The sequence below is a fragment of the Platichthys flesus genome, chromosome 19 (assembly GCF_949316205.1).
Source record: "Platichthys flesus chromosome 19, fPlaFle2.1, whole genome shotgun sequence".
Lineage (NCBI taxonomy): Eukaryota > Metazoa > Chordata > Actinopteri > Pleuronectiformes > Pleuronectidae > Platichthys > Platichthys flesus.
The window spans coordinates 20,770,452-21,033,036 of record NC_084963.1 but is presented as its reverse complement, the minus strand read 5'-3'; the positions used below and the strand labels follow the sequence as shown (position 1 = coordinate 21,033,036).

Genomic DNA, 262,585 nt, shown 5'->3' with positions numbered 1-262,585 from the left:
GGGACACGCAAACCTCTCCACCACGATAAGGTGACGGTTCCAGGAGAGGCCCTCCGCAACTTAGACAGAACAACTCAGATAAACCCCTGTGTGACTGCAAGACACCTACAGGATGACCTGATGAAGACTGGTACAAGTGCTTCAGTGGCAACTATAAGACGTGCACTGAATAAAAAAGGACTTCCAAGACTCACACAGCTCTTGACCACAAGGAACATCACAAAGTCGACTAGAATACGCCAGGAGGAATTTGGTTAAGACGACCAAAACCAACTGGATGAAACCAACTGGAACTCTTTGGACGTATGGACCAATCACTCTAGGACATTTATCAATTAGATTAATAAGTGGGGCACACAATATCATCAGGGAAAGCACATATCCCCCAAAACAGCCTCTTCAGACGCCCACCATCAGGCAGATGCTACAGTAGGGGAAAGTCCAGGACACACAGCTCCTACACTCAGGCCATCCACTTGAAAACAAACATTTCTCTTTCCCAGAAGTCTGACTGGTTGAACATTTGTGAACGCAAACACCCTCCAGTGAGCCGCAATCAATAATGGAAACGCACTTTACAACATGTTGCAATATTGCATATGCACCCTATGACTGCTGCTGCTCTTTGTGCAAAAATGCATATCCACCTTGCATATTTATATCCTGTGTATATATTCATATAAAGTTGATATAAAAAGTCTACACACCACTGTTAAAATACCAGGTTTTTGTGATGTAAAGAAGTGACGTTCAAAGGCATTAGATATCCCATGGAACACATGGTCAACAAGTGGAGAAAATATGGCAAATCCGTGAAATTACCAAGAACTGGACGTCTTTCCCAAATTGATAAGAGATTGATGAAAAGACAAGTAGAAACTGGTCTAGGGAGGCCTACAGCAACCTTATTTTAAAGGCACCAGCCCAGAGCCCAAAGAGATCAAAGCCTGAGATCGCCTGAGCAAAGAAAGATACTCTTCAAAACTGATGGCCAAGATGACAGGGCCCCAACTCCTTGGAAGAGTTTCCTTGACTAAGACTTTGTTTACCAAAACCAATTTACATATTTGCTTGATTAATTGAATTAAAGAAGCTGCTCAAACCTGTCCTCTGGCTTTGGAGGGCACACAAAACCTGGTGCATTCTGGGCGCTCTTTTTGCTCTTTGGATATTTTTGGGCAAAAGCGAAAACTACTTTTTTTGTCGCAGCTTTCTATTGTGATATAGCACCCACTTCGATTCTTTTTACAGTCCTCTAGATTGTGAAGTCTTCCTTGAAGTTGAACCGGTGAAACCAAAAGCAGAAAGGTATGAGATAATGATGGTCTAATAAAGTTGTATTGCAAAAGGGTTGGTTAATTCACGTAGAAGTTGAGAGTAGGGCTCCAGCAGATGGAGGGGGATGGCTGAGAGGAAGGAAAGGATACAGGGCTGAACTGAGTGGATAATGAAGGCAGAGAATCGGGTAGGTGATGCAGAGGTTTGAATGTAGGGTGCTGAGCAGTAGTAGGGTGCAGGCCAGTGGAGGTTTTTGGTACGGGCGACCGGGCAGCCACCAGGGGCGGCACCTTCTCATGTCACGTGGGGGGCGGCACGAGCATTTAAAAAATAAATTAAAAAAAAGGAATCTGGCCCACGAAGCGGTTTTCTATTATCTATGATATCACTGTGTGTGGAATTGGCAAATTGGCGCTCCCTGCAACTGCAGCGCCCATGCTTGATGCTGTGTGAGAAAAGGGAAGGTGAGGGGGCGCGGGGGACAGTTCAGCTCTGGGTCTCCCAAATGGAACGGACACGAACAGCAACTTAAGAAAACACATGCAAGTTGACAAAACACATGCAAGTTGACAAAACACAAGCAAAGTAAGAAAACATCTTCATCAATTTCACAACACAACACAACACATTACAGAAACGAGCTGCAAATAGACATGCGCTGCAAATAGACACACGCGCTGCAAATATACGAACGCTTAGCAAATAGATAATATTTTTTAAATCATCATCTTATCAGGCCCTCATGAAATACCAGGAGCGGGTGTGGGTGTGGGTGTGTGTGTGTGTGGCCAGCGCACCGGGGCTCCGACCCCGCCCACTCGCTCGGAGAGAGCCACAGTGAGCTCTGAGCTCTGAAGATGGTCCGATCTAGAGACATGCCGTCTTCTCCTGTTAAACTGAATAAACAGCGCTGACACGCAAGCCCCTGTTTGTGAGGCCATGTATTGTCCATAGTGAGCAGGGGTTTGAAACCTTTACTATCAGAAGAGACATTTTGCCCCCTCTTCTGAGCGAGTGGGCGGGGTCGGTGCCCCGAGACCGGTCAGCTCGCTACACGCACGCACGCACGCACACACGCACGCACGCACACGCACGCACACACAACACACCCACACTCCTCCTGGAATTTAATGAGAGCCTGATACGATGATGATTTTAAAAAAAGTAACGTGACGTTCAATCACGTTCATCGTTACGTTCACATTAATAATATGAAAACTGATTCGTTAAGTTGAGCGTTCGCAAAAATATGCACAACACTGTACAGTACAGCCACTGCAGAGGGGCTGAAGAGCCGCGTTCGGCTCCAGAGCCACGGGATGACAACCCCTGTGCAGAACCGAAATTGTACGGTGTATTGGACGTTTTAGTGTCTCCTGTGGCAGCGGTGTCCTCTGGAAACACTTCCGTTGTGTTGTCGCCTCTATTTGCTGCGCGTTCGTCTATTTGCTGCGCGTTCGTCTATTTGCAGCGCGTGTGTCTATTTGCAGCGTGTGTGTCTATTTGCAGCGTGTTTCTGTAATGTGTTGTGTTGTGTTGTGAAATTGATGTTTTCTTACTTTGCTTGTGTTTTGTCAACTTGCATGTGTTTTCTTAAGTTGCTGTTCGTTGAGCTCTCAGGGCCACCGCAGGATTCACTGTATAGAGCAGTGATTATCAAACTGTGTGGCGCGCACAATGTTTTAACGTCCGCATCTCTTTAAGGGCGGAGCAGTAAACAAATCGCTCTTTCGCAGTAGACAGGGCTCCGCTCACTCTCTCAGAGACACACACACAATGTTGCCAACTTCAAAGCTACTACCGACAAATCTAGCGACTTTTTCTGGTGATATTGGAGACTTTCTGGTGTTTTGCAGACTGATGTGAAAGCACGTATGTTCTGCAGTTACTGTCCTCAACGAGCAGCGGGTGCTGGCAAATTGATCCAAAAGAGATACTCTGGCAGGGCAATTTTTTTTTTTATTCTTAAGTTTGGTTTAGTTTTCAGGGCCCTGAAAGGGTTCAGTTTTTAAAATCATCGTCGCACATCGCAGTACGATGATGTGCAGTGATGATGTGCGCCACACGAGGATGTGCGCCGCACGAGGATGTGCGCCGCACGAGGATGTGCGCCGCAGGATGATGTGCTCCGCAGATGATGTGCGGTGACGATGATATGCACCGCAGGATGATGTGCGCCGCAGGATGATGTGCGCTGCAGGATGATGTGCCCTGATGATGTGCGGTGATGATGTGCGGTGCAGGATGATGTGCATGATGTGCGCTGCACGATGATGAGCGCCACAGGATGATGTGCGCTGCATGATGATGTGCGGTGATGATGTGCACCGCACATTGAAGTAGGCCATCACTTCTCAAAATAACTTCATCATCATCCTGCAGCACATCATCCTGCGGCGCAAATCGTCACGGCAAATAATCGTGTGGCGCACATCTTCTTGCGGCAGACATCATCCTGGGGCGCACATCGTCCTGCAGTGCATATAATCCTGCAGCTCACATCATCCTGTGGCGCACATCCTCTTGTGGCGCACTTCATCCTGCGGCGCACATTGTCCTGCTGTGCACATCGTCCTGCTGCGCACATCAAAGGAGGGGGGTTGGACCCAGAGGTAGAAGTTCAACCCCACATAACAGCCTTTTGATTTAATTTGATATTCTAACATTTAACAATACAGGACAAAATCGATATATGTATGTGGGTCTAGATACAGCATTAAAGTCATGAAGTTATTTTGAGAAGTGATGGCCTATTTCAATGGCAAGATAAAAAAAAATTGAATCAACAGAAGAATACGGAAGCGTATTGCATTCACTTTTATTTTTTATTTTTTGGGGCATTTGTAATTTATACTGTGTTGCGCTGGGAGAAGGTCTCGCCGGGGCGCAATTCCATGTAGAACCGCCACTGCTTGCCGCAGACATCATCCTGCTGCGCACACATCACCGCACATCCTTGTGCGGCCCACCTCATCGTGCGGCGCACATCATCCTGCGGCGCACATCATCACCGCGTGTCATCTTGCAGCAGACATCATCCTGCTGCGCACATCATCACTGCACATCATCCTGCGGCGCATATCATCATCACCGCACATAGTCATGCAGCGCACATCATCCTGCAGCATCATCCTGCGAGGCACATCATCCTGCAGCGCACCTCATCGTGCGGCACACATCATCCTGCGGCGCATATCATCATCAATGCACATCATTGCGCTGTGAACATCATCCTGCGGTATCATCCTGCTGCGCACATCATCACAGCACATCATCGAGCGGCGCACATCATCCTGAGGCATCATCCTGCGGCGCACATCATCGTAGTGCGGCACACTACATTCTTAGGCGCACCTCATCATGCGGTGCACATCAACTTGCGGCGCACATGCAGAGTACATCATCACCGCACATCATCGTGCGGCGCACATCATCCTGCACTGCACATCGCACATCATCCTGCGACACACATCATCTTGCGGCGCATATCATCTTGCGGCAGACATCATCCTGTGGCGCACATCATCACCGCACATCATCCTGCAGCGCACATCATCCTGCGGCGCATATCATCATAACCGCACATCATCTTGTGTGCACATCATCCTGCGGCATCATCCTGCTGTGCACATCATCCTGCTGCGCACATCATCACAGCACATCATCGAGCGGCGCACATCATCCTGAGGCATCATCCTGCGGCGCACATCATCGTGCAGCGCACAATCCTGCGGGGCATATCATCCTGCGGCGCACATCCTCCTGCAGCGCACATCATCCTGCGGCGCACATCATCCTGGGGCGCACATCGTCTTGCGGGGCACATCATTGTGCGGTGCACATCATCCTGGGGCGCACATCGGTGCACATCGTCCTGCAGCGCACATAATTCTGCGGCGCACAACATCCTGCAGCGCACATCATCCTGCGCCGCAATTCATCCTGCGGCGCACTTCATCCTGCGGCGCACATCAAAGGAGGAGGGTTGGACGCAGAGCTAGTGTTGCGCTCGGAGAGGGTCTGGCCTGGGGCGCAATTCCATGTAGAACTGCAACTGGCTATAAATGTATCAATCACAGCTTATATTCATGACTATGTTCTTTGACAATAAACTGAGCAGTTCCTGCTTCCTCAGGACATTCTCCAGGAGGGACTGTATGTGAGAACACAAATGTTCAAGTTAGAGCCCCGGAATGCTCCAGAGATTGATCCCATATGAGAACACAGTAGGAGATCCTCCACATGATTCACTGCTAGCAAGGGGGTATGTTGATGATGTTTCTAGTACCCGACTGACGAGAGAGCTTTTGGCGATAAGGGCCTACACCGGTATCATCAGGTATTACGTCCTGCCTCTGCCTGCTGAGCCCCCCCTCACGTGAGAACTGTGGAGATTTCTTTGTTGTTGTGAATACTTTGCCCCACTGACTGCTACAGAGCGCTGGTCACTAGTTTATTTATATTTTATTCATACCAAATGCATAACGCGTCCATATTAGGAGAGGCGGTGGTCTAGTGGCAGAAACTTGGTCTATGGGCAGAGAAGGTCTCTGGTTCGTCTCTGGTTCGACTCCACGGAGAGACAACAAAAGACGAACCTGGATAGATCTGTCCAAAAATCCAAGAGGATTCTCTCTACCCTGCCCCTGAGCAAGGCACCTTACTCCCCAAACATCTGCTCCCCGAGCACCGTACATGGTCGCTCACTGCTCTGTGTGTCCTGCACCAGATGGGTCAAAAGCAGAAATTAAATTTCCCTACCTGCATGAGTGTGCCTTTGCATGTCTGTGCATGTGTTACTTATAAATGCATCTTAATCTTAAGCGTCTTATTGGTGGTAGTGTGGCCTAGGGGCAGAGTGGTCGTCCTCCAACAACAAGGCTGGAGGTTTAATCCTCACTCTTTCCCATCTGCATGCCAAACTGTCCTTGGGCAAGATACTGAACCCCTAAATAGCCACTTATAGATATTGAATGCACTAATTGTAAGTCACTTTTGATAAAAGCGTCTGCCAAATGACATGTAATGTAATGTCATTTCACCAAACCGAGCACGGCACTTTCCTGGGCCGTTTACAATACACACAAGTTTGAAGGCGATTATGAACAGAAAGATATCTGTCTGTGGAATTAGTTAGTAGATATTTCGTTCCACTTGTACTGTGATATTGTTTTACATGTTTAACATTTCTTGCAGGTGTTTAGTTACATTACATTACATGTCATTTAGCTGACTCTTTTGTCCAAAGAGACTTACATTTTTAGAACACTGTGTGGTAGTAGTTAGTATCGGGTGTCCCTGCTGACTGTGTTCGGAAGCTGGGGGGAAGCTAGCTGCCTCCGTGTAGCTTCAAGCTGTTGCAGCTGTTGAATTAGCAACGCAGTTTGGAAACAAGACCGGGGAACCGCTGCGTTAAGACACGATAACATAAGCATTTTGACCCGCTGGGTGTCACTTTATTACAGCAAAAACTGTCATGTCATCAACATCCTTTTTCTGTTAGTTGCCGTCGTTCACTGTGTGTGAGGAGCCGGGAGGACGTAAATAAACCAGCGTGGACTTCTTCTATATACCTCATGAGGTAGGCTTCTCTAAGCTCGACTTCCGTTGCGCCATCTACTGTTCTGGCGGTGAATTGTTTTCACAACAAAAAGGCTCGTAGAACTATAAATCAAAAAGGGTCCGTCCGATCCGTCCGTAACGGACTCGGAGAAGCATACTGAGGCCTTTAGGCATGCAGATGGGAAAGAGTGGGATTCGAACCGGCAACCTTCTTGTTGCAGAACACCCGCTCCATCCCCTAGGCCACGCTCAACCCAGAGAGTTAAAAGATAAGGTGGTGTACTAAAATAGTGATGCTGTAACATAGATGCGTGTGGGGTGGATGGTTGTGTTGGTCACCAGTCAAAAACAATCTTGGCAAAAGCTCAACATGAATCCTGTGAATAAGTTAATTTTAGTGAAACCATGACTACAAATGTAGAGTTCATACATATTTAAAAGCATTTTAACCAGGAAGATGGTTCTGCAGTATGATTGTCTCTCCACTCCTAGATTATTTAAAATGCTATAATGTATCTTCTATGGGCTAAAGCAGGAGTGGGGAAAACATGTTCTATCAAGGGCCATTTTAACTTTTATATCGAGGGCCATGCTCAATTCTAAAGAATGTTCAGTCTAACATTTCAATTAGAATTGAAAATCTTAAAATATCCTATATAGAAAACACACACACAACTAAAACAGTGAGAAAAATACTCTGTTAACAAATAAAGCTCTTGAATAAAAGTAATGTCCTGTACAACTTTCTCTAATAAACATTTATTAGTGTAAAGTGAGTGTGTGGAGGGAGGATACTTGAAAAGTCGGCCTCAGTTTAGGGCAAACACAAATCCTCAAGTACAAATTGGGAAAAAATTCATTTTTCCACTTCCATGTAACTTTCTATACATATATGTACAGAATAATAAAGTCACTAGTGGAATAACAGCTTGTCAATTTTGATGGTGAAGGCTGTAAGATGGCAACAGACAGAATACACTGTCTTGTTAATGCATGCTTAATTAACTTGGAAAAGCAAGTAACATATGTATTTTACATACTTGTTGCTGTAAGTGCTGGCATTGTTGAATTGTTCTGTTAATTACCTGAGGCCCATCCACTAATCAACCCGGGCTCCTCCCTCCAATCATTGGCAGATCATTTACTTTAACTGTGTGGTTCTTATGGAGTGACCAACTTCTTCAACCAGATATTTCCTGATGCTTGCTTGCCTCTTGCTTACCAGTGCAGTAGCATTGTTTTCAGTTACTCCAGTTTGCCTGCTATCCTTCTCTGTCTGTTGTTGCAGTTTGGATCTTTGAACTTTTTAATGTATAATATACTTTTACTGCAACAATATTTACGTCATATTTTCCAACACATGCACGTCTCTCACAATATGCTTCTGTTGAAGAACAGTACAAACCAAACCACTTACACACACTAACATCTGGCTACGCTCTGCAGTGGCACAGGGTTGAAGTAGCTTTCAAAGGTCAAATGACTACACCCCCCTCCAATATCTTATCTCTCCGGGAACTTTCTAAAATGATGTCCCCATTTCATAGTTGCTGATATCTCATGTCAATAGATTACTAACACACTCAAACATTTGAGAACCGTGTTCAACTCTCATGAGAGACACTTGGTTACATACACTAATAAAGGACTGATAAAGGATTATCTTGTATTCTAAAACACACCTAAAGAATAACTTGATATAAACTATTGAACTTGATATTTTACATGTGAATAAAAAGAGAATAACAAGAGTTAAAACCTTAAATATAGGTGCAAGACCTCACACTAACATTGTATGGCCTCAATATATCAGCGTAATGGTACAGAAGAAGCAAGTCAAAATGCCAGCTCAGCAATATGTGTGTGTTTGAAATGAATCCCATAGCATGTAATTAATATTTTAATCACTTGACAGCACTACTAGTAATATAACAGGTTTGATTTACATCACACAGGGTTGAAAACATGCTTTCAGCCCTGACACAGATTGTGTGTATGTGTGTGTGTGCCTGTTGGAGGTAGACCTGGAAGAGGAAACACAAATATTGTGTAAACACAGGCAGTCATTGGAAAACCTGTTACAGTGTTTGTATTTGTTCTTTAGATTTAAAGCAAATTAGCACGCTAAATTGATTTTAACAAATAATTATCTAGAAAAAACAAAAACTTTACATTCAGGCTGGTCCAAGGTCATTTCAGCACGATTGTGAGATGATGGTGAAAGTGATTCCAGAGCCCTGCCTCCAACTTATCTCAACTCCTGTCACTTCATTTCAGTTCCCGAGATATTGGCAAGTTGATTCATTACATCACTTATACAGGAATTGTACTCAGAGGTTTCCCTTCAAAATAAAGCGCCCAGGACATTTGCCGGCTCTGTGAGAGGAGCATGTCAGCTGGTGTGATCACATTCACAGCGCATATTCAACAACATTGTGCTGTTGTGTATAGTATTTTTAAAAAGAATAAAGTGTATAATTTTGGTATGACATAATACAATAGGGGAGCAAACAGTGCACCTTCAAGGCTCATTTCAAAGTATTTACAAAGCTTGTTTACATATTTCAAGTTCAACTTTACACGTGTAAAGGTAATGTCATTGTAGCACATATGTGTGATTAACTATTTTCTAATAAGAAAGTAGTTATGCTTAATTCATCATTATAACCAGTCCGACTGTAAATGGACGGTAATCCTACAGCACTTTCGTTACAATACTCTTTTATTTTGAAGGCGACACCTCTCATGTTCCAGCCTCACGCTGTGTGTGTCGCACACACACACACACACACACAAACGTATATCACCTAAAGCATGCGGCAGTGTGTCAGAGCACTCTTCTCATCTGGTTGTCTTCAGCGGTCTTCATCGTGTACTCACAGCCGCAGACATGTCTGTGTCTCTGGAATGGCTCTCGGCTCTGGCCCTTGCTGTTGCCTCCGCTCATGTCCTGCTGAAAGTCTCCTTCCCGTACTTCTGGAGGGACCTGTTGTTCCTGATCAAGGTGATCAGGTGCGGAGCGAGGCTGGAGCTCTCTAAATTCACCTCCAGCGTGCACACGGTCCTGGACAAGTTCGTTCAGCAAGCGCAACGCGTCCCCAACAAACCGTTCGTCATCTTCGAGGGAAACATCCACACGTACCGAGACATCGAGCAACGCAGCAACAGACTCGCCCATGTTTTCCTGGAGAGTGTCAACCTAAGGAAAGGAGACTGCGTTGCCTTGCTCATGAGCAACGAACCCGACTTCCTGTGCGTTTGGTTCGGGTTGGCGAAGGTCGGCTGCTCGGTCGCTTTCCTCAACACGAACATCAAGTCCAAGTCTCTGCTGCACTGCTTTAACTGCTGTGGAGCCAAAACTCTGATAGTTGGATCAGGTAAAGCTGTCACTTGTTCTACTGTCACATCACTGTGGCATATGTACCTATGGTTCCGTCTTTTCACCACTTACTTTAGGACAAATAGAAAATTATATCGACTATTAATTCCACTCTGTATCCTGGCATGAGTAACATCTGGTCAAGTAAGTTTGTTTGTGAGTAGCTTCACATACACATTGTGGGTTATGACATAATAGGGAGAGAGCTGCTTATCCACCACTGTACTGTAGGATTCCTACATTCTTTTGGTTTCTTGATCTGTCAACATCTCTTTAAGTATTTAAAATGTCATAACTTTCACTCTAATTTCAGGATGTAAACATTGTGCTCATTGACATGGCAGCAAGTGGCATCTGCCCATAATGTCCCCTTGTATTTACAGTTGCAATCAGAAATATTCAACCCCCTCACCTCAATAGACATTATAGTGATGTGGATGACAGATAATGACAATAAATGACAAAAAAAACTCATCAAACAACAAAAGATATTTATTAATGCGTATTTTAGTTATTTTGACAACAGAAGTTGACTTAACTTTGAAGTTCAAATGAAAAATGTAACTCTTTCAACACATTGGCATGTGCAGTATTATTCAACCCCCCAGCTTCAGTACTTTGTGGCGCATCCTCTAGCTTTTATAACTTCTAAAAAATGTTTTCGGTAAGTGCGGACAAGCTTCTTACACCTCTCGATTGGAATCTTTGCCCATTTTTCAAGTGCAAAAGCCTCTAGATCAGTGATGTTCTTCTTAAATCCCACCAAAGTTTTTCAATCAAATTTGAATCTGGTGACTGTGAACGCCACTCCAGGACGTTCCAGGGTCTTTTTCTCAACCAAGCTTTGGTGGATTTGGAGATTTTGCTTTGGATCATTGTCTTGCTGGAAAGTCCAATGATCACCAAGGTTTAATTTGTCAACAGAAGGAATCACATTCCTCTTTAAAATGGCCTGGTATTTCTGTGAATCCATGATGTACACAATAAAGATTGCTAGTTCCTGCCACAGAAAAACAGCCCATTGTCATCTTTGACCAACCTCCATGTTGGACTGTGGGGATGGTATTCTTCTGGCCTGTCCTTTCAGACGCCAGACATACCGCTGGTCCATACATTACATTACATGTCATTTAGCTGACGCTTTTATCCAAAGCGACTTACATTTTTAGAACACTCATCATTTTTTTATGAGGGGCCATCTAGGGGTTCAGTATCTTGCCAAGGACACTTAGGCATGCAGATGGGATAGAGTGGGATTCGAACCGGCAACCTTCTTGTTGCAGAGCACCCGCTCTATCCCCTAGGCCATCCTCTCCCCATACATTCAAACAGTTCCAGTTTGATTTCATCAGTCCATAGAACTGTCACCCGAAACCCTGTAGGCTTATCCAAATTCCTCCTGGCATATTCTAGTTGACTTTTGATTTTGCTTGTGGTCAAGAGCTGAGTGCGTCTTGGAGCCGGCCATTAAGTCCTTTATTATTCAGTGCATGTCTTATAGTTGCCACTGCAGCACTTGTACCAGCCTTCATCAGGTCATCCTGTAGGTGTCTTGTAGTCACACGGGTTTATCTGAGTTGTTCTGACTAAGTTGCTGAGGGTCCTTGATGAAATGCTGGGCTTTCTTTCACGGCCAGGCATGTTTGAAGCTGCTCCATCAGTTGTATACTTCCTTATAATGTTACCAATTGTGTCTCTTGGAATATCATTTTTTGGGGAATTCTTCTTCAACCCAAGGCCTTTCAGGTGTGATGAAATAATCTCCTCTCTCAGCTTTTGTGTAAGCTCCTTTGTCTTTCCCATGATTGCAACTCACCTTGAATACCTTCATGGGTGGGGTTTATATATGCATCACAGCTGAAGCAAATGAAGGATCAGTATAGAGTTCCCAAAGGCTTAATAATGTTTCAACTCAACTTTAGGACAAAAAAAACTGTCAGACAGCTTTAAAAACAACAATTTTATATAGGGGTTGAATAATTGTGACATGGCTATCTTAACAAAATATACTGCTACACACAAATACTACATCATGCATTTTCCGTGTTGATTTTCTGTATCACTCAACTCATAAAGAAGGCATCCGAAGCAGAATCTTGATCAAAGAACAAGATTCTGTCTACTTTAATTGATGAATCCTTAAAATCTTTGGGGGATTGAATATTTCTGATTGCAACTGTAGACCATAGACTTCTCTATGTATCCAAAGCCTGTTTTGTGAAGCAGGGATTGTTGTTAGCAAGGTAAATTAGGGTTTAACTATGGGGATTCATGGTTATAAAGAAAGTTAATTTCTTTATGTGTCAATATATATAATTTTCTGATAAACAACAAGTATTTTATTGAAATAATTCAAAAATAATTGAAAAGCAGTGGCTGGAACTGCTGGGGAGAAAAAAGGCTTAATAGAATAACAAAAAAAATACCAACACCATATAGGATGATTCAAATGTTGCTTTATTACATTAAGCGAAAGACACTATAATACCAAACCCTTAAAAAACATAACCTCTTAAAACTATAAAAGTCAACCCAACTTAAGCAAAGGAAAAATGGGGGATGTGAGCTGAGTCCACATCTGGACAGGCAGAATAACTAATGAGTGTTGACCTCAAGTCGAGTGAAATTCAAAGCAGTATAACCATAAGCAATATAACCATAAACTGTATAACCCAGTTGGTCAAATAGACAAAGACAGCAATTCAAACAAACTAAATAAAATAACACTGCCAAAAAGGAACAAAAACAATATTAAGAAAAGAAAACCAAGCAACAAAATAAACCAGCAGCAGGTGAATCACCTCTAGTGTGGGTCTTCGTTTCAGGACAACAGGGGCACATGCTGGTGGTGATGTAACCATCACCACCAGCCCCAGCCAAGGCAGGACAAGAAGCAGAGAAAGAACAGAGGCCCACAGGTGCATTATATAGCCTGGCTCTAATCAGGGGTTTGGCTGGAGGAGGAGGCAAGGCTGGGGACACACTGGGGACACCTCCCCACCACACATAGTAACCAACCTAACCTGCTCTTGAGCTGAATGACTTCAGAGGATCAGACCAAAAACGTGTCGACATCTGAAGAATCAGATTACTGGACAACCAGACCAAGACAGTTTTCAGTAAAGGGACAAATGATAAAGAGCAATAGACATTTTTTTTTATAGTCAACCCAAATCTTTTTACTGTTCCAGACATTCCAAGTGTCAACAGGGGACAGTTTATCGCACACTAAATATGCATAATAACTGTTCATACAAATGTGCACACAAACGTGTACAAAAAAAATTATCTGATCTGGTCTGTGAAGCTGAAGTAAACAATCTAAACGGAAGACATTAATATATATATTACCCCCTATTTATCAGCCGAAAACATGCCAATGTGTTTGCTTGGGTTTTGTGAAACACTTGTGAGTACTCAAAAGTAAGTTCCAACCACATTTGTATCTTATCTTGTCATACACATTTGTGACCAATCTGATTTCTCCAACAAGTCCCTTGTTGTGCTTAGCAAAGTTTCGCAAAGCACAGTGAAAACTGCCCCTAAACACACAAGGCGAAGCCTCTGTCCCCCTTTTTCCAACAGTTTGGAACAGCTTCCGCTCGTGTTTGGAAGCCTTATTTGAACCGTTAAGAGCAGTCAACCAAAGAAAATTTATTTGAAAATCGAAATGTTGATTGCAGCTTAAAGCAACAACTTGTGAATGTGTGAATCAATGGGCTCATATTCTACTAGTTAGAGTTATAAAACTACAGTTAATTCAGTTTCTATTGCTGACTTATTATAATTATTCACACTGTTCCAACACAGCTTTACATACAGATTGAGGATGCTTTAACCATTTGTAGGGTTTTGTGAGGCTTACTCTATAAAACATTATAGAGTTGTAATATTTCATATATTATTGTACTTTATATGCTAAACACCTTAAATAACATATAGTTTAAAAGTACAGCCCCCGATTATGTTGTTATTGTCCAATAATGAACCCTGACAGCTAAGTGTCTTACCAGGTCACTGTTCTGAAACTGTGAACTGTGTGGAGTCTCAGTGAGGGATGGAACTTATTGCTCAATGTGGAGGTGATCTCTGAAAACATTTTAAACATTACATTCTGCATCCATTTTAATCATACACCAATATAAATTTAGTTAAACCACATTCAGCTTCCCCCATGTTTTACTGCAACAATCCTGCTGCTACAGTTAATAGGATTCACCATGCTGCAGACATGTGACAGGGTGACAGATCATTGCTCAACCAAAAAAGCATGATGTTTGTCAGACGCTGTCCTCACCCCCACCTCTGTGCAACAGGAGGGTGTATTCATGGAATCGCTGGAAAAGTCAGACACTGATGAGAGTGTCAACCCATATTATATCAACATTGAGCAAAACATTATCGGTTGTCTTTGTTACACTTCAGCACAGATCAAGGTACTTGGCAGGTAATTCGCTACTCACATGCTGGAGAACTTGTCTCTGTTGTGGAGGTGGTTTCTAATGGATAAGATTCCAAACATCCAAATTGCCCTGGCTCTGTGGTGGATTAAATGAACTAAAGTCAGTTTATGTGGAAAGATGAATATTCTGGATCATGCAGCAGTGATATGCTGTCGTGTGCAGATTTGGGATTTAATATGCATAATTGTTTGTGCTTATTGGTAGAATGCCTTTAATTCGTGTTTAATGGTCAATTGCATTGCATTTAAATTTTCCAAAGAAAAGATCTCTGAAAACATTTCTTTCAGCGACAAATAGTTTTTTCTTCTTTCCTCTGATAGTCGTTATCATCCAGTGCTGCTTGAAAACGCAAAATATAGTTGTGCAGTTCATACATCTCTACAATCACTTTTTGCAGAGTCACTATGAAACATAGTTTTTGTACTTCTAAAATAACTTCCTGTTTGCTCTGATGCCTCCAGAACACATTTGTTCACAACATACACACAATCAAAACTTTTGGATGGAGGAAGTAGGAAGCCAGGCAGGCTGAGAATGGGAATTATTATAAACCATTCACCTTTGACTTTCTCAATCCCCTAGAACTGGTTGAATGTTTGGATGGCATCCTAACCAGCCTGCTGGAGGACAACATCCAGGTGTGGGCCATGGAGAGCCACAGTGAGCACCCACAGGTACACAGTCTGTTGGATAAAGTTGCTGCTGCCTCTGAACAGCCTGTACCCGCTGTGCTACATGCCACCACCTCTCTCAAATCCCCCACCCTGTACATCTTCACCTCTGGAACAACTGGTGAGTTATTGAACAGGCCAGTGGGGAATGTAATGTAAAGTGCTAACATTTCAGTTACTGCAGCTGATATTTGTGATAATGACACATGCAGTGCTTCCAGTGCAATGTATGATCAATGTGTAATGTTAATATGTCTGATAGCCACAGAGTTCCGTTATTAATTTAATTTCATTATTGTGTTTTTCAACTGCATTAGTGATACATTATGGATCTTGTTTTTTTTTAATCAGCAGTAACTGCTGCAAGGTTCAATGACAGTTTTGTAGGCACTGGTGTATCATGGGTAAACATTAGACTTCCCTTTTTTTTCGAGGAAAAATTTCTTGACAAGGAGAAAGTTTGAATGGAAGAAATTTTGAAAAAACAAGTAGAGAGCAGCCAACTCTGCCAGACTGAGCAAACAGGGAGAAGGGTCTCGGTAACAAAGGTGACCAAGCACTTGCTGCCTAATCTGGTTGAACTGCAGAGGGGCTGTGTGCATAAGAGTACTGGTTGTTCCATTTAAAAATAATGGAGGAGACCAAGACTCTTGTGAACCTTAAATGAAACCTAAATATTTTGTAGTGGTCTGCAGGCAGCTACCCTAAACCTCATGTCTTGGTTTTGGCGCCGATAGACTTTGTCAGATGTAGAACCTGATGTAGATCAGTGTTTCTTTCCAAATCTTATCCAGTCAGATGAATTTACCACAGGTGGACTTGAGTGGTCGTCATCTGACTAGAAAAGCGCTATATAAATACAAAACCATTTACTAAACCAACCAAGGTGTAGAAACATCTCAGTAATGATCAAGACAAAAGAGAGACACCTGAGCTATTCTTAAGTATTCAGACCCATGCAACCTAGCTTAGATTAGGAGGATGAAAATATTGTTTCCATGAATTTTCTTATACGATCACTCCTCACTCTTTTATAAATCTTTTGCTTGTGAGGCTACTGCACATAGTAAAAGGAATTATATCTTTTGGAACAGGACAGATTTGCATACTTCCATTCTAAAGGAAACCCCCCCCTTGTTGCAGAGAGCGGTCCCAATAATATATTGTTTTTAGCGGTCCTAGACAATCAGATCCATCTTGGATGGGATCATTAGCTTTGGGTATTACAAAATTATGATAACGTTGCTAGTTTCTGATAACAATCAACCACAAAGTTAGTGTCATAGAGGTGCATTTGCTATTGAAATGCAACACTGATATTGTCTTGCATTGTCTTGAACCAAATGTGTTTTCTTTCTATGTCATGTATCATGTCATGTATCATGTCTTCATTTCCACAGGTCTCCCAAAGGCTGCAGTGATCACTCATCTGCAGAGTTTGAAGGCAGCAGCAGGCTTTTGGGCCTTTGGGATGACTGAAGATGATGTGGTGTATATTCCGCTGCCACTCTACCACAGTGCAGCTTCTTTGATCGGTATAGGAGGAACCATAGAGCTGGGTAAGATCCAGAGTTTCTTCGTGACCCTACATCTAATCTTAATTCTCTGTATTCACTGTATGTATTGATAACTTATGTCATAATGTCAGTTGAAATCTAGCAAACCATTATGTTATATGTTAGGATGTTGTGTTATATGTTATGTTACATAGTATGTTATTTTTCTATCTTGTAAAGTTGTCTACTGCGTAGATGTTGCCTGCCATGTCACAAGAATTTCACTACTCCGATGACGCTGTCATTGGTGCATGTGACAATAAACTTTGATTTGATTTGTAGATCCTGTGTTTCAGTACTCAGGTCCAGATGCCTGTATTAAGAAGCAGGTTCAATAGGTTGTATGAATAAATGACGCCACAACGAATTTAGTATCGTGTATATCACTTTAAGTAAGCCTAAAATGAAAAAAAGGCAGAGGAATTCCATAAAGGGTTATTACTAATTATTTAATTATTTTGGTCAGACGAGGAACAAACTATGGACGTGATGATGTGTGTGATGAGGTCAGTCTGTTTCAAAAGTTGATCTGTTGTCATGAGGAAAAATCAGTCTGTGGAAAATTGTTTTCATAAAACCATAGTTACATTTTTATTTCACCTCCTCTTCTGTTTTTAAACAGACACTTGAAAAGTTGGAGCAGATTCCTATCATCTGTAAAAAAGTTGCTCTTTTGTCCCTGTCAGAATCCTGTAGATCAATGACTCTTTTCTTCTGATCCGATTGGTCAGTAGCCAGGCCGTTGGCAGGTTTTGATCTCTGAGCCGGAGCAGGTTACGTGTTCAGCATAAGTTACAATGGTGATTTGCACCACATATCCTGCTTTGTAGTACAGTGCCCAGGACTAGGATTCAAGTCTGTCAAGTCCTGCGATCAAATTAATACACAGAAACTGTCAAAGCGTATCTGCCCTCAGTCCCGTCTCGTCTTTCCATGCCGAGGAAAAGCCACAGCATTTGTCTTTGGCTTCTATTGGTTTGTCTGTCCTGATGTGATCCTTCCTTTGACTTTGACATTCTTTTGTATGTGGTGCATCAGAAACATTTCCTGGATTTATAGTCTATGACTTGGATAGCAAAGAACAACGAGATGTGGCATGAAGGTCAGAGATCAGCAGATGCATATAGCATTTGATGAATATTATGATTATGGAATTAATTGATTATTCCACCAGATATTGTCAGCAGATTTGTACAGAACTTACATTGGAAATTACATTTAAGAAATGTTTTTATGCCCATAAAAGACAAAGCAAATGATGTTCATTATCTATACTGTCATCTGAATGTGAATACAAATTTTATGGAGTAAAACCAGGAGACAAAGTCAGAAATGGTCTTCCTGTGAAGTAGATGAAATGTGACTTTTTTTCTAAGCCCTAGCAATTTGTAGTCACGACTGCTCACAGAGTCCAGTGTCCAGGTCCAGTGTCCACTAAATGATGTGACCCCTTTGAGGACCCGCTGTTTCACTTCAACCAGCAGCTTAATTAGACACGTTGGGCAGGAAGTGAACACTGGAGACTATTATGAAGTTGTGCTGTTTATAACGTTTTTGCACTCTGAATTTCTGTTCCAACTACTACGTCGGCAGTTCGATCTCCCTCACTGGAAAAGACCAACATCCAAACAAGCTGTGCCAACAAACCTTTGGCCAGTGAACTGACAGCTTTATATTATATAATAAAAATGACAAACCTTGTACACATTATCAGACCAATGTCGATGTAAGTTCGCTTGAGTTCTGTTGACAACAACTATGTGTCGCTTAACATACGTCACATACTACGTTGTTCTGATTGGTTGTAGGTCTATCCAATTGAGCGAAGAGGCATTTTTTTCCCTGGTTCGGTTGAAACATGCCCCATAATCACAGCCCAATGGAGCAGTATCAGACTCATATTCTGACTAGAATTATGAGTATGACAACGTCAGGCTAGGTTACATCCGTAGGGTGACCACAAATGTTTCCTAGGCCAAATTCAGAGACCACCTAATAAGCTGACATCCTCTAACCAGCTAGTTGCATAATGATCATATTATATCAGAAATACTGTGTAATTTGAGGTCACAATATTAACATTATCATTATGAGATGTCCCCATCTGGGGTGAGCACAGACAAATATCAACATTAGGTGATGGCTGCAACCAACGCACTAAACTATCATTGGGATTCAATGTCCTAGTCAACAACCAGTCTGACAGAGCCTAAATATGATGGTTACGCAATTATAATCGTGCTCTCTCTCACTTTTCCACCCACCTCTCTTCCCCATTCTTCACTGCTCAGCCCAACTGGTCAGGGTAGATGGCCGCCTACATCGAGTCTGGTTCTTGCGTTTTCTTTCTGTTAAAAAGCACAGGAGTTCCTTGAGATGTAGGTTAGCTGTGTGTTATTTCTCCAAATTTTCCATTTTTTTTATGTCAATAAGTATTAGTTACAGAAAGACAAACAAGTGTGGGTCCAGCCACACCATCCTATAGCATTGACACAGAGGTGTGGAGGTGTGTTTATACTGTACAATTGGTAACGAGTGTGGAGGAATCTGGTTGCTGTCCTGCATCTATATGGTGGATTACAGTAAACAGGTTGCAATTGCATGTAAATCCATTCTTTAATTACCCAAGTAACTTTGTTCTTGAGTTTTAACATATTTACCTAAATACATGTAAAGGCATTTGACGACATCAGGCCATTTCCCTGCCTGTTGTGCGGTCGGTTGTAGTGTACAAATAGTTATGCAGTTGGACATGTTCGGATTTTGTCCGAGTTTGATTGAAACATGCTATGATATTAAGTCTGCTTTGATATATTTGGCCCTCCTGCACATGAATATTGTGTAAGGGCAGCTGGGAAACAGGAATTTAAGTTGTACATTTACCTGCATAGTAGCAAAATGCAGTACCACTTGTTCAAGTACATTATATACCGTTATCATTAAAACAGTTCAAATATACAGCACATATATATACTAACCCTAACCCAAATTAGACACAATGTTTATATAAACACAATTATAAAGTAGATATGCCTAGTGTTGAAAATCTTGAATATGAGAATTTACATTGTTATGTTTTGTTCTGCAGGTGCGACCTGTGTCTTGAAGAAAAAGTTCTCAGCCTCCCAGTTCTGGAATGACTGTAGAAAACACAATGTGACTGCTTTCCAGTATATTGGTGAACTCTGCAGATACCTCTGCAACCAGCCTAAGGTAATCTTCTGTTTTGACAGAAAGTATACAAACCCACACACATCCAAGCCTGATTAACACCAGGTGCTGAACTGAATTGATTTAAATCATTAGACAAAAATGTCTTCACACCAGTTGATTCTTCTGTAACCTATTTACCTCCCTACCTGGGAAGACATTCTCATCCTCTAATCTTCTGTTTGGCTTCTAGCAGTGATCAAAATATCCTCTTTTGAAAATAATAATATGTCAGTCTCTTGACATTCTGACAGCAATAAATATAAATACATTTAAGATACATTTTAGAATCATTTTATCTATGAATTAAACTTTGTCAATTTAACAAAACAATTACATACATAGTCACCCTCAACTTGTGAATCATTCAAGTAACTTTATGTACAACTGTAGCAGAAAGATAAGCAGGGTCTTTGTTTCATTGTTTGCATCTTCCCACTGGATACAGACACGCACACGCACACACACACACACACACACACACACACACACACACACACACACACACACACACACACACACACAGTGTGAGGTCAGAGCTCATCTTTTCATGAAGATGGACTCAAAGTCCTCTTTGTCCCCTCTCCCTCTGTTATTTGGCTGTCTGGGTGGAAAGCCTGCGATGAATGTCCTCACCAGTGACTGAAAATTAATGTTGACACGTACAGCACATACGCACCCTTTCACAAGCTCAATGTGTGCACACAATAATGGTTACTAATGACTGCTTGCATACAATCACTTTGCACTGTGTTCAACTTGCAAATTTGCCCACCAGACACAAACTTTCATAGGTGTTAACCTTTGATTTATAGATTCACCTCCTCTATAGCAATTCAACCATTATTTTCGATGCTGCAAAACTTTAGTTTTTAATATGAAAAGTTGTGGATTTTGGTCTGAACATTGTGTTGCTTGCTTAACAGACCTTGCTGTTAAATCACACCGTCTTTATATTCATGAAGCCAGGTAAGATGACCTGGTTAGTTTTCAAACTTTAATCTACACATCACATCCAGAACATTAACAATGATTTTTTTTTTTTTTAAAGCTACGTATGAAGAGGGTCAATTATACCAAGGAATAATGCTGATGTAGGCTATATCAAATAATTAGTAGAATAATTAGGCTACAGAGAGTATCATAGAATAAGTAAAGTCATTCTTGAAATTATAATACAACTTTTTCATTTATAATATTGAAAGGGGAGATACAACAGAAATCGTTTGGGACTCAGAGAGTTACTCAATACTAACTGCTGGTTATGGTCTACATCCCTCACACGTGTGTCTTCAAGTTTCAGTGTTGTTGGATAAAACCACAAACCAGTTTCCTTTTCCATAATGCTGCTACAAAACTAGACTCTGGCCCACGTCTGTGGCACTGTTTGTTTCTGACTGCACAGCACAATATAACAACAAAGTTCACAACAGAGAGTTGTTCAGTGTGTCAAAAACTCAATGATCATTTTCACATTCTTAAAATAGCCTTTGATTACACTTCCCGCTCACCATCTAATCACAAATAAATTGACCTGGTGCCAAACTTACTAGCTGAACACTGCTCTGCAGGATGCAAATGTACTGCTTTTTGTTGATAGCAAAAGAAAGTTTATATGGACATCATGTCTTCCACTAAATTATGTGTTGCAGACCGTATAGTCAGCTGTACTCTATAGTACCCCCTAACAAAGAAGGCAGTGAATCCTCTGAGCTTCCAGTTTGTCTAGCGATGTAGGCAGAGATACCAGTTCTTCTTCTTTTGAGTATTTCAGAGTAGCTGGACCCTCGGCGGGAGTAGATTACCAGCCGAGGCCCCAGACCCTGAGGAGTTCCAAAATCCCCATGCTGATTGTGTTTCAGTTGGTTTGTGGTCTTTCAGGTTCAAGTTTGTTAATTAATATGTAACATCATTCAAATATTTTTTTACATTAGCAAATATATAACTGACTCAAATTCAGCTAATATCTAAGACAGGAATAACTAATTGCCCTCTTTAAACTAACTGCTTCAAAATATATTTATTGATATGCAAACATATTCATAGTCTTATTAATAAGGTACATAAATGATAAATGGACAGTTTTCAGCCCTTTTCCCGTCTTGTAGACCACTCAAAGTCAAATTTCCTGTTTAAGCACACATTCTTTACGCACAATCTTTCTATCATACACAGTTCATACACTGTTAGCTGTAACAGGCTCTTTAGGGGTTCAGTATCTTACCTAAGGTAACCTTAATATGCTAAATGGAGGAGCCAGGGATTGAACCAACGAACTTGGTTTGTTGACAACCCTATCTACCTCCTGACCCATAACGGAGGAATAGAAAAAATTACATAATTAAAATCAGTGTTAGGGCAATGCTTACCCTGTTTCCGCACAAGTGTTTACCATTCACTTGTCCACTTCTCCACAGCTAGCCATAGTTTCTTTATATGTTGTCTCTCCCTTCCTCTCTATCTCACATACAGACTCAAACACAATGATCTGACCATCTTAACATACTGACCATTGGCAGAGACTGGAGAAATCCCTCCCATTTTGATGGCCTGTTAAAATTCATACTTATCTAAGTGGATTTGTAAAACAAATTAAAAAAAAGATACACATTGTAAACCACACTTTTAACACCTTAGTGAAAGACAGAGGAAGTTTTTTAATTTTCTTACCTTACAGCAGCATGGTTACAGTTGATTAGTTGACATACTTTAGCCCTGATTTGCCCTGACTTGACTCTTTCCAGCATCTTATATAATTCAGGCTTTGGTCCAATGTGTGTGTGTCTGTGTGGTGAAGGCTGCTTTTGTTCCGACTTGCACCCATTTGATTCACACTAATTTGACCAAGTAGGTTTTTTTTGCTATTTCTTTGTTTAAAGGTTATATAAAGCTTGATTGAAAGCTCCTATTCTTGTTTATTCCAGTGTGTCCGTTTAGAACACAATTAAACACAATATTAATTGATAGTATTTACTCATTACTGAGAAAATCTCACATTTCCCTTGTCAGATCTGTTTTGCTAATGTCTCTACATCTTTCTCACTTCATCAGAGAGAGGTGGATAAAGTTCACAAGGTGCGGATGGGAGTTGGGAACGGCTTGCGGCAGGATGTCTGGCGGGAATTCCAGAGTCGCTTTGGAAACGTTAAAATGTGCGAGGTGTATGGCTCCACTGAGGGAAACCTGTGTTTCATGAACCATATCGGCAAGATTGGAACTGTGGGCCGGTCCAATTTCCTCTACAGGGTGAGTGATAGGCAACATTCTAAACATGATAGAACACGTGTTTTTTTTCAGGTGTGAAGTAATTAGATATCTCAAATCTTTTCAGTAGTAGTGAAAGTAAATGAAGCCTTGAAAGTTCATGCTAACAATTCCTACAATCCCTCTATACACTCCTGATCAAAATCTTAAGACCAGTTAAAAAATTCCATGAATTTGCATTTTGCAATGTTGGATCTTAGGAAGGTTCTAAGTAGAGCTTCAAAATGCAAGAGGAAGAAATGGGAACAAGAGACCAAAAGTTGTGAGCAGGCATTTATTGAAAACAACAATTTAACTCAAATAGGCTGTTCATCAGCTGATCAAAAGACCACAGCCTTTAAAAGCCAAAATCTGTGAAAAAATTTGGATTCCATGTCATTTCCTGTCAAGTAATCACACTGTTAAGATCTCTTGATGGCAAAGGCAAAAAAGCTCACCGTCTTTGAACGTGGTAGGATTTTTGTACTGCATAAACAAGGCCTCTCACAACGTGCCATCGCTGCTGAGGTTGGACGCAGTAAGACAGTCATTTTGCATTTCTTAAAAGATCCTCAGGGTTATGGAGCAAAAAAATCAAGTGGTAACCCAAAAAAATCTCACCGGCGCTGAGCCTGAGGATCCGAATGGCTGTCCGTCAAGACACGGGACGATCCTCGTCCCAAATTAAGGCCATTACTGGTGCTGACTGCAGCCCAATAACCATCAGACGGCATCTGCGAAGGAAGGGCTTCAAAAACAAGAAACGTCTTCAAAGCCCACGTTTCCTTCAACGCCACAAAATTGCCCGTTTAGACTTTGCAAGGGAGCACCAAACATCGGACATTCAAAGGTGGAAGAAAGTTTTATTCTCTGACGAGAACAAATTTAACCTTCTTGGTCCTGATGGCTTCCAACGTTACTGGCATGACAAGGATATGCCACCTGAGATGTTTTCTACGCGGCACAGTGGAGGGGGCGCCATCATGATCTGGGGTGCTTTTTCCTTCAATGGAACAATGGAGCTCCAGGTTGTGCAGGGGCGTCAAACAGCAGCTGGCTATGTGGAGATGTTGCAGCGGGCATCCCTCATGACTGAGGGCCCTCGTCTGTGTGGTAACGACTGGGTTTTTCAGCAGGACAACGCTCCAATTCACAATGCCCGTCTGACCAAGACTTTTTTCCAGGAGAATAACATCACTCTTTTGGACCATCCTGCTGTGTTCCCCTGATCTTAATCCAATTGAGAACATTTGGGGGTGGATGGCAAGGGAAGTTTCAGACAGTGGATGCCCTTCGTGAAGCCATCTTCAACAGTTGCATCAAGCATGCCAAAAAGAATTTTTGAAGTGATCAACAATAATGGTGGAGCTACTCATTACTGAGTTTTTGACACTTTAATTTTAGTTTTAGGAGGTTTTTTTTTTTTTTTTTGAGCTGTGGTCTTAAACTTTTGATCAGCTGATGAACAGCCTACTTCAGTTAAATTGTTGTTTTCAATAAATTGCCTGCTCACAACTTTTGGTCTCGTGTTCCCATTTCTTCTTTTTGCATTTTGAAACTCTACTTAGAACCTTCCTAAGATCCAACAGTGCAAAATGCAAATTCATGCAATTTTTTAACTGGTCTTAAGATTTTGATCAGGAGTGTATATACAAAGACAGTGTTGGAACACACTGATACCCATTTTGCCAGAGCATTTCTAATTTAACATGCACAACTTCTCTCGCATTTACGGTAGGCTTATTTTAACCTGCGGGGCTTTTTCCATCTTTATGGTAGTAAAGGGGCGGTGTGGCCTAGTGGTTAGAGTGGTGGTGCTTTTATTTTGAAAAGGCATACAGAAACTGTTGCAACCATTTGTTTGTGACATAAATTCCTCCGATAAACATTAAAACATTCGGGGATCAACAGTGAACGCTGTGAGATCGACCGGTAGATCGAGATCGACCGGTAAATCGCGATCGATGGGTTGGCAACCACTGCTGTAGAGTTTACTTCACTGAAGCAGAGAAAGTGTGAACAAAGGAAAGCGTTTTAGTTGTTAATCTTTGTTGAGATTGTTTACATGTGAAATGTATGAAGAAAAAGAAGATATGTTCCTTTTGTTGACAAGTTGTTTGACTTGGAGAATTTCTGCTCCGTTATTCATATGTGAACGGCAAAGTCTGGATCCAATTGTCCTGACATATTCCAAAGTATGTGTCAAAAAGTGTCTTTATTTGTAGAGACCTGACAGTTCCCCCCTTGAGCATTCATAAGAAAAAATGTCCTTTTAAGAAGTTCACTTGAGGTCTAAACATACATCTCTCACCATGTTAGCTTGTGTGTTAGGAAAGGGAAATTTTTAATGGTTTGTATTTATATAGCACTTTTCTAGTCTTGATGACCGCTCAAAGCACTTTACAGTACAGTTGGCCATTTACCCATTCACACAGTGCATCTATTAGCAGCACTTTTTGGTTATATGAAGGGCAATTTGAGGTTCAGCATCTTGCCCAAGAACACCTCGGCATGCAAAGGGGGAGGACTGGGGATGGAACCACCTCTCCACCCTTCAGCCCAAATTGTGAAGGGTTGCTGTGTCTACAAGGCACTGGCTGTGTTTTTCCTCTAAAAGCATTTCAGTAATGTCTTATTGGCCAGCATAAGTTATGTGGGGTTATAGCAGGATGCTGAATATCTCCAGGCTGACTGAGGAGAGCACACTATCACTGTGAGCTAGTGAAGGCTGTTTGCTCTGCCAGCCCCACCAGGAACACCCTGTTAAAAACAGAGCTTCATCGACTGTTCTGTTCAGCCTGTTCTGGGAAACAAAAGTGTTACAGAATTGACAGGGTTAATTTCCAAAGAGTTGGATCCCATAGGCTACATACCAATTCCTTACAGCACCCCACTGCTGGTATATGGTAGTTTTACAACAAGGACCTCCTCTGTAACCCCACCCACCCTTCCAACATAGAGGAGCAGCTATAATGTTTTCCACTCCTGTTCTTAGCAGTGTCACGATGAACAAATTGTACTCAAGGCGCACAGCTACATGACTCTTCAGGTGCGTCAGCCACATACTGAGCCACTCAATCCTTATAATACACTAAAGTTTGAATATCAGGTCTGTTTTTGACAAGTCACTATTATTAAATTAAAAGAATAGTTCACCCAAAAATGATAATTCAATCATTATCTACTACTCCTATGCCAATGTAGGGGTGGATAAAGTGTTTGAGTCCTCAAAACAGTTCTGGAGCTTTAGGGTTAAACATAGTCATCTAGGATTCGGCCTCCAGGTAGCATTCAAATCCAATACACCTGAAGATATTAGGGATCTATCTTCAGGTTTTCAAAAAAATACATAACATGATTCCATACTGCTCCTGTGTTGCAGTCAATTAATCAAATTAAATTTGCATAGCCCATATTCACAAATCACAATTTGTCTCATAGGGCTTTAACAAGGTGGGACATCCTCTGTCCTTAAACCTCAACAAGAGTAAGGAAAAACTACTAAAAAAAACTTTTAACAGGGTAAAAAGAAGGTAGAAACCTCAGAGAGAGCCACATGCGAGGGATCCCTCTCCCAGGATGGACAGAAGTGCAATTAATGCCACGAATCTCATGTCTGTTTGCTGGAGTCAGGACATGGTTAGTTATCCCTGATAGAGAAACCACAAGCATTCCATAGCATGGAATCTGATGTAAATAACTGCACAGTGTCAACCACACAGTCAACTCAACTTTATTTGAATAGCAATGTACAGACAACTCATCTTGGGTTTCCACAAGTAGAGCAAAAAAAAGATACAAACACAAGATATATAGTTAAGGCTATAATGATTACAAAAAGACTAATGTGTAACAAATATGAGAGAATGGATTTTGGACAGAGGTATATACAACATTTCTATATATATATAGAAGGATTTAAATGGAACGATTTTAAGTATTATCTGTAATGATTAGATAGTAAACCTATAAGTGAACTATTGAGTTACAGTCTACTATATATGCACAACGCACAATAGACATGAATAATACGCAAATTCACATATCTGTGTAATGTGTTAGGAATCCCTTTTAATCCAAAACTTGTTTTGTTTATATAGAATGTTGCTGTAATGATTCAAGAAAGACCATAATTCTATATTTTTAAATGAAAGTAAAAAAATAATGCAGCAGCCCTAGTTGAAGCAGGTCCACTTGACTTTACATTACATTACATGTCATTTAGCTGACACTTTTGTCCAAAGCGACTTACATTTTTTTTAGTACACTCAACATTTATCAGTGAAGATAATAATGCATGTACCTTATTCACTGTTGTTGACAGACTGACCCAACACTTAACACTTTGTTGTTTCAGTCCAACTTCTTTAATACCAGTCAGTCAAGGTTTAAAACACACTTGTCTGTTCAAGTGCTTTCCATGTTCATTTCCCAACTTCCCATATCTTTAACTGTAGTAGAAGCAATGTGCAAGACATGAATCTATCCAGTGCACATGTTAAGCTGGGTAAGCTTTGGTGAACTGTGGGGGTTGAGATAAACAGCTCAGATGAGATCTACTGGGCCGTTTATTATCCATTTGTTACCTCCTGTCCTCCATCAGCAAGGGGGGGGGGGGGTTGTGTTGATAGTGACTCCTTCGATTCATCCTGCACTATTGTGTTCTAAGGTTATTTTATTATGTCTTTATGTTTTATTACAGATTATGATTATTCATTATTATAATGAGTGTCATCTGCTGATCCAAGTCAGGACAACAACATTAATAGAATCACTTCCTGTTTGATGAATTTGAAAATCTCTTCAAATTAAAAGCACAATGTTCATGTTGTTGCTGCAATGCTTTCCTGTAGCTCTCATAGGTATTAGCCGCACTAAAGAAGAACTGAGTATAGCTGTTAATCTGAGTTACAAAAGAGGGGCTTTGTGTATTTAGCTTTAATCTCTGACCTCAATTGGGCTATTATTAGATCCGTCCCAGTGCCTTATAAAAGTGAAGTTATCAATGATTTAATTTCAGGACACATATCCTGTGTTAACAGGATTAAAAGCTCTGGGTATTCTCAGATTAAGTTTTGGCAGTGGTCCTTTGAGGAAAACCTTCATTTATAGAATATGTTTTAGCCTTTATGCCCTTTTTATGATTATTAGGAAACCAATTTGTTAAAATAACAGATTCAATTTTCTGATATGAAAAATCTGATGTGTTCCTATGTGTATATGTTTGTACACACTTTAAAAGAGTGAGGAGGGATAAACCTATAGGGATTAACAGAACTAAAAATAACCACACTTGTGTGGGCATCTCATGGCGGCAACACTACAGTTAATCATGTTGCAGTTTTTATCTGGTGTTTACTGTGCAAAGACACTTTTGCTCTGGATAAAAGTGCTCTATCTGAATAAACAAATGTCCCTCCCCTTGTTGTTCCATAACCCTCAAGCTTCATTCAAACTTGTGAAAATATAAATCAAAAACAAGTTTGTCAGAGTACATCAAATAAGATCAAGACATTACATTCGCAGCTGCAGTGAGTACAAGTAGTAGACCACCGTGTCCTGATTGTGGCAAAACGTAAAAAGTTGTGCATTGAATTTGTAGGCAAAATGTCCTTAAAATATCTTTGAATTCAAAAGAAATGTGAGTGTTATGTTATTTGGTTGTAAGTGCTGATTCATTAAAGAGGAGGCCTCACTTTACTGATATAGATGGTCAAGGTATAGCTAGCACTACTTCACATACTATTGAAGAGTACATCATGTTTTATGAGCTCAAGTAATTATAGGGGGGTAAAAAGTTAAACATTTCCGTCTGAATAAAACAGTATAGCATATATAGTATAGTGTAGTTTAGTTTACGTCTCATCACTCCTCCAGCTATCTTGTATCCAGCTTTAATCAGAAACTCTGCAACAACACTGTCATCCGCAGATTCAAGTAGCTATTTTATAGTTATCTGGAGAGAGTTTTGATCAGCCATGCAAGACTTCAAGCTGAAAGGATTGTTTTCTTTAAAGTCAACATGATTTCTTCTGAGTCATATTCCTCTCAACATAAGGTTTGCTCTTGCCTCCTTGTTATGAAGGTATATACATCAGAGAGCATGAACTTTTTGTACTGACCTCAAATGGTTTGGAGGAACTTGCTGGATGAGACTGTGGTAGAACTCCGCTTCTCAGATAGGATTGGATATGGCCATTTCCTTTTTTAATATTACTCTCTCCATGACAAGGACTTGTATAACAGTCACTTTGGACTTACTCTGCACCACATCCTTACTCCAGGTATGATCCTTAACATTTACTGTGGCTCCAGAATTTGAATCACTAGTGTTGATGTTCTTGTTTACAGTGGCCATCTTAGTGTTGTCCTTTTTGATATTCAGTGGTCAAAGGTTAAGGCCACAGTGACCTTAAATGAATCTGGAAAAAAATACAATGTAGCAAAATGAAGACAGAAACTGCACTGGTTTTGGGAGGCATATGGCCATTTCCTTTTTTAATATTACTCTCTCCATGACAAGGACTTGTATAACAGTCACTTTGGACTTACTCTGCACCACATCCTTACTCCAGGTATGATCCTTAACATTTACTGTGGCTCCAGAATTTGAATCACTAGTGTTGATGTTCTTGTTTACAGTGGCCATCTTAGTGTTGTCCTTTTTGATATTCAGTGGTCAAAGGTTAAGGCCACAGTGACCTTAAATGAATCTGGAAAAAAATACAATGTAGCAAAATGAAGACAGAAACTGCACTGGTTTTGGGAGGCATACAACCACAGTGTGGTAAATACTAGCTCAAAGCTAGGTATGGATTCAAACCCTAAAAATAGAAAAACTCAGATGTGAAAAATTTAATTTAAAATGAGTGGACAGATTTCTTTCCTTTTACCACCTCTATTCAATTCAATTTGGTTAAAATAGCTTGCAATCTTAAAATGCATCATCTTATTGATGTGTTACGCATCTTTAAAAGAAGTTCAGCTTGGTAAGAACTAAATTAAATTAACCCAATATCTTGTCCATATATGGTATGTTACATCCTAAATCTCTTTCTTCTTAAATGCTTTAAATATGTGGTGCTAATAGATGTGACAACCTTGGATATCACTGAGAGCAGTACTGAGGTTATCGTCCCCAAAAATACTTTCTTGATTTTGAAGGACTAAAGTGTAAAATGTTATGTTTGTATTTGAAATTAGTAGTTTTTGCTTGCTGTTAGAACTTTTAAAGCAGGCTACTATTGCTGTTTGCAGTCATTTTTAAATATTTATCTACCTACTAATTCCTCAAACGTTTATTTGTCTATATTTGGAACCCATATCCCCCTAATGGTTTAGCTAATCGGCTTCAAACTTGTCATGTCAATTGTTAATTGCCCGTTCAAAATGAATACAAATTGAATAAACAGCTGAACGCTGCTCTGTAGCAGGCAGTGTGCCTTCAGCCTGTGGACCGAGTTGAACATGTCTTCTTCTACATCCTCAAATAAATTACAGTAGCGGTAACATACTGGGTCAAACTGTGGGTCAAAATCACTGCCAGATCATGTTGATTTTGAATTTGTTATTTATTCCCCCATAAACGTGATTTAACCTTTAGTTGGAATGTGACTGTTACAGTTAAGATGTCTTTGCCATTGCCCCATGATTAACATGTTCTCTTTACTTTTGTAGCTTTTGTTCAAGTACGATCTAGTAAAGTATGACATGGAGAAAGACGAGCCGGTGAAGGATCAGTATGGTTTCTGTCAGAAAGTGGGAAGGGGTAAGAGTGCAACTGCTAAACATTTCAATAAATTCAATTTACATTGTATTCAAAGTTGATATACTGGGAAACAAAAAACATTTTACTGATTAAATTATTCTGACCTATTTTTTCTCTCAGGTGAGACAGGGCTATTACTCTCCAAGGTGAACACCACCAGCCCCTTCTTTGGCTATGCTGGAAGCAAGCAGCTGACGGAGAAAAAGCTGATGAGAAATGTATTTGTGAAGGGAGATGCCTACTTTAACACTGGTGACCTCATGGCTGAAGACCAGGAGGGCTTCATTTGTTTTAAGGACAGAGTAGGAGACACCTTCAGGTACTCTTTGAGGTCTAATATTTCCCAGCGCTCTCCTCTAAAGACAACTTTTTAGCTGTAATCTCTGCTGTCTGAGATCTCATGCAGCGCCATGCCATTATTACAGACATGCCTTTCTTTGAATGGAAGTTTCTCTTCTGTTGTGCAGTGGCATTGAACCTGTGATGGTACAAGATTTAGCCTTTAGTCAGGAATGAAGTCCACTAAATTTCCTGAAAATATTAAAGGAACAATATATTGACTATTCTTTTTTTTAAATCTGTCCCTTTTGAGCCCTTTGCAATTGGAAGTTCAATACTGAAGAGTTGGAGTAACCCTCAACAGGATCCAAGATTTATTCAAGTGTTTTTGGTTCCATGGGCTTTTACTTTTAACAGTAAAAACATTATTCAAGTGGAATTTTAATCTGATTTGGTCCATGTTAAGCAGATACTATATTAAAGTAAACATAAAAACTCGTTAACAAATCACGATTTATGTGTATTTGTCATATGGGCCCCCCCCTTACTCTATTAAATTGTCTCCATACATGACATTACTCTAATTGGAATTAATTACAATACGTATGTATGGTGCTGTTAAAAGAAGTATGTTATGTAGTGTGGGCAGTAGGTGGACTACAGGACCATAAATAGGATGTTTATATCATATTTAAGTCAAACATATTGTTTCCTTCCATTGTTCACGTGAATGTGATGCAGAGGTTGGTGCAAAATTCATGAGTTGACAATTAGTTTGTCAGACTTTTAGGGTTAATTTTCTTCTTTAATCTATTAATCACCAACACCTCCTGTTGTTGCCTAGTCTACTGGACTGGATTGGACTTTTCTTTGTTTTACACCTCGAAGCAAAACAAAGAAAACTACACAAATAATGATTGATCACTTGGTGAAAATTGAATACAGGCAGGCGTTAATGAAAGCTTTGTATTACGTAGCAGCATAGAATGTTCTGAAAATGCTGTGTCTTGCACTATTAATTAATTTGACTGAAATCGGCATCTCTCCGTGATTTCAGGTGGAAGGGTGAAAATGTAGCAACGACAGAGTTAACAGAGGCTCTTGGGCTGGTGGACTTTATGCAGGAAGTCAATGTGTATGGAGTAGAAATACCAGGTACGTTTGAAATATGATTGTGCCAATATGTCTACTATAAACAAACTGTTATACAAAATGATTGCATATTTGAGGCTGAAGGTAGTCAGCAGGTGTAAAAATGACTTGGAAGAAGCAAAAGTTGGTACATAAAGTTAGAAAAAGAAAGTAAAATACAGTACAACCAGTGTGAGATCAAGTCAAGACACTACAGGCAAAATAATAAGGCCTCATGACAGAACCCTTTCATACTCTCACCCTAAATCCTAATGTAAATATTCTAGATGTATTACATTAATGTATACTTATACTGAATGTCTGACACTGAAGTTTAACTAAGATATGAGATTCATGTCTTCAATGTTCTGGGAGAATTAATTTCATGGTGATTTCCTACAGTCTTTCACCTGTAGTGTCTTGCTTTGTAAAGGGATATTGGTCATCTTTAGATTGATATGATAGATATAAATGATTTATGACAGCCAAACTGTTTTATTGAAAGGGAAACTTAAATAACAATTATATTTGATGAATGCTTGGGAGCTCAGGAACAGAACCTTTTATCACTAAATGATTGGGTGATGATGATGTGATTCTAATTCAAATCTACTTTTCCTACATTTTATTTTCAAGCCCACTAAAATATGTTTCCTTGTAGGCAGGAAGCTGCTGTATTTTTTATATTAGCTGTGAAGGTGTTTTATTTTACAAAGATGGATGAAGTATAAAGAATGGAAACCACGCTGTTTCTCTTCTTGGTAAATATTAACACTGAGCTACATTAAATGTTTTCCACAGGGCTTGAGGGCAGAGCGGGAATGGCTGCTGTGATTATAAGACCAGGTCTCATGTTTGATGGGAAGAAACTTTTTGATCACGTGATGACAGATCTGCCAGCATATGCTCATCCAAGGTTCATTAGGATTCAGGTAATGTGCAGAGAAATGCTAAATCTTGACTTTGTTCTAATTTATTATGAATATAATATATCTTTTATTAGGATTATTAATAGGTTTGTTCCCTCACCCCTCCCAAATCATCATACAGCTCACTTAGTGCTACCTTTAGGACTCCTAAGTTTGATCATTCACAAAGCTTTTGGCATTAAATATTCAACATACATTGAATATCTTTTCATTTAACCTAACATTGACTGTCATGATAACCGTACCGATACTAGTTATCAACAGTCTCAGATAACCCTGGGGTTTCTTATCCAGCTAAGACCAGTGATTAAATATGAACAACATTGTCAGAGGCTAAATAAGAAATAAGATGAAATGCTGATGTCTTCATTTAGTATTGGTTTTAGCGACATACAAAGCTAACTTTCAACAAAGTGAAATGTAAATGATGATCACACGACTAGAAAAAACAAAAGCAACAGTAGAAATACATGATGTGCATACATAATGTTGATCTTTACATTATAAGGCTAAACATGAACCGTACAGTTCAGAGACATTTTATTTAGGTTCTTTGTTGATTTTTGTCTGAGGATGAACAAACAATTATGACCATGTGATGCAGGCTCTTTTCCTACCAAAGAAGTGAGGAGAGAAGTAGATAATGTGTGATGAGCTTAGTCTGACTGAGCAGTTCTGAGCTACACTGACTGTTCTGGGCAGCACTGATAGAGTAAGAAAGAAAAGGCATGAAAACTATCAGTGATATAAACTTTAAATTCATTTGATAGAAGCTCTGTTTGAAAACCCGAGTGGACACATGGCAATTCTGGATCGGCAAAACAATTCCACTCATCTGTAAATATACTCCTTACCCCAAAGTTGGCAACTCTGGGTCTGGAGCTGCAACTGTTCTTCACATTAGTCATCAATCAGTGCACTGATTATTTAAATATTTAACTTGTTAGATATTATTGTTTGCACTTATTGCCCAATGTGACATTTTCACATGTTAATCAAAAGTCCAAACCCCAAATTCTTGAATGACATAAGACTTAACGAATTGTTTCAGCTTTATTGTTGTTGATGGGTTCACAGTAGTGGAGCCAGTCTTACCAGCATGCTCTAAAGGCATGCACACTCAAATGACACAACAGATTAAATGGCTATTGTACATTTGATCCCTTAAGCTTTTAACTAATGATCCCAAAAATTAAAACAATAAATTTCAACCTCATTAAACTGTGAAACCTGCTGATTGTTGTCTGTTTATTTCTATTCATTAGGAGATGATGGAAATGACAAGTACCTTCAAGCAGCAAAAGTTCCAGCTGGTGCAAAGTGGCTTCAACCCCTCAACTATCTCGGACCCTCTCTATGTGTTGGACTATCAGCAGAAGAGCTACATTCCTCTAACAGAAACTTTGTATCACAGCATCCTCGCTGGAGAATATAAGCTATAGAACTCACAAGTATGGGTATGATGACACTGTTTCAAACAAAGAGGGAGATAATTTGCTCGGCTGAATCCAGATATCTTAAGGGATTCCGTGGAAACACAATACAATCAGATAGAATGATTTGTATGAAAATACATTAGTAAATAAGTGGATTATAATCAATTGACCATTTGCAAATGGCACATGTTATTTACCAGTTTAAAACTTTCAAACAGACAAACTAAGGCGATCTCACCATTCATACCTTTAAACAGGCCTTACCTTCTAAATAAAAGTCTGTTTTGTGTGTATGAAAGCCATTTGTGAATGTTTATTGTAATTTAAACATTAAGACCTTTTATAAGGGATATATTGAGACATGGCTTTCATTTTTAAATTCTAATGCCCTTAATATAAAAAAAGCATTGTCCAATAATCTGTCCAAATATTGCTTTCTTTAAATCCAACCTGAGTACCTAATCATATCTGAACCAGTGGCTAAATTGATCGACTTTTAAGTTACAAAAATAAAGGATTTATTGTTAAGTCAATAATAGATTAAATAGCTCACAGACAACTATGCTGGTTCATTTGATTTCTTTATCAATGTTTACAACAAGATAGGTACAAACATTTTCTTCTTATGCAAGCAAAATATCTGATTGATTAAATCTCTACATTATGCTGACCACTAAGAGGACACAATGCATGTTTTCAATTAGTTAAATCTTTTTATGAAACTGAAATCATTTTATAGTCTCTGTGAGAAATTTTGATGAAAGACCAACATTTTTGCCATATTCTTTATTCAAATGGCATGTTGCATTAAGTGATTTTTATTTTATGTTTTTAGTAACCTGAGAATTGAATGTGTGCTGCTAAATTCATTGACTGACATGGTTGGGAACTTTTCTAGGTCCAATGATCCTTAACTGTTAGGTAAGGAATCAGTTAATGTTAAAGAAGTGTATTTGTACTTTCCCAGTAGATGAAGGATCAGGGGAGAGCTGTGATTTTTACCATCAGCCACAATAAGCTTGCTTTCCTGCCCACTTCCAAGTTTGAGCTAATGCTTTTGATTTATTTAAGGTGTCAACAGCTTATTTCAGTATATCACCATATTCCTCTTTTATTTTGAAGGTTCAATTTACTTTTAGCAGGGAGTGTCTCTCGTGTGGTCGTTGTGTATGGCGTGGCGTGACTCTTGGAGAAGAAGAGCGCAGTGATGTTGCTGTGGATGAATTCTGGTGGCTGGCTGAGAACAGGGAGCACGCCGGTTTCTGAACCAACACGCAGGCGATGTCCAGGCAGGATTCAGACAGGGAGGACAGGCGGAGAAACTAACACAGAGGATCCTAACAATTAGTCGGACAGTATAATCTGCCAATGAAGGAAGACCAGGGTTCTTATAATGCAGCAGGTGAGAAGTGGAGCTCAGCTAAAGGTGTGCAAGGGAGCTGAAGGAAGAAACTACGCCCATACTCGAAACAAGGCAACACACACTCAGTCCAAGCTATACCAACCAGTATTCATTCAGACACACATAAGAACAAGACATTATCTCAAGTATGATGTTTACATGAGTCGCTAAAAGAATATTTCATTCGTATTCCCACTTAATGTTATAGAGAATAGTCAGAGTATGATATTGAGCAGTTGGTAATTACTTTACATGTTGATGTCCCAAAATGCTGTGAAAACTGCAAAAATGTGTGAACAAAATGTGACCATGTTTGGAATATTTCAAATGTTCTTTTATTGCATATTCTGAGTATGATCTTAGTCGAGCAAAGTTAATCAGAAAATGTTTGCCTGTCAGTACCCAATCAAAATAAGATATTTCTGTCCGTGTGAACACAGTCACTAAAAAGGCAGAAAACTGAATTTTCTAAATGTTTTCAAATGTATAAAAAAGGAAAAACTTGAAATATAATATTCTATTATTGACATTAGTCTTTTATTCATGACACGGGAAATTTTATGTAGATGCTTTTGGTGTAGAAACATCTCTAAGATGCTCAAGAAAAATGGAAAACAATGATTGTTTGTGAATCAGCTTAAAACCACCTCCAGCATCAGATATCCTGCTCAGGTTCTATCATCCTAAATGAAGACTGCCATTTCCATCCATTGTTCACTGATTTTCATTTCACATGACCAAGCTGAGCCAAAAGGAGAACACTTGGATCATATTGACTTGCACTTTTTTACAGAGTCAATATGGATGTTTACGCTTTACTCAGGTATATTGTCTCATCTCACTCATACACTACTTTGCTTCGAGCGTGGGTCACAACAATTGACTCACAATTATATAATGCACTGATCAGAAATAATTAGATTCCACCTTGTTGAGATGAACTTGTAGCTAGCCCAGAGAGAGCATGCAAAGGTTAATCTCTCTTTGTTTGAGAAGAACACTTCTAGAGAAGTATGTTTTAATTGAACAAATCCATTTTCACTCTCTAGGGACACCTTGTGTCTTCAATCTCTTCAGCTGTACTACTCATCTAAATCAAATCTCAATCTCATTTATTTGATTCTGTGTGTATTTACTAATAGGCTACATTGTTAAGAGTTTCAGAATGTGCTATTTTTGGATAATCATTTCAAATATAACAATTCTGAACTGAATATAGACCAGTTTACTTTAAGTGTTGCACTTAGAAACAATGGGTTTAATATTTATTGTATTTGTTCTTGTTTCATGCCTCTTGCTGCCGCCACTTTTCTCTGCCATGGTTGCCGTGTGCTGTAATTCAGTCTCTGAAAGTGTTGGCAGTTTAGCCTCAATAAAAAGGGTGAGCTTGAGTGCCATGGTGTTAAAAATGCTTTAAGAAATACCTCTTGGTTGGTTCAATACATTTAAAAAAAAAACTTTGGCTAGGATTAGAAATGTTGTACATTAGTGACAGTATCGATAAAAACCCTGTAACTTGAGGATTTCATCGTAGTAGGTCAAGGTCAGGGTGGCCTCACAAAATATGTTTGTTATTCTTGAACAGGACATCTTAAAATCAGCTTGAGGGAATATCTTCATTCTAAATATTGGTGGCTTTAACAAGGGAATTAAACATACCAGTCACATATAAACATCAAAAACACACAATGCTATAAAGTTTGATAAACTTCCACAATGACAAACCTTTGCTTTGACAGACATATAGTTGTGTTTATTTGCACATCAGTGTGTTCCAGATACAAGTAGCTGCTAACATTTATATGATGGGAAATAATAAATTTTTGGCAGACAATGTTCACTTTGAGGTGTCTGCACGAGCACACCACCACTAAGATCTGAGGAACCCCAAGTCAGTTTGTTTTGGAACTTGGCCTGGTCAGTGTGAGGAGTCTACTCAAGTTGAACAATCTGTCGGCTGATCACTACACGTTGTCTGGCCTCACATAACCATGGTGGCACCCATACAGGCTTACGCTATAAATACTTAATGATTAATTATAAGGGAATACAAAGTAAATACCTACTATCAGTGGCGGTTTTGGGCACGGTGAACTGGGCAGTTCCACCTCACATAACAGCCTTTTAATAACATTTTATATTCTAACATTTAACAGTACAGGACAAAATCGATTTATGTATATGAGTCTAGATACAGCCTTAAAGTCATGAAGTTATTTTGAGAAGTGATGGCCTATTTCAATGGCAAGATAAAAAAAAAAAAAAAGAATCAACAGAAGAATACGGAAGCTTATTGCATTCACTTTTATTTTTTATTTTTTTGGGCATATGTTTCTTATACTGTGTTGCGCTCGGAGAGGGTGTTATTTACAGAACACGTGTTCTGTAAATAAATTGATTTATGCTGGATACAGTCTGCTTGGTTTATGTACACAGGGAGTCTGTACATCTGACCCTTCAACTACTAGCAAAAGAAAATCAGTGTGTCACATCCATACTTTACATTTTGCGTTGAGTTTATAATAACAAATTCCTCCTCTTACTGCCCCACTCTGATAACCAGGGCATCACCTGGAGAACACTAGAAGCACTGGGAGAGTCATGTTTGTGTGGACTGCCACCTGGCGGCATGAACCATCGACTACGTAACCAACAGACCACAACACGTGAAGCTTCATGTCCGTGTTTCTTAACTAGTAGTTTTACTCAATGGAACAGAAATTAGTGTGAAAGAAAGAGAGGGCGGTTAAGACATTTAGCTCTTTTGGGGTTGACAAAGATCATCTGAACAATTACTAAAATGAAACCCTGTGAAACATGGGCTTATTATAATTTGTTTTACGTTAATGTCAATTAACCATACTTACAGTATAATGTAAGTATGGATTTAAACAGCAGATGGCGCCAGAGCGTTCTGGTGAGAGTTTGAGCTGCAGTTTCAAAACAACCTGCTCAACACTGAGTGAAAAAAAGAGAAAGGAAATTCATGACATGTAAAAGGGTACTGCTACTTATCTATTTTTCTTTTATTATTATGTAGTGTGTAACATGTTTTCATCTCTTCAATACAGTTCGTCCATGAGGAAACCCATTTGATTTTGATTCTATTTTTTATTTTTTTTAACAATCAACACAATTCCTCTCAATTTATATTTATTCTCACTTAGTTTGAACTACCCCAGCAGAGTAAATTTGTATCATCTGCAAATATAACATTGGGCCCGATACTAGTCCCGTGGGGAACCCAGTTATGATTTTAAATACCAAATTGATCTGAACCTATCAGTATCTAGTCTGTGAGTAGCTGTTTGTCCTGGAGAATTTTCTAACAGGATATTATACTATTCCTCCCATCATGTTATTCCTAAATGGGATGGAAAGAAGCCTGGAAAAGACTGCATACATGTACATATATATATTCATGGGTGGCTGTGACTCAGGTGATAGAGAGGGTCCTCCTCTAACCAGGAGGTCAGCAATTTGATCCCAGTTTCCCCGTTCCACTTGCCAAAGTGTCCTTGGGCAAAATACTGAAGCCAAAATAGCTCCTGGCAGCTGTGCATGCAGTGAAAAAAGTGCTGCAGATAGATACTTTGTATGAATGTGTGAGTGAATGGCAAAAATGTACTGTGAAGAGCTTTAAATTGTAATCAAGAAAAGTGCTGTATAAATAAGGACAATTTACCAAATACTACACCTATTGTGATGTATCATCAAATTTTTCTCTCAGGATGAAATTCATGACTTTTGCTTTCCTTGCCTTTTGTCTAATAAAAAACCCTAAGAATTGGGGCCATTGGAGCATGTGAATTAGAAATAGGATTTGGTCCCTGTGGGAGTGACTGAGCTTGGAAAGAAACACAGATTGTCTGAGCTCCAATCAGAAGGTTTTTGTCATCAGATGTGTTTGTCTCTGTCAGTATTGCTGTCTGTGGATTTTAGCGTTCCCTCCACCCCAGCATCCACCTGTATGCTACTGCAGTGGGGGGTTAACAATATTTGCTCAAATTGATCATTATATCAAGGTAATCATATGTTGAATGGGTGAGGTGAGTTGTCTGACTGAAATAGCTTTAACAAGCTAGGCAAAGACTTTTGGTTCTAAGAAAAAAATTAAAGTTAGACACAGCTTACACCTCAGTTTTAACTTCCAACTAATTGGTCCGAAACATTGTTTTGCCAGCCTGCGACTCTCACCTAGATCTCTATTAGGTTTTGGGATTGGAAACACTTCTATATGGTTGAGAGCATAGCATTTACAAAAATGGATGACATGGCAGCAACCAAAAGTAAAGCCATATTATCTTCATTGCCATGCCTCATCCATCTAAAAATACAGTCTCAAGTGCTGGGCAGTGTGCAGTATTTTTTGCTGAAAACAGCTGGTTGGGGTGGCTGAACATCAAGCTGTGATAGCAGAGTAAGAGCTAAGGTAATGGGCCAGGCATCTAAAGCTGAACCTATTAAAATGCTTTGGAAAGCCAGTTCAACCCTTTGAACAACGCTTTTCACCTTTCACATTGTCCTCTGACAGTTTTCCATCACAGCTGTTTTACAGTCTGCAGTCTTGCGTTGACCCATTTAGAGCAGAAGCTATTTTATTCAAAGTGCTAACATTGTTCAAAGTTTATAGTAGGGGAACAATTTCACAGGCTATGTGAACTTTAAATAATACCCAGATTCAAATAGCCAGAAATAGTAATAGTAACCTGGTTTGGGGTTTTACAACATAGGATTAAACTAGACATATTACACACCTTTTTTATAATAGGATATCAGATGGTGTGGTCAGGCGGAGCCGGCCTGGTAGGAGGAAATAGAGCAGAAAACCAACTTCATAGGCAACGACAAAGGGAGGTCCTGTCCTAACGCATGAATAGAAAGGCCACAGCAAAGCCGAGCCCCCTCAACTATCCAGAACAAGTCAAAGGTTCAATGACCTCAAATACACATTTAAATTCCATACAAATGCAAAATGTCCACAAAGTTAAATCAAGTGCAGACAAGGGGTAGACCCTTACAATAAGTCATTATATCTAATCAAACGCTCCTTGATAAGCATACAAAATATGTGGTCTAAGGTAATTTTACAAAACCGATTGAAATTCTGAACTGTGAGCCTTGCTCATAAAATAAATATCTACCTATACGAAGAAATATCTACCACTACAAAATGTTATTACATACCCCCTGTATAAAAACTTTCACTCAGTGTCGCAAATACCCAAGTCCCAAGAGATTTCCGTGATATAATAATATGGTTGTCAAATAACACAACATTTTAGAGATGTACCATGAACGACAATTGAGAACATAGGGTTTTTCCATTGTTAGAAATATTAAGTTTTGATCCATGCTAGAAATATAATTTATCTGCATTTGTTAACCCTGTTCCATTCCTAGTTTCATTGTCTACTGTGTACATATGCAAATTAGAGTTGATGGGTGGGATCTTACTGTTATTAGTGTTCGATAGCCAAGGTCTAAACGAGACAGTGAAATTAGGCAATATCCCCCTAAGTGATGTTTATTATTATAAACCGATACTGAAATAATTTCAAATTCACTTTCCTCTGTCAGTATGTGGACAATTAGGATGTGTTTATGTATATGTAGCTTATATATTGAACAGATAGCCTTGGGAAGGGTCACTAACGTCAAAGCTTTAGGCAGATCTGAGAGCAGCATGTTTTAAGTGTTTGTGAAGCAGCCTCAGGACGTCCTGCAGCTCCTCTCAGGCTGAATAACTCTTACTGGAATGGAATATGCCTCCAGGAGCCCTGTGTGTCATTTAATGTCCGTAGAGCACCATCAATATTGACATTCATAATGTTTACTGTTTACTTTTCAAAGTTCAGCCATTCAACACCCCATGCCCCAGCTGAAAGGATAAATGCTGGTTGTGCTGCCATTTGTGTAACTTGACAACAAGTAAAGGTGCCTCGAGAGAGAGAGTATGTCCAGGTTCTCCGGAGGAAATTTTCCACTCTGCCCATTCTAATCTCAGTGGGAGTGAGCCTTTGGATGCAAAGTTTCTGGTCAATGATGTTCTAGCGGTTATTGACTTGAGTCAGAAGAGCTGCAGTATTTTGAGAGAGGTCACCTTAACAGTAACACATTGAAGAGAGGCTGGGCGTGAACTCTACTGAAAAGCATGCTTTTGTTACTTTCTTTCAGTCTTTCTTCATTGTGTCATGTGAAACTGATGTTAATTTAGTCCGTATCTGTTTCAAGAACCCTGATTTTTTGCAGAAAGTTCAGCGTCTATTTACCCAAATTATAACAGGATATCAGTATCGGCCTATCCCCAAATGTGACCCTCAGTGCACATAGATTAGAAAGATTAGAGGTTTTATTTGTCCAGGGTTTGAACAGCTGTCTTTCGATTTCTTTCCAGTTTGGGGAAAATTACGTTTGTGCTCTTCTGTAATTAATCCAGTGTAGATTATCCAGGGGACTGGAAAAATTTTCATTTTTTGTATTTGAATATATGTTTGCTTTAGGTTAAGAGTTTAAATACTTTGTTCAAGCACACATCTCTAATGACAAAAAAGGCATCCATGATTGCAATCATATTGTAGGTGAAGTCTATCATATGTTTTCAGAGACTGAATTAGTGCTGTCTGTTTCAATTGCAACTGTGTTTTTAATCCTATCACACAGTCCATTCTCACATCTTACCACATACATACAGCATTTTGCATCTGCTCAGAACTACGAGTGTGCTTACAAATATTTTCACCTGCATACTGTTTGTGATGGTAACAGACTTGTTTTGTGTTTGTTAGTGTACTGTCCCTACTCATAGAAAGTGGTAGGACTCAATGCGGTAATCTCTAATCAGCTGTTGCAGAAACACGTGAGTTCTCTTTTCTTTCAAGAGTGTCATGGTAAGAGTGTTAAAACAAAATTCCCAATATGTAACAATATGTATAAAATATATAAATATATCCTAAAAGCCATTACAGTGAGCGTGTGTGTCAGTCCTAATGTGTGTGTTACATCATTGCAAAATGGGATCCTGGAGATAGAGTCTCTGGCCTCTTTACATTTAAGACTTGAAACTTTCATCCTTGATAACCCGAGCCAGATAGTTAGTACTGGTTGTTGTTACAGATCTCCCATCCTTCACTGTGCAGTCTCTCTCTACCCCTCTCTCTCTCTCTCTCTCGCGCTACTTCTGACCCCCATGTATTTATATTACATTACATTGTTATAAGTAGGGCCCGAGCAACTCCGGTGGGAGGCCCTATTGAAATTGAAAGGATTATTCTGAGAATTTTTAAACACAACATGCTTAAAAAGTTTTAAAAGTTTGCAGTAAATTCGAAAGTGGTGTAAATTTACGTATTCTGGAGTACTTGGAAATGGGCGTGGCAAAATGGCTCAACAGCGCCACCTACGGAAAAGCCCCTCATTTAGCATTCACCGATCATCACGATAATCAAGACAGATGCACAAAAAAGCCGCAAGGACCATTATGAAAAAATTAACAGGAAGCCCGCCATTTTGGATTAAGTGGCCATTTTGGTCATATTCCATATTTTTACTTTGATGTACTTCTCGTAGAGTTTTCACCATATCAACTTAAAATTTAGACGAGTGTCATCACAACAAAATGGAGATCAAAAGTCATTGAAAGATCAACTTTTCGTCATACCGTCTGACCGTGGCATGGCGTCAAAGTTTGATGAAACGCCATCAAAACACGAGCTTCTCTATCTCAGACATATTTGGTCCAATCGACACCAAACTACACATGTAAGACAAGAGTTGCGACCTGAAGACATCTACACAGAAATTGTGACTTAAAATCACAGCGCATCCTGGTGGCAGCAGGAAATGTCTTGTTTTTGGTACATTTTACACTTGGATGTATTTCTCCTCATCCACTTTGTGAAACCATGTCAAACTGTGTCAAATGGGTCTCAAGACATTGATAAGTAGGCTTACGATTACTGTGACTTTTCATCATGCGGATTATTAATGGCGTGTCCTCAAAGTTCAACTCGCCATGACACACGAAATTGCTGTAACTTCCGTGTTCATGGGTCCAGCTCCCTCAAACTACATGTGTGTATCAACAGCCCACCCCTGAAGATATACAGATAGTTTAAAGGAATGGGCGTGTCAAAATAACTGACTAGCACCCCCTAAAGGGCAGCCCCGGCAGTACGATTGGTCTACGTCTACAAAAATCGATAGGGACATGTGTCTTTTCATGACAAAGAAATAAGTCTCTTGGGCAGATATGCTAAACCACACAGGGAGCCTGCCATTTTGGATTTGGTAGCCATTTTAGACATATTCCACACTTTTACTTTGATGTACTTGTTGTAGAGCTTTCATCAGATCAACGTGAAATTTAGTTGAGTGTCATCACAACAAGATGGAGATGAAAAGTTATTAAAAGATCGATTTCTTGTCTCACGGTGTGACCTTGGCGTGACGTCAAAGTTTGATTACACGCCATTAAAACATGAGCTTCTGTATCTTGGACATATTTGGTCCAATCCAGTCCAAACCAGACATGTAAGACAAGAGTCGCGACCTGATGATATCTACAAAGACACCATGACTTAAAACGATAGCACAACCTGCTGGCTACAGAAAGTGAGGCGTTTATCCTTGCTGCATTGCCCAAACGCATGTAACACGGAGACGAGTGCTTGGTCATCGAACGCTCTTTCTTCACCGACCGCAACAGACTTGAAATCGCCTGTGCTCGGGCCCGTTAGTGCTACAACGTAGCCCTAGTTAGTATTATTATTAAGTACATTTTCATCATCATAGTTTTTCTTAATGATTTTTGTCCACTTTGACATCACATTGAGAATGAAATTGGGCCACAGAGCCCTTTGGAACCCTGTGGTTAACTTTGGTGCTTATGTGTCGGTCAAGTTTGTCTTCAAGGTTAAAGCACATCATTTGTTTTGACGCCAATATGGTTTACGCTGAGCAGATTTTATTTGAAACTCACTGTCTGTCAGTACTTGTCAGTGCTCGAGCCCTAAAAACGGCTCTGAAAATTATTTCAATAGCTTAAAAGACTTCTCAAAATGTCAACATGAAATGAATGAATAAAATAACACCACTTCGGTAAATCAGTCAGACTTCCATACAAGACAAATAAATGAACAGTAATAAGCAAATTAATTTTCATATTGTATAAAGCATTTACTTTAAAATTGTAATTGCGGATAAACCCGGCAGGATGACTACAAAGTTGTTTTAACATCAATCTGTACCATAGACTGTTTATATAAAGCTCTAGACACAACGTGGTCCCCAACCCTTGCTGCAGACATTCCTAGGGTACGTGGTAATTTAACATGTCTCTGAGGAATGACAGTGGAGGTCATTAAGATCAGAACCAATTCCTTTTTTACTGGTATGTATGCCTGGGTTCAACGTGTTAATGTAGACATGGTTGCAACAAAAATAACCAGAAGGGTCGAAACCTGTGGCACACTTCTCATCTTACAGAGAACTGAGAGAGGACAGAGCAGGAGGAGGGACAGATCTTTCTCAACACTCTTATATTATTAGTATAACTTTTTGCTAAAATGTCTGCCCTGGGCTTATATTTAACGTATATTTTGACATTTCATTTCTGTCAGTTATGATGGCATTGTACTGGCCCCTTTCGATGCTAAATTGGAGCATGAATAAAGACAGGAAATCTTGTTATTTGCAGAAGATTAACTTATTAGACACAAGCTTTTTTTGGCATAAGCTACAGTAAGATCAGACATGCACTGAGCAGAGAGATTCACCCAACACTCTGTTAAGCCACTCACATTTGCCAAACCTAAAGTAAAACCTTGTTTCATCCATCACAATTATATCACTAGCATTAAATATTTAAGGACATTAGCAGTATTCACTAACCAGCAGGTATGCCCATACGCATTATTTAAAGGACCTAATTACTCACACAACAGAAGGGTGGGTCTATGACTAACAGGTATCAACAGACATTCAAACCTCAACTCATGAGACCACAACAACACAGTAGTTGGCAGGGTGGGGGGGGGGGGTCAATGACCTGCATGTTTAGAATAACAACTCTTGTGAGAGGTAAAGAACTACAGAGGTTAAATACCCAAAACCTACAAACCTGGAGAAGCCTCTTGTAAGGGAAGTGAGACTTCTCAAACCAACCCAAGCAAGTTCGGAGCCCTATGTATTCATGTATACAGTAACTCCTAAATATACCATGACGTAAATGACATAAGCCATTCTCAGATGTGAACTTCAGAGAATGTCAGCAGAATTAGATCGGGACTTTTTCCTGAGATTGTCTTTCACACGCACATCGCAGTGGGAGATTCTCTGCTCAGACATTCAGGCGGTTGGTGGCACTGCATGCAGAGACAGGTGGAATTGCTTAAATTCTGCTGGTTCTGTTTACTGCATCTTCTTAGCTCTTATCTCGAATTGACTTCCTATTCTGGGTCTTCAACGTGTGTGGCACCGCTTTTCCTAGACTACTGCAGCAACTCTTTCCTGGCTGGTCTGCCTGCTGATGCCATCCGAATTGAGTGGTGATTTGCCTCCCCTCTCAGGTCACAGGTCATAAAAATGACATACTGGTTGAAGAGGTGGGTGTGACTCTGATGCAAATTCTGTAAAAGACAACAGCTCCAAGGTGTTTTGGTGAAAACTGAATATTTGTTTACAATGACAACTTTTTAAAGAGTCTGTGATATCACCAGCACCTTAACCCTCACATCCATGTGTGTATATATAAATATAATGTATAACATTTAAATTGATCACTGTATTTTCAACATTAACACAACTTGTAGAGACTAAATTGCATTAAGTGCTACAGGCATGCTTAAAACCCCCATGTGCACTCGTGATCCACTTTTGGCTGAAAGTGAACAATGAATTTGAAACCCATCAAAACCGAAAAGATTTTTTCTTATAAACTTATGAGTGCTGAATAAATACAAAAGAAGCAAAAACTCGTACTATGACCACATGGTGAAAATAATGGATGCCTGAAGTGGGAACTGTTGGGTTTATATATAATTTTTCAAGGTTAGGGTTAGGGACCTGAGATAATGTATGTTTCTGTATTTGGCACTATACAAATTATACAAGTGTACCTTAGTAAACAGTTTAGAAAGCTGTCGGCTTCACTTGTTGTTTGTTCCCTGCAGAACAGAATTAGAAGATTGAGAACAGTCAGCTGCTTTCAGTCAAGTTGGTAATGTGGGTAATGGAGACACTGGTTGGAGAGGGCAGATTAATCATCCTGGGTTTAGATGGAAAACAAAACACCAATCTTCGTCGCATTGATCTTCAACCGACCATATCATTCTGGGCTCAGGGACATGGAAAATGTATGCCCTCTCTCACGACACATAAGCCATTTTCAGACATTAACTCCGGAGTAAGTCAGGAAAATTTGGTCCAGACTTTCTCCAGAGGTTTACTTTCACACATGAACAACGCAGCAGGAAATTCTCCACTCAGCCGTGTTCACAACAGCAAAAAATCCTCTAGAGCGAGGTCTTCAACAGGGGGTCCGCGGAGGTACTACAGGGGGAAATGTTTGGTAGATAAGACAATTTTTTATATTTTTTATAAGTTTTTGTTTATTTTCCACAAATTTAAATGTCTTTAAATACACATTAACGTGCATCCAACATATTGAGAGGCTGATTTTACCCTCTGCCTGACAACCTCCATTCGTCCAAGGTTAGGTTAGTTGTGTGCTACCCATCAGGGTCCGACATCTCTCTAATGTGGGAGTATGTGTGCCATACACAGATGGCTTGAGGATTCACTGTCTCTTCTACATGTATGTTTAAAATAAAAACATGAAATGTATGAACCCGTGTTATATTTGAATAGCTCAGTATTGAACGCACAATAACAGGGTAGCTATGTTTATATATGGCACTAGGCCCAGTTTAATATAAAACACAATTTAAACAATATATATAGTAGGGGGTCCCTGCTCCATCTCTCCACCAGTTTGGGGGTCCTTGGCATGAAAAAAGTTGAAGAGCCCTGCTCTAGAGGATTCAGGCGATTGGGTGGTGCAGGAGGCAGAGGCAGGACTAGCCTGTGTTTTTTCAGTTTTGTCTCTGTCACATGTTAGAAGCATCATCAATCCCCCACTCACTCGTGGTGATTCCAGCGGGAGATCTCCTGCTGTGTCCTCACATCCCCTACTCTGGATTTTCTGCTTATTTTACCCGAGGGTGTCAGGCAATGAAAACACGCAGAAAGTCAAGAGCTCTCACTCCGACATTTGCTCAAACTAATGCATGTTTTCGATGGGAGGAGGGGGGGAAGAGACTATAACACTATCTAAATAAAAAAACGTTTCAAGATTGTAAGACTGCATTTTGGATAAAGCCATTGCTATCAATTAAAGTAGAATATGATAACTTTTATTTCACTAATTAATGAATAGATAAACATTTTAAAACAAGATTTTGGTCAGAAAAGGGTCTAAGAAACAGGATATGTGCTGTTTAGAGGCAGAGTATTTGCATTAACTGCATTAGTTCTCCTGGCTAATGAGCAGGAGAAACTACTTTGGGGGGTCTGACCTTCCACCCTGCTGTGAAAAGATACAGCAAAGCCTGGCACAGAGTTATTATCAGCATGACACCCCGTTGCAGTGTAAGCGGGCAGCAAGACCCGGCTCGGAAACTGGAGACCTAATGGGGGATGTCGTGGAGCACCATGAGATGGTAGTGTGTTAAAAATGTCATGTTTGTGTATAATTAAAATCATTTCCTTGTTATTGTGTGTTATTTTGCACAATCTTTCTGTCCATCGGCCCATACTTTGCTTCATGAGGGGCCCTGAAAGCTTAACATGTTCTAGAATACTCCCATACATTTATTCTCTCCTCACTTATGAACAATATTTGGTTTGCCAGTTTGTTTCTTAGCTAGCTCGTTTGATGAACAGCAGGATTACTCAAAAACTACTCAATAGGTTTCCACAAAATTCGGTGGATTAGATATGTTTCAAGAATTAACCCATTACCTTTTCACAATGATTTAGCGGATAGATATGGAGGAATTGCTTTACTCACATTTTCACCAGTTTCACAGAGAATACTGTATGGATCTTGATGAAATGGATCTGGCATATTTAGGGGTCTGATGCGGGGGACTGTCTTTAAGTGTGCTCTATTTCTTTTGCTTTTGTGGGACTGTTGGGCCTGCGTATAATGTCCATAGAATTGGGTCCCGACTTTACCCGCAGTTTGGTTTTCACACAAACACAACAAAGCGGTAGGTTCTCTGCACAAATGTGTTCACAACAGCAACAAATCCTCCACAATATTTAGGTAAGGGTGGGTGCAGCAGACAGAGAAGGGAGGTGATTAATTCTGCTCAAGGGATCACGTGATTTTCTTCACAAAACACAGACACTGGCATCAGCTCTTATCTCAATGAACTCTGAATATTACATATTTGTCGGTCTATTTTAACCCTGACTCCCAGTCCGGAATTCAGCAGAGGTCAATGTGAGAAGACAGCAGGGGTTTGCTGGATTCAATGTGATCAAGTGGCTGGGGGGGGGGGGTTAATGATTAAAGCCCTATGAGACAAATTGTGATTTGTTAATATAGGCCAAACAAAAACAATTTGATTGATTGATTAATTATGCTGCTATAACAGGACAGACAAAATAACTTTAAATAACTAAAAGAAAAAAAAAATTCAGGATGAAAAAGCAGTGTCACATGTGTAGAAGAAACTGATGAAGACTTGAAGAAAGTATGGGATAATAGTGTGGTGTAAATGTGCTGTAAACTCATTTATGTGATTTCCTGAACCACCCCTCACCTGAATCCTGCGGATTATTTGTTGCTGTTGAGAACGGGTCTGAGCTGACAACCACCCACTTGGTTGTACATGTATGAAAGGCAAACTGCGGAGAAAGTCTGGACCAAAAGATTGTCGTCAGGACAAAATGGCTTTAACCAAAAGGTCACTGTCATCCAACGCTGATATAGAAAATGAAATAATATCAGATTAAAATATTGATTCTCTGAGATCTGGGGCTTGTACTACGAAGTGAGGTGGTTACATCACCAAACATTTAATTTAGCTTACGAATTTATCCAAAGCGACTTACAATAAGTGCATTCAATCAAGACCAAGATCAGCAAAAATCAAGTAAGAACAATTGCTTCAAGAAAGCCAAACTACAAGTGCTACATGTAAGTGTAACTAAACTGGGAGCTTGTTTTACCATTTGGGAGGCAGGAAAGCAAACAGGCATTATTTAGTTGAGTAGCTAGGTGTCCCTTGCAGTGAGGGAGCAGCAAGCCGATTGGCTGATGCAGAGCGGTTATTGCAGCAATGTTGGCAGTAAGGGAGAGTTGTCCATCGAGTGTCACACCCAGGTTTCTAGTAGTCTTAAAGCGAGCTACCACAGAGTTGTCAATGGTTATAGTAAGGCCATGGGTTGGAGAGCCTTTCCCTGGCTGGTGGTTACAGCAGGGCACTGAGTCCTCCCAGAAGATGGACAAGAATATCTAGGGGTCCTCCCAGCTACCCCATTTGGCTTCAGTGTGCCAGACAGTGACTTACCAAAGTTTGTTTTAGTGATGTGAAAAGGAAAACATTTTATGATTCAAAATATATTTGGATTCATACATAATATTAATTATTTTATTCACCATTGACAGACCTGGAGGAGGCAACATGCCTTTACAGTCAGTCGTACGTCTACATCCTCTGATACGCTGAAGCAGAGGCCAGCAATTGGGTCAAATTGCAGGTAAAAATTACAGTCTGATCCTTTTGAATAATTGGTTACTTGAAATTGATCATATCGGACTGAGACCAGGTCACGGGTGCAGGTCTCTCCATCATGGCAGCAACATTCAGAGTCACTTTTTGGGCAAGTTGTCTACAAATTCATGACACAAAATTCTGTTAAATTTGTAAACCTTTTTATTTCAGCTATCAAGTTCCTCTCCTTTGGAATCATCTCCCAGTTTAAGTTCGGGAGACAAGACACCCTCTGTACGTTTAAGAGTAGGCTTAAAACCTTTCCTTATGATAAAGCTTATAGTGAAAGCTAGTCCAGGCTTGTCTTAGGCCTGCTATTAGTTATGCTGCTATAGATATAGAATGTCGGGGTGAAAATGACCCATGGAGCTTCTCTTTCCAGCTTGTCTTCCCTTGTCTCCCTCCTAATCACATCAAAGAAATTAATATCTGATCAATACCTGTTACTGAGTTTACTTATTCCCCGGAGTCCATTTGCCTTATCTTCTGCAGATTCAGGGCGACAGCGGAAGCCACATCATGGATAATGATGGTGGATCGCCATCAGAGATCATGATTGCAATAGCGGATCCTGAATCGTGCTGGCATCTGATAGTGCTGGTTGACAACAATTGAGGTGGCAGCTGATGGTGGGTCTTGATGGCGGCAGTGGATCATGATTGTGGACTATCGATCGTGGTGGCTGCTGACCATGGACTATGATCTCTACAAGACTGCTTGATAAACAATAGTTCTGCTCTGATACTCGAGGCACTGTGTCATATACCTTACATTGCATACTTATTTTGCCCTTGGTCAAGGGCAACATAAGACCAAGAAATTATATGACAGCATAACTAATATGCTGAAACAACAGTTCTGGGTCACAAATAGTGCATGACAAGCTACGTCAATTCTGTAGTCAATACTGTTCAAAAAGCAACAAGCATTTTCATTTAAAGATCACCGATGTCATATATCTTAGGTCCACGGACAATCCAGTAGGTGGTTGCCCCTCAACCACCCCTGATCCAATCTGAAGAGAGTTTGACAGGATTTGCAGAGAAGAATGGCGGAATATCCCCAAACACAGGTGACAAAGTCTGTCGTATCAAACCCAAGTAGACTTGTAGGTTCTTTTACACCAAACTTGAAAAGGAATAAACACCAAATATTGACAACAATTTTTTTTTTTAAATATCACTGTATGTCTGAGCAAAATTTGTCTTTACTCATGGACAAGTTTTAAAAAATGTGAATCCAGGTGTTGGGGAGTTCTGAAAAAAGTTTAAATCCTTTTGTAGTTGTGCATCTGGTTGTGTGTTGAGGAGCCATTTTCACTTCCCCAGCAACCAACATGTAGGGCGGGGGAGGTGTAGCTGAGAAAGCATTGTTTTGTTGTAGATGTTGATGCTAGTATGACCTCTTGTGGCCAAGAATGCCATGTATATGATATTTCATATGGTCAACTTTTTCTTAAATATTTGCCTGTTTAGACAGTTAGGGAGTATCATTATGAGAACATCATTTATGATATGTGATGTCAAGAAGAAATCTCAATCAAGTCAGAAACTGATGTCTTACATAGTTTAATAATAAAATGTTTCAGGTATCTATACATCGTAAAGGAATATGGACACAATCTAAAGCTCATATAGATTGAAAATTATTTTATGGTAACTTTGATAGAAATTATGTCATCATACATCATATAGTGGGGTAATTTGTCCAATTTTCTAATTATTAGATTAGAAACACAATCAACAGCCTGTTTACATGAATCTGTCATTCATCATCATTTATATATAATTGGTGTATATTATGTCATTATGTCATGAAATGGCATCATTACAAAAAAAATTAGCATTGCCTTATTGTGGTATACACAGTGAGTGAATACGCATCGCCCCCGCAATAGTTTTAATTTGAAGTTATTTTTGGGTCCACCTGATGAATGCAGAGATCCAAGTTAAAAAACAATTTCAGAAAGGTGGTGTTGGGGTGTTATGTAAACACTTTAAACAGATGCAAATCAGTTTACAGAGGAGCAAGATGTACATATTTCAATTTATACAAACCCAAAAAATTATATTGTCAGTGGCCTGATGGCTAACTAGTCATCGTTCAGGGAAGATTCCATCACATAGACAGCTCAAATAAAGAACTGACTTATTTTAACTTTAACATCAATAAACAAATTTCGACAGTAGAACCAATGCCATACATTTATTGTTTCAACAAGAGTTATATTGTAACTGATCTGGAAACTGTTGTTTTGTTGAACATAAAGTATGTGAACATACCGGGTTATTCTCTTCAGGGGGTGATTTGTTATATAAGTTAGAACAGCTCTCCTCACCAAATCTGATCCTAAGTGAATTCCAAACTAATGAATGTCCCCTAATGACATAAATGAGACAAACAGCCTGAGCAACACATCACAACAAACAGATGAATTGTGCTTTCAGATCTGGCTCTGGGTTTTTCGCTGTGAAGTTAAAATAATATATCTATCCACACAAATCTCATACTTGGCATCTCTGTAGAATGATGAATGGAGAACTTGAATTCCTGTGAAGTTAGGTCTAATATGTTTATATTTATTTACTAATTTATAACAAAAAATGTTAAAGCTCCTTTTTTGATCTCTACCCTTTTCTGAGAAAAATATGTGGCTATTTAGCAGTTAAATGCACCGGTGTGTTCATCAGCTAGTTTCTAACTGTGTTTGTCTGCTGTTTGCTTCTGAGCAGGTAGCAGGTAGTTTGGGCATTGTGATGTAAAATGCTCTATTACTGAGTATTTTACATCATTAAATAGTTTTACTTCAATAGGCCTCCTGATTTAGGTAATTATTCTATGCGTGACCTTCGGACAGTAAGTTCCCGATTCATAATTACCACTGCCATGCTTTTGACTGTTTGTTTATGAGCAGGAATACCCAAAAACCACTCAACTGAAGGGGTGGGGCATGACCCATTAGGAACACATTACATTTGGGTGTGGGTCCGGATCAAGGGGTGGATCCAGGATTTTTTTCTTTTCACTTTCTTTAACATTCTGAATTAGGTTGAGAGTAACTAGAGGATCTAGGGTGTGTGTGATTTGGTGCAGATTCAAATCAAAATCTGAAATGTCTCATACCCATACAGAATAACAGCTGCCTTATGTTTTTACACAGGTTAGTCCTGGGGGACCATACTGCACTGCAGTCACTGAGCCATGTTTGTGTGTGATCCGACTAAATCAGGAGAGGTAGACATGTGTGCAGGGCTTCAGGCACAGGTGTGGTGAGAGAATCCAACTCTGAACGCTTTGGACCACCTTGGTATTGTGCTAGTGGGCCTGTTGGTGCAGTTTCACCGCCCCCTCCCTCATCCAGTCTCTTCCTCCTACGGGGGCTAAAAAACGCCCCGCCCACTGTTTGGGCATTGTGATGTTTTCTCGCGATATCTCCGTCCTGAACGATGACATCTCGCGTGGTCCCTGACAGTGGAAGCCCACCCCCTTGTGATGCCGACTGCAGTGTGTATAACACCAGCGAGGGGCAGCTCTGGGAGTCTAGGCGGAGCTGCGGCAAGATCAACAACAGCATCCTGCCCTAAACAAGAGAAAGACCAGAGGTGGACGGTATTTAGTCCGGATGCTCCGAGCGAGCGGCAGTAACCGGAGGAATTTGGGGTTTACTGCGACAGAAGAGGAGGAGGAAGAGTGTGTGGAAGTCTCCAGCCTGTAGCCTCATGTTGAGAGTTAGCTAACGAGCTATCCTCCACTCTCCGTTCGTCCGCCTCACGTCTGTTGAGCCTAGGCAGAGCGTGCTCTTCCTTAAAAGTGAGCAGCCAGTGCGTTTGTCACAGGGCGACTCCTGGGCTCCCGCACTTCCTCCAGTAAGTTTTAAGGGGACATTTTGTTGCTTTTTTCTGTGCAGTTCTTACATTCAGTGGTGTTATTTGTGCCATGTCGGCGACATCCGCGCCTTCAGCCCCGGCTGAGACCACCGCTACAGAAAATGATTTTCTAGCCACCGATCCGGGTCAGAAGCCGCCCGGTCCGACGCCCAGTCAGAGCCGGTTCCAGGTGGACATTGTCACTGAGGCAGCGGGCGCCACCGAAGACAAGTCCCCAAACTCCGACGCCTCCTCCGGGGTCCCATCCAGCGACAAGGCCCCTCAGGAGAGTCAGGGTGCGGATCCTGGGGCCAGTGGCGAAGAATCCAAAGGACGGTTTCGGGTGGTGAATTTCGCGGATCCGAGTGCAGCGGGATTCGAAGCTTCCCCGGATTCAGCGCCGGCGGATGGGCTGCAAAACGGGGACACCGTCATGAGCGAGACGAGTTTGCATTCATCCACGGGGGGCCAGCATCATTATCACTACGACACCCACACCAACACCTATTACCTGAGGACTTTTGGTCACAACACCATCGACGCCGTGCCGAACATCGATTTCTACCGACAGACCGCAGCACCTCTGGGGGACAAACTCATCAGACCCACCCTATCAGAGCTGCACGACGAGCTGGACAAGGTAAGACTCCACACATGGTCCGCGAGAGCAGGGACTGACACAGTCGAGACTCCTGCTGGGTTTGCCGCTGTCACTGTTCAGGCAGAAATAAGCTCAAAACGTTGTTATGATCGAGTAATGCACACCATCATAAAATACTATAGACCCGCTCAGTTAATTCCAGTCCATGTTCTCTGCATAGATATTGGTAGTCTGTGCATTGGTGTAATGGAAACATGCTCGTTTCCTTTAAGCCTTTACCACTTTAGATAGAATCTGTGAAAACCGATGGATGTCGATCAAAAGTTTTTTCGCCTGGTTAGAGGTGCACAGCTCATAGAGTTTTTGGTTGATTTAGTTCTTGGGCGATAAGCCTATTAAAATCCATTGCAGTTGGAGCTTGTTGGATCTGGTCAGGTGATTATCTTGTGAATGGCACACAAAGACTAAAAGCCAATTTAGTTGCAAATGTCTAATTTTGTCATGTATCGTGAAAACTCAATGACCTCTTTGACATTTTCTACATGTACGATTTGTTAGAATATCAAATATAAAGACATTTGTGCGTGCATGGAAATCTCTTTCATATCTGATTAAACATGTGATTCACACACCATGGTCAATAATGGGCTGTAACAACAGCCCCCACTTAACCCATGTTTTCCACGAGTCACATAACCTGGTTGCTCCCATTCATATGCACTTGGTATAACAGGCCAGGCTCACAGTTGGCTCAGTGGCTTTAACTCAGTTTTAGCTTCAATCGTGCTCCATCATACAAATGTTCGCTGAACTCAACAACAGCTGGCTAAACGGAAATCTCCCTATTCCCCTGTTATTTTCAGTGAAATTGTTTTTGTTTTGTGTTTTTAAGGACACTTGGGTTTTAACTGCATGTGACCTATGATTGTTGTTGAAGAGGATTTTGCTGATCTAACCATTATATCGCAGTCGTTTTTACTCAAGCACAGTGAAGTGGAGTATTTATCTGACCCTGAGTTGCCTTAAATTGTCAAGGTTAGAGTTTGATAAATGTCAAAGTGGCAGCAGTAGCCTGCATGGCTAATTCACCATAGCCCTGATGAATTAGCACTGGTTACTCATTTTGGAACAGGGAGCTATTATAGTGCCACCACTGTTAACATCAGGACTATGAATAGAAGACATTCATGAAATGCTATATATAATCTTTGGTCACCCTTCTGAAAATAACTTCCCCAATTATGTTTCTACATTAGAAATAAAATTTCAGAACGGTAGCCCTACTGATGTTTTAGGTTGATGCTGCTACTGTATTTGGGATTTGAATTCATTTGATTACAATTTTTTTTTTTAACTGATATCGAGTTTTTCAAATTGAGGTATTTTGGAAAAGCATCTTATAATATTATAAGATTTAATAAGGTTATTAAATAGGTAAATTCCACATAAGATATTTTACAGTATAGAATTATACTGTATGAATCTCTTTCATAACATTTCTTGTTGCCTATTACTGTTGCTCAGAGTCTAAACATTCCCTGTTTAATGGGTAGTAAGACTACTGCGCATTGGGTGCATGCAGTGTTGTAGTATAGGCATAACATGGTCATTGCAACACAAGTTAAGCTGCAAAAAATGCATAACTAATATAGTTCCGTCGGTGTACCATGAGATACAAGTACAGTACTTAACAGAACACTGTTTTAACGCTCAGTTTCTGAGGAGAGATTATGTGCCTTCTCTGTTGATTCATATAGCACCTTCACTTGTTTGGATTCCAAACGACATTGAAATCTGCCTGATAATGGCTGTCAAGAGTGAACTTAAAAAAATCTTTGAGGCAACATGAATGAGAAGTCCTTTTAGTCCGCCTAAAAATGGAACGTCAGACAGTGGCGCATGTATTTGCTCATAGAATTTGTCTAGCCTACTGTCCAGGAGCCAAGACATTGTGACTGTTATGTAGTAGTTGAGAAAGTGCTGTTCATCTCGCTGACCTTGTTTTTAGATTATCAAGTTAGTGAGCTGAAATATCAGGCTGTTCAAGGGAAGCGTGGAATGCAATATAAACACTCCACTGAGAGATATGACTCTGGGAATAAAATTATCTAAACAGCAGCAAAGAGGGTTATATTTCTTTAGAAAAAATATTATATTTTGGCTCTCACAGACACTTTTTCCAGTTAAATTATCTTTCACACATCCAAAAATATTTGTTGGTACTGAACCAAAGATCTGCTACAGGGTCATCTTTACTATGCAGTGTGAAAATACCAAAGTCAGGTGTGAATAATAATGTTTAATAATTTTTGTAAGATTAAGATTAAGTTACCAATGTGTAACCAAATCAATAACATTGTTTCGACCAACAGAAAGTGGCTATATACCTTCAGTAAGAGAAACTAATTATTTTATGACGAAATATGATTTAATTTTTTTTTGTATTTGTTAACGTGACATACCAGTACCCAACCTAAGCACTTAGTTTTTTGTGGAATCCAATGCTCTGGATTGAAAACATTCAATTCATTCTTATATGTATCAATACGGTCTCTCAATATATTTTCTGAAAATTAAGCAGCTTTATATACATAAGGTTTTATTTAAATTGCCCACCGTCATTGGTCAATCTGTATTGTAACAATTTATAAATAACTAAATTCAGTAGATCAATTCTTAAAATGTCGTCTATCAACATGATCATTAACCCCAAAAACCTTTACTTACCTTACCTACTTGTATGTAAATGCAGAAGCACATTGGCGGGCTTGAGCAATGCTTACTACCGGAAATAAACATGCCTATTAAGCTGTTCAGTAAACAGGATGTGATGCAATACCCAGTGGGTTATGCATGTTGCTGCTGAATTGAGAGTAGTAAAACACAGCACTAGTGTGCAAGTTGTTCGTGACCAGGGCTTTTACAAAGAAGGTTTATTTAGTTTTCAAGAACTAAAACTGTTTTCTGGGTTTCAATCAGTGAACTAATCCAGATTGTATCAGCAGTAACAAGCTGTGAATGTATCGGGGACCAGAGTAAGAGTATGGAGCTGTTTGTGAATCAAAATACTGGTTGACTGTTCACATGGCAGTGTGCACAGTCAAGTGCACAAAGTATTTTTAAAGCCTGGTGTCTTGGGCCAAGTTAGCCTATTCTATGGTAATCTCTCAAAGATACGGGTATGGGCACGTTTCTGAATCTACAAGAGGCTGACTGGTATGTGCCTCAACATTAGAAGGATGCCTTTGTACATGAACCAGCCCTCGCCAATTCCAATGTAAATTATCGTTCTTTAATAACTGAAGCAGCTGATCCCATATCCAGCTGTCATGTAGTTGGTGATGAAAAGCAGATCTCATGTTCTCAAGGTTGTCTAGCTGAAAGAGAGCTCCTGTTGTTTCCTGTGGACAGAATACATTGGATCACAATGTCAAGTCTCTAGTACAGTGTTAGGGGTCAAGTCAGTTTAATTTCCGTTGAATTACTAACGCCAGCAAATATCTATCAAATGATTTCATTAGCTCATGTGGTGAACAAAAACTATTAGAGGTGGCACTATTTGGGTTAATATCTTGAAAATAGCTTTGAACTTATAAATTCAGGGGGTTGTGGTTGTTTGAAGGTCATACTGTCCCTGATGTTGCCACTTTATAAAGTCTAGCATTTGATAGCTTTCATCTCTTTCTACAGCATGCCCTGATCAAAATAGGGAATGGAAATTCCACTGCACCAATTGACAGCAGCCCATGGATTTTTCCCTTGTTAATCAATGAGTCATTCAATGTAGTATGAAAGTGGTTTAAGAGACTGGGTGCTACCACATAATGGCTGAAAACTTCCGCTTCTCCACTTAACCTCCTTTGTGCATTGGTGGTAAACTGCATAAGTTTAGTTGTATTGGGTGGATTGGAGCATCACAAGCAGGTAAATGCAGGAATGTCTCATGGTTCTGGTATATTGGGTCCCTGAAAAGGCAGCAGCCACACCAGCGTGCAGTAGTTCCATATTGACAAGTCAGAAAAGGAAAGGTGACAGGGCAGATTTATTCAGTCAAGAGCAGCCAAGCATGAACACATTGTGCTTGAATATTGATGTGACGCTCAGTGTTGCTCTACTATAGATGCTCCACTGTGTCTGAAAAGGCTGGGACATATTGCATAATTGTATCAAGCCATAGACTTTTAGAGTAAATATGGTGACGTTAGGATAATCTGACTGGAAATTTTGACCTTAGCTTGAATGTGGCCTCTCAGCCATATCACAAGTATAAACATTTATTTTCTGTTGAACAGTGACCACAACTGAAAGTCATTTGGTTTGACACCGGTCCTGACCTGAGTCCTTTCATTTTGGGTGTCTCTTGGTATCCAATACTTATTTTTACGTGCCTGTGTATTAGGGATGTCACGAGAACCGATACTTACGATACCTTTCGATACTAAAATAACAAAACACAGACGATGCCCATTTTTTTGAAGCACCGTATTAACCGTGAGCACCGATGGCAGCTGTTAGCATCGGTGCTGCGCCTCTTCTGGAGCTGCGGCGCTGATCTCTGATCAGATGAGACCAGAGAAACTTGGTGTTTTCACTGTTTCCACTGATAAGAAGCAGCCGGTCAGTCAGTGAGCGACTGCCTCACGTGAACGAGCTGTGATCTCACTGTGTGCTTCGCTCCCCGACACAGTCTCTATCTCGGAGCGCGCGCGCCCACACACACACGCACACATCGCCCGCTCCTGGTATTTTATGATGGCCTGATACGATGATGATTTAAAAAATGAACGTGAACGTGACTTTCACTCACGTTCAACATATTCAAACTGATCGATAATTTCGCCGTTCGCGAAAAATATGCGCAACATGCACAACACTGCACAGGGAGCCACTGCAGTGTTGCCGACCCCTGCTCTGGAGGATGACGTGAACCGCTTTTACCGTGGTATCGTGTTATTTTACTGGTGTTGGCACCGACTACTGAATTTTGGGTATCTTGACACCCCTACTGTGTATCTGACATGTTGAAACAAAGTTTGGAGAAGTGGGGGGTGATTCTGAGGGAGAGCTTGAGACAACTGCATGCCAACCTAAACCTGTGAGCTTCACCCATTGGATGGTATTAGTTGTCAATTATATGGTATCCATGCAGTGGGGCACATCTTACTCAATATTAGCCATATTTCACAAAATGTAGGTACACACAATATTCCCTTTCTTGCTTAAAAAAGTGGAATCTTGTGCTACTCAGTAATGACCTTTTATAATAACATTTCCTGTTGCCTACACTCCTTTCTGTTACTCTGCACTGCCTACAGATCGACTGTCCACTCCAGTACTGCTAAGCTCAGCACTTCACGAAGCACATGCACCATTTTCAATGGTATGAGAAGTGAATGCTGACATCCTTGTCTCAAATACCACCGTCTCTAGAGAGTGGCACAACAAACTCATTACTATAAATTGATACACTGATACAAAATAGAAAAATCTTGTCAATGTCAGCAGTACAGACTTCTATCTGTAAATATACTAGAGCAAACTGTGAACTTTGGACATTGCAAATTTGACTAGAAATTGTGTTGCCTAGCAAAAGTAGCTTCTTTAAAGGTCTACTCTTATTCTGAGCAGTTTTAATTTAAATAATTTGCCAATTGCAGATGACACTACTTTTAGACGACTGTTTTGACAACTATTCATATTTGAGAACCTTGGTTCATTACACTTTTTTCTTTGTGTATGTAATCCACAACTCTGTTATCATACTGGATATATCAACATTTAAAAAATTATAATTATCACAATCTAAATAACCAACACAGGCTTATCATTTTAGCAGTTCATCTCATTTAATTTAGCCTTGTCTCACAACAGGAAATGAGAGCAGTCTCTTGTGCCTTTCAATAATCTGCTCAGAAGAATGTCAAGGCTCCCATTTCTTAATTATTCACCTTGAACTGGGGACACTCTGACAATGGGAAGCTTTGTTTGTGTAGATCAGTTAACACGTCACATTTCTACATAGCTAACATTCCTGTTGTTGAGAAGGGAACTGTTTGAACAAAGACGCTTGGAGGTCAACTTAATGTGACCGCCGTAGCCTCTTCGGCTCATTGAAACAGCCTGAGCTAAAACTTCCTGTCAGACCATGGTTGGCATCATGGAAAGTTGGCAGACATCCTTTTATTTACATATTTACAAGCTGCACCATGTGTTTTTGTGCAAACATGGCAACCACATGACAGGATGTATGGCACATGTCGACAGTACAGTTGCATTCATTTTACAAATACAAATCTTCTTGGTGGTCCACATTGTAAACATGTGTATAAAGCATGGGGGATGGAAAGTTTAGTATTATCTTCTTTGTCAGGGGACCAAAAATGGCACTGGAATGCTAGGCTCCTATTCATTTCGCAAAGAGTTGTGTAGTTGACAAGTATTCAAACACAACTTACAGATAGAGTAGTCCTGTGGAAACCTTTGGAGTTGTTCTGCATACTGTGTACTGCTACAGAAGACTCACTTGCTGCTCAACTTGTTTCATTACATTACATGTCATTAAGCTGACTCTTTTGTCCAAAGCGACTTTCAATTAGTACACTCACATTCATGAGGGGCCATTTAGGGGTTCAGTATCTTGCCAAGGACACTTCGGCATGCAGATGGGACAGAGTGGGGTTTGAACCGGCAACCCTCTCTTTGGAGAACCACCACTCTAACCACTAGGCAACACCGCCCAAACTTGTTGATCTAGGGAGGCTGTGGCTCAGAGGAAAGAGCGGGTCCTATCTCTAACCAGAATGTTGTTTGGTTTGACCTGTCTTCCCTTTCCACTTGTCAAAGTGTCCTGAATGGGTGAATGGCAAAAACTATACTATAAAGCACTTTGAGTAGTCATCTATATACATACAGACCATTTAGACCAGTGGTCAACAACCTTTTCAAACCCAAGATCAATTTATAATTCCAACTTAATCTGAGATATCTTCCAAAAAATACCACGGTAAAACTTAAGAGGGTTATATTTATTGTTTTTTACTAAATTCTGTTAAAGGCTGAATGTACAAACATAACTATACCCAAAGAAAGTCAGTTATGCAACTTTATCTATTCAATGCCCAATATTCACATTAATATCAATTCATATTTACAGCATCTGTTCAATGCACAATATTTAGCTTCTCAGTTCAGCAATGTGTTCTGCAGAGGAGCGGCTGCTGCAGCACTATGTTTTTACATAAAGGCTTTGCTTGAAGCGGATACAGATAGTGTTAAAACCATTTATGTTTGTGACATAAATTCATCAGATAAAAATTACAACTCAAACCTGTTTCAAAAGCAGTCCAGTGTTTCACTTTGTGAATACTTTCATTTGTTCTAACTGGGGCTTGGATTGGTATCGATAGACCAGAAGATACACTGCTTCATACTAGGGGTGCAACTATTAATCGAGGTTGTCAACAAAATGGATGAAAAAAATAGTTGACGAAGATTCTGAAGAATTTCACCCTTAACATAGTCCTAAAAAAAAAATATGTGCAATATCTGTACAGCGGACCTACTCTCCATGGAAGCAGGATACGTGCATTTGAGGAGGAGGCACGTTTCACATTGTAACGTACACGATTCAGACTCGCCTCGGTAAAACTCACTGCCTTCCATAGGTCAGGTTTATTGTAGCTGACTAGAGGTGTAAGATGCTGGTGTAGCTGTGTAGAATTAAGATCTGGCCCTGCTTTGACAGCCAACCTTGGAGTTTTAACCGAGTAAGTCTCAAATTCAGTAGCTGACATGTGGTATAAAGTACAACTTCTGCTTTGTTTTAGACCTATGCCTGCTTCCAGTGCCTAACACGAAGTCCCTTCCATTTCAAACTAAAGCCGCTTTCCGACATGACCTGCGGAAAAAATCCGGAGAATTTAGTACAGCGTTTAAATTGAGTCTGCCTTTCACACATGCACAAAGCAGCTTCATGTTTCACAGACGCGTTAACAACAGCAACAAATCCCTTGCATTATTCAGGCGAGAGGTGGAGCAGCCAGATGCAGCAGATAGAGGCAGGAAGTGACGTATTTACTCTGTTGCGGAGATTACATGATTTACTTCTATAAAACACAGACATGGGTGTCTGCTCATATCATCACAAACTCTCTTGAAATCATCCACAGTGTCTTCTACATGTATGACACTGCTATTTCACCAGGAATTTATTTTATATTTTTCATTTTTGTGTCTACTGCATATTAAAAGTGTCAACCACCCCACTTGCTCGCTGGGAATCCACTCTCGTTCACAGCCTTTCATAGATGCTCTTACTTTGCTCAGCAACAAAGCTCTTCATTGTTTGCAGGTGCCTCACTCGTCACCTCTTTCACACTAGCGCCAGAGTCTAATAGTAATTTGACACAATTCCAAAACAAGAATCTCTGCAGTGTGAGGCCAGGCCATTTCACTTCCATCAACAGGCCTCAGCAGGGAATCTAACTCTGGGAGAGACTCAGCACAGTAAAATAATAATGAACTGAATGGTGGGAGGTTTTTCAACAATGGTGAGATTTCTGAGGTATTGGACATCTGATCGTCCCTCGCGGTTACTGATAGAATCATGCAGGGAGGGTACGGGTCTGTCAGCATGAAATTGGTATCAGCTGGGGTTGAATGATGTTCACCACTGCCACTAGAAGTTAAGAAAGATGTAAAGATGCTGCAACCCCCATTAAACCCGTAAACAAAATGAAATGTAAAGATCCTGACACTGGAGAAGCTGCACCCAGAGAATATTTGGCGTGTGCTTAATGAGTTACCTCAGCAATGATTAAATTAATAATTTTTTTCTTAATAATTTCCTACCCATTAAGTAACAAGTATTCTTCTTTTTTTTTTACAACTCTAAGATTTCATTTTATCAGAAAAAAAGTCTTAAATAATGAAATGACAAATAACAATACTAATCATATATGATACAAAATAATAATCACGTCATCATTTGTCAGACACTTGACACAAATGACTTTAAACACATTTATTTATTTGTAGCCATGAAGTAAGTTACCTTCAGCATGTGGCTTTTAATTCAGAAGTGCTCTATCATTACATAACCCAACACAATCCTCTCTTTTGAAAGTGGGTTAGGGTTAGTGCCTGCAGTGAGGTCTGTTTTTCCGTGAAGTGGTGTGTAGCCCTTACCTCACTGACCCAAACAGGAGCTGTATTTATTTTATGATTAGATGTGTTGCGTCAGCCCTGATCATATGTGGATTATGAATTATTCTTTAATATGTAGTCCCTAGAACGTGCCAGCTCTTTCCTGGAAATGAAGCTTTGCCCTTCCTAGCTCCCGTGGTGTTGCAAAGGATAATTAACTCTTGAATTTGTTCCTAAAATTGTGCTTGACTTTCCTTCTTGATTGCAAAAATAGTCCATTTCGTGGCAAGTTATGGTACAGTTTGCCCTGCCGTGCTAAACTCTTGATGCTTTGTCATTGTTGTGCAAAGCTAGCCTCTGTGTTGCGTCAGCCATGTAGGTAATCTCCACCAACTCATCCTGTATCGACTGCATTGTTCACTGGGCTGTGTATTCGGTAATTCAGTTAAAAATTGTCTAAGTAAAAAAATATGTGATGCAGCTTTTCTTCACGCCTTCACTGACATCAAATTTTGTGAAGAATATGATGTCATGTGGTGTAGTGATTTTAAGAAATTTTCTGTGCAACTGCTGTGGTAGGATGATTTGAACACGGACTCTCGGTCCCCAAAATACACAAAATAATGTGAACTAAAAGCACATCAGAACTTCTAGGTTGCTTCAACCTTGTTCAGGTTTTTGTGTCAGTCTTATGCTTTGATTTTTTGTTTCACAAAGAGCAAAAGCGTTTGGGCCTCTCAGTTTTAACTTCTCTTTGTTCAAGCTCAGCCCACTCTATTTGTGTGACAAATTAACTCAATGGATCACATCCGTCCAAGTCAAAGTTTTAGCTGACAGGTTAATGTGGCTTTCAGAATGTCTACTGATCATGAAGATGGTGCTGAAAAGCCAATGCTTTCACAATAATTCAACGAAATTGTTATAGTAAATAGTTGCTCAAAGCAGACAGGCCCCAAAGTTTAGATTAAATCCTTATTTAAAGCATCCAGAGAAGACAATAATTAAATATACCAGAACAGTTGTTATTCATTCTCAAAATATTAGGTACATTGTCTCCCTCTGAGATGATAAGAATAGACAGGCAGGAACTAGAATCTATCTGACGTGTTCCATAAATCCCCAAAACAGATGCTCCCTAGTAGACCGTGTCCCTAACGCCACACAAGGGCAGCATTGGTGTCATTATTGCATAATTATATTAGCAGAGCCCATCTATTTTAATAATTTGTTTCAAGAGCAGATGTATTTATTTTTGAATCGTTACGCCATAACAATTAGCTGGAGCTGTGTGCTCAAAATGCTAATGTCAATTTAATGCATTCCTAAATCTATCTATTTGTAAAAAAAATGAAAAAGAAGACCAAATATTTGGTTCCAGATACTTGGTGATACTGGTATATTCTGTATCCCAATAGTATAGAATTTTGATATACTGCTCTAATTACAATATGTACAACTAAAACGGTGCTTGGACAGCCACCAAGACTAAGAGTATATCTTACTAGTAAAATATCTTACTAGTAAAGTGAAAAACATTCCTTGATCTGCCCTTTAATTAAATCACAAGTCCTCAAGATCCTAACATTATGATATGAATACAATTTTGATAAACCATTGAGGAAAAGGGCTCCCTCCAGTATAAACATGCACTTTGATCATAACATGACCCTGACCTGAAGAGGGATTTTTGCTCTCAACAGCCTGTCTAACTGTCACAGCCAGATTGCAGCAGTTTTGCTGTTTCACTGAAGGGACACAGGCAGGGGGTTGATGCTGACAGGTGGCTCAGTTGAAGTGATGTAGAGTGATGCTCAGGGCCCCCCTCCCAGAGCTCAGCTCTACCTGTGCTAGGGGCTCAACACTCTTAGATAATTTAAAACGCTTATTTATTGTAATAGAACCTCTCTGTTGAGAGATTTCCATTCATGTTAGTTTCATGTTTCATTTATCTTAGACCTTGCTTTAAGGCCCGAGGGAAACCATGGAAACCGTATTTTAGATACTTCTCAAATGAAGCCTGGAGGGTCATATCATAATTAGCCCTCTGATCCTGAGTTTGCCTGTCACATATGAAGAGCACATCAGGATATTTCCTGGTCAGTAACATTTACAACAGCACAAGCATTTTTAGAGCATTTGGGGCAGTATTGCAACATGAAGGAGGCAGGACATACGCCTCTGACTCTGACATTCTCACATACATCCACTTCCCGATAAATTCTGGAGATTATTCAGAGTTCAGTGTGTGTCTAAAAGCATCCTAATGTTCAGTGGTTAAAATTAAACCACTATAAAGTATGCAATACCCATCCTCGTAAGCACCAATGAAAATGTATAACTTCTCTCTCTTTGGATGTGGACATTACCGTCCTCATCAATGGACATAGATCCTGAGGGCTTGCGCACTTCACTGCTAATCGATTAACATGGCCTGGCAGGCTACAATAATATCATTGCACTTCCTTTCCATTGCTGTAAAATGACACAGTGTAGGGGGATCCATAACCAAAGGTCGTTCATAACCAGAGGAAACTGTCTGAATATGGATTGTAAAATTATTTATTAAATTAGTTTTTTTCATGGGAATGCATATTGAACATTTGAACAGGACATCCAGAGAATATCAATCTAATTCTTTAAAGCTTTTAACAGTCGCAAATTGTTTTTATTGTCTCTCTTTTTTATTCAATTATACTGATAGATATACATTTTAATTAGGTTTTCTTAGTCAAAGAACCAAAATCTGCAGAGCCTGCCTGTTTGCTGCTAATTTTGTTATAACATTGATTATATACCCTCAGTATTGGACTTGCTGCTCAGCAGGGATGCAGGGGCACTCGTGTGGAGTGTCAAATACATGGCGTTCCTGGAATTTAAACCCATGTTGTGAAGAGAGTTTTAACACACTGCTAGATTTTACACTCTTACTTAAAATGACAATTTTACGGACATTGTGGTGGCCAGTGGCATGTCGCCTGCTGTTCATTCAGAGTTTATCCAAGGGTATTTCTACCGTGCAATTTGCTTTTCTCCCCTAAACACCTGTCATTGTAGGAGTATCGCTAGATGCCACAATTTACTGATATTCCCACAGTTGTCACATGCTGGCTCTTGGTTGATGCTAGTCCCCACTTAATTACTGCAGTGCACACAACTGAGACAGGTGAGTGGCAAAAATGTAGGTGATGTTTTACCCAGGTAATCCACCAAAGTAGTGCCAGTTTAGAATAGCTGCCTTGCTTTGGACCTTGCTTCCTCGCCATCTTTTGTGCCTTTTACATGTTGCAATTGAGGTTCCAGAAGCATAGGCATACTAGTACGACTGGACTCACAGGTTTGCATTGCATTAACCATTGACCGTTGGTGGGCCTCATGCTTGGTGCTGCCATGATAGTCTGAGCAACAACAATTTCAGTTTTATGCTTTGGTGCTAGCATGCCATGCTAGCGATCCTTGCAATGCTAACGAGAAGTACATTGGAAATAATATCCACAACCAAGTAAACACCTACCTGGTCAGCCATCTCCATCTGCCTCCCCTTTCACATAAACATGATTTAATTGGTTAGTTAATGTTAAAAAAGCTAAACAAAATATACTCAACTAATTTTCATGGAATATTATGCAGGGCAAATTACAAGAAATAAGTGGGGTTGGATGGCAAATCTGTACTGTAAAGTGCTTTGAGTGATCATCAAGACTAAAAAAGCGCTATATAAATACAAACCATTTACCATTATACATTTGCACTATTTGGTAACTCCCCACTGGGAATACAAAGCCAGCAATGTTGTTATTTGTGTAATGGAGCACATAAACCGTTCTGAAGAGTTGCATAGCTCAAACATAAACACTTCTGCTTAAGCTTTGAATCTTTTTTTCCTTCCTTTTATTGAAAGACAAATTTAGATTTGTGAATATAGGCCATGCAAATAAAATTTGATTCTAAATTTTTGCTAAGAACAGGAGCTTTTTCAGTATGTGTTTTTTCCACCCCACCTTACCTATATTGGAGCTTAAAATGAGAATTTCAGCCTCTAGGTCTACTGTGTAAAGGATGTTCGGGAACCACACAGGATCATTTTTATGTACATTCCTCCCAGTTAGCGGAAGAAGGAAATTCTGTAATAACGTCAGGCATCCTGTGTTCATCCCAAGGTCAAAGTGCTATAAATGAAGTAAGGACAGTAGACTGTAATCAGGAAGGCTACCAACATCACACCATTGTCTCTGAATAGGAGGAAGGCTTTGTATTTTTTTTTTACTTGAGGTAGTAAAACAGGGGGTAGACATCCTCTCTGTGTTTCGGTCTGTTTAAGTGTTTTAGCTAATGTTGGCAAGAATGTGACTCTTATCACACATACATTCCATGATCATTTTGAAAATCTCACCACATGTTTAGTCACTTACAACACAACAGATTTGTTTTGTTGCAAACTCAGATTTTAACCTTGAAGATACCCCAATGTGTTATTGTATGGGTTCATTTGTATGTCCTGGCTCAAAGGTTGCCATGAGTACTCATGGATAAAATTCAGGTTTAAAATTGTTGGTTCAGTGGGCTATGGCTGACAGCATCACCCTCTACTCACTGTCTATGTTTGTGATCCACATTTAATTGTGATTTTATATTTCTTCTTTTTAGGAGCCATTTGAAGATGGGTTTGCCAATGGTGATGAGCTGACCCCGGCTGAGGAAGCTGCCGCAAAAGAAGCAGCCGACTCTAAAGGAGTGGTCAAATTTGGCTGGATTAAGGGAGTGCTGGTAAGCCACTATTGAAATGTGGAAATTGTTGTAAGATACTGCAACTCTTACTATGTCTTCTTTTGTCGAGTCTTCTTCTGTGTTTGCTTTATTTGTATTCTTTTTGGTTTTATTTGAATCAGTTTTGTGTCTGTTGCATGTGAGAAACATGATCAGCGAGCCCACTCGCTGGATAATCTCCTGCTGTGTTCTCACATGGGCTCACTTGGACATTATCCAAAGTTTTTACCAGGGGGCTAGGAGGAAAAATGACTGGTCCCCCCTTGACATATGCGTTCTCACATACAGGTCATCTGAACTTGAATCTGCACAAGTACATCTTCACACTGTAAGATGATCCTATTATGAAAATATTTTGATGAAAGCCATTCGAGACCAGAAGACATGAGAAGCGGTGCAAGGTTTATATTAGTGAGGAAGTAAGGACTGTAAAAAGTACCTTGTCTGCTGACTGTACTTTAAACCACATATTTCTCATTGAAAGTGATTTCTTTCTTAGTGTTTTTAGCTCCAACCCACCACTAACTTAGCCACGAGTAATTCACGCTCACAGTACTCATATCCTTACCTGACTGTCATCTGCCCAACATACAGTGTAAATTATATTGTGTAATAGCACACATATCACCTGCAACACAATACTGTAACCTTAATACGGTATGAACAAAAGCCAGAACATTGTGATCAAACATAAAGCTATGTCGGCAACTATACTCAAATGTTTGTTTTTATTTTACCTGTCTTCTGACAACAAACCAGCAACTCAGCCCTGGTCTGTGACTAACTGTGAATAAAAGAGCTATAAACAAAAGCATACTGTGTGCAGCTAATGCTTGCACACAGGACTTCTAGGTGGTAAATTTCACATCTTTTGGTCAGCTTCCTCTCACTGGCAGAATGCTTCTCACTTCTTAATTTTTTTACACAAATAAACCCTTCTCTCCAGTGTTAATTTTGGCAGCTATTTTTGATTTAGTCTAAGTCTTTTGACGAAAATGCATTTTAGTTTTAGTCACATTTAGTCATTTTTATCCTTCTTAGTTTTAGTCTAGTTTTAGTCGACTAAAACAAATTACATTTTAGTCTAGTTTTAGTCGACGAAAACGAATTACATTTTAGTCTAGTTTTAGTCACATTTAAATAGCCACATTAAACTCCTTTTCTATAAAAACATATAGCTGGAGCCTAATAGCTCAAAAATGTTTTTAAATTTCAAATGTGAAAACAAAAAGGGAGAGCAGGTCAGACTGGAGGCGGACACAGAAACTGCAGCTCGGTAGAAACCAACTGCAGCTTCTGCTCTGATCGAGAAGCTGAGGCGCTGATCTCTGATCAGCTGAGACCAGAGAAACTCTGTGTTTTCACTGTTTCCATAGTTAAGAAGCAGTCAGTCTCTGAGAGGCTTCTTCACATGCACTAGCTCTGATCTTGTGTCTCTGAGCGAGTGAGCGGGGCAGGGGGCGGAGCTACGGACCGGTGCGCTATCTGGGAGCGCACACACACACACACACACACACACAGACACACAGACTCACTCACCCGCTCCTGATACTTTATGACGGCCTGATACGATGATGTTAAAAAAATTATTGTGACTTAGTCAACCACCAACATTTTCGTCTCGTCTCGTCAACGAAAGTTAAAAATAGATTTAGTCATAGTTTTTATTTTCAAGGATCCGTTTTTTCGTTATGTCTTCGTCTCGTCTTCGTCATGGAAAAAGGGTCGTTAACGAATATATTCCGTCATCGTTTTCGTCAACGACATTAACACTGCTTCTCTCAATCGTCCCTATAAAATCCCAGTTGTTTGGTTTTATTGAACATGTCCCCTCTCATGAATACACAGTAACAGTCCCTTCTCTTTGTAGGTCCGCTGCATGTTGAACATTTGGGGTGTGATGCTCTTCATCCGCATGTCATGGATTGTTGGTCAGGCTGGAATTGGTAAGTAGAGATCATTTTTGAAGAGCTGAGCATTTAAATAACTTGCATTCAAAAAAATGTGCCTATTAAAAAAAAAAAATTCTGTTCAATTTACAATAACTTTCCTTCAAAAGCAAATGTTCAGTTTGTTTTTTGGACATGTAAAGTTGTGTGCAATTAGCCTGTGGTTAATGGTGTAACAACATTATTACACAAGAAATAGTAGAGAGTATAAGACCGCCTCCTGCATGGCAATGCCACACTGAGGAATAAATACTGTAGAGTAGACAACATTCTTGAGTTCTTACATTGGAACTGATCTTTAAAAACATCACTTTTTTGGGGATGCTGTGGCTGAGAGGTACAGCGGTGGTACTTCAACCAGAAAACCGTGGTTCGATCTATCTGCATGCCAAGGTGTCCTTGGGCAAGATACTGAACCCCAAATGGCCCCTCATAGAAAAAAGACCTTGAGTGGTAATCAAGACTAGAAAAACACAATTTAAATACACACCATTTAATAGTGAATTTATAGTTTATAGAAATAACCATTTTATAACAAAGCATGTATATTAATACATTGTAACATCAAACAAAAAAATGTTTAATGCAATTCTAAGAAATGTTTTTGTCAATTTAAGTGTTAATTGCACTTATTGACCTGCAAAAGGAAACAAAATTTAAGAAACGTAATTTTGCTCTTACTAACATTACATTACATGTAATTTTGGCTGACGCTTTGTCCAAAGTGACTTAGAATTAGTACACTCAACATTTATGAGGGGCCGTTTTAGGGGTTCAGTATCTTGCCAAGGATACTTTGGCATGCAGATGGGGAAGAGTCGGGATTGAACTCCAAACCTTCTTGTTGGAGAACGACCACTCTACCCCCTAGGCCACACCGCCACTAACAGATCTTGAAATGATTGTAATTTAAAATTTTTGAATAGTAGTTTAACATCAACTCAGGACAAACTAATAACCAGTTTTTCCAATCAATTACACACGCTGTGGTGGCCCCAACAGTCTTCTTTAATTTAATAAAGCTGCACCAAAGTGCACACAATCACACGTATATATACACATAATCCTCTGATAATCCCATCAAAATTCATGTATTATTCCCTGAGCAATCCGAAAATTCTGCCAAACTTTGGCCAAGTCACTGTACCAAGTTTCATGGGAATTCGTACAGTAGTTTGTGCATAATTTTGTCGACTGTATAACTAAATAAGAAGCAAACCAACTGACATAACTTTCATGTCATGGGGGAAAAAAGCATTCATGAGGGTTCAGGTGTTATGGGATTTTTTTCCAGCCAGGCCTAAACATTGATGTGACAAAGAATGGACATAATTCAATTAGATTTTATTTGTATAACGCAAAATCACACCATACAAGCAGTTGTAAGCAGCACTTTGGCGACTGTGGAGAGAAAAAAACTCCCTTTTTAACTGGAAGAAACCTTTAGTAGAACCAGACTCAATCTGGGCGGTCATCTGCCTCAACTGGTTGGCGTGAGCAGGGACAAAGGAACGTTTTAAGTTTAACCTTAAATGTAGAGATGGCGTCTGTCTCCAGAACCCAGAGTGGGAGCTGTTTCCACAGGAGAGGAGCTTGTGTTTTGGGACCGAAGTGATCTATTCGGATAATATGGTATATCTTTGATATTGAAAGCTTTACTGTTAAGGGCTTTATATGTGAGGAGCAGGACCTTGAATTGTATTCTGAATGTAGAGAGGCTAAGACAGATGTAATATGATCCCTCCTTCTAGTTCCTGTCAGCACTTGTGTTGCAGCACTATGTACCAATTGGAGAGTTTTCCGAGACTTACTATGACATCCTGATAGAAAAGAGTTACATTATCCAGTCTAGAGGTAACAAATAACACATACTTCCTGAGTGATGACGTCAAATATTACTGTAATGCTACCAACAAGTGTGCCTGCATTTACGGGCATTCTCACTTCACACACCACGCTCCTCAGAATTTGTTGATAATTCTCCACTTTGAAGTGAAATATCACCACACAGTGACACATGTATCAGACTTCATAGCTGGTCTAAAGGCACGGAGCTGCTACTTTTCACAGAACTCTCAGAGTGATTGGACGGCCTGATAGAAAACTGTTGCACATTTTTTTCATTTCAAGAGCTTTGTAAAGTTCTCTGTTTAATTTTGCAGGTCTCGCCTGTTTGATTGTTGCCATGGCTACTGCAGTGACGACCATCACTGGTCTCTCCACTTCTGCCATTGCCACAAATGGATTTGTACGAGGAGGTATGCATAACTTTCTTTTATATTGTAGTTGCTTTGTCAGTGATGGTATTCTTTCTTACTTTGAGACAGAACAAATGTAATGTAAAATATATTTTTAATTATTGGTTTATGAGAGACCACATCACAACCAAAGTTAAGAGGTATACATAGACTCATCGTGCCCATGTATTGCTTTTAAAGCTTTATTTGTCAGAATGAGTGTACACTATGCATTGATACAGCATACATAACCTCTTATTAGTCAGATAGAACTGAAGTTTCCTCCGCAGGAGTGTGGGGATTGATGCATTTTATAACATGAAAATGAATAATACAAATGGGATACAAATATCACTGGACGAAGCAGTGCCATAAACGTAGAAGACACTGATGAAGATATCAAGAGAGCTGGTGCTGATAAAAGCCGACGCATATATTGATGTGCTGTAAACAATAACCCATGATCTCTGCAGCAGAATGAATACATTGCATCCTGCCTCTGCCTGCTGCACCACCCCTTACCTGAATCTTCTGGAGGATTTTTTGCTGTTGGGAACGTGTCTAAGCAGAGATCCTCCTGCTGCATTGTTCATAAATGAAAGGGAAAAATAAATAATATCTGGACGCAATTCTCCAGAGTTACTCTGAAGGTCACGTCTGAAAATGGCCCAAGAAACACATTTACCGATTAGGGTTAAGTGCAGTTGCCAATATTTCAAAACTCCTGAAGTATAGTTGTTCACACCTGACATTAGTGTGTGTGTGTGTGTGTGTGTGTGTGTGTGTATGTATGTGCCAACTTAACCAACGTGTAAGATGGTTTGGCAGAGAACGGAAACAAGACATATAACTCTGAAGCTGTCTGTAGACTGTATATATTAAAGACTGAAATCGATAAGTTGGATTTTTCTGTGACATTTGTTGGTATAGGTTTCTCACATTGGTGTCCCAGGTTTCTAGCCACTGGGTGACTAGTCAGACCATAGTGTGGTCCATTAGAACATGGGATCAAACTAAAACATCAAACTAAAACATTTAATTTCACAAAACAGTGTGACACAACTGAACAGTTTACAACACAGTGCAACTTTTTATGTTCAGATGAATTCTCCAGCAAGGCCTCGGGGCAAATCTAAGCTGCTTTGTTGCAGGCAAGAGTATGATTATAGACGAGATGCCAAAAGCTGGATATTAGATAGAAGTAGCAAGCCTAGCCAGACCTGTTGTTTCAAAAGGATTGATATTTGATCCTGGAAACAAAATAATTGTGGATTAAGAGCTGCCCTGGGGACCTCTCCCAGCTGTTGAACTGGTAAGGCAACGACAGTACGTCACACAAGAGTAGAGAGCTTAATTGGTCATTGTGCTAAAGGGGCTCATGGAAACCTCGGATGGAACTGTTTGACATAAACAGATTAAAGTGGGCGTGTTAGCAGATGATTCAGGCTTTACCTCTGGCTTCATACTATCTAAAGTGTTTTAAAGAGAAAGATTTGGAAACACTGAAAATAACTCACTGGGCCTTTAACCCACCTCCTGACAGTTTGTATATTTACAGGTCATGTGTGATAGGCTGTCGATAGTTATTCCATTGTACAATACTTTTATTTGCAAATAAATGCAATATCATCCCACTGCATACATAAACATGTCAAGTTAAAATTGTAAATCCATGCTCTCATTTTATCCCAAATATATTTAACAGTTACCTTGAACTAACATCTTGTTCATTTATTTGTATTTCCAGGTGGAGCATATTACCTGATTTCAAGGAGTCTGGGTCCAGAGTTTGGAGGCTCTATTGGTCTGATATTTGCCTTTGCTAATGCAGTGGCTGTGGCCATGTATGTGGTGGGCTTTGCTGAAACCGTCGTTGAACTTCTTCAAGTAAGTTTCTCAACACCATGTGGTACTTTTAGAACCCAATTAAGCCTAGAATTAACATTTATTCTGAGAGATCCAATCACAATTGGGCAGCACTAAGTTCAGGTGTGAATGCACCCAAATGCTTCCTCAATGTGCCTTGTAAATGCAAATGTATCCTGGGTCACATATGAAGGACAGCCATCTTAGCTGACATCCTCTGTCTCGCTACAATTTCACACTGAATCTTAAGTATTTTTACACCTACACTAACTCTGATTTGTTTGTGGCAACCACCACAATATCAACATCATCAAAAGGTACTCTTTGAAGTAAAAAGTTCCCTCTTTTTGCTACTACCATTCCACATTTGCTCCGCTCAGAAACACTGTTCAGAGATTCACTCAAGCAAGTCCATTTGACTTTGTGTAGCTTTAAATGTGTAGTTTGTAATATCAAGTTACTAAAATAATTACTTATGAAAAAATAGGAGGTTCTTTGTCATTCCATTTAATAACTCCTTGTATTGTCTCACAGGGTGCAGATGCCCTCATGATGGATGAAATAAATGATGTCCGAATCATCGGCACCATTACAGTAATTCTTCTCCTGGGAATCTCTGTAGCAGGAATGGAATGGGAGGCCAAGGTATAAACAGGATATGGTTTCTTATACCATAAAAGCTAACGTAAATTGGATAGTGCTATGACTCATCATGAAAGTCACTTCAAGAAGATCTTATCGGACACAGTGATTCATTCATACATTTGTCACTGGTGACTAATTTGTTGTGTAATTTGCTTCTCTGTAGGCCCAGATCTTCTTGCTATTTGTCCTCATTACAGCCATCATCAACTACTTCATTGGAACCTTCATACCAGTCAAAGCAAAGGAATCTGTTGGCTTCTTTGGCTATGACAGTATGACACATCCTGATTTTTGACTTCTTATTTGGCAGAGTTAATATCTGTACAATCTAATATCAATGGCAGTGGATGTTAGCTAATGCAGTAGCTTCACTAAAGGCTTTGTCGGTGTTTCAGTAATTAAAACTCTATTTTCCTGTCAGGTGCAATCATGTGGGAAAATATGGGTCCCAACTTCCGAGATGAAACCTTCTTCTCCGTCTTTTCAATCTTCTTCCCTGCAGCCACTGGTATTTTGGCTGGAGCAAACATTTCAGGAGACCTTTCTGTAAGTCACCAGTAGTTAACAAACCCCCTGGAAATAGATGATGATCCATCCCAAAAGTTTATCCTGATATAATACATATTACCAAAACTTGAAGAAAATTAATTGGAATTGATCTGAAATCCATTTTATGATGAGGATTGAAAGATTCTTGCTGTTATAGATTGCTTGCCATCATAAGTCTGAGTTGTGGTGGTTTGTTACAGGACCCACAACTAGCCATTCCTAGAGGAACCCTTCTGGCCATATTAATTACAGGAATAGTCTACCTGGGTGTTGCTGTTTCAACAGGTGCAGTATTCTTTGTAGCTTTTGGAATCTTCACCTTTTTAGGTTTATCTCGTTTCTTTGCAGAGTTTTAATATGTGCCTTATACTTTCCTATCGATAGGTTCCTGTATTGTGAGGGAAGCCACTGGAAATGTGAATGACACTCTCAGTTCCGAGTTTATGTTGAACTGCACTGATGCCGCCTGCAAATTCGGCTATGACTTCTCCTCCTGTCAGACTGAAAAATATAGTTGCCACCATGGACTCCTGAATGACTTCCAGGTATAACCCAGCTACCAACCAACCCCACCATGGCCACTGTGCTACTGAGGAGAGTTGAAAAAAAGTTTTCGGGGAGGGCAAACTTCCAAGAGCTTGCGGTGTTCATTAGGTTTCAACGATTTCAAAATGCATTTAATCTTCTATTTAGGTGATGAGCATGGTTTCTGGTTTTGGACCCATCATCAGTGCCGGTATCTTCTCTGCCACTCTGTCCTCAGCTCTGGCTTCTTTAGTCAGTGCACCTAAAGTTTTTCAGGTAACAACCCACTTAAAATACATCAATGATATACAATGTTGTTCATGTGCAGTTCTTTTTAAATGAACAATTAAAACATGCTGTGATTTATCCACAGGCTTTGTGTAAGGACAATATCTACCCCGGCCTGGCCATGTTTGCTAAAGGCTACGGCAAGAATAATGAGCCTCTCCGAGGCTACATCCTGACCTTCTTTATAGCACTGGCCTTCATCCTCATTGGTATGGCTGCACGCACTGCTCATTTATACTCTGACACAGTAAACACAACTTTCTATAGACTAAAAACTAACAACATAGAGGCTGTGGTGTCGGTCCGAAATGTAAATTGTTTTGAATTATAAATAACATTATAATTTATCTTAATAGGTTTGGAATTTTTTTTCTTTCTTTCCTGAAAATAACATTGTAGGTTGGTGCTTATTTTAGGGATAATAATTAGTGAACAACTATAATGAATTAAGATTTACTCTGACTAGTTAGTTGGCTAAGTTCGTTCAAGCATATTCCTGTTCTGCTGGCAATTAGTACAAAATTACTGAAAACATTGTAGTATGTCTGTGAATACGTGACCCTTAATTATATGGTTAAGAAAAGTGAAAAGTTAGAATATGTATTATCAACAAAAAAAATTACGTCTATTGGGATATAAGACTTTGATCAAAACACAAAGCCATCCATCGATATCAAGTGCACATTGACCGTAATCTTTGATACTTTTCCATTGATCAAACTTTTCATCAAGGAGAAACTTTGACCTAACAATAATGTTAAATACTATGTCATTGTTCAACTAGACGCCTTGGGTGACATTCTCTGAGCACCCCGACTATTTCTGCTAAATTAAACATTTAGAAGTATTGTAACCTACCAGGATTTTGGCTTTTACTGAAAGAATTAGAGAATATGGAATTACAGGTGAGCTTTGACCAATTGTGAGTGGACTGATTGTTGTTTTCATGTTGCAGCTCAGTTGAATGTAATTGCCCCCATCATCTCCAACTTCTTCTTGGCGTCCTATGCCTTGATCAACTTCTCTGTGTTCCATGCCTCACTGGCTAACTCACCAGGTAAGATCAAGCCCAGAAAACGAGAGAAATTAAGTCAACGGTGCTAGATCCACAAGTAAGATAACGAGGAACGTCTCAAAGTAGACGTTATTTGTCAATTTCACAAACAGGAGATTATCAGACACAGTAGCAGAGACATGAGGCTTATGCTGTGTAACAGTGAATATGATGGGAACTGATTACTTGAGGGAATTACTTGAAGCAGTTGAGCTGCAGATCACATCAAAGAGCTTAGAGACAGTTTTTGAAAGGCCATGAGACCGGTCATGTTCAGGAAAAGCTAGCAGAACTTTTGATGTCAAATGTATATTTTCTCACCTTAATGCACCAGCAGTCAGCTGATCATTTATACGATTTTGAATGTTTTTAATAAATGTATAGCAGAGAAAAATTCAGGTTCTAAAAGGGAAATCAATGGATACTGTAGACACACACAATGAAAGCATAGTTTACATTTTCAGGTAGTTGCTAAAATAATTTTGATATAGAGTATAGCTATTAATAACTTATTAAGGTGATGTTTTCAATATGATCATGCATCCCCATCACTTGTAGTATTTTGATAAAGAAACGTGTAAGAAATAAACAAACCAGTGCTGTTACATTATGTCAATGTTCCAGATGCTTTTAGCTCCGTATCTTCAACTTTAATTTGACTGCAATTCAAAACTGTTTCAGGCTTCTCACCTAAGAAACCTAACTGGAATCTTCAGCTTTTTGTTATTTATTTAGTCACAAATATTAAAAACTATGATCGATAAGAGACGATTATTCAGGTTCAAACATTGCTGTTTAAAAAACAAATGCTTATAAACCCTAACCTTAATAAAAACAGTTGCCTTATCCAAAATTATGTGGACCATGTGTTTGGAAGGGGCTAAGATTCCATTTTCCACCATTGCATTGATACAAAGAGTAGAAATCTCACACAGATATAAGAAAACATGAATCATTTCAACTAAACTGTATGGTGAGTTTTGTAATTTGGATTAACTGATACTTAAGGCTGTAAAATGATAGCTGAATTAAATGCATGTAGTATTTTTATTAAGCTCTGTGCTTTTCTCCCCCTCAATACCAAAGCTCTAGCAGAACATCAGGTACATATTATTTATGTGCTTCTAATTCTTCCAAGCAGGTCATTTTATAACTTAGGACTTAAATGGTACATTACTCAATTAAAGGCCAGCTGTAACACACACATTTACTTTTTTTCAGCCTTTGCAACCATAAACCCATTTGTTATTCCGGCCTTTTCAGGAACTTTTTTAAATCTTTGCATGGTACTGAGAAAAAAAGCACCATCAATGTACCCTTTATGTCCTGTGGATTGTTTTAGACCCTGTCATTATGTAACCACACACTGTCCCAATGTATCCCATCACTAAAATTCAGTTAGTCTTGTATCTGTGGAACCAAGTAATAACGTGTGGTCCCTTATAGCTGACATAATCTACTGGTCTACATTCTTACAGGCTGCTAACTCATTATTTAACCCTTAACCTAATTCATACTCCTTAACAGCAGTGTTAAGACCATGTTAAAAATATTGGAAAAGTTTTCCTTTCATAGAGGATGACCTTGGTCACTTCTGACTTAATGTGGTCTGTTACAACATTTTTGGAGAAACAGACATCTACCTTAACATAAAGTGCATTTCCTCAGTTTACCATAATAATATATATTTTTTAACATTTTAATATCCATACAGAGTTTTACTAGCTCTCCAAGGTTGCTCTATGTTTATGAATGTACTTTGCTCTTGTTCTGTTCTTACTTGTATTCATTGCTTCAGGTTGGCGTCCCAGCTTCAAATACTACAACATGTGGGTTTCTCTTGCTGGTGCCGTACTCTGCTGTGTGGTGATGTTTGTCATCAACTGGTGGGCGGCCCTCCTCACTAACGTCATTGTTCTGGGTCTATATATTTATGTCAGCTACAAGAAGCCTGGTGAGTAATAACTTAAAAACAGTCACTGCACCCTGTGCTGTTTGTTAAGATTTAGCTCACATTCCCAATTGCTTATGAAATAACATTGTCTTTTTTGATTTTTTATATTGATACATGTGATACTGATCTTATAGGAAGCATGTCACACATTTAGAAAACTACAAGTTAAACTATTCATGTTGAGTGTTCTGGAGAGTGTCTGCTCCCAGTTTTTACCCTAAACTCAACAACGAACATCCTGGACCGGCCTCTGTTGTGGCTTTTTCGAAAAATGTTTAACCTGTTGACAGTTCACCAAAATGAGAAGCTTTTAACAGATGACATTTTTGTGTAAGTTGTATGTAGCTGTTGAATGTAGTTGCTTCCCTGATACCCCCCCCCCCCCCCCCCCCAAAAAAAAAAAAAAAAAACAACAACACATCTTTGCATTTCTTCAAACAAAAAGCTGACCCTGGGAACCTGTGTGCACGCTCAGTTTGACTTGCAGCTACACACACATATGAGGCCTTCTCACTGCCTGTTACACAACATGAGTCAGGCAGCCTTTGGCCCAGCAGGATGACCTGTAAACACAATTCCTAATTGCACTGTGTGTAACTGCCTGCATGCCTCTTCCTCTCCAGATGTGAACTGGGGCTCATCAACCCAGGCTCTGACCTACCACCAGTCTCTGACCCACACTTTGCACCTCAGTGGAGTGGAGGACCACATCAAGAACTTCAGGTATAACCCTAATTACTGCCATTAACACTGAACTAGGCAGCATTCTATGAGAAATTGAAAGTGTAGATTGTTTTGCTTAAATCAAATGATCAAACCCAACTTTTAAAGCAACCAATTGTGCTTCACTCTTACGTAGAGACCACCCTTGATTGAATCAAAATCAAATTATTTGTTTTTGAATAACAACATGTATTTGTGACGGTGTGCATTTGGACTGTTCCCATGGCAGCAAACCAAGCAGGAGATTAAAAGGCATTTGATAGGTGTCCTCAGAAAGACTTGCCCATTCCCCTGAGCTCCTTTTCAACTCTCAACGCCTCCATTAAATCCCATGGAGCTTAGCATATTTGCTTTGATGTTCGCTTCACTGCTCCTGTTTTTTTTTGTCCTGTGCTAAGAAGACTAGGGGCCACTGTGAGGGTCAGAAAAAAAGGTAGCCGCAAATTTAAAGAGTAACAATTCGGTAAAGGTCATTGTAAAAGATACAATTATGACATTGTGTGTATATATATATATATATATATATATATATATATATATATATATATATATATACACACACTATATATATATATAGATGCAAAGAGAGTAAAACCTGAAATTAATGAAGATGCACTGATGACTTCTCTTGTACATGTCTGTTTGTAGACCCCAATGTTTGGTGATGACTGGTTACCCCAACTCTCGACCAGCTCTTCTGGACCTGGTTCACAGTTTCACCAAGAATGTAGGCCTGATGATCTGTGGTCATATTCGCACAGTGAGTAGATGTAATATACTCTGTTATTTCTTGATCTGCCTTTTGTGGTTATTGTTCTGAAAAAAATCGACTGCACTGTGTTTGGAATTTTGTTTTTAGACACACTATACAATGTATCCATGTTGAGTCCATGTCACAAAGTCAGCAGTAGTTAGTATCATTAAGTGTGTTATTATGAATTGGAACTAATAAATACACTATAATCAATGATTTCTGTATTTTAACCCTTTTCCTTCCATCAGCTGGAATGAAACATTGTTTATTGGGTTTTCGATAGGTCAACGGTTACAGAATATTTTCACCTGTAATTTATACAATATAAATACAAGTCCCCCAAAAACATCAAAATAATAGTGACAAAACGACACAAAAAAAAACAACAAAATAACAACAAGAGAAGGGCAACTGTCTAATTGTGTTTCAATATAGCTATTTTAAACCGTCTTATTATGCTTCAGCGACATCAAGTGTGTCAACTGCTTCTGCCACAAAGGCTGTTTTTTATAACTGAGCCCCGCTGTGCATCAGTGTCAGTGCATCAGTTTTAAGTTCTAAATCGGACTAGACTTACCAAGCTCTCAACTACTGTTGGTTTCTAACTTGCAAGTCAATAAAAGTAGCACCACCAGCACGTAAGTATTATTTAATCATTTGAAACTAGTATTCCATTTCAAACATTGTCACAGTGGTTGGATTTCTTACCCTTTTTTCCCTCGGGCACGCTATAATACTCAGAAATTAACACATCGGTGAGCCACAGTGGTAATACAGCTGATACGTGTTCAAGTCCCATTTACAAAAGTAAAAATCTTTTTACTGATCCAGGCCAGCCAAAAAGGTTTCTCAATGGAAGGGCAGTTTTGATAAGATGAGTGCAGGATCTGTGAAGTCAACAAGGGGCTTCTGATGTGCCCTCGTGGATGTTTCTAGTGCTTCCATTAGAGCTGAGAAAAGCTTAGCAGTTAAATGATTTAAACATTCCCAGCTAATGGAATTGCAGTCTCCTTGCTGAAGAGTGGCTTTGAACTCTTTTCTGCAGGAATAAACAAAATCCCAGATGAGGAGATTCAAAGGAGAACTTTGTTGTTTGGAATTTGTTATTCTGTGGTCAAAATCTGATTAAATTGATCATCCTCTGACATATAAACCTGGACAATTGGACTCCCGCATTTATCATGTTATTGTTTCTAAACTTGTAGGATGCTAAAGGCAAGGGTGTGGAATTATATATTTTTTGTTTGTGTGTGCATGCTTACCTCCCTATAGGGTTCCAGAAGACCAAACTTCAAAGATATTTCCACAGAGCAGTCCCGGTACCAGCGCTGGTTGCTGAAGAATGAGACCAAAGCCTTCTACACACCAGTATTCGCTGAGGACATGAGGCAGGGCACACAGTACCTGCTCCAGGTAGGAAACAGCACAGCTGTAATAGTGCTAGAAAAAGGATATTATAGACAAACTCATCAGTTCCCACAATGGGCAACACTGAGCAAGAATCCCTGACTAAACTGCAAACAACGGCACTGAGATAAGATGGTCGTCTACATGCAGAGATTCATTTCCGGAAAAAGTTGTTCATGCCTCTTGTAGCCTTTTACAACTCGCTAATGGTTTTGAACTCACAAACAGTGGATCATTGAGTCAGCAGCTCAACCCACTGATCCAATTAAATTGACCTTAAACATCAATGACAATTGTGTATTTAAAGAGTTTAAAGTTTCCCTTCTGAAAGACACAAAATGACAATGTTAAAGTTCTGCCCTCAGTTGGACTTGAACCCTCGACCTCTGAATTACTAACCCTCTTCTGTAACCACTAGACTACCTATGCTGTTGACCAATACCTTTGAAGTGGTTAATATAAAGCTCTCACTGTCCCCCTCTCCCCAATGGCCGCTCCCTCAGCGTGTGTAACTCACTAATGACAACAGGTGTGGGAGAGAACGAATGACAGATTAGACATCAGGAGAACGTCCCACACAAAATGCTCTAATTCAAAAACTATAACTCCTATCCGACAAATGAAAACACTGTGAGAATCACAAAGCTGAGAAAAATGAGTCCGTAGGAGCAGTTTAGAAACATACTTCTCATTTCATAAATTCTCCTCCATTACTTTTAATGGAAGAGACATTTTTCCACACTCTAGCACCGTCATCAAACAAATACTTGTTACTCAAAAACTATAAGTCCTATGTGGAAAATGAAGAAATGGAGCTGTGGGAGCGATTTACGTTTTATTTTTCAGTTTTAATCTTTTCAGAAAAATCTTCAGAATTAACATTGGGCTCCAATGGGAGAAGGATCCGGAAATAATTCCTCGATTTTTCGATGCGCATATAAGCACAGGTCCGAGAGATTTGAGAGTGACATGTCTGCGAAGGAAACAATCTCACGACCTCAAATATCTAAAATCATGTCTGAGGACCTCCGTTTGGAGATTTGAGAGCAGTTTGAGTGACAAAAAAAGGGTCTAAAAACACTGATTTTCAGCCTCTCGCTCTTTTGGTAGAGAGACCTTGAGTCCCATTCGTCGTTTTTGGTCGCGTTATCGCGATCTTTGAGCTAACTGTTGGACGAATTTCTTATAAAAGTAATAGCACACTATTCGACGTAATTCCGCAGGTTTATTTACAGGTCTCGTGAATGTGCGTCAAAATTTGTGGGAGGAGAAGCATACCGGAATAAAGACGGAAGAAGATATAAGAATAATAAGCACCACGGAATAGTAATAGGAAATGCTGAGCGCGTTGCGCCATGCAAAGCATTGTGCCGCCTAGTGGCAGGCACCACTAGGTCCATGCTTTGCAGGGCGAAGCCCTGCAAAGCGTTGCCTAGGCAGTAGGCAGTGCGTTGCGCCATGGAGTAGGCATGTAGGCAGTGCGTTGCGCCATGCAATGCACTGCCTAGTGGTGCCTGCACCACTAGGCACCCATAATGAAGGAGAGATTCCTTGCTAAGTGAAAAGTTTAAACATTACTCAATGAGAATGGTATTTTTTTTTTTAAGCTGCAAATTAACCAATGCTTGCTGCTCTTTTAGGTGTTACTGGATACAGGGGAGTGTTTTCAATGAGTAATATGTACCAGTGCAACAGTGTGGATCAGATCTTTAAAAAAAATGTTTTGACAATGATGGAGCTCTCTGAGAGGGCATATCAGGCTGTGGATTCTGAATACTTGTTAGTAGACTACATTCATCTTGGTTTGGCCCTACACATGGAATTGGTAGACGAGAAGAAAGGGAAAAAAATGTAATATCATTTATCCCTTCTCCTATGAGGTTACAACCAGTTTTAGAGCATTAAAACCTTTAGTGCACTAATGCTGAAGAGAAATTAAACTGACACCCTTTTTCCCATAGGCGAGATATTTACTGCCTAAGTTTTCATGTCAAGCCTGAGAGGGAATAAAGAGTATCTAGTTAAAAATTGCAACAGTGACGGAGTGAATAGTCCAACTGTAATATTTTATATCTTCTTGCTCCAGAATAACGGTATCATAGAAACAGCCTGACTTTTTGAAATAAGTAGCGATTTCATTGATTGTTTTTCCTATTCTTGTCCTTGTCAAGGCTGCTGGCCTGGGTCGCCTCAAGCCGAACACCCTGGTGCTTGGCTTCAAAAATGACTGGAGGGACGGTGACATGATGAACGTGGAGACCTACATTAGTTTGATCCAGTGAGTAGAGATGCCACAACTTATCAAAGCTTGACTGAATATAGTCAGTGTCCTCTGCCAGTGCTCTTACATGAAAACCCAAAGCTTGGAAACTTTGGAATGAGTTAAACAGTTACTGAAATCAGAAAATTGACTTATAAAAGTGGGTTCAGGTGTTGTAAAATTAAAGTCCATATGACATATGGAAGTGTCTTATATCTAATCAAGCTAATACAGCTAATATGCTGATACACTAAATTCTCCCTCCAGATGGAAACCATGACGATATACATACAGTGCCTTGCATAAGTATTCACCCCCCTTGGACTTTTTCCCATTATGTACTGTTACTAACTGGAATTCAAATAGACTTAAATAAACTTTTTCCCGTTTGATCAACAAAACATGCATAGTACTTTGGAGGTGCAAAATACATTTTATTGTGACACAAACAATAATGAGAACAAAAAATCTGTTGGGTGCATAAGTATTCATCCCCCCTGTGTCAATACTTGGTAGAACCCCCTTTCGCTGCAATTACAGCTGCAAGTCTTTTGGGGTATGTCTCTACCAGCTTTGCACATCTAGAGATGGAAAGGTTTGTCTATTCTTCTTGGCAAAAAAGATGAAGCTCAGTCAGATTGGATGGAGACCGTCTGTGAACCGCAATCTTCAAGTCTTGCCATAGATTCTCTAGTGGATTGAGGTCTTGGCTTTGACTGGGCCATTTTAAGACATTAACATTCTTTAATCCAAACCATTCCTTTGTAGCTCTGGCTGTATGTTTAGGGTCATTGTCCTGCTGGAAGATGAACCTCCGCCCCAGTCTCAAGTTTTTTGCAGATCAGATTTTCTTCAAGGATTTCCCTGTATTTGGCTCCATCCATCTTTCCCTCTATTCTGACCAGTTTCCCTGTACCTGCTGAAGAGAAGCATCCCCACAGCATGATGCTACCACCACCATGTTTCACTGTTGGGATGGTGTGCTCAGGGTGATGGGCAGTGTTGGGTTTTCGCCACACATAGTGTTTTGCATTGAGGCCAAAAAGTTCAATATTGGTCTCATCTGACCAGAGCACCTGCTTCCCCATGTTTGCTGTGTCTCCCACATGGCTTCTGGCAAACTCCAAACGGGATTTTTTTATGGATCCCTTTCAACAATGGCTTTCTTCTTGCCACTCTTCCATAAAGGCCAGATTTGTGGAGTAGAGGACTAATAGTTGTCCTGTGGACAGATTCTCCCACCTCAGCTGTGGATCTCTGCAACTCCTCCAGAGTAACCATGGGCCTCCTGGTTGCTTCTCTGATTCATTTTCTCCTTGTCCGACTCTTCAGTTTGGGTGGACGGCCTCCTCTTGGTAGGTTTGCGGTTGTGCCATATTCTTTCCATTTTCTTATGATGGATTTTATGATGCTGAGAGAGATGTTCAAAGCTCTGGATATTTTTGCTTCATATTTCTCCACAACTTTATCCCTGACCTGTTTGGTGAGCTCCTTGGTCTTCATGATGCTGTTTGTTCAGTAATGATCTCCAACAAACTCTGAGTCCGTCACAGAACAGGTGTATTTATACTGAGATTAAATTGCAGACAGGTGGACCCTATTTACTTGTGTGACTTGCAAATGTGACTTGTGTATGCAATTGGTCGCACCAGATCTTTGTTAGGGGTTTCACAGTAAAGGGGGTGAATACATATGCACTCAACACTTTTCAGATTTTTATTTGTAAATAATTGTGAAATCCATGTAATATTTCCCCCCACTTCCAAATGATGCACTATTTTGTGTTGGTCCATTACATAAACTCACGATGAAATACATTTTAATCTGTGGTTATACCATGACAAAATGTAGAAAAGTCCAAAGGGGGTGAATACTTATGCAAGGCACTGTACACAGTTAAGCCTGCAGGATTGAGAAAGATGTTTGAACATGCTATTTCCTGAGTGCACTTCTTTTCACAGATTTTGAGGTCTTTTCTTTTCAAATCGTGTGTGTGTTTTTGATTTGAGTCTCTGTTTAGATTAGTTATTATTGTGCCCTTTTCTGTCCTCTGCTGGTGTGAAACTTTCATTTGTGTTTTTTCCCTCTCAGCGATGCCTTTGACTTCCAGTTTGGTGCTGTTATTCTGCGACTGAAAGAAGGTCTGGACGTTTCCCATATCCAAGGACAAGGTAGCAGACACTTCTCTACACTCACAACATTGTTTCGGAGAATTATTTTGCAATGTGATAGGACTACATGGGGTGTTTCCAGAATTCCTATTTAATGTCTCAAAACAAGGTAAATAATATAATTAAACTGATCAACAGCGCAGTAAACCTTGTTCGTTTCACATACAATAAACAAATATATATTTGATCAAATCGTGTTCATAAATTTCCCCCACCTTCACACTCTGAATCTGCTTTCATGCTTTAACTTTCCACGCGTTAAACCTACTTTTCTTGACTTATTTTCTTTACCTTTTCTTCACCTTTCTTCTCCATCTTTACTCTCGTTCCATTTCTTCCCAGATGACTTGTTGTCCTCCCAAGAGAAGTCTTCAGTGATGAAAGATGTCATTGTGTCCATAGACACAAGCAAAGACTCTGACGCTGATTCATCGAAGCAGTCCTCCAAGGCCACTAGCCTCCAGAACAGTCCAGCTATACAGAAAGGTTAGAAAGCCGGCTTCATTCATAATTCTTCTCACTTACTTGTATTATCATATTCCACCTTTATCCACCAATCACTATCTAGAAAAACTGTTTTGACACTCAAGTGTGAGTATTTACAAGTAGGGGGGGGGGTCTCACAAACACCATTCGAGGATATTACGTTGGTAAGCGGTTCATCCGGGAAATAAGTTTAACATTGTTTTCACAAAGCCTTAATCCATCAACAACCTCCCTATTCTGCCTCCACATTCACACACTGACACAGGAAGTTGCCTCAATGACCAATGACCCCAGTTCTCCCACTGGGCATAGTTTGTTAGTCCACAGATGTCTTGGGTCCTTTTGCCTGTGTGTGTGCGTGTCAAAGAGGGAATCGGACACAGAACGAGATCACAATCAAGTGCCACCCACACAACTCTGAGACAAGTAAACAGTTTCCACAATGTGGGAAGTGTAGAACCGAAAATTCCCATCGACGGCCTCATTCATTCTGGTGCCATGAAGTTCGTTGTTCAGATATATTGTTAAATATGGTAAAGCTTAAATACATCATACATGGTAAAAAAAGTGTTTGCCACCGTATACTCAGTTTATTCGCTTTAATGTTAAAGGGATAGTTCACCCAAAAATTAAAACTCACTCCCTATTTACTCACCACTATGCCGACTAGTTACTGATGCCATCTTGTGAGAACTCTCGATAGCTGCTGTTACTGCTGCAGTAACTAAGAGGAGGAAAACACCTGACATTTATACAAAAACCTGTAAATTACAGTGCAATCTTATTTGTTTTACGTTTGAAAAAGTGGTCGCCATTTAATTCCATTGTATTGGATTTTGCCGCATCACTGTTTACTCCTTTACTTTGTAGATTTAAGCACTTCCCCCACCCCTTCATCGGCTTAGTTGTGGGTAAAAAATGAGTGAATTTCATTTTTGGGGGAACTGCCTCTTTAAATGTGGTATAAAATGTGACGTATAAGAAAAGTAGAGTCTAATGAATACATATGTGTTTGTGTTATAAGTAGAAAGTCACAGAGTGTATATCTCTATTGTAGGATGAAATTAGTGTTGTGAAAATGAATAACATGCTGAGTTCAACATGTGAACCCTTGTGTAGAAGGTATTACCACCTACTGCCAGAATCCTACCATGACCTTCAGACTGACTTGGTTCATAACAGTGAAATACAAATTTTCTTGTGATATGTTAATGACTCACCACAGTAATATAGAAAAAGGCATATTTTTATGAATGTTTATTCATCTTATTTTGCATCTGATAGTTACTTTGTGTCCAACTGACAGGGTCACACACACTTAGAACGAGTTGGTGTTAATGGGATGAGATAAGAAGTGAAACAAAATGTACAAGAAGTAGAAAACTGAAGATGGCTGCCTTGATTTGGGTAATCCTCTTAGTCCCAGCCAGAGCTTACAGGCACAGGAAACAAGGGAAGAATGTTCGACCAGTGTTCCTCCTCTTGGTGGAGTTAAGGCTCAATAGGAAACCCCGCTCCTAACTCGATTGGTTGCGTTTTGAGAATTTGAAAAAAAAACTAAAACACAGATTTCTCGATATTATATACTCATGTGCTTTTACTTTATGCTGCTTACCAAATGGCCAGTGGAAGGCAGTGTAAAGTTGCTTTCAGACATGCACTGAACTCCAGTGATTCGCTGCACTTTCTCTGGAAAAGGTGCATGTCTGAATACTAATTTTCGAGTGAGCACTTCCAAATTATCTGCGGACTTTCTTCACTTATACCGCTTGTATTAAGTCAGCAAAAAGGCAGCAGAATCCAATGTGAGCGCACAGCAGGAATTCCCCTGCTGGAATCACAGCGCGCAGGTGAGGAGGTTTTTGACGCTTCTAACACGCAACAGACTCAAAATGGGTCCTGCTGGATCTGTTTGCACCACCACTTGCCTGAATAATATGGGGGATTTGTTGCTGTTGGAAACGCATCTCTGCAGCGCAGTGTTAATTTTGGCAGCTATTTTTGATTTAGTCTTAGTCTTAGTCTTTTGACGAAAATGCATTTTAGTTTTAGTCACATTTAGTCATTTTTATCCTTCTTAGTTTTAGTCTAGTTTTAGTCGACTAAAACAAATTACATTTTAGCCTAGTTTTAGTCACATTAAATAGCCAAATTAAACTCCTTTTCTATAAAAACATATAGCTGCAGCCTAATAGCTTAAAAATATATATTTAGTTTTAAATGTGAAAACAAAAAGTGAGAGCAGGTCAGACTGGAGGCGAACACAGAAACTGCAGCTCACTAGAAACCAACTGCAGCTTCTGCTCTGATCAAGAAGCTGAGGCGCTGATTTCTGATCAGCTGAGACCAGAGAAACTCTGTGTTTTCACTGTTTCCATAGTTAAGAAGCAGTCAGTCACTGAGAGGCTTCTTCACGTGTACTAGCTCTGATCTTGTGTCTCTGAGCGAGTGAGCGGGGTGGGGGGCGGAGCCTCGGGTATCTGGGAGCACACACAGACACACAGACTCACTCGCCCGCTCCTGATACCTCATGACGGCCTGATACGATGATGTTAAAAAAAATTATTGTGACTTAGTCAACCACCAACATTTTCGCTCTTCTCGTCTCGTCAACGAAAGTTAAAAATAGATTTAGTCATAGTTTTTATTTTCAAAGATCCGTTTGCGTTACGTCTTCATCATGGAAAAAGGGTCGTTAACGAATATATTTCGTCAGCGTTTTCGTCAACGAAATTAACACTACTGCAGAGAACCTCCCTCTGTGTTTTGCATGTGTGAAAGGCAAACTAGTGTTAAGTCCAAACCATATTCTCCGGACTTCATCTGCAGGTCATGTCTGAAAACGGCTTAATGTAACTATTAAGTACTTGCTGGGAGCTGCAAGTTTCACTGCTAAAGGCAGGCCTAATAAATTCACAGAAGCCAGGGGGAAAATTCCAAAACGCTGTTAAAACTGAAATTATATAAAAGCTTGGTTCTCCTCGACGACCATACTGTTTGCATGTCTCCTTCATTGTTGATGTTTTGTCCCTTTTTACGTTATTTTGTTTTAACTCATGATTAAGAATCCTTGGTTGGAAGCCACTGGCACATCAAAACAACATCTTACCTCAATTATGATTTTTTTTTTTCTCTCTCCTTTTGTCTCAAATTTCCCAGATGACGATGATGATGGCAAAGCTACAACCCAGCCGTTGTTGAAAAAAGGCAGGAAATCCACTTTATTGGGTTGCCTTAAATCTTTTCTTTCTGTCGTCGCTAGCTCTCTCTCTCTTTCCTCTCAGGTCATATTTTCCTTTCCTCGTGCACTGTCTTTCATCATCCTTTTTTTCACAGTATATTTTGAATTCCTCTTGTATTAACATACCTTCCTGCACCCTGCTGTCTCTGTCTTGTCTCTCTCTCAGTCTGTAACGTGTTTCCGGCCTACTGGCTACTTGGCTTTAGGGAATAACATTTAATCTTTTCCTCTCTTTTCTTTGCTCTACAGCTTGTTACTCAAGTCTCCTGTCTGTAAAAGTGCCTTTAACTCAATCCAAGTCTTGAGTATTTGTTGTGTGTCCCAACATTTCAATTTCCTCCAAACTTTCTTTGCTCTCTTACCTGCTGTTTCTTCTTTCTCTTAAGGTGACAGTTCGCCCATAGTTTTCTCTTTCAGGGTGAAAACGTCTGTTCTGTTTTCATGTCTACAGCCCAGTCCAGCTAACTCCTGAGCCCTTCACAGTCTCTCTCCCTTTCCTGTTTATTGCTCAATTGATGGTGTCTCTGCTGTGGTTCATCAGGCCCAAACAAAATAAATTGGCTAGGCTTTAAAAACATAGTACCTGCTGTAGTGGTGAGGTTTGAATGGTTATTTTTGTTTAGAAATGTTTGATATGTTTTAAGTGCTCATCACACTTAATTTGTATTGTTATACAAACATAAGCCAATGTTATCTGACAGCCAAACTAAACAGTTTACAGAGCTAAACCCAACATATATATCTGTCCACAAATTTACAAAAACTGTCCACTTTGAATATTTGGTTACTTCCCAGCTCAACTTATACTCTCAGGACACCAAACAGTCCCAATAAATTATTTTAGCAATAATTTTTGTCTTGCATCTGATTGAATGTTTCTCTGTTGGTTGTCGCTGTGGTTCATGTGTTATGTAACTATCCCTGTAGACAAGAGAAGTCCAACAATGCCGCTGAATGTGTCTGACCAGAGGCTGTTGGAGGCCAGCCAGCAGTTTCAGAAGAAACAAGGGAAGGGCACAGTGGACGTCTGGTGGCTGTTTGATGACGGAGGTGAGTCTGGGAGAATAGATGAAACACACATGCACACACTTGCATGTTTTAGAAATATTTGTAGAGCTGGAAAACAGGAATTAACTTTTTGTTATCCAAGTAAAATAATTGTATATGTGGTAATGTATTTTTAAACTATACTTCTTTTCTCAAGTCTGAAAACACCCAAAATAATTCAAGAAATTTGGCATTTATAATATATATATATATAATATATTCAGGTAAATGCAAATACTAACTTTCTTATTTTCACAAAGCATTCTTTTAGACATACAGGGGATTGTCCAAATTCTTAAAAGCATGAGGTGAACACAAACATACACGTATACAGAGCATTAAGTATAGTATGTAGCACAGAGTTTAGCAGACTTCTGTCAACACTGACACAAAGATTCCTGAATTAATACATGGGACTGTTGGTCTTCGATGAAAAGTTACATTTCATAGCTGATATGTTAACGGCTCATTCTCTATTGTCAATAAATATGTGATGAACAGCCGAGTCATGGTTGATGTATTCACCATATTGAAAAATGTGACACTTGATATGCAGTCATCATGTCATCCTCCTCACCTTTACCTGAAAAGAGGTGGAGTCTTTTTGATGCAAGCAAAACTGTTTTCACATTTGGCTCAGTCTTTTAGCTGACGTCTTGGATGATGGTTTAAATGTTGTTGGGCAGAGGTAATATATCTGACTAACGGACATTAAACACAACACCATTTTCTGAAGTGTCGGAATGGAAGTGTCTTAGTTGTTTAGCAGTGACTCAAACTGCTTGGTCAGGGGGCCTGTACATAGGGGGCTAACATCTGGGGCATCTCCTCTTCCTATCTTTACCATCTCCCCCAACAAGTCAGCCTTTTTAAAAACAGTACATGAGGGCAAAATCCTGTGTGCTCATGAAAAAAGTGTGTAAATAATCTGAAACGCTGATGTTTCGACCTAAAATCCAACTGAGACCCTTTGACACGGCCAGTGTTTAAACTGTATTGAGCAAATCTGACCTAATCTCCCTTCCAGGTCTGACCCTGCTCATCCCCTACCTGCTCACTAACAAGAAAAGGTGGAAGGACTGCAAGATCCGTGTCTTCATTGGAGGCAAGATCAACAGGATTGATCATGACCGCCGAGCGTGAGTATTGCACAAACTCCTAATCCACTAGGCCAAATTCAAATTTAACACAAATATATTCACCTTTTCCCACTGTAACCAAACACTCACATATCAACTGTTTGGTAGCAAAACCGGATGAAACCCTGTAGAACTGAAGCGTCTGTGGCTCAGGAGACGGAGTGGGTCGCCCACTACCCAAAGGGTCACCCCAGTCTTTCCCAATTCACATGTCGTTGGCAAATACTGAATCCCAAATTGCCCTTGACCGCTGTTCCGACAATTGGTGATTGATGTATCATAGAGCAAGGTGCTGCATATAGATGCACTGTATACATTTTTTGTTTGAATGGCAAAACTCTGCTGTGGAGAGCTTTAAGTCGCCATCAAGATTAGAAAAGAGCTACAACTGTCCTGGTGTTTGGATTATGTTTCTACTGCTATTATTCACTGCTTATTAATCACTGCTATTTGTAAAAATGTTGTACAGAGTAATAGAAGGAGTGACATTAGAACCAACATTACAGAGCCTTCTCATAAAGCAACCATCTGCTTTCCTTTCAGCACCTCGCTTCTATGTTCAGCTGCTAATGACATGACACTTTTGGCCTGATCTACTACAGACCCACACATGTAAAAATGTTTGTAAACTTGATTTCAACTGCCAAAAAACATGAAAGCTGATATACTGAGGATTGCGTGCAGAATATCACGCACTGTCCATTTAGTATGTTTGCCTTAATGAATAGGAGGAGTAAATGAAAATACTTAAATTTCGCACACGCAATGTGTTTTACAAAGCCTGAAAATAATTGCGGTGGTTTTGACTGCATCTACATTTAATACGTTTGAAAGCTAGGTGCTAATCAGCACAGCATTGCACACATATGGCTGCAGTTATTGTGGTTAGGAGGAGAGGGTATGGAAGAAGTCTGAGAGAACTGTTTTTTTTATTCAGAAAGTGAACTGCACCTGCTGCTCAATATTGGTCAGAGACATCTCTTCCCCGGGCCCACAACCTGTTATATTGGCTTTTTACACCTCCAATTCCATTGTATTAAATTTGCAATCTGTTATAATGCACATGCAATCTATCACTTTTCATTTGGGATCTTTGTAGATCATGCTCAAAGTGCTATATTTTTTGCTTTATATATCCCAACAAGGACAAACATAACAATGTTCAAAAGACACAAATTACAGGACGGTCCCACTTCGCTGTTTGCCGTTGGTGAACATTCGTAGTTAGTATGTGTCATTGTTACAAAGAGCATGGCAACTATCAATAAATCTTTATATGTTGAAGTCAAAGACAAGTCAGTGTGTTTGTTGCGAGTCACAGTGATGAAAATAAGACCAATCTCACCATCATCTTGATTGACGTTAAGACTCAGTGGAGCTTCGCTGATTTCCATGATATTAGCTTATAGCTATGAAGTTGAAATCTCATTCGGAAGGAGAATTAGTTTCTTTTGTTCCTGTCTGCTGTGGAGCTGCGAGAACCAAAGTTAGACTGTTCTGAGGTGTCAGTATGTTTCTGTGAATCAGGGATCAACTGTGTTTGTCGAAAAGAAATGAGTAATTCAGTTTCTTTCCAAGAGATATGGTAGTATGCCACAGCGTCCCTCTGGTTCTAGGTTTTAGGCCAAGCTGCGCTAACCATGCTCTGCACATGACATGGTTATCCAAACTTTCCCTCTCTGTTTCACAAAATTTTGAAAGTTTTTGGAGAGTAAAACATTTGAAATATTATCTTTAAACCTTCATGACAGTTTTTAGCACAAAGTCACCCCCCTCTCTCTCTCTCGCCCCTCTCTTTTCTCTATCTGTCTCTCATTGTCCCCTGCAGCTGCCTCCTACTTCCTTTTGTTGGATAAAATTAGAATAAGCAAGGTGCCAGAAGCCTAGCTTATTATCTCTGTGTTTGAGCACACATCTCTGTCTGCAATTTCCCTCAGGCTGTGGGATAATAAAAAGGCTACACATCCGGGACAAAAATTATCACTAGAAGTTTCCACAGTAGAATTTAGTCCTGTGTTGACATCGTGCAAGACTGAAATGTGGTTCTGAGAACATGACACTATTACAAAATCAATATAGCATAAACTCCTGGTTTAAAGTTCACCATATGTGATGGATAATGATTTCAAGCACTTGGCCTCTTTGTAGTTGAAGATAAAGGAAATGACTCTCATACTGAGAATGCCTCCCCTACCTGCCCCCTCCCACAATCTTCAAACAGAGATATTCAAAGCCACTTCCCCTGGCCTTCAGGATGACTCGGTGCATAGTTCCTCCGATTAAAATGTCTACATATGGTCTCCAGTTTTTATCCAAAAGCTCTTTGTTTTTGCTTCTTGCAGGATGGCCACTCTGCTGAGCAAGTTCAGGATAGACTTCTCGGATATCACTGTGCTGGGTGACGTAAACACCAAGCCCAAGAAGGAGCAGTAAGTTTCCTTCAATAAACTTCAAAGTTAAAATATTTTCTGCCACACAGTTTTAGCCATCATTATTGATGGCTAAAACTATATTAAACAAGAACATGTGTTTACAGCTGTTATTCCATCAGTATACGTTGTGTCATAATCATCCCTGTTGAAAGCAAACTATTATTACTTTTCATTCAAAACCCCGTTAATTTGAATTAAACTTTGCTATGCTACGTCAATGACGAGGTCACTTCCTGCTTGTTTTTCACATTTTAGAAGGCTTCTGACATGAAATGAAACTGCCCACACTGCTAACTATAAGCTAGAAGCAGCCCACCTGCTATCGTAAAGATAACACTGTATAGAAACCATGGTCTTAAATAACAGATTCTGTCTGAAAAGAATAGAACAATCTTTCACCTTACAACCTGACACTCAAATGAGGTCAGATTACATTTGAGTTATTGTTATATGTTTAGGTTCATATGACTTTAGACATGACTTCATGACTTAAAATGTATTTTGAATTGTATTCTACATAACCAGCTACATAAAAACTACTATTTGGGTTTTACCTTTGTAAAGGTGTCCATTATTGTTATAAGTGATAACAACATCACAGAGGCATCACCAAAAATAAATCAGGAACAGGACAATCAAACATTACAGTCAGCTCATGCCTCCACTGTGACCACTTAATATCAACCTGCATAATTATGTAAATGCTGCTATCTTCACTTGACAGATGTTTTGTATAAATATGATCATTATAATAGATAGAAGCTATGTCAAAAACCACAAAAATAGGATTCATGTATTACAAACCTGTCTACTTCTGTATCTCAGTCTGTAAGGGTCCCAAGATATTTTGTGTGATATCGATGGTATTTGGATTTGATTGGTCATCAAGACTAGAAAAGCGCTTTATAATACAAAACATTTACCATTTACAATGTTGTCTGGTCTATATAATGGAATTAACCACTAGATTAATGGGCAGTCAATGGAAAACCACGAAATGAAAGTGCAGTTTACTGACTAGTTTCATTACCTAATTGTATTTGTAAATACAGAGGTTGGTTGGTATGTTCTGGAGGTAAGTGGAGGGAAGGAAGAAAGACTTAATGTGTTTGGGTAATTAAAGAATGGATGGAAAGTCATTCTAGAAGAGGAAATTTGTTCTCCCACTTGCTCCAATTAACTATCAAACGGTTGTTGTACAGCGTGTTGGCCTTTGAGGAGATGATCGAGCCATATCGCCTGAAGGAAGACGACATGGAGCAGGAGGCAGCAGAGCGGCTAAAGGACAGTGAACCTTGGAGGATCACGGACAACGAGCTTGAGCTATATCGTGCTAAGGTCAGCACGCTACCCCTCACTATACCTCTCCATGTCATTCTGTATATCTTTAACACGTTGTCAGTACTGAATAGGGCCATCAACCAATATTGTAATTTCAATGTTCTGAATTGGATTAGATCGGCCCCACAAGTTCTCACTTGGGCTTTTGCCGCTGCACTGAAAGCACAGCGTGTTGGACAGAGGTCACTCGTCACTGATGGTAAATTAAAGCAGTAAATTAAAGCAGACATTAGCCAAAAAATCACCAACAATCATGTGGTAATGATGGCATGAAGTTCACAACCCAACAAGAGTTGGGCTGAGGGAGAGTCCTCAAGATAAACTTGAATGGAAGGTATGGAAGCTACAGCCATTTTTGAGTTTAGACTGCTCTTATGTTGAATGTGATATATCTTCCAAAACCTTTGCAGCATAAGCTAATGTCAGGGGAGTGAATACTGCACTACTGCCCAATTAAACTGCTCCTATAAATAGTGTGAGTGGAAACAGTTCCATGCAGGGTAACAGTGTAGCACTGTGAGCTGTTCTGTGGCTCAGACTCTGCAGCATTTTGTGATAGTGATCTTGTAAGTTGAAACCTGAATGTTTGAACCTGTGTTTGTTTCCTCTGCTCTTCAGACTAATCGTCAGATCCGACTCAACGAGCTACTGAAAGAGCACTCGAGCACAGCTGCCCTCATTGTCATGTAAGTGTGTGTGTGTGTGTGTGTGTGTGTGTGTGTGTGTGTGTGTGTGTGTGTGTGTGTGTGTGTGTGTGTGTGTGTGTGTGTGTGTGTGTGTGTGTGTGTGTGTGTGTGTGTGTGTGTGTGTGTGTGTGTGTGTGTGTGTGTGTGTGTGTGTGTGTGTGTGTGTGTGTGTGTGTGTGTGTGTGTGTGTGTGTGTGTGTATTATATTAAGATGGTATGATCTTGTAAAGCAGCTTCATGGATTAATTTAATCTTCGATGATTCGTTGGTTACGTCAATGCGCATGTTTTTCGCGCTGTGCAGCTTAACTAAACGTTGTTTTACCGGAGGTGCTGATGGAAGTAGCTCAGGAGTGAGCCATCTTGCTCCCTTCCTATCTCTGAAAGTCGCGCATGTGCAATAGCGAAAACAGCCTCGTCCGTTCCATCGCCTACCAGAAAGTCAAAAGTATGGGACATTCAACATTAACATAGCCCGAAAAAAGACTACCTGCAATATTTGTAAGGCGAACCTCATCTCCCTGGAAGCAGGACAAAGGCATTTGAACAGGAGGCACTTTTGACGTCGTAATGTAAACGATGCAGACTCGCCTCGGTAAAATAGCCTGTTATCTAGCTTGCTTTATAAACATATATACCTGAGTGCAGGATTCTAGAATTCATTACAAAAATATGGCTATAATGACTTTAAAAGCTTAATGTTATCCTATTGCCTGACAAACGTCTTTTTTAATACCAATTATGCAGTCCAAAGAAGACTGTAGGTATGTTTGTTGATGTTTTTATTGCTGATACTTTCCCTGTCCTTTTATTAACAGAAAAAATGGATACTTGATTTTTAATTTATTTTAGTATCAGCACTGGGCCTGTTCTTGGTTCACTGGAAAAAGTTAAACTTGAATTTAAATAAAACAAATTATATTAGCACTTTGCCTGTCCTTGATTTTAAATGGACAAAAACTAGATTTTTCTTAGTTTTTGTATCAATAGTACCCTAATATGCAGCAAAGTTTATTAAGACATTTTTGAATGAAGTATCGATCTTTATTTTCAGTCATCACAACCTCAAGCTCAATTTAAAAGCTGTTTGCTAAATAAGAGCAATGCGAATTTATGTCATTCATAATCCGATTAGTCGATTAATCGTTTCAATAATCGAAATATTAATCGACCATCAGTTGCAGCCCTAGTTGTAAAGGCCCTTTTTTTACCTGATTTTGAGAATTGTAATGGATTGAGCACTACCAACATCATCAGGAAGTTGGTTCCATTGTTGGGCTGCATAGAAACTAAAAGTTGCTTGTCTATGTTTAGATCCTAACCTGGGTACCACTAGTAGACCACTTCCCAGTGACCTCAGAGGTCACGTGGGCTTATCTATTCTCGTATTGGTTATATATCATGTCTATTATGTATTAGGAAAAGGCTCCATTCAGAGATTTAAAAATGAGCGGTAAAACTTTAAAACCAATCCTGTGACTTACTAGCAGCCAGTGGAGAGATTTAAAAACAATGGTTATATGGGCTGTCTTTTTGTTTTGGTAAAATCTTGCAGCTGAATATTGGATGAGTTGTAGGTGCTTGATTGTCTTTTTAGGATGTCCTGATAAAGGTCAGGAACTTAGAACTGTTAACCAAACAACAGGTTTATTCGAAAAAAGTACTTCAATCAATCAAATTTTATTTATTTACTTATTGTTGTTCTACATCAAATCATTAGTTTGGCATCAAATATGGTATCATATTGGTACAAACACGATGTATAATATGCATATCAGGTTTTTCCTCTCTACCCTTCAGTGAGTTATAGCTATTTTTGTGGATGTAAAAGTTCTTTGAAGTTACAAAGTCTGCGTTAGGGGGAGTTATTTTAGGAGGCGGGCCAAGAACTAAAACAGCGTTTCAGACAGAGGGTGAAAACGGCATTAGGTAACACTTTGAGACAGCTCAAGTTTATTTTAATCATTACAGCAGGTAAACCTATTCTGGTATAGCCGAAATCAAAATGATCAATGTGTAAATGGCCAAAATATGTGCAGCGTCACTGATTATCCTTTCTCTCACGCTTCCTCTGTGCAGAAGCCTTCCGTTGGCCAGAAAGGGCACAGTGTCCAGTGCTCTCTACATGGCCTGGCTGGAGGCACTGTCCAAGGAGCTGCCGCCCATCCTGCTGGTGCGCGGAAACCACCAGAGCGTCCTCACCTTCTACTCTTAGACATACAGAGAAGAAACATCAAGTTTTTAAGCCTCACCTCCCTCTCTGCTTCTTGGAGCAGACTTGTATACATCCCAGTTCCATCCATACCTAAAGGTGCACGACATACACTTCAGAGACGGTAAATCAAATCACAGCCACTGGTGAAAGCAATGCTGGTAATATGAATTAAATGAAGGAAGAGAAAATTGGTTGACATGTGTGTAAATGCTCTACAAGTGACAGAGGAATGTATGGGTTGTGGTGGGTGGAGGCTGAAAGGTTGCCCATTCTGCTCCTTTGTTGATATTTATTCCAAGATGTCAGGATTCTTCTCTTGTAGCTCTAGTTTCTTGTAATTTCCTCATGAAAATGTCATTTTTGTTAAAGCTGATTTCTCTCAGGCCCTAAACCAGTCGTGTACAATCATCATATTGTTCTCACAATATTGAATACCTTGATGTCATACTTGTTAATTTAATTGAAGTTGTGATACAGCAATAATCACCCTGTTGTTTTCCTTAAATGTTGGGAGAGAACCATGCAGAATGCTTTGCAACACCATCTAAAGCCTTATGGATGTGCCTTCCAGCTGAATGAGATAAACTAATTATAATCTCTATCCAGATTGACAATACTTTGATGAATAATAGTTCGTTTTATTGAGTTTTTAATGTGATTCCTTCTTAGTTAAGCTCTGTATTTATGCATATGGATGCCTGAATTTAATGAAAGGTGTCCACTTGATTGCATAAAGACTTTGTATGTTATTTCTCTCTCTCCCTCTATCTTACCCTAATCAACATGCTTATATTGGGCCATTGTATTTAAATTTTTAGTAAAAGTTTTGGTCTTCCTTTCCAAAGCTGTTTTTCTATTCTTACGAAAGTCTCAGCTCCTTGACTGAAGACAAAATTTATCTTATAGGCATAGTACCTAAACCATGTGTATATGGTTCTTAAATGTAACTTCTTTTCTCATAAATAGATGTGAATCTAGTTTGTCATTAGCCATGTCAGGTGGAAAGGCAAACTCCCCCTTGTAGCTACTGATTGACTAAATTAAGCTTTTCTCTAAACACTTTTTGTATTTCTGTGTCTACATGTATGGTTCTTTCCATGTAAAGAAATCACTCTTCCCAACAAGTTAGTTAAAACCTTGCCTTAATGCTAGAACTAGTCTAGCTCGTAATGCTAGTCATGAGTTTATTTTCTCATATAAGCCATACTGGCTGGATGGTCCCTGGGTAAATTCAGATAGCAGTCCATTAATAACAAGTTTTCATAGCTTACTCAAGGCCTGTGAGCTGCTGGTTAAAGTGGTCAGTCAACAGATAGTAACACGTTCCATTTAGTCAACATCAGTTGCACAATAGTCTTGAGTTTCGCACTCATGTACGTCTGTGGTTGTTTGATGAAAACTGCTGGTCCCCTTTTCTAACAAAGCCCCAGTGGACAGAGATAAAGAATGACGGGCAAGCTTCATGATGGGAAGACTTGCTGACAGGAAGAATGTGACATTGGAATGTCTCAAGACTGAGTAAAGATATACCTCTATGTAGATGAGCTTGTGTTGCATAAGCACACTTAATAGCAGTCCATCGCTTCATCACATGAAAATATCTACTCGCTTCAGTTCATTGAGGTGGAACTTAAGACACATTTCTTTCCTATAGGAACACTGGCCTGTAAACACAAGGGTACAATGACTCCAATCAAAGCCATTCGAGACTGTTTCACAGTTTAGAACACTAATGTTTTAAATAAACCAATTGTATTCCCTGCACTACCATGGTAATAAACAATATTCACTTGGCAAGAGGCTGCAGATAATTTAATATAATAACCACACAGCTCTTGCATAGTCCTCTTAAATTCAAACAGGTTTCTGTTGTTACTAAGCTGCTACTGCCACTTTTTGGACCGGTTAAATTAACTCAATTTAAAATTGTGTTCAGACTGATTGAAATGTGAATTTCAGAAGTCCCGCCATTTCTTTTGAAGTAAGCGCGGATATGCTTATTTTCCCTGTGCAGCACACATTGAGGCAGATATACACCTGGATTAGGAAAAATATTTGAGGGGAAGAAAAATATGAGCTGAAATCCTGTTTTCCTATTCATGAAAATAGAAAAATAAAACAAAGGAAATTACAGTGCAGTAATGTTCAACATTGACTGTTGAAGCACAATAACAGATAACAAAGACGCAATTTCTCATTTGAACATGTCTAAAATTTGGCTGCCCACTTAAATGTTCTATTTAAGGGACCTGTCCTGAAAAAAAAAAAGAAGACCATTTGAATAGCTGTTGGTCTGAGCTGTGTGTGTAGGATCATTTTCGTAAAAAACGACAGCGCTTTGTGGATAATCCTATTCTTCCACTGTTATCATCAATAGTTAACAGTAGTGAAAGGGAACCATAACTGAAACCCAGTATAGAAAGAAGGTCTATTTTGAGTACTGGTTATTAATTATTGACCGATTATTGTCATAGATATAGAAACTGCTACAAACCCACTGGATAAAACAGGGTTCTCTATTTGTAATGTTCTTGTTTTACCTGTTTACCCGAGAAACAAGCAGTAGCATTTAGATTGTATTTCATCTATTCTATCCTTTAATGTATGCAAATGTTAAAGAGGAATTTGACACAATGCTTTGGTTGGTTGATTGTACAATATAATGAACACTACTGTTAAGAAATAGTATCCATCATTTCCCTTGTTTTCCTTTCTCTTTTATGAGCTGTTTCCTAAATAGACTGAAGTTCAGCACAAAGCAGTGTACTGATAGCTTAACTGTGCTCATATATATATATATGTGTGTGTGTGTGTGTGTGTGTGTGTAATCTCCAGTTACCTACACATTAACCATATAAACAACCAACAAAGTTTTAGAGCACCTCCACATCCAGTTTTTACAAAATTTTACATCCTAATCTAAGTTGAGCAGACAAACATACTTCTGGCTCTTGTTGTTAAATGGCAATTACATTTTTCGGGGGGTTGTTGCTCCCATCATCGGTGTAGAGGATGGGCTTTGGTTTAGTAACAGTAACACTGCCTTTTTACTGACGCTTTGTAAGCGCCTCTATAGGATTAGTTTGTATTAACTTCCAATGCTGCAGTATAGTTAATACTATAGGCCAGTTTTCTATCAAGATTAGCTAATTTTTTTTCTTTAAAAGTAACTCATTTACTTTGTAAAATTGCATGTTATTCACTGGACTTGAGTTGAACTGCTCAATACAAAAAACTACTTAAACATTTATTTTTTTTAAACTGGAAAAGTTGAGGTGTTGTAAAATTTTTACCAGGTAGTGTACACACTCTTGCTCAATAGTGTTTAATATGCCCTAAGTAGTTTCCAAATATGCTGTCAACCTTTATATAACTTTGAAGGCAAAGTCAAAGATCACCTTTGGTTAAGTTGTAGCATGCAAAAGTGTCCCCCAAAGTCATAATTTCTTTCTAAATTCTGTTTAGGTTGTACCTTTAGAAAATCTGAACATGGTACGCATAAATAATATTTTGAAAGAAGAGACCAAGTTTAAAATAGACCAAAATTATATTAATTGTTATCAAGTTTATAGCATAATTGTTTGATAATACAAAGAGGCAAAAGTTCAGTGGTTACTTTTAACTTAACCACTAAACCAATGCATGATGTAATTCGTATATCTCATAAACAGTTTTTTGACAAATTTGTTCCTGAAATGCATTTGAAGCTGAAAGGGTTAAAAATACCTTTCAGCTAGTGGAAGATTCTGACATTTGGGGGCACTATTGTAAACTATGAAAAAAGTGTTGTATATTTAGAGTCCATAAATTATTCTGCTGTGACTCACTAACACTCCCTAGCTGTCGGAGAGCATTATTACAAACAAGAACACGGGGTTCTCTATATTTGAATAATACAGTGAAAAAAATGCAGCATATATACACATATATATATATACCCCTATCTATACACATATATAAATGTATCTGTCCAACCTGGAGAAGATCTTTGTCTTGTGTCATTAAATGAAACAAAAGACCTCCTGTCAACATTTTACAACCAAAGAATAGTGTTTGTGTCTTGTTTTCTTCACTTCTGTCCTGATAAATAGATTCTAATGATATACTCTTTTCTATGAAGAAACCAAAAGTTACCTGTACAGATGTCAGCCTCCATGCGATTTGACATCTCCTAATCTCTGCATCTAATTTTCTGCTAAAGCCCCCTTCCTCTCCAGTATCCATCTGTCATGTATCAAGCTATGATGATCAGTAATATTGTAAAAAGTATCATGAACTGGTCTTAATGGTGATGGAACGCTTGTCCACATTTCAAACCTAAATTAACCTGTAAACAAACTTTATAATCTAATTACAACAATTAAGGGAGTGGGAAATTTATGTCAAATTTCAATATGGAGAACAATATTTATTTTAGTTTAGACATTTCTCCGCATATATTTCTGTCTTGCATAATTTGGTTTTAGTTGTAAGTTAATTTGCAGGATGATTTATTTTTTATTTGATGCCTTTTAATTTTGTCTTTTGTCTTTTTTTAATTTTTTCTCTTTGAATTAGTGTATTTCTATGTTTTCAGTCCCTTCTGAAGAAAATACACGATGATATAAGCAGATCAAACCTGTTTCCTGCTTTCACACTTGAATCGACCTAGCCAGTTATAGCTGTAATGTTTTGATACACTGTACTGTAAACAGTAACATATATGCTATTTCTAAAATTTTAACATTCATGATACCAATACTTTGTACATCTTTGATGCAATAAATCATTCAAATGATATCCGTTACCTTTGAGGTCTGCTTTTTGCTGTAATGAAGTAGTGGAATTAGTTACAAAATAATAAAAGCAAGGTATCTGCATTCTAAAACAAATGGATCAATTACAAAACAGATCGTTTCAAGAGGCACTTTATTAGAAACACCAAACAAACCGCTTTGTCCTTAAATAGACTCGTGTTTTTTAAATCATTGATTCCACAAAATCACTGTAGGATCGGATCCAGTTATGTCAGATATGTGCTCTCTTCTTCCTCTACCCATAGAGTAATGTCTCAGTGTACCATGTACATCTCTGCAGCATTGTGAAACAACTGGAGGTCAGCAAAAAGTCAGTTAAGTATTTCCAACACATTGATCCATATACTCATCAGTTTTTCTTCTGAAAGACCACAACTGGCACTATAATAACAATAAGTATCGCACACAGAGACAAAATTATTGAAAAAAATATTTTACAATTTTTTTTTCTTTTATGTTCTGCTTCTTTCTTTTTCAGTAAAGAGTCAAATCCTGGTGTGTAGAGATCCTCGAGCCAAAAGTCCATATCTTTAGCAGTCTTCTCTTCCTCCTGCAAGGAAAATCTAAATATTGCTTAAACCATCAAAACAAATAACCTCTTAATAAATACCTCTACATTGCTGATATGCAATGATTGATATAGGTTATGTGCAGTTCCTAATATAACCTTATTTTACTTTTTAATTTCAACTTAATTAAAGATTTACCACCATGCAACCCTCATTTAGTTTTAACCTTATTTGAAGATTCAATCTAAGTCAGTTATTATAATTTATAACATTGGGATTGGCCTGTAATTTTAACAACACTTTTCTAGTCATGATGACCACTCAAAGCCCTTCACATTTCAGTGTTTCCATTCACCCGTACATTCATACAGTGGATCTATGTGCAGCACTGTCTATCACAAACTGCCAGACAGAAGTAATTGGGGTTCAGTATCTTGCCTTAGTGCACTTTGTTAGTGGTTGACAAGTTCTACCTCCTGAGCCACAGCTGTTCAACAAGAAGGCTAAAAGTTGCCTAGTTTATTTTGTCAAGTCTTATGATGGTATTAGCCTTTAAAAACCACACAATGTTTCATCTTTTAATTGTAATATGCATACAGAATATGATAAAATGCAACCAAAATGAAAAAATGAAATGAAAATATCCCGGATTCAAATGCTGCCACCTTGTGCACTTGGAGCCACAGTCTGCAAAATAGCGATCACGGGATAGAGCGGCAATAACTCGGTCCTTCAGATACACCCATTGGACCAATCATGTTTCAGTCTCTGAGCTGTCAGTCATGATGTTTCTCTCTGTTTTAATAACGTCAGATATCAGCGAGATAAAAATGTGTACTGTGACTTTTTAGTCTGGTCATGGAGGAGGTGGGAATTAAAAACTCTACTGTAGCCAACCACCAGGGAGTGATCAAGACACTTTAGATTCATTTTAGAGGTGCAGTCATTTTGTCCATCTTTATACAGTCTAAACCTTCAGCCACCCCATCACCCCCCAGATCTTGTGATGGCTAGATTGCAGATTTGTTACCAGAAGTTAGTGGTGGCTGAGTGCAGACTGGAGACCTATAGCTGATGTTGGACCTGACTGCTTCCTGGAGACCAGGAGCAAGACTTGGTCCTTTTTTTTGACTGAAGAAAAGGACCAGAGGCTGGCCAGGGCCGGCTGTTTCAGGTTTTGCTTGATTTAGAATTTTGTTATCTTTGCCTGTGGATTCCCTGTAAGCTTTGCACCGCTGACTACCTTCCTGTGTATGTCCTCTGCAGGCATTAGGACTGAGACAGTTGATTTGAACTTGGAGCTCTGTCTGATTCCTGCATGTAAGTCTCTCTTCTTGGTCCAGTCATAACTACGTGAACACAAATATATTTATTTCTGGAAACTAATGAGTCCCTTGAGATATGATACTGCATGTTATGGGAAACCAGCGTGTGTGAGAGTGCGGCTGATATCCTATAGAGCTGGTGAAAAAAAGCGAACACGCCACAGACGATTGACAGGATTATAATTATAATATCTATGAAAGCTTTTGTGCCAAAAAGTTTAACCAATCAGCAGAGCAGTTTTGAAATCTGCTGTTCATTGTGCATCCATTCACAGATCGCATAAGAGACCAAGGTTGGTGCCTACCCATCATGTACTTTCATTGTTTCACACCTTATGTATTTTCCGAAAGTTCTACTTTTGTAATTGTGCAATCAAATCCAATTTGTGCTTTGTTGTTTCATTTTTCATGTATAAACTATTCATTTATTGTCAAAATAGCTTTCTAACTAGAGTCATTTGACTCCTACACAGCTGATATCCATACATTTGTCCTCAGAGGCCTTACCATTATTCTTGGTGACAACGACAGACTTCTTCACTTCTACTTCTTGTAAGTAACTTTTTTCTTAATTTAAGTATATCTAAAAGTATCAAGTAGGCTTAATGAGGAACTTGTACAATTATTTGTTACACCATATGGGCATAGTTTTATCTATACATTTAAAACAATGAGATATTGATCCACTTCCAAGAAAATTGTTTTAATCTTCCACAAATATTTACGTTCTCTGAGTACCAAATCCTCTGAGGCTGGATAAGTGCTCTATTGTTGAGCTCAAACTGTTTAAACGTTTACACCAGTAAACTTATACACTAGTAATAGCCTTTTCCAAGCTTTTCCGTCTAAATTGCTAAATATTAGTGATATTTAATTCATGAGATATCATTGTGCTCTTATGTTTATCTTCTTTGTGAAGGACTCTGATGATGATGACTCATTCCACCATATTGATATTAAGATCCTCCTTGTTGGCATGACGGTGCCGTTCTCTCATCTTCCCTGCATCTTAGTTCAGCCTCAATGAAGATCCTCATCGAGGCAGACGTTTTGATGGGCTACATGCAATACCAAGTGTAGTGTGATTGGCCTAAGGATATTTTTACTCTTGTAATAAATAGTAAAATCATTGCTTACATACCTTGTTGGTTTCTTGTGCCTTATTGCTTATGCTCAACACATTAAGCAGAATTTCAGAGGTCTGTCAAACTATCGATACATCTTCAGACCAAAGTTTAAAACTTTTCAAAACAAAAGCTCAGTAGTTTTGCTCATTATAAAGCATTGCAGCAACAAATCAAATGCTCTGCTTTTACGTTGAAGACAAATTTCCTAACAGTAAGTGTTTCTGTGAAAGTTTGTTGCCATGAAAGAGATGTGCATGTCGTGGGTCAGTTGACTGTGTGTTGTCCGTTATGGTGAAATTAAAATAATGGAATTATCAACATGACCTATTGGGGATGTTCACACTTGGTTTGATCCAGTTACCGACCACTGCTTTACTTTATCCATTTAGAACTGGTCACCTCTTTAGAATTTTCTTTTTTATATTGAATGTTTGGCCTGTCCAGATCGCAACACAATCGGTAGTGGCCTTTCTCTAGCACTTACTGTAGACATGCTGAGTATGAAGCTGATTAGATGAACATTCAGACAGACGTATGTGGAGTACAATCCCTTAGTTATGCTGTTATAGACCTAGAATGCTGCGAACTCCCATCATGCACTGAGCACTTATTTCTCCCCTTCTCTGTCTCTTTGTCTTTCTCTATCTTGTTCGGCCTCCCATGTATTGCTATTAAATTACTATGTCACAACTTTGTTTATGTTTACTCTCTTATTTTTAGAGTACCAAAAGATTATATGTTGACAAAATCTAATTAACAGACAGCACAGTCTAGAATTTTAAATTCCATAATTTTTCTGGTTGTGCATCTGCCTTTCTCTTTTGGCTTTGCACCAATCCATTTCCATACTTCCATACATCCTGCCAATCAACCACTGCCAAGTTACCTTTAAAAAGTTGGTGAGGTTGCCGTGGATCGTTTGAGTGCAATACTCCCTGACAGTCCATGAGGGCTTGGACTTCTCCATATCTACTTTGTCCATCGATCTTAAATCTGTATACAGAGGATTCCTTTTAATGTTGGACTTCACAGTAAATGGTGTGATGTGCTTCTCCAGGTATCTGTCCACAAACACCACACCGTCTGGGAACGGAAGAGACCTCTTTTCACTCTTTATCCTCGGCTCTCTCTGCGGAGACAATGAGGCCTTGAACTCTCAACACATGCACCTTTATCTTTTCTCTACTTTCTAAACAGTGCATTTTAACAGGGATGTGTAGACTTTTTATATCCACTGTATATACACACACAAGTTTGTGCACACTTCCCTGACAGTAAGTACTGTGTTTTCGCTACTTAAGAGTAGAAATACTGTTAAACAACAAAACCGTGAAATAATTGTTTACAAAAAGGAGGTATGAGTAACAGTATACAAAAGAGACCTAATTACAGCGCTAAGAGTAAATGTATTTCACAACGTCTGAGTAATAGTGGCTGAGAAATATTCCTTACCTGGGAGTAGACCCTGTTCTGCCAGTGTCTTTGACTGGACATAGCTGAGCCAGCATGGAACATTCCATGTGTGACTGGCAGTATCCTTACATCAAGCTGGAGGAACTTCTCTGGGTGGTTGTTGTTGGGCAGAACAGAGATGTCCATCCTGACTCTTTTGGTCCACACTGTTTAACCTGCTTGCAGTCAGACTGAATGGAACTGCTCACTGAAACCTAATAGCTCTGTAATAATTAATGAAGACCAAGATAGTTATGACCCTGTATCACTTGCAGGTGTGTGTAACCCAATCTGTCCATTAAGACCTGCATCTTCTTTTGATGGCTCTGATGGGTGCGATAACCCCCACCTGAGTATATATTCATTAATTATTGTAGTTTTAATATTATTATCGTAATTGTACTATGGCAACAGTGCATTCCTTATTGAATAGAGAGAGATAGAGAGAGAGAGAGAGAGATCGACTGACTGACTGACTGACTGACTTTTTCAGTCAGCTATCCATTTAACATGATAAAATGGAAGCTTCTGACTATAGCAAGGGTTTGCCGTTGTAGATAATTAAAACGGACCTGGCTGAAGGGGACACCATGCAAAAACTCCCAGAACCCATGCTCAACTAAAACGCTCCTCCCTCCTAGAGGTGTTTCTACCCTTTAAGATTTAAACTCTTTTTTTGCAAGTCTCTGCTCTTTGTCCAGTCATCACATTATTTTCTCATCTCATTTCTCATCTCATTTTCATCCGCTTATCCGGGGTCGGGTCGCGGGGGGAGCAGCTCAAGCAGGGGGCCCCAGACTTCCCTTTCCCGGGCCACATCAACCAACTCTGACGGGGGGATCCCGAGGCGTTCCCAGGCCAGTGTTGAGATATAATCTCTCCACCTAGTCCTGGGTCTTCCCCGAGGTCTCCTCCCCACTGGACGTGCCTGAAACACCTCCCAAGGAAGGCGCCCAGTGGGCATCCTCACCAGATGCCCGAACCACCTCAGCTGACTCCTTTCTAAGTAAAGGAGCAGCGGCTCTAATCCGAGTTCCTCACGGATGGCTGAGCTTCTCACCCTATCCCTAAGGGAGACGCCAGCCACCCTTCTGAGAAAACTCATCTCGGCCACTTGTACCCGTGATCTCGTCCTTTCGGTCATCACCCAGCCCTCATGACCATAGGTGAGGATAGGAACGAAGATCGACCGGTAGATCGAGAGCTTTGCCTTGCGGCTCAGCTCTCTTTTCGTTACAACGGTGCGGTAAAGCGAACGCAATACCGCCCCCGCTGCTCCGATTCTCCGGCCAATCTCACGCTCCATAGTACCCTCACTCGCGAACAAGACCCCAAGGTACTTGAACTCCTTCACTTGGGCTAAGGACTCATTTCCTACCCGGAGTAAGCAATCCATCGGTTTCATGCTAAGAGTCATGGCCTCAATTTTAGCGGTGCTGATCCTCATCCCAGCCGCTTCACACTCGGCCGCCAGCCGATCCAGTGAGTGCTGAAGGTCACAAGCCGATGATCCAATGAGGACCACGTCATCTGCAAAAAGCAGTGACGAGATCCTCAGACCACCGAACTGCAACCCCTCCCCACCACGACTACGCCTCGATATCCTGTCCATGTATATCACAAACAGGATTGGTGACAAGGCGCAGCCCTGGCGGAGACCAGCATCCACTGAGAACGAAACTGACTGGCTGCCGAGGACGCGAACACAGCTCTCGCTTTGGGAGTACAGGGATTGGATGGCCCTGAGGATAGACCCCCTTACCCCATACTCCCGCAGCACCTCCCACAGTTTCTCCCGGGGGACCCGGTCATACGCCTTCTCCAGATCCACAAAACACATGTAGACCGAATGGGCATACTCCCAGGCCCCCTCCAGGATCCTTGCGAGAGTGAAGAGCTGGTCCGTAGTTCCACGTCCGGGGCGAAAACCGCATTGTTCCTCTTCAATCTGAGGTTCGACGATCGGCCGAACCCTCCTTTCCAGCACCTTGGAGTAGACTTTACCAGGGAGGCTGAGAAGTGTGATGCCCCGGTAATTGGCACACACTCTCTGGTCCCCCTTTTTGAACAGGGGAACCACCACCCCGGTTTGCCACTCCTTTGGCACTGTACCCGACTCCCACGCGATGTTGAATAGGCGTGTCAACCATGACAGCCCCTCAACACCCAGAGCCTTTAGCATTTCTGGCCAGATCTCATCAATCCCTGGGGCCTTGCCACTGCGGAGATGTTTGACCACCTCAGTGACCTCCACCAGGGAAATTGACGATGAAACACCATCAACCTCGAGCTCTGCCTCCAACATAGAGGGCGTGTTATTCGGATTCAGGAGTTCCTCAAAGTGTTCCTTCCAACGTCCGACAACCTCCTCAGTTGAGGTCAACAGAGTCCCATCCTTACTGTACACAGCTTGGATGGTTCCCCGTTTCCCCCTCCTGAGGTGCCGGATAGTCTTCCAGAAACACTTTGGTGCCGACCGAAAGTCCTTCTCCATGGCCTCTCCGAACTTCTCCCACACCCGCTGCTTAGCCTCCGTCACGGCAGCAGCTGCAGCCCTTCGGGCCTGTCGGTACCCTGCAACCGAGTCAGGAGTCCTCCAGGATATCATATCCCGGAAGGCCTCCTTCTTCAATCGGACGGCTTCCCTGACCACCGGTGTCCACCACGGTGTCCGAGGGTTACCGCCCCTTGAGGAGCCTAAGACCCTGAGGCCACAGCTAGCTGCCGCAGCTTCAGCAATGGAGGCTTTGAACACCGCCCACTCCGGCTCAATGCCCCCAACCTCCACAGGAATGCCAGAAAAACTCCGCCGGAGGTGTGAGTTGAAGATACCTAGGACGGGGGCCTCCTCCAGGCGTTCCCAGTTCACCCGCACTACTCGTTTGGGCTTACCAGGTCTATCCGGAAATTTCCCCCACTCCCTGATCCAACTCACAACCAGATGGTGGTCGGTTGACATCCCGCCCCTCTCTTTACCCGAGTGTCCAAAACATGCGGCCTCAGATCAGATGACACGATCACAAAATCGATCATTGATCTTCGGCCTAGGGTACTCTGGTACCAGGTACACTTATGAGCACCCTTATGTTCGAACATGGTGTTTGTTATGGATAATCCATGGCTAGCACAGAAGTCCAATAACAAACGACCGCTCGGGTTCAGATCAGGGAGGCCGTTCCTCCCCACCACGCCTCTCCAGGTGTCTCCATCGTTGCCCACGTGGGCGTTGAAGTCACCCAGCAGAAGTACGGAGTCCCCTACTGGAGCCCCATACAGGACTCCATTCAGGGTCTCCAAGAAGGCCGAATACTCTGAACTGCTGTTTGGTGCATACGCACAAACAACAGTCAGAGTTTTCCCCCCTACAACCCTTAGGCGCAGGGAGGCGACCCTCTCGTCTACCGGGGTAAACTCCAACACCGCGGCGCTCAGCCGGGGATTTATGAGTATCCCCACACCCGCCCGGCGCCTCACGCCCTTGGCAACTCCGGAGAAGAATAAAGTCCAACCCTTATCCAGGAGTACGGTACCAGAGGTGAGACTGTGCGTGGAGGTAAGCCCCACCAGATCTAACTGATAGCGCTCCACCTCCCTCACAAGCTCCGGTTCCTTTCCCCACAGCGAGGTGACGTTCCACGTCCCCAGAGCCAGCTTCTGCCGCCCGGGTCTGGTCCGTCGAGACCCCTGACCTTCGCTGCCACCCATGTGGCTGCGCACCCGACCCCAACGGGTCTTCCCACAGGTGGTGGGCCCATGAGATGAAGAGAGGGGGGGTGCCACGTAGTTTGTTCGGGCTATGCCCGACCGGGCTCCGTGGCAAACCCGGCCACCAGACGCTCGCCATCGAGCCCTCCGTCTGGGCCTAGCTCCAGACGGGGGCCCCGGGCTTCCTCCGGGCTGGGTCCCATCTCCTCTTTTATCGATATTCATTGAGGGTTTTTGAACCATTCTTAGTCTGGCCCCTCACCTGAGACCACTCTGCCATGAGAGACCCTACCAGGAGCACAAGGCTCCAGACAACACAGCCCTCAGGTTCACACGGACACACAAACCTCTCCACCACGATAAGGTGACGGTTTATTATTTATAAATACTTGATTGGTCATTGTTGTTGGCTAACTGATGCGCTAAGAGAAGTAGAATGTGTCCAACTAAATGTATTTTTATAGAAAAATACTTTTGTCGCAGAGCTCTCTTAAAAAATTGCAATATGCATGAGCTACTAGTTAATGTTATAAGTTGTGGCATACAGGATAATCTATTGTACTGAAAGGGAGACACTACAGGTGAATACATTCAAGTTTGTATCTAATGATGTCATCACAATCGCCACGTTGATATGCAAATTAGGCATTCACTAATTAAAATGCACTGCAGATGAACAGGATAAAAAAGAAACTATAGCATGTCAGCACAGAATTTCCCTAGTTAATGAATTTAGCATAGAAGAAATGTACACATGTGCAGGCGTGGATGTCATTGTGGTGATCCCCATGAGGGATTTAAGGGTTGGCAAGTTGGAGCAGAACTAAATATATAGAAATATAATTTAAAAGGTCTCATATCAGAATTTATTTTTTGCTACCAATGAATCAGTTAAAATCACCTACAGTTGTGCAATTTCATGGCACTAGATATTGTTGGCAGTTACCGATCAATTATTGGTCAATAAACATTGGGGTAGAGAGTTGAGATGACCAGGGGTTTGGGATCAGAGAGTTTGTATGTGAGGTTTTCGAATGAAGAGTGAGTCAGGCAGATTTTTGTTTGCTGTCTAGGTGATGTGAGCGAGCTGCCTCGACGGGGCAGCGGACACTGAAGGCCAAATTATACTCGTGTTGCACGGACGCACGCATGCACGCAAGACATGCAACACGCCCCTTTCGAGCCCTCTGGCGGCTTGCGTGCGTCCGCCAATTTTCCCCTGTTCGCACAGAGGATGGCGGTTGAAGGCCAATGTATGCTTCTCCGTTTTGACGGACACGGACAGATAGGACCGCCTTCTCCAACGTGGAACGCCCTCTCCGGGCCTCTCCGCGGCTCCTCGGAGAGCTTTTCGTGCAGCTCTCATTTTTCTAATTACACGTCGAAATGGCGGAGAGCCCACGGATAGCCCTTGGCTGTGATTGGTCCGCTAACGCCAGCATTTCGGGACCTCAAACTTCCTGTTCCATTCCCTACATCACAATAAACCCAAATCACAACTACGACTCTATGATTAATGTGACAAGTGTGTTAAGCCAGCGGCGTTGTCCGGCTGACGGTGGCTGGTAAGAGCACTTACGGCATGTGTGTACGGTCACATACGGTTATAACGAACTTTCATAACAGGGCTAGCCACCATGCTAACTGCGGTGGGAACAGCGCAAAAACCCGCTGACTTTAATCCCACGGCTCATGGCACTGTTTCTCAAACACCGTCAGGTTAGAAGCAAACACTTGGTAGTATCGGGTGTCCGTGCTGACTGTGTGTGGAAGCTGGGGGGAAGCTAGCTGCCTCCGTGTAGCTTCAAGCTGTTGCAGCTGTTGAATTAGCAACGCAGTTTGGAAACAAGACCGGGGAACCGCTGCGTTAAGACACGATAACATAAACATTATGACCCGCTGGGTGTCACTTTATTCAGCAAAAACTGTCGCGTCATCAACAGCATTTTTCTGTTAGCCGCCATCGTTCACTGTGTGTGAGGAGCCGGGAGGACGTAAATAAACCAGCGTGGACTTCTTCTATATACCTCATGAGGTAGGCTTCTCTAAGCTCGACTTCAGTTGCGCCATCTACTGTTCTGGCGGTGAATTGTTTTCACAACAAAAAGGCTCGTAGAACTATAAATCAAAAAGGGTCCGTCCGCTCCGTCCGTCCGTCAGTCCGCAACGGACTCGGAGAAGCATTCTAACCCCTGAGCATCTGGTGACGGCCTCCCGGAGCATCCGATAGCGGTTCTTTCCCTTGATGGAGTGACATGACCCCTGACTCATACTGGCCACAGGTGGAGTTGATGGGGCGTTACGGGAGGAGCCGTGGAGGAGCGTAGAGATGCCCAACCGGCGCTGGCTACAGGTGGAGCGGATGCAGCGGCCCTGGAAGGTCAGACAATCTGCAGAGGGTATGACAATGATTTTTTAAACTAACGATTTAGTAGCACTCACTAATTAAGTGAGTGCAGTGGCATTTACTTATAGCACTTACTTATGCTTTATTTTTAAAGAAATTTTACTTTCTTTATTCTTGTTGTCCTGCCAGCAAGACACCGGCAGACATGCCACTGCTCGAGGAGGAGGATGAGCTCCCACTTATCTGGCAGAAACTCTCAAACAAGCTCCTGCAGTCCTTTAACGAGCGGTTCGATAAGTTGGAACAGAGTTTCCAGAATCTTCTGTCTGCCCAGCAAGTGCTCACGGAGAGGCTGTCTGGCGTGTCTGCCACCGAGAATCAAGCCGCAGACCACGAGCAGCGCATTCACGCCGTGGAAACTTCAGTCACGGAGCTACAGCGGGACAACAAAACACTAACATAAAGATTGTTGGCATCCCAGAAAGTGAAGAGAAAGGGAGGCCACCCGAGTTTTTCTCCAACCTGATCCCCAAATTACTCGGGGACAACATCTTCACTAAGCCGGTAGTCATCGACAGGGCGCACCGCACATCACAGCCCAGACCAGCAGAAGGCTCCCGACCCCGCACGATAATAGCACGGGTGCACCTCGCACAGGAGAAGATTATACGGCTCGGGAGGCAGCAGTCAATGGAATTCGAAGGAAACCGAATCTTGATTTCCCCCGAATATACAGCGGAGGTGATGGAGCAACGGCGGGGCTTCCGCGAAGTTCAACAGGTGCTGAGAGAGAAGGAGATCCGGCACTCGCTGCGGTTCCCTGCCAAACTCCACGTTCATCATCAGGGGCAAGTGAAGGTATTTAACGACCTGGCTGCAGCGAAGAACTTCATTGAGCAAAAACTTTGAAAGGCTACTATGCGAAATGCAAACGTAGATTATGTTCCACGATCACTGAACTGTCACCACGGCGATCTTTTTTTTTTTTTTTTCTTAATGTGTAATTTGTTCTGTGCCGTGTGAGCCAACGAGGGGCTGTGTTTTTGAGAATTTCTCCCTGCTTTTTCAGCCGGTGATCCCAGATGTGGATGAGGGAAACTCTGCTTCGTTTGGGGAAGCATGTGGTGGGGGTTTTGTTTATGTTCATGTTCATGTTCATGTTCATGTTCATGTTCATGTTCATGTTCATGTTCATGTTCTTGTTAACTGTTAATTGTATTTTGTGTTGATGCTGCCTACCAGGCCGAGTGCTAAGTTTATGTTCCCTTATAGCGTGATCATTATTTTCTTGGTCGCTATTCAATCTCCTTTGTTTAAGGTATCATAAATGAGTAATATGCTTGATTCTATATCCTTGCTCTCCTGGAACGTCCGAGGGTTAGGTCACCCGGTTAAGCGTGGTAAAGTATTTGCACACTTAAAGGCAATGAAATCCGACATAATTTTCTTACAAGCAACGCATGTTAAAGCCACCCAGCAAAGGAAACTGAGGGCTAACTGGATCTCACAGGTCTATCATTCTCCTTTCACATCCAAGGCTAGAGGCGTGGCCATCATTTTCCGTAAGAATATACCTTTCCGTTATCAGTCATCCATAATTGATCCAAATGGCAGGTTTTTAATTCTAACTGGATATATAAATCTACTCCCCGTAACACTGGTTAATGTCTATGGGCCAAATATAGATGACCCCGCCTTCCTTCGTAAATTGTTCAATTTAATTCCTGATAATGACTTGAGCCATATAATGATTGGAGGTGACTTTAATTGTTATCTTGACCCATATCTGGACAGACTATCCTCAGCTCCAAGCATTTAAAAAATACATAACAACTAATATCTCTCAGTTTCTTGAGGTCAATGACAACGGGGAGGTGAGTGACTCAACATTGTGGGAAACACTTAAAGCTTATATTAGAGGCTACATTATTTCTTATGAAGCTACATTGAAAAGGGCTAGGAGAAAGAGATTGGAGGAGATAGATGGAGAATTGCTGGTTGCTGAACAGGTTTACAAAAACTCTTTGCGCAAATCAGATCATAAGAATATACTTAAATTGAAATATGAGTACAATTCCATCCTGGGAGAACTGATTGGAAAAACACTTCTCAAACTTAAACAGAGACACTTTGAGTTTGGCGACAAACCACAAAAGTAATTGGTAAGACATTTAAAGGGAGAACAAGCGAAACGAGCCATCTATAAAATTAAATCCAAATCTGGCCTTATGCTTACTGACTTAAAGGATATCAACAATCGATTTCAGGAGTTTTACTCAGATATTTACACATCCAAATCGACAGCTACACAGGAAGACTTAGATCGTTTCTTTGAACCACTTCAACTCCCACAATTGGATGCTGCCTTCAGGGACATTTTGGACTTGGATTTTTCGTCATCTGAGGTGCAGGAGGCAATAAAAGCATTCCCTTCTGGAAAGGCAGCCGGACTGGATGGGTTTGGAACCAGAGTTTTACAAGGCTTTTCAAAATACTCTAACACCTATATTAATGAGAATGATTAGCTATACTTTTAAAAACAGGAGGCTCCCAGCCTCATTGACTGAAGCAAACATTTGTGTCCTATTAAAAAAAGATAAAGATTAAACGGATCCTGGTAACTACAGGCCCATTGCCCTGCTAAATTGTGATTTGAAAATAATATCAAAAGTATTGGCAAAAAGGCTGGGCAACCATATAGCAACCATAATCCACCCAGACCAAACAGGTTTTGTTCCTGGCAGGTACTCTTTTTGTAATGTCCGCAAAATTTTAAATGTTATGTACGCTGTTCAGGACAAGATGATAATCCTGCTATACTTTCTCTAGATGCGCACAAGGCGTTTGACATGATAGAGTGGCCCTATCTGATTGATACTCTCAGGAGGTTTGGATTTGGAGATATATTCATAGAATGGTTCAAAATATTATATAATGATCCAAAATCCTTCATCCTTACAAATGGGGACAGATCCAAACCGTTCTCTTTGCAATGTGATGTTCTCCAAGGGGACCCATTGTCCCCCTTGCTATTTAACTTAGCGCTGGAGCCCCTGGTGATTGGAATTAGAGGACATCAAGACATTAAAGGTATTAAACTGGGAGGTATTGAGACCCGTGTGACCCTCTATGCTGATGACCTTCTCGTCTGTCTCGGCGACCCGGCATCCTCCATTCCCATCCTTCTTGAATATATAAACTCCTTCGGGAAGATTTCTGGTTACACTATAAATTGGAAAAAGAGCGAATTTATGCCTTTGGTGGGTAAACTCACCAAAAAATTTTTGGAAAAACTGCCTTTCCGTGTAGTGAAGGATTGTTTCATGTACCTTGGCCTTAAGCTCACGAGAGATCCAAAACATCTTTTAAATGCAACTTCACGGAATCAATAGAAAAACTCAAAGAAAATATTGAGTCCTGGAGAATATTGCCCTTATCCATGAAAGGACAGGTAAACGCAATTAAAATGGTAAGCTTGCCTAGGCTTCTATATCTTTTCCAGAACCTGCCCATATATTTAAATTAATCCTTTTTAAGAAGCTCAATTCTATCATCGTCCCTTTCCTATGGGGATACAAATCACACAGGATATCCAAGCCTCACCTACAGAAGCCCACTAAAAAGGGTGGTCTCAGTTTACCCATTCTGAAACACTACTACTGGGCATCTAACTCCAGAGCTCTTACTTACTGGAATTGCAGCTGTGCAGAGGCGGAGAAGGAGCCTTTGTGGCTACAACTTGAGGCCTCTGCTGTTAAAAATTCCTCACTTCCTGCACTTTTGTTCTCCAGCCCTACCCTCATAGACAAGTCAATCCGACAGAACTTTACCCTAAAGAATTCTTTGCGAATACTAAACCAGATAAAAATGGCTCGCCAGGTCCCTAGTGTCTCTATACATGCCCCAATATGCCAGAACCACTCATTCAAGCCTGGACAACTGGATGGGGTCTTTGCAGTTTGGAGGGAGAGGGGAATAAGACATTTCCTGGATTTGTATATTGATGGCCAATTTGCTTCATTTAGTCAACTAAAAACTAAGTTTAATCTTCCAAACTCACATCTTTTTAGATATCTTCAAGCCAGACACTATGTTCAGGAAGAGTGTCAATACTTTAAGTCCCCCACCATCACTCACCCTCTCCTTGGGGTTCTCTTGCTTCCTCCTGACTCCAAACATTTAATATCAAAATTTGTAGAATGTCTGGCTGATCATGTTTCTTCTGACCTCATTAGGGAGGCCTGGACTAGGGACTTGAACTCAAATATATCAACTGGGCTCTGGGAGGTGGCAATGACTCGGATTAACTCTTCTATAAATTCACGTTATAGATTAATCCAGTACAAGGTGTTGCATAGACTGCACTATTCAAAAACAAAGCTGAGCCGCATTTTCCCATCGGTCTCCTCTCAATGTGATAAGTGTTGCGCTGCTGAGGGTTCACTGGCGCACCTTTTTTGGTTTTGCCCTAAACTGTATAAATTTTGGAGTAACATTTTTCAGTGGCTCTCAACAGCATATTCTGGAGACATTCAGCCAAACTGCGATCTGGCCATCCTTGGATGCTCAGCAGAGCCTCTTAAGCTTCCTTATGACACACAAACTGCTCTTCATCTCGGGATGTTGGTCGCTAAGAAACTTATTCTTCTGACTTGGAAGTCTACTTCTCCACCCTGCTTCACACACTGGCTTAACGAGATGTTCTCTGTTATTCAAATGGAAAAACTGCGACACCACAAAGGCAGCACACAGAAAAGGTTTGAGAGAACATGGGGACCTGCTTTGGCCCAGTGCAATATATCTTTAACTCCACAACCACTCTGACCTACCTGGCTACGATTTAGTATATTACTTTGTTCACTTATTCGTTTTCCCTGGTCCTATCTTTTAGATAGGGCTATTGTGAGAACATTCCCGAAAGACTATATATGTAATTGAGTAATCTGCCTGGCAGCTCGTTTTTATTTTGTTGTTTGTTTTTGGTGTGTGTTTTTACCCTATGTTTTGTTTTTGTTTGTGAATTTGTTTTATGTCTTGTCAACACTTTGTTATGTATCTGAAAATTGTAAATAAAGTATATAAAAAAAAAAAGAACCAAAATGGAAGGATTATTATGTCATAAAGATGTCAGTGTGAACCTGTATGAGACACTTAACACTGTAATACGTGGGCGGCTATGGCTGAGGGGTAGAGTGGTCGTCCTCCAACCTGAAGGTCGGCAGTTCGATCCCCAGTCTGACCCATCTGCACGCCGAAGTGTCCTTGGGCAAGATGCTGAGCCCCGAATGGCCCCCCCATAGAATAACAAAAGTGCTGCGAATAGATGCACTGTGTTAATGTGTGTGAATGGGTGAATGTAGAACTGTACTGTAAAGCACTTTGAGTGGTCATCAAGACTAGAAAGGCGCTATATTAATACAAAACCATTTACCACTTACTATTTGATCCACACATAAAAAAGTATTTACGACAGCTTTCTTCCACTTAGGCAATATTATGAAAACTAGGAACGTCTGGTCTCAGAAGGATGCTGAGAAACTAGTCCTTGCATTTGTTACCTCTAGACTGGATTACTGTAATTCTTTATATCAGGAGAAATGAACAGTCTATAATTGTAATAGTAGGTTTATTTTAACAGTGAGAGAATTACAAATACAGAAAATCTCAAAAAATAAAAGTTATAAATTGATTTGCATTTGATTGAGGCAAATAAGTATTTGATCCCCTAGCAGAAACCTGACTTGGTACTTGGTGGAGAAACCGTTGTTGGCAAGCACAGTGGTCAGATGTTTATTGTAGTTGCTCAATGATGATGTGATTTTCTGGATAGTTTTTTTTTATATATTCTGTCTCTTACAATAAACTTACCATTACAATTATAGATTGTTCATTTCTTAGTCAGTGGGCAAACTTACAAAATCGTCAAGGGATCCAATACTTATTTCCTTCAATGTAGCTCTTTTCTAGCTCTTGATGACCACTCAAAGCACTTTACAGTACAGTTTGCCATTCACACACACATTCATTCGTTGCATCTATTGACAGCACTTTTTCGTTTTATGAGGGGCAATTGGGGGTTCAGTATCTTGCCCAGAGACACTTCGGCATTCATATGGGGAAACTGGGGATCGAACTGTTTCCCCAGTTCGATCCCCACTGGTCATGTGGCCTGCCTGCCTGCCTGCCTGCCTGCCTGCCAGGCAGCCAGGCAGCCAGGCAGCCAGGCAGCCAGCCAGCCAGCCAGCCAGCCAGCCAGCCAGCCAGCCAGCCAGCCAGCCAGCCAGCCAGCCAGCAGAGGGTAGCAGCTCTCTTTAATCTTGGATCAGGCCATCAACTAGTAAAACAGATGAGGGAGAATCAGTAACCCTACCTGGTCCAGAGGAGCCCATCACATCACTAACCCTAACCCTAACATATTATTTGGTTATTCAATATGGCCTTGTTTTGTCTGTTTTTGCCTGTTACTCATTTATTTATTAAAATTGATTATTTGAGTTAGTTTGTTAACAAAAATAAATATATAAGTTGAAAATATCCTTCTGTGTTTTTTATTTATTTTTTAGTATTATTTTTAATTTCATAAATAATTTTGGCGATGGGTGCCCTTTTTGGGGGGGTTGAGCACCTGCCCCCCAACATGTCTGTGCACGCGTCTGATAGGGACCCTGATAGGCCCTGGTCCTAAACCTCACCAGTTGGTTCTGCCTCCCAAACTATCTGATGTTGCTTGTGCATAATGAGCAATATTTGGTAGTGTAATGGGAAATTCTGTATTTAGGTTTAATGAAAGAACAGATTAGTATATAGAGAATAGTATTGTAGCGGGTCAGTTCTTAATAAAGTTTTATACTTTTAGCAGTGTCATTTCCCCCGCTCTGGATGTGTTAATTAACCTGACAGGACGGCAACTCCTATAGGCTGCGGGGAGGCGGAGGAGTTTATTTAGGGACACCTTAGCACTGTCCCTCGTCCTCTCTCTCTCTCCCCACTGCCGGTCCTGTGGGTGTGTGCGGACGTTTAGCGTGAGCGCAGCACGTGTGGTCTCAATTGTTTGTCGCGGTAAGTTGCTGGAAGTTATATAATATTAATGGAGATCACAGAGAAAGTGACCGCAAATTGTCCTTAGAGCCCAGCGTGAAGCTGTGTCTGTGTGCGAGTGTGTGCGACGGTGTCGGCGTCACCGTGGATGCACGCTGTCCCTGCTTTATTTTAATCAATTAAAGGTATGAGATAAGGATGTGTTTTTATGTTTGTAAATGTTTTTAAATATTATAAATGTGTTTTTTAAATTGTGTGACCTAACTATAACATGTTTGTTTTATAGGGCTGCCTCCAGCAAAATAGTTACGGTCACTGTTTTTTCCCACTTTAGATTTCATTTAGATTATTTGGATTGATTTGTTTCTTTGTGTTATTTTGTTTTGTTCTATGGCAAGGTGCAATATATATGGTTGACTGGGACTGTGCAATTCAGTGGTAGTGACTTGAATGGTGGTGAATTATTGGCTCCATAAAGTAGAGGCCCTCTTTTGTCATTTTGTTGTTGTATATCGTTTGCAGTGATTTTCTCAAAGTGTGTTATGTTTGGTTTTTAATGCATGATATTTTAGCATTGTAGGTTGGGTCTGGAGCCTCTAATTTCTCTTTTTTTTTTTTTTTTTAAATATGTTTATTGAGCTGTTTATATAGTAACATAACAACAAAACAACACACAGTACAACATTGGTCTATACAGTCTATACATACTTACAACTCACATTCACCCAATCAGTGTAATGACAACAAGATAAAGACAAAGAGCCTAAGGCTAGCCAAGTCAACATTCGAGAGCACTGAAGCCACTGTAGAGCTGGAAAAGTGAAGCTATGGAGTCCAAATGTTCATAAACTGTCCCTCTGAAGAGTGAAGCAGACAGGTCAGGTACTCAAGGGGAAAACATTCCATAATTATCTTGTGCCAGTTCGATTTAGTGGGGGGTTTGTCGCTTATCCAAGACAAAAAGATATTCTTCCTTGCTGCATATGTGAGGATATTATACAGTCTGGCAGCGTTGGCATCCACAATAGTATCTTGACTGGTGTAACCCAAGATTAAGGGAAGAGGGTCCATGTTCAACACAACACCAAATATTTTTTCCAAATCTTGCAAAACATCCATCCAATATGCTTGTATTTTAGGACATGACCAGATACAATGAGAATAGGTGCCCACTGAGATTTTACATTTTAAACATGCAGGTGAGAGTTGAGAGTTCATTTTATGTCTTTTGTTAGGAGAGATTTGTAAACAGTGTACGATCTTAAATTGCAGCAATCTGGCACGGTTACACACAGATATTTTCTTTGTTTGAGTCCATATCTTAGTCCACTTATCCCCATCAATATCTATACCAAGTTCACCTTGCCACTTCTGCATAACATCCCGTACATTTATCACATCAGTCTGGCTTAAGACATTGTAAAAACGAGTAATTTCTCTTTAAGCTGTCATTTATATCAAGTCCAGGCCAGCTTTTCCAACCTTTGCACATGTCACTTTACTGTTTGAGCAGTCTGTTTTAAATCATTTGCATCTATTAAATAAATTGTATTTTGTTCTGATATCTCAGCCTCCCGTCCCGTCTTATTCTGGATACTTGTTGAACCGAATTGACATTAACTGTCATCTCTGAACCATTTTTAATCACTACAGAATGTAAAAATGTATTTCTGTAGTTAGACTTGTAACATGTGGGGTTTTTGGAAGGGAACTAAGATATTTCGTAACTTCCTCTGCTCAGATGTGTATTGCTTCGAGACTCCTGTGCCTGTTGCTAAAACAAATGGTGTCACAGCAGGGGCCAATGGAGCAGAGGGGCTATGGGTGTTACTGACCAGAAAACGGGGATCTCTGGGAAACATATGTTCACACTCAAGAGTCTTCTTGAGTCTGAGAAGAAGCCACATTAAAACACCAGAAGATAATGGTTTGCTGTGTCCTGTAATGAAATTCCTATTGCAGAGGCTGATGGGAGGAGGGAAGGGGTGGGGGGAGTGTCGCAGACTCGTAGATGTGGATGGTGCAGCGCGGTCGCGCCATCGCTGGAGCAATGGGGAGGTGCGCAGGGAGAACCCATGTAGTCTGACCAAAAAGACGGATATTGTAGTTTCATCTTTCGCTCTTGCCCGATGTCGTCATTGGGAAACCACCATTGTGCAGCCTCGCCTCGCAAAAATGGATGAGCACTGGTTTGACTTCCGGACTGATGCGGTAAGAGATCGTCGGGCAAGCGATTTGGTTCCGTCATGCTCTGTGCACGGGGAGGATGCAGGAGATCCAGTTCAAACGATGAATTTTACCTCCACAACCTGCAAAGGTCGCTTTGCTTTCTGATTGATCTGACATAGCTGCGACGGGCTGTGGAAAAGTGTGTCGTTTGGTTTGTGATATGTTCACGCACGGAGCGATGCGGTGGGTTACCTCTCCCATTCATTACTGCCTAGTGAAGCCATTTCCTCACTGGCTGTTGGACTAATCTGCTCACGGGCTCGAAAACTGGCATCATCCTGGTCAGGATCGTGGCTCCAGGCAGCAGCTCTGTCTGCAGCAGCTCTCTGCGGAAACATCGCTCGGTTTGTCAGCTCAGCAAGTCAATGCGACGTTTGTTCGGTTTTGATAATTCGATCTGCGACCCATGTTCATTTCCCTTTTCGGCAGGTCACTGCAAACCCTGCACTGTTACTGATATCGTGTGGGTTGTTGTGTTTTTGTCAAGATTAAACCAGCATATTGATGCTTCACATCTATATAATGGGAACTGATAGGTTTCCTATTAACGCATTTTGTATAAATAAGCAAGCTTTGTGCTAGCTTGTGAGCGTTGCCATGCACACTGCGACAAGCAAGACGTGGTTGACTCTGATGGCTTTTTGATCCCATGATCTTATAACTAATCACACAAGGATGCAATCCTAGAAGTGGAAGATATCATAACAGAAAATTGTATGAAATGTGTCAGCTGTAACATTTTCCAACAAAATAAATCTAATAATATTGTGCTATGGTGATATCAGCTGATGACGTCAGAGGTTAGTGTAATACCGTGAACGTGCATGGTAGAAGTTCAACCCATAGTCGAAGTTTAATCCTAATCCTAATCTAGAGACAAACCTCCCAGACTCTTTTTGACAATGAAAGTGCATCTGTGGCTCTCTCCCAGACATTATGATAGCATGGTCTTGACCTTGGACTGTTATTAACATACATGCTAAGCAAGTCTTGATGACCTTCATTTCACATTACATGTTTGCCATTAGCCCATTCACACACACATTCATACAGTGCATCTATGAACGCTTTGGCACACAGGGATCGATCGACCCACTCTTTCCCCGAGCCACAGCTACACGTAGGTGGTATTTGTTATCATGTAAAAGCTCTCCTCAAAATGATTTTTATGACTTGTTGCTTGGGATTGTCCACCATGTTCAACCGATATTAGATCATAAAGAAGCAATTGCTTCTTTAAGATCTGATATGGGTTGGTGTGTTCAGATAATCGGTTGGTGTGTTCAAATAATGTGTTTCAGCCACTGGCAGTGTGACACTGATCTATGGTACTATGTGTTGCTGATGTGTGAATCTGAATCTGCAGCAGAATATTGTAACGCATTATTGGGCATTTCAGCTTTTCTTAGATGCTTTCCTGAAGCTCCTGTTCAGAGAGAGACAACGCTCATTATAAGCAATGCATAAGTAAAGACACAATATAGAGACAAGGAAATTTAATTTTGTTTGATTAACATACAATATAAACAGAACCAATTGACCAGGTTTTCACAAATGACACTGACAATGCACAGATACAACTATTATTGCACCCATAGATTAGTTAATAACCAAGGTAAGATAGATATAGTAGTATATGATAGTAAAGATGTGTGGTTCAGACACTTTGAGTGGATCAGTCTGTCATTGAAGGAGCTTCCCAGTGACTTGTTGGTGTCCAGCAGGGGGCGGGACTGGTTTTCCATAAGACATGATTGATAAGCTGTAATTTTAATTCATTCCCACCACTTACACTGGGTCAAGGTAGTACCCTAGGACTGAGATGGCCTTCCTAATTACTCAATCAATCAAATTGTATTTGTATAGCCCATATTCACAAATCACAGTTTGTTTCATATAGGGCTAAACAAGGTGCGGCAACCTCTGCCCTTAACACTCAGCAAGAGTAAGGAAATGCAACACATAAATGTGCAATAGATCCAGCGAGTAGCAGAGCATATCAACAAAATACCAATAATAACAACATAGAGAAGTGTTTCAATGTAAAGTATTCTAACCTAAGAAAATTTCCAGGAGAAATGGAGGGAGCAGTAACAACAGTTGTAATGATAGAGGGGTTGTCAGTAAATGTTGTGAATATGTGAGTAATCAGTTGCCACTGCGATCACAATCCACCTTGTCTGTCCAGTTTCTTCTGGCCTGGTGTTAACGTGCTGCTGCCCCAAAACGCCACTGAATGCAATTGAACTGAATACAATAGCATTGAGTGATGGCAATTAAAAAATTACAGCCAACCTCTCTTTCACAAATCTCACTGTTTTAATCACTGGAACTACTTTATACAGAAAAAATAGTCTCAATACAAACCGATTTTAGTGCCTTTTGTGAACAAAGTATGTTTGTGGTGAGCTGTTGTTTTTCATGAAGCCTTGATGTTGTTGATGGTGGTGGCAGCTGATCATGGACTATGATTACAACAAGACTGTTTGATATACAATATGCCTACTCACATATTCTACCATTACTGACTCAATTTAAATTGTCAAAAAGTTCTACAATATACAAACGTCATTTTTTTTACAGTGCTGAACGTCTATCGAGCAGAGTGAAGTTAGAACACTTTTATTTCATTCTAACTGGGTAATTTTCAATGAAGATTTTACATTCAATGTTTTTCATAAAATGAGGACTTTTAACGCATTTCAGACTAAAAGCTCTTATCTTGATATGAAACATCTCAGCAACAAAACAGCTGTTATGCTATTTATTTGAAAACATACTTCCCACTAGGAAGCAAATCAATTATTGGTTTTGCCAAGATCAGCACCTCTACTCTGTGTCGGTGTTCATTATGGTGAAATGAAAATAATAAAATTATCCAAATGAGCTGGCTGTGATTTTGACCTGCAGTTTGGACAGGATGGTGTAGAGACCAGGGGTTGGGCCATATGCTAAAATGTTCCAATTGGCCACCTGTAGCAATAATATTGGAACCACAATTGAGTCGACAATAAAAGTATCTTATCTTATACCTTTGAAATCCACCTATCTGGCAACCAACGTAAGCACATCGGACGTGACGTCTCTCAGCTACGCACATACTACTCAACTCATTCTTACAGTGCCACCACCTGAAATTGTTGTACAGCAGCCATTAGGACAGAGGATGTCACACCATGTTAAAGCCCTATGAGATAAATTTTGATTTGTGAAAATGGGCTATACAATTTGATTGATTCGATTGATTAGCAGCTGATGAATTTATAAATCACAGTCCACCTGGGAACGTTCACAAGTTAATGTACCTAATATCCCGCCCTCTTCATGCCCACATTCAACCATAAATGGCCAATGCAAAGCAACTAATGAATATTCAATTATCCTGCTGACCAATGGGTTTCCAAGGTGAGTCATGACAGAATCACGGCATCAAGCGATGAAAGAAGGAGGTGAAACCTTCTGACACTGAGTTGTTTGTCACTTGGTGAACGATGGCGCTGAGGAAGGCTGCCGTGTCTCGCGCTCTCCCACAGCTCTGCTCTTTTTTCTATCTTGTTGTAATTTATTCTACTTTATTTTGTATTGTGCACTGCGGTAAAGCGAGCCCTATTATCATATATGATAGAGAACAACCTCTGCTCATCGGTTTGACGGTAAAAAAACACTTTTTCACCGCCACCAACAACAAACAAAGGAGACTTCAATCAATCAAATTTTATTTGTATAGCCCATATTCACAAATTACAATTCATCTCATAGGGCTTTAACAGGGTTTGACATCCTCTGTCCTTAACCCTCAGCAAGAGTAAGGAAAAACTACAAAAAACCCTTTTAACAGGGTAAAAATATGTAGAAACCTCAGAGTCACATGTGAGGGATCCCTCTCCCAGGACGGACAGAAGTGCAATAGATGCCACGTGTAGGACAACATCATCAATAATCAAAGTCTCTAGCAGCATTGATGAGGGTAGACATCCCGAAGTACAACCCCAACATGACATGCCAAGCAGTCCCGCTGCAAGCACAGTCCATGCTCAGCAACCATCTAGACCACGATCCACCATCCAGACCAGACGCCACTCCAGTCCTCAGTCACCGTCCACCGCCGCCCACCAGGAGGACCCATCACAAGCCACCACCGCGGTCCTGGTCCACCGCCCGTGCCCAATGCCAACGCGACACAGGGTCCGCCACCAGCACCACGATCAGCCCACATGACTCAGAATCCGCCACACTGGATCCAACACCGCGACCCCCGGTGCGCGATCCACAAACCGTAATCCATGGTGCGGCCACAGAGGCCCTGGATCTGCGGGTGATAAAGCAAAGGGATTCTGGGGAAGGGGGATAGGGATGGAGAAGAGGAAGGAGAAGCTGGAAAGAGAAGCTCCGTGTGTCATGTGTCATAAAATAGAACAAGTAACGTTCTGGCGCACTAATTAGCTCTAACTATAAGCTTTATCAAAAAGGAAGGTTTTGAGCCTACTTTTAAACTAACAGATGGTGACTGCCTCCCGAACTGAAAGTAGTAGATTATTCCACAGCCGAGGGGCTTGATGGCTAAAAGCTCTGGCTCCTACTCTACTTTTAGAGAATTTAGGGACGACAAGTAGGCTTGAATTCTGGGAGCGGAGTGCTCTAGTGGGTTTATAAGGTATTAACAGCTCTTTAAGGTATAAAGGCGCTATATTATTAAGGGCCTTGAAGGTGAGGAGGAGAATTTAAAATTCTATTCTAGATTTAACTGGAAGCCAGTGTAGCGATGCTAATATTGGAGAAATGTGCTCTTCTCTTTGTTCTCGTCAGGACACGTGCTGCGGCATTTTGGACAAGCTGTAGAGTCTTTAACGACTTCCTGCTGGAGCCTGATAATAATGAATTACAATAGTCCAGTCTCGATGTAACAAAGGCGTGGACTAGTTTTTCTGCATCTTTTTGTGAAAGGACATGTCTAATTTTTGAAATATTACGCAAGTGGAAAAAAGCGGTCCTAGAAATTTGTTTTAAGTGACTATTAAAGGATAATCAGGATCGAAGATCACACCCAAGTTTCATTGGAAGCAAGGGCAATGTCGTCTAGGGCAGCTATATCATTAGAAAATGCATCACTAAGGTGTTTGGGGCCAAGTATTATAACCTCTGTTTTGTCTGAGTTTAATAAGAGAAAATTGCGGGTCATCCAGGTTTTTATGTCCTTGAGACATGTTCGAAGTTTAGTTAATTGATTACTTTGTTCAGGTTTTATTGACAAATATAACTGGGTGTCATACGCATAGCAGTGGAAATTTACCGAGTGTGTCCTGATAATGTTTCCTAGTGGAAGCATATATAATGAGAATAAAATTGGGCCGAGCACAGAGCCCTGTGGAACACCATGATTAACTTTGGTGCGCACAGATGACTCATCATTAATTTGCACAAATTGGGAGCAATCAGAAAAATACGATTTAAACCAGTTAAGGGCGGTTCCATTAATGTTAATTAACTGTTTTAGTCTTTGTAATAAAATTTGATGGTCAATTGTGTCGAATGCTGCACTGAGATCTAACAGAACGAGGACAGACAAGTCCCTGATCTGAGGCTATTAAAAGGTCATTAGTGACTTTTGCCAAGGCTGTCTCTGTACTGTGATTGGCTCTAAACCCTGATTGAAAGTCTTCATATATATTATTTTCCTGGAGAAACTCACACAGCTGATTGGCTACCACTTTTTCTAAGATTTTAGAAATGAAGGGGAGGTTAGATATTGGTCTGTAATTGGCTAAAACCTCTGGGTCTAGGGTGGGTTTTTTGAGTAGGGGTTTGATGACAGCTATTTTAAAAGACTGTGGTACATAACCTGATGATAATGACAGATTGATAATGTTAAGTAACGAACTATCAATTAGGGGCAGAATTTCTTTAAGTAATTTGGTAGGAATGGGATCTAAGATACAGGTTGTTGGTTTAGAACCTGAGATTAATTTGGTAAACTGATCACGGGTGATCAGAGAGAAGCTGTCTAAGTAATGGGTAGGATTCTCAGCCGTTTCTGAGATCTCTGTTGTTGGGAGGGTATTAGTGCCAATTGAGGGCAGGAGATGGTTGATTTTATTTCTAATAGTTTGAATTTTATCATTAAAAAAGGTCATAAAGATATTGCTATTTAGGGATCGAGGAATACTGGGTTCGGTGGAGGTGTGACTCTCTGTCAGCCTGGCTACAGTGCTGAAGAGAAACCTGGGGTTGTTTTTATTCTCTTCTATTAGTTTTGAATAGTAGGCGGCTCTTGCTTTGTGGAGAAACTTTTTATATTCAACACTATTCTTCCAGTCTGAGGTTTTCAACATTGTTGCTGGAGCGCCACTTCCTTTCTAGTTTTCTTGATAATTGTTTTAACTCATTTGTCTGGGAATTATACCACGGAGCTAAATTACTATGTTTGACATTTTGCTTTTTTAGAGGCGCTATTGAGTCTAATGTTAATCGTAATGAGTCTGCAGAGCTATCGACGAGGTGGTTGATCTCAATGGAGCTCAGGGTTTTAAAGAATTTGTTGTTTATATCTACTGCTAATACGGGTTTAAATGTAATTGGGATTATTTCCTTAAATTTAGCTACAGCACTATCAGGTAGACATCTAGAAAATGAATTTTTATTAGTGGCATATATTCAGGTATTGAAAAATCAAAGGTTATTAAATTATGGTCTGATAGAACTGGATTGCGTGGAAGTACTGTTAAATTTTCAATTGCGACACCGTACGATAATACAAGGTCAAGTGTGTGGTTACCACAATGAGTGGGTTTGTGCACACACTGACTGAAACCAATAGAGTCTAGTATTGAAATAAATGCTACGCTAAGGCAATCTTTATTATTATCAACATGAATATTAAAGTCACCAACAAGAATAATTTTATCGGTCTTTAGGACTAAGTTTGATTAAAAACTCAAGGAATTCCTTTAAAAATTCAGTATAAGCCCTGGGAGCACAGTAAACTACGGCAAATATGATTGGCTGTTGGTGGTTCCTGGATTGGCGTGGAAGACTAAGAACCAGACATTCAAATGACTTGTAGCTGAGTTTAGGATTAATTGATAGACTGGAGTTAAAAATAGCAGCAACTCCACCTCCTCGCCCAATTTCTCTAGGAACCTGTGAATTGATATCAGTGTTTCCCCCAGTAAATGTCTCAGTCAAGGTGGTAAGCAGGCGGCGGTGCTGTTGGCGCGGCGCGTAGCGGCGCGGCGAAAATTTTTGGGGGTATTTTGCTCAAAGATGCCAGTACGCATGAATGAAATAAACAACTGTTTATTTCAATATAAATAAACAACAGTAGGTACAAATGTTGTGGAAAACATGCAGGCACTACAAAATAGGGTTTAAGCCGGTTTTTATGAAAAATCAAGCTGCCTCGGAAGATGACAGTTTGTGATGTCGGATTCCGTTCAAATTAACCGCCTATTCATTGTGGACGGCAAGAAAAAAAAACGTTTTCGCGCATGCGCACCTGATTCTGTATGATTTAACATGTACGCAAATAAGCATCATTCTTTGTGCCTTATTTACGTAAATGGTATGCCACATAAGCCTTTACATTACATATCATTCATGGACCAATTAAAATCGAGATATTACTAGACATTTACGCAGCTTAAGGCCAATGTATGCTACTCCGAGTCCGTTGCGGACTGACGGAGCGGACGGACCCTTTTTGATTTATAGTTCTACGAGCCTTTTTGTTGTGAAAACAATTCACCGCCAGAACAGTAGATGGCGCAACTGAAGTCGAGCTTAGAGAAGCCTACCTCATGAGGTATATAGAAGAAGTCCACGCTGGTTTATTTACGTCCTCCCGGCTCCTCACACACAGTGAACGATGGCAGCTAACAGAAAAAGGATGTTGATGACGCGACAGTTTTTGCTGAATAAAGTGACACCCAGCGGGTCATAATGCTTATGTTATCGTGTCTTAACGCAGCGGTTCCCCGGTCTTGTTTCCAAACTGCGTTGCTAATTCAACAGCTGCAACAGCTTGAAGCTACACGGAGGCAGCTAGCTTCCCCCCAGCTTCCACACACAGTCAGCAGGGACACCCGATACTAACTACTACCGTTAGTTAGTATCGATCTAAAGTGTTTGCTTCTAACCTGACGGTGTTTGAGAGAGTGTCATGAGCCGTGGGATTAAAGTCAGCGGGTTTTTGCGCTGTTCCCACCGCAGTTAGCATGGTGGTTAGCCCGCTAGCCTCGTTATGAAAGTTCGTTATAACAGTATGTGACCGTACACACGTGCCGTAAGTGCTCTAACCAGCCACCGTCAGCCGGACAACGCCGCTGGCTTAACACACTTGTCACATTAATTATAGAGTCGTAGTTGTGATTTTGGTTTATTGTGATGTAGGGAATGGAACAGGAAGTTTCCATTCCGAAATGCTGGCGTTAGCGGACCAATCACAGCCAAGGGCTATCCGTGGGCTCTCCGCCATTTCGACGTGTAGTTAGAAAAAGGAGAGCTGCACGAAAAGCTCTCCGAGGAGCCACGTTGGAGAAGGCGGTCCTATCTGTCCGTTATGCTGTAGTCCTACATAATGATGAATGCTGTCTTTTATTTTTAAGTTGAATAGAAGTAGTACCGGTAGTTTGAATCGGCGAAGGTTTGACTTGTTGCCTTACGTTTATTCTGCCCTCGGTGTGAGGGACGGGTCCGTTAAGTCGATGGATGCGATGTTTAATCATTTAGACCAAACTACAGTAGGCTACGGGCAAACCTGAAGTCACCGTCGTGACATTTCATATACGTCCCGTCTGTGTGTGAGTGAGTGAGAGAGAAAGAAAGAAAGAAAGAAAGGGAGGAACTTATTTGAAATCGGCCGTGCGTGCCTGTTTGTTGTTTATTGTTTTTGATTTAACAATATATAGGTTTAGAGAAATCTGGCTTTCAGAACTCAGTGCCTACCCACTCACTGACCTCACCGCACGTCACTGGCGGTAGATTGACAGGTGACTATGATAGACTATGCAACAATATAATCAACCACCAGATGTCGCCGTCTCAATTACACTCAAAAAACTTTATTGGCACGACTAATGTTGTAAACAGTATTACCTGAGTATTATCAATGCCATTTTTTTTTTTTTTTTCAACTTTTTTTTTTTTTTTTCTTCAATACATTGGTAGTCAAGGCGGGGCCCTAGTCTTGTTAAGGCGACCGCCTTAACAAGATAGTGCTGGGGGAAACCCTGGATATGACTGGGGGGAGTAGATTAATTTAGACTGACATAATCATCAGGATGCAGCCACGTCTCAGTGAGGGACAATAAATCTATGTTGTAATCAGAGACTATTTCATTAACTAAAAGAGCCTTTTTTTCCAGTGATCTAATGTTTAAAAGACCACATTTAAAAGTCTGGGTTTCCTGTATTGTTTCAGAGGTTGTTTTAATTTGTATTACATTTTTGTGTGGAGTTCTCGCTCTGTTATTGTTTAATTTCAATAATTTAATCGGACGGTGAACAGACACAATGTCTATGGGGTTTTGTGACTGATCCAGAGGGAGCGCAGAGAAGTGTTTAGGACTGCAGCTCTGCTTCCTGGTCCCAACTATGGGTTGTCATGTTATAGACTTAGTGATATTCCTAGATAAGAGAGCTGCTCCATCCCAAGTGGGATGAACGCCGTCTCTCCTAACAAGACCAGGTTTTCTCAAAATAGTTAGCCAATTATCTATAAAGCCCGTCGTCACCTGTTGTATTAGGGAGCGGGCCAGAGAAAACTACTGTGTCCGACATCGTTTTAGCAAAAGCACACACCGACTCAACATTCAATTTAGTGACCTCCGACATACGAAGCCGGGAGTCGTTGCTGCCGACGTGAATTACGATTTTATTGTATTTACCTTTTTTAGTGTTAGCCATTAACTTAAGTTTAGATTCGATGTCGCCGGCTCTGGCCCCTGGGATACAATTAACTATAGTCGCTGGTGTCGCTAACCTGACGTTTCTCAGAACCGAGTCGCCAATAATCAGAGTTTGTTTATCAGCGGGTGCCTCGCTGAGTGGAGAGAATCTATTTGAAACGTGAGCTGGTGGCTCTTTAATCGTGGGCTTTCTAAGTCTAGCACTATGCCCCCTCTGGAACGTCACCCATCTGCCCTGGGCTCCACGGCTAGCGGGAGGTGGCTAACTACAGCTAACGGAGTTTCTAAGCTGCTGAGCCGAGCTTCTAAGTCATTAAGCCGAGCCTCCATCGCTATCAACACACTACATTTATTACATGTACCACTACTGTTAAGGGAGGCAGAGGAGTAGGTAAACATTAGACACTCGGAGCAAGAGAGAGCAGTAGAGCAACAGGGAGAGAGAGAAGACATCGCTGCTATAGAGCTACGAGGGTGAGCTCAGACAGAACACAGAATCACTAAGCACGATAGAATAAGGGTTGGTATGTGCGTATGTGCGTTTAACTACAGACCGGTGATTTTAGCCGTAGTGCTACAGAGAAACAGTTGTGTTTAGCAGCGGAGCTAATTCGCAGAGCGACCACCACCAGTGGCAAGAAAACAGGAAATGACGCAGCACGCTTACCATAATGACGTCACACAACACTTCCCATGGCGCTGCTTACCTGCGGTACCTGGAACACGGAGGCGACGAAGGAAACAAGGGTCGCGGGCCGGCGTCCTTGTCCGGCTGAGGAAACATGAAAACCGGCCTCCTCTACCAAGCATTCTTCTGGCTAATGTCCATTCCCTGGACAACAAGCTTGCTGATGACACCACTGTCATAGGCCTGATCATCGGCGACGATGAGAAGGCCTAAAGAGAGGAGGTCAGAGCCCTGACATCTTGGTGCCAGGACATCAACCACCATCTCAACGTCAGCAAAACGAAGGAGCTGATCGTGGACTATAGTAAGAGCCGAGGAGAAGATCACGCCCCCCTCTCCATCAACGGGACCACGGTGGAGCAATTCAGCAGCTTCAGGTTCCTCGGGGGCAACATCATTGATGACCTGACCTGGACCCATCACACAGACTCCATCAGCAAGACGGCCAGGCAGCGACTCTTCTTCCTCCGCAGGCTGCGGAAGCTCCACATGGACTCCAGGATTCTCTGCAACTTCTACAGGTGCACCATAGAGAGCATCCTGACTGGCTGCATCACCGCCTGGTATGGCAACTGCACCGCCCTGAACCGTAAGACTTTACAGAGGGTGGTGAAGTCTGCCCAGCACATCACCAGGACGCCGCTACCATCCATGGAGGACCTCTACTCCCAGCGGTGCAGGAAGAAGAGCAACCGGATTATTAAAGACCCCTTTCACCCCAGCAATAAAGATTTTTGCCTGCTGCCGTCTAGCTGACTACCGCAGCATTCGGGCCCGCACCACCAGGCTCAGAGACAGTTTTAAACTCCTCCGAAACTGCAATAACTCTCTATAACTTCTTTCTTCAGCTTTATACACTGCTCAAAAAAATTAAAGGAACACTTTGAAAACACATCAGATCTCATTGTGAAAAAAAAGTATGTTGGATATTTATACTGATATGGACAGTTTAATGTCTTAGGAACAAAAGGATGCCACATCTTTGAAGGAATTAAAAGCCTACAGGGGGCTAAATTTTATAGACACCCCGAAAATCATAGTGAAAAAGTGATGTGGCAGGCTTGTCCATTTTGCCAAAATAAAATTTCTGCAACTCAAATTGCTTCTCAATATCTTGTGTGGCCCCCACGTGCTTGTATGCATGCTTGACAACGTCGCGGCATGCTCCTAATGAGTCAACGGATGGTGTCTTGTGGGATGTCTTCCCAGATCTGTCTAAGGGCATCAGTGAGCTCCTGTAAAGTCTGAGGAGCAACCTGGCGGCGTCTGATGGACCGAAAACATAATGTCCCAGAGGTGTTTTATCGGGTTTAGGTCAGGCGATCGTGAGGGCCATTCAATTGTATCAATTTCTTCATCCTCCAGGTACTGCCTGCATACCCTTGCCACATGAGGCCGGGCATTATCGTGCATCAGGAGGAACCCAGGACCTACTGCACCAGCGTAGGGTCTGACCATGGGTTCAAGGATTTCATCCCGATACCTAATGGCAGTAAGACTGCCGTTCTCTAGCCTGTAGAGGTCTGTGCGTCCCTCCATGGATATGCCTCCCCAGACAATCACTGACCCACCACCAAACCGGTCATGCTGAACGATGTTGCAGGCAGCATAGCGTTCTCCTTGGCTTCTCCAGACCCTTTCACGTCTATCACAGGTGGTCAGGGTGAACCTGCTCTCATCTGTGAAAAGCACAGGGCGCCAGTGGCGGACTTGCCAATTCTGGTGATCTATAGCAAATGCCAATCGAGCTCCACGGTGCTGGGCAGTGAGCACAGGGCACACTACAGGACGTCACGCCCTGAGGCCACCCTCATGAAGTCTGTTTCTGACTGTTTGGTCAGAGACATTCACACCAGTGGCCTGCTGGAGGTCATTCTGTAGGGCTCGGGCAGTGCTCAACCTGTTCCTCCTTGCACAAAGCAGCAGATATCGGTCCTGCTGATGGGTTGAGGACCTTCTACGGCCCTGTCCAGCTCTCCTAGAGTAACTGCCTGTCTCCTGGAATCTCCTCCATGTTCTGGAGATTATGCTGGGAGACACATCAAATCTCCTTGCAACGGCACGCATGGATGTGCCATCCTGGAGGAGTTGGACAATCTGTGCAACTTCTGTAGGGTTAAGAAATTGCCTCATGCTCCCAGTAGAGATAATGACTCTAGCTAAAGCCAACACTAATGGAAAACCAGTCGAAGTGATCAAGAGGGAGAAACTTGAAATGGCCTACACATGCAAAACAACTCCTGTTTTGGGGGTCGTCTCATTGTTTGCCCCTCTAGTGCACCTGTTGTTAATTCCATCAACACCAATGCAGCTGAAACTGATTAACAACCCCCTCTGCTACTTAACTGACCAGATAATTATCAAAAAAGTGCAATTGAATTCATGCCATACCCTGATAAAAAGTGTTCCTTTAATTTTTTTGAGCAGTGTATATATATATGTATATATTTATTTTATTTCATATTTAAAAATGTTGATATTCTATTTTATACTTTTTTATTCAAATTTTGTTTTTTTTTAATTCTTGAACATTGTTACAAGAGAGCCTGTGACTCAAGCATTTCATTGCCAGCGACTGCTTAATTGATTGAGATGAAGATCGATTGATTTGGACAGCAGTGAAGTGATTAAAAAAAAAATTACGCTGCTGCTGTTGATAATACACTGAGTGAGGACGATACAAAGAATGGAGCCTTAAATTAAAAATATCTTATTTAAAGGTGGAGGCAAAAAAACTCCAGAGTGTAGAAAGACCATGGAAAGATTCCTGGGAATGGTAACATATACATACATAACATAATTTATTTGTGTGAATCTTACCTCTCACTGCCAGTGGATCCCCTTTGTATTTAGGCCTATTTCCAATTGAGCATCTCGGCGTGGCCACTGTCGCTTCTAGAAGTGAGCAACGGCAGCCAGAATCTTTTTTCCAAATCCATTGCTCTGTCAATCTTGGGGTTCTTTACACTCCTCTGAAGATAAAGAAAGTTAATTAGTCTCTGTCTCTCTGTCTCTCTTATTCGCCTGAAGAATTCACTTTGTTTCTGTGGTCAGATCAGGGTCAGTGTGTGTCTGTAAGTCACTTGTTGTTCTTAAGCTATCTAATGGACAGACAATGCAGAGCCAGGCTCGATAATGTGTAACATATTGAGATAACGTCTTTTAGGCTTACTGATTAGAGGGACTTAAGTTATTAATGGGAAACATACTTTGGGCATAGTGTTTTCAAAGTGTTTAAAGTGTGCACTTCTTTGACAGCCACTTTGCATCGTCTTTAATGTTTGGAACACTCAAAGTGATCCCACTTTTTTAAGACAAGCAAATGTACATGATATGATAAATATCAATGCTATACTGTGAAACTGGGTTAGTCTCACTTGTCTATGGACAAACATGGTTAGCAAGTTGACCCTTAAGCAAGTTGTGCCTGTCACTACATTTTCAGAGCTGTGGTCATGAAAATCCTCAAAATAGTGTGCTGTAGTGATCTTGGTGTGAAGGTGGTGCCAATACATGCACTGGATGGATCACTAATCATTCTCCGCTGTCGCAATGGCTCCTAATTCTGTCTTTAGCTTAGCATCAGAAAACTAACTTTTGGACACACATCGATGTCATAAGAGCAACTCAAGAATAAACCATCTTTGAGAAAATATTATTCAACATGCACTTGACTTTCTATATACTGCAGCCAGCTATGGAATGGCCACTAGAAGAAAAAACAAAATACAATAATATAAGGCTAGTAATTAAGTCAAGTACACACACTACTGGTTAATTGCTGACGGAACCTGAATAATAAAAATGTCTTCTCTTTGCAGTGCCACGGGTCACAGAGCACGAAACATCGAAGCCCATTGAGTGAATTATAATGGAGCTTGCAACCATTCTTAGCATGACGCTAAGCATCACTACCTTTGTTTTGTACACAGTGTACAGTTACTTAGTATGAGTAGGAGAGAGGCTTCTAACCTAATTTTGCTTCTAATAACATAGTGAAAGACTGTTTTTTTTTTTTTTACTCTCCTCACTGACCTTGCTATTTAGTGACCTATGGGATACATTTTGCTACATCCTCCTGCAAGTGTTCCATGGTACACACTACAAAAAGCATAGTATATAATATACCTCCCTATAGATATTGAATTATCTAATGAAAGGTCAAATCTAAATTAATGCAAATAATACAGCCGTCTCAAGCATTTGATCACAAGCTCTGAATTGTAAAACATTGGAGTTCAAGTACTACCTTTAATTCTTTGCATGGTTTGAATGAACCAGTCAGTAGAAATAATTGAGAGAGTAAAACATTTTGAGTGAACCAGATACTAGGGCTGCTCAATTAATCGAGATTTAATCGTGATTACGATTATTGGGTCAAACGATCTCCAAACTACTATAATCGAGTTGAAACTATTATTAGGGCCCGAGCACCGAATGGTGAGAGGCCCAATGGAAATTGTAGGCATTATTAGGGCCCGAGCACCGAAACGGTGTGAGGCCCTATTGAAATGTTTCTTATTATTATTAGGGCCCGAGCACCGTAATCGGTGGTAGGCCCTACTGAAATTGAAATGATTATTATTATTAGGGCCCGAGCACCGAAATCGGTGGGAGGCCCTATTGAAATGATTATTAGGGCCCGAGCACCGAAATCGGTGGGAGGCCCTATTGAAATTGAAATGATTATTATTATTAGGGCCCGAGCACCGAAATCGGTGGGAGGCCCTATTGAAATTAAAAATGATTATTAGGGCCCGAACACCGAATGGTGAGAGGCCCTTTTGAAATGATTATTAGGGCCCGAACACCGAAATCGGTGGGAAGCCCTATTGAAATGGAAATTATTATTAGTATTAGGGCCCGGGCACCGAAATCGGTGGGAGGCCCTATTGAAATTGAAATGATTATTAGGGCCCGAAATCGGTGGGAGGCCCTATTGAAATGATTATTAGGGCCCGAGCACCGAAATCGGTGGGAGGCCCTATTGAAATTGAAATGATTATTATTAGGGCCCGAGCACCTCCGGTGGGAGGCCCTATTGAAATTGAAAGGATTATTCGGAGAATTTTTAAACATGCTCAAAAAGTTGTAAAAGTTTGCAGTAAATTAGAAAGTGGTGTAAATTTACGTATTCTAGAGTATTTGGAAATGGGTGTGGCAAAATGGATCAACAGCGCCACCTACGGAAAAGCCCCTCATTTAGCATTCACCGACCCTCACGAAAATCAAGACAGTTGTGTATCATGACCAGATGCACAGAAAAGCCTCAAGGACCATTATGAAAAAAATTACAGGAAGCCTGCCATTTTGGATTAAGTGGCCATTTTGGTCATATTCCATATTTTTACTTTGATGTACTTCTCGTAGAGTTTTCACCATATCAACTTAAAATTTAGACCAGTGTCACCACAACAAAATGGAGATCAAAAGTTATTGAAAGATCAACTTTTCATCATACCGTCTGACCTTGGCGTGGCGTCAAACTTTGATGAAACGCCATCAAAACACGAGCTTCTCTATCTCAGACATATTTGGTCCAATCGACTCCAAACTACACATGTAAGACAAGAGTCGCAACCTGAAGACATCTACACAGAAATCGTGGCTTAAAAACACAGCGCCTCCTGGTCGCAGCAGGAAATGTCTTGTTTTTGGTACATTTTACACTTGGATGTATTTCTCCTCATCCACTTTGTGAAACCATGTCAAACTGTGTCAAATGGGACTCAAGACATTGATAATATAGGCTTACGATTACTGTGACTTTTCATCATGCGGATTATTAATGGCGTGTCATCAAAGTTCAACTCGCCATGACACACGAAATTGCTGTAACTTCCGTGTTCATGGGTCCAGCTCCCTCAAACTACATGTGTGTATCTACAGCCCACCCCTGAAGATATACAGATAGTTTTAAGGAATGGGCGACAAAATGGAGATCTAAAGTTATTGAAGGATTTAGTTTTTGCAAAACCGTCTGATCCTGGTGTGGCGTTAAAATTTGATGAAACGCCATGAAAACATAACCTTCCATATTTCAGACATATTTTGTCCAATTGAGTCCAAACTAGACACATACCACAAGAGTTGTGACCAGAAGACATCGGTGCATAAATTGTGACTTACAATCACAGCGCCCCCTGGTGGCAACAGGAAATGTCTTTTTGGTACATGTTATATATTTATGTACTAGTCGGACAGCTTTCATCAGATCAACTTAAAATTTAGATGAGACTCTACAAAACAAGATGAAGATGTAAAGTTATCAGAATTTAAACTTTTCATCAATCCGTGTGACCGTAGTGAGGCTTCCAGTTTGAAGAATGAAAACACCTATAACTGGCAGATGTGCTGCAATATTTAGTCACTAGATGGCAGTGTCAGACAATGGTTTGTGTTATCTATGCATTAACAGACTGTGTTTACAGGGTGGCCAACTTCAGCGGAGAATTAAACCTTTTACAGCATTGCTCAAACTTTGGTTTTAGTCTCAATCGCTAAGTTCTTCCTTCATGACAACTGTGAGGGGGGTGTATTTTTTTTTAACTCCCTGGTTTAAGCGATATAGATGTTTGAAATTCACGTGACGTCACAGGGACGAGCGTTACTTCCTGGTGCCGTTCTGCGATTTCAGCTCAATAGAGTGAGCAGCACACGCCTCATCAGACTGTGCGCGGCTTCCACTCCCATATCGTATGAGAAACACGGTTTGAAGTTCAGCTTGTTCTCCTGAGGGACACGTTAAAGACGTCTGCGCTGCTGTTTCTGTGGTAAGTCACGTAGAGTATTTTATTTCCATGTGTTCGCAGTGATTCGCAGGGTGCCTTTCAATCAGGCGTGCTAGCTTACCAATGCTAATTCGTAATGCTATATACCAGCTGCGATCGTGTTAGATGCAAATGGCAGCTGTCACTGACACACCACCATGAACGCAGGTCAACAAAGCAGAGACAAGCGTTAGTTTATAAGGATGAATCTGAGACAGGAGACTGTACGTCGGTTTGTTAGTTAGCTTAGCCCGGAGGCTAAATAGCTTCCAGGCTGAAACCTGAATCTGCCACCTACACTCTTTAAATCGTTAATCTCAGACAGACTTCACTGAATTCTTTTGTGAAATATGAGTAAATCATAGCCTTGTAACTTTACTAGAACAGACAGTGTCATACAGAATTGTAGGCTAATATGCACTACCTATTTCCTAAGCTGAATTGATTTAACTTTGAAGTAATATTTTATTTTTACCATGTAAAAGTCTGTTAAGCAGTTGACCTGGCACATGTATGACTTTACATATCTGTGTATTTGTGGTCAATGTTCCTCTAGAGTGTTCAGCCTGAGACACAACTTGAATCCAACCAGTTTGAACATTGACTCCAGGTACAGACCTGTTTCATTACTTACAAACAATCAAAGTATTGCACATAATACATAATGTATTTAATTATAATGCAATACTTTTAATGTGAAATAACTCCATACTGTACATTTATTGTCATGCTGGTGCACGTTTTAATCCAAAAGCATATTCAAATACATAGTTGAATATCCACAGAAAATGAGAATACACACTTGCTCAAAAGTAACACTTCCTGTACAATAATGATATATTTTGTGTGTCCTATAATTTTTATTAGGGACAGACGAGCCTGAAGGACACAGCTGTGACGACCATGTTGTGTCTCTTATGGCAAAGCAGAAATATTAAACACAGGGTTCTTTTCGAAAGTGTATAAAATCAGAAAGCAAAAAATACACATTGTTCTAATAAATGTTTATTTTTTTAACCAACCATAATGAAGATAGACATTAACTCTTATACATGACACTTTGCAATGACCACCACCACTAAACAGTTGCAGGTCATATTTAGTTAAGGGAGGAATTTAGAAGTGTTGTGTAAATGACGATTCAGTCGTCCACGTGTTGACCAGCATGACGCTGCAGATCTCCACCATGTTGCTGCTGAGGACATCAGGTGCTGCAGTTCTTCATCTATGAAGACAAAAACAGCACTGTTAAAGAATGTTTTGTGTTGTGTATGAAGCACAACAGATTTCAGATAGAACCGTTGTACTGTGGTCTTGGTTTGTATCGTCATGGTTAAATGTACATATTTGAAGTCACTTTTGATAAAAGTAGGGAAAGAAATACAACATTGTACAAATAGAGAAAATGTATTTTTACCTCATCTGTAATATTCAAGGTGATAATTTCCCACAGAGCTATTGATAACAGTCCACATCAAGTCTCTCCACTTCCCTCAGTATGAAAACATAATTATACAATTAATTGCAGAACTGTGTTTACACTGGTTGTCACATTAGTTATTTGTGGGATATTAAAATATTATCCCAATATATGTACAAAAATCAAACTAACCATGTCATTTGTCTAAATGGTTGCATTTAATGGACAAGTACTTCAACATTACATATGTAGTCTGCGATTGGTATGAATTAGTTCAGTGGTGTTTCTACATTTGGAACACCAGATGTAGATGGCGCTGTTGTGAAGAAAGTCCAATACATTTTTCCTTTGTGGAAAACTATATTTATTGGATTTTATATGCAATATAGCATGAATGTGTGTGTGAATAAACTTGACTTACAAGCTTTACAGTCTTGTTTTGGAGTCTAATATTTTGTGTGGTTTCAATCAGTGTTCTTGCTCTGGGAAATGAGCATCTCTCTTGCCGTCCGTCTCTGCTCTGTCCCTCTCTATTCTGGGCGCAACTGCACAAACTCAAGCGTTTTGTCATGTAACCACAACTAGGCATGAATCACATTGTCCAAAGTGAACTTTGGCTTAGGGGGCAGAGCTGAGACACCTTCAAATTGCCGCATGAAATCTGCCTAGCAACTACAGTGCCATGATGGAAATGGGACTCCATCTGCGAGCCTATTGACTGCTGGGTTTCATCTCTGTCAACAGGCTAACACCAGTGAACAGTCAGCTGGTGTTGTCATCATAATGTCCACTTCATTAAGATGGCACTGAGTCCTGACATCAGAAGTTGTCAGATCCATTGACAACATCAGGAGCCACTATCAGGATGTATGCCATACACAAATATGAGAGCAAGGACAACGCTGTATTGTTTTAATGCATAAAACATTTCATTTGAAGAGATTACATATATGACATTATAGGCACTTTGTATTTGCAATAATAAAAATCAGATGACACATGTCTTCGGATGTTGTAGTGAATGGACAAACGATTAATATGTCTATGTAATATCATGGTGCTTGTTTATTGAAAAGACATTTATGTTTATAGAAATCAATTACATTTACTTGAATAACAGTGTGATTGAAATGATATGACCGGTACACTGGGGTCATCATCATCAAGTCCTCTACAGTAAAATGCCATTGCGTTACCACAACATTGTAAGATCCACTGTCGGCATCTGAGAACACCATCTTGACAAGACAAAGAATATATGGTTAAAAAACACTTCAATATAGTTATTGATCGTACAGAGTTATTTTGCAATGCATAGAATTACAACATTGTACAGTGTTGTGTAGTAAATTAACTATTATGCCAGTTGAGTGACCGTGGTGAGGCTTATAAGTTTGATAAACAAAATGAAAACACCATGTCTGTATTTCATTGTGTTACATTCTCAAAACTGTCTCGTTACTTGAGCAGCACAGGTTGGCGCAACACGAGCCTGTATGCACGGCGCACCTCTCTCTCTTGCTCACGCGCGTGCCCGCTGCCTCGGGAGATGTGCAGGTCCAACGGCGTGGGGGGGGGGCGCGAGACCCCAGCGTCCACAGGTTGGTCGTGCTGCCTTGGTCGACTGGGGTCAAGCAGGCTGTACCGGTCATGATCCCTCCGCTGGTTCACCATCAGGAACCCTGTTACGAGATTGACTTCCTCTAGATTCCAGTTTGATCGTCTTCTCGACGCTCCGACTCTGGCAGGGCCGATCCGAGGACCTCACTAAACCATCCAATGAGGAATAGCGATGTGTGTACAAAGAGGAGGGACTTAATCAACACCAGCACATTCCCCATCCATTTATTCCCTTTATAATGATTCAGGTTCTCCTGCAGGAGCTCGGTTCAGTTCAGCTTTTATTATTCGGTCTGAAATTTGGCAGCAAAACGAGACTGTCCAGTGAGTTTTTCTTATTTGTACTAGCAAAGTGCAGCTGTTAACAAAAGAGAAACTATCTTAATTTGTGTGCCTAGAACTTGTTTCCGGTTACTGAGTTATCAGAAGGGGCATTGTGTATCACTCCTGCTACTGATGAAAGATCCAGGTTTTGTGATATTTACAGAATGTTTTAGTTGTTATACTTTGGTTTATTAATGTTCTTAGGCAGACACAAGAGGCACTTGTTTATTCTGTTGTGTTGATTCTTTGTTGTCTCTAGAAGTTCAGATGCACTGGTCCATTACTATTTGAACCTCAGTATCTAGGGTTCAAAATTTGTAAAATTATAGATTATATGCATATTGTTATAATTTTTCAGTCAGTTGAAATAAATCTTGAGGAGAAAAATTTTTGGAAGTTTTCTGTCTGTATTGACTATAAAAAGTACTTTAGATTTGTAATTTTGGTACTTGTACTTTTGTTACTGAAGTAAATTTCAACACCAGATACTTTTAATACTTAAGTACATTTAATATGAGCTAATTTAAGACTTTTACTCAAGTCATTTTCTGACGGGTGACTTTTACTTTTACCAAAGTCACTTTCAAGTAAGATATCTGTACTTTTACTCAAGTATGGCTTTCAAGAACTTTATACACTGGTTTTAAGGTTACTTACCTCTAGTTCATAGAGCCACCTGCTGACTACAGGAAGTGAAGCGATATTGCCGCAATTCACAATCACAGGCAACGTGGAGACGAGCGCTTGGTCATCGAACGTTCTCTCTTCCCCGACCGCAACAGACTTGGAATTGCCTGTGCTCGGGCCCGTTAGTGCTACAACGTAGCCCTAGTTATTATTAGGGCCCTATTGAAATTGAAATGATTATTATTATTATTATTATTATTATTATTATTTTTCCTCGCTTACTAGAATTGGCTTTTTGAGGGCTTTAACATGCTCAAAAAGTTTTAAAAGTTTGCAGTAAGTTAGAAAGTCGTGAAAATGGATATATTCTGGGGTATTTGGAAGTGGGCGTGCCAAAATGGCTCAACAGCGCCACCAACGGAGCTTCCCCTCATTTACGGAGAGCCCCTCATTTAGCATTCACTGATCCTCACGAAAATGAAGACAGTTGTGTATCATGACCAGATGCACAAAAAAGCCTCAAGTAGCATTATGAAAAACTCAACAGGAAGCCCGCCATTTTTGATTTAGTGGCCATTTTGGGCATATTACATTTTTTTTACTTTGATATACTTGTCGTACAGCTTTCATCAGATCAACTAAAAATTTAGACGAGTGTCATCACAACAAGATGAAGATCTAAAGTTATCAAAGAATTAACTTTTAGACACACCGTCTGACCGTGGCGTGGCATCAAAGTGTGACGAAACGCCATGAAAACACGAGCGTCTGTATCTCAGACATATTTGGTCCAATCGACTCCAAACTAAACGTAAGACAAGAGTCCTGTAAGACAAGAGTCCCGACCTGAAGACATCAACACAGCAGTCGTGACATAAAATCACAGTGCCCCCTGGTGGCAACAGGAAATGTCTGGTTTTTGGTAGGTGTTATATTTGTATGTACTACTCGGAGAGCTTTCATCAGATCAACTTAAAAATTAGATGAGACTCTACAAAACAAGATGAAGATCTAAAGTTATCAATATTTAAACTTTTCATCATACCGTGTGACCGTGGTGAGGTCTCAAAGTTCGACTAAATGCCAATATAAGCAAGCTTCTGTAACTTAGACATATTTTGTCCAATCGACTCCAAACTACACATATAAGACAAGAGTCGCGACCGGAAGACATCTACCTAGAAATCATGACTTAAAAGGAAAGCGCCCCCTGGTGGCATCAGGAAATGTCTTGTTTTTGTACATCGTGCGCTTTGATTTATTTGTCGGAGAGCTTTCATCACATCAATTTAAAATTTAGACGGGTGGCATCACAACAAGATGGAGATCTAAAGTTATCAAAGAAACAACTTTTCGACACACCGTCTGACTGTGGCGGGGCGTCAAATCAGCTCGCCATGACACACGAAAACGCTTTAAAGGGGACATATTCGCTTTAAAGGGGACATATTATTTCCATTTCACCACAGTTGATATGGTTCCTTGGGGTCTTAATGAAATGTCTGTAAAATATTTTGGTAAAAATACCCCAAGGATAATTTAAAACAGCACCTTTTTACTCTGTCTAAAACAGACCTCCTCAGATCAACCTGTTTTGAAGGCCCCGCCCCCTCTCACCCCGCCCCCATCTTACCCCACCCCCTTTCACCCCTCTCATCCCTCCCCCTTCTCACCCCTCCCCCCTCTCATGGAGGTGTAGGACATGTGCTTGAATGTGTTCTCACTACAGAATGCATTCAACATCTATAGGGCAGATTATGGGCCTCGTGAAAATTTACGTATTCTGGGGTATTTGGAAATGGGCGTGGCAAAATGGCTCAACAGCGCCACCAACGGAGCATCCCCACATTTACGGGGAAGCACCTCATTTAGCATTCACGGATCCTCACGAAATTGAAGACGGTTGTGTATCATCACCAGATGCACAAAAAACGTGCTCGGAGCTCTATGAAAAACGCAACAGGAAGCCTGCCATTTTGGATTTAGTGCTTATTTTAGTTATATTCCATAATTTTTTCTTTGATGTACTTGTCGTACAGCTTTCATCAGATCAGCTTAAAATGTAAATGACTGTCATCATAACAATATGTAGATTGAAAGTTATCAAAAAAATCAACTTTTCGTCATATCGTGTGCCTGTGGCGTGGCGACAAAGTGTGATGAAAACGCCATCAAAACACGAGCTACTGTATCTCAGACGTATTTTGTACAATCGAGTCCAAACTAGACACATACGACAAGAGTCGCGACCAGAAGACATCGGTGCAGAAATTGTGACTTACAATCACAGCGCCCCCTGGTGGCAACAGGAAATGTCTTGTTTTTGGTACGTTTTATATTTTTATGTACTTCTCGGAGAGCTTTCATCAGATCAACTAAAAATTTATATGAGTGCCATCACAACAAGATGGAGATAAAAAGTTATCAAAGAAACAACTTTCTGACACACCGTCTGACGGTGGCGTGGCATTAAAGTGTGACAAAACACCATCAAAACACAAGCTTCTATATCTCTGACATATTTGGTCCCATCGACTCCAAACTAGACATGTAAGACAAGAGTTGCGATCTGAAGACATCTGTGCAGAAATTGTGACTTACAATCACAGCGCCCCCTGGTAACAACAGGAAATGTGTTGTTTTTGTTAGTGTTGCAGTTTGATTCACTTCTCGTAGGGCCTTCATCAAATCAACGTAAAAATTTGATGCATGTGTTCAAAACAAGATGAAGATCTAAAGTTATCAAAATTGCAACTTTTCATCAATCTGTGTGACCGTGGTGAGGCTTATAAGTTTGATAAACAAAATGAAAACACCATGTCTGTAGTTCATGGTCCTACACTGCTCTCTAGTGACTTAATATTGAATTTCACCTGCAGCGCCAATATTAAGGCACCAGAGGGCATCGTAAGACCATAGTTTGATCAAGGCTCAAATTGTGACTCCTTACAGAGCCATTTCGTCCCCTCTTCCCCCAATTTAAATCTGTCTGGAGCCGCACAACATATTTGATAACACAGGTTATAAAGTTATATATATACATATATATTGTGGCGTGCACTCATGGGTGTGTCCTCTCACCCAGTGGGTTGATGGGCAGTGTTTCCCCTAGAATTTTTTTTAGGCCCGTTGGTAAGAGCTGATAGTGTGATTTGTTATACATTTTTCACGGGATGCTAGAGTATTTGTTGGTTATTTCCATATAAAACACTTGCTTCGCCATCACAAGTTGATAATGATTCAATAAACACGTTATTAACAATAAACTAATTTTATTTACAATACACTAATTTTATTTACAATACACTAATTTTATTTACAATACACTTATTTTATTATGAACACAGTGAGCATGGCTGGTTGCTACACTTGATCTTTCTTGGCTTTTGGAAGAATTGCTCCATGGCCTCTTGATAAGGGAAGTTTCCAAAAGGGCGGCCCATTTATGGATATTTTCAGGCAGTCCCCCAAGTGCTCTCCCTGCAGCCTGTTCCTGAGGTCAGTTTTCACCTACCAAAAGTGAAGATTTGTTTTTGTCTTTGTTCATTAGATTTTAAAATTTTGACTAAAGGTAGAAATTACTTTGCTAAAATTATTAATGAGTTGTGTTACCCTGTTCATAGTGGAAAAATCTCGCTCACAGTTAACACTGCTGAGCGGAATAGTGAGCCCAATTGCAGCAAGCTTGCTCAGACAGGGGTAGAGCTGACTGAGCTCATCGTACTGTGAGGTCAGCTCCTTCATTACATCCATCTGGTTCTTGTCCTATAGTTTGATAGAGCAGTTGACAAGGAACATTAATATAGGATGAAATTTGATAAGGGACAAAGCTAGCTCTTAAAAAAATCTTTCACCTTCAGAATGCCAGTAGTGAGATGTTCTCTGAATGAAGACCACTCTTCCAGCAGTGTCTGCTCATCCATTGGGTGCAACTTTTTTGCGAGAGTCTTCAGTTGGCTCACAGGCACATCCTGATCCAGCTTCCTGGCTGCTTGTGGGCTCAGCACACTAAATGCCCCAAGGATGTGGAGTTCCTGGAAACGCCCGTTCAACTGCTCCACAAGTTGCAGCAGATATGGCTCCATCACCTAGTTTGTTAAAAAAAAAAACGTGTTATCCTATGATAATTGTGGTACAAAATAGTTGTATCTGTCAGGTTGCAATTAGCTAATATAAATAAATATAAAAATAAATACCTGAGTGCAAAATCGACCCCAAAATGATTGCTGGTCACTGCTGCCAGAGGACTGCTGCCCTCTCCTCTCTCTCTCCTCTTCAGCCCTGATATTAAACATTCCCAGCCCCCTGGGATCATTCAGGTCGTGGTGGAGTTTGGCCAGGGCTGAGCCAGGAGGTTGGTTGTGACCTGCCTCCTTAATCCTTTGGATTGAGGCAATTGTGACTGGTACCTGAGGGAAAAACAAAGTTACATTTAGTATGCAGTGTGACAACTGCACAACCAAATAGTCTTAAAATATCAAATCATTTGTTTGGATTAAAAAAAAAGTTATAACAAGGACAGTGGATAATCTAACCTGGTCTTTCACAGCGAGGAAATTAACGTCCTCCTTCTGGAAGATCTTTGACAATCTCGCCAGATGAGGAAGCACATCAGCCTGAAGGTGCAATGCAGCTACAAAACGATAAGTGGCACAAAAGGAGTAGAGTCCTTTTGCCACAGGGCACTTATTGTGTTGTACCTCCTCTGCAAGGGCCGTCAGCACTGCAGGGAGATTTCTCTGCAGGTTTGCCACTGCCTGGTGCTGAGAAAGCCAGCGTGTGTCCTTGACCTCCTATACATTATTGCAGGGAAAATATTATGAAATATCTGGTGCAATGAAACAGTTTTCTGTAATCTTTCCTCCTTGTAAAAATTAAGGTTTGTCTTACCTTAACTTTCAGATTAGCGATTCCCAGTGTTGTGGCTGCTGCCTTCAAAACTTCTGTCCTGTTGCTGCTGTTACAAAAATACAGGTGAAGATGCTGCAGGTGGTCCCTGAAAGTCTTCATGTAGGCTGTTTTCTCTGAGGCATCTCTGCAGACCAGAGCCAAACGATGGGCAGCACAGTGCACAGCGACTAGCCATGGCATGGTGTCGCAGAGTTGTTTCACCACTCCATTATGGCGTCCTATTTTTAAAAAGAAAAAAAGATTTGAGGGTATAATTGCAAAAAAAACAATATGTTTAAGTCCAATAATCTTATACCTGTCATGACTGCTGCACCGTCCGTCCCAAGACCAAATATTTTGTCCTTGGGAATGCCCTTCTGATCAAGGATTTTATGGATGGCAGTCACAATGGTGTCAGCCTTCCCATCAGGAAGGGGAACCAAATCCAAAAACTGGCTAAAAAGAACTCTCTCTTTATCAAGGTATCTAAAATAAAATAGTTTTAAAATTAAATAAATACACATAGCATGATCTTGCAATATATTTTTCAAACTATGTTAAATTATTGTTACAAGAAAACATTATCTTTTTACCGAACATGTACATCCAGCTGTTTAATCACAGCAACATCAGTGCTCTCATCCAGTTCGATCCCGACAGCCTGGGAGTTTCTAATGTCCTGCAGGATTGGTGCTTCTATAACACCAGCCAGTATTTACAGCATTTCATCAACCATGCAGTGGGACCTATAGTTGGTGGATTTCCCTATCTTTGAAAATAAAAGAGATATAGAAAAATACAAAAATTAAAATTATATAAGTCTTATTATAATACAGTTGACAGTTTACCAGTTAATATTATACAGTTACCTTCAGTTTGGCAAAGTAGTCACAACCCAGCAGATCAGCTAGATCAAGCAGAGCTGGATAGTTAGTGTGGTGGGCAATTTCGTGTTTTACCAGCCAGTACAGACACTTGAAAGCACCCACCACAGCCTCATGCTCAATAACGACCACAGGCTCGAAAGCTGCTGTGACAGAGTGACCTGGACAAAGAGCAAAATAAGCCCTTACACATCAGTTTCACATTAATGTGATTAAAGTCTAGTTGTCAAATTCTTTCACTGAAATCAAATCATTAGATTAAATCTTACCTTTAACCAAAGTTGTGTGGGCCTTAAACGCTGCACTGTGATGTTCTGACCTCAAATGGGTATCCAAGACATCCTTTCTGAACGTCTGAGAGGGGACCTCAATGAACACCCTTTGGGGTGATCCTCTCTTTACAGCCTGCTTATGCTGGCGGCATATGCGACAGAACATTCCTGTAAACTAAAAATATTTCAATTCAGAAAGTCTATTATTATTTTATTTTAATTTTATCCAAAAAAAATAATTCTCCTTCAAAACCTCATTTAAAAATGTTCATGGTAATGGCGGGCTGAACCAATCAGACGTCGCATTTACGCGATCGGTTCGTGGTATAGTTCTTCTGCCGGAGAATAAACAGTGTTTTTCTAAAAACAAGTTGATTTAATATAAACTAAGTTCATGTACAGGAGCATAACGCACCAATACATATTGAGATAGCTGGTGGTGAGCTTGGATGGTTATGATATTATGGCTAATAATCCAATTCTCAATGGGAAAAATGAATAGGGTTTTTACTTCCAGAACCAGACTTTTGAGCCCTTTTAATGAAAGCACAGCTCTGCCTGCTCCTTCAATTAAGAAGGAGCAGCACAGCGCAGCAACGTCAATTTCTCGTCAGATCTTTATATTTACCCTAAGCTCCGCCGCAAACAAGAGGAATTTGGATGCGAGTCCGCAGCCAAGACTGGTGATAACAAAGACGTGAATCAGGCAATAAATCCACTTTCCTTGACAGCGGTTAAGTTCGGTGTGCTTAAAAGTACCGACAGAACTCAGTGGACCAATGGCGAACTACTGAGGCTGCTCTAAATTTAACCCCAATCTATTCGGAATAAGTGCATACATGGCGATTAAAACGGACTACACCAACTCTTCTATTCGGCATAGAATCTATGCCGAACAGATAATTGTAAACATGATCATTTTCTGTTCCGCATAGAAATCTATGCGGTCAGATGTGTCCATGTAAACGCGGCTAATGTAAGCTATATATTTCCTTAAAATAAAAAAATAAAAAATGACAACAAATTGTAACTTACCATGTTGAGTCTGGTATAGCCACTGGCTATATTTGGGATTTTTAAGCCAGTCTGGGTCCCAGCCGGATTTTCGGTGTTTGCTGCCCCTATCTCGGTCACTGATGCTATTGCTAGCGCTCGGTTGGTTGCTCTCGCGGACATCTCTCACCTCTGCCCCTCCGACTTGTTCCTCCACACCTGTCACTCGCCCTTCTTCCCCACCTGTACTCTCGTTTGGCACCGTGTTTAGGAAGAACCTTGAAATATCTTTTTGTCCTTAATCCCTTTTAAGTTTTTTTGGTGGTGCCATGCTAATGATTATCTAACTTAATGCTGTCACGACCCCGCGCCGTGGTTTCTGCACGTCGAGGCTCTTTTCCATCTGCGAGGAGTAACGGCAGACGACTCCAGGTATTTTTTGGTGGTCGCGGCTTTGGACCAGCAATCCACCCGGCGCGTGATGCAGCTCCTGCGAGCCCCGCCGCTTCGCGGAAAGTACGCCGCCCTCAAGCAGCTTCTCCTCCGGCGCTACAGCTTGTCAGCCGCGGAGAGAGCAGACAAGCTACTGTCGCTTCCCGGTTTGGGCAATGGTTCGGCAGTGGACCTGATGGACGAGATGCTGTCGTTGCTTGGCTCCGAGGATGATGGTTTCCTTTTCCCGCACATCTTTCTGCGCCAGCTCCCGCTGCAGGTGCGCACAGCCCTCGCCAACTCTTCTTGTTTAGCGGCCGGCGACTTGCGTGGATTGGCTGAGCAGGCGGACCGGATCCTGCTGACTTCGAGGAACGTCTCCGTGCAGAGTGTGGCCGTGGAGTCCTTGCAGCCGACGTTGGAAGACGAGGTTCCGGCATTGACGGCTGCAGTTTCCACCCGCAGACAGCGCGGCCAGCTGTGTTTCTTCCATCAGCGCTTCGGCAGCAAGGCGCGCCGCTGCGTTCCTCCGTGCGCGTTCGAGGCACCAGGAAACGGAAGAGCCGGCGCTCGGTAGCAGCCGTGGGCGCTGGCGAGCAAGAGGAGCTGCTGTTCGTTCATGACTCCATATCAGGTAATCAGTTCCTGGTGGACTCCGGCTCGCAGAAGAGCCTTCTCCCTCCTGCAGCTACGGACCTCTCGGCCTGTGGCAGTGGTCCGCGTCTGACAGCGGCTAACGGTTCGGCTATAGAGACGTTTGGTACCAAGTCTGTGACTGTGTGTTTCAATGGACGCAAATTTCTGTGTGACTTTGTTGTAGCCTCAATTACGGTTCCTATTATCGGAGCAGATTTTCTGTGCACTAATGGGTTGTTAGTGGATGTAGCTAATCGCAGGCTCATTGATGCTGTGTCTTTTGCGTCTTTTCCGTGTCAGACAGGGGGACCCGGGCCGTTAACACACGCTAATTTCGCGGCGTCAAAGGATGTCTTCAAGCGCTTACTGGCGGAATTTCCTTTGCTGACAACGCCCGCATTTTCTGCCGCGGTTACTAAACACGGCGTGGAACATTCCATTCCCACTGCGGGTACGCCCGTTTTCACACGTACGCGTCGCCTCGACACCGTGAAGTTAGCCACCGCGAAGGAGGAGTTTGCTACCATGGAGCGTTTGGGGATCGTTAGGCGGTCCAACAGCCCGTGGGCTTCGCCGCTCCACATGGTGCCCAAGGCGGACGGGTCTTGGCGGCCGTGCGGTGACTTCCGCCGTTTAAATAACATTACGGCCCATGACCGTTATCCCATTCCGCATGTTCAGGATTTTTCGATTCGTCTGGCGGGCATGACAATTTTTTCTAAAATCGATTTGGTGCGAGGTTATCATCAGGTGCCTGTGCGGGCAGAGGACGTGCCCAAGACTGCAGTCATTACACCGTTTGGGCTTTTCGAGTTCCTGCGAATGCCGTTCGGCCTTAAAGGCGCAGCGCAGACGTTTCAGCGCTTGATGGACTCGGTGTTACGTCACCTCGCGTTTGTTTTCGTCTATTTGGACGACATCTTGGTGGCCAGCCTGTCGGTTGATGAGCATTTGTCGCACCTTAGGCAGGTTTTCCAGCGCCTGGATGGACATGGTCTCATTGTCAACACAGCCAAGTGCCAGTTTGGGCTGTCTGTCATAGACTTTTTGGGCCACCGCATTTCGTCGCAGGGTGCAGTTCCTTTGCCCTCGAAGGTGCATGCAGTTGCGGATTTTCCCCGTCCGGTCTCGGTCAGGTCGCTACAGGAGTTTTTGGGCATGGTAAACTTTTACAATCGTTTCTTGCCTCGTGCGGCCCAACTCCTGCAACCATTGTATGGTGCTTTGAAGCTTAAGAAAGCAAAGGACCAGGTTGACTGGACCCCTGTGAGGATCCAGGCTTTTGAGGGGGCTAAGGCTGCCCTGGCTAACGCGGCGCTTCTGGCGCAACCCGCGTCTCGGGCGCCCATCGCCCTCACGACCGATGCTTCGGATGTGGCTGTCGGTGCAGTTGTGGAACAGCGTGTTGCGGGTGCGTGGCAGCCCCTTGCATTTTTTAGCCGCGGTTTGCGAGACAGTGAGCGAAAATACAGCGTGTTTGACCGGGAACTGTTAGCGTTGTACCTGGCTACGCGTCATTTCCGTTTCCTGCTGGAAGGCCGCCCTTTCACAGCCTATGTTGACCACAAACCATTGACGTTTGCTATGGCGAAGGTGACAGAGCCATGGTCTGCTCGCCAGCAGCGCCATCTAGCGGCGATCTCCGAATTCACAACGGACATCCAACATGTGGCGGGTAAAGCGAATCTGGTGGCAGACTGCCTGTCGCGGTGTGCCCTGTGCATCTTGGGGTTGATTTTTCAGCACTGGCTGCCGATCAACCTGGGGACCCGGGTATCGTTGCACTGAGAGCTGCGAGTACCGGTCTGGAGCTGGAGGAGACAGTGGTGCAAAATGGTGGGCCTGCCCTCCTTTGCAACGTCTCCACGGGCCGCCCCCGCCCGGTTGTGCTGGTTGCTTGGCGCCGTCGGGTCTTTGATATGGTGCACTCTCTTTCTCATCCGGGTGTCCGGGCGTCAGTGAAGTTGGCGTCTTCGAAGTTTGTGTGGCATGGCCTTCGCAAAGAGGTCAAAGAGTGGGCGGCCACATATGTGGCGTGTCAGCGCGCAAAAGTTCACCAGCACACTAGGGCGCCCCTCGAGCCATTTTTGATTCCGGCCAAGCGTTTTGATCATGTGCATATCGACATTGTGGGGCCTCTTTCCCCTTCCCAGGGTTTTACACATCTCCTTACCATGGTAGATCGGACCACTAGGTGGCCAGAGGCGGTTCCTCTGTCTTCCACGACATCTGCGGACGTGGCACGCGCTTTTCTTTCAGCTTGGGTCTCGCGTTTTGGTGCACCGTCTGATATCACCTCTGACAGAGGCCCGCAGTTCATTTCGGATCTCTGGTCGGCGCTAGCAAAGTCTTTGGGCACACAGGTTCACCGTACCACTGCCTACCACCCCCAGGCTAACGGTTTGTGTGAATTGTTTCACCGGTCGCTTAAGGCGTCATTGCGGGCTGCGCTCTCAGATGCAAACTGGCTGGATCGGTTGCCGTGGGTGATGCTCGGGTTGCGCTCGGCTCCTAAGGCTGACCTGGATGCCTCGCCTGCAGAGTTGGTGCTCGGTCAGCCGCTCCGCGTCCCAGGGGAGTTTCTGCCTCAGAGCTCGGCCCCCTTTCCGATTCCTGTTGCGCGTCCTGCGTCACGGGCCGCTTGTGCACCGGTGCCCGTGCATCATTTTTCTCCTCGGTTTTTCGTGCCAACGGATCTCGCGACCACTCGGTTTGTTTTCGTGCGTCACGATGCTCACCGGTTTCCCCTCCAGCCCCCCGTATGATGGCCCGTTTAGAGTGTTAGAGGCGGGTTCTAAAAGTTTCATTCTGGACATGGGCGGGCGCAGGGAGCGCGTTTCGTTAGACAGGCTTAGGCCAGCTCATCTGTTGGCCGGCGAAGAGGTGCTACCGGCCCGGGTTCCCCGTCGTGGTCGCCCCCCTTCTAAGACCCCTGTGTTGTTTTCTCCAGTTGTGCCTCCTGATCCTGTGCCTGTTGTAAATGATGTCCCTTCTGCCTGTTCCACCCCTGCGTTTGCGGACGGGGATCGGCGTAGCCGTTATGGTCGCCTCGTTAAACCCCCTGGCAGGTACTGACTTTTGTCCAATTTTTTTTCCCTCTGGGTGTTCGGGGGGGGGGGCTGTGTGGCGTGCAATCATGGGTGTGTCCTCTCACCCAGTGGGTTGATGGGTAATGTTAGAGGCTGTAGCTTAATATACTTCCCGTATGGGGAACATGTGCCAGTTCTTCCTTGCTACACTCAGGAATAATGGCGCTGCGTGAGTGGCAGCCTGTTACAGTAGCTCTCACTTTTCGAACCTCTTTTTAGTGTGTAAATAGTGTTTTTAGTGTATTTTTCTTGTTGTTTTTTTACCACATTGACACTTTAAGCAAGTGCGCAGCTATGGATGTTCACTTTTTAACATTCGTAGTTTGCTCCTTGCTGTTTTCGGCACTTTTTGGTGTGGCTGTGGGGAACCCATTCAACCACGGCTCCATTGTTTACACCCGTGACCAGCTGTTTGGCCTGCGCCACACACCCCTTCTCTGCGCGGAGCGGCCGGAGATCCTCGAGGAGTTACGGAGGAGGAGAAGAGGATGCAGAGCGGGAGTGAAGCGCAGGGAACGGAAAAGACGGTTTAAACCATGTTTACCGTCTGTCATCATGGGGAATGTAAGATCTCTACCTAACAAGATGGAAGAGTTGACGGCGCTGACCCGACTGCAGAGGGAATACAGGGAATGCAGCCTCATGTGCTTCACAGAGACGTGGCTGACTGAACTTTCTCCGGACTCACACGTAAATCTGGACGGCTTCCAACTCGTACGAGCGGACCGAAAAGCAACGGAGTGCGGTAAGAAGAAAGGAGGGGGGATCGCTGTTTTGGTTAACGATAGATGGTGCCACCCAGGACACATCAGCGTGAAGGAGATACTCTGCACCAGAGATTTGGAGCTGTTAGCGGTCAGCATGCGGCCATACTATCTCCCGAGGGAGTTTTCACATGTTATTGTTGTGACTGTGTACATCCCACCCTCGGCGGTCGCTGCTGTAGCTTCAGATCGGATCCACACAGTCATCTCGCATCTTCAAAGCCAGCACCCCCAAGCCCTCCTCCTCATCTCCGGTGACTTCAACCATGCCCCTCTGTCCTCTACTCTTCCCACCTTCACCCAGTACGTGAACTGCCACACTAGAGAAAATAAAACTTTGGACCTACTGTATGCAAACATCAAGGATGCATACACCTCATCCCCCCTCCCCCCGCTTGGTCGCTCGGATCACAACCTCGTTCACCTCGTCACGGACTACACCCCTGTGGTGAATAAACAACGACCTGTGAAGAGGCTTGTTAAGGAGTGGTCTGAGGAGACCAGTGCTAGGCTCAGAGACTGCTTCGAGACTACAGACTGGGATGCACTCTGCAGCCCCCACGGCACTGATATTGACAGCATGACCCACTGTATCACAGATTATATTAACTTCTGCGAGGAGAACACTGTGCCCTCCAAGCTGGTACGGTGTTTTCCCAACAACAAACCCTGGGTGACCCCCGAGATAAAGACCCTGCTGAACGAGAAGAAGAGGGTCTTCAGTTCGGGGGACAAAGAGGAGCTGCGCAGAGTCCAGAAGGAACTCCGGCTGATGATTAGGAAGGGGAAGGACAGCTACAGGAAGAAACTGGAGAAGCGGCTGGAGCAGAACAACGCCAGGGACGTCTGGAGAGGGCTGCAGACCATCGCAGGCCACGGAAAAGGTGTGGGAAGACAACAACCCAGCGGGGACAAGGACTGGGCGGATGAACTGAATCTGTTCTTCAATAGATTTGATCACCCCCCCCTGCCCCCTCTTCACACCTATCCTGGGCAGCCCCCCCTCCCCCTCCCCTCCTCAGCCTGCCACCTTCGACACCTGTCCCCCACCAGCCCACCCCCACCCCATCTCCAGATCATCATTCCCCCTTGAGACTCTCACCACTCCTCACCCCTTCACCCCCACCCCAGTCATCCTCCACCCCCCTCTCTATAACTGATGATCAGGTGAGAAGCCAACTCAAGAAGATCAAGGCAAGGAAGGCCCCGGGCCCGGATGGTATCAGCCCAAGACTGCTCAAGGACTGTGCTGACCAGCTCTGTGGTGTGATCAGGCTTTTGTTCAATCTAAGCCTGAGCCTGGAGAAAGTCCCAGCCCTGTGGAAGACCTCCTGTGTGGTCCCGGTGCCGAAGACGCCGCGCCCCAAGGAGCCAAACCACTTCAGGCCAGTTGCCTTGACTTCTCACTTGATGAAGACTATGGAGAGGATTATCCTGAGACACCTACGACTACTGGTGGGCACACAGCTGGACCCCCTGCAGTTTGCTTACCAGCCTGGGATTGGGGTGGACGACTCAGTTACCTACCTGCTGCATAGATCCCTGCTACACCTGGAGGACAGCAGAAACACTGTGAGGGTCATGTTTTTTGACTTCTCAAGTGCATTCAACTCCATCCAGCCTTCACTGCTTAAAGTGAAGATGGAGAACGTGGGAGTGGACCAACACCTGGCTGCATGGACAATGGACTATCTCACCAAAAGACCACAGTATGTGAGGCTCCATCACTGTGTGTCTGACGTGGTGCTCTGCAGCACAGGTGCCCCTCAGGGTACGGTGCTCTCCCCTTTCCTCTTCACCCTCTACACCTCCGACTTCACCCACAACACCACACACTGCCACATCCAGAAGTTCTCTGATGACACAGCCATCGTTGGATGTGTTCCTGAGGGAAATGACCTGGAGTACAGGGCGGTCATCACAGACTTCGTCAGCTGGAGTGAGCTGAACCAGCTTCAGCTGAACACCAGCAAGACGAAGGAGATGATCGTGAACTTCCGGAAAAAAGCATCAAACTTAACACCAGTGAACATCCAGGGATTGGACATAGAGGTGGTGAAGAACTACAAATTCCTGGGTGTTCACCTCAACAACAAACTGGACTGGTCGGACAACACAGATGCCCTCTATAAGAAGGGCCAGAGCCGCCTTCATCTGCTGAGGAGGCTGAGGTCTTTCGGAGTGTGCAGGGCTCTCCTCAGGACTTTTTATGACTCTGTGGTGGCCTCAGCCATCTTCTACGCTGTGGTCTGCTGGAGGGGGGGTAGCACGGACAGAGACAGGAACAGGCTCAACAGACTGATAAGAAGAGCGAGCTCTGTCCTGTGCTGTCCTCTGGACTCCATTGAGGAAGTGGGGGACAGAAGGATGTTAGCCAAGCTGGCGTCCATCATGGGCAACACCTCTCACCCCCTGCATGCACATTGTGGGGTCCCAGAGCAGCTCCTTCAGCAGCAGACTGTTACACCCACGGTGTAAGAAGGAGAGGTTCCGCAGGTCCTTCATCCCGGCTGCAGTCAGGCTCTACAACACCAGCACCACCTGATAATGTTGTAGTCCCTGTCTATTTATCTTCTTCTCCACTAAACCTCTCACATCATAATATTCAACACTTAACATCTATATTTATATCATGGTCACTTAAAAAGGTTACATTGCAATATTCATATTTCCAGTATGCTATCTTGTAGTATTACTTATATTATGGTCACTTACTTTCTAATTATTTTTAATTATTTTCTGTATCATGGTCACTACTGTTTCATATTTTTCTATTTTCATTACAATAACACTGAACATCATTCCACTTTATCCCCAGCACCTGCTTTTTGTACAGTGTCTGTTTTTGCAGGTTGTTTGTTTTCATACTCCTATTATGTGTAGTTTTAGAAGTGTACTTTTTTTTTACAGTGCTTCGACACTGTTACTTTAATTCTGTTTTTCTATTACTGCTGTAACAAGTGAATTTCCCCATTGTGTGGAAAAATAAAGAAATCTAATCTAATCGAATAAACGACAGTAAACAGTACCTGCGTCTCTGCCTTTCCTTGTCTTGCCACAATATATATATATATACAATATATATAAAAACTATAGTTTGTTGAATTTATTAAATAATAGAACGACAATATAAAAAACTGTTGACATTTAACTGCTATTTTAACCTGTTACAAAATAGGAAAACACCAAACTCTTATGAATTGGAATACAAAATACATGTGTGGGCCTAGTTTGGATTAAACTAAACACAGAACTCACCTTCTTTTCCTCATCTCCAGCTTGGTACTTTTCATCAGATGCTGTGAGCTTGCTCTGGAAATATCTTTCCACATTGCATTTCTTATTGTTTGCTAATTCCTCGCCACATATCAAGCATACATGTAAGACAGCATCGGTGGCAGTGAAAGAAAATTAATCTGTCCACGCAGAATTAAACTCTAGTTTCCTCCCAGACTTTTCTTTTCTGGGATTTATCCATGATTAGTTTACCGAGGCCGGGGGTCGGAACTATAGATTAGTGACCTGCAGGGAAGAGCGCTGGGATGTAATAGGATGTGACGCATATTTTAGTTGCTGAAATATTAAAACAAAGTGTGAGAGCAGGTCAGACTGGAAGCCGACACAGAAACTGCAGATCGGTACAAACCACCTGCAGCTTCTGCTCTGATTGAGAAGCTTAGGCGATGATCTCTGATCAGCTGAGACCAAAGAAACTCGTTGTTTTCATTGTTTCCACTGTTGAGAAGCAGCCGGTCAGTCACTGAGAGGCTGCTCCATGTGAACGAGCTCCGATCTCACTGTGTCTCTCTGAGCGAGTGAGTGGGGCTCAGGGCGGAGGGCGGAGACCCCGGCTCTGTGTGTGTGTCCACTATCTGGGAGCGCGCACCCACACACACACACATTCACCCGCTCCTGGTATTTCATGATGGCCTGATACGATGATTATTTAAAAAATGAACGTGAACGCTACGTTCACTCACGTTCATCATGTGAAAGAACTAATTTGTTAAGTTCACCGTTCGAGACCAATATGCGCCACATGCACTGTACAGGGAGCCGCTGCAGAGGGGCTGAAGAGCTGCATGCGGCTCCATAGCCTATGTTAGATCAATTTTCAACATTAGGACTCACCATCACGAACGATGCCATACGATGAATATGAGCGCAACAACACTGCTGTAATACATCACTGCTTAAATCACTGCATTTATTGAACGATTAAAAAAATCACATGATACAGCTTGTCACACAAATTCAGCTTTAAAAGTTACTGTCATTTGTCTATTACAGACGAAAATTAGCTGCCTGCAAATGAAACTGATTGCCCCCAACCACTTGGAACAAGGAACAGATGCCAACAAGAGCATGATTCAGTAGAAGACATCAATTTATCAAAAAAATCAACTTTTCGTCACACCGTCTGACCGTGGCGTGTGATCAAAGTCTGATCACACGCCATCAAAACATGAGCGTCTGTATCTTGGACTAGACATGTAAGACAAGAGTCGCGACCTGATGACATCTACAGAGACACCAAGACTTAAAATCATAGCGCCACCTGCTGGCTACAGGAAGTGAAGCGTTTATTCTTGCTGCAGAGCTTAAAACGCACGCAAGGCAGAGACATGCGCTTGGTCATCGATCGCTCTCTCTTCCCCGACCCCAACAGACTTGAAATTGCCTGTGCTCGGGCCCGTTAGTGCTACAACGTAGCCCTAGTTATTATTAGGGCCCGGGCACCGAAATCGGTGGGAGGCCCTATTGAAAATGAAATGATTATTATTATTAGGGCCCGAGCACCGAAATCGGTGGGAGGCCCTATTGAAATTGAAATGATTATTATTAGGGCCCGAGCACCGAATGGCGAGAGGCCCTATTGAATCTGTAAGGATTTTAGGGCCCGAGCACCGAAATCGGTGGGAGGCCCTATTGAAATGATTATTATTAGGGTAAATAGTCATGTTATGATGACATGGTTACATTTTATTTGATATAATTTTTAAATAATGTTGAGGATTAAGGTAAATCATACACCTCAGTGTAGGTTTTTCAAATCCAAATTATCAGCGATTCTAATTTTGTAGTTTGTGCCTTGATGCATGTAAATAGCAGTGAAATAACCAGTCCTTTTTTTTAAAACGCTTATTTGCGAATTGTATTTGTCTTTAAAATAGTTATTATTGCAATTCTCTTGTATAGACTCAATTTTCACAGTAGGCAGTTACAATAAAAACAGTAGAATAGTTTCTCCCAGTTGTCACAAAATGTCCTAAAACTCAACAACGAAAAACATTGTATTTGACAGTACAGATTAACAACTCATTGTTGCCGCTCACCTAAAACAGATTACACACAAAGGAGTACGTTACCTCAGCGTTTTAGTTGATTCCGACCTAACTTTTATAGCACACATTAAAGCAATCACAAAATCAGCATTTAATCACCTTAAAGGGACTGTTATCCAAGGAAAGTTAAATTCACTCATTATCTACTCACTACTATTGATGCACTGTTTGAGTCCCAAAAACACTTTTGGAGTTTCAGGTGTAAACAGTGTTGAAGCCAAATCTAATACAACTGAAGTAAATGGAACCCCTTCTTCAGATGTATAAAAACAGCGGAAAAAAATGCCTCCATACTGATCTTCATATTGTTCTTTTTCCTCACACACTTGATCTTAGCCAGATACAAATTAATCTATTTTATGAAATTTACCAGTCTCAAACCTTTTATCTCGTATTCTACTCGTTTCTGTTACGTTTACCTTCGATGTTCCTGCAGAATCTTGATTAATCTATCTCTGTGTACTACAGGTGCTTTATAACTGAAATTGGCTTGATTGAGGAAAACACTCTGATAGAAGAGGAAGAAGAATTAGGGCTGAGGAGAACACCGTAGATGGCGGTAATGCACGTTCACTTCTGTTGCCACCTGTCAATAACCTAAACGTAGAACAAGACCTGGACATTGGTTTCCACCGACCAATATGCTGAACAAAGAAGAAAGAATAAGTAAATTCCTATGCTCCTTGCTCCAATACAGCAGTAGTACATACAGTATACAGCTGAAAATAGATATCCCCTCTTTAAAAATCCCAGTATGTCCTGGTTTTCCTTCTGATTTGGTTAGTGATGTTTGCAGGGGTGGGGACCACATAGAATCAAAATTACAATTGAGGCAGTATAGACAGCAAAACCTGACATAATATTATAATAATTGTAACTATAGTGAAAGTGAGTCGGTGTGTAGTGTGAATGTGTACCTTGGGGGAAGGTTCTGGATGAATGGATTTTCCAGGGTGTTCAGTGCCAGTGATGCAGTGTTACAGTGCAGAGTAGAGCTTCATAGAAAACACCCTCAATGCACCATAAAAGCCAGTGCTTACTATGCTCAGTGACCATAAGTAACACTGCTACTCTTCCACTGGAGCAGTTGTATCCTTAACCCCCCATAGCCATTCACTATATATGAATGGAGATACCAGTTTGATGCAGTAATCAGCTCTTAATACTCTGTGTTACTGATTTAAGTGTGTCATTGATGTCACAGGAAAACCATCTGAAAGCTCGGCAGACAAGAATGTGAAGCTAGAGTAACAATCACTTCAAGTAACCAAGTACATTTTCTATCTCCAGCCATCCTACAAAAAGGCCTTTTTTATTTTTTAACATATACTGTAGGATAGGTTATAAACCCCATGTTGTTAGTGGAAGGGACATCAAAGACCAAACTAGAAAGTTACAATATGCGTCAAATATATCTACACCTTTTTTGCTGTAATTACTGATTGTTACAAAACAGACAGAAAGTGTAGATTCTTTGTTATTGCTAATGTGTTGTGCATCTATGTAGTGTAATTGTCTATGTGCAGGAGACCTCTATTTATTTGTAGCATGTTTATTCATTCAGTTTTGAGTCTTTGCAGCACACATGTTGTCAAATTGATGAAAATATCTAAACACGTCTTATGTTTTCTGAAGCTGCAGGGCATTGACCTCTCTGGGCCACATCTTTACGTATTATAGTTATAGTGCATTAACACTGGTATATGACCAGCCACTTTGCCACCTGGCAGTGGGTGGGCTATACTAGTGTAGTGTCTATCAGGCATCTCTTAAAGGGCCCATATTGTGTAAAATACATTTAAACCCTAACCCATTTTGTTTACTATCTGTGGGGGTCAGTAAGAACCCTCAAATTATGAAAACAGTCGGTTCGTGGACTTTTTCACTCAGTCCATTGTAAATGGTGTTGTACTTATATAGCGCTTTTCTAGTCTTGATGACACTCAAAGCTCTTTACAGTAGTGGTCCCAACCCCCGGCCGTGGGTCATTTAGTACCGGGCCGCACAGAAAGAATAAACAACTTACAATATTTCTGTTTTATTTATCTGATTCTGAATAAGTTTTATTTTGAAAAATTAACGGATCCTCTCCCTTATGACTCGTGCTTTACGCATGTCAAGACGCTTGTCTCGATCATGTGAGTTTTTCGGTAAACACAAACCCACACAGTATTTGTCGGACCCATTTTTCAACAAACCAGGTGAATCCAGCATGTCTCTGCAAGAAGAAGATCAATGTCATCCATGTTGAAGAACTTGTCCGCTTTTTGCTCCATTAAATGTCGGGTGTCAAGGGTAAATTATGTATTCTCCACTCAAGCCTATGTGGAGAATACGTAGCCCCCCCCCCTCTCCTTTATCTTTATCACTGCCTGTGTGGCTGTAGTGGATGAGCAGAGGGGTACATTTAATAATGTCATTGGTAAAATTAAAACTCCAGGACAACAGAAGGGGAATTCAAAGTATGGGATGCATGTTTGATAATTTATATCATATAAAATGTCATCAATATCGTTTAAAATCATTTTTCAGTGTGTTTCCTGTCGCGATGCGCTCGCGTCAAGTGCAAGAAATAACGATTGCTGCACGGTGCTAGGCAGCCTTGGCGCGGCGCTTCAGCCTCCGGTGTGACCCGCACAAAGGTTTAACATGAGAGTGGATGGGAGCCAGCTGGTGGCGTCCGGTGTGAACCCGGTGTTAGTAAACAACTCACAATGCGTCGCTTAACATACGTCACATACAACGTTGCTCTGATTGGTTGTAGGTCTATCCAATTGAGACGAGGCTTTTTTTTTTTTCTGGTTCGGTTGAAACACGCCCCATAATCACAGCCCAATGGAGCGGTATCAGACTCACATTCTGACTAGAATTGTGAGTATTACAACGTCAGGCTACCGACCACCCCAACTCCCCACCAAACTCAACACTTAGCAAGCATGTTGCTGAGCTAGCAGCTTGTTAGCTACCACAGGCTAACCACAAAAAACAACTCTCAAGAAACACTGCAGCATCGAAGGATGCAAGGAAGAGAATGTGTCTTTGCACTTTCCTGCTACGAATGTTACTGATTGAGACCAGTGGTTACGCTTAATTTTTTCTGACGATCCGTGTCGGTGTGCTCACTATGGAGTGAAGTCTTCATTAGTCTGTATTGAAACTCCATCATGAAACTCCATACTGGGGACTGTAATTCAGGACGTTACTCCTACATTGGCCAACTGTCCTCCTAAAACTTGAACAAACTTGACATTTTAAAATATTTGTTATCAATATTTAAACATATCAAATTTAAAGCACTTCAACACAAATTGTTAAGCTAAATAATAAATCCACTGTATTGTTTGTTGTTATAATAACCAGTGTTGGCTGCTGTTATACAGATTTAGACTCTTGTATTTATATTAATACTTTAGTTTAATATTATTTTATATCAAACATTAACATAGGGAGAATTCCAGAGAGAAATATGATAAATATTAACACAACCTCTGCAACAGCAAACCAAACAAAGACAATTAAATGTGGACTCTCAAACATAAGACCACAGACTTAAATACAAAAATAAAATGATTGTCCCTCACTGAGACCTAGCTGCATCCTGATGAATATGTCAGCCTAAATGAAACTACTCCCCCAGTCATATAAATACACACATTCCCTGAGACTTTGGCTGAAGAGGTGGAGTTGCTGCTATTTTTAACTCCAGTCTATCAATTAATGCTAAATACGGTGGCCCTGAGAGCTCAACGCACTGCAACTTAAGAAAGCACGACGGAGTGGTGCGTGTTCAAGGATGATGACATCATCGCGTACACAGACGCGGTCATCTGCTACATCAGCAAATGCATTGATGACGTCGTACCCAGGATTTCTGTACGAACATTTCCAAACCAGAAGCCCTGGATAATGGTGACGTCCATGCTAAACTCAAAGCACAGACTGTTGCCTACATCTCAGGGGATCTGGAGGAATACAGGAAATCCAGGTACGTGCTCCGGAGTGCTATTAGCAGTGCTAAGAGACTCCACAGGGACAAAGTGGAGTCCCATTACAAGGGCTCCAACACAAGGAACATTTGGGCCGGACTGAGAACCATCACAGACTACAAAGCCAAGACCAGCAGTGCTGATGTAGTGTCTGCATCTCTCCCAGAGGATCTGAACACTTTTTATGCATGCTTTGAGAGTTACTCCCCGGGATCAGCTAACGTCGTGGCCTCAGACACCCCCAGTTCGCACCTTGGCACCGCCGCTCCCCCCCTCGCTTGTTACCTCGCTGCTTACCTGGGGCCGGCTACACCGCAGGGAAGTCTCCAATGCTCCCAGTGAGTGAAACATGAGTGAGCGTCACATTCATTTTTTAAATCATCGTATCAGGCCATAATGAAATACCAGGAGCAGGCAAGTGTGTGTGTGTGTGTGCTCCCAAAGAGCACACACACACTAGCCCCAGGGCTCTGCCCCCGCCCACTTGCACGGAGACCCACAGTGCGATCGTAGCTCGGAAGAGGGGGCAAAATTGCACTTTTGATAGTAAAGGTTTCCTACCCCTGCACAATATCTACAATACATTGCCTCACAAACAGGGGCTGGCTTGTTAGCGCGGCTTATTTGGTGTAACAGGAGAAGACGCCATGTCTCTTGCTCAGACCGTTGAGGAGTCTAAAGACAACATGATATTTGAGATCGTATGAAGCCCAGTGTCTCTCAGAGGGTTAACAGGCTACATCTACAGTAATAAAGTTTGTTATTTAATAAAATAAACCATAAAAACGTTTAAAGTTTAGGAAATTTTCCAAGATCACTGACTTTAACAACTCCAAACTGCAGCAGCAACAAAAAGCAGATGTGTCCATCACTTTTAGGAGTCCTCTGGAAACACTTTCGATGTTGTTTTCTGTATTTGCTGCGCATTTCTGCATTTGCAACTAGGATTGGTAATGAATAATCGATTATTCGATTATTCGTCATTAAGAATTCATTCCAATAAAAATCCAAGCCTAATGAATAATCATTCTAGTCCTGCACATTATCAATCAATCATTCAAATTTTATTTGTATAGCCCATATTCACAAATTACAATTCATCTCATAGGGCTTTAACAGGGTGTGACATCCTCTGTCCTTAACCCTCAGCAAGAGTAAGGAAAAACTACTAAAAACCCTTTTAACAGGGTAAAAATACGTAGAAACCTCAGAGAGCCACATGTGAGGGATCCCTCTCCCAGGACGGACAGAAGTGCAATAGATGCCACGTGCAGGAAAACATCATTAAGATTAAAGATTAAAGTCTCTAGCAGCATTTGATGAGGGTAAGCATCCCGAAGGACAACCCCAACATGACATGCCAAGCAGTCCTGCTGCAATCACAGTCCATGGTCAGCAACCAGCAGGACCACGATCCACCATCCAGATCAGAACGCCACTCCAGTCCTCAGTCACCGTCCACCGCCACCCACCACGAGCCGCCGCCGCGGTCCTGGTCCAATGCCCGTACCCGATGCCAACGCGACACAGGGTCCGCCACCACCACCACGATCAGCCCACACGACACAGAATCCGCCACACACGGTCCGCCACCACCACCTCACAGCCAACACGACACAGAATCCGCCACACTGGATCCACCACCGCGACCCCCTGTGCACGATCAACAAACCGCAATCCATGGTATAGCCACAGAGGCCCTGGATCTTCGGGTGATAAAGCAAAGGGATTCCGGGGAAGGGGGATAGGGATGGAGAAGAGGAAGGAGAAGCTGGAAAAAGAAGCTCCATGTGTCATAAAATAGAACAAGTAACGTTCTGCCGCACTAATTAGCTCTAACTATAAGCTTTATCAAAAAGCAAGGTTTTGAGCCTACTCTTAAACAACAGATGGTGTCTGCCTCCCGAACTGAAAGTGGTAGTTTATTCCACAGCAGAGGAGCTTGATGGCTAAAAGCTCTGGCTCCTACTCTACTTTTAAAGACAAGTAGGCTTGAATTCTGGGAGCGGAGTGCTCTAGTGGGTTTATAAGGTACTAACAGCTCTTTAAGGTAAAATGGCGCCATATTATTAAGGGCCTTGAAGGTGAGGAGGAGAATTTTAAATTCTATTCTGGATTTAACTGGAAGCCAGTGTAGCGATGGTAACACAGGAGAAATGTGCTCTCTTTTCTTTGTTCTCGTCAGGACACGTGCTGCGGCATTTTGGACAAGCTGTAGAGTCTTTAACAACTTACTGCTGGAGCCTGATAATAATGAATTACAATAGTCCAGTCTCGATGTAACAAAGGCGTGGACTCGTTTTTCTGCATCTTTTTGCGAAAGGACATGTCGGATTTTTTAGATATTACGCAAGTAGAAAAAGGCGGTTCTAGAAATTTGTTTTAAGTGACTATTAAAGGATAAATCAGGATCGAGGATCACTCCTAAGTTCCTGACTGTTTTGTTGGAAGCAAGGGCAATGATGTCTACCGCAGCTATATCATTAGATAATGTATCTCTAAGGTGTTTGGGGCCAAGTATTATAACCTCTTTTGCCTGAGTTTAATAAGAGAAAATTGCGGGTCATCCAGGTTTTTATGTCCTTGAGACATGCTCAAAGTTTAGTTAATTGATTACTTTGTTCAGGTTTTATTGATAAGTATAACTGGGTGTCATCCGCATAGCAGTGGAAATTTACCGAGTGTATCCTGATAATGTTTCCTAGTGGAAGCATATATAATGAGAATAAAATTCGGCCGAGCACAGAGCCCTGGGGAACACCATGGTTTACTTTGGTGCGCACAGATGATTCATCATTAATTTGCACAAATTGGGAGTGATCAGAAAAGTATGATTTAAACCAGTTGAGGGCGGTTCCATTAATGTTAATTAACTGTTTGAGTCTTTGTAATAGAATTTGATGGTCAATTGTGTCGAATGCTGAACTGAGATCTAACAGAACAAGGACAGACACAAGTCCCTGATCTGAGGCTATTAAAAGGGCATTAGTGACTTTTGCCAAGGCTGTCTCTGTACTGTGATTGGCTCCAAACCCCGACTGAAAGTTTTCATATATATTATTTTCCTGGAGAAACTCACTCAGCTGATTGGCTACCACTTTTTCTTAGATTTTAGACATGAAGGGGAGATTAGATATTGGTCTGTAATTGGCTAAAACCTCTGGGTCTAGGGTGGGTTATTTGAGTAGGGGTTTGATTACAGCTATTTTAAAAGACTGTGTTACATAACCTGATGATAATGACAGATTGATTATGTTAAGTAACGAAGTATCAATTAGGGGCAGAATTTCTTTAAGTAATTTTGTAGGAATGGGATCTAAGATACAGGTTGTTGCTTTAGAGCCTGAGATTAATTTGGTAAGCTGATCACAGGTGATCAGAGAGAAGCTGTCTAAGTAATGAGTAGGATTCTCAGCCGTTTATGAGATCTCTGTTGTTGGGAGGGTATTAGTGCCAATTGAGGGCAGGAGATGGTTGATTTTATTTCTAATAGTTAGAATTTTATCATTAAAAAAGGTCATAAAGATATTGCTATTTAGGGATTGAGGAATACTGGGTTCGGTGGAGGTGTGACTCTGTCAGCCTGGCTACAGTGCTGAAGAGAAACCTGGGGTTGTTTTTATTCTCTTCTATGAGTTTTGAATAGTAGGCGGCTCTTGCTTTGTGGAGAGCCTTTTTATATTCTTTAACACATGGTTACTGGAGCGCCACTTCCTTTCTAGTTTTCTTGATAATTGTTTTAACTCATTTGTCTGGGAATTATACCACGGAGCTAATTTACTATGTTTGACATTTTTCTTTTTTAGAGGCGCTATTGAGTCTAATGTTAATCGTAATGAGTCTGCAGAGCTACCGACGAGGTGGTCGATCTCAATGGAGCTTGGGTTTTTAAAGAATTTGTTCTTTATATCTACGGATAATACGGGTTTAAATGTAATTTGAATTATTTCCTTAAATTTGGCTACAGCACTATCAGGTAGACATCTAGAAAATTAGTTTTTTATTATTGGCATATATTCAGTTATTGAAAAATCGAAGGTTATTAAATTATGGTCTGATAGAGCTGGATTGCGCGGAAGTACAGTTAAATGTTCAATTCCGACACCGTACGATAATATAAGGTCAAGTGTGTGGTTACAACAATGAGTAGGTTGGTGTACACACTGACTGAAACCAATGGAGTCTAGTATTGAACTAAATGCTACGCTACGGCAATCTTTCTTATTGTCAACATGTATATTAAAGTCACCAACAATAATAATTTGATCGTCTTTAGGACTAAGTTTTGTTGTGCAATAGTACGTAAAAAATGTTGCCATAGAATGGTGTGCCTTTAGGCACTCAATAAATTTGGTTATCAAAATAAAAAATAAAACTTATGCACTATTAATGACAGATCATTTGTGAAAGAAGAACATTTATTATGAACATAATAAAGTATAAAAACACAAATTACTAAACAATCAAACTAACTAACAAGGAGATGTGTGAGTGTGTGTGTGTGTGTGTGAATGTAAATTAGCATGCTTTAAAGAATGGTCCCTAAGATAAGAGCCCCCACCCCTTCTTCTGAGGTAGCTTTACGGCCGTTGCTGTACGACTGAGGGGGAAGGTTTAACTAGGTGAGATACTATGGGTGTCTGTGTGGATGTTAATCAGATAATGATAGTCAGGGACAAAGCCTGTGGCGAGCCTAACTATTAACCTTCATTTAACTTATGCCTACAACGTCACAGCATATATCAAACTTGTAAACACACCGAATTGAGTAAACAGTCTTGCTTAGCATGTATAATTATTCAGCCCAGATTATGTTACCAGTCCAAGGGAAAGAGGAAAAGAAAGTTGCTGTTCAGTTTGCAGTTCTGTGACGTCTCCTGGCTTTGTGGTCGTAGAGTTTTGCATTCGTGATTCTGTCGAGCCGTGTGCTCAGATGCTGGTTGAAATTTTCCTACAGGACATCGCATCTCTACGAGGAGTTTTGTAGAGCTTGAAGGGCGAGGAGATTTCCTTGAGAAGGGTGAGCTGGGAGCTGCACCTCTGACCTATGGTTGTGGGTTGGATAGAGAAGGAAGCTGGATCAGAGCTTGAGCAGCCTTCCGCCCTCGGAGAGATGGAAGAAGAGAGGCTGTGGCAGACTTACGCCCTCAGGAGGATTGTAGAAAGAGAGGCTGGACAGCCTGCTGGCCTTCGAAGGATTGTAGAAAGAGAGAGATCTTGGGGAGACCTCTCCTTATATTGGCCCCGGTGACCTCACAGGTCTTGGACCAGAGTGACCAATAGGAGTTGACCCTGGTGGTTCTTGACACCTTTGTGTGACATTGCCCAGACCCCAGGACATGCAGCATCCTGTTACATCCTCTGGGAGACTGAGTTCCTTGACTTTCTAAGATCAATGGAACCTGTGGCATCTTGGGGGATTGAGTCCACTCCAGCACATGCGGCATGTTGTTTCAAGCTTGACTGAAAGGAGGCCTGTGGTTTTCACAAAAACCATGCCCCAACAGTTTGATAAAAACTCAGGGAATTCCGTTAAAAATTCAGTATAAGCCCTGGGAGCACGGTAAACTACAGCAAATATGATTGGCTGTTGGTGTTTCCTGGATTGGTGTGGAAGACTAACAACCAGACATTCAAATGATTTGTAGCTGAGTTTAGGTTAAGGGTTAATTGATAGACTGGAGTTAAAAATAGCAGCAACTCCATCTCCTCATCCAAATTCTCTGGGAACCTGTGAATTGATATGACTGGGGGGAGTAGATTAATTTAGACTGACATATTCATCAGGATGAGAACAACATCTTCCGGTATCTTGCTCAAGCTCGACTTCCTACAGCAGATGAGTGTAACGGGTGCTTAATCCCCGTCAGATATCTTAATGGACTATTAGTTCAGGTCAGTGATTTGTACATCTAAAGAAAATATGTATTCACTGTAACCGCCCAAAACCGTTTCCTTAACTGAAAAATAAACACATTTATTTATTGTATATACACTTCCGTTAATTTTTTCAATAAAGATACCCCTCAGCTGTGGCTGAGGGGTAGAGTGGTCGTCCTCCAACCTAAAGGTCGGCAGTTCGATCCCCAGTCTGAACCATCTGCATGCCGAAGTGTCCTTGGGCAAGATGCTGAACCCCGAATGGCCCCCCATAGAATAACAAAAGTGCTGCAAGTAGATGCAAAGATTGATAATGGCAAAAGAACACAGACATTGGACAGAGGAAGATTGGAAAAAATTGTTATGGACAGACAAATCAAAGTTTGAGGTGTTTGGATCACACAGGAGAACATTTGTGAGACGCAGAACAGGTGTTAAGATGTTAGAAGATTGCCTGACGCCATCTGTGAAGCATGGTTGAGGTAATGTGATGGTCTGGGGCTGCTTTGGTGCTGGTAAAGTGGGAGATTTGTACAAGGTAAAAGGGATTTTAAATAAGGAATGCTATCACTCCACTTTGCAACGCCATGCCCTACCCTGTGGACAGCGCTTGATTGGAGCCAATTTCCTCCTACAACAGGACAATTACCCAAAGCACACCTCCAAATTATGCTAGAACTATTGAGGGAAGAAGCAGGCGGCTGGTATGCTGTCTGTAATGGAGTGGCCAGGGCAGTCCCCAGATCTCAACCCCATCTAGCTGTTGTGGGAGCAGCTTGACAGTGTGGTACGCAAGAGGTGCCCCTCAAGTCAATCCAATTTTTGGGAGGTGCTTCAGGAAGAGTGGGGGGAATTTCTACAGATTACCTCAACAAATTTACAGCTAGAATGCCAAGATCTGCAATGCTGGAATTGCTGCAAATGGAGCATTCTTTGAGGAAAGCAAAGTTTTGATTTATTTGCCAACTCTCCCCGAATTTGCTCTCCGGCAATAGTTGCAAGAATGTTTAGGATCATTGTCCTCTTGGAAAATAAATCCAGGCCCAATAAGACGACTCCCAGATGGTACCCCGTGTCTCACCAGAATGTTGTGGTATATTTTCTTATGCATTGTGCCATCAATTTTCACTAAGTCATCTGTTCCTGAGGCTGAAATGGCACCCCATACAATAAGACTACCCCCTCCGTGTTTAACTGTTGGCAAGAGACACTCATTTTTTATATCTTTCCCCCACCCGCCGTCGAACATACACTCTTTGCTTGTGGCCAAACTGTTCAAACTTCGACTCATCAGTCAACAACACTTTATACCAATCGTCCTTTGTCTATTTCTTGTGTTCTTTTGCAAATTTCAGGCGTTTCACCATTTTTCTCTCTCAGTAATGGTTTCTTTAGTGCTATTCTGCCAACAAGTCCTTCTTCTCCCAGTTTAAGTCACACAGTTCTTGAAGACAATGTTGCAACATCAGTCATGTGGTGTTGATCTCATCACGCAGTTCTCGCGAGGTCTTTCTTCGGTCCTTAAGACTGAGAATTTTGAGATGCTTCACTTGTCTGTCAGAAAGTTTATTTTTTCTACCTCTCCCCTTTCTGTACTGCCGTTGCTCAATCATTATCGCCTTCTTCACCTAAGCCAGGTTCAAAGAGCAACATGTGCTTCAAGACTACTTCTAGAGGCTTTGCATTTATACAAATTGGTGGTGTGCCCTCTTTTGGCCACCACTGTATATTTTCACAGTGAGTCCTACTAGCCGAATACAGAAAAATATCAAACCTCCCCTTACTGTCTAAAATCCTCGAGAAGGTTGTAGCCAATCAGCTTTGTGAGTTTCTCCACGGGTGTAATGTATATGACTTTCACTCAGGGTTTAGAGCTCATCATAGCTAAGAGACAGCCTTGGTTCTAATACTTGGCCCTAAACACCTTAGAGATACATTATCTGATGATATAGCTGTGCAAGACGACATTGCCCTTGCTCCCAATGAAACAGTCAGGAACTTGGGGGTGATCTTCGATCCCGATTTGTCCTTTTTTTGTTACTTCTTTTGATTTCCTTTTATCAAATGCAGTCATACAGTATATCACATCCAATCATTTTTAACATGAAATTATGTGCCATGAGTACAAGTCTTAGGCTAGTGGGGTTAACTGTCCATGGATGTCTTGGGCCCAAGCCATCAGGATCCAGGCATATCAGAATTGAGTTACACATTAACATTGTCCACAAACACAATACATCACACATGACATTACATTAAGACAGTATTCCGAAAGAGAAAGAGGATGGCCTGCAAATGTCCATTGCTTAAAAATAAAACAAAGAGAAAAGAAAAGAAATATATACATATATTCTGCGTATCATTTCAAATGGAAGTGTAGAGCAGTGGGGGACCAGTTGTTTTTGAATACCTCTGTTTTCAGTTGTAATAGAGCAGTCAAGTTTTCCATCCTGTCGATATCTTGAATTCTATCCCTCCATTGGGTTATTGTGGGAGGCTGTGGCTTCAGCCAGGAGGCTGTTATTACTTTATTTGCTATTAGAAGAAGGGCTCTCAGAAGTTTTGTTTGGCTATTTTCTTCAAGGTTATCAGGCAATATCCCTAAATAGGGTTGTTTGATAGTTCTAACGGTATGTCTATAAATAAACATGTTTTATTTCCCTTTGTATTTTTTGCCAGTATTCTGATAACTTTGGACAGTCCCAAAATATGTGTGTGGTCCCCCACCTTGCCACAACCCCTCCATCATTGTGCTGAGGTATTGCTCCATTTAGATCTAATTTTAATTTTCCATCCAAATTCCCTCCAGTTAGGACTACTGGTTACTCTATGTCCCTGCTCGCATGAGTTTTCCCATTGTTCATTAGAGGTATAGTATGGATATACTATGGATATAGTAATGGGGAGTTTACATTTTTCCCTCACAACTGACCATATTTCTAGAGTATTTTTAACCCATATATTAGTAATCTTATTCTTCCCACAGTGGTCTAAATTCAGGAATGGGAATGAGTCCAGTGGTGTATCGTGGCACTTTGTTCCATTCCTACCCATAGTGTATGTTTCTTGGGATACCCAAGCAACCATTGCTCGTAATTGGGCTGCCCAGTAATATTTTTCCAGGTCAGGCAAGTTCAGGCAGCCGTTGTCTTTTGGACATAGTAGTCTTCTAAGTTTAAGTCTGGGTGGTTTGCTTTGCCATATAAATTTGGATAACCATTTGTCCAGTGCAGTAAAAGTGGCCGTAGGAACATATATAGGTAGTGATGGAAAAAGAAAGAGCAATCTTGGCATAACGTTCATTCTTATCGTTTCTATTCTTCCTATCAAAGAGAGTGGCAGGATTTCCCATCTTGTGAGGTCTGCTTATATATGGCCCATCAATTCTCCATAGTTGACCTTGAACAGTTTTGATAAATCTGTTGAAATGATAATTCCCAGGTATCTAAATCCCTGTGACCAGTGAACATTAAGCCTTCCTCTTAGTTGTAAAGGCTATTGTCCAACTAACATCATTGCCTCTGATTTTGATTGGTTGATCTGATAGCCAGAGAGTTCTCCATACTCTTTTAAAGTGTCCATCAACGCAGGAACAGATATGACTGGATCACTTATGTATGTCAGGATATCATCTGCATAGAGATATCGTATGTTCTCTATTTCCCATGTCCTTTATACAATTTTTTTCCCTTATTCTGTCTTATAGCTGCTAGCAAGGGTTCAATATTCATAGCAAAGAGCAAAGGACTGAGGCATTCTCCCTGTCTCACCTGCCTCTGCAGGTCGAAGAACTCAGAACAGCATCTATGCTGCTAGAGACTTTGATTATTGATGATGTTCTCCTGCACGTGGCATCTATTGCACTTCTGTCCGTCCTGGGAGAGGGATCCCTCACATGTGGCTCTCTCTGAGGTTTCTACATATTTTTACCCTGTTAAAAGGGTTTTTTGTAGTTTTTCCTTACTCTTGCTGAGGGTTAAGGACAGAGGATGTCACACCCTGTTAAAGCCCTATGAGATGAATTGTAATTTGTGAATATGGGCTATACAAATAAAATTTGATTGATTGATTGATTGATTGATCTATTCACTCTGACACACGACTTTGGGTTTTTGTAGCAAATGCTTTCTGTGCGTCAAAAATTATGAGCATTGATGGCTGCTTATTTTTCTTAGCACAGGTAATAATGTTTAGGGTTCTTCTCATAGCACCCTGCCTGCTGGGAATGAATCCTGTTTGATCCGGGTTAATCAGCGTTGTAATATGTTTTTGGACTCTTAGGGCTAAAATACTTAAGCCCTAAGAGCCCTGTTGTGTCAGACCCCAATTCATTTCAAGAGCACATACAAAGCACTCTACACTCCAAACCTGCAGAGGGCGACCACACAAGAGATGGTGGTGGAACCCAAGCCCAACAGGAACTCTTAAAGGGGACCATATTTGCCTGCGCACCCACTGGGAAGGCATGGCACAAAATGTTTGGATGCAGTCAGCTAGTCTTAGCACTTGCTCCTGGGAAGAAGGAATGACCACAGCTCCTGATCAATCTGAAAGACGCAACTGGTAGGAAAGAACAGCTTTGATTTGGATGGTGCAGTAAGATCATGCTTCTCCACGACTGTTGTTAATTATTATTATTAATATACATTTATTTATACATATAATTATTATTATTAAATTACAGTTATAAGTTGAATAACTTTAGCATGCTAATTTGAACTTTGTTGAAAACTTTAGATGGGGTTAATTAATTATGATGATACTTTATGTAACTCAGAGTCTAGGTTAATTGGAATTGTTTGTTAATTCTGAACTTGTTTAAGAACTGAGGAACTGGGGTCATTTTGAGAGGAAATTGTTTGCTGGTTTATTAATTTATTTGAGACTAATGCATGTCTTTTTCTGTTTTTCAAAGGTTATCAACCTATTCATTCTATTCGATTCCTTGATTTACTTATGTCCACTGAAAGAATCAAACATCAAGAAAATAAAAAATGGAAGAATAAGAAGAATAGAGTTGTCCTTTGCACCCTTCTATGGTTGATCAAGCAGTTTTTCAAGTTTGGGCAGAGATGTGGTCACGAAAACACACAGAACTTGACAAGCCCTAATACTGTAATGACCAGAAATAGTAATTTCTGGTCATTACATATCAGGCTAATGGGTCTATATCCTTCGTAGAGTGTTGGGTCCTTTCCTTCTTTATGAATCACAGATATAATTGCCCGCGACCATGTCTCAGGGGGGTCATTCTTGGAGAGAGCGTATCTAAACACTCTGGTTAAGATCACCAATTCATTTATGAAGCATTTATAGAATTCTCCAGAGAATCCATCCACACCTGGGGATTTATTATTTTTATTCAATATTTGTATTGCATCCCTTATTTCTATTTCTGAAATTGGTGTTAACATGTTTAATGATACTTCTTCTGACAATTCGGGGAGGTTTAAATTAGCTGGGAAGGTGTCAGGAAAATAATATACATGAAGACTTTCAGTCTGGTTTCAGAGCCAATCACAGCACAGAGACAGCCTTAGCAAAAGTCACTAATGACCTTCTAAAAGCTTCAGATCAGGGACTTGTGTCTGTCCTCGTTCTGTTTAATCTCAGTGCAGCATTTGACACAATTGACCATCACATTTTATTACAAAGATTTAAACAGTTAATTAGCATTAATGGTATGGCCCTTAATTGGTTTAAATCTTATTTTTCTGATCGCTCCCAATTCGTGCAAATTAATGATGAGTCATCTGTGCGCCCCAAAGTTAACCATGGTGTTCCAGAGGGCTCTGTGCTCGGCCCAATTTTATTCTCATTATATATGCTTCCATTAGGAAACATTATTAGGACACATTCGGTAAATATCCACTGCTATGCGGATGACACCCAGTTATACTTGTCAATAAAACCTGAACAAAGTAATCAATTAACTAAACTTCGAGCATGTCTCAAGGACATAAAAACCTGGATGACCCGCAATTTTCTCTTATTAAACTCAGACAAAACAGAGGTTATAATACTTGGCCCCAAACACCTTAGAGATACATTATCTAATGATATAGCTGCGCTAGACGACATAGCCCTTGCTTCCAATGGAACAGTCTAGCCTGGATGCCAGACGAACTTAGCCCCGCCCACAACATTTGAGGTCGGGAAGTTCGGTCTGTAGTCGCTCCGTTGGGGAGAAATTATGCCCAGTTCGAAATCATCCGGACCAATCAGATTTTCAGGGCGGCCTTTATACGATGATGGACAGATGATCAACGGTAACGTAATCAACCACGTCATCAAAGTGCCCTTGGGCTGAATTCATTTCAACAAACATGCCTGCCGCTGGAGAGCTGAGATGTGTAGATGCTGCCATTAAGTCTGTTTTAGACATCGACAGCGCATTAATTTTGAAAGAGGAACAGAGAACATGGAGGCGACGCCAAAGCACCGCGCTAATCCCTATCGCGCCGGCGCTTGGCTGTTCACACTGTACACTGAAGCGACGCTGAACCGCCGGGCAGCGCTAATAATATCACCCGTTGATCCAGTAGATTAAAAGCATATACTTACTTGTTGCTCCAACATTAAGCAGCAGCCTCCCAACATTTGTCGTTCTGGTGTTGTCTCTATACAACATGTTCCGAGGATCATACAACTCACTGTACTTCTCCACTTCAATTATTAATTTAATGTCATCCATGTTGAAGAACTTCGCTGTTTGTTCCGTTAAATGTCGGGTGTCGGGGGTAAATTACGTATTCGCCATTCAAGCCTATGTGGAGAATACGTAGCTCCCTCTCTCTCTCTTTTTATCTGTATCACTGCTTGCGTGGCTGTAGTGGATGGGCAGAGGGGGACATTTAATATATCATTGGTCAAATTAAAACTCCAGGACAACAGAAGGGGACTTCAAAGTATGGGATGCATATTTGATCATTTATATCATATAAAATATGTCATCAATATAGTTTAAGATCGTTTTTCAGTGTGTTTCCTGGTATGATACACTCGAGTCAAGCGCAAAAAATAGACTCAACGCCGAAACGATCGCTGCACGGCGCGAGTCACGTTGGCGCAGGGCGGCGTTTCAGCCTCCGGTGTGACCCGCACATAGTTTTAACATGGGAGTGGATAGGAAACAGCTGTTATTTAAGGCTTGACGCTGCTCTGAAGGGTCGCTTCGGCATCGCTTCAGAGTCCGGTGTGAACCCGGCGTTAGTAAATAACTCACAATGCGTTGCTTAACATACGTCACATACTACGTTGCTCTGATTGGTTGTAGGTCTATCCAATTGAGCGAAGAGGAATTTTATTTCCTGGTCAGTTGAAACACGCCCCATAATCACAGCCCAATGGAGCGGTTTCAGACTCACATTCTGACTAGAATTGTGAGTCTGACAATGTCAGACTAGGAACAGTCAAGAACTTGGGAGTGATCTTTGATCCCGATTAGTCCTTTGACAAAAAGATGCAGAAAAACTAGTCCACGCCTTTGTTACATCGAGACTGGACTATTGTAATTCATTACTATCAGGCTCCAGCAGTAAGTCGTTAAAGACTCTACAGATTGTCCAAAATGCCGCAGCACGTGTCCTGATGAGAACCAATAGAAGAGAGCACATTTCTCCAGTATTAGCATCGCTACACTGGCTTCCAGTTAAATCTAGAATAGAATTTAAAATTCTCCTCCTCACCTTCAAGGCCCTGAATAATATGGCACCTTTTTATCTTAAAGAGCTCTTAGTACCCTATCAACCCTCTAGAGCACTCCACTCCCAAAATTCAAGGCTGAATTATAGTCCTGCGACTGCAACCGCGGAAGGCCACGCAGTTGCATCGACGGACTCGTTTTGGTTTATACTTCTCTAACGTGCTGCGCGTGTTGCAACGCAATTCACCGCCAGAACACTAGGCGGAGTAACGTTTTTTTTCTAAAACAAAACACACAAAGAAGAGACGTCTTCTTCTTCTTCGACTGTTTTTTAACATCACCACTCCGGGTCCTCATAGCCTATTTCTGGCGAACAAATCGGCCAGTCAGTGACGGGTTATACAAGTGGTCATACTTTCGGATCTCTTCTGCCAAGTGCTCATTTATTTGGTCCATATTCATTCTTCTAAATCTTCAGTGATTTCCGCGTATTGTGGGGCATGAAACCGGAAACTAGACTCCGGAAAGGATTTAGAAAGCAGACCAATCACAAGCCTTGCGGGCTGCGTGAGGCTTGCGTCGCTTTGTCGTGTAGTTAGAAAAAAATTGGCGGACGCACGCAAGCCCCAAGAGGGAACGCGAGGGGCGTGTTGCATGTCTTGCGTGCGTGCGTGTGTGCGTGCAACCCGACTATAATTCGCCCTTTACTTGTCGTCCCTAAAGTCTCTAAAAGTATAGTATGAGCCAGAGCTTTTAGCCATGAAGCCCCCCTCTTGTGGAATCATATAAAACTTTCAGTTCGGGAGGCCGACACTATCTGTTAGTTTAAGAGTAGGCTCAAAACGTTCCTTTTTGATAAAGCTTATAGTTCGAGCTAAATAGTGCGGTAGAACATTACTTGTCCTATGTTCTAAAATAGGAAGCGTGTAGTTTAAAAAGGCATAGAGGTATTGATGGCTGATCTACAGAGTGGACCACATGGTTTTCATCATACTACCATACAAACCAGTAGCCAGTCTGATTTACCTTGAGCCTCAGTGTACCCCAAGTTCAGCCTATATCATTGTATCATTGATTACAAGGCAAAAACCCCTGATGATGCTAAGACGCAAAGGGAATTTATGACACATGACACACAGAGCTTCTCTTTCCAGCTTCTCCTTCCTCTTCTCCATCCCTATCACATTAAAGTAAATCGATCTCATCAGTGCATGTTACTGACTTGACCCCTTCCCCGAGTCCCGTTGCTTTATTGCCCGCAGATCCAGGCCCGTTGTGGCCGCACCATGGATAACGATTTGTGGATGGTACATCAGAGGTCACAATGGTGGATCTAGTATGGCAGATTCTATATCGTGCTGGCTCATCGTAGTGGGAATGACGGATCCTTTGTCGCGTTGGAGAGAAATAATGGTGGTGGACCACGGCAGAGTCTGATGATGGATCTTAATAAGCGGCCGTGGACAATGACTTTGGACTATAGTAGCATGTGATCTGGATGATGGATCATTATCTTGCTGGCTGCTGACCATGGACTATGATTGCAGCTTGACTACTTGACATATAATGTTTACCCTCATCAATGCTGCTAAAAAACTTTAATCTTGATGATGTTTTCCTGCACTTGACATCTATTGCACGTCTGTCCGTCCTTGGAGAGGGATCCCTCACATGTGTCTCTCTGAGGTTTCTGTGCATTTTTACCCTGTTAACAGGGTTTTTAAGTATTTTTTCCTGCTGAGGGTTAAGGACAGAGGATGTCTCACCATGTTAAAGCCCTATGAGACGAATTGTAATTTGTTAATATACAAATAAAATTTGATTGAATGATAGTATTGTCTGTTATTGTTTGGGATTTGGGTTCTTTGTACAGATTTTGGTAAAATTATGTAAATGCATCTGCCACCTCTTTGGGATGAGATACTGTTCTTGCCTATGTTGGATGAACAACCTTAGAGACAGTTCGGTTTGCCTGAGCTTTGCGAAGTTGGAAAGCTAGGAGGTGGCTGGCTCTGTTGCCCATCTCATAATATCTGTCTGGAGAATCGTAGAGCTCCCTCTGCTTTATAAGATAAAAGGTTATCCAAGGATTTTCTTGTCTCAAGTTCTGAGGCAGTAATACTCTAGGAGCTTTATCATGTTTTCTAGGCTAAACTGATCCTCTAGTCGCTTTCTCTTCAGTTGTGATGATGTCTGTATGATTTTCAATCTTATAACTGCTTTTGCTCCCTCCCATAAAATTGACGGGTTAACTTCTCCATTATCATTTGTCTCAAAGTATTCTTTTAATTGTTGTCTCAAATCATCCACTGTTTCTGTGTTGTTCAGTAGAGATACATTCAACCTCCAATATCTGAAGAAAGAGTACATGCCCAGGTCTATTTTCAGTATGATTGGGGCATGATCACTCAGTTCTATGTTCTATGTGAAATTCTATTACTTTATAAATGTACTGTTGAGTAAGACAGAAGCAGTCAATCCTTGAATAACTGCTGTGTACATTAGAAAAAAAACTGAAATCTTTCCCTTTAGGATTTTTAGTTATCCATGGTTCTACAAGTCCCAGTTCAGAGATGAAATTATTCAGCTTATGTGTTTTTGGACTTTGGGGTCCTTTTTCTATTGTGTTCCTGTCCTTCTTTCCATCTTGCACTGCGTTGAAGTCCTCTCCAATTACTAGCATACTTTTTGAATTGTCTGAAATGATGTTCGCAATTTCTTTGAAAAAACCTGGATCGTATTCGCTTGGAGCATATACATTCAAAATGGAAATCTCAGTTCCTCCAACACTTCCACCATGACATATCTTCCTGATTTATCCTGCACCACCTTCTCTAAACTAAAGGCCAGAGTTTTACTAATTAAAATCGCCACCCCTCTTTTTTTCCCATTTGAGGCACAATACACTAAATTGACCCATTCCCTCCTTAATTTTGTGTGTTCTTTCTCGGATAAGTGGGTTTCTTGGAGCAATGCAACTGAACATTGCATTTTCTTTAACTGATAGAATATTTGTTTCCTTATTTTAGGATGGTTTAGTCCATGAACATTATAACTCACTATGATCAATTTATCCATGTGGATAGCAGTACCCCTTCATTCTGTCTTTAAAAGTTAACATATATTTTCCAGAGATATACCCGTATTAAAAAAACATTATGTGACTGCATAATTAATGTTATATCCATCATTGTGGAAAACAAGAACACACAATCAAAACAAGGAAGAAGCAGACTTCCAGGAAAAGAGGCGCTTAAACAGAGTGCGCACATAGATTATATATTGATATTCTGGGCGTGACAGAGGTTCTTTTTGGATTGGTCAAAACTAGATGGAGGCCGCTGCATCTAGACGGGGCAGTGCCTCATCCTCTTGGAATGTCGTGTGATGAAGATATCGTACGTGCACTCCATTGTCTTGGTTACCAGAGGTCATAATGTTCCTGTCTCAAAGCAGCTGCCTTAGTGTGTTGTGGGGGAGAGGATTTGGCCAAGGTCTGCTCATTATCTGCTGTTGGTGTTCTACTTTGTGTGTGTGTGAATTAAAACAGGGAGCTGAGATGTGTGGTACAAAGTGTTGACTGTTCTGAAGAGTGTAATAATAAGGAATGTATGCGGTGTATGTCAATAAATGTATGTGTAATGTATTTGGTATATTTCAATACTACGCGCAAGTCCGACATCTTTGCTATAGCCTGTAGTGCTCGCCAAAGTGGAGTGTAAAGAAACAAAAGAGAAAAGGCTCCTCGGTTGAGGATAACTAATCTCATCATCTCATTTTCGTCCGCTTATCCGGGGTCGGGTCGCGGGGGGAGCAGCTCAAGCAGGGGGCCCCAGACTTCCCTTTCCCGGGCCACATTGACCAACTCTGATGGGGGGATCCCGAGGCGTTCCCAGACCAGCGTTGAGATATAATCTCTCCACCTAGTCCTGGGTCTTCCCCGAGGTCTCCTCCCCACTGGACGTGCCTGAAACACCTCCCAAGGAAGGCGCCCAGTAGGCATCCTTACCAGATGCCCGAACCACCTCAGCTGACTCCTTTCTAAGTAAAGGAGCAGCGGCTCTAATCCGAGTTCCTCACGGATGGCTGAGCTTCTCACCCTATCCCTAAGGGAGACGCCAGCCACCCTTCTGAGAAAACTCATCTCGGCCGCTTGTACCCGCGATCTCGTCCTTTCGGTAATCACCCAGCCCTCATGACCATAGGTGAGGATAGGAACGAAGATCGACCGGTAGATCGAGAGCTTTGCCTTGCGGCTCAGCTCTCTTTTCGTTACAACGGTGCAGTAAAGCAAACGCAATACCGCCCCCGCTGCTCCGATTCTCCGACCAATCTCACGCTCCATAGTACCCTCACTCGCGAACAAGACCCCAAGGTACTTGAACTCCTTCACTTGGGCTAAGGACTCATTTCCTACCCGGAGTAAGCAATCCATCGGTTTCCTGCTAAGAGTCATGGCCTCAGATTTAGCGGTGCTGATCCTCATCCCAGCCGCTTCACACTCGGCCGCCAGCCGATCCAGTGAGTGCTGAAGGTCACAGGCCGATGATCCAATGAGGACCACGTCATCTGCAAAAAGCAGTGACGAGATCCTCAGACCACCGAACTGCAACCCCTCCCCACCACGACTACGCCTCGATATCCTGTCCATGTATATCACAAACAGGATTGGTGACAAGGCGCAGCCCTGGCGGAGACCAGCATCCACTGAGAACGAAACTGACTGGCTGCCGAGGACGCGAACACAGCTCTCGCTTTGGGAGTACAGGGATTGGATGGCCCTGAGGATAGACCCCCTTACCCCATACTCCCGCAGCACCTCCCACAGTTTCTCCCGGGGGACCCGGTCATACGCCTTCTCCAGATCCACAAAACAAATGTAGACCGGATGGGCATACTCCCAGGCCCCCTCCAGGATCCTTGCAAGAGTGAAGAGCTGGTCCGTAGTTCCAGGATAACTAGTTTTATACATAATGTTAATAAACTTTCTATGATAAAACTAGCCAGAAAATATTAATCTTACCAAGTAAGCTGAATCTTAATTTCCTTCAAAGTCTACTCACAGCCCAGTGTGTTTTTACTTGTTCCTTCGTTATTACTGTGAAGGAAGCTCTTCAAATCTGCATTGGTCATCACGTTCGCTCTGTTTGCTGTTGAAGTCTCAGCCCAGCTATTCCGTAAAAGTTCTGCCCGGAACGTCTCCCGTTTGTCAAGTTGCACATGGATACCAATCCCATCAAGTGTTTGTGCCACATCCGACAGTGTCATGAAGGTCTTTGCTCCGGACCTCAGGTGAATTTTCAGCTTGGCAGGGAAAAGCGATTGAGCTTTTATGTTCTTCTCTTTAGACTGCTTCATCACCTCCCTTACTTGCTCACGTTTCATCTGGATGTCAGACGTGTAGACTTGGTCAAAGAAGATCTTCAGCCCTTTATATATCACTCCTCCTCAGTGTTTCCATGCTTCCTGAATGACCCGTTCCTTAGTTCTGTAGTTGAGGAATCTGACGATGATTGACCTCAGCATATCGTTGTTTTCTTTATCTTCTGTTACTCCGTATATACAGAGATTGTTGCGTCTCGCTCTGGACTCGAGATGCATACATTTTGCTGTTAGGCTAGCATCTCGTTGTAGCAAATAGCGAAGGGCTCTTTCATGTCTTTGTGTCTTATCTTTGGCAGCACCCAGCCTTTGTTCGTTTTCTGTCTCTCGTTGTTAAAGCTGTGTCGTCCTTTCAGCTACCTACTCTTGCTAACTAATTTTTGGTGTCTTCAGAGTGCTCCTTTCTGAAGTTGCGCAACTCGGCTAGCACAGCCGCCATGTTCTCTTCATTACCTGAGTCACTTTGACTTTGTTGGTCTTTGTAGGGTTTTGGAGTTTTGTTGTTCTTCTTTTCTGTCTCACTTCGAACACAGTCATCACGTTAGTTGCTGTGAGTAGTTTAGATGGGAAACAAAAGTGTTATTACATTTTTGGCTAGTTTTTAAAAAGTTCTCCTCCAGGAGCTTCTGGATCAGGCTGTTGCCTCGGTCATGACGTCACAGGAAGTCCCGATTTTTCCTTTGATTCTCACTTAAAACAAATTTCTAGGACAGCCTTCTTTCACTTACGTAACATCTAAAAAAGCAGACATGTCCTTTCTCAAAAATACACAAAAAAACGAGACCACGCCTTTGTTACTAATGGACTTGATTATTGTAATTCCTTAATACCTGAGCTGATAGTACCTTATCAATCCACTAGAGCACTGCTCTCCCAGAATTCAGGCTTACTTGTTGTCCCTAAAGTCTCTAAAAGTAGAGTAGGAGCCAGAGCTTTCAGCTATCAAGCTCCTCTCCTGTGGAATCATCTCCCAGTTTCAGTTTGGGATGCAGACACCCTCTCTACATTTAAGGTGTAGATGTGGAGCTGCTTTTGTTGAAATGCAGGGAGATTTCAACCACTGCAACCTGCGGACTGTGCACTCCAAATACGTCCAGCCTGAAAACGTTCCCACACATGATCGAATATGCTGGATCATGTTTACAGCAACATCCGTGCTGCATACTAACCTGTCCCTCGCCCCCATTTTGGACTCTCAGACCACATCTCCCTGTTTATGTACCCAGCCCAAAGACAAAGACTCAAACAAACAAATCCAGTGACTAAACAAGTTAAACTCTGGTCTTCAGAAACAGAGCATCATGCAGGACTGTTTCTCACAGACAGACTGGGATGTGTTTAAAGCTGCAGCCACACTGGATGATTATCCCATCAACATACAGGAGGTGGCTAAATGTGTGACTGGGTACATTAGCACCTGTGTTTATTACATTGTGCCCACCATAGGGGAGAGCGGGGTAATGTGGGCCATTTTTTACATTTGCTCCCCTCTAGGCGAGCTAAAATTATATATCAGTAAAATGTACACATTTCCCATTAATTCAGGATGTTCTCTAGCAATGGAAATGAAAAGAATGTCTTCAGGACAAAGGGCAATGAAAATATGATTGAAAAAAGTGGTCTTGTGTCAGACTTTACCCCAGACACGGGGTAAAGTGGTCCACTTACTTTTTCCACATTAAAACTACCATAACAACACATGTTGTAATAGTTAAAATCCCGACAGCTAGATTGACAACCACTAATATTGGGCCAGAAACAGAATGATGGTGATTGGTCAATTAAGCACATTTATGATTATTACGATTCATGTGATCTCTTGCACACCCTAGCTTACCTGCACATTGTTTCTCTGTCCAATTGGCAGGGACAGGGATATTGTTTTTCTCTGCGTATTAAAATGCCAGTTCACAGCACTTAACTGGAGCAAGGCCATGGAACTGGTCAGCTAGTTGTTTCAAGTGTTTGGCAAGCTCCTCCTCAATCTCATCTGTTAATATTCTCTTTACCTCAGCTACTGCACCCCAGGCTATTGATTTTACTTTCCCTTTCTCTTTTTCCTTTATGAATCTTTTGAAGGTTGTCTTATCAATATTTGTATCCCTTCCAGCTTTTCTTAAGGACATCTTTCCTTGCTTGACCTCAGCAGCTGCACTCTCCATCTCTGCGAGGGGTGTTTGGCCCAAGGTTGTCTTACTGGTGAATAGTAGTGATGGGAAGTTCGGATTTTTTTGCCGTATCGGTTCATTGAATCTCGTTCAGTAAAAAAAACGAATCTCTTTTTGAGTCATTAGTTCGTTTCAACGGGGGGGGGGGGGTGCAAATGATCCAAAGACTCATACCCGGCAGATGAACGAATCGAATCAGAGTCTTCGGGCGACATGTCAGCCACACAGAGCGAGCTCATCTCGCCGGTGACCGCGGTGCGGACGGGGGGGGGGAATCGCAATTAGATTATTTCCCCAAATCGTTCAGCCCTATTCACAAGTCATAATGACTGTTTTTGTTATTTTCACTTTACATTTACACTTACAGTTTAGTGCAGTGTAATGTTTTCCCGTGATAATTAAATGCCAATATATGACAATTAAAAACCATACAAACTGTCATGTTTTACTGTATATAATAGAGGAGGTTTTCTTAAAAAAAATGATCTGCCACACAAAAGCTGTCAGTCATTGCTGCTTTTTAACACGTGAAAGGGAATGAGGTAACTGTTTCCTCTTCTGAGCCTATGGAGGTCACGTGGAAAAGGATCCAAAGACTCGTACCCGGCAGATGAACGAATCGTTCACCTCCCGACCGTGTCTTCAGATCAGTGTTTCGTTCTTCTGCCAACAGAGTCTTCGGATCAGTGATTCGTTCATCTGCCGGATACGAGTCTTTGGATCCTTTTTCACGTGACCTGCATCAGCCTATGCAACAGTCCCGATGCTCGGCCACGAGAAAATGAACGAATCTCTCTTTGAGAGGACTCGTTACTCCCGAGTCCTTGTAAGGATTCGTTCAAAACGAACGAATCATTCACGACCGACACATCACTAGTGAATAGTTTCTTGGCATGATGGCTTTTCTACAATGTTTAGTACATTAAAAATAAAACATATATAATGTAATATAACACTAAAGTATGTTTAAGACTAAACTTAACTTGTGCTTCATGGTGTGCACAGCATTTGTCCCACTTTACCCCACAGCCACCGTTTTAGAAAAAACAAAATCTCTTAGCAATTCAGGCTAATCTTCAGCTAGCATCAATCACATGGCTTTATATGTTGGAAGTTTTTCTACCTGAATCAATTTGTTTTGACACTACAGTTGATTAAGTTCAAAGCAAGAAAATTTACTTTTATATGCAAAAACACATTTTTGTGAAAAAACATACTTTCCACAGCACCAGCACCAACTTCTCCTTCATGGCAAGGGGGGAATGGGAGGGGCTTGAAAACTTAATGGTCAAATGACCACAAATGTGTTTCGTTGCTTAGATACAGGGGGTATCTCACATGACCCGATGTCCCACATTACCCCACTCTCCCCTACAGCTCAGGAAGTTTCTAAACTCAAGACATGGATTCAGGTTATTTATTCACTGTAGAAACCTGTAGAAACCAACATGTAGATTTGCTGTGGTTATTTTCACTTCTCTTTGCTCCGTTCTTAAGCCCTCAGTAATAAAAAACCACACTGTTCATACTTTTCTCTCCGTATGTATAAAACAGAGTTTACAACACAGAAACAATTTCAATTGCTTGAAAAACATTTTTGACTTAATTTACAACAGCTACATAAGCAGCATATACAGCAAGATTTAAAGATTTCAAGATTTTTTTTACTTGTCAAATGCACAACAATAACATTAAGCAGTCGCTGGCAGTGAAATGCTTGAGTCTCAGGCTCTCTTCTAACAATGCTCAAGTAATTACACACTATACAATAAAATAAGAGAAATAGTATAAAATAGAATATCAAAATAGGAAATAATGTATGTATATCTAAATATATATGAACAGCTGAGGAGAAAATAGAACAACAGAAGTGCAAATATGCAAATATGTCACAGTGCTAGTTTGATGGAGTTATTGCAGTTCAGAGGAGTTTAAAAGTCTTATGGCCTGGGGGATGAAACTGTCTCTGAGCCTGGTGGTGCGGGCTCGGATGCTGCGGTACCGTCGGCCAGATGGCAGCAGGCAAAAATGTTTATGGCTGGGGTGAAAGGGGTCTTTAATAATCCGGCTGCTCTTCTTCCTGCACCGCTGGGTGTAGAGGTCCTCTATGGATGGTAGCGCTGTCCTGGTGATGTGCTGGGCAGACTTCACCACCCTCTGTAAAGCCTTATGATCAGGCCGGTGCAGCTGCCATACCAGGCGGTGATGCAGCCAGTCCGGATGTTCTCTATTGTGCATCTGTAGAAGTTGCAGAGAATCCTGGAGTTTATGTGGAGCTTCTGCAGCCTGCGGAGGAAGAAGGGCCGCTGTCTGGCCGTCTTTCTAATGGAGTCTGTGTGATGGGTCCAGGTCAGGTCATCAGTGATGTGGACCCCGAGGAATTTGAAGCTGCTGACTAGCTCCACCGTGGCCCCGTTGTCAGGGCTCTGACCTCCTCTCTATGACAGTGGTGTCATCAGCAAAACTTAACGATGGTGTTGGAGCTGTGGGTGGCCACGCAGTCTTGCATGAACAGGGAGTACAGAAGAGGACTGAGTACGCAGCCCTGGGGGGCCCCGGTGTTGAGAGTCAGGGTGGAGGATGTGGTGCTGCCGATCCGCACCGCCTGTGGTCTGCCCGTCAGGAAGTTCAGGATCCAATCACGGAGGGCGATGTTGAGCCCAAGGTCTCTGAGCTTGGTGACGAGCTTCAGGGGCACGATGGTGTTGAATGCTGAACTGTAGTCGATGAACAGCATTCTCACATATGTGTCCCTCTGGTCCAGGTGGGAGAGGGCAGTGTGGAGGGTGAGGGAGATGGCATCTGCAGTCGACCTCTTTGACCTGTAGGCATGTGAAGAGGGTCCAGAGAGTCAGGGAGGGAGGAGGTGATGAATGGTTGGACCAGCCGCCCGAAGCACTTCATGATGATGGAAGTGAGTGCTACTGGGCGGTAGTCGTTCAGGCAGAGGATTTTTGTTTTTTTGGGAACAGGGACAATGATGGTCTTCTTGAAGCATGCAGGGACTGGAGCAGTGACAGGTTGAAGATGTCTGTGAACACATCTGCCAGCTGATCTGCACACACCTTGAGAGCTCGGCCGGGGATCCCATCAGGTCCAGGTGCCTTGCGTGTGTTGATCCGGTTGAGGGATTTCCACACGTCTGTCCTGGATATGACTGGGGGGCAGCGGTCCTCCTGGGCCTCTTCGATCTCCGCAGCTGGGGAGTTAATCTCAAAGCGTGCATAAAAAGTGTTCAGATCCTCTGGGAGAGATGCAGAAACCACATCAGCACTGCTGGTCTTGGCTTTGTAGTCTGTGATGGTTCTCAGTCCGGCCCACATGTTCCTAGTGTTGGAGCCCTTGTAATGGGACTCCACTTTGTCCCTATAGAGTCTCTTAGCACTGCTAATAGCACTCCGGAGCTCGTACCTGGATTTCTTGTATTCCTGCAGATCCCCCGAGATTAAGGCAGCAGTCCGTGCTTTGAGTTTAGCATGGACGTCACCATTTATCCAGGGCGTCTGGTTGGGAAATGTTTTTACTGTAATCCTGGGTACGACGTCATCGATGCATTTGCTAATGTAGCAGATGACCGCGTCCGTGTACGTGTTGATGTCATCATCCTGGAACACGCACCACTCTTTTGTGCTGAAGCAGTCCTGAAGAGCCGAGTCTGATTGATCGGTCCACTGCTGGATTGTCCGAGTCACCGGTCGAGTTTCTGCCTATAGGAAGGCAGCAGCAGGACGGAAACGTGATCTGATTTGCCGAATGGGGGGCGGGGGAGGGCCTTATACGCACCCCGGAAGGCAGTGTAAACATGATCCAGCGTGTTCGCGCCGCGCATCGGGCAGCTGATGTGCTGGAAGTATCTCGGCAGGACTTTCCTTATCTTGGCGTTGTTAAAATCCCCGGCCACGATAAACGCAGCCTCGGGCCGTGATGTCTCTGTCCTGTCGATCACCGCATGCAGCACGTCCAGTGCCTGGTTAGTTTCGGCGCTGGGGGATGTACACCGCCGTTAGAATGACCGATGTAAACTCCCTCGGGATGTAATAAGGACGGCATCTGATCATGAGGTGCTCCAGGTCCGGAGTACAGCCTGAAGAAATTATTCTCACATCAGAGCACCATAGATTATTCACCATGAAGCAGACACCCCCTCCCTTGCTCTTACCTGAGTTTGTTGTCCGGTCCTGGCGGTGAATGGAGACCCCCTCGGGAACAATGGCGGAGTCCGGGATCGAGGGGTCGAGCCAAGTCTCAGTGAAAACCATCACGTTACAAAACTTGATGTCCCGTTGAAACGCCATCCTGCTACGAAGTTCATCCAGCTTGTTGTCCAGGGACTAGACATTAGCCAGAAGTTTGCTTGGTAGAGGAGGCCGGTTTTCACATTTCCTCAGCCGGACCAGGAAGCCGGCTCGCGACCCTCTTTTCCTTCGTCCTCGCCTCCGTGTTCCAGGTACAGCAGGTAAACCGCGCCATGGGTAGCCTCCTTTGTTTGTTGTCGGTGGCGGTGAAAAAGTGTTTTTTACCGTCAAACCGATGGACAGAAGTTGTTCTCTATCATATATGATGATAGGGCTTGCTTTACCGGAGTGCATGATACAAAATAAGTAGAATATATAACAACAAGATAGAAAAAAAAGAGCAGAGCTGTGGGAGAGCGCGAGACACAGCAGCCTTCCACGGCGCCGGCAGTGACACATTGTTGGGTAAACGTAGAAAGGTGACTTTGGTCAAGTTATTAAATCAAAAAGGAAAAACACATACTTGTAGAAACCAACATATAGATTTGCTGTGGTTATTTTCACCTCTCTTTGCTCCGTTCTTCAGCCTACAAAATGAGATAAATTTATTTCAAAGGCTGGAGGCACCATCACGTAACATACATCTCAGGGAACGTTAAATTACGACATTGAAAAAACATATAAACATTCAAAACAACATCGCAATGTACTTATATATATAACATGCAATTTACACCGGTCATTTCTCAAGGAAAACTATAAAACAGCACAGAGCTTTTCCACAAGTGATAAAATGTACAAATACAAATCCTAAATAAAAATAAATATAGTACATTGCTATCTCTGTTACACCTGGTCTCTTGCATTTGATCAGGGAACGAGATGGATTACAAAACAGCAAAGAACAGACTGAGAAAAAACATCAAAAGGCTAAAAAGCAGTACAAGGAGAAACTGGACGGCTTATACTCTACTGCTGATGTCGGGCGGATGTGGCTGGGCCTGCAACACATCACAGAGTAAAAAGGGCACCACCACTGAGATCACCAATCCCACCTATACTCTGCCTGAACAGCTCAACCAATTCTACGCCTTGCTTCGAGACCTCCGTAAGCAGCCCAGTGGGAAGGCACTCACACACAACAACCCCCTTAGTGGGCCTTCAGGGCATGTGCTACGGAGCTGGCTGATGTTTTCACCTCCATCTTCAACCTCTCAGTAGCAGACCAAAGTCATCTGAGTACTTTGTGACACAAAATCCTGCTGCTGAATCAGAACATCAATACAAACTTCCATGGACAAACCCGTCAATATGTTTCCTCATGAAAGCTTAAATTTGCAATATTTACATATGATGTTATATTTTTGTGCATATTGTAAAGGTTGTTTAATATGTCAGAATTGGTGTAGTAGGGGCAGCTCTGGCTGAGTGGTAGATTGATGTCCTCCAACCAGAAGGTCGGTAGTTCCATCCCAGTCTTCCCCATCTGCATGTCGAAGTGTCCTTGGGCAAGATGCTGAACCCCAAATTGCCCCTCATAGAACAAAAAAGTGCTGCTAATGGATGCACTGTATGAATCTGTGTGAATGGGTGAATAGCAAACTGTAATGTAAAGCGCTTCAGTCATTAAGAATACTAGTATGTTTTTTAATGTCTGTCCAAATGTCACTGACAGAAGTTCTTTGTTTTCTCTCCAGGTGAGATCAACATTACAGCAACTTGATGGGGATGAATAGAGGATTCCCTTTAAGATGACACGTACAGACCCACCTGACATACTCCTATCAACTGTGCATCGAGATATTGAAGTGATTCCCATTTCTTCCCACTTCGAGTCCTTGCAATGTGATGCTATAAATTTCAGCACACTGGAGGACAGTAAGAGTAACATCAATAAAAGGCACTGCCATTCCTTTGACTTTAAGTCATTGGATTTCCAAAATTCACACAAATATTCAATGGAGTCCCCATACAGGAAGGCTGACAAGCATGCAGCCAACCAAGATGTTGCGTGGAATGCTTTGGGCCAGCAACAGAGATACCGATTTTCTGCTCCAGACATTTTTAGCAATAGGTTACCTTCTCAACCAATGGCTGCTGATATAGCCAGTGAGTTAGTTGTCTCTGAACAAAAAAGAAGGACCAGGTCAAAGAGTGCCACCCGGGTCCAGACCAGTCTCACTCCTGTGTCTTTTGAAGGGTGCTCATCTTCAGGGAGAAAGGGTAGAGAATCCCAAAGGGCTGCAAGAGACCCTCGCTGGAGACCAGATGTATCCCCACGTAGGGAATCATCATATGCGGCAACTAGGGGCCATATGCATGAAGTACATCCCATTAAGTTACAGCCTCAAATGGGTGACAGCAGTGGATATTCACCTCACTTTGCTGCTGATAATTCAGAGGATGGAGTACTAGATAAACCAGCAACTAGCCCTCATGTTAGATGTCGGGTGGACATCAAACCTGATGATGCAGCATTACATCATTCAGGACCGAAACAGTGTAAATCTCAAGTGGACATTCAATGGCAGAGGCACCACAGTGGGGCGAGAAGGAGTCTCACTGTACCACGCCATTTCTCCTACTCTAGAACACCAACTCCCACTGACTTATTAGGTACAGAGAGTAGGCAAACGTATCCTTATTCCCGCAGCTTGCCAAATAGTTACTTACAACCCATGGAAACTCACTCACAAAGAATGCCCTCATCAAGTGATTACTATGGAAGGGAAAGAAGAGCTCATTCCAGTCCTAATGTGCCAACCAAGTTCTTTTATGCAGACAACCCAGGAAGATATGTTACTACAGTTCCTCCTCAACCAAGTTCTTACTTTCAGGACGAACGTTATACACCAGGACAAACATATACTCATAAAGTGCAATATGTGCAAGATCCAAGGACTCGAACTTTGCATGCTGTAGCTACAAGACCATATTATCCTGAAATGGAGTCCTATCCATACTCTGTGAAGACAGGATATCCAAAACCCTATACAGCAAATGAACCAGGGCCGTACATCATACAGACACCTCCAACTCGAATATTTTATGGGGATGATCCAAGATCTTATCAAGTCCAGACTGCTCCACCGAGGTTTTATTATTCCAGTGACATGTATACAATTCCACCTGAGCACCATATCCCAGCAAGGGCATATTATACAGAGGGCCGAAGACATGCTCGGGTTATCCAGGCTCAAACTGATGATTGGTATGGTTCAGATGCATCTGGTTATTCCACCAATCCTGCCTCTTATGTATCTCAAGTCACTCCAACCAGAGTTCGGCAAGAGCCTGTGTTAGCACCTTGGTATACCAGCCCATGTGGAGAAACTCAAAGAATTGGCACAGATTCTAAATCTTACTCAAGGTCCTGGGATAATATTCTTAACTATCATGTAGAGAAGGAACAACCTCTTCCTGTGCAGCGGGGTCAGAGCTATGAGGATCTTCTGGACTCCAGGAAGCCTGCAGAAGCCACAGGTGACAAACCTCAGCCAGTGGTAGTTAATCTCTCCAGTTCCCCAAGACGTTATGCAGCCTTATCAATGTCAGATAACTCACTCGTTGACAAAAGCCCAACAGAGATTTCAAAGGCCAGTACCAGTAAACTCTGGTTTGTCACTCCAGAAATAACAATCACAGATAATGACATTCGAACCGGGAACCTTAATAAGGCTGAAGGTAGGTCCACTAGATGGGACATTCTTGACTCCAGAAGCACCAAGGGTCCAGAACTGTCTCCCTGTGACTTTGAAAGCTCAACCAAAGAGAAGGCACATGACAATGCCTCACTACAGCAAAGCCTAGAACAACTTGATGAACTTCTGGCAGATCTTGTGACAGATTACAAGCCACCGAGTAGAAGGGCAAGCGAAGAAATTTTGGATCAACTTAAAAAGTTAATTGATGAGGAAGAAGCAGTATCTCTGTCCAGAAAAAGTTCAAGGGCAGGTACAGAGGAACCAGCTCCTCTTGACAAGCAGCCAACCTCAATAAAAATACATCCTGATCCTTTTCAAGAGATGGATGGGGCCAGTGATGTAATGAAGAGTGCAGATGAGTGCTCCCCAGATCAGAGCCCAGATGAGGATGATACAATGATGTGCTCAAACAACAGATGTCGGAGGACAGAAACCCTCTTCAATGCTTGCTTATATTTTAAATCCTGCCACAGCTGCTATACCTACTACTGCTCTCGAAACTGTCGCAGAGAGGACTGGGATATTCATAAAGAGAGCTGCTTGTATGGAAGAATTGGAAGCACATGCCGTCACATCATCAAACACTGCCGTGAAACTGTTGAAGTCCACAAAGCCTTCTCCCGGATTGCCAAAGTTGGCTACCTTTCTCGAGGTAGAGGGGTTCTCTTCCTTGGTTTTCCAAATCCGGCATCATCCAGTAATTTCCTGCAGTATGGCCTTGATAGTCTACTTATGTCTCCTACATATCTGTCCCTTCGAGAGCTTGATAGCTTCAAGGACAACCTAGGGGAGTACTGTAAGGAGCTGCAGCAAGCTGGTAAAGAGTATGACCCAAATGAATGCTTCATCCTGAATGTATCAATCGCTGTTGGTGACATATTGGCTGATGGGCCATCACCAAGGAACCAAGCTCCGACTGTCAGAAAATATGCAAAGGTTGCTCTGGCTTCTTTTAGCCCTGAGCGAACGGTTCACAAGAAAGAAAGTGACATGGAAACACTAATACTGACTCCACCCCCAGGAACAGCAGATATCGACAAAGACGGAGAGGAAGGCAGAAAGGCCAGGGAAATCTGTTTTATCAATATACAGCGAGAGTTAAGAATTCGAGGGGTTTTCTTACGCCATGAATACCCACAGGTATATCAACAGCTGTGTGAGTTTGTGGAACGTAACAGAAGGTTCACACCCACTACTATTTATCCCATTGACAAAAGGACTGGTAAACAGTTTTTGTGCATGATTATGGCTGCCTCTGAACCCAGGACATTGGACTGGGTAGGGGCCCCGCATCTCCTTGATGACATTATTTAAGTATGCCTTTTGTTGTAAGTATATATGTTAGAAATACATATATATATATATATTGTTACGCATATTTAGATATCAATTAATTATAAACATTTGTAGACAAATATTTTGTTATGGAATTTATTCTTAGTGTTAGTCTTTATCAGAATAATTCCTGTCAGATGGAGATTGAGCTCAGTACAAACAATTTATTTTATCTTTTTAAAGGGTCATGTACTGTTACAAAACATTTCCTTTAGAGGGATAACAAACAAATTTGGTTTAGATTTTTTTTAATTATTATTACCATGAGTTATTATTACTATGTGTTCTTCGTAGCTTAGTCTCTTTTAATGACAGTCATTTTCTTCATATATCTATACATCCTTCAATGATATGCCATTCAGAAAAAAACATTATTTTCTTAGTTACATAAGTACTTTCTATGCAAATATGCTATTTGAGTTAGCACCACAATCCTGTACAAGGATTTCTTTTATGATATTATTTGATATTAAATTATATTATATTATATTCAGATAAAATGTTGGAACCTTTGATTGCAGCTGAAATCCTCATCATAAGAAAATGATGAAAATGGAAAGGAGTACTTTAAAAATCTATAATCGTTGTTTGGGTAAGAAAACTATATTGAAAGTTGACCTTTTCTTCCCTACTGAGTCTAATGGCATACTTTTTGGGTGAATTTCTGTAGTTTTGTAGTAATGCAAACTGGAATCTGGAGCAGTGCTGAACTTGACAGCAACCTCCTCAATAGATATTAAATGGTGCCAGTTACCAGTCACACAATGTGTTGGCCTGTACTGTTTAGTTTTCAACACTGTGAATAGTAAGAGTTATCTATTACAAAAAGAAAACTTGGTATTATACCAAAAATCATGCAATTTCCTAGAACGCTGAAGTTGTATTTTTCAATATGATTGCAAATTAAAATATATTAATTAGGAGAAGAAGTTATTGTCCTTAGAACATGTTGAGCCAGATTTGGCACAGTAGCTATATGGTATGTAAATGCTTGAATTTGTTGTGTATTTGTTCTGCACTAGATTTATTATGTGTGATTTATGCTGCCCATTTTTTGTTTTAGAAAATCAGAAGCATTAGATTTTTCAGTGATTGAAGAAGTTTTAGAAACCTTTATCAATGCAACTTATCCATGTTTCCTCGTTCTTTTTAGTCTTCTTTCTTGATTTTATTTTTGTAGCATCCTAAATCCCATATTTCCTGAAAGCATACTGATGATATGAAACTTACAGTAATTGAAAATCGACAGTCTAACTGGAACATACTATATGTTTGAAATATTAAAACTTCTCAAAACTGACCTATTTAACAAATGACCCATCTGAAAGATGGGCGGGAGCATTAGTCAATCAGTCGAAAATGAATAAGCTGTTTTCTCACAGTTGTCAATCATGTTTCCCCATTTAAACCTTTTTCCTTGTTAAATCAGCATAGCTTACAGTTTTCAAGGAAATGTATAATGAAACTTGAAGAAATACATACAGTTTATATTTGAAAACTTTGCTGACAGGATGTGCTGTACAGATTCAGTGAAAATTTGCTGACTAAGTGATTCTGTTTTCTATGCTCTGATCTCATTTAACATGATACTGGTGTTAGTAACTTGCTTGACAAATGGACTTGTTAAAGTGAAGACTACTATGCTGTGTATGTAAAATCAAATGAATTTTACATTTTGTTAGTTGTTCAAATCAAAAAGCAACGAAAATGAGACCTCACATGTCGAGAAAATCCTATAATCTTGTATTTTTTATACTTTCAACGTATGTGAATGAGTGTGTCTATTTATAAAACATAACAAATAAATGGAATGGAACTCTGTTCTGAGGTCTGCCAGCTGAGTCATTGATGTTTTAATTTCAGAGTCGAGATGTACTCTTTGTACAGAATTTAGTTTACTTAAATTTTATATAATTGGAGAGATAATGTAGCCTTGATGCCAGACAAACTTAGCCCCGCCCACAACATTTGAGGTTGGGGAAGTTCGGTCTGGAGTCGCTCTGTTGGGGAGAAATTATGCCCGACCGGGCCAATCAGATTGTCAGGGCGGGCTTTATACGATGATGGACAGGGGCCGGTATTTCAAAACTTGTAATCCAGATCAGAATGATCCGGATAAACAAATCCCCCTGTCCTCAGCCACGGCTCAACCTGATCTATCCCGGTATTTCAAAACTTTGCTGGATTGGATCAGAGTGATCCTGATACCGGCAGATTGGGATGTCCAAATCCGTCCCGCCCCCTGGATCACAGACAGGAAACAGGAAATGGAGCCAACCTTTTACAGAAAAAGGAGAAGCTAGCTCAACTATTGTCTTTGAATTAAAGTATAATCTTAGCCAGTGTTGATGCGTCCTCAGACTAGATGAAAGGCAATCATTATATTGAGTTAACCAATTATGTAAATCAGCACAAAGTTGAAAGAAGAGCTCGGCGATCTCTAATTAAGCAGAGTTCGCACTAATGCGAGCTAACGCTGCTCCATTGACTCCTGTGTTAAGGAGCTAACAAGCTAGTAAATAGGCTAGCGTCTGTATGTCGCGGTCCACAGTCCATTTGAATGCATTCACTCGCAAGGCATTGTGTGTCGATTTTAAAATGTGTTGTACATATCTTTTAGGAAACAGTTGTTAACAAAGGGGACAGCCCTAAAACCTTAATATTAGATTTTCTTTACAGATGTCTGTGGGAAGAGACTTGCACAGACTTGCTCCAAATGGCATTACTTTTTGAGCTTTGGCTATGAAAATTAAGTGTGTGTGCTGAATGCATGTGAATAAAAACATTTGACAGAGTTTCAGTGGAGGCCTTTATCAGTGAACAAATGAACAAATCAAACTAACACTTCTTAAACAAGAAGAAGTGAAGTTAAGAATTCAGTTGCTGGAAAAGCAGTTAAAAGACTGAAATGTATACTGCATAGTTTAACACTGTTTGTTTAATAAATCACATTGTTTTTCCTTCATAATTCCTTGTTAATTGGAGTTTGTAATGTCACTTACACGCAGTAGTGTAATGTTTATTCTGTGTTGCACTTCTGACGCCGATTTGTTAAAGCATTGCAGTGAACAGCATGCATGTTTGCAGAAAAAAAAAAGGAACGTGAAAAGGAAATAAACATTGATCAAACAGCAGTGAAGCTTAGTTGTATTAAACAAAGAACTTTGGGAGCAGTTACACTTCAACTGTTCAAATCTTAACATGTAATCTCCCTCAAATCCACCTCTGAGGTGGGATCAGGGTGATCCTGATTTTTAGGATCAAACTGATCCAGATTTCCCACTTAAGTTTTGAAATACTCAACAGCAGCTTTTAATCCGGATCAAAGGCAGGATTGGATTGCCAAATCTGAATCTGAATCTTCAGGATCAGATTTGCTTTGAAATACCTGTTTTTAGGATCTGATCAGGATTTAATCCAATCCAGGTGGATTAATCCTGTCGGATCATTTTGAAATACCGGCCCCAGATGATCAACGGTAACTTAATCAACCACGTCATCAAAGTGCCCTTGGGTTGAATTCGTTTTCAACAAACATGCCTGCCACTGGAGAGCTGAGATGTGTAGATGCTGTCATTGAGTCTGTTTTAGACATCGACAGCGCATTCATTTTGAAAGAGGAACAGAGAACGTGGAGGCGACGCCAAAGCACCGCGCTAATCCCTATCGCGCCGGCGCTTGGCTGTTCACACTGGACACTGAAGCAACGCTGAACCGCCGGGCAGCGCTAATAATATCTCCCGTTGATCCAGTAGATTAAAAGCATATACTTACTTGTTGCTCCAACATTAAGCAACAGCCTCCCAACATTTGTCTTTCTTGATGTTGTCTTTATACAACATGTTCCGAGGATCATACAACTCACTGTACTTCTCCACTTCAATTATTAATTTAATGTCATCCATGTTGAAGAACCAGTGTTTCCTGGTATGATACACTCGCGTCAAGCGCAAAAAATAGACTCGACGCCGAAACGACCGCTGCACGGCGCGAGGCAGCCTTGGCGCAGCGCGGTGCTTCAGCCTCCGTTGTGACCCGCACAAAGTTTTAACATGGAAGTGGATGAGAGCCAGCTGTTATTTAAGGCTTGGCGCTGCGCTGAAGCGTCGCTTCGGCATTGCTTCAGCGTCCGGTGTGAACCAGGCGTTTAGGCTGGCGCATGCTTCTGCAACTGCGTCGGCGGCTTTTCACGCAGCTGTGTCGCAGGACCCTTTGTCATTCATTCCCCAAGCGTTGCGCCTCTTACAAAGCAATTCCCCACAAGAACACTAGGCGGAGTAATGTTTTTTTTCGAAAACAACCTTAGAGACGCCTTCTTTCTTCTTCGTTGATTGTTTATTTACATAGCAACTGAGGCTCCTCATAGCCTTTTTCTGGCGGACAAATCCGCCAGTCAGTGACGGGTTGCACAAGTGATCATACTATCGGATATCCTCTGCCAAGTGCTCTTCTATTTGGTCCATATTCATTCCGTGATTTCTGCCGGTATTATGGGGCATGAAACCGGAAACTAGACTCCGGACTGGATATAGTAAGCAGACCAATCACAAGCCTTGCGGGCTCGCGTCGCTTTGTCGTGTAGTTAGAAAAATTGGGCGACGCACGTAAGCACGTAAGAGGGGATACATAAGCACGTAAGGGGCCCGGAAGGGCTCTTGCGCTTACGGGCCCGTGAAAACGCAGAAGCATGCGCCGGCCTTTAATAAATAACTCACAATGCGTTGCTTAACATACGTCACATACTACGTTGCTCTGATTGGTTGTAGGTCTATCCAATTGAGCGAAGAGGAATTTTATTTCCTGGTCAGTTGAAACACGCCCCATAATCACAGCCCAATGGAGCGGTCTCAGACTCACATTCTGACTAGAATTGTGAGTCTGACAACGTCAGGCTAGAGATAATGAGATCATTAATGAAAATTTGTTTTGTACTGTGGGGTCTGTTAATTGAATTATTAAATTTATCAATAAGAATATACAAATGGACACTTATGAGGTGCTTTCTGAAACTAATTCCCAAGGGAAGCACATTTTAAGTGAAAAGTATATATCCCAGCCCAGGACTTTGTGGAACTCTGTGATTAACTTGGTACATGTTAGCACCGACCATGGAAGAGTCATTTCTATCATGAACAAACATGAACCGATCTTAAAAAATATTATTTAAACCAGCCTAGTGCTGATTCTTTAATCCCTATAGCATATTCCAGTGTCATAAACATCTGTAATAAGTGTATTAAAACCTAGAAGGACTCAAATAGTGACAGGTCAATTGTCTGAGGCCATGAGAATGTGAGGGCTGGAGCACTGCCCAAGGTGGGTTTAGACAGGTCCCTGCCTTAGATAAGTGGATAATTACTGTCTCTTGGGTGAACTTGAGTTAGCCTGAGATTGTGGCCCGGTAGCATTACATGTATTATGGTAACTACTTTACTGTGAGTTGTAGCTAAAGACACTGACTCTGGGACTGGAGGGTTGTGAAGTTGAAGCCTAGTGAGAGGAGTTGCTGACGCGAGATTTAAATTGGTGGTATTTGGCATAAACTGAACTGTGGCTGGATCAAAATGGCAAATAGATGTGGGGACTCAGAGGATGATTAAATGGAGAATGTATGGACACGGAGAGTCAATAGTTACAATAAGGTAGAGGACAGAAGGATAAAGGAGATAGCCAGGCACTACCAGAAAAAGAGTGTTTGAGGAGTGGGAGAGGTGAGGAGGAGGATTATGCTTTAGGAATTCAAGGTTAATCTTAATTTAAAGTAGGGCACGAAATGTCAGCAGCTAGTCCAATTACCTTGGCTAATGGTCTGAAGAAGGCTATTGGGGAGATGGCGATGGTGTTAATTGCAGTAGCTTGTTGGTGAAGTGTAAAAGGGATGAACAGAGAAATAAAATGATGACACTGCAAACAGTGTGTAAAAGGACAGTAGAAAGAGGCAGTTATTGTTCCTATATGCAAACCGGGTAATGATCCAAGCTCAGCAGGAAGCTATAGACTAACTGCTTTGACTTCACATTGAGGGAAAATCCTGAAAAAAATTATGAAGGATAGGGATATGAATTAATTGTTAAAAAAGATATGTGTGGGTTTTTTTTTTAAGAAAGAAGCACAACTGACTCAGCCCTGTGTTTAGATAATAAAATAAGGAAAGCACAGATTTAATTTTACCATTAAAGATTATATAATGAACAATGAAGGTTATGGAGTTCTTAACAGTGTAACGGTTGGCAAGATTCACTTATGCAATATTAATTACAGAACATTTGTGAAAGAAGAACATTTATTATGAACATAATAAAGTATAAAAACACAAATTACTAAACAATCAAACTAACTAACTAACTAACACGGAGGTGTGTGAGTGTGTGTGTGTGTGAATGTAAATTAGCATGCTTTATAAAATGGTCCCTAAGATAAGAGCCCCCCCCCCCCACCCCTTCTTCTGAGGTTGTTTTATGGCCGTTACTTTACGGCTGAGGGGGAAGGTTTAACTAGGTGGAGACTATGCCTGTGTCTGTGTAGATGGTAATCAGATAATGCAAGAGTCAGAGAGACCTACAAAGGAGGCCTGTGAAGGGCCTAACTAACAATTACTTTCAAATAACTTGTTGCCACAATATCACACCACATATCAAACTTATAAACACACACCGATCAAATAAACAGTCTTGCTTAGCGTAGTATTATTATTAAGCCCAGATTATGTTACCAGTCCGAGGGAAAGAGGAAAAGAAGTTGCTGTTCAGTTTGCAGTTCTGAACAGAAGCCAGGAGACGTTGAAAGCCAGCATCAACGTCTCCTGGCTTTGTGGTCGTAGAGTTCTGCATTCGCAATTCTGTCGAGCCGTGTGCTCAGATGCTGGTTGAAGTTTTCCTGCAGGACATTGCGTCGCTACGAGGAGTTTTGTAGAGCTTGAAGGGCGAGGAGATTTCCTTGAGAAGAGTGGGCAGGGGAGCTGCACCTCTGACCTCCGGTTGTGGGTTGGATAGAGAAGGAAGCTGGATCAGAGCTTGAGCAGCCTTCCGCCCTCGGAGAGATGGAAGAAGAGAGGCTGTAGCAGCCTTCCGCCCTCGGGAGGATTGGAGAAAGAGAGAGAGCTTGGGGAGACCTCTCCTTATATTGGCCCCGGTGACCTCACAGGTCTTGGACCAGAGTGACCAATCGGAGTTGACCCTGGTGGTTCTTGACACCTTTGTGTGACATTGCCCAGACCCCAGGACATGCAGCATCCTGTTACATCCTCTGGGAGACTGAGTTCCTTGACTTTCTAAGATCAATGGAACTTGTGGCATCTTGGGGGATTGAGTCCACTCCAGCACATGCGGCATGTTTGTTACAAGTTTGACTTGGAGGAGGCCTGTGGTTTGCACAAAAACCATGTCCCAACATCAGACAAGAATATTAAAAGTTAAAGTTTAAAGTATTTAGTGGAAAATGGGGCTCTGCAAGGAAGCATCGTCTGCCAAGTTTTGTTTTCAGTTCTTATGAATACAATTTTTAGAATTACTTTATAGACACATCTATTGGTATGGCATTATTTGCAGGTTATTGTGTAAAGTGGAAAAGAGGAAAAAATTTAGAGTTTACACATAAAAGTAGGAAAAGGAGTCGCAAGTTAAATAGTCTCTCAGAAACAAAGACACTGCTTTACAAGAAAGAAAATTAGGAAGCAGACTGCCATTAAACTTTATGGACAAGGTTAAGAAAGTGTGCAATGTTATTCAAATATTGAGGTGTATGATTTGATAAGATTCAATCAGGTTGTGTTAAGAGTGTTTATTATTATATGATGTTTAAAGGGCAGCGAGTTGAGAGCCAGCATCAACAACTAAATGTAGTGGATTAATTATGGCAGTTGGAGATTATGGTAACCTAATTTAAACTAATTCAAGTTGGATCAAATTCAGTATCAGACTACTGTGGTGCCATAAGACAACACCAGTTTCAAGGGGCTTTAGTCGGACAGTAGGAAATGCAGTTTAAGATATCATTTTTATATTTTTAATCTTGATGACCACTCAAAATGCTTTAGAGTAGGGTTTTGCCATCCACCTACTTACACACACATATTCATACAGTGCATATATGGATCACCTTCTCTTTCATACTCTCAATCATACACTCCCAGCACAGCTGTCAGGGGCAATTTGGGGTACAGTAGCTTGTCCAATGAGGGGAAACGGGGATTGAGACCCAAACGTTCTGGTTAGTGGACAACCCTGTAGAATAAAAAAAAATAGGACAAGTTAATATAGATATAGAAAGAGAGTATCCTGAGTATCTTAAATTATGCACTGATGCATCAAAAACATACAACAATAGAGCTGGAGTCGCTGTTATCATCCCAGAGTTCAATGTCATGTCATACAAAAAAGTTACCAATCACTTATGAGTTTTTACAGGGGAACTGTTGGATTTTCTCTTTGCACTAGCTAGATATATGAAGAGGTCAAGCCAAATCAAAGTATTGGTAGGAACTAGTCTAACAAAACATTTAAGTCCATACTCCAGTTCAGAAGGTAGCAGTTTAATGCTCCTAAAAGTTCCATTGCCAACTGCTTATAGTTATAGTGTGGCTTTGTCCTTTGTGGATTTGTCCTGATCCAGCTTGAGGTATTCTGTTTAGCCTCATGCCGAAGAGGTGGTCATGGACAATTGCTAATTTAAATATGATTTTTCAATAAACTAAAAATATTTAAAGCAGAATAATATAGCATATATATATATAAACATGGATGAGTAATAATATAAAGAATATATTAATTCATTCATATGTCATCTTCCCTCCTATTTGAGTGAAGCCTGTTTCACTAAAGGTGAGTGATTTCTTAGAATCCACATTGAATAGGCTATAATAAAATCACAGGTCTGTAGTTAAACACCCACGCATAACAACACATACTCTATCTTGCTTAGTGATTCTGTGTTCTGTTTAGTAATGGAAGTTCGGATCTTTTTACCGTATCGGTTCTTTGAATCTCGTTCAGTAAAATGAACAAATCTCTTTTTGAGTCATTCGTTCGTTTCAACGGGGGGGTGCAAACGATCCAAAGACTCGTACCCGGCAGATGAACGAATCGTTCAACTCCCGACAGTGTTTTCTGATCAATGATTCGGTCATATGCCCACAGAGTCTTCGGGCGACGTGTCGGCCACACAGAGCGAGCTCATCTCGCCGGTGACCGCGGAGCGGGCGGCGGACGGGTAAATCGCTCCCCGGAAAAGCAAGCCGAGCTCCGGGGCGGTGGGGCTCCAGAGCCCCCCGGTCACCTACATTCACAACTGCGAGACGGAGGTGTTCAGCATGGGGGTGTTCTTGCTGGGGACCGGAGCCTCCATACCGCTGCACGTCCACCCGGACATGAACGGGGATCTACGGAGCTCCTGATCCGCAAGCTGCCAGCACATCCAGCTGGCCCGCCGCATCCGCGGACACAGGCTTAAACTGCTGCTGATACACTGACTATAACAACGCCGCATCCTACACTTATAAAATGCAATTCAATGTGGAAGTAATCCAAGTATACAGAATACGTTACTCAGATTAGTTAATGTTACGGAATACGTTACAGATTACATTTTTGGGCGTGTATTCTGCATTCTGTAACAGAATACGTTTTGAAAGTATCCTTCCCAACACTGGAAATGTTAGACTTGAGAGTAGTAAGACACCTATATTTAAAGAAAAAAATTCTCAAGATAGTAAATTTGCATACAGGTTTTAAAAAGTGCATGCCTTGTGTTTATACTTACAATGACTTTGATTAAATTACTTAAATGCACACCGATTTGTTATTCTTGTTTCTGTAATGAGCAGTTAAATAAAAATGTGGGAAAGAATATTGTACAGTATCTAATATTGTTGTTGGGCCACAGTCCAGAGGCTGAGCACCAGACACTGGAGCCGACGGTGAGGACAAAGGATTGTAAAACTTTTGGAGGGAAAACATTCTCCAGCAGGCCTGAGAATCTCCCCCTGGTGGTTGGAAAATGTCCTGAAGCGCCTTCAGGACCCCCGCTGAGTTCCAAGCCCCGCCCACTGAGGTCCAACTCTGACACTCAATTGGCTTAAAGCCAGCATCATCCTATGACCAGCACCTCAAGGAGGCAGAACCTCTCAGGTAGAATAAAATCACTGAGACATCAATAATCGCTGCCATTTTACGCTGCTCTGAAGACATCACCAGGCCCCTTCGGGGCCTCTGATTTAGTTGCTAAAGGGGGCAACCTTAACTTTTAGTTTATCAGCCATTTTTCCCTGCTCTGAAGACGTCAACAGACCCCTCCGGGTCTTTCCAGATGATTTAGTTGCTAAAGGGGGCAACCAGAGTTATTTTCTATCATTTCTTTCATTGTCTTTTATCTTAAGTTTGATCTTACTTTGATAGAGACTATTTTTGTTTTTAACTTGAAAAGGCCGTGCACATGAACTCGCTTGCTCGCTGGCCGAGCTCAGAGACTTTCTTTCCAAATCCACAACTGCGTCAACCGCTGTTCATCCCTGCAGAAGAGACGAAGCCGAATTCCGTTCCAAGAGCAAGAGAAGTTCGCTCTATTTCGGCCCAGCGCTGACCTCCGTTGCAACCACGAGACCCACCGGAGCACCGCTTAAGAGGCCAGGACACTGATTTGTTTTCCAGGAATCCGCCCGTTCGCACGCATCCTGAGGTTTAACGACAGATTCACTGGACTTCCGGGAAATCCGCGCCCCACGCGCAAGCAACACCGCGGAGGTCACAGTAAGAGGCTTTATTGTCTGGGCAGAGACTAGTTTAAATACTTAGCGTGTCATTTGTTTGATTGTATGTTTGTTTGTAGATCGCTGATCTGTTTTTAGCCGTGCTACACGGCGGGCCGAGACGACACATCCGGTTCCTTTGTTTACTGTGTTTTTGAGAAGAGCGCAGTACAGAGCCGGCGCTTCCTTTTTGCGTGTTACCGTCAGAGATATTGTGCGGAGATTCACATCTGTTAAAAGATAAATCTCACGTAACTGGTCTGCTTCGCTGGAAGTTTGTCTGACGATGTTTTGAGAGCTTTCCTGATCTCTCTCTCTCTTTCTCTCTCTCTCTCTCTCTCTCTCTTCTCCTAAACCTGTTTTTACAGACGTCCCGACCTACATTTATACATTTCATGTTACATGGAGAAATCTAGATTTAACGAGCATTTATACATCTCGACGCCATTCGGCGCCAAAACCACGAGATAAGAAATCTCTTTGTCTTAAAGATCCCCTTTGTTAAGGTCAGTGACCGGCAGCCATTTTGCTTTTCGCAACGTGGCTTCACTAAGGTAACCTCCATCTTGAAAGTACGTGAATGTAACATCACCTTGAATTCGGCCAGAGGACGTCACCACGTGACCTCGTCATTACGCCATAGCCACTCCCCTTTCTCTTTCTTACACACACACACACACACAGACAGGCAGACACACATGACCACACACACACACATAGATACTCCGTATTACATGTGTGACAATTGTGATAAGTGCTGCTGCTGTTGTTACCATCTTTGAAATATTGGAGTTTGTTAAATGAAGAATCATTGAAATAACATTAACTTTATTTCCCCTATTTAATAAATACTTTTGTAATTAAAGTATTTGTCTCATCTCATTTTCATCCGCTTATCCGGGGTCGGGTCGCGGGGGGAGCAGCTCAAGCAGGGGGCCCCAGACTTCCCTTTCCCGGGCCACATTGACCAACTCTGACGGGGGGATCCCGAGGCGTTCCCAGGCCAGTGTTGAGATATAATCTCTCCACCTAGTCCTGGGTCTTCCCCGAGGTCTCCTCCCCACTGGACGTGCCTGAAACACCTCCCAAGGAAGGCGCCCAGTGGGCATCCTTACCAGATGCCCGAACCACCTCAGCTGACTCCTTTCTAAGTGAAGGAGCAGCGGCTCTAATCCGAGTTCCTCACGGATGGCTGAGCTTCTCACCCTATCCCTAAGGGAGACGCCAGCCACCCTTCTGAGAAAACTCATCTCGGCCGCTTGTACCCGTGATCTCGTCCTTTCGGTCATCACCCAGCCCTCATGACCATAGGTGAGGATAGGAACGAAGATCGACCGGTAGATCGAGAGCTTTGCCTTGCGGCTCAGCTCTCTTTTCGTTACAACGGTGCGGTAAAGCGAACGCAATACCGCCCCGCTGCTCCGATTCTCCGGCCAATCTCACGCTCCATAGTACCCTCACTCGCGAACAAGACCCCAAGGTACTTGAACTCCTTCACTTGGGCTAAGGACTCATTTCCTACCCGGAGTAAGCAATCCATCGGTTTCCTGCTAAGAGTCATGGCCTCAGATTTAGAGGTGCTGATCCTCATCCCAGCCGCTTCACACTCGGCCACCAGCCGATCCAGTGAGTGCTGAAGGTCACAGGCCGATGATCCAATGAGGGCCACGTCATCTGCAAAAAGCAGTGACGAGATCCTCAGACCACCGAACTGCAACCCCTCCCCACCCCGACTACGCCTCGATATCCTGTCCATGTATATCACAAACAGGATTGGTGACAAGGCGCAGCCCTGGCGGAGACCAGCATCCACTGAGAACGAAACTGACTGGCTGCCGAGGACGCGAACACAGCTCTCGCTTTGGGAGTACAGGGATTGGATGGCCCTGAGGATAGACCCCCTTACCCCATACTCCCGCAGCACCTCCCACAGTTTCTCCCGGGGGACCCGGTCATACGCCTTCTCCAGATCCACAAAACACATGTAGACCGGATGGGCATACTCCCAGGCCCCCTCCAGGATCCTTGCGAGAGTGAAGAGCTGGTCTGTAGTTCCACGTCCGGGGCGAAAACCGCATTGTTCCTCTTCAATCTGAGGTTCGACGATCGGCCGAACCCTCCTTTCCAGCACCTTGGAGTAGACTTTACCAGGGAGGCTGAGAAGTGTGATGCCCCGGTAATTGGCACACACTCTCTGGTCCCCCTTTTTGAACAGGGGAACCACCACCCCAGTTTGCCACTCCTTTGGCACTGTACCCGACTCCCACGCGATGTTGAATAGGCGTGTCAACCATGACAGCCCCTCAACACCCAGAGCCTTTAGCATTTCTGGCCGGATCTCATCAATCCCTGGGGCCTTGCCACTGCGGAGATGTTTGACCACCTCAGTGACCTCCACCAGGGAAATTGACGATGAAACACCATCAACCTCGAGCTCTGCCTCCAACATAGAGGGCGTGTTATTCGGATTCAGGAGTTCCTCAAAGTGTTCCTTCCAACGTCCGACAACCTCCTCAGTTGAGGTCAACAGAGTCCCATCCTTACTGTACACAGCTTGGATGGTTCCCCGTTTCCCCCTCCTGAGGTGCCGGATAGTCTTCCAGAAACACTTTGGTGCCGACCGAAAGTCCTTCTCCATGACCTCTCCGAACTTCTCCCACACCCGCTGCTTAGCCTCCGACACGGCAGCAGCTGCAGCCCTTCGGGCCTGTCGGTACCCTGCAACCGAGTCAGGAGTCCTCCAGGATATCATATCCCGGAAGGCCTCCTTCTTCAATCGGACGGCTTCCCTGACCACCGGTGTCCACCACGGTGTCCGAGGGTTACCGCCCCTTGAGGAGCCTAAGACCCTGAGGCCACAGCTAGCCGCTGCAGCTTCAGCAATGGAGGCTTTGAACACCGCCCACTCCGGCTCAATGCCCCCAACCTCCACAGGAATGCCAGAAAAACTCCGCCGGAGGTGTGAGTTGAAGATACCTAGGACGGGGGCCTCCTCCAGACGTTCCCAGTTCACCCGCACTACTCGTTTGGGCTTACCAGGTCTATCCGGAAATTTCCCCCACTCCCTGATCCAACTCACAACCAGATGGTGGTCGGTTGACAGTTCCGCCCCTCTCTTTACCCGAGTGTCCAAAACATGCGGCCTCAGATCAGATGACACGATCACAAAATCGATCATTGATCTTCGGCCTAGGGTACTCTGGTACCAGGTACACTTATGAGCACCCTTATGTTCGAACATGGTGTTTGTTAAGGACAATCCATGGCTAGCACAGAAGTCCAATAACAAACGACCGCTCGGGTTCAGATCAGGGAGGCCGTTCCTCCCCACCACGCCTCTCCAGGTGTCTCCATCGTTGCCCACGTGGGCGTTGAAGTCACCCAGCAGAACTACGGAGTCCCCTACTGGAGCCCCATACAGGACTCCATTCAGGGTCTCCAAGAAGGCCGAGTACTCTGAACTGCTGTTTGGTGCATACGCACAAACAACAGTCAGAGTTTTCCCCCCTACAACCCTTAGGCGCAGGGAGGCGACCCTCTCGTCTACCGGGGTAAACTCCAACACCGCGGCGCTCAGCCGGGGATTTATGAGTATCCCCACACCCGCCCGACGCCTCACGCCCTTGGCAACTCCGGAGAAGAATAAAGTCCAACCCTTATCCAGGAGTACGGTACCAGAGCTGAGACTGTGCGTGGAGGTAAGCCCCACCAGATCTAACTGATAGCGCTCCACCTCCCTCACAAGCTCCGGTTCCTTTCCCCACAGCGAGGTGACGTTCCACGTCCCCAGAGCCAGCTTCTGCCGCCCGGGTCTGGTCCGTCGAGACCCCCTACCTTCGCTGCCACCCATGTGGCTGCGCACCCGACCCCAACGGGTCTTCCCACAGGTGGTGGGCCCATGAGATGAAGAGATGGGGGGTGCCACGTAGTTTGTTCGGGCTATGCCCGACCGGGCTCCGTGGCAAACCCGGCCACCAGACGCTCGCCATCGAGCCCTCCGTCTGGGCCTAGCTCCAGACGGGGGCCCCGGGCTTCCTCCGGGCTGGGTCCCATCTCCTCTTTTGTCGATATTCATTGAGGGTTTTGAACCATTCTTAGTCTGGCCCCTCACCTGAGACCACTCTGCCATGGGAGACCCTACCAGGAGCACAAGACTCCAGACAACACAGCCCTCAGGTTCACGGGGACACGCAAACCTCTCCACCACGATAAGGTGACGGTTCAAGGAGAGGTAAAATTTCTAATTAAATGTGTTACTATTCTTAATTAATAGCTTTATCATTTTTGATTATTTTTAAGAAATAATTGTTATTTTAATAATCATATTTCATGATTATTAATAATTAGGCAACGTCAATTCTACTCCTACTATTGCACAACATTGTGTTGGTCATATTTAAATCATTCATTACGTTTTTTGGGGGGGAAAGAGGATAAAATAAAAGAATCGCATATTAAATCTTAATCGCAATATTTGGGGGGGGGGGGAATCGCAATTACATTATTTCCCCAAATCGTTCAGCCCTATTCACAAGTCATAATGACTGGTTTTGTTATTTTCACTTTACATTTACACTTACAGTTTAGTGCAGTGTAATGTTTTCCCTTGATAATTAAATGCCAGTGTGACAATAAATGACAATTAAAAACCATACAAACTGTCATGTTTTACTGTATATAATAGAGGAGGTTTTCTTAAAAAAAATATGATCTGCCACACAAAAGCTGTCAGTCATGGCTGCTTTTTAACACGCGAAAGGGAATGAGGTAACTGTTTCCTCTTCTGAGCCTATTGAGGTCACGTGGAAAAGGATCCAAAGACTCGTACTTGGCAGATGAACGAATCGTTCACCTCCCGACCGTGTCTTCAGATCAGTGTTTCGTTCTTCTGCCAACAGAGTCTTCGGATCAGTGATTCGTTCATCTGCCGGATACGAGTCTTTGGATCCTTTTTCACGTGACCTGCATCAGCCTATGCAACAGTCCCGATGCTCGGCCACGAGAAAATGAACGAATCTCTCTTTGAGAGGACTCGTTACTCCCGAGTCCTTGTAAGGATTCGTTCAAATCGAACGAGTCATTCACGACCGGCACATCACTAGTTCTGTTTGAGCTCAGCCTCGTAGCTCTATAGCAGCGATGTCTTCTCTCTCTCCCTGTTGCTCTACTGCTCTCTCTTGCTCCGGGTGTCTTATGTTTACTTACTCCTCTACCTCCCTTAACAGTAGTGGTACATGTAATACATGTAGTGTGTTGATAGCGATGGAGGCGAGGCTTAGCGACTTAGAAGCTCGGCTCTGCAGCCTAAAAACTCCGTTAGCTGTAGTTAGCCGGCTCCCGCTAGCCGCGGAGTCAAGTTGTTTAGCACGTAGCTTAGCCTTAACGAGCAGTCCCCTGACTAGTCCCGTGCAGCCGGGAGCCCAGGGCAGCTGGGTGACAACCCGGAAGGGGCATAGTGCTAGACTTAAAAAGCCCACGATTAAAGAGCCACCAGCTCACGTTTCAAATAGATTCTCTCCACTCAGCGAGGCACCCGCTGATAAACAAACTCTGATTATTGGCGACTCGGTTCTGAGAAACGTCAGGTTAACGCAACCAGCGACCATAGTTAATTGTATCCCAGGGGCCAGAGCCGGCGACATCGCATCTAAACTAAAGCTGCTGGCTAAAACTAAACGTAGATACAATAAAATCGTAATTCACGTCGGCAGCAATGACTCCCGCCTCGCATGTCGGAGGTCACTAGTGTGAATGTTGAGTCGTTGTGTGCTTTCACAAAAACGATGTCGGACAAAGTCGTTTTCTCTGGCCCTCTCCCTAATACAACAGGTGATGACATGTTTAGCCGCATGTTGTCTTTTAACCGCTGGCTGTCGAGGTGGTGTCCTGTAAACGGCGTGGGCTTTGTAGATAATTGGATAACTTTTTTGAGAAAACCTGGTCTTGTTAGGAGAGACTGCGTTCATCCCACTTGGGATGAAGCAGCTCTCTTATCTAGGAATATTACTAAGTCTATAACATGACAACAACCCATAGTTGGGACCAGGAAGCAGAGCTGCAGTGCTAAACACTTCTGTGCGCTCCCTCTGGATCAGTCACAAAACCCCATAGAGATTGTGTCTGTCCACCGTCCGATTAAATTATTGAAATTAAACAATAACAGAGCGAGAACTCCACACAAAAATCGTATTCAAATTAAAACAACCTCTGAAACAACACAGGGAACTAAAACTTTTAAATGTGGTCTTTTAATATACATGTTGACAATAAGAAAGATTGCCATAGCGTAGCATTTAGTTCAATACTAGACTCTATTGGTTTCAGTCAGTGTGTGCACAAACCTACTCATTGTGGTAACCACACACTTGACCTTGTATTATCTCCCTCTGAGGTTTCTATGTATTTTTACCCTGTTAAAAGGGTTTTTAGTATTTTTTCCTTACTCTTGCTGAGGGTTAAGGACAGAGGATGTCACACCTTGTTAAAGCCCTATGAGATGAATTGTAATTTGTGAATATGGGCTATACAAATAAAATTTGATTTGATTGATGATAATAAAATTAAATAAGACAAGTCACAGAGGCATGTGCGGGACATTAAATGGTCTTTTATCAAGCTACCTAAAAACTATATTTCACTTGTTTTATGCTACCATCATGGTCAAGCTTAAAGGGAGTTGAAGACTTTTCTTTTATGAGTAACTGCATACCCAGACAGTGTAAAACATGTTGTCTCTGTATTTTTACATTTGCAATGTAGGCACAGTACATCCCACACAAAGCATAAAGACACAAATCACTTTGGTATAAGAAAGAGCTTTACTCTTGTTGAAGTTGTCCTGTGAGGCAGAAGTTCCACTTCCGGTCAGTCTTAGTGGCAATGGTCTCCTGAGGTGCCAGCAACTACAGTTGACTCTCCTTGGCCATAAGTCGGGAGGGTTATATGTAAAGTAGTTTAAAATTATAAAACAGTTTTGCCAATGTAATTTAAAGAGGTCCACAAAGATAAAACTAATGTGAGTGTAATGAGTATAAAACAACAGGCCTGCAATAAATCCGATCATAATGCTCTGTTTTTATCCAACTTCTTTAAGAGAGGTCTGTACCATTTATTCAAATTAAGGTTGATAGAATCTGAAAATAAAGCATACAGCTTTTATTATTTAGTTAGACAATCATTACTTAACAACCCAAATAAGTAAATTTGACCTGATTCAAAGCTATTATGAATGAGATAGCACCCATATTCTTATAACACTTGCATGATGGTTGATCAATCAGAAATGTTCTTGCTTTTTATTAGGGTGATTGGTAGGCGGGAGAATCCAATCTTAATTTGGTACAACCTCTTCCTATCAACTGGAAACTGATCCAGATGATAGCAGACCAATGGTGTCCAGAAGACAAGGAGGCACCTACCTCCCTTCCCACAGTCAGTTGACATTTGTGACCCCCTCAATGTGAAGTATGGTTGTGTTGCAAGAGTGCATTGTCCACACCTATCTTACAAAGTCTAATAGATTACTATAATGTGTCTTTTATGTCACAAATTGAAAGATACAGTCAAGTATTACCAGTTAAACTACTGTTTCATGTTTTAGATAAAACATTTAAATGGACCTTGTTTTGTTATTTTTTGATAGCACAAGTAGTTGGTACAACTTTTATTGTTTGGAATTATAGGTACAGTCCTGCTCACCATTATTGGCACCCCTCCATTTTTGGCATAACCTATACAATATCTTCAGAAATAAATGGAAATGTACCAAATTTATATCAGAAAACAGTTTTTTTTAACTTGCATATTGTAATTTTAAAGAAGAAACAGAAAAAAATCATGTGCTGGAATAACTGCACCCCTCTTTGATATTTGGTTGCACACATTTTGGCAGTGAGGACAGCCTCCAAACGTTTCTTGTAGCCATCTCTAAGCTTCTTGCACTTCTCAGCTGGTATTTTCTCCCACTCTTCCTTTGCAATTTGTTCAAGCTCTAGAACGTTTGCAGGGTTCTTTTCCCCAATTGCAGATTTCAGCTCTCCCCAAAGATTTTCAATCGGATTGAGATCAGGACTCATTGCTGGCCATTTTTAAACAGTCCTACATTCCTTTTCAGCCATTCCTGCATGCTTTTGAATGTGTGCTGTGTTGTGTAAACAATTATGTAAAAAGGTTAGACTGCATACTTTGAATAATTATCCAGGGATTATTCTTCATGGTTATTATAAACCTCACATATGTTGCATAAATTATTGTTTTGAAGGAACTGAAGTTATGGTTTAAAAAACATCTGACCATTTGTTAATGCTGCTTTTTGAAGTTTATAAGCAACCTAAGTATCACCTTTTTTGAAATTATTATTTTGGGATACTATGTCATTCACTAATTTGTATCAATTCAGTTTTCAGTCAGTGTCATCTTCATATTTTAACCATTAAAACAAGTTTTTAATGATATATATTGCCTGAGAGAGAGATCGTTTGATATCAATGAAATAAAGCAGAAAATCTTCAGCAACTAAACACAATTAAAAAAAATTCCCTCTATATTTAGAGGGAATTGCTGGTACCAGGACATATAATCCGACGTCATTACGGTAAGCGTGCTGCGTCATTTCCTGTTTTCTTGCCACAGGTGGTGGTCGCTCTGCGAATTAGCTCCGCTGCTAAACACAACTGTTTCTCTGTAGCACTACGGCTAAAATCACCGGTCTGTAGTTAAAAACTCGCACATACCAACCCTTATTCTATCGTGCTTAGTGATTCTGTGTTCTGTCTGAGCTCACCCTCGTAGCTCTATAGCAGCGATGTCTTCTCTCTCTCCCTGTTGCTCCACTGCTCTCTCTTGCCCCGAGTGTCTTATGTTTACTTACTCCTCTGCCTCCCTTAACAGTAGTGGTACATGTAATAAATGTAGTGTGTTGATAGCGATGGAGGCTCGGCTTAATGACTTAGAAGCTCGGCTCAGCAGCTTAGAAACTCCGTTAGCTGTAGTTAGCCGGCTCCCGCTAGCCGCGGAGCCACCTAGCTTATCACATAGCTTAGCCTTAACGAGCAGTCCCCAGACTAGTCCCGTGCAGCCGGGAGCCCAGGGCAGCTGGGTGACAACCCGGAAGGGGCATAGTGCTAGACTTAAAAAGCCCACGATTAAAGAGCCACCAGCTCACGTTTCAAATAGATTCTCTCCACTCAGCGAGGCACCCGCTGATAAACAAACTCTGATTATTGGCGACTCGGTTCTGAGAAACGTCAGGTTAGCGACACCAGCGACTATAGTTAATTGTATCCCAGGGGCCAGAGCCGGCGACATCGAATCTAAACTTAAGTTAATGGCTAAAACTAAAAAAGGTAAATACAATAAAATCGTAATTCACGTCGGCAGCAACGAATCCCGGCTTCGTATGTCGGAGGTCACTAAAGTGAACGTTCAGTCGGTGTGTGCGTTTGCTAAAACGATGTCGGGCACAGTAGTTTTCTCTGGCCCGCTCCCTAATACAACAGGTGATGACATGTTTAGCCGCATGTTTATGGAAGTAAATCTGTGTCATCTCTCTCTCTCGCTCCACTGTCTCTCTCTCCTGTTACTACATGTGTTAAACCAAATGCACGAAAAGCCAAATCAAATCAGAAATACGTAGACCACTTCTTTTTAACTCGCATACATATTTATTTTCATCAATGCTGCCTACCACACAATCAAATCCGAACATCCCTTCCTCTCTTTGGAAAAGACGGTCGCTCGGTATCGGGACACAATATTGCTCTGATGTTGCATGTCGAAGGTGAGTTAGCTTCAGCGTTGTCAGAGCTGTCAAAGCGTCTTGGTGTAACGTGTCTCCCACATACCTGGGACACCGTTCTCCACCGGCGGCGTGAGGGCGGAGGACGGGCACGGCGGGCTGGGGAACTTTATTTTGAAAGGTTTCCCGGCGCTGTCAGCTGTTTTAAGATATAATATATTTTAATTTTTTGGCTCGGCGCAGTTTTTGGCGCCCCCCTCTGAGTGGCTCCCTAGGCAACCGCCTATGTCGCCTGTAGGAAAGAACGGCCCTGTCCTTACTGTTTCGGCTGTAGCTTCAGCGTTGTCAGAGCTGTCAAAGCGTCTTGGTGTGACGTGTCCTAAAACAGCTGAGGGTTACAGCTGACAGTGGAGCGAGAGAGAGAGAGAGAGAGAGAGAGAGCTGGGTGAGCGACATTCACTTTTAACGGGAGAGAGAGCGGCGCACCGCGCTGTTAAAGCTCGTCTACAGCAGATAAACACAAACGAGTCAGGCAGGGATCATATAATAAGTATTATTTTTCCTATTAAATAGTGGCCCATCCAAAATTGAAATCCTGGCGTTACCCATGCCAGTCACTGGCCCGTTCGGAAAAAAAAATCCGAACGTCATCTCGTTTAAGTTCCACTTAGTTTATGTCCAATAAAGTCCGTGAATGTACACATGTCAGCTGTCTATTACTACATCTTACAGAAACAAACTACACCGATGGCATATAGAAGAGTTTAAACCCTCACCGAAGCACCTCACGCACGCTCCCGATCTTGAATCTGGAATCGATTGCTCCTCCTTGGATCCCCGGATGTTGCAGTTGAATTTTTTGAGGTTGAATTTTGAGGTTGAATTTTTTGTGGTTGAATTTTTTGAGGTTGAATTTTTTGCGGTTGAATTTTAAACGTTGAAAAACATTCAAATACATAATTTCCATGCATAAATATTCAGTGCTAGAAATTCAATGTCTTTTTTGTTTCAAATCCCGATGACACAGATTTACTTCCATACATGTTGTCTTTTAACCGCTGGCTGTCGAGGTGGTGTCCTGTAAACGGCGTGGGCTTTATAGATAATTGGCTAACTTTTTTGAGAAAACCTGGTCTTGTTAGGAGAGACGGCGTTCATCCCACTTGGGATGGAGCAGCTCTCTTATCTAGGAATATTACTAAGTCTATAACATGACAACCCATAGGTGGGACCAGGAAGCAGAGCTGCAGTGCTAAACACTTCTCTGCGCTCCCTCTGGATCAGTCACAAAACCCCATAGAGATTGTGTCTGTTCACCGTCCGATTAAATTATTGAAATTAAACAATAACAGAGCGAGAACTCCACACAAAAATCTTATTCAAATTAAAACAACCTCTGAAACAATACAGGAAACCCAGACTTTTAAATGTGGTCTTTTAAACATTAGATCACTGGAAAAAAAGGCTCTTTTAGTTAATGAAATAGTCTCAGATTACAACATAGATGTATTGTCCCTCACTGAGACGTGGCTGCATCCTGATGAATATGTCAGTCTAAATGAATCTACTCCCCCCAGTCATATCAATTCACGGGTTCCTAGAGAAATTGGGCGAGGAGGTGGAGTTGCTGCTATTTTTAACTCCAGTCTATCAATTAATCCTAAACCTAAACTCAGCTAAAAATCATTGGAATGTCTGGTTCTTAGTCTTCCACGCCAATCCAGGAACCACCAACAGCTAATCATATTTGCCGTAGTTTACCGTGCTCCCAGGGCTTATACTGAATTTTTAAAGGAATTCCCTGAGTTTTTATCAAACTTAGTCCTAAAGACCGATACAATTATTATCGTTGGTGACTTTAATATTCATGTTGATAATAATAAAGATTGCCTTAGCGTAGCATTTATTTCAATACTAGACTCTATTGGTTTCAGTCAGTGTGTGCACAAACCTACTCATTGTGGTAACCACACACTTGACCTTGTATTATCGTACGGTGTCGGAATTGAAAATTGAACAGTACTTCCGCGCAATCCAGTTCTATCAGACCATAATTTAATAACCTTTGATTTTTCAATAACTGAATATATGCCACTAATAAAAAATTCATTTTCTAGATGTCTACCTGATAGTGCTGTAGCTAAATTTAAGGAAATAATCCCAATTACATTTAAACCCATATTAGCAGTAGATATAAACAACAAATTCTTTAAAACCCTGAGCTCCATTGAGATCGACCACCTCGTCGATAGCTCTGCAGACTCATTACGATTAACATTAGACTCAATAGCTCCTCTAAAAAAGAAAACTGTCAAACATAGTAAATTAGCTCTGTGGTATAATTCCCAGACAAATGAGTTAAAACAATTATCAAGAAAACTAGAAAGGAAGTGGCGCTCCAGCAACAATGTTGAAAATCTAATAGACTGGAAGAATAGTGTTAAAGAATATAAAAAGGCTCTCCACAAAGCAAGAGCCGCCTACTATTCAAAACTAATAGAAGAGAATAAAAACAACCCCAGGTTTCTCTTCAGCACTGTAGCCAGGCTGACAGAGAGTCACACCTCCACCGAACCCAGTATTCCTCAATCCCTAAATAGCAATATCTTTATGACCTTTTTTAATGATAAAATTCAAATTATTAGAAATAAAATCAACCATCTCCTGCCCTCAATTGGCACTAATACCCTCCCAACAACAGAGATCTCAGAAACGGCTGAGAATCCTACCCATTACTTAGACAGCTTCTCTCTGATCACCCGTGATCAGTTTACCAAATTAATCTCAGGTTCTAAACCAACAACCTGTATCTTAGATCCCATTCCTACCAAATTACTTAAAGAAATTCTGCCCCTAATTGATAGTTCGTTACTTAACATTATCATCTGTCATTATCATCAGGTTATGTACCACAGTCTTTTAAAATAGCTGTCATCAAACCCCTACTCAAAAAACCCACCCTAGACCCAGAGGTTTTAGCCAATTACAGACCAATATCTAACCTCCCCTTCCTTTCTAAAATCTTAGAAAAAGTGGTAGCCAATCAGCTGTGTGAGTTTCTCCAGGAAAATAAAATATATGAAGACTTTCAATCGGGGTTTAGAGCCAATCAGAGACAGCCTTGGCAAAAGTCACTAATGACCTTTTAATAGCCTCAGATCAGGGACTTGTGTCTGTCCTCGTTCTGTTAGATCTCAGTGCAGCATTCGACACAATTGACCATCAAATTTTATTACAAACGACATTGCCCTTGCTTCCAATGACACAGTCAGGAACTTGGGAGTGATCTTCGATCCTGATTTATCCTTTAATAGTCACTGAAAACAAATTTCTCGGACCGCTTTTTTCCACTTGCGTAATATTTCAAAATTAGACATGTCCTTTCACAAAAAGATGCAGAAAAACTAGTCCACGCCTTTGTTACATCAAGACTGGACTATTGTAATTCATTATTATCAGGCTCCAGCAGTAAGTCGTTAAAGACTCTACAGCTTGTCCAAAATGCTGCAGCACGTGTCCTGACGAGAACAAAGAGAAGAGAGCACATTTCTCCAATATTAGCATCGCTACACTGGCTTCCTGTTAAATCTAGAATAGAATTTAAAATTCTCCTCCTCACCTTCAAGGCCCTTAATAATATAGCGCCTTTTTACCTTAAAGAGCTGTTAGTACCTTATAAACCCGCTAGAGCACTCCGCTCCCAGAATTCAAGCCTACTTGTCGTCCCTAAATTTTCTAAAAGTAGAGTAGGAGCCAGAGCTTTTAGCCATCAAGCCCCTCAGCTGTGGAATAATCTACCACTTTCAGTTCGGGAGGCAGTCACCATCTTTTCGTTTAAAAGTAGGCTCAAAACCTTCCTTTTTGATAAAGCTTATAGTTAGAGCTAATTAGTGCGCCAGAACGTTACTTGTTCTATTTTATGACACATGACACACGGAGCTTCTCTTTCCAGCTTCTCCTTCCTCTTCTCCATCCCTATCCCCCTTCCCCGGAATCCCTTTCCTTTATCACCCGCAGATCCAGGGCCTCTGTGGCCGCACCATGGATTGCGGTTTGTGGATCGCGCACCGGGGGTCGCGGTGTTGGATCCAGTGTGGCGGATTCTGAATCATGTGGGCTGATCATGGTGCTGGTGGCGGACCCTGTGTCGCGTTGGCATTGGGCACGGGCGGTGGACCAGGACCGCGGTGGTGGCTTGTGATGGGTCCTGGTGGGCGGCGGTGGACGGTGACTGAGAACTGGAGTGGCGTCTGGTCTGGACGGTGGATCGTGGTCTAGATGGTTGCTGAGCATGGACTGTGCTTGCAGCGGGACTGCTTGGCATGTCATGTTGGGGTTGTCCTTCGGGATGTCTACCCTCATCAAATGCTGCTAGAGACTTTGATTATTGATGATGTTCTCCTGCACGTGGCATCTATTGCACTTCTGTCCGTCCTGGGAGAGGGATCCCTCACATGTGGCTCTCTCTGAGGTTTCTACATATTTGTACCCTGTTAAAAGGGTTTTTAGTAGTTTTTCCTTACTCTTGCTGAGGGTTTAGGACAGAGGATGTCACACCCTGTTAAAGCCCTATGAGATGAATTGTAATTTGTGAATATGGGCTATACAAATAAAATGTGATTGATTGATAGTTATGCCACTCACTTCCACCGTTTGTCAATTATTAATTTTATTGTCATTATAAATTCAACATATAGGTCTTTAATTTTGTCCTGGATTTGGTATCACATTACTAATTGATTAGTACTTTGTTTAATTGAGAGCATTGATTACCTTTCAAAGGAATGAGCTAATCAGTGTCCAAAATGTAAAATAAAGTTCTAATCTGCTCCACCTACTGTTTTTTTTTTAGCAAAGCTATACATTTTTGACTTCTTTTACCTGTTCAGTAGAGACATTTTGAAATGACTGATTATAGAAGTGGGATTGGGTCAAAGTTCATAGTCAGATTTAAATAGGTTTTCATAAAATGCTTCAAATTTCTGATTCATTTTATGTCTGTGATTGGCATTTTGGAAATCGTTTGAATTGACTGAAACAGAACAATATGGTATGATAACTGCTGAAGCCTCATTTAAACTTAGCTAAGCTTTCACATATATCTTTAATGAAGTAACAGGACCCCCAACCCTCCCCTTCAGGGACCTCAGTGGGACTTGATGGAGCCACCAAAGGTTAGACCCTGCCATTATTCTGGGCACATCAGTTATCCAGAATAAGCGAAAGTGATTTCATTGACCTACTGCGTTCTCCTACTAGTGCAGTGCCTGTTCTAAACCTGCCTTTTTGCAATGACTGGTATTCTGGGCTTGTGGTTCTACTTTAAAATGATTTTAAAAATGATTTGGTCATTGGTCAATGGTTCAATGGTTTGTATTTATATAGCGCGTTTCCAGTCTTGATGACCACTCGCTTTACAGTACAATTTGCCATTCACCCATTCACACAATCAAATAGTTCATCTATTAGCAGCACATTAGTTTTTTTTCTATGAGTTGCAGCTCGGGGTTCAGCATCTTGCCAAAGGACAGTCACACTCTGACCTTGAATCAGTTATTCATGTATTCACATTTTCAAGACTCGCTCCTTGGGCTGTCTAATTGGTTGAGCATTGACTTTTAAATATGACCTTGGTCAGGCCACAGTAGACTTTCCTCCAACACACATTTTACCTTGCATACTGGCTGTCAATAACCCAAGGGGAGATAGAGAGAGAGCCTACATTGGGTTTCTGCTAGGACTATATGGTATACATACAACTTTAACCTTCAGGCATGGGAGAAAAATGACTAAATATTAAGATTAATTTCATGTCCGTAACATATTTAGGTATAGTCTAGACGTTAGAACTATTGTGACGTGTCCGTTTTATGTTGACAACAGTATTTTCGAGATTGTGAAAAAGCATTTAAACCAAGGCATTCAAACACCTGTCCTCACTAGGCAAACCCAACTAGTCCACTAGTCCAGTCCTGTAAAATGTTTTAAAAGCCGCATGGATAATTTTGTAGGCTGCAGTGTGTGGTGCTGTTACAGTTAATAGCATTATACTGTTTTTTTTTATCTTATCTTCATCTCCGTACTTATTCTTCAAACATCTGTCTGTATGTGAAGCACATACCTTATCCCAAAGCCAATTTTATTTGAAAAGGTTAATTTGCTGCAGGTCTTGTTTACAGTTTCAAAAAGAAACCAGCAAACAGATTTATCACAAGCCAATCAAACTTAATAATGTTAAAGAGTCAGACAGAAGGTACTCGCCTGTTTGTTATTTATTCCAGACAGGGCTATTTCATCATTAGAATTGAATCTACTATGCCAACTACAATACAGTTAAAATGCCAACTACAATACATCAGCAACGTGAAGCCTTTTCTTTTTATATTGTGTAAAAAGATGTAGGAAGCTTGAGGAAAACACGTAGCATGATTTGATGTAGCTTTGATTTGATTGTTGGGTGTACAAACCAACGCGTCCAAGATGTACAAATCCATCCTGGAGAATAGATAAATTCAGAGGCAGTGAATAAAAAAGGAACTGACGGCAACATGACAACCAACATTTCCCACAAGTCTTTCTTTTTTACAATGCAATTGAAACGAGAAAACATTTGTTTCCACTTGTCTTCTCTCTTCCCTGATGGAGTTTCAGCTGTGTGTCCTGCTCTCATCTCTTCTTTCTTGACTGTCCAGTCAGTCTCCAGTCCTGTTTAGCCTGATTCTGTCAGTGTATGAGACTATCATTTCTGTGTACATACAGACAGGTGGCTGAGCAGCTTAGGTCAGTCTACTGGCCAGTCTTTTTCTCCTTCTGGAAGCTGAAGCTGGTCCGGCGGCTCAGTTTCCGCTGCTTCTGAGCAAAGTAATCAGCCCGAGAGGTACTGGCACGCGACTCCAAGATATAGTTCACCTGATGATCAAAAACACGAAAAATTGTGAGGTACCACATTCAGCTGCATGCCTGACTTCCCCAGGCCTTGACCAAAGATACAAAGACATTAAATCATCATTATGGTAACACAGTTTAAGTCACCATCATGTAGTAGTAAGAAGACAAACAATCTCTATTGATACAGTTAGGTCCATACATATTTGGACATTGACACAATTGTCATCATTTTGGCTCTGTACACCACCACAATGGATTTTGAATGAAACGATCAAGATGTGCTTCAATTTGAGGGTATTCAATCCAAATGAGGTGAACGGTGTAGGAATTACAACACATTTTATGTGTGGCCCTCCCTTTTTAAGGGACCAAAGTAATTGGAAAAACTAACAATCATAAATTTAATTGTCACTTTTAATACTTTGTTGCAAATCCTTTGCAATCAATGACAGCCTGATGTCTGATTAAGATTAAGATTAAGATATGTTTATTCATACCAAACACATGCACAACACGCCCATGCAATGGCAGGCAAATTCAACCTCTGCATTTAACCCATCTGTGTGCAGGACACACAGAGCAGTGAGCGACCATGTACGGCGCTCGGGGAGCAGATGTTGGGGGAGTAAGGTGCCTTGCTCAGGGGCACTAGACAGGGTAGGGAGACTCTTGGATTTTTGGACAGATCAATCCAGGTTCGTCTTTTGTTGTCTCTCGGTGGAGTTGAACCAGAGACGAACCAGAGATCTTCTCTGCCCATAGTCCAAGTTTCTGCCACTACACCACCGCCTCTCCCCTGGAACCCAAGACATCACAAGATGCTGGGTTTCGTCCCTGGTGATGCTCTGCCAGGCCTCTACTGCAACTATCTTCAGTTCCTGCTTGTTCTTGGGGCATTTCCCTTCAGTTTTGTCTTCAGCAAGTGAAATGCATGCTCAATTGGATTCAGCTCAGGTAATTGACTTGGCCATTGCAGAACATTCCACTTCTTTGCCTTAAAAAACTCTTTGGTTGTGTTCGCAGTATGATACGGGTCATTGTCTAGCTGCACTGTGAAGCGCCGTCCAATGAGTTCTGAAGCATTTGGCTGAATATGAGCAGATAATATTGCCCGAGACGTCAGAATTCATCCTACTGCTTTTTTTAACAGTCACATCATCAATAAATACAAAGGAACCAGTTCTAGCCATACATGCCAATGCCATAACACTATCTCAACCATGCTTCACTAATGAGGTGGTATGCTTTGGATCAGGAGCAGTTCCTTCCCTTCTCCATACTCTTCTCTTCCCATCATTCTGGTAAAAGTTGATCTTGTCTCAGCTGTCCATAGGATGTTGTTACAGAACTGTACAGGCTTTTTTAGATGTTTCTTTGCAAACTCTAATCTGTTCTTCCCGTTTTTGAGGCTCACCAATGGTTTACATCTTGTGGTGAAACCTCTGTATTTACTCTGGTGAAGTCTTCTCTTGATTGTTGACTTTGACACAGATACGAGAAACTGTTGTGAAGGGGTTTTTCTTCTCAAGGGAAATAATTCTTCTGTCATCCACCACACTTGTTTCCTGTGGTCTTCCGGGTCTTTTGGTGTTGCTGAGCTCACCAGTGTGTTCTTTCTTTTTAAGAATGTACCAAACAGTTGATAGTGACAGCTCTTTGGACATCATTTTGAGAATCGAGCGCGTCAGATTCCAAACACAAAAACCACACTTGAAATTAACTCTAGACCTTTTATCCGCTCCTTGTCAATGAAATAACGAGGGAATAACACACACCTGGCCATGGAACAGCTGAGCAGCCAATTGTCTAATTACTTTTGGTCCCTTAAAAGGGAGAGCCACATACACAATGTGTTGTAATTCCTACACCGTTCACCTGATTTGGATGTAGATACCCTCAGATTAAAGCTGAAAGTCTGCACTTACAGCACATCTTGATTGTTTCATTCAAAATCTATTGTTGTGGTGTACAGAGCCATAATTATGAAAATTGTGTCAATGTCCAAATGTTATTGGACCAAACTGTATCAACAACTAAAACTCATCCTGTGTACTGTCTGCAACAGTTGAGAATATAGCAGCTATTATTGTTATAACATTTTAAGATGTCCATATGTAAATATAGTATGATATGCATTTAGGGTTGCAAAATTCTGGGAATATGCAAAGTTGGAAACTTTCCATGGGAATTAACAGGAATATACGGGAAATAACGGAAATAAACTGGAAATTGTGCGGGTAATTTATACTAACTGTATTTACCTTGTCATAATCAGACATAACTATAAACATTTTGTTTTGTCATAGGCTGATTTGAGCCCTGAGGAAACTTTGGGCACTTGACTATATGCTTCTGCATCTTTGTGTCATTCTTAACATAGGTCTCTGCACAGTATTTGTAAATGTACACAGCCTTTCCTTCTACATTGGCTGGGTTGAAATGTCTCCACACATGATAGTGAACGTGGCATTATTCCCGGCTTAATATTCCCATTGAAAGTTTCAGCAAATTCTCAGCAAATTTACCGGAAATGTTCCGCCCCTTTGCAACCCTATATGCATTTATTTTGTAATGGTTGTAAACACGACTAATTGGCAAATTCTACATGATATCATGCATGCTGACATTATAAAGGAGAGCGTGCTGAAAACACAAGACTGAAATCTGACATATCCCTCTGGAGGGATCATGAGAGTGAGAATACATGTTCAGTAGCAAGTTTCAAACTATCTTTCTGCTGTCTCATCCTGGGTATTTTTCTCAGACTTGACACAGTTGATATTAAGTGTTTTCACAGAACATAGAGCACTGCAACAAAGCAATAGTCTGGTCAATGGAGATATTTAATGCTGTGATCCATTATATCTCGGAGCTTGGTATTACTGTCCCGAGTCGGAAGTTGCAACAGCCTGCGATTTCAAATTTTCGGAGCAATGAGTGTTTCTCCTTCCACATTTGTAAAGACTCATCTATTTACTGACAGGCTGTCAGGTCATCTTGTTCATCTGATCAGCTCTGTGCATGTCCCGGCATAATATTTTATTGAGAAACAAACCAAGACAGACACCCTGGAATACAGACCTTCATTTAGAACTCACCTTTAGCACTATTTCATTGACAGCACTAGCATCAGACTCAAAATAGAGGGGCTTGTAATCATGGTTGCTGAGATAGGTTAGCTTAAAAATTGCATGAGCTGTAAAACAGAGGGAAATCATTTATGAGACAGAGACTGACAAAAGTAATCATGCACAGACCACAGCTACAACTTCTCCTGTCCATTTCTGCACATCTTTAGTCATGTTAGTTTGTGTGATCCATGTGTGAAACCATGAAAGTGTCCGATTTTTTCTGAGCTGAAAAGATAACAGGCTGCTGGATAAAAGCAGAAATAAAGAGTTAATGATCCAAATCTATTTTTCTTAAATGTTTAACAATTAAATGTTGTTTCCTGATTTCCAGAGAGTACCACATAATGTGAGGAAAATGTCTTATCTTATGCAATATGTTTACACCCATATTTTAACTGATCAATATTGTGTTTATCTTCTAGTTCTGCCAGCAGAGTGTTGTTGAGCGCCAACAAAATGTTTTTAATTTATGTAATGTGCTTAAGAGCGGTAGAAGAAAGGCTTACAACTGCTTGATGTCCCAAAACAAGCTGGGTTTGTAAAACAAGTATGATAAACGTTTTACAAACCCAGCTACATACAGCATTGAAACATTAAGTTAAAAATATCTTAATCGTAAAATGGCAAAATTTACACTAGGGGGAGCCTAGTGTGGCATCCCACAGCAGCCACAATGCCGATGTGTCTGCAAAAATTGTTGGTTTATCAGCTTTGAGAATTTATCTAAAAATGTCAGAAATCAACCCCATTAACTTCTGGCTGGGGTAGACTTAAAAGAATGAAAATTCGAATCTGCTATTGTGTGACAATTGGGTAAAGTCCTTCTGCTGCATGAGAAAAGCTCATCAGCAATGGGTGATAATGTACATATGAATTACTTTATATGTTAAGTTGAAGAAAATAAGCCAAGGTACACTCACTGGGGCTTCTCTCCTCTACAAGGTCACAGGCACAGAGGTGGTCTGAGTCAATAGAGATGGGTTTCTGCCGTATCCAGAACTTAGTACTGGCCTTCTGATTGGTAACAGGATCAATCTCCACCTTCTCTCCTGAAATGCCTGAAGAAGCAATGGTATGTCAATCATGAATAAAATGGACAAGCTGCCCTGTGGTATTATGCCTCCGCACACCAGTGCAGTTTCCACTCGAATCAGATTATTTAATCTTTGAGTCCAAATGACAACTGGCAAAAATGTGAAGAAATTCTGTGAAGGCAGACTTCAGATAACATGCTAAAAAATATGGTCAAAAACATATTTTAAGGGGCCACCATGACCTTGCCCTTTGACCATCCAAATCTACTCAGTTAATCCCTGAATCTAAATTGACATATGTTCCAATTTTGAAAGCATTCTCTATAGGCCTAATTAAGAAAAAAGGGATTTTAAGGTCACACTGACAGTCTAATAATTTCCTCTGTGAATCAGAGTGAAAATCTTTACCAAATTTTATAGTATTCCTGGAGGTGTTCCTGAGATAACCAACTGACAATCTGAAAACAACGCTTCTGGATACTGGATCAATATTTTCATAATGCAACTTTAGGGATGACAATATCAGTCAGTCCATCTACTGACAAATAGGGATAAGCATGAAATATATCCTTTCAAGATTAACAAAAACACAGGGCTGCTGATTAAGGGGTAAAAACCAGGTGTCAAAAGGTTATGCTGTATGGGATGTTTATCTTCCATTACCTTCTCTGGAAAATGATAAAACATTTGAATGTGAAGTCTGGTTTGTCTGCTTCAGCGTAAGTAGCATACCTAGTAAACAACTTTGTATTAAGCTCCAATTGTAACCTCAAATTTTTAGCTAAAATACATTCGTCAAACTCATCAATTGGTTCAATTGCTCAATGCTTTCTAAGCAGTAACCAGCTGAGCATGACTGTTATGGGTAAAAACTCCAACCTGGCTTATTAGCAAATTAAGGCTAAATAGCATTCAACTAAAGACAGTTTGTGTCAAACCTCTAAGTTAATTCACTAGCAAGCTCCAGCTAGAACATGCTCATTACGACCATCTGGAATCAAGGACTTATTGTTTCAAGAATTACCAAGAGTTTTTCCAATAAGCATTATCTTTAGTAATTTCAAGAAACTGGAAAAATTATTAAACAAAATATACAGCTTGCAGCAGTGTGTACCTAGCTGGACATCTGTGGTGAAGCGTAGCTTGTGGATCATACTGATCTTGAAGGACTTGTAGTGGTGACTGCTCAACATGTCTTGGACTGTGGTGATGTCAACAGGAGGGTCCTCCTCTGAACTCTCCTCTCCCCTAGAGCCTAGAGACAAAAGAAAAGCAAACAAAAATATTGCTACAAACAGAAATTCTGGGAGGAAGCCCTAATAAGACCAACATTTTTTGCCATTCCATTGGGGCCACTCAGGGAACAAACAGTGATGAGAGACCATCATCATCGATCAGCCCATTGTCTTTTCCATATGTGTGGTGACACCAATGGCTGCAGACCAAAGGACAGACTCTTCTGTGCTTTTTGGATCATCTCTGACCAAGAGAGCTAACTGAAGTACTAGTTAGTTAATCAGACAATCAGTTTGAACGGACAGGGACAGACTGTATTTACCAGTAACTCCTGTCTGACAACTGCAGATCCTGTGAAACATCTCTTTGGTTTATCTTTTTATAAATCTTTTTTATTTACAGAACTTAAATGACTGTCCCAGATTTCCCAGAGAATGCTATCCTCCTTCTCAATCATATTTGATAAGGTGGGACAGCTAAAAAAAAACTAAAGCACATTTTAAACTCAAATGCATATTCTGTTGCTTGAAAACATCACAAACATTATTGATAACAATCAACAATTATGAACATATCTTATTAATGATTTATAACCTTAACATTAATTGTATCAGAATCCTATTTCATTGACCCTATCATGCAATTCAAAGGGGGAGCTTCACATTGACACGTTCCCTACCCCTTTCTGTGATATCAACCGCATGAAGTCATTCGATTTCAGTCAAGTCTTAAACTCCCTCCCCCCTGCCCCTCATCTGGCCTGTGACCTGATGTTGAAATATAATACAATAAGTCCCCCTATCTTTATTTTTTTTTATTATTATTCCTAGTTGTTCCACAGCAATTTAAACCTTCAAATTCAATTTAAATAAACAATTCTATTCAAAATGTATTCAGTTTTGGGCAAAATAATGGCAAGGTTCAAAGGTTTAGAAGAGACCGGAACAGAGCAGGTTCGCAGCTTCATGTGTTGTTTGCCGGCGAGTGGTAAAGATGACGCTTTCCCAACCGAAATGAGTGGAAGATGAACACAGAGAGTTTCGAGAAAGATGGACATTGCAGTATTTTTTCGTGGAGTTTAGCTGGAATGCTACCTGCCTGATATGCAAGAAAAAGTTGCTGTTCTGAAGGAATATAATCTCAAGCGTCACTACTTTACTAAACAGGGCGAAGATTACAAGAAGTATAAACAGGAACTTATAGACAGTGAGCTAAAAACTAAATTTAGAGAGGCAGAAGGAATAGCAGACATGACTGGACCATTTCTGAGAGAACTGCCTACATCTTTCCCAGAAGCCGGATAATGTGTCTTTTTGGAAGCACATATATGTGAGAGAAACTGTTCTCAACAATGTACCTTTAAACTGTACTCAGGGAAACATTTCTGACCTCCAATAGGGCAAATGTGGCTCAGCTGTGTGAGAAGAAAGGCTGTCAAGTGTCTGGCAAGACAAATGCATTTTGGGATTTGTGTTATTTTTATGAAAAAAACATTTGCACTAACTGTTCAAAAATGTTGATGTTTGCATTTTACTTATTAAGTATGAACAAAATATGAGTAGTAGCTACTCAGATGTCTTGTAAGACAAAAAATACAAATCTATTCAGGGATTTTATTTTGATAGTTCAGTAAGTGCAAGGTTTCAGTTTAAATTACTTACTTTCTCTGTGACCCTCCCTTGAGATGGCACTACCGCTAGTGGCCCCAAGCTTATTTGAGTTTGAGATCTCTGGTTTAAAAGGGATCGATGGTGTTCATTTGACAGGGATCAAACCAGGATCAAACAGCCAACCCGTGGTCAATTATATTGTAGTAGCTTCACTACACTGGCTTCCTGTTAACCATAGAAGAGAATGTATAACTCTCCTCCTCACCTCCAAAGCCCTCAATGATGACACCATCATACTACCATTAAGATTAAGATTAAGATTAAGATCCATTTATTCGTCCCAAACACATGCACAGACATGCAAAGGCACACTCATGCAGGTAGGGAAATTTAACCTCTGCTTTTGACCCATCTGGTGCAGGACACACAGAGCAGTGAGCGACCATGTAAGGCGCTCGGGGAGCAGATGTTGGGGGAGTGAGTTGCCTTGCTCAGGGGCACTAGACAGGGAAGGGAGACTCTTGGATTTTTGGACAGATCAATCCAGGTTCGGCTTTTGTTGTCTCTCCGTGGAGTCGAACCAAAGACGAACCAGAGACCTTCTCTGCCCATAGTCCAAGTTTCTGCCTCTCGACCACCGCCTCTCCTAGATCACCCCACTAGAGCACAGCACTCCTAGATCACCCCACTAGAGCACAGCACTCCCAGAATTAAAAAAGTAGCTATCAAGCTCCTATCCTGTGGAATCTCCCAGTTTCAGTTAATGAGGGGAACCTTCCCTTTTGATAAAGCTTATAATAAGAGCCCGTTCAGGTCTGCCTTGGACCAGCTTTTAGTTATGCTGCTATAGGCTTAGATTGTCTGCAGAGACACGACAGATAATTTTTCCTCTTCTCTCTCTTTATCACATGAATGTCTAATTACATTTTTCTGACTTGACTTCCTCCCAGGATTCCTTGTGCTTTATTATTGCAGATCAGAATATCCAACCCCCCCCAGTCACAGCGACACGCGCAGTGAGATCAGATCTTGTTCAGGTGAAGCAGACGGTAAGTGACTTTGAAGAACAGTGGAAACAGTGAATGCACAGAGTTTCTCTGGTCACAGTTGCTCAGTGATCAGCGCCGCTGCTTCATGATCCAACCAGAAGCTGCAGTTGGTTTGTACCGAGCTGGAGTTTCTGTGTCCTCCTCCACCAATTAAAAAGGACTCCAACATTTTGTGCTCAGTACAACACGAGACGGGACGCTTAGTCAGTCCTCTGTGTTAAAATGAGGAGTGACACGTAGACATGATCCGAAACCATCGATTCATAACCAAATATATGATCGTAACTTTATCACCTAAATCATCCCAATAAAAAAATATAACAAATGAACATAAACTAGTTCCATTTTGGAATCGTGAACTTAGTTGAAAATTGTAAAAAATTAACTATGAACGTGTTCATTTTCATCTACATGAACTGGACTTTATAAACTGTTATCAAAAATGTTTTCGGCTTCAGACAAATTTTATTGGCTGGAAGAGAAGGAAAAGTGGCTCAGTTGATAGTAAAGGTTGCCGAACCCTGTGTTAGTGGAATCTAGCTGACATACTGGGATTACGTACTGTTTTCTCTGACAAGGCAAAACTCCAGGGTGCTTTGACTCTCCAGTGTCAAGTCCAGGTCTACTGCGACATTCGGCTCTGTCTGCTTCTCTAGGCGATACATTGGCCCTGTTGGAGAATGATGGAGTCAGAAAACCGCAAAAAAAATAATTGGAAATTTAACTTTTTTCAGTAATAATAATGGTGCACACTTGTACTTAGCCTGTCTGACTGTTGACCAGTCAAGCTCTTTTTTAACAGATTGATGGTATGAAAATAACACCTAAATTTAGAAATTTCAATCCTTAAAACTTTGTAGACAGGTTAGTAACAAATTCACAACTCTACTAATTTGGTTCCAGAGAACCACAATGGAATTAAGTCCTTGGCCTTGTCTTATCTTTTTTTTTTTCTAGAACAATTGTGTATTAGGAAAAGTTGTTTCTGCTTTGTGGTAGGGCTTTTTTTGTAATGTAAGGTAGCTGTTTGAATAACAGTTTTGCTGGTGAAGGAACCTCTAACCCCTGCCAGCCATCATGTACTTTATTTTCAAAGACACAAGCCCCATATCGGCAAAGGGTGAGGGTTGGGTGGTTTATGTTTCCATCCAGCAGCAAATGCAACTTCAGTTTGGTATCTCACAGAAAAAGTTTTTTTATTATTATTTGTGGTCCACAGTGTACATGTGTCTGTCTTAATGCAAAGTACCAGTGTACAAAAGGAGACAGGACCAAACTATATGAATACAAACGTTGGCTTACTCAATGTCCTTACTCAATGAAAAAGAAGAACCAACATTTAACCCTACTGTTCTGGCTTTAGCATTATGGTCACATTCAAGGAAGAGTGCAGGACATCTTATGCATAATTACCTGAGCCTTTCTGTGAGCCTTTCCTCTTCTTGAGTGCTTTCTGGAGAATTTCCTTCATAGTTACCTTCAAACTGTCCACAGGTATCAGAGAAAAACCATGCGCAGCATTTCTAAAATGGAAATAGTAGAAAAAGTTAAGGATGTTTTTGTTGTGGATGGGCATTTCAGCCTAAAAACAATAATCGATTAATGTATAGTATATATATCAACTAGTAAACCATTATACATTGAACAAATACAATCCACACTGAAGAATCATTTCTTGTCAAAACATCACACTTTTAGACATTAATAAAAGTTGTCATCAAAACTACCAGAGTGTGGTCTTTAAGTTACTGCTGAGATATCATTATCTGAAATACATGCAAATTTTCCAGTATTAAAAGGTAATTTTTTGGGGGGCAATTCAACCTTAGTTATTATCACCTATAATTCTTTATTTTCCAATTGGGAAAAGCATAGTATTTAAAATATAGGGTGAATATAGAGCAGGAAAATAGCTTTAATATGACTTGACAACAATTTCTCTATGACCTGAATTAAGGGAGATATGGCTAGTCAAAATCCCAGAACCCCAAATCAAAAAAAAGGTTAAACTTTGTTACTGCAAATCTCACTTAACTGGAATCGGAGAAACCAGAGCTTTTGGCTCCTTGGGCTTCCTATGTCACCAAATGAGTGTGATGATTAAACATTAAATAACCCTTAAACACAACTGTTCTGGAATCTTCTCTCTCCTCTAAACCAGTCATGTCACACATGTGCCCCTTACATTCTGACAAACAGCGACTGTCTGGATATGAGACCAGGAGAGGAGTATTTTTCCACCAAGGCCAACGTGCTGAAACCAAACTTGTGGATTGGCTCATTGGAGTCAAGTGGAGGGAAGTCTGTGTCCACCTCACCATCATCCTCTGCAATATGGAGACAGTAGGCGTTCACATTCTCACTGTGGAGAGACGTGGCAAACGAGTGCAGAGAGTGACTGAAGTGTTACATAGAAAGCAATATTTAATGAAGCTGCTGTTAACATGTTTTCCCTCACTTGAGTTTGGGTTCTCGTCCCTCGCTTGTGTACTGCCAACAGATGAGCCCGATGAGGTCATGGACACGGGCATTTGCGATAGTCACCACTGTCATTGGATGTACTTTCTCTTGAGCCATCTGCATTGAAAGGTAGACGTCGATCTTTTTTGTAGCTGTTGTGCCAATATGGCCCTAAAACATGAAGTGATGAAAGAAAATCATGAAGAGAACTGGAAATACCTAGAAATATCTTTGCCAACCATTGTAGTTTCAGTCTACAGAATGTTTCCCCCCCCCCAAGACTTATATGAGGTCACCTAGAGCTCTACCTGCTATGACCCTACAATTTTCTAAAAATAATGTCAATAATTTATCCTTGAGTCCAAGTGACAACTAGTCAGTTAATTTCCATGTTCAAACGGACAAAAACACGTTTCGAGTCTAAGGCACTATTCAGACCCGGAATAACATATCCTGAGATATCCAATTTCATGTGAACAGCGTTACTTTCCCTTTTTGGGTCCATACCTGGCATACGCCTCCTGTGAACACTAGTTACCATATCTCACTTTTCCTTTCTATACAAATAATCCCGACTGTCACTTTTGTTCACAAAGACCAAGAGAAATTGTTTAAACACAGTGCGAGTTTACTGACATGTCCAACAACTTTGTTGCGTGTCTGTGTGAGTGCCATGCATGTTTGTTTTTCGAGTGAATGCGATGCAGGAAAGAAGTTGAGCAAGCGAGACAGGAGGTGTGGATTGAATTGATGCTTTGCATAGATCTACAATGACGAAGGATTTTAGCAATTGGACAAAAAACATTTGAATAATTATGTGTTGGTAAATGGTGATTTTGTGGCCACAAACATATCAGAGAACGAAAAAATTGTTTTTCAAAAATTTGAGTTGTCATTCATATTTGGCCCAGGATGGATTTGAGTTCACACATTGAATAAAATGTGACAACACACGTCTCAGACCACCTCAGAATGTGTTTTGTGTGATTGATCTCAGGGTGCACTCAGGTGTGTTTCAGACTTGGACTTAGCATTGACCACTTGTTGTTTTCATGTTAACAGCAGGTCTGAACAGGGTCTAAGGGAAAGTTTCTGCCAAGTCGAAAGAGTTCTCTTGAGACATCCTAAAGATATGGTCTTCAAGAGGCAAAAGAGACCTTTGTAATGTAATGTTGACCTTGACCTTTGTACCAAATATGAAGAGTCAAGTCATTCTTGAGGCACAGTGTTGTATAAATGTAGAATAATTCACCTTGCCATCAAATTTGGAGTATTCGTTGAAGGGGTTGTTGAGCTGCTGGGGACACTGCTCCAGTCGCAGTGAAAGGGTGGATTTAGTACCTGTTAACCGGGGCCTGTCTTTGAAGTCACGTTTCTCAAACACAGACCCCAGATCTTCCACTGTACAGAAGTCATTAAAGGAAAAAAAACATGTTGTAAAACCTTGATTTGATCAAAACCAGGGATAGAATATTGGAGAAAGTGCAGTATATTTCTTTTCACAAGCAAGTGTTTTGCTACAAGCATGCATATCAATCCATTTCATCATCGCAGATCACACTTTTTCTTTTCTCTGGTCCCTTTAGCAGGTTCCTATCCCCAGGTTTTTGGTACCCCACTTTATGTACTGATCAAAGTATTTCACATAATAACAGTGCTGTGAAAAATTATTTAACCCATGCCTGCTTTCTTCTATTTTTAGATTTAGGTTAGATTGATTGAATGATAATTTAAAAACTGAATTTTGTGTTTGTTTTATTTAAAAGAGTTTGATGATCTGAAACATTGAAATTTTACAAAAGAAATCCAAAATAGAAGAAATCAGGGGTTGGAGACTTTCACTCCGCAAAGAAACATCAGTAAGTGCAAAGTAACAGGTTGTGTTTTACTACAAAATTGCCATGAGTGCAGCTTTGACATTTTATAATCTTAGTAAAATTGTACAAAAATCATACCTGACTGGGATGAAGACCTCTCTTTCCACTGAATGTTTTTACATTTGATCTGGTTCTGCCGTTCTTTCCTTAGCCTTTCAAGTCTTTGGGCTGAAAAGAAAGAACAACTTTAACCTTCCTTTTATATGCAAACAAGTCAATGTCGCTACAAACCTATAACAAATAGAGATCAAGCACACAATAACTATACCAGCGATCTGTACATTTTGGTTTAATGTTTTTCCTTATGCTGGGATTTTGAGAGCAATACCAGAGGAAAAGGTATATTTCTAAACATCTGCCGTGTGAAGTGTGATACTCACTGACATGACCCATGCTATAAAAACAGTCTAACACAAATACTGTGTTACACATAAATATGAACAGCAAATAAAACGTATATACTTGGCTATAGTTTTGTTCATCCCTTTTATCTTACCAGCAGCCCCCGGTTTGTCACGGCTGTCTTGTTGAAGTCCTGATGAGACAGCCACCACAGGTCAGTCTGAAAGTCTCAAGTATTGTCGCTTTCTAACCCCAACACATTACCACTACCAGCACTCCACCCAACTGATTACAAAAGTCAAGAGAGCCAAAAGGAGAGATTGTGTCTACCTTTGGACTCCCTCCATCACCCAACCAACTTTTTCTTTCCAGATAAACAGCTGATTGTAACTTCACACTCTTTAGTTGATTGAAACTCACTATACTCAGATTTTACATCACCACAGATAACATACCCATTTGTACCAATTTGCATTTGATGACTGATTTAATGATGTAATGCTAATTAGGACACCAAACCTTGACAGGCCATTGTTATTGAAAATCAAAAGAACTCAATACTGTTATAAAGTGGCTACTGCTGACTTACAACTGTGGCTCAACAGTTATAGACAAATCAGAACATATTTTGCCTTTATAAAAACATATTATGTTTCTGTCCTGGAGAAGTAATTATGTCGCAGGACATGAATGGTAGTGAAATATTTATACATAGTTTATGTGGTTGCCTTTTTGACAACCCCCTTTGGTATTTTGGTGTAAAATTGTCTGCTTACATGATTATGACTGCTGCAGCCACATCAAAAACCACTAAACTGAAATGAATGACAGAGTGGTAAAAACTAATCATCACAAGACAATAACCAATAACCAAAATCAAAGTTAAGAGAGAAACACACATAAAGTGGGAAGGACAGATCAAACTGGAAAGGCACTAAGAAATATGCTACAACTGTGCTGCATACAGACTTAGGCCGGAGATAAACTTGCTTTTAACTATGCATACATTGCGCAAAATGGCTGCCTTGCGTATCCTGCATCCATTTGTGCACTTTAACGCTATGCATACGCCAGATGCATCTGCACTTGACCGTTAGGGGCAGTGTAGCGGTCGTATTATAGAATATGTGGTGCATCATCAGTGGGCTAATCTTTCAGAGCAAATCATCAAAGGTCCTGACAAACATTTGAAAATACTGGTGGTGTTTTTCATCATCGACCTCACGCATTGGCCGAATGAGAGAAACATTCTCGCCATTGTCGTGCCGTGATGGATTTAAGGGCCTTACAGACGCCGCTGTCTCTTTTTCTGCAGTGATCTCCGAATGAACAAAATAGTAAACTCATCAAGTTAGACCATGTTTATAGTTTACATCATGCAAAACCAGAAGTTCTGTACGGTCTGATTTCTTCGGTGTGCCTCTTGAGGTATCCTCCGGTAACAAGCGTAGTACATCGTCAAGTATATGAACAACTGTGTTTATGATGCAGTCGGTTGTCTACACAAATGCATGTTTAAAAGTAATGTCCGGCCTTAGTCTTTCAATTCAGCTGAGATGGATGTTGATACCAGGTCTTAATAGGGCAGATTAGTTCAGTGAACCTCAGTGGCTTCCCCAGTCACCAGAAGTAAACCCAGTCGACCACTCACCTCTGACCTGGTATTAAAATCCATCCTGAGAGTTCTGATCGCAAGTGCAGCTGAGTTCTGTCTGTTCACACCTGGCATTAAAATGCATCCTAAATTTGTCTCCTGTGGCCACTGATCGGATCTCACTTCCTCTTATTTGTTTAGAAATATCATTATGTTGTTAGTTTTACCCAATCTGAGTATATACACTGTTGATTTGCCGGGGTCGGTTTGTGTTTCCACCTTACTATAGCTTCTTCCAGATATGCACTGAATACAACAGTTCCTCGGTATTCTCTCCAGGGATAGTGCTTGGGTGAATGCAGCTGTCCAAGTGAGACGCTCTGCAGACTTTCTCTGCCAGTATAATGTCCATAGAAATCCAGGAGAAGTTGATGTGAGACACAGTAGGGGATCCCCCCCCGGGGATTCACCATGAGCAATTGGGATGGGGAGGGGTTGATGACGCTTCTACACTCGACAAATGCAAACATCCTCAACGAAGGTGGCTTTGTCAATCATGACAACAGGGCAACAAACGGCAAAGACAACTGAATCTCCAGTACAGGGTTGTGCATAATGAGCACAGCTTATTGAATAATGCATAAACAGGTGAACTGCTCTATGTGCAGCAGCAATAGTTAAGTTTCAGAGACCCGCAGCTGGTCCTTACCTGCCACTTTTCAGTTACTGCAGGTCACTTGTGCAATTGCAGAAAGAAAGCTGCATCCAGCATTACCACAGGCCAAGCTAACAGGCATGTTTGGCCTGTGGGATGTCAGATACTGCACTTGTATGGATTTAATGTCAGGTGTGAACTGACATACCTAGAGCTGTCCATGTTTGATCAGTTCACCCAAGGAGCCTGTCAATGCAGGTAGACACATGGCCTCAGACTGAAAATAAAAATGGGTTTTCTTAGGCCTGAAACGTGCTTACGCCACTCCTCACGCAAACGTTGGGATTTATGAAAACAAACTTGACGGGAAAATTTGCGTATTTCCAAGCAAACTCTGACCCATGCATACAAACGTTTTGGAGACGTGAGGTGGGGAACTGAAGCGGATTATTTATCAAGTTTATCATTTACATTAAAACCCACAGCTAAGTTTTGCTCTTACAGGACTCATGGTGGAAACACATTGGTCAGCAGTATAATTTAATATCCATGCCCTGATTTGCATTGACCATTTATGGTTGAAAGTGAGCGTGTGGAGGACGGATTTGGAGGCAGATCCAAGTACGAGCGTTTCCAGGTGGACTGTGATTTATAAAGCGAACATTGCGCTCAGGTGTGCGTACGCCATTTCCGGCTTTTATACGTACGTACACTTTTAGTATGAATCTTACGCACTTCTTTATGAGACCCCTGCAATGTAACACCATGCCTTTTACTTGCACACACAATTTGACACAAGCCTCAGTAAACCACCAGCCCAGATTAGACACACAAACCCTCTTCAAACAACAAACCAGTCTCTGAGGCTGCTCCTTTCATAAAGACAGAAGGGAAATGTGCTTGACCGAAAGCCTGCACAGCTGAGCCGCAACGGCCAGGAGATGGACTTACCTGTGTTAGAACGCCGACGGATACCAAAGTCCCAGCTGGAGGTGATGTCCATGGACTGGGAAAGGTCACCAGCATGATTATCCGTCACACTGCTGCCCTCTTCACTCAGGTAGCCTGACCCACAGTTGCTGCCAGGTACCAGAGCCAGCTGGCACTTCTCCAGATCCACATCCTGGTCTATCAGTACCATCTCACACATTCCTGTATCATCACTGGTAACATGGGACTGTCTGATGTGGGCCAGAATAATGGCTGGATTGTCCAAGAAAGCCATTTCCTTTGCTCTTATTGTGGCTAATAGCTTTGGGTGTTTTCTCTTTGTCAGCCTGTCTTGTCTGATACCCCAGACGATTATTTTAACTTCCTCTCAGTGTCTGTTGGAGGGTGTTAAAGCAGTGGCTGATGACAAGTGGAGGGATGTCATCTTTTCCATCTCCTTCTCCTGATTATGATCTGTGCTCTAAAGGAAGAAAGGTCCCAGTGCCTGTTTGGAGCAAGTTAAAAGTTATTCTACAGCTGAAGCTTGAGAAACAGTACCAAATTGGATTTCAAAGTAAGTGCATGTAAATGTCCAGCTCCATGGTCCTAAAACTTAGTTTGTTAAGGTAGTAAATAAGAAAAGTAAAGAAGAGCCTGATGACCCAGTCCTACAGTCTGAATATATAGTACAGGTCCATTATGTATTAAAATGTGTTTTAGTGAGAGCATTTGACTGCATTGTATATCATCTGCCCTTTAACAAGTTGCATCAACATAATAGATAATGTCACTAGCAAGGGCCATATATGGGTTAATGTGGACTAATCTGAACAAATTATGTTTGTTATGACACAATGTTGATATTTTGCAAAGACTGCTTGGGTTACAAACTAAACAAAAGGACATTATTTCAAAATGCAGTTGTTTTACTGTCCTGAATATTTACACTATGAACAAAAGGTTGTTTATCGTTACAACAAGGTGGTGAGAAGCGTGAGCAGTGACAAATTAAGACCAGTACGTGGTGTTTAAGGTTATACAGTCAGCGTGTATAATGCAGGACGATAGCACGCGTAAACGCAAGGACTTCTTCTAACGTTGGCAAACAAACACCATATGGCAAATACTATATTGTTGTAATCAGTATTTGTAATGTGTGAGTGGCGTTATTAAATAATTAAAAGGTGATAGTTCCCAAAAATCTTCTCCATATGCAGCTAATGCTAAGCTGCGGTGATGACAAGTTTGGGTAGTCACATGAGACAAACCATTGCCTATTGACACGGTCCTGATCAGCGTTACTAAAGGAAGGAGAGGTTTGTTTTAACCTCGGGAGTATTTATGATATCGGTACCCTATTTACGTAGTGATTATTCCCAGTAGCTAGTTTGACGTAAGCTGTGGAAGCTATTGTGTTTCCTAGCTTCACTGAAACTAACAAACTTGCAGTCACAAATGGTCCTGTATCTAAACCAAGTCGCCATTCACACGGTTAATGTAGCAACATAGATATTCAAGTCGTATTCACACTGCAAAATCATTATTCCACTAAATGCGACGAATCTGCATCGATTGTTCTCGTTAACGTGTAAGCTTGTTTAAGGCTAAAATCACTGACGCTGTCTCCAGTTAGCTGTGCTGTAGTAGTTAACTACTACAAAACAACACAGAGTACTTAGTACATTAAGGCGTCCCACCTTCAAAAGCTCCATCCGAAGATTTTTTTTTTTTTCCAAACTCCCATTTTTATACTCTTTCTATTTGTTTCTTCTTCTTCTTCTTCTTCTTCTTCTTCTTCTTCTTGGATTTGACGGAGAGCTGCAAGGGCGTATTGCTGCCATCTACTGTTTGTTATCCGTGCTCCTTTTGACCATAGTGAGGGCAACATATGAAAATCTGGGAACTAAATCCTTACCAAGAAATGTCTTCACAATTGTGTTTAGGAAGGTGTGTAATATCATGTCTTAAAATGTTGAAATTCAACTCCCGTGGGAAACCTCCTAAAACATGGCTCAAAGTTGGGGTACCTGTAACCGATTTTTGAAAAATCGAAAATGTTAAATTTGGCTTTAAGTAACTTGTGAGGGGTCAAACAACTAGGGTTTTTCATGATTCTGAGTTGATTGCAAGCATTCGTTTTTCACCAATACCACTCCTTAGTGCAAAACAGCCACCCCCACTTTTCCCACTCACTGCATTTTCAGCCATTATTCACGAATAAAGGGTTCCGAATCCCCCCGCCTCCCCAAAACTAATACAAAATAAAAATAACCCAGTTAACACCATGACAAATTCTATCTTTTTTCTATTTGTCTAAAGCAATAACCTCATGGAAAGGTAATAATTGTCAGGGCAGCATTATTTTTTCACCAAAACTGCTCCTTAGTGGAAAAACAGACATTTGAATTTGAAAAGTAGCGTTATTCGTTTATTTCAGTATCTTGCATAATACTGATCCACTCAACCAACAACAGTCTTCTCCAAACTGAACATCATCATGAACACAATTCTTGCACGTAATGCCTTTGCAAACTCCACATGACGAGATACACTTGAAACCATTCTTTTTGCAGCTGCAATAGAAATAAAATGTATTATTATTATTATTATTATTATTATTATAACCTGTCAAATAGAACTGTTTTCCCATGGCCAGCGATTGCAGAAGGCATGTTAAGGCATGACAAAAGAGCAGGTAGCGTCTTTGTCTTTCAGAGAGAGCTTCTCGGATCCTCCTGACATCATAGGAGCCCTTAGATGTGGTCAAGTAGATCGGATGGTTTGTGCTTGAGCTATGGTGCACCAGCATTACCAGCACATCTGCGTCTTCTGCCTGCACCTGAAAATAGAACAAGATATGCAAGTGTGTTGAACTATGCAAAAACAGATAACCATTGTCAAGTTATTATACAATGTGAATACTCTTCTTTTCAAAGTTATCATAGCTGATGAAAGTAAATTATGTACACAAATGTTACTGACCTCCACAGAGCCATCTCTACTAGCAGCCAATGCCTCTCTCACAATTAAAGTGTCAGCATCCTTGTCACACTGCTCGACAGTGATGAAAATGAATAGAGGAGGTGGATGAGCTCACTCTTGTTATGAGTGTTGTCCAAGAACTTTGCTCTTGGTGTCCAGTGTATCAGATCTGGTCGAATCTGGAGATCACAGCATGACTTCTTGGTAAGTCTGATGTTGTCATGATCTTTTGGCGATCTGCTATAGCCATCAAAGACCACAATGCTCTTCTGAGAGCGACAGCCAAGACCCTGCAAGTATCTCAGGTAACTGTTGGCAATCTCCTGCCAACTCTGACCTTGTTCCCACTTCACCATGTAGAGAAGCCATCCACCATCAACCACCAGAGTGGAGGAGGGTTAGTCAGTGAGGTCAAGCGGATCAGTTAAATCCTTCAGGCTAGTCTTGGAAAGCCTGACTTGTTTGCCTTGTTCATTTTCAGATTTTTGTTGCTGAACAGGGACAATGGGAAGGAAGTCAGCTCATACTGTAAGCTTGTTTCAACTGTCATAGCCCGTTGGGCCAAAATGATCAGTCGGTAACAACTTGAGTGAGTCAAGGTGAATCTTCTTTTCATTGACCTTGGGAATTTTTCTGAGTGATGACAGGGCTTGTACCTTCAACTTCACCTCCATGGTCGATGTGGCTGCCCGTCCATCCAGCTTTATCTGCATCTCCCTCCCTACTTCAGTTGCTCTCTCTGCATTAACTGGGTCATCTCTTGTGCTTGTGAATCCTGTTGAGAAAGACCCAAGCAACTCCTTATCTCAATCTTGGTCAAATGGATTGATCTCCTCAAAGTTCAATCGCTTCAGCATCTCGCTTCATTTGAGTTTTGGCAAGGTCTCTGTGGAGTGGACCATGTTTCTTGACACCTTCCTCCATGCGCTGGTTGATTGGAGAAGTGGTTGAGGGTAAGCACCCAGCACCTGTGACCAGAATCACTATTTCTCATCCTCCCTCTGCTCAGTCCACCTTCTGACTTGGCTGCCTTCATTAATGTCTGCTCAATACAGATGTCACACCAGGTGCCAGACCAATCATGGCTAGAGTAACAGACAACATGGTTCCCATGGGCAGTAAAAGTTTTAAAGGTTTCCTTGTAAGCAGACAAAGTTTTGAGTTGCTTCATGAGTTGACAGTACAGCCGTGCCCCCTTGGCGTATTGGTGATGCAGCTGCAAAGATGTCTAGCATCCTGGTGACAATGCAGGACAGGTGCCCATTGTGGTCTGCAAGCCGTTCAGTTCTGATGAAGATTTTGATGACATCTACCATGTATGCGTTCTTCCTCCTTTGGCAAGTCTTTAGAAGACTTCTTCAAACCTCCGTTCAAACACTACAACAACTGGATCTGTGTGTCTAGCTCCCATTTTCCCATCAGCTACCTTCTCCATCAAGGTCCTCATTCCACCAAGCTCCTCCTCAGTGAAGGCGTGTTTCATGATGTGCTGATAGATGGTTGCATCAATCAGGAGGTGAGCATGGATTGCCTTGTCAAAACATCCTCCATCCAGGATGTGGTTGGCTGTCGTACTCCCTGGATAGATCAGCTGGATCAGCTCTAGTAGTCCAGAATGCTCCATGATATTACCCAAGGATCCAAGGTAGGACTTTAGCAGGTGAAATCCACCCAACCGTGGAATGATGGGTAGATTTGCCTGCTTTATGATGTCCACAGCTTTGAGCCAAATTGGGAGATCGAACGTCACTATAGTGACTTTGTCTTCCGAGAGCAGTATGCACTCTTTGAGAGTAGTGAAGATGGTGTTGTGGTCATTAGGGTCACCTTTGATGACTGGGAGGAAGTCAATCAGCGTGCTCTGCTTGGCATCATCTGCATGGATACGTTTCATCCAGCCATTCCAGTTGGAGTGTGAGAAATCAGGATCCTGTTCTTTGATCACCCACCCTGCTGCCCAAAGTGTATCGCCCGGAGTGAGAAGTGGCTGGTCTTGTGTTACAAAGGAGGACAGCTCAGCAATGGGAAGAAATGTGATGGTGTTTATTCCAGTCTGTTTTCTGTAGGTGAATGGAAAAATCTTCACTTCAGCTCCCTTCAGGATCTCAGCTTTGTCGAGTGCCTTCAACTTCACCCTGTTGATAGCTGCTGTCATCTGTGGATCTGCCAAAGGTGGTGCCGGAGAGGTGATTTTGATCCAACCCATTGAATGAAAGGGAGTGTTTCCGTGAATAGAAACAATGTTTAAATCTATATTGTCTCCAACAAATTGAGTGACTGCATTGCTTGTTTCCCCAACCTCCATGGAGACCACCTTGTCACTCCATATTTTACTTTCACTAGCTGTCTTAACTGATAGATGCTCAAGTGCAGCATCAACCTCAACTTCATCAACTGTCTGATCATCAGTTTCTTCAACAATGGTACACAAGCGTTTGGCAGAGTGGATCAGTATTACACAAGATACTGAAATAAACGAATAACGTTACTTTTCAAATTCAAATGTCTGTTTATCCACTAAGGAGCAGTTTTGGTGAAAAACTAATGCTGCCCTGACAATTATTACCTTTCCATGATGTTATTGCTTTAGACAAATAGATAGAATTTTTCATGGTGTTAACTGGGTTATATTTATTTTTATTTTTTATTGTTTTTGGGGAGGCGGGGGGGTTTGGAACCCTTTATTCGTGAATAATTGCTGAAAATGCAGTGAGTGGGAAAAGTGGGGGTGGCTGTTTTTGCACTAAGGAGTGGTTTTGGTGAAAAACTAATGCTTGCAATCAACTCGGAATCATGAAAAAACCCTAGTTGTTTGACCCCTCACAAGTTACTTAAAGCCAAATTTAACATTTTCGATTTTTCAAAAATCGGTTACAGGTACCCCAACTTTGAGCAATGTTTTAGGAGGTTTCCCACGGGAGTTGAATTTCAACATTTTAAGACATGATATTACACACCTTCCTAAACACAATTGTGAAGACATTTCTTGGTAAGGATTTAGTTCCCAGATTTTCATATGTTGCCCTCACTATGGTCAAAAGGAGCACGGATAACAAACAGTAGATGGCAGCAATACGCCAAGAAATTTCTTGGTAAGGATTTAGTTCCCAGATTGGTCAAATATCTGCTAAGATGCCCTTACTACCATTATTCATATGTGTTTATATTGTCCAATACTGTACAGATAGTCCATCAGTATCTTCAAATCTGAGTTTAAAACTAGAATCCTTAGGGCTTTTTTTTTTCTGTTTTCGAGCATACACAGACATCCAACCACAACAGGTCCAGCATATTTTTTATTAGAAAATATCCCCAACAAATTTAACATTGGCCCTAATGTGTTGCTGTCTTATGTATACACGCTAATTTAAAGAAATGTATGTATATTTTAATAATTTTATATATAAAGTGCTGTGAAAAAGTATTCCCCCCCTTGCTGATTTTTTTGTTTTTTGTATATTTGTCACACTTCAATGATTCGGGAAACACTCTATCCAAACCTACTTGGCCCTATATGAAAAAGTAATTGCCCCCTAAACTTATTAACTGGTTGTGCCACCCTTGGCGGCAAACAACTGCAATCAAACATTTGCAATAACTGGCAATCTTACAGTGATGTCTTTCACACCACAGTGATGTCTTTCACATCACTGTGGAGTAAAATTGGCCCACTCTTCTTTGCAGAATTGTTTTAATTCAGCCACATTAGATGGTTTTCAAGCATGAATGGCTTGTTTGAGGTCATGCCACAGCATCTCAATCAGATTTCAGTCCGGACTTTGACTAGGCCACTCCAAAACCTTCATTTTGCTTTTTTTGAGACATTCAGAGGTAGACATGCTTTTGTGGTTCGGATCATTGTCCTGCTGCATAACCCAAGTGCGCTTCAGCTTGAGGTCACGAACTGATGGCTGGACATTCTCCTTCAGGATTTTCTGGTAGAGAGCAGAATTCATGGTTCCATCAATTATGGCAAGTCGTCCAGGTCCTGAAGCTGCAAAGCAGCCCCAGAACATCACACTACCACCACCATGTTTGACTGTTGGTATGATGTTGTTTTTCTGAAATGCTGTGTTAGTTTTATGCCAGATGTAACGGGATCCACACCTTCCAAAAAGTTCAACTTTTGTTTCGTCAGTCCACAGAATATTTGCCCAAAAGTCTTGGGGATCATCAAGATGTTTTTTGGCAAATGTGCGACGAGCCTTAGTGTTCTTTTTGGTCAGCAGTGGCTTTCGCCTTGGAACTCTCCCATGGATGCCATTTTTGCCCAGTGTCTTTGTTACTGCTGAATCATGAACACTGACCTTAACTGAGGCAAGTGAGGCCTGCAGTTCCTTAGATGTTGTTCTCTGGTCTTTTATGACCTCCTGGAATAGTCGTCGATGTGCTCTTGGAGTTATTTTAGTAGGCCGGCCACTCCTGGGAAGGTTCACCACTGTTCCAAGTCTTCTCCATATGTGGATAATGGTTCTCACCGTGGTTCTCTGAAGCCCCAAAGCCTCAGAGATGGCTTCGTAACCCTTTTCAGACTATATGTCAATTACACTGTTCCTCATCTGTTTTTGAATTTCTTTAGATCGAGGCATGATGTGTTGCTTTTTGAGATCTTTTAGCCTACTTCACTTTGTCAGACAGGTTCTATTAAAGGGATTTCATGATTTGAGAGGTCTGGCAGTAATCAGGTAATTGGGTGTGGCTAGTGAAATTGAATTCAGTTTTCCAAAGAATGTGGTTAATCACAGTTCAGTCATGATTTATCAAGGGGGGGGCAATTACTTTTTCACATAGGGCAAGGTAGGTTTGGATAGCTTTTTTCCCTTTAAAAACTGCATTTTGTATTAACTGGGGTTATCTTTGTCTAATATTACAATTTGTTTGATGATCTGTAACAATTAAGTGTGACAAATATGCCAAAAAATAAGAAACCAGGAAGGGGGCAAATACTTTTTCACAGCACGGTATATAACAGATTAACATATATGTGTACTTTATTAAGTTATTAAAGTACACATACACATGTTATATTACCAAGCACAAATTAGACTTACAATATTACTGTTTAATAATACAATACAGTATTATTAAATAGTAATAATACTGTTTAATAATACAAGATACGATTTTATGTATTTTGTGTTTAATAAGCAGTTTTGGGTTTCCGATTTATAAAAAGATTATTAATCACACCCGGGAATTTATTCTTGCTTTCTATTTTAAAAGCATTGATCCTAATTAGGGCCCGAGCACTGACAGGCAGGCCCTATTGCAATTGTAAGGGTTATTATTATTATTCAGGCAAATTAATTGGCTTTTTGAGAGCTTTAACATGCTAAAATTCTTAAAATTTGCAGAAAGTTAGAAAGTGGTAAAAATGTATGTTCTTACATTAAAGCCACAAAAACCCCAGCGTCGGTAAGTGCTGGTTTAGTCGAGAGATTTGAATTTATTCGCACTTCCGTCAACAGCTTGAGAGGTCACAGGGAGCGGCTCCTATGGAAGTGGAAGGAAAGCGGAAACACAACACAGACGCCTGCAGCTGAACGGTTCACCTAATATGATCTGTAACCAGAATGATTGGCGAGGAGGCGACTTGTTCGAATATGAGACGTTAACATTCAAACAATATTAACATTTGAATATTAACGTTAATATTCAAACGGACCCTTATTGCAGATAATGCGATAAGGGTCATCTGGACCCTTATTGCATTATCTGCTTTGCAAATGTCTTGTGAAAGAGGGAAATATTATATAAGATTATTCTTCTTTCTGCTCCTTTTTTTTATTCAAGATTTGAGATTTTATTCAAGATTTGAGATTTTGTGTAAAATAAACTATGTTAACTTGATAAATCTGGTAATGAGCATTTAATAGGATCAACTCTTTATTTGATCTTTTTTTTATCACAAATATATATTTTAAATTAATTTAATCTAATATATACATTTTACGTTAATTTTATTTTTGTTTCTTATCTTGTTACATATCTTGTCAACTATGAAGGAGTGTTACAACTATTTTGTCAAATAAAGTAAGTAATAATTATAAAAGTAAAAATGTACTTCAGTTAAATAATTATACACACATATATATATATATATATATATATATACTGAAAGGTAATCCGAACTTCATTCACCATTTGTATCAGTTAGGAAGGCTAGATATCACTAACTCCTCTCAGTATAACACAAGAGTAGCACATATCTTGTCAACTTTAGGAACTTGGTAATCTGTTTCCCATTAAACTTAAACAGGTGATAATACTGAAATACATTCATTAAGGGTTGTGTCCTGTATTAGGACTTCTTAAAACCAGTTATAATAAAACTAATCAATTAAAGCATTTGATATTAATTAAACCTTTCTCGCCTTAAGCAAACTCGATACTGATTTCAAGTTGTTTACAGACCTACAGACACTGTCTTTTAACGTATTGTACTGTTTTTTAAAGGTGAACTCCAAAGATGAATGTGCTGACCCAGAGCTGGACAGGATTGGACCTCAACCTCCCATTTCAACCCATTACTGCCTATGTGGCCGAAAAGAAGGAGGTGCTACAGCAGTGTCTCCTCGTGCTGGGGGAGAAGAAGCTGCAGAAGATGCTGCCTGATGAGCTCAAGGCAACTTTCCAAGATGCTGAGCTCTTCTAAGACTTCTCATTCAAATCAGTGCTGAACTTGTTTGTTCGACCTTGAAGTTACAATCGGGAAGATTTTGGCGCCGGTTATTTTTATGATGCCGCAGGTCGGTAATAACGTGTGCGGATCATTACCACACCAGACACAGAGGGAGCAGTTAGGTCGGGAGAACAACAAAAGAGGAGCTGGTGTGCTATATATATTTGTATCAGACTGAAGTCAAGTTAAAACTGGGATGCTGGAATCAGTCCTTCATGTATACATACACTGATTTACTCCAGGAATAGTAGACACATCCTCACGATGATAACGTTACATAGAGCTTGTCCAAGCATTTTTGTATTTGACAGGGTTAAGAATAACAGAAAGTCGGAACCAGCTTCGGTTCCATAGCAACTGAACAAACTCAGGACCCAAAGTCCCAGAGCAGGAGAGTGAGTTGACCTTGAGTTGAAGTGGTTTTGTCAACAGATTTAGTTCAGAACTCAGTTCCTTATTTACTTACATTACCTATTTATTGTATAATAATGTTCTCATCTTCATGGACCCAAAACATGACTTAGCTTTTTCTTTATTCATCTCTTTATTTCTAATTCTGTGGTTGCTCCGAGCTTGAGGTTTCCAGGTGTGCCAACAAACGTCTGGGATACATTTACATGGAACTGGTACATTCATTCAAACTTCAGGGTTGCTGCGAGATCGAATCAACTGCAGGGACGACACATCCGGGAGGATCGGGTCATGTGGCAGTCAGTCATCTGCTCAAATACCTACAGTGCCTTGCATAAGTATTCACCCCCCTTGGACTTGTTCCCATTATGAACTGTTACTAACTGGAATTCAAATAGACTTAAACTTTTTCCCGTTTGATCAACAAAACATGCATAGTACTTTGGAGGTGCAAAATAAATTTTATTGTGACACAAACAATAATGAGAACAAAAAAGTTGACATCTGTTGGGTGCAAGTATTCACCCCCCTGTGTCAATACTTGGTAGAACCCCCTTTCGCTGCAATTACAGCTGCAAGTCTTTTGGGGTATGTCTCTACCAGCTTTGCACATCTAGAGATGGAAAGGTTTGTCCATTCTTCTTGGCAAAAAAGATGAAGCTCAGTCAGATTGGATGGAGACCGTCTGTGAACTTTGACTGGGCCATTTTAAGACATTAACATTCTTTAATCCAAACCATTCCTTTGTAGCTCTGGCTGTATGTTTAGGGTCATTGTCCTGCTGGAAGATGAACCTCCGCCCCAGTCTCAAGTCTTTTGCAGACTGTATCAGATTTTCTTCAAGGATTTCCCTGTATTTGGCTCCATCCATCTTTCCCTCTATTCTGACCAGTTTCCCTGTACCTGCTGAAGAGAAGCATCCCCACAGCATGATGCTACCACCACCATGTTTCACTGTTGGGATGGTGTGCTCAGGGTGATGGGCAGTGTTGGGTTTTCGCCACACATAGCGTTTTGCATTGAGGCCAAAAAGTTCAATCTTGGTCTCATCTGACCAGAGCACCTTCTTCCACATGTTTGCTGTGTCTCCCACATGGCTTCTGGCAAACTCCAAACGGGATTTTTTATGGATCCCTTTCAACAATGGCTTTCTTCTTGCCACTCTTCCATAAAGGCCAGATTTGTGGAGTAGACGACTAATAGTTGTCCTGTGGACAGATTCTCCCACCTCAGCTGTGGATCTCTGCAACTCCTCCAGAGTAACCATGGGCCTCCTGGTTGCTTCTCTAATTCATTTTCTCCTTGTCCGACTCTTCCGTTTGGGTGGACGGACTCCTCTTGGTAGTTTTGCCGTTGTGCCATATTCTTTCCATTTTCTTATGATGGATTTTATGGTGCTCAGAGAGATGTTCAAAGCTCTGGATATTTTTTTATAACCTAACCCTGCTTCATATTTCTCCACAACTTTATCCCTGACCTGTTTGGTGAGCTCCTTGGTCTTCATGATGCTGTTTGTTCAGTAATGATCTCCAACAAACTCTGAGTCCGTCACAGAACAGGTGTATTTATACTGAGATTAAATTGCAGACAGGTGGACCCTATTTAGTCCTGAGAAACCTGGCGCTGCGTGAGTGGCAGCCTGTTACAGTAGCTCTCACTTTTCGAACCTCTTTTTAGTGTGTAAATAGTGTTTTTAGTGTATTTTTCTTGTTGTTTTTTTACCACATTGACACTTTAAGCAAGTGCGCAGCTATGGATGTTCACATTTTAACATTCGTAGTTTGCTCCTTGCTGTTTTCGGCACTTTTTGGTGTGGCTGTGGGGAACCCATTCAACCACGGCTCCATTGTTTACACCCGTGACCAGCTGTTTGGCCTGCGCCACACACCCCTTCTCTGCGCGGAGCGGCCGGAGATCCTCGAGGAGTTACGGAGGAGGAGAAGAGGATGCAGAGCGGGAGTGAAGCGCAGGGAGCGGAAAAGACGGTTTAAACCATGTTTACCGTCTGTCATCATGGGGAATGTAAGATCTCTACCTAACAAGATGGAAGAGTTGACGGCGCTGACCCGACTGCAGAGGGAATACAGGGAATGCAGCCTCATGTGCTTCACAGAGACGTGGCTGACTGAACTTTCTCCGGACTCACACGTAAATCTGGACGGCTTCCAACTCGTACGAGCGGACCGAAAAGCAACGGAGTGCGGTAAGAAGAAAGGAGGGGGGATCGCTGTGTTGGTTAACGATAGATGGTGCCACCCAGGACACATCAGCGTGAAGGAGATACTCTGCACCAGAGATTTGGAGCTGTTAGCGGTCAGCATGCGGCCATACTATCTCCCGAGGGAGTTTTCACATGTTATTGTTGTGTGTACATCCCACCCTCGGCGGTCGCTGCTGTAGCTTCAGATCGGATCCACACAGTCATCTCGCATCTTCAAAGCCAGCACCCCCAAGCCCTCCTCCTCATCTCCGGTGACTTCAACCATGCCCCTCTGTCCTCTACTCTTCCCACCTTCACCCAGTACGTGAACTGCCACACTAGAGAAAATAAAACTTTGGACCTACTGTATGCAAACATCAAGGATGCATACACCTCATCCCCCCTCCCCCCGCTTGGTCGCTCGGATCACAACCTCGTTCACCTCGTCACGGACTACACCCCTGTGGTGAATAAACAACGACCTGTGAAGAGGCTTGTTAAGGAGTGGTCTGAGGAGACCAGTGCTAGGCTCAGAGACTGCTTCGAGACTACAGACTGGGATGCACTCTGCAGCCCCCACGGCACTGATATTGACAGCATGACCCACTGTATCACAGATTATATTAACTTCTGCGAGGAGAACACTGTGCCCTCCAAGCTGGTACGGTGTTTTCCCAACAACAAACCCTGGGTGACCCCCGAGATAAAGACCCTGCTGAACGAGAAGAAGAGGGTCTTCAGTTCGGGGGACGAAGAGGAGCTGCGCAGAGTCCAGAAGGAACTCCGGCTGATGATTAGGAAGGGGAAGGACAGCTACAGGAAGAAACTGGAGAAGCGGCTGGAGCAGAACAACGCCAGGGACGTCTGGAGAGGGCTGCAGACCATCGCAGGCCACGGAAAAGGTGTGGGAAGACAACAACCCAGCGGGGACAAGGACTGGGCAGATGAACTGAATCTGTTCTTCAATAGATTTGATCACCCCCCCCTGCCCCCTCTTCACACCTATCCTGGGCAGCCCCCCCTCCCCCTCCCCTCCTCAGCCTGCCACCTTCGACACCTGTCCCCCACCAGCCCACCCCCACCCCATCTCCAGATCATCATTCCCCCTTGAGACTCTCACCACTCCTCACCCCTTCACCCCCACCCCAGTCATCCTCCACCCCCCTCTCTATAACTGATGATCAGGTGAGAAGCCAACTCAAGAAGATCAAGGCAAGGAAGGCCCCGGGCCCGGATGGTATCAGCCCAAGACTGCTCAAGGACTGTGCTGACCAGCTCTGTGGTGTGATCAGGCTTTTGTTCAATCTAAGCCTGAGCCTGGAGAAAGTCCCAGCCCTGTGGAAGACCTCCTGTGTGGTCCCGGTGCCGAAGACGCCGCGCCCCAAGGAGCCAAACCACTTCAGGCCAGTTGCCTTGACTTCTCACTTGATGAAGACTATGGAGAGGATTATCCTGAGACACCTACGACTACTGGTGGGCACACAGCTGGACCCCCTGCAGTTTGCTTACCAGCCTGGGATTGGGGTGGACGACTCAGTTACCTACCTGCTGCATAGATCCCTGCTACACCTGGAGGACAGCAGAAACACTGTGAGGGTCATGTTTTCTGACTTCTCAAGTGCATTCAACTCCATCCAGCCTTCACTGCTTAAAGTAAAGATGGAGAACGTGGGAGTGGATCAACACCTGGCTGCATGGACAATGGACTATCTCACCAAGAGACCACAGTATGTGAGGCTCCATCACTGTGTGTCTGACGTGGTGCTCTGCAGCACAGGTGCCCCTCAGGGTACGGTGCTCTCCCCTTTCCTCTTCACCCTCTACACCTCCGACTTCACCCACAACACCACACACTGCCACATCCAGAAGTTCTCTGATGACACAGCCATCGTTGGATGTGTTCCTGAGGGAAATGACCTGGAGTACAGGGCGGTCATCACAGACTTCGTCAGCTGGAGTGAGCTGAACCAGCTTCAGCTGAACACCAGCAAGACGAAGGAGATGATCGTGAACTTCCGGAAAAAAGCATCAAACTTAACACCAGTGAACATCCAGGGATTGGACATAGAGGTGGTGAAGAACTACAAATTCCTGGGTGTTCACCTCAACAACAAACTGGACTGGTCGGACAACACACATGCCCTCTATAAGAAGGGCCAGAGCCGCCTTCATCTGCTGAGGAGGCTGAGGTCTTTCAGAGTGTGCAGGGCTCTCCTCAGGACTTTTTATGACTCTGTGGTGGCCTCAGCCATCTTCTACGCTGTGGTCTGCTGGAGGGGGGGTAGCACGGACAGAGACAGGAACAGGCTCAACAGACTGATAAGAAGAGCGAGCTCTGTCCTGTGCTGTCCTCTGGACTCCATTGAGGAAGTGGGGGACAGAAGGATGTTAGCCAAGCTGGCGTCCATCATGGGCAACACCTCTCACCCCCTGCATGACATTGTGGGGTCCCAGAGCAGCTCCTTCAGCAGCAGACTGTTACACCCACGGTGTAAGAAGGAGAGGTTCCGCAGGTCCTTCATCCCGGCTGCAGTCAGGCTCTACAACACCAGCATCACCTGATAATGTTGTAGTCCCTGTCTATTTATCTTTTTCTCCACTAAACCTCTCACATCATAATATTCAACACTTAACATCTATATTTATATCATGGTCACTTAAAATGGTTACATTGCAATATTCATATTTCCAGTATGCTATCTTGTAGTATTATTTATATTATGGTCACTTACTTTCTAATTATTTTTAATTATTTTCTGTATCATGGTCACTACTGTTTCATATTTTTCTATTTTCATTACAATAACACTTAACATCATTCCACTTTATACCCAGCACCTGCTTTTTGTACAGTGTCTGTTTTTGCAGGTTGTTTGTTTTCATACTCCTATTATGTGTAGTTTTAGAAGTGTACTTTTTTTTTTACAGTGCTTCGACACTGTTACTTTAATTCTGTTTTTTCTATTACTGCTGTAACAAGTGAATTTCCCGATTGTGTGGATAAATAAAGAAATCTAATCTAATCTAATCTAATCTAATTTACTAATTATGTGACTTGCAAATGTGACTTGTGAATGCAATTGGTCGCACCAGATCTTTGTTAGGCGTTTCACAGTAAAGGGGGTGAATACATATGCACTCAACACTTTTCAGATTTTTATTTGTAAATAATTGTGAAATACATTTAATATTTCCCCCCACTTCCAAATGATGCACTATTTTGTGTTGGTCCATTACATAAACTCACGATGAAATAAATTTTAATCTGTGGTTATACCATGACAAAATGTAGAAAAGTCCAAAGGGGGTGAATACTTATGCAAGGCACTGTATACACCGATCAGATGGTTGCTGTGGACGATCCAATATACCGCCATTAAAAAAAGTTGGCCCAGTATTTGTTTTGCCGAAGATTTCTTTTATGCGTGAGGGGTGAGGCATTCAACTGTTCATAGCACCCCCAGCAACACATATCAGCACCTGTTGTTACAGGGGTGTACTTTAGCCAAGAAGGTAGCATTTGAATTGACTTGAACCACTGCACTTAAACTTTATGGACTCTGCATTCACATCAGCTGCAGCAGGTTTGTACCCCCGGTGCACTTTAACATGTCTTATTCAGACCACAGTGGCGTCTCTGCAGGGATAATCGGAGCGGAGTGGCTGCACTGTAGCACTTTTTTGAATTCCGGCCGGTTCAGCTCACCTCCACTTTGCAGAGACCCATGCTCCTAACGAGCCGCAGTGCTTCCAGTCACCGGCGTGACGCAATGATTTTTTTAATGGACACCTCCAGCTTTCTTTAGCCGGGGCAGCAACTGTGTACACACTGCCTTGTTTTTGCACTTCTCTAATTTTGACTTGATTTTTGATTAGCCTAAAACCAAATATTATAATCTAAGTTTTACTTTCTTCAGTTATTACTTGTTAGTGTCAAACAATTAATTTATAACTTTCAGCTTTTTTAGATATATAAATTCAACCAAATCAATCAATCAATCAAATTTTATTTGTATAGCCCATATTCACAAATTACAATTCATCTCATAGGGCTTTAACAGGGTGTGACATCCTCTGTCCTTAACCCTCAGCAAGAGTAAGGAAAAACTACAAAAAACCCTTTTAACAGGGTAAAAATATGTAGAAACCTCAGAGAGAGCCACATGTGAGGGATCCCTCTCCCAGGACGGACAGAAGTGCAATAGATGCCACGTGCAGGAGAACATCATCAATAATCAAAGTCTCTAGCAGCATTGATGAAGCACAGTCCATGCTCAGCAACCATCTAGACCACGATCCACCATCCAGACCAGACGCCACTTCAGTCCTCAGTCACCGTCCACCGTCGCCCACCAGGAGGACCCATCACAAGCCACCACTGCGGTCCTGGTCCACCACCCGTGCCCAATGCCAACGCGACACAGGGTCCGCCACCAGCACCACGATCAGCCCACATGACTCAGAATCCGCCACACTGGATCCAACACCGCGACCCCCGGTGCGCGATCCACAAACCGTAATCCATGGTGCGGCCACAGAGGCCCTGGATCTGCGAGTGATAAAGCAAAGGGATTCCGGGGAAGGGGGATAGGGATGGAGAAGAGGAAGGAGAAGCTGGAAAGAGAAGCTCCGTGTGTCATGTGTCATAAAATAGAACAAGTAACGTTCTGGCGCACTAATTAGCTCTAACTATAAGCTTTATCAAAAAGGAAGGTTTTGAGCCTACTTTTAAACGAACAGATGGTGACTGCCTCCCGAACTGAAAGTGGTAGATTATTCCACAGCCGAGGGGCTTGATGGCTAAAAGCTCTGGCTCCTACTCTACTTTTAGAGAATTTAGGGACGACAAGTAGGCTTGAATTCTGGGAGCGGAGTGCTCTAGTGGGTTTATAAGGTATTAACAGCTCTTTAAGGTATAAAGGCGCTATATTATTAAGGGCCTTGAAGGTGAGGAGGAGAATTTTAAATTCTATTCTAGATTTAACTGGAAGCCAGTGTAGCGATGCTAATATTGGAGAAATGTGCTCTCTTCTCTTTGTTCTCGTCAGGACACGTGCTGCAGCATTTTGGACAAGCTGTAGAGTCTTTAACGACTTCCTGCTGGAGCCTGATAATAATGAATTACAATAGTCCAGTCTCGATGTAACAAAGGCGTGGACTAGTTTTTCTGCATCTTTTTGTGAAAGGACATGTCTAATTTTTGAAATATTACGCAAGTGGAAAAAAGCGGTCCTAGAAATTTGTTTTAAGTGACTATTAAAGGATAAATCAGGATCGAAGATCACTCCCAAGTTCCTGACTGTTTCATTGGAAGCAAGGGCAATGTCGTCTAGCGCAGCTATATCATTAGATAATGCATCTCTAAGGTGTTTGGGGCCAAGTATTATAACCTCTGTTTTGTCTGAGTTTAATAAGAGAAAATTGCGGGTCATCCAGGTTTTTATGTCCTTGAGACATGTTCGAAGTTTAGTTAATTGATTACTTTGTTCAGGTTTTATTGACAAATATAACTGGGTGTCATCCGCATAGCAGTGGAAATTTACCGAGTGTGTCCTGATAATGTTTCCTAGTGGAAGCATATATAATGAGAATAAAATTGGGCCGAGCACAGAGCCCTGTGGAACACCATGATTAACTTTGGTGCGCACAGATGACTCATCATTAATTTGCACAAATTGGGAGCGATCAGAAAAATACGATTTAAACCAGTTAAGGGCGGTTCCATTAATGTTAATTAACTGTTTTAGTCTTTGTAATAAAATTTGATGGTCAATTGTGTCGAATGCTGCACTGAGATCTAACAGAACGAGGACAGACACAAGTCCCTGATCTGAGGCTATTAAAAGGTCATTAGTGACTTTTGCCAAGGCTGTCTCTGTACTGTGATTGGCTCTAAACCCCGATTGAAAGTCTTCATATATATTATTTTCCTGGAGAAACTCACACAGCTGATTGGCTACCACTTTTTCTAAGATTTTAGAAATGAAGGAGAGGTTAGATATTGGTCTGTAATTGGCTAAAACCTCTGGGTCTAGGGTGGGTTTTTTGAGTAGGGGTTTGATGACAGCTATTTTAAAAGACTGTGGTACATAACCTGATGATAATGACAGATTGATAATGTTAAGTAACGAACTATCAATTAGGGGCAGAATGTCTTTAAGTAAGTTGGTAGGAATGGGATCTAAGATACAGGTTGTTGGTTTAGAACCTGAGATTAATTTGGTAAACTGATCACGGGTGATCAGAGAGAAGCTGTCTAAGTAATGGGTAGGATTCTCAGCCGTTTCTGAGATCTCTGTTGTTGGGAGGGTATTAGTGCCAATTGAGGGCAGGAGATGGTTGATTTTATTTCTAATAGTTTGAATTTTATCATTAAAAAAGGTCATAAAGATATTGCTATTTAGGGATCGAGGAATACTGGGTTCGGTGGAGGTGTGACTCTCTGTCAGCCTGGCTACAGTGCAGAAGAGAAACCTGGGGTTGTTTTTATTCTCTTCTATTAGTTTTGAATAGTAGGCGGCTCTTACTTTGTGGAGAGCCTTTTTATATTCTTTAACACTATTCTTCCAGTCTATGAGGTTTTCAACATTGTTGCTGGAGCGCCACTTCCTTTCTAGTTTTCTTGATAATTGTTTTAACTCATTTGTCTGGGAATTATACCACGGAGCTAATTTACTATGTTTGACATTTTTCTTTTTTAGAGGCGCTATTGAGTCTAATGTTAATCGTAATGAGTCTGCAGAGCTATCGACGAGGTGGTCGATCTCAATGGAGCTCAGGGTTTTAAAGAATTTGTTGTTTATATCTACTGCTAATACGGGTTTAAATGTAATTGGGATTATTTCGTGAACACTTTTTATAGCATAATCCGCCAACGGAACAAATTTTAACAATAGAGACTTCAATCAAAGCTGATTAATACAGTGAAACAGTTTGGGTTCCAAGATAGAACCCTTTGGCAGCCCACAAGAGACCTTCAGTAAATTAGAGTCAACACTGTTTAAGTGCACACATGGATATCTGTCTTCAAGATAACTGTTTAACCTTGAAAGTGCTATTCCTCTGATGCCATATCGTTCCAATTTCTTCAGTACACTAATAGTGTTGCCCTGCGCAGCGTTGCCTAGAGGTGCCAGCCACTAGGCGGCACCCATAACAATAAGTGACGAGGAATAGTAATATGTAGTGCATTGCCCATAATAAAACAGTAGTGAATGGATGACACCAAAACTATATGCAGTGTCTTACCCAGGGGTGCAGGTAGAAGAGCAGCTGGATTATTAAAGACCCCTTTCACCCATGCCATAAACATTTTTGCCTGCTGCCGCCTGGTACCGCAGCATCCGGATCCGCACCACCAGGCTCAGAGACAGTTTCATCCCCCAGGCCATAAGACTTTTAAATTCCTCTGAACTCCAATAATTCCACCAAACCATATGACATATTTGCATATTGCACATAATTGCACTATTGTTAATTTATTTTCTCTTCAGCTGTTGAGATATATATTTAGATATATATAGGATGTACTTACTTGAGCATTGCTAGAAGAGTATGGAGGACCATACATGACATAAGTAAAAATAAATAAATAAATAAATGTATAAATAAATACAGAAATAAATAAATAAATGAATAAATAAAAATGGAAATAAATAAATAAATACAGAAATAAATAAATAAATATGTTAATACCAAAAGAAATGTCAAAAGAAATGTCTTAAATATATTTTAACATTTATTTTTTCCCTGATACATTTCCTTTGCATTTGCAGTGTCCTTATGCTAATGACAAAGGCGGGCCTAACCGCAGTCTCATGCAGGATTGGTCACAGGAGTGTAATGATCCAGCCCTACTACTTCTGCCTTTCAATGCTGGTGTCCAGTAGCTGTTTGGGACGTTGAGCCAGTTCACACTTAAAATGAACTAGTTCAAGTTCAGAGGGTTAGTTAAGGTTATTTTTTATTGGGATGATTTAGGTGTCAGTAGTCCTGACTGTGAGCGTCACGTCTCGTGTTGTAATGAGCACAAGGAGCGAGCCGAGAGGAGGAGGAAACCGAAACTCCAGCTCGGTACAAACCACCTGCCGCCTCTGCTCTGAACATGAAGCCGCTGATCTCTGAGCAGATGTGACCAGAGAAACTCTGTGTTTTCACTGTTTCCACTGTTCCACAGAGTCACTAACTGGCTGTTTCACGGTGAAGAGCTCAATCTCAGTCACTGCCCGTGTCTCTGAGCGAGTGTGTGGCGGAGCGCAGGGGCTGTGTGTGTGTAGCTCAGTTGACCAATCCTGCTCGAGACTGAGGTTAGGCCCGCCTTTCTCATTAGCATAAGGACACTGAAATCGAAAAATAAAAGTTGGAATAAATGTGGAAATAAATAAATTAATATGGAAATAAATGCAGAATTAAATAAATCAATGTCTTAAACTTATTTCCACATTTATTTATTTATTTCCACTTTTATTGCAACTTTTATTTATTTCCACATTTATTTATTTCCACATTTCAGTGTCCTTATGCTAATGAGAAAGGCGGGCCTAACCTCAGTCTCGAGCAGGATTGGTCAACTGAGCTACACACACACACAGCCCCTGCGCTCCGCCACACACTCGCTCAGAGACACGGGCAGTGACTGAGACTTGAGCACTTGAGCCAGTTAGTGACTCTGTGGAACAGTGGAAACAGTGGAAACACAGAGTTTCTCTGGTCACATCTGCTCAGAAATCAGCGTCTTCATGATCAGAGCAGAGGCTGCAGGTGGTTTGTACCGAGCTGGAGTTTCTGTTTCCTCCTCCTCCTCTCGGCTCGATCATTGTGCTCAGTAGAACAGGAGACATGACGCTCACAGTCAGGACTACTGACAGCTAAATCATCCCAATAAAAAATAACCTTAACTAACCCTCTGAACTTGAACTAGTTCATTTTAAGTGTGAACTGGCTCAACGCTGCAAACAGCTACTGGACACCAGCATTGAAAGGCAGAAGTAGTAGGGCTGGATCATTACACTCCTGTGACCAATCCTGCATGAGACTGCGGTTAGGCCCGCCTTTCTCATTAGCATAAGGACACTG

At 41.6% G+C, this 262,585-nt stretch overlaps 6 protein-coding genes and 1 long non-coding RNA gene across 8 annotated transcripts; 5 read left to right on the top strand and 2 right to left on the bottom strand.

Annotated features, from left to right (window-relative positions):
• Positions 1 to 9,617: 9,617 nt before the first annotated feature.
• Positions 9,618 to 37,698, top strand: slc27a6 (solute carrier family 27 member 6). The gene is made up of 10 exons (XM_062412497.1): positions 9,618 to 10,217; positions 15,265 to 15,474; positions 16,754 to 16,912; positions 19,998 to 20,122; positions 23,171 to 23,365; positions 31,040 to 31,130; positions 31,251 to 31,449; positions 32,467 to 32,564; positions 33,342 to 33,472; positions 34,735 to 37,698. The coding sequence occupies exons 1-10, from the start codon at positions 9,731 to 9,733 to the stop codon at positions 34,909 to 34,911; spliced, it is 1,872 nt and encodes a 623-aa protein (XP_062268481.1). The 5' UTR covers positions 9,618 to 9,730; the 3' UTR covers positions 34,912 to 37,698.
• Positions 37,699 to 54,611: 16,913 nt separating this feature from the next.
• slc12a2 (solute carrier family 12 member 2) lies at positions 54,612 to 105,212 on the top strand. Its single transcript, XM_062412327.1, has 27 exons — positions 54,612 to 55,596; positions 69,346 to 69,465; positions 71,336 to 71,411; positions 73,577 to 73,672; positions 75,399 to 75,538; positions 76,052 to 76,162; positions 76,326 to 76,434; positions 76,584 to 76,708; positions 76,912 to 76,996; positions 77,096 to 77,256; positions 77,405 to 77,512; positions 77,610 to 77,733; positions 78,480 to 78,581; positions 80,377 to 80,532; positions 81,156 to 81,255; positions 81,904 to 82,015; positions 83,282 to 83,422; positions 85,588 to 85,694; positions 87,768 to 87,847; positions 88,190 to 88,333; positions 91,493 to 91,540; positions 92,502 to 92,624; positions 93,649 to 93,760; positions 96,103 to 96,189; positions 97,395 to 97,530; positions 98,152 to 98,219; positions 100,298 to 105,212. The coding sequence occupies exons 1-27, from the start codon at positions 55,027 to 55,029 to the stop codon at positions 100,431 to 100,433; spliced, it is 3,477 nt and encodes a 1,158-aa protein (XP_062268311.1). The 5' UTR covers positions 54,612 to 55,026; the 3' UTR covers positions 100,434 to 105,212.
• A 366-nt stretch (positions 105,213 to 105,578) lies between these two features.
• Positions 105,579 to 109,789, bottom strand: LOC133975594 (major intrinsically disordered NOTCH2-binding receptor 1-like). The gene is made up of 3 exons (XM_062413580.1): positions 109,643 to 109,789; positions 109,077 to 109,319; positions 105,579 to 105,779 (listed from the first exon to the last, which is right to left on the bottom strand). Exons 1-3 carry the CDS (start codon positions 109,787 to 109,789, stop codon positions 105,579 to 105,581), a joined length of 591 nt encoding a protein of 196 aa, XP_062269564.1.
• Positions 109,790 to 124,764: 14,975 nt separating this feature from the next.
• On the top strand, positions 124,765 to 199,773 carry ajm1 (apical junction component 1 homolog). Its single transcript, XM_062412852.1, has 2 exons — positions 124,765 to 124,943; positions 194,611 to 199,773. The coding sequence occupies exon 2, from the start codon at positions 194,665 to 194,667 to the stop codon at positions 197,929 to 197,931; it is 3,267 nt and encodes a 1,088-aa protein (XP_062268836.1). The 5' UTR covers positions 124,765 to 124,943; positions 194,611 to 194,664; the 3' UTR covers positions 197,932 to 199,773.
• Positions 142,194 to 144,249, top strand: LOC133974660 (uncharacterized). Its single transcript, XR_009924683.1, has 3 exons — positions 142,194 to 142,324; positions 142,878 to 142,931; positions 143,189 to 144,249. It is a non-coding gene; the product is annotated as an uncharacterized LOC133974660 (long non-coding RNA).
• LOC133975381 (uncharacterized) lies at positions 156,347 to 157,494 on the top strand. The gene is made up of 2 exons (XM_062413309.1): positions 156,347 to 157,141; positions 157,173 to 157,494. The coding sequence occupies exons 1-2, from the start codon at positions 156,594 to 156,596 to the stop codon at positions 157,492 to 157,494; spliced, it is 870 nt and encodes a 289-aa protein (XP_062269293.1). The 5' UTR covers positions 156,347 to 156,593.
• A 24,905-nt stretch (positions 199,774 to 224,678) lies between the features above and the next one.
• mapkap1 (MAPK associated protein 1) lies at positions 224,679 to 243,060 on the bottom strand. 2 transcript variants are annotated; one of them, XM_062412850.1, is made up of 12 exons: positions 242,933 to 243,060; positions 241,257 to 241,740; positions 237,793 to 237,882; positions 237,090 to 237,238; positions 235,836 to 236,008; positions 235,563 to 235,739; positions 234,791 to 234,900; positions 233,940 to 234,047; positions 230,597 to 230,737; positions 229,369 to 229,506; positions 228,416 to 228,513; positions 224,679 to 225,338 (listed from the first exon to the last, which is right to left on the bottom strand). In XM_062412850.1, the coding sequence occupies exons 2-12, from the start codon at positions 241,528 to 241,530 to the stop codon at positions 225,216 to 225,218; spliced, it is 1,581 nt and encodes a 526-aa protein (XP_062268834.1). In that variant the 5' UTR covers positions 241,531 to 241,740; positions 242,933 to 243,060; the 3' UTR covers positions 224,679 to 225,215. The 2 variants fall into 2 exon arrangements, with proteins under 2 accessions (XP_062268834.1, XP_062268835.1); XM_062412851.1 differs by lacking the exon at positions 228,416 to 228,513 and having other exon boundaries at positions 242,933 to 243,045.
• Between the last annotated feature and the right edge of the window lie 19,525 nt (positions 243,061 to 262,585).

What these genes read in the sequence shown, in the direction of transcription:
- slc27a6 (XM_062412497.1), top strand. Translation starts at nt 9,731, where the DNA reads ATGTCTGTGTCTCTGGAATGGCTCTCGGCTCTGGCCCTTGCTGTTGCC. An exon ending in AGGAGGAACCATAGAGCTGG is followed by an intron (nt 16,913 to 19,997) that starts GTAAGATCCAGA and finishes TTTGTTCTGCAG; the next exon opens with GTGCGACCTGTGTCTTGAAG. An exon ending in CTGTCAGAAAGTGGGAAGGG is followed by an intron (nt 31,131 to 31,250) that starts GTAAGAGTGCAA and finishes TTTTTCTCTCAG; the next exon opens with GTGAGACAGGGCTATTACTC.
- slc12a2 (XM_062412327.1), top strand. Translation starts at nt 55,027, where the DNA reads ATGTCGGCGACATCCGCGCCTTCAGCCCCGGCTGAGACCACCGCTACA. An exon ending in AAATGGATTTGTACGAGGAG is followed by an intron (nt 73,673 to 75,398) that starts GTATGCATAACT and finishes TTGTATTTCCAG; the next exon opens with GTGGAGCATATTACCTGATT. An exon ending in GTGGCTGTTTGATGACGGAG is followed by an intron (nt 92,625 to 93,648) that starts GTGAGTCTGGGA and finishes TCTCCCTTCCAG; the next exon opens with GTCTGACCCTGCTCATCCCC.
- LOC133975594 (XM_062413580.1), bottom strand. Translation starts at nt 109,789, where the DNA reads ATGGACATCTCTGTTCTGCCCAACAACAACCACCCAGAGAAGTTCCTC. An exon ending in AGAACAGGGTCTACTCCCAG is followed by an intron (nt 109,320 to 109,642) that starts GTAAGGAATATT and finishes TTGTCTCCGCAG; the next exon opens with AGAGAGCCGAGGATAAAGAG. An exon ending in ACCTCACCAACTTTTTAAAG is followed by an intron (nt 105,780 to 109,076) that starts GTAACTTGGCAG and finishes TTTTCCTTGCAG; the next exon opens with GAGGAAGAGAAGACTGCTAA.
- LOC133975381 (XM_062413309.1), top strand. Translation starts at nt 156,594, where the DNA reads ATGGTAGATCGGACCACTAGGTGGCCAGAGGCGGTTCCTCTGTCTTCC. An exon ending in ACCACTCGGTTTGTTTTCGT is followed by an intron (nt 157,142 to 157,172) that starts GCGTCACGATGC and finishes TTTCCCCTCCAG; the next exon opens with CCCCCCGTATGATGGCCCGT.
- ajm1 (XM_062412852.1), top strand. Translation starts at nt 194,665, where the DNA reads ATGACACGTACAGACCCACCTGACATACTCCTATCAACTGTGCATCGA.
- mapkap1 (XM_062412850.1), bottom strand. Translation starts at nt 241,530, where the DNA reads ATGGCTTTCTTGGACAATCCAGCCATTATTCTGGCCCACATCAGACAG. An exon ending in AGGCTCACAGAAAGGCTCAG is followed by an intron (nt 234,048 to 234,790) that starts GTAATTATGCAT and finishes ATTCTCCAACAG; the next exon opens with GGCCAATGTATCGCCTAGAG. An exon ending in CACCACAGATGTCCAGCTAG is followed by an intron (nt 229,507 to 230,596) that starts GTACACACTGCT and finishes TTGCTTCTTCAG; the next exon opens with GCATTTCAGGAGAGAAGGTG.